At 33.3% G+C, this 288,358-nt stretch overlaps 17 protein-coding genes, 3 long non-coding RNA genes, 1 other non-coding gene and 1 pseudogene across 41 annotated transcripts in view; 15 read left to right on the top strand and 7 right to left on the bottom strand.

Annotated features, from left to right (window-relative positions):
* Window positions 1-1,943, top strand: part of LOC112754249 (protein MAIN-LIKE 2-like) — a 2,052-nt gene extending 109 nt beyond the window's left edge. Inside the window, exons 1-2 of the mRNA XM_025801817.2 lie at window positions 1-148; window positions 682-1,943. The exon at window positions 1-148 is cut by the window's left edge and continues 109 nt beyond it. Coding sequence (XP_025657602.1) covers window positions 83-148; window positions 682-1,209 — 594 coding nt within the window. The 5' untranslated portion in view covers window positions 1-82 and the 3' untranslated portion in view covers window positions 1,210-1,943. The remainder of the gene's footprint in view (window positions 149-681) is intronic.
* Window positions 1,944-73,455: 71,512 nt separating this feature from the next.
* LOC112757926 (rust resistance kinase Lr10-like) lies at window positions 73,456-74,442 on the top strand. The gene has a single exon (XM_072198380.1). It carries the CDS (start codon window positions 73,456-73,458, stop codon window positions 74,440-74,442), a length of 987 nt encoding a protein of 328 aa, XP_072054481.1.
* A 3,388-nt stretch (window positions 74,443-77,830) lies between these two features.
* Window positions 77,831-80,333, bottom strand: LOC112756224 (uncharacterized). 3 transcript variants are annotated; one of them, XM_025804701.3, is made up of 3 exons: window positions 79,372-80,333; window positions 78,189-79,246; window positions 77,831-78,113 (listed from the first exon to the last, which is right to left on the bottom strand). In XM_025804701.3, the coding sequence occupies exons 1-3, from the start codon at window positions 80,053-80,055 to the stop codon at window positions 78,068-78,070; spliced, it is 1,788 nt and encodes a 595-aa protein (XP_025660486.1). In that variant the 5' UTR covers window positions 80,056-80,333; the 3' UTR covers window positions 77,831-78,067. The 3 variants fall into 3 exon arrangements, with proteins under 3 accessions (XP_025660486.1, XP_025660487.1, XP_025660485.1); XM_025804702.3 differs by having other exon boundaries at window positions 78,189-79,207; window positions 79,372-80,327; XM_025804700.3 differs by having other exon boundaries at window positions 78,189-79,207; window positions 79,315-80,287.
* A 2,110-nt stretch (window positions 80,334-82,443) lies between these two features.
* Window positions 82,444-96,059, top strand: LOC140173793 (rust resistance kinase Lr10-like; annotated as a pseudogene).
* LOC112761654 (small nucleolar RNA R71) lies at window positions 91,048-91,155 on the top strand. Its single transcript, XR_003182040.1, has one exon. It is a non-coding gene; the product is annotated as a small nucleolar RNA R71 (small nucleolar RNA).
* Window positions 96,060-100,658: 4,599 nt separating the features above from the next.
* Window positions 100,659-104,215, bottom strand: LOC140173390 (uncharacterized). Its single transcript, XR_011862029.1, has 2 exons — window positions 103,584-104,215; window positions 100,659-102,004 (listed from the first exon to the last, which is right to left on the bottom strand). It is a non-coding gene; the product is annotated as an uncharacterized lncRNA (long non-coding RNA).
* A 14,273-nt stretch (window positions 104,216-118,488) lies between these two features.
* Window positions 118,489-120,163, top strand: LOC112757924 (uncharacterized). The gene is made up of 2 exons (XR_011862772.1): window positions 118,489-119,626; window positions 119,718-120,163. It is a non-coding gene; the product is annotated as an uncharacterized lncRNA (long non-coding RNA).
* Window positions 120,164-124,476: 4,313 nt separating this feature from the next.
* LOC140173545 (uncharacterized) lies at window positions 124,477-126,545 on the top strand. The gene is made up of 2 exons (XR_011862771.1): window positions 124,477-124,983; window positions 126,107-126,545. It is a non-coding gene; the product is annotated as an uncharacterized lncRNA (long non-coding RNA).
* A 4,987-nt stretch (window positions 126,546-131,532) lies between these two features.
* On the bottom strand, window positions 131,533-133,421 carry LOC112756223 (probable galacturonosyltransferase-like 1). The gene has a single exon (XM_025804699.3). It carries the CDS (start codon window positions 133,050-133,052, stop codon window positions 131,979-131,981), a length of 1,074 nt encoding a protein of 357 aa, XP_025660484.1. The 5' UTR covers window positions 133,053-133,421; the 3' UTR covers window positions 131,533-131,978.
* Window positions 133,422-142,905: 9,484 nt separating this feature from the next.
* Window positions 142,906-144,847, top strand: LOC112757923 (lysM domain receptor-like kinase 4). Its single transcript, XM_072198379.1, has 2 exons — window positions 142,906-143,383; window positions 143,634-144,847. The coding sequence occupies exons 1-2, from the start codon at window positions 142,906-142,908 to the stop codon at window positions 144,845-144,847; spliced, it is 1,692 nt and encodes a 563-aa protein (XP_072054480.1).
* Window positions 144,848-144,937: 90 nt separating this feature from the next.
* On the bottom strand, window positions 144,938-151,810 carry LOC112756222 (protein DA1-like). 2 transcript variants are annotated; one of them, XM_025804697.3, is made up of 12 exons: window positions 150,902-151,810; window positions 150,154-150,315; window positions 149,941-150,031; window positions 149,385-149,541; window positions 148,670-148,805; window positions 148,467-148,550; window positions 146,735-146,854; window positions 146,441-146,653; window positions 146,270-146,332; window positions 146,058-146,176; window positions 145,729-145,787; window positions 144,938-145,566 (listed from the first exon to the last, which is right to left on the bottom strand). In XM_025804697.3, the coding sequence occupies exons 2-12, from the start codon at window positions 150,271-150,273 to the stop codon at window positions 145,274-145,276; spliced, it is 1,455 nt and encodes a 484-aa protein (XP_025660482.1). In that variant the 5' UTR covers window positions 150,274-150,315; window positions 150,902-151,810; the 3' UTR covers window positions 144,938-145,273. The 2 variants fall into 2 exon arrangements, with proteins under 2 accessions (XP_025660482.1, XP_025660483.1); XM_025804698.3 differs by having other exon boundaries at window positions 148,670-148,790.
* Window positions 151,811-153,157: 1,347 nt separating this feature from the next.
* On the bottom strand, window positions 153,158-158,356 carry LOC112756221 (type IV inositol polyphosphate 5-phosphatase 11-like). 3 transcript variants are annotated; one of them, XM_025804694.3, is made up of 8 exons: window positions 158,138-158,356; window positions 157,853-158,018; window positions 157,484-157,617; window positions 155,882-155,961; window positions 155,533-155,658; window positions 154,733-154,920; window positions 154,390-154,527; window positions 153,158-153,590 (listed from the first exon to the last, which is right to left on the bottom strand). In XM_025804694.3, exons 1-8 carry the CDS (start codon window positions 158,158-158,160, stop codon window positions 153,339-153,341), a joined length of 1,107 nt encoding a protein of 368 aa, XP_025660479.1. In that variant the 5' UTR covers window positions 158,161-158,356; the 3' UTR covers window positions 153,158-153,338. The 3 variants fall into 3 exon arrangements, with proteins under 3 accessions (XP_025660479.1, XP_025660480.1, XP_025660481.1); XM_025804695.3 differs by having other exon boundaries at window positions 155,533-155,674; window positions 155,882-155,927; window positions 158,138-158,298; XM_025804696.3 differs by lacking the exon at window positions 158,138-158,356 and having other exon boundaries at window positions 157,825-158,004.
* Window positions 158,357-171,205: 12,849 nt separating this feature from the next.
* Window positions 171,206-172,389, top strand: LOC112754248 (uncharacterized). The gene is made up of 4 exons (XM_072198378.1): window positions 171,206-171,235; window positions 171,335-171,425; window positions 171,714-171,976; window positions 172,279-172,389. Exons 1-4 carry the CDS (start codon window positions 171,206-171,208, stop codon window positions 172,387-172,389), a joined length of 495 nt encoding a protein of 164 aa, XP_072054479.1.
* Window positions 172,390-178,703: 6,314 nt separating this feature from the next.
* LOC112756219 (zinc finger BED domain-containing protein RICESLEEPER 2-like) lies at window positions 178,704-181,834 on the bottom strand. 2 transcript variants are annotated; one of them, XM_025804692.3, is made up of 4 exons: window positions 181,592-181,834; window positions 179,478-181,157; window positions 179,065-179,380; window positions 178,704-178,995 (listed from the first exon to the last, which is right to left on the bottom strand). In XM_025804692.3, the coding sequence occupies exons 2-4, from the start codon at window positions 180,333-180,335 to the stop codon at window positions 178,871-178,873; spliced, it is 1,299 nt and encodes a 432-aa protein (XP_025660477.1). In that variant the 5' UTR covers window positions 180,336-181,157; window positions 181,592-181,834; the 3' UTR covers window positions 178,704-178,870. The 2 variants fall into 2 exon arrangements, with proteins under 2 accessions (XP_025660477.1, XP_025660475.1); XM_025804690.3 differs by having other exon boundaries at window positions 178,704-179,380.
* A 1,349-nt stretch (window positions 181,835-183,183) lies between these two features.
* On the top strand, window positions 183,184-186,035 carry LOC112756218 (F-box/FBD/LRR-repeat protein At1g13570-like). Of its 3 annotated transcripts, none has more exons than XM_025804688.3 (5): window positions 183,184-183,357; window positions 183,502-183,556; window positions 184,034-184,876; window positions 185,087-185,242; window positions 185,514-186,035. In XM_025804688.3, the coding sequence occupies exons 2-5, from the start codon at window positions 183,554-183,556 to the stop codon at window positions 185,790-185,792; spliced, it is 1,281 nt and encodes a 426-aa protein (XP_025660473.1). In that variant the 5' UTR covers window positions 183,184-183,357; window positions 183,502-183,553; the 3' UTR covers window positions 185,793-186,035. The 3 variants fall into 3 exon arrangements, with proteins under 3 accessions (XP_025660473.1, XP_025660472.1, XP_072054568.1); XM_025804687.3 differs by having other exon boundaries at window positions 183,194-183,396; XM_072198467.1 differs by having other exon boundaries at window positions 183,194-183,556.
* A 651-nt stretch (window positions 186,036-186,686) lies between these two features.
* On the top strand, window positions 186,687-193,375 carry LOC112756217 (protein DETOXIFICATION 33-like). Its single transcript, XM_025804686.3, has 9 exons — window positions 186,687-187,049; window positions 187,904-188,099; window positions 188,929-189,274; window positions 190,075-190,161; window positions 190,298-190,354; window positions 190,853-191,091; window positions 191,848-191,966; window positions 192,404-192,490; window positions 192,997-193,375. The coding sequence occupies exons 1-9, from the start codon at window positions 186,771-186,773 to the stop codon at window positions 193,054-193,056; spliced, it is 1,470 nt and encodes a 489-aa protein (XP_025660471.1). The 5' UTR covers window positions 186,687-186,770; the 3' UTR covers window positions 193,057-193,375.
* A 3,464-nt stretch (window positions 193,376-196,839) lies between these two features.
* LOC112756216 (large ribosomal subunit protein uL30y-like) lies at window positions 196,840-201,020 on the bottom strand. Of its 3 annotated transcripts, XM_072198466.1 has the most exons (8): window positions 200,532-200,881; window positions 199,670-199,716; window positions 198,610-198,788; window positions 198,399-198,496; window positions 198,228-198,285; window positions 197,620-197,699; window positions 197,426-197,528; window positions 196,840-197,225 (listed from the first exon to the last, which is right to left on the bottom strand). In XM_072198466.1, exons 3-8 carry the CDS (start codon window positions 198,784-198,786, stop codon window positions 197,010-197,012), a joined length of 732 nt encoding a protein of 243 aa, XP_072054567.1. In that variant the 5' UTR covers window positions 198,787-198,788; window positions 199,670-199,716; window positions 200,532-200,881; the 3' UTR covers window positions 196,840-197,009. The 3 variants fall into 3 exon arrangements, with proteins under 3 accessions (XP_072054567.1, XP_025660470.1, XP_025660469.1); XM_025804685.3 differs by lacking the exon at window positions 199,670-199,716 and having other exon boundaries at window positions 200,532-201,020; XM_025804684.3 differs by lacking the exons at window positions 199,670-199,716; window positions 200,532-200,881 and having other exon boundaries at window positions 198,610-198,795.
* Window positions 201,021-210,303: 9,283 nt separating this feature from the next.
* Window positions 210,304-212,799, top strand: LOC112756215 (small ribosomal subunit protein uS9c-like). Of its 2 annotated transcripts, XM_025804683.2 has the most exons (3): window positions 210,304-210,768; window positions 211,597-211,900; window positions 212,503-212,799. In XM_025804683.2, exons 1-2 carry the CDS (start codon window positions 210,433-210,435, stop codon window positions 211,882-211,884), a joined length of 624 nt encoding a protein of 207 aa, XP_025660468.1. In that variant the 5' UTR covers window positions 210,304-210,432; the 3' UTR covers window positions 211,885-211,900; window positions 212,503-212,799. The 2 variants fall into 2 exon arrangements, with proteins under 2 accessions (XP_025660468.1, XP_025660467.1); XM_025804682.3 differs by lacking the exon at window positions 212,503-212,799 and having other exon boundaries at window positions 210,307-210,768; window positions 211,597-212,149.
* Window positions 212,800-213,428: 629 nt separating this feature from the next.
* On the top strand, window positions 213,429-217,363 carry LOC112756214 (probable hexosyltransferase MUCI70). 2 transcript variants are annotated; one of them, XR_003179218.3, is made up of 7 exons: window positions 213,455-213,991; window positions 214,980-215,200; window positions 215,288-215,464; window positions 215,550-215,705; window positions 216,174-216,450; window positions 216,696-217,092; window positions 217,188-217,363. XR_003179218.3 is itself a non-coding variant. In XM_025804680.3 (6 exons), the coding sequence occupies exons 1-6, from the start codon at window positions 213,607-213,609 to the stop codon at window positions 216,926-216,928; spliced, it is 1,449 nt and encodes a 482-aa protein (XP_025660465.1). In that variant the 5' UTR covers window positions 213,429-213,606; the 3' UTR covers window positions 216,929-217,363. The 2 variants fall into 2 exon arrangements, 1 of the variants encoding a protein (XP_025660465.1); XM_025804680.3 differs by having other exon boundaries at window positions 213,429-213,991; window positions 216,696-217,363.
* Window positions 217,364-219,852: 2,489 nt separating this feature from the next.
* On the top strand, window positions 219,853-237,098 carry LOC112756211 (uncharacterized). Of its 9 annotated transcripts, none has more exons than XR_011862963.1 (9): window positions 219,922-223,898; window positions 224,019-226,605; window positions 226,708-228,992; window positions 229,096-232,958; window positions 233,061-233,227; window positions 233,352-233,396; window positions 233,470-234,940; window positions 235,071-235,923; window positions 236,534-237,098. XR_011862963.1 is itself a non-coding variant. In XM_072198459.1 (9 exons), exons 6-9 carry the CDS (start codon window positions 232,908-232,910, stop codon window positions 233,570-233,572), a joined length of 366 nt encoding a protein of 121 aa, XP_072054560.1. In that variant the 5' UTR covers window positions 219,922-223,898; window positions 224,019-226,605; window positions 226,708-228,997; window positions 229,096-229,516; window positions 229,679-231,742; window positions 231,847-232,907; the 3' UTR covers window positions 233,573-237,098. The 9 variants fall into 9 exon arrangements, 7 of the variants coding, with proteins under 7 accessions (XP_072054561.1, XP_072054560.1, XP_072054559.1 ...); XM_072198459.1 differs by having other exon boundaries at window positions 226,708-228,997; window positions 229,096-229,516; window positions 229,679-231,742; window positions 231,847-232,958; window positions 233,470-237,098; XM_072198464.1 differs by having other exon boundaries at window positions 221,224-222,399; window positions 222,533-223,898; window positions 224,019-228,992; ... (2 more) ...; window positions 231,847-232,958; window positions 233,470-237,098.
* Window positions 237,099-251,637: 14,539 nt separating this feature from the next.
* LOC112756210 (exocyst complex component SEC3A) lies at window positions 251,638-261,585 on the top strand. The gene is made up of 25 exons (XM_025804679.3): window positions 251,638-251,995; window positions 252,685-252,755; window positions 253,196-253,276; window positions 253,397-253,464; window positions 253,570-253,672; window positions 253,826-253,974; window positions 254,155-254,272; window positions 254,730-254,834; window positions 255,293-255,394; window positions 255,474-255,611; window positions 256,197-256,325; window positions 256,414-256,494; window positions 256,591-256,665; window positions 257,162-257,335; window positions 257,415-257,556; window positions 257,677-257,741; window positions 257,936-258,106; window positions 258,206-258,285; window positions 259,010-259,091; window positions 259,579-259,676; window positions 259,809-259,917; window positions 260,017-260,085; window positions 260,671-260,736; window positions 260,820-260,909; window positions 261,291-261,585. The coding sequence occupies exons 1-25, from the start codon at window positions 251,821-251,823 to the stop codon at window positions 261,399-261,401; spliced, it is 2,652 nt and encodes an 883-aa protein (XP_025660464.1). The 5' UTR covers window positions 251,638-251,820; the 3' UTR covers window positions 261,402-261,585.
* A 7,579-nt stretch (window positions 261,586-269,164) lies between these two features.
* LOC112756209 (allene oxide synthase 1, chloroplastic-like) lies at window positions 269,165-272,314 on the top strand. Its single transcript, XM_025804678.3, has 2 exons — window positions 269,165-270,947; window positions 271,846-272,314. The coding sequence occupies exons 1-2, from the start codon at window positions 269,640-269,642 to the stop codon at window positions 272,173-272,175; spliced, it is 1,638 nt and encodes a 545-aa protein (XP_025660463.1). The 5' UTR covers window positions 269,165-269,639; the 3' UTR covers window positions 272,176-272,314.
* Window positions 272,315-288,358: the final 16,044 nt, after the last annotated feature.

Genomic DNA, 288,358 nt, shown 5'->3' with positions numbered 1-288,358 from the left:
GAGAGAGAAAATTCTAGAGAGAGGTCAGAGCAAGTTGTGAGCGGGCCCGAGGTTTCTCAGTGGCGACTTCTGGCGAGTTATCATGGCAGACAGGACCCTGTACCGACTGAACGGTGTTGCGCATATTGCCGGTTCTATTGGTGACGAGGTTAGTTAACATTTATTTTTTTCCAGGCTTTGCATATGTTAGTCAGAAAAATGGTAGGTTAGGTAGACAAATTAGAATTTATAGATTATTTCCTCTAGTTTGAAATTAGGCTTCGCATGCTAGCATGTTAGTTCACTGATTTTGGTTTAGTATTTTGAGTTTTTCTTGGTAAGTTATAAATATGCCTAGTTACCTGAATTTCAAATCCCTTCAATGAATGTTATGCTACATGGTGTTGGTTTAGTCTAGGGAAAGGGATAGTTGACGTTAGTGAATTATTATAGTTTGTTTAGGATATTTGTATGATATGAAGTTTTAAATTTTAAAGCTTTACAATATTTTAAAATTTCTGGATGTTATTTAGTAAAGTATGTGTGTTGTTATTTTCCCTATCGTGACTAGGGAATTTTTTTTAATACTATATAGGAGAATTTGTTGATGGTTTAAGGTATTCGTATACGGTTAGATATGGGAATTTGTTCAAGGATAGGAGAATTTAATTGGACTCTGTTTTTCTTTATTGTTCTGTGCAGCACACTAGGTGTATATACAGTGTGAGACGGCAACAGAATATGCCCATGCATGAAAGGATCATCCCGTATTTAGAGAGGGCTGGATTCCATTTGGCAAGGCTAAACAGCCAATGGTTCTGGTTGGATGAGCCACTTGTTAGTGCGTTCGTTGAGAGGTGGCGTCCTGAGACGCATACATTCCACATGCCTTTCGGAGAATGCACAGTGACATTGCATGACGTGGCATTTCAGCTAGGGCTGCCTGTGGATGGGGAGGCTGTGAGTGGTTGCCTTGGTGAGTTTGCATCAGCATTCTGCTGTTGGCCGATGGCTTCCAAGTTCAAAGAAGAGAGGTGGGGAGGGTACTTCTGTGTTGCAGAACCGGAACCTCCATGGGCTGAACGTCTACCTCTTGGAATATCATCATCACTTTCCCCACCAATATCGACAGGCTCCTCATCCGAATCATCATCAAACAGTGCATTCTCAACTCGATCCGGTCCGGCATGGCATTCAAAATTAGGAACAACAGGACCAACATATGCATGAACAGCCCCAGCACGTTCGGGCTCCACATTCGGAACTGCCACTGCTAACACAGGCATCGATGTTGATGCACCACCAGCTGGGGTCGACTGAGGATTAGGTGCCGATGCCCCAGAGCTATTCACACCATCTTTCAACTTCGCAAACAGCTCAGTTACCCTCACCTCCGGAAAACTACGCCTGCAGTGAAACAAGACCTGCAAGTCTTCATCCGACCCGATCACGAAGGTCTCATATCTCACACCAGTTGAGATAACATCAATGGGAATCTTGTAAAATAATTTTTTTACCCACTTCGTCCCACACGTACCGAGCTTCCGTAATATGCTTTACTTAATCTCCGCCAACGTATTCGATAATCAGATAAAAACACTAAGTGGTTCTCTATATGTGAATTTTACACCATGTCTTTTGCTCTTTTGAATTTTTCCAGAGCAGTGAAGCAGAGCCACAAAACTATCCTCCCCCTCCATTTGTGAATAACACTCTACCTCTCCACATTTGGTCCCTCTATGGTTTATATAGGCAGACCTATTTAGCCCATCACACGTAAACTGCTACTACCAGTAGCGGTTTACACTCACACACACGCACGTATACCGCTGCTGGCAGCAGCGGTTTACACTCACACACTCCCACACATAAACCGCGGCAGGTAGTAGCGGTTTATGCACACCTATAAACCGCTACTGCCAGTAGTGGTTTACATAAAATAGTGAAACAATGCATTTGCGTATTGAATTTGGAAACAATGTATTTGCGTAATATTGGGGCTCAAACAATTTAGATGCGTAAATTGCCCTTATTATTATATTGACTGAAATTGATAGATATAATGTTAATTCCAAACGTTACTCATTATTTAGGATAAATTATTTAAATAAATTGTTTGAAAATTAAATTTATTCGATTATAACTTTTTAATACAGTAAAAAAATTACAATTTTTTTATATTTATAGAAATTGCTATCGAGTGTAATAATTTTTAATTGAACTAATCTACTATAAAATGTAACGGTCGAATTTTGTGCTGAACAAAACCACTATAGAAATAGCGGTTTTTGAAAAAAATTTATTAACCAAAAACTGCAAATGATTATAACAATTTCTGAAAGAATACTGCTTTCAAAAATTGAAGGTTTGAAAAAAAAAAAAAAAAAAAATATATATATATATATATATATATATATATATATATATATATATATATAATTTGGTATGTCCAAGCATGCAACTCTACTTTAACTCATTGAGGACTACATTAGAAGATGATATAGTATTTAATTACGTACAGAATAGTATGTAACAAAGACAAAGTATTAATGATCTTCATATTTTTGTTCTAATAATTTTCTATGTTATTTTCTTTTTGATAAAATGTATTCATATCTTGGTGTATGTTAGCTAGCAGATAGTTTTTTAGATATAACAAAATACAATTAATTTATATTTGAAATATAATTATTATATTACATCAAGGAGAGAGAACAATAAAATTATATTTTAAAATTAATTATCTTATTTAAATTATAATTAAGAATTCGTTTTATATACCCTGATAGTATATAGTGTATAATATAAAGTAAAAATATTTAACTTAATCACAATTTTTACGATAATTATATGTTTAACTTGATCTTAAATAAGTTTCAAATTAAAGAATTAAGATATTTTATTTTCTCAAGTATTACATTTTCTTACAACTTAATATAAAAAATAAAAAATAAAGGAACATTGGTTTGATTGCTATATCAAAATAAAACCATTTAAAAAATTTATACTATTTTTTATATCAAAATAAAAGTTTACATCAAAATAAAACTATTTATAAAGGAGACCATTGTGCTACTATCATAGGATTTTTTTTATATATATTTTACCACTCTATTTTTATTATTAAATTTGTATTTAACATTATGTGTGGTATGAAATATGTTTTAATTCTATTTTGATTTTATTTTTATATGATTTGTTAATTTTTTTTTTTTGGATAGTACAACAAGTTCTAGATCTCATTACAAGAAAAGAAAATTCTAGTAGGAGTAGCAAATAAAAAATAGCAATAAAACATACATGACTAATATTTTATATTTATTTTTTATTTTTACCTACCATATCATACATAATAAAATACTAAACACTAATTATACAATAATTTTTTTTGATATTGTCATCAAAATTATTGTAAATTAAAATTTTATTAAAAGGTATTTATTATTATTATTATTATTTATAGATAATTTTTCTATACATAAACCGATACTGAGTTAGTTGCCCTATTATATATAAGGATCAAAATAAATATATATATAAAAAATAAAACACTATCAGATATGCTATGATATTTGTTTTTTATATTGACTGCCTATTACAAACTGTACACAAACCTAATATTAATTATAGGAAATCTCACTCCCAAAAGCACAAAATCCAATTTTTTTTTATCAATTTTTGAAGTGAAAAAATGTGGTTTTTTTTATTTCACTATTGTTTTAGAAAAATTAAAAGTAACTCAGAAAAATTAAAATTCTAAAAGAAGATATTGACAAAGAGAGTGAGACAGAGAGCACTTGAAAAGAGAGAATTTAATAAAAAATCGAACAGATATAATAATAGAATTCTTTGTTATGGCTACGTCATTCTGTCGCTATAATGACATAACTGTTGTAAAAAATTTCATTATTGTCTACTCGATCTTTTGGTGAATTCTCTCTCTTCAAACTCTTTTTCTTATTCTCTTTATCATTATCTTCTTGGAAAATTATAGCGTACAGAGGTAATGTTATACAAATTTGAAGAGATTTTGTGTTGTTAAAAGTTGTCATGACAAGTGGTGTGTTGATAGTTGTAGAGGAGCAGCTCGACAGAGGTGTTTCAGGCGTTGTGGGCCTGGGAGTTCTTGGAGCCGTGCTAAGTGGTCATAACTCATAAGGAGGGAAGCCCGTAACGGGCCTTGGATGTGGGTTCCGTAACCGTTATTGTATAGGAAATGGACTATGGAGAAAATAAGTTGGACCAAGTATGTATACATTGTTAGTGGGTTTAAGGAATTAGAGTTTCACGTGCCCAAAATAAAAAGGGAATGAGAGTTTCAGGATTGTTAGAACAGGGAAAAAAATGTCAAGAATAGTAAGATTGGGTTTGATTTAAATGTCTTCTCCTTCTTGTGATTTTTGCAACAAAAACTTATGTAGACTTAATTAGATACAAATTAATAATGAGCATGTAAAAAAATAAAGAATAAAATAGCATAAATTAAGTATATTTAAAAATTAATACATTTTATACCTAAAAAAAATCAACACATTGTTGCTGGATGTGATAAAATGAAGATGAAATTTTACATAGTCATGGATAAATGTTATTACTTTTGTTTATTTTGTAAATCGTATTTAATTCGAAGGCAGTATGAAAAAATGATAAACCGAGAACTTGTTATGACTATGACTAATTTTGATATATGAAAAATTATCCTTTTAGATTTTATATTTACGAAATTAAGCTATATTTTTATTAATTTTGTAAATTTATTAATGTTTATTTTTGTTATATCTTATGTCAGGTAATGTTTGACTTTTTATGTTATCCTTCGTTAAAATACAAGTTTTATTATATTTAGAAATTAAGGTATTATTTATAAATTTAGATTCTCTAAATTTTGAATTTTCATTCTAGAAGGTAAAGTGTGATCTCTCACCTTTGAATAATTTCTCTCTCATATTTTCTCTTAGTCCCTACTTATGAAATAAATAATGAAAGATTACACTTTATACTTTACACTTTAAAGTAAATTTCAAAATTTAGAGGATCTAAATCCATCATTTATTATTGTATTACCACATAAGATTTTTATGTATGTTGTAATTTTTCTAAATTTGAAAAGTATTTTTAGCTGTCTCTATTCGGTGAAGACTTACTGACGTTACTCTCTAATTAATATTATGAGTTTCATTAATAATCTCTGTTATTATGGTTATAATTGGACTCCGAAATATATCTCGTTGACATCAAAAAAAGGGTTCCTACAATGACTGCTTCTTGTGTGTCGTGCTATGGGTTTCTCGTTAATTCGACCAGTGCGTAAAACCTGCGAAGAAGACAACGACGCTCAAGTCAGGGTCAAACTTCAGAATGCTTGATATCTAAAGACACGGTGTTTTTTTTTTGTCATTGTATTGAAACATGTGATGCCCCTCTATAGCTCGCAAGGGGCTGTATTTATTGTCATGTTGCGGTAATCAACTTAGAAGCGTAATCTGAGAGTGATGGTGCTTCTATAATGGTGTGAAACGGCTGTTTGTTTAAACTAATTGGAAAATAGTTGCTCAGAGATTGAGAGGCTAGTAGACAACCTTTGAATCAATATCCATATTCGTCACTCGATTGATGGATCTTCCGCTCTCTGGCCATCACGTTCTTCACCCAAGATAGCGTTTACTGTGTATGAACTGAGTAGGAACTGCTGCATTAACAATAACAGCATAATTCATGCAGTATCGCCAAAAAGGAAAAGTGTAAAGATATGTTGAATTGAATAGTGTATAATTGCAGCTTAGATGTGTTGTGTCAGTGTCATAGTTGTCAAAATCGAAAAAGTGTTTGAACCAGTCAGACCTATGGTTTATTGGTTTATTGATCCGACAGATGAGTAACTAGTTGAACCGGCAGAACCGGTCCTACGTAAATTTAGAATATAAAATAGTCTAAAGCGTAAATTTAAAAATTAAAAAATATATATGTTCACTAATATTTTAAAAATAATCAAGTGATAACAAATTATAATCAATAAGTTATAATCTAGTTATTATTAAATAAGTATATAAAATTCTAGTATTTTTTTTATAATAACGATTGCTTAATTTTATTTTTATATTAAAGTAAATATTTTTTTATTTTAATGACTTATTAATTAGTTTATATTATTTATTACATCGTATATGTTATATGTGTTTATCGAAAAATAATATTAATAAATATCGTATAATCATATAAAAATAAGTATATTGTAAATAATAAAAATATTTAATATTTTTTATTTATAAGCATGTTTAATTATATTTAGATTAATAAATATAAATAATAAAAAATATAATTAATTACGACTATACTAAGTTGTTTGTTTTTTGTAAAATATACAATGTATAATTGTTTTACCACTACGAATATTCTAAGTTTGAACTACAACCACATAAATAAATTTTTCTTTACAACATATATTAGTCCCTAATCCTTTTTTTTTGTTTTCTCTAAGTTCTTGACATTGTATAATATTATAATCATTTTAAAATAATAATTAGTTCTTGACCTTTCATCTTTCATAAAATAAAAGATAAATTAATCTTTAATCATTTTTAAACAAGTTATAAATTAATTATTTATTTTTCTAAAAAATAGCCTTATTAAAAAATTACCACCATAATTGCTTTTGTTAAACAATAATTTATTCAAAAAAATTATTCAATTCTAATTTTGTAGAGTCGGTTTGTGCGTAGGGTGTCCCCCACTCTTGTCCCGGAGCGCTAAGGGCTAGAGTTTTTGAAACTAGGGTCGTAGGAATAGCACACTAACTTCATCTTGCAATACTAATCAAATTTTGCGATTAAAAGTATAGACGCAATTAATTCGCAACACGTATCCTCCGAGAATCGGGAAGTATATCCTCTTTTCTTAGAGATCTAAAGATCGCATGTGAGGCAATGAGCTCTATCAAGATCATCAATTCAATTCGCAACAGATTGCATATAGGAAATGGAGGAGGTGGTGACGTGAATGAGGGTGTGTTGACATAAGAGCCTAGCAAAAAAAAATCTCTACGGAGTCTTCGCGTCGACCCATTTTGTTTCTTGTAGGTACATGATATTAATCTTTCTCCTTGTCATGATATCCATCACCTCCATAGATTTTCTTGTTAGAGCGCCTATATTCCATGTCCAAAATCTCAACTTTTTGTCATTTCGACCTTTACCTTTACCTGTTTCTTTGTGAAATAACTTATTTATCCTCATCCGTTCACGAAAACGCGGTTACTCATTTAACATTACACCCGAACACCGATGCAGCGGCTCTTACTCATTTGACACTGTACTTGAGCCATACAGCGCGTTGCTTCTAGACAATGACTTAGCTTTAGCACAATAACGTCTTTGATTTATGTCATGAAGATTCGACTAAGTTTTTATGTTGGTTATCGAAGGCCTAACACAACCCTCCTCCTTTATCCGGACTTAGAATCGGCTATGTACTGCAAGTATAACATAGGTAGAGTTAAATTTATAATTTTAAAAATAAAAATATTAATTTCTTTAAAATAATAAAAAGTGACCAAACAGACATGATAGGGTCAGTTGAGTTGAGCTGCTAGTTTTAACGTGAAAATAACTTGCTTAAATTTAAAATATCAATATTAAATTATTAAGTGAAGATTTATAAACAATATTTTTTTATGTTAAATAACATTTAGGAACAGCTATTTTAGCACATAACAATTATATAGTGTTGAATTAATTGTTTCTAATAAAATAGCGGTGATTGTATTTATATTTGTAATATGATGAAATTATTGATAAATGAAATATATCTATTGGATAATTTATTTATTTTTTTTCCAAAAAAATAGAAACAATATAGACAAAGGTCATACTATATAATATATTGAAATGATGTAAATAAATGCTTGCTAAATAAGTCTTTACTGTTTACCGAAAAAAATAATTAGCAACTAATAACTATAAAAACAAAATCAAATTCTCACAAAAGGTTATTTTCCAAACAAAATATTAAACATTAAATAAAAAACATAACTATGTTCCACAAAAATATTATTTTCTAATTTAATGGCCAATGTCCAATTGCTATACTCAGTGTAATGTTTTTGAGTTCGTTTTTTTACTCTTGTGTCTCGTATTCATATAAAACAATGGTCCAACAGTCCATCATTAAGAACGGAACTTGGTTAATTCTGTTCGAAATGTTGGCTCAGCTTCAAAACACCCAAACCACATTTGGAAGAAGTTTTTTTGCAAGGATTCGACTATGGTGCTGAAACAAAGTTTTTCAGCATCTGTTGAAAAGAGTTGGCATTAGAAAAAAAGAACACGTATCGTTGTTATTTTATAGGAGGAGACAAGTTCTGAGACAAAGCAGTCAGAGCAGAAATTTTTATGAATTGATTACCTTGTGAGGTCTGATAATATTATAGGATTAACGAATTATTAATTTGGATTATATTTTTTGGTTATTGTTGTTTTGGGCATGGGCTTATGTTTTATTTTTTGGCGAATATGAATTAAAAAGATGTATGCTTAGTTTTTGGTGAATAAATTATTCTTTCAAGGTCGAAAGTAAAAACCAAAATATCATAGAGAAATAACATAATAATAATAATAACAACAACAACAAATAATACATTTAAAATGATTGAATTTCATTGTCCCCAAATTTTTTCTAACCCGCGATAATCCAAATTAAAACCATGAATTTTTTATTTAAATTAATAAAATATATTATTTATTGAAATTTCTAACATAAATAAAAAATATAAAATTATCATTTTAAATTGATGGTACACATTTTGGATATACTGTTTCAAATTTTATAAATTACAGGTACTATATATTCAGTTATATTTAAAAAAAATAAAAAAATAAGTATAGAGTATTTAAGATATATTCTGCAAAAAATTAAGGTCAGTGTATCAAAAATATATACAATAATACGAGTATATTTATTTATATTAGTTTTGCACATATTTTAGATGCATTTAAAATTTTAAATTATTAATTTTTTAATTTAAAAATTTTATACCGTTATTTTTTTTAAATCAAATATATAAATATAATTAATCATATAAAAATTGATAATATTATTGTTTAATTTGATATGCATAATTTTTCTAAATAAAATATTCTACGTAAGTAAAGTTAAATTATATCTAAAAATTTAAAAAAAAAATTGCTAGTATTTAATGAGTTCTTCACTATTCTTTTAAATTTTGAATGACTCATTAATTATTTATAAATGTTCTTCAATTTTTTTTATAAAAAAAATTAAAATCATCAAATTACAAAATACTAGCAAAAATAATTTTTTTTTAAATTTCTAGATATAATTTAACTTTACTTACCTAGGATATTTTATTTAAAAACTCATGCATACCAAATTAAACAACAATATTATCAACTTTCATATGATTAATTATGTTTATATATTTGATTAAAAAAAATAGCGGTATAATATAAAATTTTTAAACTAAAAGATTAATAATTTAAAATGTTAAATGCATTTAAAATATGTGCAAAACTAATACAAATAAATATATTCATCTTATTGTATATATTTTGGGTACACTGATCTTAATTTTTTGTAGAATATATCTCAAAATTCAATACCTATTTTTTTTATATTTTTTTAAATATGACTGGGTACAGTACCCTATAATTTATAAAATTCGAGACAGTATACTTAAAATGTGTACTATCAATTTAAAATGATAATTTTATTTATATTAGGTATTTTAATAAATAGTATATTTTATTAATTTAAATAAAAATTCATGATTTTAATTCAGATTATGGCGGATTGAAAAAAATTTAGGAATAATGGACTTCAATCATTTTAAATGTATTATTGTTGTTGTTGTTTTGGTTTTTACTTTCGACTTTAAAAGAATAATTTATTCACCAAAAACTAAGCATACACCTTTTCAATTCACATCCGCCAAAAAAATAAAATACAAACCCAAGCCCAAAATAATAATAACCAAAAAAAATAATCCAAATTAACAATTTCTTAATGCTATAATATTATCAGACCTCACACGCTAATTAATCTGTAAAAATTTCTGCTCTTGCTGCTTTGTCTTAAAATTTGCCCCCTCTTATAAAAACAACAACCACACGCATTTTTCTTTTCTAATGGCCATTTCCTTTCAGCATTCAGCAATAAATCATTTAGAAAAAATTAAATTAAATTAAATTAACATCAGCAGCACTACCAGCACACCGCACGTCAGTGTTCACAATTTGATATTTTTCAACATGAAATCAAATTCTTTTTTCTACTTTCTTTTTCCTCAATTTTTCTTACCTTATTTTGCAGATGGATTTCAGACATAGTTTCAGATGAATCAGTTTTCCAACGACAGAATTTCACCAAAGACACTACCTAAGTGGAACTTTTCATTGCTCCCAAATTCCCAAAAACCAAAATCACATTCAAGCCATTAACCAAACCACCCTCGAAGTTAAAAAACACATCATATGCATACAAAAACTCAGAAAACTCACCGAAATTATCTTCAATATCTTTCAATTATGCTAAGATTAGTATTGAACTTATAGTTTACTTAAAGAATTATGCTACAACTAAGAATAAGATATAATAACGTAAATATACATTAAAAATTCTAATTTTTTTATTTTAATTTGAAAAATTTCTTTTCGTATTCGTGATTTTTATCTAATTCTTTTTATTTCTTGATATATGCAATATTATATTATATACCTGCATATATACTCGATTATTATTATTATTATCAAAGGGATTTAATTTTTTTTATACCAAAAATAAAAAAATTCGAATCTGCAACCTCTTAAGTGAGAATGAAAAGATTATACTATTTGAGTTATAACTCGTTGAATTGAAAGAATTTAATTTACAAGTTTCACATCATATCCAAATTATTCATCTATTAAAAAAAATATGGATTGAAACCTGGAATAAATATATAATAGGTGTCAAACTTTTTCCTATTTTCTGCCGTTGTTTCACATGTATTTAATATTTATTAGATGCAGAAATCTTTTATGATTACGAGTTTAATTTGTCATACTAAAATTCGTGTAAATGGAAGAACCGCACATATATGTATTATTATAAAGGGAGTGTTCAAGAGAACCAATAATTAAGTTTTTTAGTGGAGAATCTCATTCAGCAAGCACCAAACATTTGATGATGAATATAGGTAGAAAAAAACATGGCGAATCTATAATTAGGAGTTTTGAACAAAAGCATGGTTGATGGTTCAATTCATAAATATTAGTCTTTTGAAGTAATATAAAAAGAACTAAGTAAATTCTTAAAATGTTTAAATATATTTATGCTTACATGATTATATCAATATATTTTTTATTTACTTAATTTGCTTTTTAAGCATTATTATAATGTAACTAAATTTTATTTGGTATATAATTTTATTATTATGTACGCTTATATAAAAAAATATTTACTTAATTTGTCTCTTTAAGCATTATTATAACATTATTTTATATGGTATACAATTTTATTAAGTTACCTATAAAACGTGTTTTTATTTAATAAAAAATATATCTAGTGATTTCTTTTTATTTTTTATTAGAGATACATAAATAATTGTATCTAATATGTTTCTTATGTAATATTCTTTTTTATTATTACTAGATTAAGTTCTTGGAGGCATAAAGTTCATTTTTTTTATGGTCCTCGACTCGTGGCATGAAGTTCATATTTAAATATAGGCATAGTTGTAAGAACCGAACCGGTGATCGAACCGGTCAGGTTACTGGTTCACTGGTTTATTGGTTCAACCAATAAATTGCTGGTTGAACCGGTAAAATCGATTTCACGTAAATAAAAAATATAAAATACTAAAAATAGTCATAAACTTAATAAATTCAAAATATATATCTTTAGTTCTTCACCAACATTTTAAAAACAACCAAGTTTCAAAGTCTAAATATAACTAATACAAAGATAAACATAAAATTAGTTAGTACTAGTACATTAGTATCTTAATTAAACACAATAAGAAGAAACATGGAATTGGTGTCTCACTGGCAGTGAGTCTTTATCTATTATTATATAATTTATTAAAAAAAGTCACAAAAGAAATATAATTTATTAAAAAAATGATATTAATAGATATCATATAATCATGAAAAAAATAAACTGTGAATAATAAAAAATTTTTATTTATCTTTTTAATTTGTATATATTTAATAAAATTTATAGTTAAATAAAATATAATTGATTTAAAATTAAGTGATTTTATAATTAAAATAAATTGAATATAAATAAAATAAAAGATTGCTATATGTATTATAATTTGTCCATAAATTTTCAAAAGACATTGCAGCTGGGTGGTGGAATCATTCTCGTTGTATGCTAAGTTCACGGGTTCGAAACCCATGGTGGCCATTTTGGAAAATTTTTCAAAATTCATAAGGCATGACACTTGGCAAGACATGGAGCATATGGAGTACGGTCGAATGCAGGTGCGCCGATGCGTCATAAGTTTCCCTTCAACTGCCACCCACGCGGTTCGGTCCGGTCCGGTTTTTACCGGATTTGACCGGTTTTCACCGGTTCATTCCGGATTTGACCGGTTCGTACCGGTTCTTTGCCTTGAACGATCCTAAACTTGGACCGGACCGGTATGAAGTCCGACTCACCGGTTTTCCGGTCGAACCGGCCGGTCCGGTCCGGTTTTGACAACTATGAATATAGGTGTTATTTCATTGCCAAACAAAATATGCTTTCCGTTGAAAAAATGTTATATCATTTTGGGGAATAGAACATTTGATGTAGTTTCACATTTTCATTACCAAACGATAATACATTGGTTTAAAAAATATATCTAGTGCAACTTGGCCCAGCCCAAATCATATTTATTCAAGTATGTAAATGGGCTTGCTCATGGGTTCACCTTTATTTTTACAAATGTAGAATTCTATTCACTCTTGTCACCAATAAATGTATATGAGTAAATAAGATCCTAAACCACCGGACCTTAACTCAATAAACACTGATGTGATGTTAATATTACTCATGGTAGAATAATAATCCCAGAAAAAACAAAGAGGAAAAATTAAAAAATAAAAGGTAAAATTGGTGGTAATAAATCATAAAATAAAACAAAGGAATTTTTTTCAGAAGTAAAATAAAAAAGATAATTATTTTTTCATATCTGATTTTTTAACTTTAATTTTTTAAATATATATTTTTTTAATTTAGGGCGGGTTAGCTGCACTTCTATGATAAACAACAATTAAATCAATTTAAATTCAGAAAATGACTAAACAAATTGAAGTCATATATTTTAAATTTTTAATCGGGTCTCCTTATCAAACATTAATAATAACAGGTGAAAATTTTATACAATTTAGTATTATGAACAAACTAAAAAAAAAGTTCTATGCAAATAAACATTATCTTGTAACTACAGCATTTGGTGGTGGAATAACTACGTCCTATGACTTGTTGCTTGTTCTTTTGCAACGCATTAAATTCTTGAGTCATAGCTAGTTTCCACTCTATAAATTTCATTGCTTGAGTAACATTTTTAGAATTTAGATTTTCTAATTTTAAATTTGTATTTTAGAGAGTAAAATATGATCTTCTACTTTTAAATAGTTTTTTTCTCATATTTATTTTTAATCCCACTTATAAAATAAATGGTAAGAGATCACACTTTACTCTTTAAAATGAAATTCAAACTTTAAAAAATCCAAATCCACATCTTTGGATAACAAATGATCATCATCAATCTAGGTAGAAGAGGCAGTGGATAAGAATGTTTTTGGTTTTGTAATGCCAGCTTTGGCTCTTGTGGTCATAGGATGTTGATTCTGAGGTTTAGGATTTTTAGGAAATGAAAGATCAATCTGAATTCCTTTAATTGGTCAGAAATAGATTGAGATTGTGATATAGAAGTAGTATGGTAACTTAAAATGTAGGAAGCTGTTCTGGTATGGCAATGTACGTAACGGAATGTGATATTCCTCTCATTTTGACCATAGAGATATAACATAAATTAATATGAACGGTCAAAATTTTGATAAACTACTTTGAGTGTACGTGAAAATCAGGAGTTCATGGTAGATTTGCAACAGGTTTTATAGTTGACAAGTATATACCCGCACACAATGTCCCTTCTATCCATAACCCATGTGACTGATATGAGATAAAAGTGTGAATGGCTGAATGCATAATTTTTAAGCAAAGCCGTTTTGTTGGGTAAACTAAACATATCATCATCATTATTAAAAAATTATTTTCCATTTTGTAACACCCTACCACACTAAACTTTATGCTTAAGTCGTAAAACGAAGGTGGTGTGGTATTACAACCTCTAACAGAAAATGAGTACATATAATAGCAGAAAAATTATAATATGCTAGGAGCCTTGAAGAATAGGGGAAATAAAAATCGCGAGATAAAAGCGCAACGCTCAAGGAACGAGTTAACTTGCGTGCTAAGAAAACCATAACTGTCAAACATAAGATAACAGAAGTAGGAATAGAGTGTCAAAAATACAAAATAACAAGCTCCTAACTCAGCCTGCAAAGTCAAGACTGGCCGGAGAATATTTACACATATATACATACATATCCAAAACCCAAAAGTACATATACACAATCCTGCCTCTCCATAAACCTCTAAGAGGATCAAAAAGAACAAGTTATGCAGAGAGAAAGCTAAGTACATATATATACACCACTGTACAACAAAACTATACAACAACACTATCTAGTAACCCCTCCGCTTTAATAGTCCAGACGCCTAACGAGATGACTCCCGAACTGCATCTGAAAAACAACAACATAGTATGGAATGAGAATCGGAGGTTCTCAGTATGGTAAAGGTGCCACACACATAAGATATAAGGTCCTGGGAATGCCAGAGGCAATCCTAGAATGCCGACACTCAGATTATAGAGCTTAAAGTATTAAACAGAAGCCATAAAAGGTGGTTTTCTAAGAGTATCTAAAATTAACTTAACTTAACCTTAAGTCTAAACCCCATATTGCCGTTCCTCCATACCTCCACTTCCTTCAGTATTTCACAGACAGTTAAACAGATATAAGCAAGCACAAGAAAGTTACAAATACAACAAGTAACAATTACACATTTAACATGGCAAATACAGTTAGGCACACCCAACTAATGCACAAACAAGTAATTCGAGTAATATGCAGATGATGCATGCCTGTCCTACGGCTGATGAGGCTCATCTGTCGGTTATCCAGCCAACCCGACAAGTCTGAATTGTACTTAGACTGTCCCCCGACGTGCATCCCCATGAGTCTATGCATAGCTTTATCTCAAATAATTAATATTGCTCAATGGGGGTAACATTTCCGAGAATTTATATAGTGCCCGGTCACACTTACATCGTAGGGTCAACAGAGTATCGAGTTTTCAACCTGGTACACGTGGTGGCAAGTCACGACACTTAATCCAGGGAATCTCGTATCTCAGATCATTCAAATTCATAAGTCATATAAATAATTTAATTATAATTCATCAACATCCACATCATTCTCAATTGCATCTCATTCATCATCATACATTAAACATATTCAATCCTTATCCTTCATTATCACACCTCTCATTCCGTCTAGGGTTTACATGAGTAAGTAATTGATGCATAAATTCACTTCCGGGGCCCACTTGGTGTATGCTTGGGCTGAGCTTGATCTATCCACGAGCTGAGGCTTCTCTTGGAGTTGAACTCTGAGTTATGACGTGTTTTGGGCGTTCAACTCCGGATAATGACGTTTTTCTGGCGTTTAACTCCAGACAGCAGCGTGTACTTGGCGTTCAACGCCAAGTTACGTCGTCATTCTTCGAATAAAGTATGGACTATTATATATTTCTGGAAAGCCCTAGATATCTACTTTCCAACGCCGTTGAGAGCGCGCCAATTGGAGTTCTGTAGCTTCAGAAAATCCATTTCGAGTGCAGGGAGGTCAGATTCCAACAGCATCAGCAGTCCTTTTGTCAGCCTTTTTCAGAGTTTTGCTCAAGTCCCTCAATTTCAGCCAGAATTTACCTGAAATTACAGAAAAACACACAAACTCATAGTAAAGTCCAGAAATGTGAATTTAACATAAAAACTAATGAAAACATCCCTAAAAGTAGCTCAAACTTACTAAAAACTATATAAAAGCAATGCCAAAAAGCGTATAAATTATCCGCTCATCACAACACCAAACTTAAATTGTTGCTTGTCCCCAAGCAACTGAAAATCAAATAGGATAAAAGAAGAGAATATACTATAAATTCCAGAATATCAATGAATATTAATTTAATTAGATGAGCGGGACTTGTAGCTTTTTGCTTCTGAACAGTTTTGGCATCTCACTTTTTCCTTTGAAGTTTAGAGTGATTGGCTTCTCTAGGAACTAAGAATTTCGGATAGTGTTATTGACTTTCCTAGTTAAGCATGTTGATTCTTGATCACAGCTACTTATGAGTCTTGGCTGTGGCCCTAAGCACTTTGTTTTCCAGTATTACCACCGGATACATAAATGCCACAGACACATAACTGGGTGAACCTTTTTAGATTGTGACTCAGCTTTGCTAGAGTCCCCAGTTAGTGGTGTCCAGAGCTCTTAAGCACACTCTTTTGCTTTGGATCACGACTTTAACCACTCAGTCTCAAGCTTTTCACTTGGACTTTCATGACACAAGCACATGGTTAGGGACAGCTTAATTTAGCTGCTTAGGCCTGGATTTTATTTCCTTGGGCCCTCCTATCCATTGATGCTCAAAGCCTTGGATCCTTGCTTTTTCTAAAATTTTTGCCATTTTTTTTTCACTGCTTTTTCTTGCTTCAAGAATCAATTTCATGATATTTTTCAGATCATCAATAACATTTTCTTTGTTCATCATTCTTTCAAGAACCAACAATTTTAACACTCATAAACAACAAGATCAAAAATATGCACTGTTCAAGTATTCATTCAGAAAACAAAAATTATTGCCACCACATCAATATAATTAAATTAAATTCACTAATAATTTCGAAAATTATGTACTTCTTGTTCTTTTGAATTAAAACATTTTTCATTTAAGATAAGTGAAGGACTAATGGATTTTATTCATAGCTTTAAGGCATGGTTACATACTAATGATCATGAAGTAAAGACACAAAACATAGATAAACACAACATTTAAAAACCGAAAACAGAAAGAAATAAAGAACAAGGAATGAATCCACCTTTAGTGGCGTCTTCTTCTTGAAGGACCAATGGTGTTCTTCAACTCTTCTATGTCCCTTCCTTGCCTTTGTTGCTCCTCCCTCATTGCTCTTTGATCTTCTCTTATTTCTTGGAGAATGATGGAGTGCTCATGATGTTCCACCCTTAGTTGTTCCACATTATGGCTCAAATCCTCTAAAGAGGTACTGAGTTGCTCCCAATAGTTGTTGGGAGGAAAGTGCATTCCTTGAGGCATTTGTTGATGATGAACTTCCTCATGTTCTTCTTGGGGGCCGTGAGGAACTTCTCTTGTTTGCTCCATCCTTTTCTTGGTGATGGGCTTGTCTTCTTCAATGGAGACATCTCCATCTATGATAACTCCAGCTGAGTAACATAGATGACATATAAGGTGGGGGAAGGCTAGCCGTGCCATGTGTGAAGGCTTGTCGGCTATTTTGTAGAGTTCATTGGAGATGACTTCATGAACTTCCACTTCCTCTCCAATCATGATGCTATGAATCATGATGGCCCGATCCACAGTAACTTCAGATCGGTTGCTTGTAGGGATGATGGATCTTTGGATGAACTCCAACCATCCTCTAGCTACAGGCTTGAGGTCCAGTCTTCTTAGTTGGACCGGTTTGCCTTTGGAGTCTATTCTCCATTGGGCGCCTTCCACACAAATGTCCATTAGGACTTGGTCCAACCTTTGATTGAAGTTGACCCTTCTTGTGTAGGGGCGTTCATCACCTTGCATCATGGGTAAATGAAACGCCAACCTCACATTTTCCGGACTGAAATCTAAGTATTTCCCCCGAACCATTGTGATGTAGTTCTTTGGATTCGGGTTCATACTTTGATCATGGTTCCTAGTGATCCATGCATTGGCATAGAACTCTTGAACCATCAATATTCCGACTTGTTGCATGGGGTTGGCTAGAACTTCCCAACCTCTTCTTTGGATTTCATGTCGGATTTCCGGATACTCATTCTTTTTGAGCTTGAAAGGGACCTCGGGGATCACCTTCTTCCTTGCCACAACATCATAGAAGTGGTCTTGATGGCTCTTGGAGATGAATCTCTCCTTCTCCCATGACTCGGAGGTGGAGGCTTTTGCCTTCCCTTTTCCTTTTCTTGAGGATACTCCGGTCTTAGGTGCCATTGATGGTGATGAAAAACAAAAAGCTTAGGCTTTTTACCACACCAAACTTAAAATTTTTGCTCGCCCTCGAGCAAGAAAGAAAAGAAAAGTAGAAGAAGAAGAAGAGAATTTGGTAGAGGAGGAGAGAGGTGGGTTCGGCTATATGGGAGAAGAAGGGGTTCGTGTTGTGTGAAAATGAAGAAGAAAGGAAAGGTATTTATAGGGAGAGGGAGGGTGGGAGTTCGGCCATTTTGGGTGGGAAATGGTGGGAAATTGAATTTGAATTTTATGGAGGTAGGTGGGGTTTATGGGGAAGAGTGGATTGATGTGAATGGTGAATGGGGTAATTGGGAAGAGGAATTGAGGTGATTGATGAAGAATATTGGGAATTGTGACATGGGGTATTCAAATCACAAAAATAGGATTAAGAGGTAAGGTGGGAATATGGTAGGTGAGGATCCTGTGGGGTCCACAGATCCTGAGGTGGGGATCCTGTGGGGTCCACAGATCCTGAGGTGAAAAGAAATACCATTCCTTCACCCTATGGGCATGTAAATTGCCTTCATGCATCATTCTGGCGTTCAAACGCCCATTGATGCATGTTCTGGGCGTTCAACGCCCATGTGATGCATGTTTCTGGCGTTGAACGCCAGTTTCATGCTTGTTCCTGGCGTTCAGCGCCAGTTTGTCCTCTGTATGCACCATCCTGGCGTTTAACGCCAGGTTGTTGCTTGTTTTGGGCGTTCAGCGCCAGAAAGATGCTCTGTTCTGGCGTTGAACGCCAGCCAGATGCATCTTACTGGCGTTGAACGCCAGTCTGCGCTACCTCCAGGGTGAAAAATTTTTTTCTTCTGTTTTTGACTCTGTTTTTAATTTTTTTGATTTTTTCGTGACTCCTCATGATCATGTACCTACTAAAACACAAAAATAACAAAGAAACAAAATAAAATAAAATTAGATAAATAAAATTGGGTTGCCTCCCAACAAGCGCTTCTTTAATGTCAATAGCTTGACAGTGGCTCTCATGGAGCCACAAGATGATCAGGTCAATTTAGTGTGTAGTCCCAACACCAAACTTAGAGTTTGGATATGGGGTTTGAACACCAAACTTAGAGTTTGGTTGTGGCCTCACAACACCAAACTTAGAAGTTGACTGTGTGGGCTCTCCTTGACTCTGAACTGAGAGAAGCTCTTCATGCTTACTCTCTTTTGTCATAGAGGGATGGCCATGTGCCTTAAACACAAGGTAGTCCCCATTCAATTGAAGGACTAGCTCACCTCTGTTGACATCTATCACAGCTCCTGCTGTGGCTAGGAAAGGTCTTCCTAGGATGATGCATTCATCATCTTCCTTCCTAGTGTCTAGGATTATGAAATCAGTAGGGATGTAAAGGCCTTCAACCTTTACTAGCACGTCCTCTACTATTCCATAAGCTTGTCTTATTGACTTGTCTGCCAATTGTAATGAGAACAAGGCAGGTTGTACCTCAATGATCCCCAGCCTCTCCATTACAGAGAGTGGCATAAGATTTATTCCTGACCCAAGATCACATAGAGCTTTTTCAAAACTCATGGTGCCAATGGTGCAAGGTATTAAGAACTTGCCAGGATCTTGTTTCTTTTGAGGTAGAGTTCTTTGAATCCAAGTATCTAGTTCACTAATGAGCAGGGGAGGTTCACTTTCCCAAGTCTCATTACCAAACAGCTTGGCATTCAGCTTCATGATAGCTCCTAAGTATTGAGCAACTTGCTCTCCAGTCACATCTTCATCCTCTTCAGAGGATGAATAATCTTCAGAGCTCATGAATGGCAGAAAGAGATTTAATGAAATCTCTATGGTCTCTAGGTGAGCCTCAGATTCCTCAGGATCCTTAATAGGAAACTCCTTCTTGCTTGAGGAACGTCCCAGGAGGTCTTCCTCACTAAGATTTTTGTCCTCCTCCTCCTTTGTGCATTCGGCCACTTTGATTAAATCAATGGCCTTGCACTCTCCTTTTGGATTTTCTTCTGTATTGCTCGGGAGAGTACTGGGAGGAGTTTCAATAACTTTCTTACTCAGCTGGCCCACTTGTGCCTCCAAATTTCTAATGGAGGATCTGGTTTCATTCATGAAACTGAAAGTGGCCTTTGACAGATCAGAGACTATATTAGCTAAATTAGAATTATTTTGTTCAGAGTTCTCTGTCTGTTGCTGAGAAGATGATGGATATGGCTTACTATTGTTCAGCCTATTGCGTCCACCATTGTTAAAGCCTTGTTGAGGCTTCTGTTGATCCTTCCAGGAGAAATTTGGATGATTTCTCCATGATAGGTTGTAGGTGTTTCCATATGGTTCACCCATGTAATTAACCTCTGCCATGGCAGGGTTCTCAGGATCATAAGCTTCTTCAGAAGCTGCCTCTCTATTACTGTTGGATGCATGTTGCAATCCATTTAGATTTTGAGAGATTATGTTGACCTGTTGAGTCAACATTTTGTTCTGAGCCAATATGGCATTCAGAGCATCAATTTCAAGAACTCCTTTCTTCTGAGGTACCCCATTATTTACGGAATTCCTCTCAGAGGTGTACATGAACTGGTTGTTTGCAACCATGTCAATGAGTTCTTGTGCCTCTTCAGGCGTTTTCTTCAGGTGAATAGATCCACCTGCAGAGTGGTCCAGTGACATTTTCGAAAATTCAGAGAGACCATAATAGAATATATCTAATAGGGTCCATTCTGAAAACATGTCAGATGGACATCTTTTGGTCAGCTGCTTGTATCTTTCCCAAGCTTCATAGAGGGATTCACCATCTTTTTGTTTGAAGGTTTGAACATCCACTCTTAGCTTGCTCAGCTTTTGAGGAGGAAAGAATTTATCTAAGAAGGCAGTAACCAGCTTATCCCAGGAGTCCAGGCTATCCTTAGGTTGTGAATCCAACCATATTCTAGCTCTGTCTCTTACAGCAAAAGGGAAAAGCATGAGTCTGTAGACTTCAGGATCAACTCCATTCGTCTTTACAGTCTCACAGATCTGCAAGAACTCAGTTAAGAACTGATAGGGATCTTCAGATGGAAGTCCATAAAACTTGCAGTTTTGTTGCATTAAAGCAACTAGTTGAGGCTTAAGCTCAAAGTTATTGGCTCCAATGGCAGGAATGGAGATGCTTCTTCCATCAAACTTGGACGTTGGCTTTGTGAAGTCACCAAGCATTCTCCTTGCATTATTATCATTATTATTTGCAGCTGCCATGTCCTTCTCCTGTTCGAAAATTTCTGAAAGGTTGTTTCTGGATTGTTGTAATTTAACTTCTCTTAATTTTCTCTTCAGAGTCCTTTCAGGTTCTGGATCAGTTTCAACAAGAGTGCCCTTTTCCCTGTTCCTGCTCATATGAAAGAGAAGAAAACAAGAAAAGAAAGAGGAATCCTCTATGTCACAGTATAGAGATTCCTTTATATTAGTAGAAAGAGAAAGGGGAGAAGAATGAAAAAGAATGAATAGTCTGTATAAAGAGTAAGGATAGGGGGTGAAGAGAAGTGTTAGTAATTAATTAATTAAATAGAAGAAGAGAAGAGAAGAGAAATTTCGAAAATAGTTTTTGAAAAAGAGGTTAGTAATTTTCGAAAATCAAAGATAGGATGAGATTAAAATTAAAATTAAAATTTAAACAATTAGTTAATTAAAAAGAATTTTTGAAAAAGAGAGAAGTATTTTCGAAAATTAGAGAGGGAAAAGTAGTTAGGTAGTTTTGAAAAAGATAAGAAGCAAACAAAAAGTTAGTTAGTTGATTGAAAAAGTTTTGAAATCAAATTTTGAAAAAGATAAGAAGATAAGAAGTTAGATAAGATATTTTGAAATCAAATTTTGAAAAAGATAAAATTTTGAAAAAGATAAGATAAAAGATAAAAAGATTTAATTTTTGAAAATTTGAAATTATTTACTTTACTAACAAGAAACTACAAGATAAGATTCTAGAACTTAAAGATTGAACCTTTCTTAACAAGAAAGTAACAAACTTCAAATTTTTGAACCAATCACATTAATTGTTAGCTAATTTTTGAAAATATGATATAAAGATAAGAAAAAGATTTTGAAAATATTTTGAAAAAGATTTTTAAAATTTTCGAAAAATAGAAAAAAATGAAAAAGATATGATTTTTGAAAAAGATTTTGAAAAGATAAGATTTTTAAAATTGAAATTTTGACTTGACTTGTAAGAAACAACTAATTTTAAAATTTTTCGACCAAGTCAACCCAAAATTTCGAAATTTTGGAGGGAAATAAGGAAAAGATATTTTTTTTTATTTTTAAATTTGTAAAGAAAAACACAAAAATGACCCAAAACATGAAAATTTTGGATCAAGACACAAGATGCATGCAAGAATGTTATGAATGTCAAGATGAACACCAAGAACACTATGAAGATCATGATGAACATCAAGAACATAATTTTGAAAAATTTTTGATGCAAAGAAAACATGCAAGACACCAAACTTAGAAATTTTTAATGCATGGAAATTATGGATGCAAAGATGCACATGAAAAACAACAAACAACACAAAACAAGAAAATCTCAAGATCAAACAAGAAGACTTGTCAAGAACAACTTGAAGATCATGAAGAACACTATGAATGCATGGGATTTTCGAAAAAATACAAGAAAAATTTTTAAAGCATGCAATTGACACCAAACTTAAAAATTGACTCAAGACTCAAACAAGAAACACAAAATATTTTTGATTTTTATGATTTTCTAATTTTTTTTTGTATTTTTATTAATTTTTTTTTTCGAAAATAATTTTGGAAAAACGAAAAATTAAAGAAAAATTTTTGAAAAAGATTTTTGAAAAGAAAATTACCTAATCTGAGCAACAAGATGAACCGTCAGTTGTCCATACTCGAACAATCCCCGGCAATGGCGCCAAAAACTTGGTGGACGAAATTGTGATCACTATTCTTTCAAGTTGTTTGTCTTTGTATGAAATCATTATTATGGCACTGGTTGAATTCACAACTCCGTTCAACTAACCAGCAAGTGTACTGGGTCGTCCAAGTAATAAACCTTACGTGAGTAAGGGTCGATCCCACAGAGATTGTTGGTATGAAGCAAGCTATGGTCACCTTGTAAATCTCAGTCAGGCAGATTAAAATGGTTTATGGGTTTTCGAAATTTAAAGAAGAAATAATAAAAGGGATAGAATACTTATGCAGATTCATTGGTAGGAATTTCAGATAAGCGAATGGAGATGCTGTATGGCTCAAGGACGCCTGATCTCCTACTGCTTCTACTCAATCTTTCTTACTCCTTTCCATGGCAAGCTTTGTATAGGGGTTCACCATCAACTGTGGCTACTTTCAATCCTCTCGGGAAAATGATCCTATGCGGTTGTCAGTCGCACGGCTAATCGTCTGGAGGCATCACCCATGGCTGATGGCTACATCCCATCCTCGCAGTGAAAACTAATGCTCACGCACTCTGTCACAGTACGGCTAATCACCGGTTGGTTCCCGCTCCTACTGGAATAGAATCCATTGATTCTTTTGCGTCTGTCACTAACGCCCAGCACTTGCAAGTTTGAAGCACGTCACAGTCATTCATTACCGGAATCCTACTCGGAATACCACAGACAAGGTGAGACTTTCCGGACTCCCAGGATCCTACTCGGAATACCACAGACAAGGTGAGACTTTCCGGATCCTCATAAATTCCGCCATCTATCTAGCTTATACCACGAAGATTCTGTTGGGGAATCTAAGAGATACACATTCAAGCTCTGTTGCATGTAGAACGGAAGTGGTTGTCAATCACGCGCGTTCATAAGTGAGAATGATAATGAGGGTTATCTAACTCATTACATTCATCATGTTCTTGGGTACGAATGAATATCTTGGAATAAGAATAAAAGAGGATTTGAATAAAAGAAAATAGAATTTCATTAATACTTGAGGTACAGCAGAGCTCCACACCCTTAATCTATGGTGTGCAGAAACTCCACCGTTGAAAATACATAAGCAAAAGGTTCAGGCATGGCCGAATGGCCAGCCCTCTCCATGATCAAGTGACCGAATGAAAAAGACTTAAAGTGGTCAAAAGATGTCTAATACAATAGATAAATGTCCTATATATACTAGACTAGCTACTAGGGTTTACATGAGTAAGTAATTGATGCATAAATTCACTTCCGGGGCCCACTTGGTGTATGCTTGGGCTGAGCTTGATCTATCCACGAGCTGAGGCTTCTCTTGGAGTTGAACTCTGAGTTATGACGTGTTTTGGGCGTTCAACTCCGGATAATGACGTTTTTCTGGCGTTTAACTCCAGACAGCAGCGTGTACTTGGCGTTCAACGCCAAGTTACGTCGTCATTCTTCGAATAAAGTATGGACTATTATATATTGCTGGAAAGCCCTGGATGTCTACTTTCCAACGCCGTTGAGAGCGAGCCAATTGGAGTTCTGTAGCTCCAGAAAATCCATTTCGAGTGCAGGGAGGTCAGATTCCAACAGCATCAGCAGTCCTTTTGTCAGCCTTTTTCAGAGTTTTGCTCAAGTCCCTCAATTTCAGCCAGAATTTACCTGAAATTACAGAAAAACACACAAACTCATAGTAAAGTCCAGAAATTTGAATTTAACATAAAAACTAATGAAAACATCCCTAAAAGTAGCTCAAACTTACTAAAAACTATATAAAAGCAATGCCAAAAAGCGTATAAATTATCCGCTCATCACTTGCTTCATACCAACAATCTCCGTGGGATCGACCCTTACTTGCGTAAGGTTTATTACTTGGACGACCCAGTGCACTTGCTGGTTAGTTGTGCGAAGTTGTGATAAAGAGTTGAGATTACAATTGTGCGTACCATGTTGATGGCGCCATTAATGATCACAATTTCGTGCACCACTAGTCTTTCCATAGGAGTTGACTAGGACTTGAGGAATTAAGTTGATTAGTCCACTTGACTTTCCTTTATTTAGTAAGGGTTAACTAAGTGGGAGCAATAAACAATTCTCATCACACCTGATAAGGATAACTAGAATGGGATTTTCAGTTCTCATACTGGTGGACGAAATTGTGATAAAAGAGTTTCAAGCACTGTTAGAGAAGCTCACAACTCCGTTCAACTAACCAGCAAGTGTACTGGGTCGTCCAAGTAATACCTTACGTGAGTAAGGGTCGAATCCATAGAGATTATTGGTTTGAAGCAATCAATATTTATTTTATTAATCTTAGTTAGGATGTCAATAGGATTATTTGGATTAAAAGTGAAATTACTGGAATTAATAAAAGAGGGAACAATGTTACTTTGATTTGCAGTAATGGGAAACATGTTGGAGTTTTGGAGATGCTTTGTCCTCTGACTTCAACTCTTCCTTGAAATCCTCTTCTCACACGCAGGTTCCTTCCATGGCAAGCTCTATGTAGGGTGTCACCGTTGTCAGTGGCTACTTCTCATCCTCACAGTGAAAACTATGCTCACGCACTCTGTCACAGTACGGCTAATCACCGGTTGGTTCCCGCTCCTACTGGAATAGAATCACTCTTTTGCGTCTGTCACTAACGCCCAGCAGGTTAAAGTTTGAAGCATGTCATAGTCATTCAATCCCGGAATCCTACTCGGAATACCACAGACAAGGTTTAGACTTTCCGGATTCTCATGAATGCTGCCATCAATCCGGCTTATACCACGAAGATTCTGTTGGGGAATCTAAGAGATATTCATTCAATCTGATGTAGAACGGAGGTGGTTGTCAGGCACACGTTCATGGGTTGAGGAAGGTGATGAATGTCACGGATCATCACCTTCTCCACAGTTAAGCGCGAATAAACATCTTAGATAAGAACAAGCGTGTTTGAATGGAAAACAAAGAAATTGTATTAAATCATCGAGACGCTGCAGAGCTCCTCACCCCCAACAATGGAGTTTAGAGACTGATGCCGTCACAAAGTATGTAATTCAGATCTGAAAAATGTCATGAGGTACAAGAAATGTCTGTAAAAGTTGTTTAAATAGTAAACTAATAACCTAGGGTTACAGAAAATGAATAAACTAAGATAATTGGTGCAGAAATCCACTTCTGGGGCCCACTTGGTGTGTGCTGGGGCTGAGACTAAAGCTTTCCACGTGTGGAGGCCCTTCTTGGCGTCAAACTTCAGGTTATGACGTGTTTTGGGCGTTCAACTCCGGATAATGACGTTTTTCTGGCGTTTAACTCCAGACAGCAGCATGAACTTGGCGTTTAACGCCAAGTTACGTCGTCTATCCTCGCTCAAAGTATGGACTATTATATATTGCTGGAAAGCCCTGGATGTCTACTTTCCAACGCCGTTGAGAGCGCGTCAATTGGACTCCTGTAGCTCCAGAAAATCCATTTCGAGTGCAGGGAGGTCAGGATCCAACAGCATCAGCAGTCCTTTTTCAGCCTAAGTCAGATTTTTGCTCAGCTCCCTCAATTTCAGTCAGAAAATACCTGAAATCACAGAAAAACACACAAACTCATAGTAAAGTCCAGAAATATGATTTTTGCCTAAAAACTAATAATATTCTACTAAAAATTAACTAAAACATGCTAAAATCTACATGAAATTACCCCCAAAAAGCGTATAAAATATCCGCTCATCACAACACCAAACTTAAACTGTTGCTTGTCCTCAAGCAACTAGATGAATAAAATAGGTTCTAACAGAAATAAAGAAATAATAATATTCTCGAGTTTTAAATGAGGTTCAGATTCTTATTAGATGAGCGGGGCTTGTAGCTTTTTGTCTCTGAATAGTTTTGGCATCTCCCTGTATCTTTAAATTTTCAGAATGATTGGCATCCTTAGGAACTCAGAATTCAGATAGTATTGTTGATTCTCCTAGTGTAGTATGTTGATTCTTGAACACAGTCATTTTATGAGTCTTGGCTGTGGCCCTAAGCACTTTGTCTTCCAGTATTACCACCGGATACACAAATGCCACAGACACATAACTGGGTGAACCTTTTCAGATTGTGACTCAGCTTTGCTAAAGTCCCCAGTTTGTGGTGTCCAGAGCTCTTAAGCACACTCTTTAGCTTTGGATCACGACTTTAACCATTCAGTCTCAAGCTTTTCACTTGGACCTTCATGACACAAGCATATGGTTAGGGACAGCTTGATTTAGCCGCTTAGGCCTGGATTTTATTTCCTTGGGCCCTCCTATCCATTAATGCTCAAAGCCTTGGATCCTTGCTAAAATTTTCGCCACTCTTTTTTTTTTTTTGAACTGCTTTTTCTTGCTTCAAGAATCAATTTCATGATTTTTCAGATCCTCAACAATATTTTTCGTGTTCCTCATCCTTTCAGGAGCCAATATTCATCAAATTCAAAGTACATATTATGCACTGTTCAAGCATTCATTCAGAGAACAAAAAATATTGCCACCACATATAATTAATTATAATTTTATTTATTAAGAACTCGAAAAACATAAATTACTTCTTTATTCTAAAAGAAAATCTACTACTTTATCATGCCTAATGATGATGAGAAAAATAAATTATAACTTAATTGGAAATAAAATCAAAATAGACATCCTAATTACTACTAAATATCTTCTAAGGTCAATTTCTAAAGGGAATAATCTCTACTAAGTTAAAACAGAGAAATTGGAACTCAGCAACCTGTTGTTTTGAGGAGTGGATGCTCCTCTAATTCTTTGGGGTGTGGTTCAAGGATTAATTTTTGGCGCTTCAGCTCCCTTAGATCACGCCCTTGCTCCTCCTGTTCCTTGAGCAGTTTGCAAATCATGCTACCTTGATTATTCTGTTCTTCCTTTATTTGATCCATAGCTTCTTGCAATCTGGAAACAGAAGCCTCAAGCTGTTCCCAATATTCGAATTGGGGCAGTTCTGGGAGGGCTTCTTGTGCTCTCCTTCTGACAGGATCCTCTTGTTGCTGTTGCCTGATCATTGATGTTCCAGTAATGAACTTTTCAATTGGGATATATTCAGTTATTCCCATCTTTACTCCAGCCTCTTTGCAAAGCATAGAAACTAGGCTTGGATAAGCCAATTTGGCGTCCTTAGAATTCCTGTTTGCTATTTTATATAGCTCACAGGAGATCAGCTGATGGACTTCCACTTCTTTTCCCAACATGATGCAGTGAATCATGACAGCTCTTTTGATGGTAACTTCAGAATGGTTGCTGGTGGGCAATATGGAGCGACAAATAAAATCCAGCCAGCCTCTGGCTACTGGCTTTAGATCCTCTCTTTTGAGTTGAACTGGGATGCCAGTTGTACTGGTAGTCCACTTGGCTCCAGGGATGCATATGTCCTCCAGAACCTTGTCCAACCCTTTATTGACCCTCATCATTCTCCTATTAAAGGAGTCTGGGTCATCTTTCAGTTGAGGGATCTTGAATATCTCCCTGATCCTGTCAGCATTGGTATGAATGATTTTTCCTCTGACCACTGTCTTATGGTCAAAGATAGCAGCTCCAATGATTCTTTGCCTTTCTGTCTGCCATAGATTAGCATAAAATTCCTGAACCATGTTCTTCCCCACTTTCGTTTCAGGATTGGCCAGAATTTCCCAATTCCTGTTTCGAATTTGCTCTTGGATTTCCGGATATTCATCTTCTTTAAGATCAAATCTGACTTCCGGGATCACTGATCTGTGACTCATTATCTTGTAGTAATGGTCTGAATGTTCTTTAGTTAAGAACTTCCCTTGGTTCCAAAGTGGCTTTGGAACGCTTTCTTTCTTTCCTCTTGGGGCGGTTTGTTTCCCTTTAGGGGCCATGATCAAGAGACACAATAGTTTTTGTGATCACGGGAAAACACACCAAACTTAGAGCTTTGCTTGTCCTCAAGCAAAAGAGAGGAAAGAAGAGGGATAGGAGGAGAGCAATGTGGAATGGTGAGGATGAGGAGGGCGCCGAACACAAGATATAGGGAGGGGGGTGGGTGATTTTCGAAAAAATAAGAAAGAGATAAGATAAAAGATATAATTTTAAAAGATATGATCAGAAAAAGATATAATTTTAAAAAGGAGAAGATATGAATCAGAATTTAAAAGATAATTTTGAAATTTAATTTTTGAAGAAGAAATTTTTTTTTTTAAAAAGGAATTATTGATGTGTTGAAAACAAATTTGAAAAGCTGATGGCTTGAATTGGAAAGCCATTTGGCTTTTGGGTTAAGATAAATCTAAAAAATTTGCAATCATTGGATTTTAGAAATTAGGATAAAAACTTTTTGGAATTGAAAGTGATAATTTAAAATATGTTTATGCAAGAAATCATGAATTGAAACATAAAAATTTTGAAAAATTGCAAGGAAAAACGAACTTGTACCTCCTCCCACCATCCTAGCGTTAAACGCCCACATGGTGCATGGTTTGGGCGTTTAACGCCCAAATGTTGCTTCTCCTGGGCGTTCAACGCCCATGTGATGCTTCTTCCTGGCGTTGAACGCCAGGAGGTCCTTCTTTACTGGGCGTTTTTCTAAACGCCCAGAAAGCTAGCAGATTGGCGTTAAACGCCCAGAAGGTGCATCTTTCTGGCGTTTAACGCCCAGAAGATGCTTCTTCTTGGCGTTTAACGCCCAGAAGGCTACCCTTACTGGCGTTGAACGCCCAGTGGGTGCTTCTTTTGGGCGTTTAACGCCCAAAGTATTTCTTACTGGCTTTTTCATGCCAGTGAGCTTCCAAATCTCTCTGTAACTCTTGGGACTTCAATCAATTACGAATTCACCTTTGAAGATACTTGGACTTAAACCTGTAAAGAAAAGAAAATTTATTAATCAGTAAATAAACTTTGTAAATGGCTGGGTTGCCTCCCAGCAAGCGCTTCTTTAATGTCATTAGCTGGACTGACACTGATATTCAATGTAATCTCAGTCTTGAGCATTCTTGCTCGAAATTATCTTCAAGATAGTGTTTAATTCTTTGTCCATTGACAATGAACTTTTTGTTAGAGTCACTATCCTGAAGTTCTATGTATCCATATGGTGATACACTTGTGATCACATATGGACCTCTCCACCGGGATTTTAACTTCCCAGGGAATAATCTGAGCCTAGAGTTGAATAGCAGAACTTTTTGTCCTGGTTTAAAGACTCTGGATGACAATTTCTTATCATGCCATCTTTTTGCTTTTTCCTTGTAGATTTTCGCATTTTCAAAAGCATTGAGTCTAAACTCCTCTAGCTCATTTAGCTGAAGCAATCGTTTTTCTCCAGCTAATTTGGCATCAAGATTCAGGAATCTGGTTGCCCAGTAGGCTTTGTGTTCCAGTTCCACTGGCAAGTGACATGCCTTTCCATACACAAGCTGGTATGGAGAGGTCCCTATAGGGGGTCTTAAATGCTGTTCTGTATGCCCACAGAGCATCATCCAAGCTTCTTGCCCAATCCTTTCTACGGTTAATTACAGTCCGTTCCAGGATTCTTTTAAGTTCTCTATTTGAGACTTCAGCCTGCCCATTAGTTTGTGGGTGATATGGAGTAGCCACCCTGTGGTTGACTCCATAACGTACTAGAGCAGAGTAGAGCTGTTTATTACAGAAATGAGTACCCCCATCACTGATTAACACTCTAGGGATACCAAATCTGCTGAAGATATGTTTCTGGAGGAATTTTAACACTGTTTTAGTGTCATTAGTGGGTGTTGCAATAGCCTCCACCCATTTGGATACATAATCCACTGCCACCAGAATATAGGTGTTTGAGTATGATGGTGGGAAAGGTCCCATGAAGTCAATGCCCCATACATCAAACAACTCAACTTCCAAGATTCCTTGTTGAGGCATAGCATAACTGTGAGGCAGGTTGCCTGATCTCTGGCAACTATCACAGTTAAGCACAAATGCTCGGGAATCTTTATAGAGAGTAGGCCAGTAGAAGCCACTCTGGAGGACTCTTGTGGCTGTTCGTTCACTTCCAAAATGTCCTCCATACTGTGATCCATGGCAATGCCAAAGGATCTTCTGTGCTTCTTCTTTAGGCACACATCTACGGATCACTCCGTCTGCACATCTCTTAAAGAGATATGGTTCATCCCAAAGATAGTATTTTGCATCTGTGATTAATTTCTTTGTTTGCACCTTACTGTACTCCTTGGGTATGAATCTCACTGCCTTGTAGTTTGCAATGTCTGCAAACCATGGCACTTCCTGGACGGCTAGTAATTGCTCATCCGGAAAGGTTTCAGAAATTTCAGTGAGAGGGAGGGACGCCCCTTCCACTGGTTCTATTCGGGACAGGTGATCTGCTACTTGATTTTCTGTCCCTTTTCTGTCTCTTATTTCTATATCAAACTCTTGCAGAAGCAGCACCCATCTGATGAGTCTGGGTTTTGAATCCTGCTTTGTGAGTAGATATTTAAGAGCAGCATGATCAGTGTACACAATCACTTTTGATCCTACTAAGTAGGATCTAAATTTGTCAATGGCGTAAACCACTGCAAGTAGCTCTTTTTCTGTCGTTGTGTAATTCTTCTGTGCATCATTTAGCACACGGCTGGCATAGTAAATGACATGCAGAAGCTTGTCATGCCTTTGTCCCAACACTGCACCAATGGCATGGTCACTGGCATCACACATTAGTTCAAATGGTAATGTCCAGTCTGGTGCAGAGATGATTGGTGCTGTAACCAATTTAGCTTTCAGAGTTTCAAATGCCTGCAGACACTCTTCATTAAAGATGAATGGCGTGTCTGCAGCTAGCAGGTTGCTCAGAGGTTTAGCGATTTTTGAAAAATCCTTTATAAACCTCCTATAGAACCCTGCATGCCCCAGAAAGCTTCTGATTGCCTTAACATTAGCAGGTGGTGGTAATTTTTCAATTACTTCTACCTTAGCTTGGTCCACCTCTATGCCCTTGTTTGAAATTTTGTGCCCAAGGACAATTCCTTCAGTCACCATAAAGTGACATTTTTCCCAGTTTAAAACCAGGTTAGTCTCTTGGCATCTTTTCAGAACAAGTGCTAAATGGTTAAGGCAGGAGCTGAATGAGTCTCCAAATACTGAAAAGTCATCCATGAAGACTTCCAGAAATTTTTCCACCATATCAGAGAAAATAGAGAGCATGCACCTTTGAAAAGTTGCAGGTGCATTGCACAGGCCAAATGGCATCCTTCTGTATGCAAATACTCCAGATGGGCATGTGAATGCCGTTTTCTCCTGATCCTGGGGATCTACTGCAATTTGATTATAACCTGAATATCCATCCAGGAAGCAGTAGTATTCATGACCTGCTAGTCTTTCTAGCATCTGGTCTATGAATGGTAAAGGAAAATGATCCTTTCTGGTGGCTGTATTGAGTCTTCTGTAATCAATGCACATACGCCACCCTGTAACTGTCCTTGTAGGAACTAGTTCATTTTTTTCGTTATGAACCACTGTCATGCCACCCTTCTTAGGGACAACTTGAACAGGGCTCACCCAGGGGCTGTCAGAAATAGGATAAATAATCCCAGCCTCTAGTAACTTAGTGACCTCTTTTTGCACCACTTCTTTCATAGCTGGGTTCAGCCGCCTTTGTGGTTGAACCACTGGCTTGGCGTCATCCTCCAACAAGATTTTGTGCATGCATCTGGCTGGGCTAATGCCCTTAAGATCACTAATGGACCACCCAAGAGCTGTCTTGTGCGTCCTTAGCACTTGAATTAGTGCTTCCTCTTCCTGTGGCTCTAAGGTAGAGCTTATAATTACAGGAAAGGTTTCACCTTCTCCCAGAAATGCATATTTCAGGGATGGTGGTAATGGTTTGAGCTCGGGTTTTGGAGGTTTCTCCTCTTCTTGAGGGATTTTCAGAGGTTCTATTATCTTCTCTGATTCCTCCAAATCAGGCTGAACATCTTTAAAGATGTCCTCCAGCTCTGATTCGAGACTCTCAGCCATATTGACCTCTCTTACCAGAGAATCAATAAGATCAACACTCATGCAGTCATTTGGGTTATCTGGATGTTGCATGGCTTTAACAACATTCAACTTGAACTCCTCCTCATTGACTCTCAAGGTCACTTCCCCTTTTTGGACATCAATGAGGGTTCGGCCAGTTGCTAGGAAAGGTCTTCCTAGAATGAGAGTTGCACTCTTGTGCTCCTCCATTTCCAGCACCACAAAGTCAGTAGGAAAGGCAAATGGCCCAACCTTGACAATCATGTCTTCAATCACGCCTGATGGGTATTTAATGGAGCCATCAGCAAGTTGAAGACATATCCTGGTTGGTTTGATTTCTTCAGTCAAACCAAGCTTTCTGATAGTAGATGCAGGTATTAGGTTGATACTTGCCCCAAGATCGCATAAAGCTTGCTTGGTACAAACACCTTCTAATGTGCATGGTATCATAAAGCTCCCAGGATCTTTAAGCTTCTCAGGTAAGCTTTTCAGAATGACTGCACTGCATTCTTCAGTGAGGTAAAATTTTTCAGTTTCCCTTCAATCCTTCTTATGACTTAAGATCTCTTTCATGAACTTAGCATAAGAAGGTATTTGCTCAAGTGCTTCTGCAAACGGAATCTTTATTTCAAGAGTCCTGAGATAGTCTGCAAAGCGGGCAAATTGCTTATCCTGTTCCGCTTGGCGGAGTTTTTGAGGATAAGGCATTTTGGCTTTGTATTCCTCAACCTTAGTTGCTGCAGGTTTATTACTTACAGAAGTGGGTTGGGAAGCCTTTTTAGAAGGGTTGTTATCAGCACTTGTATGTGACTGATCACCCACTGGCATTTGAATGCCAGGTGTGGAAGCTGGAGTGGCGTTAAACGCCACCTCCTTGCTTGTTACTGGCGTTTGAACGCCAGAACCATGTTCTTTTTGGGCGTTCAACGCCAGATCCATGCTTGTTTCTGGCGTTGAACGCCAGGAATGAGCATGGTCTGGGCGTTCAGCGCCAGCCTTATCCCTTTCTGGGCTCTGCTTGTCCTCAGAGGGATTTTTAGTAGCCATTTGTTCATTTCCTGTCTTCTTGCTGCTTTGAAGTGAGGTATTTAATGTTTTCCCACTTCTTAATTGAACTGCTTGGCATTCTTCTGTTATTTGTTTTGACAGTTGCTTTTCTGTCTGCTTTAATTGTACTTCCATGTTCCTGTTAGCCATTCTCGTTTCCTGTAATATTTCCTTGAATTCGGCTAGCTGCTGAGTTAGAAAATCTAATTGCTGATTGAATTCATTAGCCTGATCCACCGGACTGAGTTCTGCAGTTACTGTTTTAGCTTCTTCTTTCATGGAAGATTCACTGTTCAGATACAGATGCTGATTTCTGGCAACTGTATCAATGAGCTCTTGAGCTTCTTCAATTGTTTTTCTCATATGTATAGATCCACCAGCTGAGTGGTCTAAAGAAATCTGAGCTTTTTCTGTAAGCCCATAGTAAAAGATGTCTAATTGCACCCATTCTGAAAACATTTCAGAGGGGCATTTTCTTAGCATCTCTCTGTATCTCTCCCATGCATCATAAAGGGATTCATTATCTCCTTGTTTGAAGCCTTGGATGCTTAGCCTTAGCTGTGTCATCCGTTTGGGAGGGAAATAGTGATTCAGGAATTTTTCTGACAGCTGTTTCCATGTTTTTATGCTGTTCTTAGGCTGGTTATTTAACCACCTCTTAGCTTGATCTTTTACAGCAAATGGAAACAGTAGTAATCTGTAGACATCCTGATCCACTTCCTTATCATGTACTGTATCAGCAATTTGCAGAAATTGTGCCAAAAATTCTGTAGGTTCTTCATGTGGGAGACCAGAGTACTGGCAGTTTTGCTGCACCATGATAATGAGCTGAGGATTCAGCTCAAAGCTACTAACTCCAATGGAGGGTATACAAATACTACTCCTATATGAAGCAGTAGTGGGGTCAGCATATGACCCCAGAGTCCTCTTGGACTGATCATTCCCTCTTAATTCCATAATGGAATAAAGGAGATGGTATGTATGTTGCTATTGTCTAAAAAAAAATTAATTTTTATAAAATAAAAATAAAATTAAAAACGAAACAAAAGCAATTAAAAAAAAAATTAATTTGAAATTGAAATCTGAATTTTTTTTAAAAAAAATTTCGAAAAAAAAGTAGTTGGAAAATATAAAATTTTTGAATTTTGAATTTTATGATGAAAGAGAAAAAACATGCAAAAGACACAAGACTTAAAATTTTTAGATCTAATGCTCCTTAATTTTCGAAAATTTTTGGAGGGAAAACACCAAGGAACACCAAACTTAAAAATTTTAAGATCAAGACACAAGAAAACTCAAGAACACTCTGAAGATTCACAAGAACACCAAGAACAAAAGGAAGAACACCAAACTTAAAATTTTTAGAAAACTTTGATAAAATTTTCGAAAATTATAAAAAGATTAATAAGAAAACACCAAACTTAAAGTTTGGCACAAGATTCAATCCAAGAAAAATTATTTTTGAAAAAGGTTCCAAAGGGTATAACCAATTATCAAGAACAACTTAAAGATCAAGGAAGAACACAGAACACTCACACGAAAATTTCCAAGAAAAATATAAAAGATGCAATTGACACCAAACTTAGAACAAGACACTAAACTCACGAAAATTAACAATAAATTAAGAAAAATAATTTTTGAAAAGAAATTTTTTTGAAAAGAAACTATCCTATCAAAATTTAATGACTCTATAAAAACAAATTATTCCTAATCTAAGAAATAAAATAAACCTTCAATTGTCCAAACTCAATAATCCCCGGCAACGGCGCCAAAAACTTGGTGGACGAAATTGTGATAAAAGAGTTTCAAGCACTGTTAGAGAAGCTCACAACTCCGTTCAACTAACCAGCAAGTGTACTGGGTCGTCCAAGTAATACCTTACGTGAGTAAGGGTCGAATCCACAGAGATTATTGGTTTGAAGCAATCAATATTTATTTTATTAATCTTAGTTAGGATGTCAATAGGATTATTTGGAATAAAAGTGAAATTACTGGAATTAATAAAAGAGGGAACAATGTTACTTTGATTTGCAGTAATGGGAAACATGTTGGAGTTTTGGAGATGCTTTGTCCTCTGACTTCAACTCTTCCTTGAAATCCTCTTCTCACACGCAGGTTCCTTCCATGGCAAGCTCTATGTAGGGTGTCACCGTTGTCAGTGGCTACTTCCCATCCTCGCAGTGAAAACTATGCTCACGCACTCTGTCACAGTACGGCTAATCACCGGTTGGTTCCCGCTCCTACTGGAATAGAATCACTCTTTTGCGTCTGTCACTAACGCCCAGCAGGTTAAAGTTTGTAGCATGTCACAGTCATTCAATCCCGGAATCCTACTCGGAATACCACAGACAAGGTTTAGACTTTCCGGATTCTCATGAATGCTGCCATCAATCCGGCTTATACCACGAAGATTCTGTTGGGGAATCTAAGAGATATTCATTCAATCTGATGTAGAACGGAGGTGGTTGTCAGGCACACGTTCATGGGTTGAGGAAGGTGATGAGTGTCACGGATCATCACCTTCTCCACAGTTAAGCGCGAATAAACATCTTAGATAAGAACAAGCGTGTTTGAATGGAAAACAAAGAAATTGTATTAAATCATCGAGACGCTGCAGAGCTCCTCACCCCCAACAATGGAGTTTAGAGACTGATGCCGTCACAAAGTATGTAATTCAGATCTGAAAAATGTCATGAGGTACAAGAAATGTCTGTAAAAGTTGTTTAAATAGTAAACTAATAACCTAGGGTTACAGAAAATGAATAAACTAAGATAATTGGTGCAGAAATCCACTTCTGGGGCCCACTTGGTGTGTGCTGGGGCTGAGACTAAAGCTTTCCACGTGTGGAGGCCCTTCTTGGCGTCAAACTTCAGGTTATGACGTGTTTTGGGCGTTCAACTCCGGATAATGACGTTTTTCTGGCGTTTAACTCCAGACAGCAGCATGAACTTGGCGTTTAACGCCAAGTTACATCGTCTATCCTCGCTCAAAGTATGGACTATTATATATTGCTGGAAAGCCCTGGATGTCTACTTTCCAACGCCGTTGAGAGCGCGTCAATTGGACTCCTGTAGCTCCAGAAAATCCATTTCGAGTGCAGGGAGGTCAGGATCCAACAGCATCAGCAGTCCTTTTTCAGCCTAAGTCAGATTTTTGCTCAGCTCCCTCAATTTCAGTCAGAAAATACCTGAAATCACAGAAAAACACACAAACTCATAGTAAAGTCCAGAAATATGATTTTTGCCTAAAAACTAATAATATTCTACTAAAAATTAACTAAAACATGCTAAAATCTACATGAAATTACCCCCAAAAAGCGTATAAAATATCCGCTCATCACATACCTTGCCAAGAGTTTTTCTAATTATTAATTTATTTTTCTTGCCATTTAAATTACTTATTCCTTATTTCAGAAACCCAACGATACTTTTCCATAACCAATAATAAATCATACTTCCCTGCAATTCCTTGAGAGATGACCGAGGTTTAAATACTTCGGTTTATTGGGTTTTATTACTTGTGACAACTAAACTGTTGTACGAAAGGATTCTCTGTTGGTTTAGAAGCTATACTTGCAACGAGAATTTATTTGTGAAATTATTTACCGACAGTAAATCCGATCATCAAAGCTCCCATCCACTTGCTTTCCAAATAATAGAAATAGCCTCACTCGGTACATGTAAGCTCGGTTACTAATTCCTAACATATTAGTACCGTAAAGATCTTAATATACATAACAAGACAATAACACAGAGGTTTTCAAAACGTAAAATACTCACTATAATACGAAAATAAAACAGCAACGGCCTCTGAACCGGGTTGGCAGTAGCCCCGACAGCCACCTCTAGCGGCTGCGGCGACCCGACTCCGGCGACAGTGACTGAAACCAACATGTCACGACAAGAAAACTCCCATAATTTTACAAGAAACAAGAACCAAGTTCGAAACCCTTACCTGCATAATTTTTCAGCAACGGCAGCAGGGTCTTAAGTGGCAGAAGCTCAGCTCGGAGCTCCGGCGGTGCTTCCGAAGGTCACAGAACCTCTCCCGGTGGCCGGAATCACAGAGATGCAGCTCCCTTCTCCGGCAGCGACACCTGTGGCGACCTGGACCCCTTTGCCAGCGGCGGTTACTCGCGAAAGAATCAAAATGACACAGGCTTCGGTAGCGGTTCCGGGCGACAGCAGCGGCTGATCAGCGGCGGTCCTTGGGCAGTGACGCGTGCGACGGAATGCACGACCTCCCTCTCCCCGCAGCTCTCTCTCTCTTCACGTGAACTTTTCCTCTCTCGGGAACCAGCTGCTACAACGCTTCCTCTCTCCCAACTCGGCGATGACAGTGACGCGGTGATGGGCTCTGTAAAACCCGGTTAATTAATGGCTAATTAAACCATAAATGAGAATTTATTCTAGAAAGCCCAAAATGTGATTCTTATGGCTAATTGTGATAGAGGAGATTGAGACGAGAATTTTGGTACCAATTTTATAGAATTCGGACCAAGATTGGACCGAACGGGCCAAACCGGGCCAACCGGACCCAAAGTGGGCCCTTGGCCCAACATAACTAAACCAAAACCCTAGTTTTCAGCACTCTCTCTCTCCTCACAACACACTAAACACGCTGAAATGGAGGCCATGGAGGGAAGAATACTCTCTCAAGTTCTTTTTCTCACTTGATCTTCAAACCACCATAACTTTTGATCTAGAGCTCCGATTGTCACTCCGTTTGTGGCCACGCGTTCACCGCGGAGAGCTCTACAAAACCCATACAATTAATCTTGAGGTAAGCCACGTTTTGCTCTTCGAAATTCCAGCCTTGTTTTCGAGTTTTATGAGCAAAAATGTTGAGATTTTGGGCTCTTTGATGTTATAGGACCCAACTCTCTTGAAGGAGAAGGTTAATATTGTCTCCTTGGACCTTGGGTGTGGTAAGATTCTCAACCCTAGTGTAATTTTGTTGTTTTATGATGTTTGGGTTTTGAGATGTTGTGTATGGGTATGATGGTTGTGGCTTAGGTTGTGTATGTGTGGATATTGAAGCTTGATTGGTGATTTTGAAAAGCTTGGAGAGGGTTTGGTGGTGAAAAATCTGTTCTTGGAGGTTTTGAGGCCTTGAGAGCTTGTGGATAAGTGGTTTGGAAGTGCTCCAGTTGAGCTTGGGAAATCGGCTAAGGTATGGTTTCGGTTTCCCTTATCTAATATGTAATGTGGTAGGAAATACTTAGGCTAGAGGCCCTAAGATAGGCATTGAATGGTTGATATTATTAAATGATTGAAATATATGATGTGGTCATATATGTGATGATGATTATTGATGGCTTGGTAGTATGATGTATGAGAAATATACATGTTGTGATATATGCTTGATGATTGGTTATGGTTGAATTGTGGGTTAAACCATGTTGATGGTGAGTATGATATTGATTGTGTTCAATGATGATTTATTGGGATTGGTGTTGTTAAAAATTGGCATGAGGAAGAATATATGATATGTCAATATGTTTGAGTTTGAGCCACTTGGGTGAAGTGGGGTAAATGATGAGGTAGTGATTTTGGTAAATTGTGATAATGTGTCAATGTGTGAGTTGAGGAGGCTTGATGTTGAATTTGATATATTTTGATTGATTTCAAAGAAAGGGATGAAATTGGCATGTTTTGATTGATTTTTAAAAGAGTTGAAAATGGCTTGTTTCGAAAATGGCACTTGGTGGTTTTGTATGAAAATATGGTTTTTGGGCATACTTTGACGGGACATAACTTGGACTACGGATCTCTATTTTGTACCAAATCTGTTTAGAAATGAAATTGGATCCGGGATGTCCATGCCGTTCGAAGAACGGGTGAAAAACGATTTAAAATGAGGAAGTTATGTCTGTTGGAAGATTGGAGTTTAAATCTGTGAATTCTGCAGCTTTTAACTTAGAAAATTTTTAGCAGAATGACCCCTTACGCGTGGGCGCACTTGGCGTGTACGCGCCGTTCTTCCGAAAAGTGCCATCCACGCGTGCGCGTGATGTGCGCGGGCGCGCCGATTGTGCTGCACCCAATGCCCAGCCATTTTCCAGAGAGTTATGCCAGAACTGTGCCAGTGTTGTGCCTGGGGCACGAGAACACCCACGCATACGTGTGGTTGACGCGTGCGCGTCGATTGGCAAATTTTGAATCCACGCGTTAGCGTGCATGACACTTGTGCGTCGATGAGTTTTGAGGCCATCCACGCGTGCGCGTGGAGTGCGCGTACGCGTGGCCCTGTTTTCATCCCAAAGTTGATTTTTGAGTTTTAAAAGCCAAATCTCATACTTCTAAGCCTCCGATCTCACCATTTATGTCTTAAATCATTATGATATGCCTAGCTATTAGAAAAGGAGCTAGTGAATGAAGTAACTTGCGAGTGAAGCAAGGGAAAAATGAATGATCAATGAGGATCAAAGATGATTATGTGAGATGCGGAGGATGGTGGTGGAAGTGCTTGTTATGCCATGGGCCGAAAGGCTGTAATTGTTAATGAAACGGCTGGTTATGGATTTAACCGTGAGCCGGGTGGCTGGTTATGGATTTAACCGTGAGCCAGGTGGCTGGTTATGGATTTAACTGTGAGCCGGAATGGCTGTGTATGATATGAATATTGGCTAGTTCTGGATTGAACCATGAGCCGGATGGCTGATATGGATGATGATCCATGGATGAGAATTCATGCATGTTTATGCTGAATTATTGATAATTGTGATTTGCACTTCCACTATCTGAGATACGAGTTTCCCTGGGTAGTAGCAGTGGCTAGCCACCACGTGCTCCAGGTGGAGACTTGATACTCTGTTGACCCTATGTCGTAAGTGTGGCCGGGCACTGTGAAAGACCCGGATGAGCTCACCCCCGTAAATATTCACCAGTGAGGGTGATGGATATGGATCATGTTTATGATCAAGTTTATAACGAGTATAACTCGAGTTGGGGATGCGTGACAGAGGGACAGTCCAATGGTTAGCGATCAGGACTTGTCGGGTTGGCTCTATAACCGACAAGATGATATCATCAGCCACTGGGGACAGGCATTCATCATATGCATAATATGTGAATTGTTTGAGATTGCCTATTTGACTGCATATTACTTGCTAATTGTCTAAATGCCTTAACTGCTCCTATTTGTATATTCCTTGTTTGATATAACTGTGTTTGCTACATTATACTCCTGCTGGTGGTTGGGAGGTTTGAAGGAATTGGAAAGGGAAGTATTAGTTAGACTGAAGAATCTTTAGTCAGATGCCCTTATATGGTTTAGCTTGTTTATAAGCTTTGATATTATTTGGAGGAAGTTCTAGGATTGCCTTCGGCTTTCCTCTATTATTATGTATTATATATGTGGAAGCTGTTACCATGCTGGGGACCTCTGGTTCTCACTCATGCGGATTTTGTGGTTTTCAAATGCAGGACGTGTGGTTTCCCGCTGAGGCATGCTGGAGACTTCTAGAGTTGCGAAGATCCTTTGTTCTCGGGGCTATGTTTTGGTTTATATGTTTTGCTTAGATACTTTTATCTCCATTAAATAATACAAACTATGATGACTCCTCTTATGGGAGATTTTGGAGAATAGGTTTTATGTATTTGTGTCCCTTGGGGTTTCTTTTGGGGTTTTCCTTATTTTATCATATGTATATATTGCTATGCTCGGACCGGTTATCTTCGCAGCCGGATTTTGAGTCTTGATATTCCTGTTTTTGACACTCCTTTGTATATATAATCACGCGTTGGTTATCCTTGTTCGTTACGTTATCGATCGGAGTGTTGCGCTTTTGAGTTGCGATTTTTGTTTACCCATTTTTCTATAAAGGCTCCTAGTTATAATCAATCATTCATACTACTATATGTACTAAATTTTTATTTTAGAGGTCGTAATACCTTGCCATATCTGAATTATGACTTAAGCATAAGACTCTGTATGGTAGGGTGTTACAGGCTCTACGGCGACTCCCTCTCTCCCAGCGCCACTCACTCACGGCGGATCAGAGAAGCAAAAATGGAGCTCCATCGTGCTTCTCGTTCGGGGCTGACAAGGACGACGACGCGGTGACCCCGTCGGTGACTGGGCGCAGCTCGCGGCTCCATGGTTGACAGCAACGCGGTGAGTTCCCCTTCTTCTCTCCTCTGCCGCGTGGCTTCTTCCCCCTTGCTCGGTTCTGGTCCTCCCCGTGATGGCGGCGAGCAGCTCGGAGGTGATGGCGAGGCCCACCGGCGCTAGCCCGTGCTTCTCTTCCTCCCCTACTTCCCTCTGCGTTCCCCGTTTCCTCTCAGCCCTTTTTCTCTCTTTTGTTTCCTCTCGTAGCAGCTGTTGCTGTTGTAGTGTTAGGCGCGTGTGTGTGTTGGTTCAGGGGAACCGAGTCGGGTAACGGGTTATTGGGTAAGGTTTCATTATTTTGAAAATTAGGATTAGGGATAATTTAGTCATTTCAAATAAAAATTGGGAATAATATAATAATTGAAACCCAAATTAAATCCAACAGTAATTGTATATAGAAAAATACTATTTGCTCATCAATTTTACAAATTATTTTCAATAAAAAGTCCAAATCATAAAAATTAGAAATAATATAATTAATTTTCCTATTTTCCAAAATAGCAATATCAATATATTAAAATATTGATTATTTAGTCCATATCATATAAAAATCTTTATTATTTCACAACTACCAACTTTATAATTTGAATATAGAAAATAATTCAATAATTACAAAATTGGATAATAATCATAACTTATTTCAAATTCAATTAAATCAAAACTTGCTTTAATAATCTTTAATAAAATAATTTTTGAAATTAAGACTATAAATAACCATATGATTTGAAATTTGATCATAATAAGACCTTTTCAAAAGTTCTGGGTCTTACATTTTCACCAAGCAACCAATCATATTCCAACCCTTGTTTTGTAGCATAGAAAAATATCAAGTATCAATTGGCATGCTTAAGATAACAGAAATTGCAATTCAAAAGTAAAGTTACTAAGATTCAGTGAGCTTATGGAAGTTCTTTACACTTAAGTTGAGGAGTGTTAGGAGCCAGCAAGTTTTGTGAATTGTAGCCATCAATTAGTCATCATTGGTATTTTTAATAGTATGAGATTTCATCTAGTGGTGTGGGATTACTCACTTTTTTTTTGCTGGTTAAGTGCTAGTCAAATTTTAATAAAAGTGCTGGTCCCTAGACTTTTTTTTCTATTTATTGCTACTTTTTAAAACTCCTAGACTCTTATTTGTGGAGAATTGATTATAAACTTGAGAGTCAAAATCTTATCCTAAATCAACAATAAGCCACTCATAAGCTCTCTTACATAGAATTTCATTCTTGGTATTCGTCACAGATTCAATAAGTGATAACTAATAAAACTTTTTTAAACCGGTAAAAATGACTATCAACTAATCAAAATCATAATTTTAAATTTATTAGATTAGACTATATTATCACTCTAAAATTGACAGATTAATCAATCACAAGAATAATCCAAACCAAATATATTACCATGGCTCCGCAAAATAAGAATGCAACATAAATTATTTGATAAAAAGACACAAAAATTAACTGTAGAGAAATTTATTTCATCTATCAAATTGTTGAATTACAGTTGTCAACTTACCATTATGATCATGCATGCCAAAGACAAAAAATAAGCAAGTATTGAGACACATGGTTGATTTTTTTTGTTTTAAAATGATATATTTAATTCTAAGACATCTAGTTGAACTATAAAACAATTTAAAAAGAATTAAATAAAAAATCAAGAGATACATGAGAGATGCTTTTAACCAAACAGCTCAAAATATAATATATTATTTCACAAAGTATATTACTTATTTTTACAAACAAAAAATTTAATTAATGCAGAATCTTATATAATAATACAGAGATAATAAACCTGCTCTTTATCACTTGTCAAAATTTTTTAAAATTTTTCAAAATTTTTCAAAAACTTTTTTTAAAATAATATTCTAATTATTTTTTTTATAAATTTATGAACTTTCACATATCATAAAAACATAAATATTATAAAATCACATAAAATAGAATAAAAACATAATTTATATAAAAATAAGCAAATAGTCGTAGTATTACTTAACTTTTTTAAAAAAATTGCTTTTCCTAAGACAACAGGAGTGGCTCTACAATTGAAGAAGAAGTGAGTAAAAAAAAAAAAAAACTAAATAGCATTTTGGTAAAACTCAAGTAGTGTACAATTATATATATAAGACTATGTTGATTACCACATTCACAACAGTAATGCTTATTATATAAATGAAATTTAGTTACTAACTTACAACACATAATTTTAATTAGAAGAAAAAAAATAAAGGCACAAAACATATAAAGCAAGAATAGAATTTAAGGTTCATCACCATCTAGATAAATGAATTCTTATTCCAGATTCAATTAAGGTTCTATAGTTTATTGAAAAAGATAAAATCCATCATCAAATAAAGTTATCTTTGGTTTCTAATATAGAACTGCAAAGTTGAATAGTCACGAAACTTTAAAAACTTTAACACAGTTGATTTCTCCAAATTAAGATAAAATTATACATCCAAATAAAAGGATTATCTGATTTTTTAATGAAGTTAGAAATTCATATACATAATAGAAATATTTAAAAAATTACAACGGTAATTAGAGTAATAATTAATATTACAAACACAAAAAAAATAACAGATTAAAAATAATTTACATTGACATAAATAAAGAGCAAAATTATTCACCTTAAATCTCCAGTTGAGGTTCTTCTCCCAAGTCAGCCAATTCCACTAATTCTGTCAACTCCGTCAAGAGCGACATTTTGGGATTAGTATAGTTGGACCTGCATATAAAAAAAAGGAACAGTTAGTTCGTATATATTTACTCCAAAACATCAAATAAAATCCTAAAACAGCACGATTGATTAATAAACATAACCATATACTAACATATTGCAACTAAAATAACAGCAAATTCATATAGATTTGGAAGAAAATCAAAAGACGATTCTTGGTACTCAGTGGCCATCTCTCCAGAAGTCAACAACCAGCTCAGAATCAAATACACCAGCTTCCAGACAAGCACAATGATGTCTTTGAAGCTCCCAGTTCGAGATCTAACATAAGCTTGATCACTTCATAGAGCAAACGCTCAAGCCACTTGGTGCACGAATTCCCACACTTTCATACAGCTATACCAGCAAGTGCACTGGGTCGTCCAAGTAATACCTGAGCGAGTCAGGGTCAATCCCATGAAGATTGTAGTTTAAAGCAAGCTATGGTTATATTGCAGGTCTTAGTTACACAAATCAGAAGGTTGTTGGATTGATAGAGTGAAAAAGGTCTAATATATAAACAGAGATAGGAATATGGTTAAGGATTGGAGTTGCTTGCCTTTTTGAATTAAATCTGGTATTACTGTCTTCTTTGCTTGTGAATGATCTCTTCAATGGCAGGCTGTATGTGATCAACGCCTTTATTGAGAGGTAGTCAATACTCCTCCAAATCTAAACCCCAAGGTTAGTGAAGATGGGTATTTATAGAGTGGGGGTAGGTGAAGGTTTGGTCATGGGGGTGTTTTGGGTGGCAAATTTGATTTTGAATTGGGTTAGGGTTGGTGGGAGTTATGATGGATTTGGAAAAGTGAAATGGATATGATTGGGCTAGGGTTTATAGAAAAGTGTGTATGGGAAAGTGTGAAAGTATGTTGGAATAAGTGGTGTAGGTAAAAGATGCTGTGGGACCCACTGATCCTGAAAGGATAGGGAATCCAGATTCTCTGCTTCTCTGCATTGGCGTTTGAACGCCCAGGGGCTGCTCCCTGGCTGGCATTCAACACCAGCAATGCTGCCCATTTGGGGCGTTGGACGCCCAGCAGGGATACCCTGCCTAGCATTCAACTTTAACACTCCATCCAAAGTGTTCTGTTTTCACTGCTGTGAATTCTGTCTCTGTTCTGACTACTGCATATGATCATGACTCTAAAAATAACTGAAGGAAAAACAAAATGAAAGAAAATAAAAGTAATTAATTAAGGTTGGGTTGCCTCCCAACAAGCGCTTCTTTAACGTCATTAGCTTGACGGTTAGCTCCTTACGGAGGTGAGTATGGGCTCAGATTTTTGCCCCTTATAGTGAACTTTCTTCCTGTATTCTCATGAATGAGCTCCACATGCTCTAGAGACAGGATACGAATCACTGTATGTGGTAAGATTGGCTTCTGAGTAAAGACCACTCTCATGCCAGGTGAGAGGTGTAACACCCTACCACACAGAGTCTTATGCTTAAGTCATAAAACAGAGGTGGCGAGGCATTACAACCTCTAAAAATAAAATTCAGTACGTATAGTATTGCAAAAATGTTCATAACTAGGAGCCTTTGAAGAAAAATGAGTAAGTTAAAAGCGTTAAATAAAAAAGCGCAACACTCCAACATAAATGGACATATAAGGAGTAAGCTAATGCGAAGAGATATACAAAAGAGTGCCAAAAATACATATATCAAGGCTCCAGACTCGGTTTGTGAAGTCAACCGGTCAGAGCATACATACATACATACATACATACATACATACATACATACATACATACATACATACATATGTATGTATGTATGTATATTGTTATGCTCTGGCCGGTTGACTTCGCAAACCGAGTCCGGAGCCTTGATATATGTATTTTTGGCACTCTTTTGTATATCTCTTCACGTTAGCTTACTCCTTATATGTCCATTTACGTTATTGATCGGTGTGTTGCACTTTTTGATTTAACGCTTTTAACTTACCCATTTTTCTTCAAAGGCTCCTAGTTATGAACATTTTTGCAATACTATATGTACTAACTTTTATTTTTAGAGGTCGTAATGCCTCGCCACCTCTGTTTTATGACTTAAGCATAAGACTCTCTATGGTAGGGTGTTACATTATGGTATCAGAGCAGTTCATTCCTGTAGAGCTTGAGGGATGTACTGGCTATGCTTTTGTGCATTTTCTGTGTTTGTGTTTATGTGCTATTAGGATATCTGACTGATATAACTGGCATAAATATTCGTGAGCATGCATTTGGGACTTTGAGCACTAGACTTCCGATATTGAGACTAATTAACTTGATATCGATTGTTTGGTGTGTATAGGAATCAGATGGCGCCTCGTGGATGCGGTCGAGGCCATAGGAGAGGACGTGCCAGTACTCATGGGCCGGAAACTAACCTGAATGACCCCGTGAACTTCATGGCCGCATTGCAGAATACAGCTGCTACTATGCAGGCCACTGCTAAGGCACTCGGACAGCAGATGAACAACCATAATAATGGGAAAAATGGCAGAAACAAGACCCAAGGTCCAATGACATTGGCGACCTTTTTAAAGGTCAATCTGCTAAAGTTTAAGGGAACCACTAATCCGACGGAAGCCGACACTTGGTTTCAAGCTTTGGAGCGCGCACTGCAAGCGCAGTTGGTACCTGAGGAACAATGCATCGAGTTTGCTACTTATTTGCTCACCGAGAAGCGTCGCATTGGTGGCAGGGAACCCGACGTTTCCTACAGCAGGGTAATGATCCTATCACCTAAGATGCCTTCCAGGAGGAATTCTACAAGAAGTACTTCCTGAATTTTGCCCAGACGGCAAAGGAACTTGAGCTACTGCAACTGAAGCAGGAAACTATGTCTGTATCTGAGTACACGGATAAGTTTAAGGAGTTGTTTAGATTCTCTCGTATGTGTCAAGGAGCTCCGGGAGACTTTGAGGAGTGGAAGTGTATCAAGTATGAAGGAGGGCTCCAAAGCGACATCTACAGCTCTGTAGGGCCTATGGAGATCAGAACTTTGTTCGAGTTGGTAAACAAGAGCAGAGTTGTCGAAGAGTGTGTGAAGAAGGCAGCTGCAGAAAGAAGAAGCCAGAGGGGGTCCTTCCTATTGAACCGAGGGAAGGGTTTTGCTCCTAGAGGTCCGCCCTTCAAGTGGGGAGGTTTTGCACCAAAGAGGACTCAGGGTCAGAACAACTTCAAGAGGCCCAATAACAACAATGTTCCGAGGAAAAGATTTGGGAAGCATCCTCAGAATGAACAGGCGTGTGCTAGATGTGGGAGTTACCATCCTGGTGTTCCATGCAAGGCTGGATGGGGGTTGTGTTACTCATGTGGGAAGCCAGGGCATCAAGCCTCAAACTGTCCAGAGAAGCAGAGACAGGATACTGGGAGAGCACAGTAGCCTGGACGGGTGTTTACTACTTCAGCTGTGGGTGCCGAGGGGTCCGAGGCACTTATCTGAGGTAAATGTGAAATGGCTAGTCAAATTTTAAATGCCTTGTTTGATTCTGGAGCATCACATTCATTCGTTGCATTTGAGAAGGCTAGTGAGTTAGGATTAAAGATTGTGGTTTTGGGTTATGACCTAAAGGTGTATAATGCCACCCATGAAGCCATGTTAACTAGGCTAGGATGTCCGCAAGTTTCGTTTAGGGTCCAGCAGTGTAACTTTGTACTTGATTTAATTTGTTTGCGATGATCGGTCTTGATCTTATCTTGGGATTGGACTGGTTATCTAAGAACTATGTTCTACTCGACTGTTCTGCGAAATCAGTGTTCTTTATGCCGGAAGATACAGAAGGGCCGGTGGTGGTAAATAGCTATTACTTGAATTCTGTGGTAGTGAATTGTTCTGGGGCTGAATGTCAGGGTATTTTGTTGTTGACCGCGGTTGTCTCAGGCGATGATCAAACCTTGGAGCAAATTCTGGTTGTGTGTGAGTTTCCAGAGATCTTTCCCGATGACATCGATGAATTTCCACCTAACCGAGAGGTTGAGTTTGCTATTGAGTTGGTGCCTGGGACCGGACCAATTTCGAGTGCTCCTTATAGAATGTCACCGCTAGAAATGGCCGAGCTAAAATCTCAAGTGGAGGATTTGTTGGGTAAGAACTTTATCCGACCATGTATTTCTCCGTGGGAAGCGCCGATGTTATTGGTGAAGAAGAAAGACGGGAATATGCGATTTTGTGTGGACTACAGGCAACTGAACAAGGTTACAATAAAGAATAAGTACCCACTGCCAAGGATTGACGATCTCATGGATCAGTTACAAGGAGATGGAGTTTTCTCCAAAATTCATTTGCGATCCAATTATCACCAGATAAGAGTGAGAGAAGAGGACATCCCTAAGACCACTTTCCGAACTCGGTACGGTCATTATGAGTACACTGTAATGTCTTTTGGATTGACAAACGCTCCTGCAGTGTTTATGGATTATATGAACAGGATTTTCCATCCGTTTCTGGATAAATTCGTAGTTGTCTTCATTGATGACATACTGATCTATTTCAAGACTGAAGAAGAGCATGCAGAACACTTGAGGACCATGTTGCAGATACTAAAGGAAAAGAAACTCTATGCGAAACTATCTAAATGCGAGTTCTGGAAACATAAGGTGAAGTTTTTAGGTCACATAGTGAATAAACAGGGGATAGCAGTAGACCCTGCCAAGGTAGAAGTAGTGATGGAGTGGAAGTGACCGACCTCAGTTACTGAGATAAGAAGTTTTCTGGGATTAGCTGGCTACTATCAGAGATTCATCAAAGGTTTTTCGCAATTGGCTCTGCCATTGACAAAGTTAACCTGCAAGGACGCACCATTTGTTTGGACTTCTGAGTGTGAAGAGAGCTTTCAAGTGTTGAAGCAAAAGTTGACTACCGCGCCCGTGCTGGTGTTACCCGAGCCGAATGAACCGTTTGAGGTGTATTGTGATGCCTCGCTAAAGGGTCTGGGGTGCGTGCTGATGCAGCACCGGAATGTAGTGGGATATGCCTCACGGCAGTTGAGACTTCACGAAGTTAACTACCCAATGCACGACTTGGAACTTGCTGCGGTTGTGTTTGCGATGAAGGTGTGGAGACATTACCTCTATGGAGTTAAGTTCCAAGTCTTCTCTGATCACAAGAGCTTGAAATATCTATTTGATCAGAAAGAGCTTAATATGCGGCAGAGGAGGTGGATGGAGTTACTGAAGGACTATGACTTTGAGTTGAACTACCATCCGGGAAAAGCAAACGTTGTGGCAGATGCGCTAAGTGGGAAATCACTGTATGCTTCTTGGATGATGCTTCGAGAAGAAGAGTTATTTAAGGCATTCGGGAGTTTGAGGATCAGTGATTAGGAAGTGTTTGGAACTCTGTGTTTGAGCCAATTACAGATCTCAAGTGATTTTAAATCCGAACTCCTGAAGGCTCATCAGAACGATGATGTGTTAGCGAAGGTGTTGCCAGCTATTGAACAAGGGAAGCAATGGAGAATGTCAGAGGATCAAGATGGGCTATGAAGGTTCAAGGGTAGGATCATTGTACCTGATGTTGGAACTCTACGGCAAGATATATTAAAGGAAGCACACAAAAGCGGATTTTCTATCCACTCTGGGAGTACCAAGATGTATAATGATCTAAAGGCTATGTTCTGGTGGCCTGGTATGAAGAATGATGTGGCAGAATATGTCTCAAAGTGCTTAACTTGTCAAAATGTGAAGATTGAACATCAGAGACCTTCCGGGACATTGCAGCCCTTGGAGATTCTGCAATGGAAGTGGGAGAGCATTGCGATGGATTTTGTATCGGGATTACCGAGGACTAGAGCTGGTTTTGACGCTATCTGGGTGATTCTGGACCGACTGACGAAGTCGGCCCACTTCCTACCCATTCAGATGAACTATACACTTGAGGAGTTAGCGCTCTTGTATATCAAGGAGATTGTGAGACTTCATGGTGTGCCTACGACTATAATTTCTGACAGAGATCCCCGTTTCACTTCAAGGTTCTGGGGTGCATTTTAGAAAGCTTTTGGAACCCGTTTGAGCTTAAGTACAGCTTACCATCCTCAAATAGATGATCAATCTGAGAGGACGATCCAAACTCTAGAAGATATGTTGAGGGCTTGTGTTTTGGACCAGCCGGCGAGCTGGGATCGGTATATGCCGCTAGTGGAGTTTGCGTACAATAATAGCTACCATGCGAGCATCGGAATGGCTCCGTATGAGGCTCTGTATGGGAGAAAATGCCAATCTCTGCTATGTTGGTATGAGGCCGGGGAGAAAAGTCTATTAGGGCCAGAATTGATAGCCGAGACTACTAAGCAAGTTAAGAAAATCAGAGATAGGATGCTCAGTGCTCAGAGCCGTTAGAAGAGTTACGCCGATCAGAGGCGGAAGCCCTTAGAGTTTGAGGAAGGAGACCATGCTTTCCTTAAAGTTATTCCAACAATAGGAGTAGGTAGAGCGATTAAGACTAAGAAGCTGAATCCTCGATACATCGATCCATTTCGGATTCTTGAGAGAGTTGGACTAGTGGCATATCGGATAGCTCTACCACCTCACCTTTCGAACTTGCACGACGTATTTCACGTGTCGCAGCTTCGGAAGTATACTCCTGATACTAGTCATGTGTTAGAACCTGAATCGGTTCAGTAAAAAGAAGATTTGACTTTGCTGGTGACTCTAGTCAGGATTGATGACACGAGTATTAAGAAGTTATGCAGAAAAGAGGTTTCATTAGTGAAAGTGGCATGGAGTCGGGCCAGTGTTGAGGAACACAATTGGGAACTCGAGTCGGATATGCGAGCAAACTACCCTCACCTATTTGCAGGTAACTGAAATCGAATTTTGTGGGCAAAATTTCCAATTAGGTGGGTAGAATGTAAAACCCGGTTAATTAATGGCTAATTAACCCATAAATTAAAATATATTCTAGAAAATGAGAAATGAGGTTTTTATGGTTTAATATGATAGAGAAATTTAAAATGAGAATATCAACACTAATTTTAAAGAAATCGGCTCAAGATTGGGCCGAACGGGCTAAACCGGACCCAAGTTGGGGCCAACGGCCCAGCCAAGCCCCATTAATTAAAGAGATCTCAGCTTTCTTTCTCTTCAAAACACACATACACGCTGGTTAGGGAGAGGGAAACAAGAAAACCCTTGCTCCTATTCACATTAATCTTCCATTGATCATATCTTTTGATCCGGAGCTTCGATTGACGCATCGTTTAAAGCCACGTGACCGCAGTGTTGAGCTCTACAAAACCCACACAAGTAATTTTGAGGTAAGTCACAGTTTTCTCTTCGAATTCTTAGCCCTCATTTTCAAAAATTTGTGGCTAAAGTGTTGAGATTTTTTAGTTTAGATGTTGTTGGCTCAAATTAAATTGAAGGGAAGGCTTGGTCTAGCTCCCTTGGTCATTGAGTAAGGTGAGATTCTCAACCCTAAACTAAAGATTTGGAATTTTGTGATTTAGTGATTGAGTCATTGTGTTGGGTTTGATATTGTGGCTTAGGCATTATATATGTGTGTTTTGGAGCTTGATTGGTGATTTTGGAAAGCTTGGAAAGGAGTCTTGTGTTGGAAAGTCTGTTGGTGGAGTTTGGAAACCTTGGAAGTTGAATTTGAGAGTGTTCCGGGTTAAGCGGGAATCGGCCAAGGTATGGTTTCGATTTCCTGTATCTAAAATGTAATGTGGTTGTGAAAACGTAGGCTAGTGGCCCTAGGATAAGATTTTTTTTGGAGCTATTGATGTAGTTGATGAATGATATAAGTCGTGTGGGTATGTATGTATTTGGTGGATTATGAAACGTTGATGTAATTGTGGGGAGATTGGGATTTGGATTGGATATATGAATTATGATGATAATGCTTGCTAAAGCTTTTGTTTTCAAGCCCTTCACATTCCCAACAAGCTTGTAACCTTCCGAGATGTTATTTCACGCTTATAAACCCCCAAATTCATCCCCTTAAATCTTAAATGATATAAATGCCTAGCAAATGAGAGTAAGCTAGGGGAGAGGGTAACTTGTGGGTGAAGAAAGAGGACGTTATGATGGGTTGTGATGAAGGATGATGATATGAGTTGTTGAGGAGGATGGTGGAGTGTTGTATGATAAGAGTCGAATGGCCGAGTGTGATATGAGCCGAATGGCTGTATGTGCTAATGATTATGGCTGAGTATGAATTATGACTTGTAAGCCGGATGGCTGAGATGAATATTAATGTATGGCTGTGGTTAAATGCATATATGCTGAATTGTTCAACTATTATGATTGTTGCACTCCACCTATCTGAGATACAAGTTTCCCTGGGTGAAAGCAGTGGCTAGCCACCACGTGCTCCAGGTGGAGACTCGATACTCTACTGACCCTATGTCGTAAATGTGGTCGGACACTATGAAAGTTCCGGATGAGCTCGCCCCTGTAAATATACACCAGTGAGGGTGTTGGATATATATGTATATATATGATGTTATGTTGTGGATAGCTCGAGTTGGGGATGCACGACAGAGGGACAGTCCAATGGTTAGCTACCAGAACTTTTCGGGCTGGCTTTATAACCGACAGATGAGACTCATCAGCCACTAGGACAGGCATGCATCATATGCATTATATGTGATTGGTCTGGATTGCCTAATTGATTGCATTGTGACTTGCTAATTGCCTACTTGTCTTATCTGCTTCCTACTTGTGCATTTCTTTGTTTGATATACTTGTGTTTGCATATGTTACTATTAGCGGTTGAGAGGCTTGCAGGATTTGGAAAGGGAATGTTTAGTTAGTCTGAAGATCCTTAAGTTAGTCGCCTATTTACATTTCTTATGGTTTAGCATGTTTATGTGCTTTGATTATAATCTGGAAGTTCTAAGATTGCCTTCGACTTTCCCAGGACATTACATCTTAGATATTTGGGCACTGTTACCATGCTGAGAACCTCCAGTTCTCACCCATGCGGATTTTGTGGTTTTCAGATGCAGGGTGCGAGGCTCCTCGCTGAGGCATGCTGGAGACTTCCTTTTGGCAGAGATCCTTAGTATCTTTGGATTTTATTTTGATCATGTATATTGTTTAGATACTTATATTCTCCACTGTTCATATGTATTTTGCATTATCTCCTCTTAGAGGTTATTTTGGAGAAACAGGATTTGTATATTATCTCCTCTTTAGTCCAGGCTTCCATGTAGTCCCAATAATTAAAACCTATTGGGTCATAGTTTTGAGAAAATTTTTGAATTTTGTTTAGATTGTTCCTAAATTGCTTTGGGGTCAAAACTCTGAGGATTTGGATTGTTGAGTCGGTTATGAAATCGGGATTGCTTTTGTCCTTGTAGTGTTTAATAGATACCGAGTCAGTATCTATCAAAATAAATTTGTAAAATTGGTGAGTTTTATTGGGTGCAAATGGCTTGAATATATATATATATATATATATATATATATATATATATATATATATATATATATATATATATATATACTGTTATGCTCTGACCGGTTAACTTCGCAAACCGAGTTCAGAGCCTTGATATATGTATTTTTGGCACTCTTTTGTATATCTCTTCGCGTTAGCTTACTCCTTATATATCTGTTTACGTTGGAGTGTTGCGCTTTTTTATTTAACGCTTTTAACTTACCCATTTTTCTTCAAAGGCTCCTAGTTATGAACATTTTTGCAATACTATACGTACTAAATTTTATTTTCAGAGGTCGTAATGCCTCACTACCTCTGTTTTATGACTTATGCATAAGACTCTGTGTAGTAGGGTGTTACACCTCTCACCTGGCATGAGAGTGGTCTTTACTAAGTAGCCAGTCTTACTACATACAGGGAGTCGTATCCTGTCTCTAGAGCATGTGGAGCTCATTCATGAGAATACAGGAAGAAAGTTCACTATAAGTGGCGAAAATCTGAGCCCATACTCACCTCCGTAAGGAGCTAACCGTCAAACTAACCAAACCTTCACCTACCCCCACTCTATAAATACCCTTCTTCACTAAACCTGGGGTTTAGATTTGGAGGAATATTGACTACCTCTCAATAAAGGCGTTGATCACATACAGCCTGTCATTGAAGAGATCATTCACAAGTAAAGAAGGCAGTATTACCAGATTTAATTCAGAAAGGTAAAGAAACTCCAATCCTTAACCATATTCCTATCTCTATTTATATATTAGACCTTTTTCACTCTATCAATCCAACAACCTTCTGATTTGTGTAACTAAAATCTACAAAATAACCATAGCTTGCTTCAAACTACAATCCTCGTGGGATTGACCCTGACTCACTCAGGTATTACTTGGACGACCCAGTGCACTTGCTGGTACAACTGTATGAAAGTGTGGGAATTCGTGCACCAAGTGGCTTGAGCATTTGCTCTATGAAGTGATCAAGCTTATGTTGCATCTCGAACTGGGAGACTTCAAATACATCATTGTGCTTGTCTGGGAAGCTGGTGTATTTGATTCTGAGCTGGTTGTTGACTTCTGGAGAGATGGCCACTGAGTACCAAGAATCGTCTTTTGATTTTCTTCCAAATCTATATGAATTTGTTGTTATTTTAGTTGCAATATGTTAGTATATGGTTATGTTTATTAATCAATCGTGTTGTTTTAGGATTTTATTTGATGTTTTGGAGTAAATATATACGAACTAACTGTTCTTTGTTTTTTTTTTATATGCAGGTCCAACTATACTAATCCCAAAATGTCGCTCTTGATGGAGTTGACGGAATTAGTGGAATTGGCTGACTTGGGAGAAGAACCTCAACTGGAGATTTAAGGTGAATAATTTTGCTCTTTATTTGTGTCTATGTAAATTATTTTTAATTTGTTATTTTTTTTGTGTTTGTAATATTAATTATTACTCTAATTACCGTTGTAATTTTTTAAATATTTCTATTATGTATATGAATTTCTAACTTCATTAAAAAATCAGATAATCCTTTTATTTGGATGTATAATTTTATCTTAATTTGGAGAAATCAACTGTGTTAAAGTTTTTAAAGTTTCGTGACTATTCAACTTTGCAGTTCTATATTAGAAACCAAAGATAACTTTATTTGATGATGGATTTTATCTTTTTCAATAAACTATAGAACCTTAATTGAATCTGGAATAAGAATTCATTTATCTAGATGGTGATGAACCTTAAATTCTATTCTTGCTTTATATGTTTTGTGCCTTTATTTTTTTTCTTCTAATTAAAATTATGTGTTGTAAGTTAGTAACTAAATTTCATTTATATAATAAGCATTACTGTTGTGAATGTGGTAATCAACATAGTCTTATATATATATAGTTGTACACCACTTGATAGATGAAATAAATTTCTCTACAGTTAATTTTTGTGTCTTTTTATCAAATAATTTGTGTTGCGTTCTTATTTTGCGGAGCCATGGTAATATATTTGGTTTGGATTATTCTTGTGATTGATTAGTTTGTCAATTTTAGAGTGATAATATAGTCTAATCTAATAAATTTAAAATTATGATTTTGATTAGTTGATAGTCATTTTTACCGTTTTAAAAAAATTTTATTAGTTATCACTCATTGAATATGTGACGAATACCAAGAATGAAACTCCACGTAAGAGAGCTTATAAGTGGTTTATTGTTGATTTAGTATAAGATTTTGACTCTCAAATTTATAATCAATTCTCCATAAATAGGAGTCTAGGAGTATTAAAAGGTAGCAATAAATAGAAGAAAAAGTCTAGGGGTCAACACTTTTATTAAAATCTGACCAATACTTAACCAGCAAAAGAAAAGTGAGTAATCCCACACCACTAGATGAAATCTCACACCATTAAAAATACCAATGATGACTAATTGATTGCACAAATCACAAAAGTTGCTGACTCCTAACACTCCTCAACTTGATATTTTTCTATGCTACAAAACAAGGGTTGGAATATGATTGCTTATTTGGTGAAAATGTAAGACCCAAAACTTTTGAAAAGTCTTATTATGATCAAGTCTCAAATCATATGGTTATTTATAGTCTTAATTTCAGAAATTATTTTATTAAAGATAATTAAAGTAAGTTTTGATTTAATTGAATTTGAAATAAGTTTGATTATTATCCAATTTTGTAATTATTGAATTATTTTCAATATTCAAATTATAAAGTTGGTAGTTGTGAAATAATAAAGATTTTTATATGATATGGACTAAATAATTAATATTTTAATATATTGATATTGTTATTTTGAAAAATAGAAAAATTAATTATATTATTTCTAATTTTTATGATTTGGACTTTTTATTGAAAATAATTTGTAAAATTGATGAGCAAATAGTATTTTTCTATATATAATTAGTGTTGGATTTAATTTGAGGGAAAAACTACCAAAAGTACCCATAAAGTTTACGAACGCTGACAAAAGTACCCATAAACTAAGGAAATTAACGATGTACCCATGGAAGATGGATTTCGTATGACAAAAGTATCCAAACCCTAATTTTTTTGTTGATTTTTTAATAAAATTTCCAAACTACCCCGACTCTCAACCTCAACTCACTTTTTCAACTTTTCGTAACCCAACCAGTACCTTTAAAACCTTTGTCATGGTTTTATGGAGTCTAAAACTACTCCTATAATAAACCAGGCTAAAATCAATGATAGTGGTTGTGGTAGAGGACTTCGACCAATTCCTGGCAAATAAATTTAGTATGATGAGCTCTTTCCCATTTTTTTTTGCCAATCCTTTCACACAAAGAAAACCCTCAAATTAAGAAAAAAAAGGAGAAAACAATTGAAACGATTAAAAACTGTTCCTTTATGATTCTTTCTTTGATTCTTCATCGGTATTGATTGATTTTTTTATTAATCTCGGCGCTACAATCCTCTGTTATGTTACTATCCAAAATTTCCACCATAAAAGGTTCATTTCGTCTTTTGTAGGAGTAGTTTTGGACTCCATGGCAAGGGTTTTAAAGGTGCATGTCGAGTTATGGAAAGTTGAAAAAGTGAATTGAGGTTGAGGGTGGGGATAGTTTGGTAATTTTATTAAAAAATCAACAAAAAATTAGGGTTTGGATACTTTTGTCATACGGAACTCATCTTCCATGGGTACATCGTTAATTTCCTTAGTTTATGGGTACTTTTGTCGGCGTTCGTAAACTTCATGGGTACTTTTGGTAGTTTTTCCTAATTTGAGTTTCAATTATTATATTATTCCTAATTTTTATTTGAAATGACCAAATTACCCCTAATCCTAATTTTCAAAATAATGAAACCCTACCCAAAAACCCGTTACCCGACTCGGTTCCCCTAAACCCAACACACACACGCGCCTAACACTACAGCAGCAACAGCTGCTACCAGAGGAAACAAAAGAGAGAAAAGGGCTGGGAGGAAACGGGGAACGCAGAGGGAAGTAGGGGAGGAAGAGAAGCGCGGGCTAGCGCCGGCGGGCCTCGTCGTCACCGCCGAGCTGCTCGCCGCCATCACGAGGAGGACCAAAATCGAGCAAGGGGGAAGAAGCCACACAACAGAGGAGAGAAGAAGGAAAACTCACCGCGTTGTCGTCAACCATGGAGCTGTGAGCTACGCCCAGTCACTGATAGGGTCACCGCGTCGTCGTCCTTGTCAGCCCCGAACGAGAAGCACAATGGAGCTCCATTTTCGCTTCTTTGATCCGCCGTGAGTGAGAGGCGCTGGGGGAGAGGGAGTCACCGTGGAGCCCATCACCGCGTCACTGTCATCACCGAGTTGGGAGAGAGGAAGCATTGCAGCTACTGGTTCCCGAGAGGGGAAAAGTTCACGTGAAGAGAGAGAGAGCTGCGAGGAGAGGGAGGTCGTGCGTTCCGTCGCACGCGTCACCGCCCAAGGACCGTTGCTGACCCGCCGCTGCTATCACCGAGAATCGCTATTGAAGCCTATGTCATTTGGATTATTTCGCGAGTAACCGCCACCGGTAAAGGGGTTCAGGCCGCCGTAGGTGTCGCTGCTGGAGAAGGGAGCTGCATCTCTGTGATTTCGGCCGCCAGGAGAGGTTTTGTTACCTCCGGGAGCACCGTCGAAGCTCCGGGCTGAGCTTCTGCCACTTAAGACCCTGCTACCGTTGCCAGAAAAGTATGCGGGTAAGGATTTTGAAACTATGGGAGTTTTCTTGTCGCGGCATGTTGGTTTTAGTCACCGTCGCCGGAGTCAGGTCGCTGCAGCCGCTGGAGGTGGCTGCCGGGGCTACTGCCAACCCAGTTCAGAGGCCGTTGCTGTTTCATTTTCGTATTACAGTGAGTATTTTATGTTTCGAAAACCTCCCGTTAATGTCTTGTTATGTATATTAAGATCTTTGCGGTACTAATGTGTTAGGAATTAGTAACCGAGCTTACATGTACCGAGTGAGGCTGTTTCTATTATTTGGAAAGCAAGCGGAGGGGAGCTTTGACGATCGAATTTACTGTCGGTAAAGAATTTCACAAATAAATTCTCGTTGCAAGTATAGCTTCTAAACCAACAGAGAATCCTTTCGTACAAAAGTTTGGTTGTCACAAGTAACAAAACCCAATAAAATTTATAATCGAAGTATTTAAACCTCGGGTCGTCTCTCAAGGAATTGCAGGGAAGTATGATTTATTATTGGTTATGGAAAAATATCGTTGGGTTTCTGAAATAAGGAACAAGTAATTTAAATGGCAAGAAAAATAAATTAATAATTAGAAAAACTCTTGGCAAGGTATGAGAACTAGAAATCCCATCCTATTTATCCTTATCAGGTGTGATGAGAATTGTTTATTGCTCCCACTTAGTTAACTGATAAACCACTATTTTATGATTCATATTGTGTTTAATTGTGTGGTTTTATCAAGTCTTCATCCGCTTATTCATATGATTTACATGTATTTATAATTCCTTCCTAAAAATATTCTATGATTGAAAACTTGCTTCCTAAAGACCTTTTAGTTGTACATTTTTATTTTCCTTCATACCATTCGATGCTGTGATCTGTGTGTTAAGTGTTTCAGGCTTCATAGGGCAAGGATGGCGTAAGGAATGAAGAGGAAGCATGCAAAAGTGGAAGGAACACAAGGAATTGAGGAGATGACCAGCGAGAAGTCACGCGATCGCATGGCCCACGCGACCGCGCGGATTGGAAGCTGCACGAACGATGCGAATGCGTGGATGACGCGCACACATGGTACGAGAAATGCTGAGTGACGCAAACGCGTGGACGACACAGTCGCGTGACGTGCGCGATCTGCAGAATTACAGAAGTCGCTGGCACAGATTCTGGGCCTCATTTCAACCCAGTTTTCGGCCGAGAAACACAGATTAGAGCCAGGAAACATACAGAGACAAAGGCAACAATTCATTCTGCACAATTTCAAGTTTTTAGATCTGAATTTACTCTTCCCCTAGGTTTCTCTCTTTGACATTCATAAATTAGGATTTGAAGATTTTTGGCTTTACCTTTTGAGAAGAGTCTACCTCCGGTATTGGTCATTATAGTTTGTTATTTACTTTTCATTCACTCTTCCATATTCTTAATCCTTCCAGAGTTGACATTGGATTATTTTCATGGTTTACTAATACAAAACTATTTTCGCTTTTAATTAATCTCTTTCATTATTATTTATTATGTCTCTTTTTATTTCCCTTATTAAAGTTGTGAAGTCTATATTTATGATGATGGAGTAGTTCCCCAACTTGATTGGGAGTTGATTAAAAGGAGAACCTTGAGTTGGAATACTCAAGAGCCCAATTATAATTGGTTCATTGTTGGTTGGCTTGTTAGTCACTAACTCTAATCCTTCCCAAGGGAGAGGATTAGGACTTGTGAATAGGAGTTGACTTTTAATTTGACTTTCCTTCATTCGTTGAGGGTTAACTAAATGAAAGCAATGATTAATTATTAATTGATCTTGACAAAATTCTGACAAGGATAGAACTTCCAATTAATCTTCTCTCGGTCAAGATTTTATTTAATTCATATAAATTCTCTAATTTAATTTTCTGTTCATCAAACTCAAAACTCCTTTTGAAAACCTCTGATTGATAAAATAGCACATCTTCCTGCAACTCGTTGGGAGACGACCTAGGACTCATACTCCCAGTATTTTATTTCTAAAATTTGTGACAACTCTTTTCTAAATTGATAAGTGGATTTTCGTCGGTTAAGAACTGTACTCGCAGTGCCATTTTTCTAATTAATTCTTAATCTGCCAATTTTCGCTCACATCATTAACCCTTACTAAATAAAGGAAAGTCAAGTGGACTAATCAACTTGATTCCTCAAGTCCTAGTCAACTCCTATGGAAAGACTAGCTTTAGAGGGATCCAAGTCAATCAGCAAATTTCAATTTTCAATCAACAGCTGAGTTTGACAACTCAAGTGTCACAAATTACTCAATCAAATCCAAAAGGGAAAAATCCAAATTATTTATATCATAAAGGGAAGAAAGCAATCATAATTCTAAAATACCTCAATTTATATTAAATAGAAAATCAAATTAAACATAGGAATCCATAAACCAAATTGGTAACATCAAGTAATCAACTAAAGTAATAGAATAATGAAAAGTAGAAGAGAAACTAAAGTAAAGGAACATTGAACTTGGAATGAAGAAATAACCATAAACTAAGAGAAATCCTAATCCTAAAACCTAAGAGAGAGGAGAGAGCCTCCCTCTCTAGAAAACTACATCTAAAACCTAAAATTGTGAATTATGAGTGTTGTCTAATGAATGAATGGATTCTCCCACTTTATAGCATCTAATCTGTGTTTTCTGGGCCGAAAACTGGGTCAAAAACAGTCCAAAAATTGCCCCCAGTGTATTCTGTTAATTCTGCAGATCGCGCATGTCACGCGTACGCGTCGCTGGTCGTTTTGGCGTGTCACGCGTTCGCGTCAAGCACGCGCACGCGTCATCTTGCAGGACTCCAATCCACGCGTACGCGTCAGGCGCGCGCATGCGTTGCTGCAAATTTCTTCATATCCCGCGCACGCGTGGGCCATGCGTGTGCGTCGATGCTCGCTGGTCATCTCCTTAGTTTCTTGTGTTCCTTCTATTTTTGCAAGCTTCCTTTTCATTCTCTAAGACATTCCTGCTCTATGAAGCCTGAAACACTTAACACACGGATCACAGCATCAAATGGTATAAAAGAGAATTAAAATACACAAATTAATGATCTCTAGGAAGCAAGTTTTCAACCATAGAACAAACTTAGGAAGGAATCGCAAAAATCATGCAATTCATATAAATAAGTGGGTAAAAACTTGATGAAACCACTCAATTAAACACAAGATAAACCATAAAATAGTGGTTTATCAAGCTTTCCGAAAACTATATTTTATATATTGGAATTATTACATATGGATACTGATGTGAGACAATGTGTATTAGGTGATTGTATCAGCCTTATGTGTTGTTTGATTGTCTCGAATGATTATGAATGTTTGTTTGGCTGGATTGTTGTGTGGTTTTGTGAAACGGAATGTCTTTGAAGTTGATTCTTTAAAGATTTGAGATTGAGTTTAATTTGTTGAGGATTGATTCGAGTTGAGTTAATTTTCTTGATAATGTGAAAAATAGAATACTCTTTGAAATTCAGCCTAGTTTGCTTTAATTGATTTGGTTTTGATGAATGAATTGTTGCTGAACCATTTCTTTAAAGCTTTGGAAATGAGATTAATCGTCTGATAATAATTTGATTTTAAAATGATTCCCTTGAGATATGAAATGAGGTGAATGTTGGATTCAGTTGCTTTTGAACTGATTTTTTTTGGGTTTTGAACCGTTGAAAGGAAGTGTGGAAACGGTTTAGTTGGGACCCGAACCGGGTGGTAAAGTCCAAGTTTTAGGGGAGGTGCTGCCGAAATTTCTATAAAATCTGAGTCTTTATTGAAATGTTATCTGGAAAAATGATGAGTCAAAGACTTCTACTATTCTATTTGATTTATCAAGAAAAGGATGATTCATGCTTTTGAAATGAATTATTAAAGAGGAAATTGTGATTTAGTCTTGTCTCTTAAGAAGAGCATTGTATCTCTTTTGGGAGAAAGTTATTTAGATGAAACTTATGTTTTAAGGCTGTTTTAAATGAGACAAGGGCTATGCCTTTGAATTTGACTTGAGGGTTTCAACTAGAGGAGTTTCAGTGACTTTGAAAGAACCTGAACTTCTATTGACAAGTTTCATTTTAAAATGTTTTGGGAAAGGTTTTAAGTACTCTTTGAATTCTAAATTTTGGCAAGACTAAAACAATTTAAACAGTTGAAACGCTTTAGAATTTATCATGGGATTGAAGCTGGTTTTGCCTAAGTAAAGGAAACGGCTTTGAAAGAAGTAAATGATTATGTGACTCGGTTTGGCTTAGATCCTTTTTTATTACTAAAATCAGGAAGCCAATGTTTTAATGATTTTAAGTGAATTTGGTGAAATGAGTTATGTTATTCTCTCCTAAAGACTTGAGACTCTGCCGAGAAACTTTTGTAATATTGTTGGATGGATGATTTTGAATATTTCAAAATAAACCTTTAATTTCCATGGTTTTGGAAGTTTTGGAAAGGGGATGCCGAGAGTGGCTTTGTTTTAAAAAGAACTTTACCTTAAGTAAAAGTGGCTTATGAGTCTGGGATAATTTGAGAAATGAGAATTTTAAAGTCAAGGCTATAAAGGATTAATTTTTGAATCCTTTTGATTTCAAAGTAAAGTGGATTGAGAAAAGTTATTTATGGCTTAAATGCCGATTTTATGAATTTGATGATGTCGGATGGTGGAAGTGCTATTTTGTTATGAGCTGGAACAGCTATGTATGATATTGAATTATGGCTGATTGCCGTATGAGTTATGAGTCGTATGGCCGATTATGAATTATGAATTTAAGCCGAAGGGCTGTATTTATTGATAAATTGATTGGTTCTGGATTGAACCGTGAGCCGGATGGTTGAGATGGATGTTGATCCATGGCTGAGAATGAATGCATATATGCTGAGTTATTGATATTGTGATTTTGCACTTCCACTATCGGAGACTCGAGTTTTCCTGGGCGGAAGCAGTGACTAGCCACCACGTGCTCCAGGTGGAGACTCGAGACTCTGTTGACCTTAATTATGTCGTAAGGGTGGCCGGGCACAGTGAAAGTCCCGGATGAGCTCGCCCCCGTGAATATACACCAGTGAGGGTGTTGGATATGGATCATAATTATAATCAAGATTATGTTGAGTATAACTCGAGTTGGGGATGCACGACAGAGGGACAGTCCAATGGTTAGCTACCAGGACTTATCGGGTTGGCTCTATAACCGACAGATGATATCATCAGCCACTAGGACAGGCATGCATCATATGCATCTATGTGACATTGTTTGGGTGTGCATATTGTACTTGGTTTACCTTGTGATTACTTGTGATTAACTGCTAATTGTCTACTTGTTGTAACTGTTTGTTTGTGATTGAGCCTTCCTACTTGTGTTTGCGACTGAAACTCTGTTGGATTGTGGTGGATTTGTTGCTGTTGGATTGTTTGGGCCTAGGGCCGTGGTTGAAATGAGATGGATTGATGGTTGGTTTCGGTTTTGTGTTTCTGGTTTGGAAAAGTATGAAAGGCTAATTTGGTTCAGTATAGATAAACCTTTTGAAAGACTTTTGAATCTTGTTTTAAATGAACAGTTTCCTCTTTCAGAAAAGATTTCAGATTTCTCTTTTATTGTAAACCGTTGTTTTTGAAAAGAGGCATAAGACGGTTATTAATCACTGGTACGGTTTATCTTCACGTATCCTATTATAGTAATTCCCAAAAACCCTCTACTGAGAACCCTTTCGAAGATGATGTTCTCACCCCCTACAATTTTCTCCTTTCAGGATATGGATGCAGAAGTCATGAAGAGTTTATTTAGTTAATGTTGAGATGCTCTGTATTGCTTTAGATTATTATTTATTGTACCCTCGCCTTTATCTTGATATATTCTGTAAGAGGGATAGGAATTGTATTGGTTAATGCTTGTAATATTATATGTGTGTGTGTGTGTGTGTGTGTGTGTGTGTGTGTGGGGTATCTATGGATGTACGTTATCGAATGAAAGTATTTTGAGAGCGGTATTGTGGTTTAAAGTTTTAAATAGGCTCATATTTTAGTATTAAATAGTATAAGTATCGTCGTAATGTCCGAACTATCAGAGTTACGCAGTCGGAAGCGTGAGTTTTGGTAGTTAGGGTGTTACAGAAAATGTTTGCAAGATGATGGTTCAATGAAAAATATGATGGTGTTGAAAGTTCTATATTATTTAAGGGTGAATTGAAATTTGATTGTATCAAGTTCTCGACGCTTTTAAGACATCTTAAATGCCATATTTTTTTTAACACATGTCATAATTGATCTCACAATTTACTGCATTAAGTGACAATAAGATTGTCATATACAAGGCTTAAGATAATAGACGAATATATAAATTGGTGTTGTGGGCAAAAATTTTTGTGTTTAGTAAGTTTGTTGTTGCTGAGATTTCTATTTATTCTATTAAATCTTAGTCAACAGTAATTTTATGATTCTCACACTTCAAATGTTGTGCTAGTGTTGGTTTTAACTTTGATTCTTTTATGCATACCATGGCTCTTCACAAGGGAACCAGAGAAAGTTATTGTAGAACCAATAAATTGGTCATCGATGGTCACGACAATACTTGCAGTACGAATCCTGATTTTGGTGCCACTGATGGGAACTTCTAAGAGGAAGATTTATGTCAAAGATTTTAATTATTTATTATCTGTTAATTATTATATTTAACATATGGGTTGGATTTATTGTGTTTTAGGATTTTGAAAGTATTCTTTGATTACATTCTTATACTTGCCTTTGAAATATTAAATGATTTAAAACATCAGTTGATTTATTTAAAAAAAATTGTAGAGAACAGATTTGTTCTTCATGTATTTTATCTCAGAAGATTAAATTTCTAATCTAAATATATAAAGCATCATATCTTTTTTTTTTTTTGATAGTGTGATATTATTTGTATTTTAATTTTCTTTATCTTATATTAGCAAAACTAAAATTTATCTTCTAAGATATCCTTATGGAATTAATACGTTTACACTTTATGTTTATTTTATGTTTACTTGATTATTCTATTTTAATTTATGCCAAATTAATAATCATAAACCTGTAAAATTAGTTGTTAATCACAACTACTATATTTTTCACTTTTGACATTTGTTTAAGATTTTGCGATTTTTTAAATTGAAGTAATTAGTTTTTGAAATACATTATTAGGTATATATTAAATATTAGGTTGGTATAATTATACAAATAGAAAAAGATAATTCAAATTTTGAATTAGAATGACTATAAAAAGAAATAATCTAAATAATTAATTAGTAAAAAAAATTTAATAGTTAATTTTATTTTTATATTACAATAAATTTATCTATTTTTTAAATTTAGTTAAAATTTGTTCTAAAAGTTGTCAATTAAAAAAGATAGTAAACAAATACAAATCAATGTTAATTAAAATATTATAATTTTATTACTTGAAGACATAGATATTTGTGTCTTTTTTTTAGTCATTCCACTTTTATGTTGAGCTTTTTTTCTTTCAAAAAAAAACATGACATATAAAAACAAACTAAATGTGTGACTAATATTTTAGTTTCTTTTTACAACAAAAGTCTCCTTCAAGCCAACTGTACCGTTGGCTTCAAGCCATGTATTTTTTAGAAAAATTATTCAAATCATGATATTTTGATAAGTGTGTTTTTTGTTAAAAATTATATAATTGAGGTATTGTTTTTTTCTTTTGAGTCAATACGTATTATACGTATTTTTTAATAAAATAACAATTAAATATTTTTTAGGAATAGAATCGAATAGCAGAATTTAGCAAATAGAAATCTTTTACCCGTACATGGTACGGGTGTTTTGCTAGTTTTATAAGTGAATACTTCTTTTTTAACTTACATTTCGCTTAAAATTTTTACTTTAAAAAAATTGGGTGAATATCTATCCTAACTCTTGATAATTTTTTTGAAAGACTATGAAACTCCAAAAAAAAAAGTATTCTTTTTTATCCTTGATATTTAATTTTTTGAAACTGATTAGCCTTCTAAATGATCTCTTTTCAAAATATGCTCATGTGACATGTTAATCACTAATATATCTTCTATTTAATTTTTATAAGTAAAAATAATTTAAAAATCACTAACATTTTTTAGTTTTACACAATAAATTTAACCAATGTATTTGAAAAAAGGTGAATTCTATCATGTCCTCTCTAAAATAAAGGATAAATTACCCCTTGTGACATATACAGTGATTATTGATAAATTATCTTTCAACCAGAGTTCCAAGGCTCGAAAAAGATCGTCAAATCTGATCGCTATCTCTAATATGATTGGAAGAAAATTCTAAGAAGGAGAGAGCTAAAAAATTGATAGAAATTTGTGATATATTAGTTAAAAATGATGGTAATTGGTGCGTGAAAGAGAGGACCAAGGTATTTTTTCATCTTTAATTTTTCTTAAATTATCTTTCAATTATTATTCATATAATAAAAATTTTAAGATGGTAATTATTGAATTATTGTTTTTATGACTAACTAATATTTTGGTTTGTTTTTGTTATATAATTATACAAGGCTATGGGGGGTTGGTTACCTGAAGAGGAGTACCATTGTCAATCCAGCTGAATTTTAAGAAAAATACTAGAAAAAAAATCTTAGGAATGAGAGAGTTGAAAAATTGATAGATGTGCTCATTGAAATTGAAGATTAAAAGTGTAAGAACAAGTTCAAAATCCTAACCTAATTGATTGAGAATGGTGATTGGATTTGAGAGGTGTATTTGGTGGGGATGATGAAAATGACAATGTTATCAAGTTTTAAGAGAAAGATAGCGTCAATTGAAAAGAAAAGAGAAGATAACGTGAATTTTAGAGCTCGGATAAAAGAATAATTTATCAATAATCACTCTATATGTCATAAGGAGTAACTTATCCTTTATTTTAGAAAGGGTAGAGTAGAATTCACCTTAAAAAAATAAAAAAAAAAAACAAACAACCTTGACAATTATCTCCAAAAAACGAGATTTTCAACAAAAAAGAATATGTCAATCCTAATTGGCTCTTAACGGATAAATCAACAGTTTAACATGTCATATAAGTTTATTCTGTTAATACAGAAAAAGATATTGACAGAGAGGTTAATCAATCTCACAAAAATAAAGATGAAGGGCCAGAAAGAATTTTTTTTTCTTGAAGATCTCATTATCTTTCGAGATAATTGTCAGGACGTTTAAAATTTTTTTTCTAACAAAATTGAAAAAACAAATTGAGATTGAGTATTTTAATGTATGGTTGAGTAAGTAATTTATCCAAGAAAACTTGTAATATCTTTTTTTCTGGTTTTGGTCCAAAAATTCAGATGTGGAATTAGTTCTTGTAGCTTTTTGTTTTTAGATGCTAGCTTTTTGTTTTTATATATATATATATATATATATATATATATATATATATATATATATAATTAAAATTTTGTTTCTGTTTTAGTTTTTCATATGTAATCAATTCATAAAGACAGCAAAAATATAAGAAAGTAAGAGAAAAAATTCTACTTAGTCTTATTATAAATGTACCTTCTTTATCTTTGGTAGTATATTATTTGAGAAAATTATTAAAGAAATTAAATACTAATAATGGAATCTATCATAGATTGAAAATAGTTACATTTTAAAAAGAACTTTCTAATATTTTGATGTGTACTTTTTCTTCTCTAAACCTTTTTAGCAGGATATAGATTACAAACATGGAATCGATGCTTCAAAGAAAATTGGTCCTCTTAACACATTTTCTAAATATATAAGATTTTTAAGATTTTTATATTTTTGAAAAGTTATTTATTATAAAGATATGTAGTTTTGTGGCAAAACTTGAATGAAACTTTTGGAGGGTCAACTTTTAGCAAAAAAAAAAATTATACAATAATATTTATATTAAAATAAAATTTATAAATATAATTATTTGTTAAATTTGTTATTAATACATAAGACTACATATATAGTTAAAGTTAACTAACAAACTAAATTTGATTTTGATTAACAAAAAATTTAGTTTAGGTTAATAAATTAAACTAATTTTAAATAATAAAATCAACTATTAACCGATTATAAAATTAATAAATTGATTTTAAAAAATAACTATTTTTATATGAAAAAATCGGTTTTTCACATAAAAATCATTTTTTAATCTAAAAACTATTTTTTTTCTTTTTAAAAAGCAGTTTTTTTTAATTATACAAAATTAATTATAATTTATAAGTTAATTTTTGACATTTTGAACAATTAATTTTATTTTTGAGCATATCTATCTCTCAAAAATCTCTAAACGATTTATCTTTATTGTTATTTTCATTACAATTAAATAATATATTGCAATAAAATAAAATCTTAACTTCCTAGCAAAATAAAATATCCAAATTCATTAATGTAAACAATGGTAATACTTCAATGATATTTAACTAGCAATGTTGATTTAAAAAATTAAACACAGATACACAAGATGGAAAAATATCAAATTAACCAAATGAGTTAACTTTATTTTATTTAGACAAGAACTAGTAATTTTTTTACAAAATATTTGAGGGGCCATGGCTCCCATCGTCTACACAAAATTCCGCCTCTGTTTAGTCTTTTAACATTTTTTTTATCCTTTGGTTGGTATTGTTGTTCTGTCAAGTGTAGAAATAACAATGATGCAAGAATCATGGTCAATTATATGATTATGGATATAATATTAACAAATATTTTGTTTGGGCAAAATATAAATTTATTGTTATTGTTATATTTTACTATTTTAATTTAAAATGCAGTTATATAGATAATTATAATATAAAGAATATATTTAAGTGTTAATAAATGTTAATTTAGTAAAAGAAAATTAAAATATATATTATTAATATACATAGAAGGGATTCAGACAAAAATGTAAAACATAAAGATACGCTTATATAAAATAGTTATCGGTATATAATATTACTATGCTTATAAAGTAACGCATTGAATAAAAATAATATTGTCTATTTATTTGAATTATGTAACTTTGACAAGGAAAAAAACCGTAACGGGTAGCCCATTTCAATCTGAAAAAACATAACTTCAGATGCAGAAAAACGATGCCTTTAAAAATACACAGTTTAGCTTAATAAACAGTCCCTAATAAAACGTCTCTAGTCAAATAGGCATAGCCTTTGGTAAAGGCATCATTCTATTCCGTGTAATAGAATCAATAGGTATATAAATATAGAATAATAGTTAATTGAACTTGGTTCAATTACAAAGAGAAGCAATAGATAATATAATTAGATATTAGTGTGCGAAACAAAAAATTTTCGTGGGGGATCAAATTTGTGTGGAACTATGTATAAATATAATTAAGTTCAAAGAATATTGTCCATCGCATTGTTTTTAATCGAATTTTCTTTTCTATTTGTTATCTTATACCATTGCACTTATTTTATTTTTCCCTAGCTATCACCTATATTATTATTATTATTATTATTATTATTATTATTATTATTATTATTATTATTATTATTATTATTATTATATTTCGATTAATTATATTCCACTAATACAAAAAACCAGTCACCATCCATTTATCAATTATCTTATAGAAATGAATATTTAATATTCATGTAAACTTTGATTTTATTTTTCAAAAGTATTTAATTATTCTAACATAAAAATTTGATTATTCTACTATAAAAAAATTTATTATTATTAGTAGTCGATTAAGAATATATAAAATAACATATATAAATACACAATAATATAACTAACTAGTATTTTTACACGTAATAATATTACGGGAATATAAATTTTTTAAAATTATAGTCTACTTTGTTCTGACAGTATAAATTATGCATAGTACAAAAGATTTATAAAATTAAAGTACATTTACAAAAAAAATCATAGGTTAACAAAAGTTTCTGATTAAGAAGATCAAGGTATCTGTAGATAAAAAATTAAATAATAAAATTTTTAGTTATTATTTTATATAAAAAATTTAATTTTTTTATTAATAATTAATTTTAACATTCGTTATCTAAAATTTAAAATAATTTAACATATATATTTTTATATTTAATTAGGTGTATGTTAACTGTTAAATTTATTGCATAAATAAAAATAATTAATTTTTATACTTATTATTTAAAAATAATATTTTTTTCTCTATGTATATAAAAATATAATTAGATATTAGCATAAAAAAATTATACAGATAATTATAAAATTAACTCAAAATTATTTTTTTTGAAAATAATTGAATCTTGATTCTAACTTTTAATTATAACATTAATATTCTCTCAAACTTATATAACTTATATGTAATAAATATTTGAAAGGAGAAAAATAAAAATATAAATTAGAAAGATAAGTGGTACAAATTTAAAATTAAATAAAAACTAAAAAACTATGTATATAATAATAATAATATTTTTTATTTAAATTATATTATTTTGTTAATTTTGTTTTCTGTAGAAGAGAAAGATAGAAAAATAGAGAATGAAAAAAAAGAGAGAGAAAGATAAAGATGAAGAATGAGAGTGAGAGTGAGAGCTTGTTAATTTTAGAAAAAAAATTATTTTAATTGTAAAAAAATATTGGATGATGTATTTTGATTTGGCAAATTACTAATATAAAATGTAAATTATATATAGAATAAAAATAGTAGAGAGAAATAGAAAAATAGAGAGAGGTAGATGAAAAAATTTAGGAAGAGAGTTTATTAATTTTAAAAAAAAAATATTTTCTCTCAATTTTAATAAGAGATTAAGAGAGTGTCATGTGACACATTTGCTTATTAAATTAGATAGTAATATATGATACATAATATAGGTATATTTTAATTTCAATTTTAATATTTTAATTTTAATTTTAATGTAATTAAAGAATATTATGTTGCACATTTTGATTGTCAAATTAGTAATTAATTATTGATATTGATAATAATATATAAAATAGATAAAGTGGTTGAAGGAAGGAGAGAAATGGAGAAAGGAAGAGGGAGAAGAGGAGAATTTTTAATTTTGGAGGAAAAGATATTATTTCAATTGCAATGAGAGAGTGACATGTGGCACATTTTTGTTGTAAAATTAGTAAGGAGGAGAAAATAATTCTTTAATTTTAGAGGAAAAGTCATTTCGATTACAACGAAAGAGTAACTGTGACATATTTTAGTTGTAAAATTAATAAAAAAGAGTAGAAAATTCCTTAATTTTAGAAAAAAAAATTTAATTTTAATTACAATAAAAAAAATGACATGTGCATTTTAACTCTAAAATTAGAGATATATAATAGATTTAACCGTTAATTTTTTATATACAGCATTATTATTGTTGTATTACGATATTACCCAGACAATAGGTTATAGGTTAGGTACATATTAACAATTAAGCAGTAAGCAATACCTTAAACATATATAAAAGAATATATAATACCATAAATTAATCCTTAAAATTTTTTTACTCAAACACTTTTATCCTCAAAATAAAAGATTAAAAATCGATTTGGTGATTAAATTTTATTGAGAATTAAATTCTCCAACGAAAAAATTTTTTGAGAACTGATTTAGAATATTACTCAATATAAAACAATACAAAACAATAAAATACTGATTTTAATTATTATTTTATTTATTTTAAAATAAGTGTTTTTGTTTTACTTTTTAAATTTATTAAAAATTTAATGTAGTTAAACAGAAGAATTATCTAAATACATTAATTTTTAAATAAATCTAAAATTAAATAATCCAATTATTTTGAAAAAAGAGAGAGCATTACTATTGTCAATTGTGCATCGACTAATACAGTAATACTAATTTATTGTCATTGCTATGTATCTAATTTTTCACAAATTCTTCTCTACAGATTACGTGTACGGAATTTTGAAAGGTAGATTCTCATTCCTCAGAAAATATTTTATGTTGCATGGTGTGATTTCCATATTGAGTCCTAATGTGACTAAGAAAGATATTATTATTAGGGTACCACAAAATATAAAATATCTTTCAAAGACTAATTAATTTGCCATTCTCCTAATTTTTAAGAGTTTGATGGTTGTTCTTATGTCAATTAATTAATTAATTATGTAAAAATTATTTACAGCTATATATCGAAAATCAAATTACATTCTTTGTACACTATGTTCAACTTTATGTTCTCGTTAGCAACAAATATATTTAAATTGATTGATACTTGATATTTTCGCAGGACTTCGAAAAATAGTAGGACAAGATCGTGGCGAAACCTTCTATAAAACGGATGTATTAGCTCTTATTAAGCTAGGAGTATTCACGGGACGGGTTATGGTGCCATACATGGTCGTCAAATTCATACTGAGTCTCGTATTTTTCTTGGTAATGTTGATCTACACATGCCAAAAAAAACATGCATCAATTTATGAAAATATTGAGGAATTTTTGCAAGGTAATAATCTCATTCCAATAAGGTATTCATATAAAGAGATAAAGAAAATGACACGAGATTTTAAGGAAAAATTGGGAGAAGGAGGATTCGGTTCTGTGTACAAGGGAAAGTTACGAAGTGGACCTTTTGTAGCCATAAAAATGTTGGGTAAAGCTAAGACTAATGGTCAAGAATTTATCAGCGAAGTTGCTACAATTGGTAGAATACATCATGCCAATGTAGTAAGGTTGATTGGATTTTGTGTTGAGGGTTCAAAACGTGCTCTTGTATACGAATTTATGCCGAATGGTTCTCTAGATAAGTTTATCTTCTCCAAAGTGGATAGTGTATCATTGACTTACCAGGAAATTTTTGAAATATCTCTTGGAGTGGCTCGTGGTATAGCTTATCTGCATGAAGGCTGTGACATGCAAATTTTGCATTTTGATATCAAGCCTCACAACATTCTTCTTGACGAGAACTTCATTCCTAAGGTCTCAGACTTTGGTCTTGCAAAGCTTAATCCTCTTGATAATAGTATTGTAACTTTGACAGCAGCACGAGGAACAATTGGTTACATGGCTCCAGAATTGTTCTACCAAAATATTGGAGCAGTATCTTATAAGGCCGATGTCTATAGTTTTGGAATGCTTTTGATGGAGATTGCAAGTCAAAGAAGAAACTCCAACCCAAATGCAGAGCATTCGAGTCAATTTTACTTTCCATTTTGGATATACGATCAATTGGCTCAGAAAAATGATGAGATAGAGATGAAAATTTTAATGCATGAAGAAACGAGTGAAGTAGCAAAAAAGATGTTCATAACTGCACTATGGTGTATACAATTAAAGCCAAGTGATCGTCCTTCAATGAATAAAGTGGTGAAAATGTTAGAAGAGAATGCTGCAAGCATTGAAATGCCTCCAAGACCTTCATATTATCCAAATGATATGATTCACAAAGATTCTGAGGAGATTAATTCAGGAGTAACTACTTCAAATGATTCTTCTAGTTGTTCAGGTTTTGAGGAGGAAATTACAACCAATCCTATGTGAAAGTGCTTTGGTTGATGACTAGTGCAATTTGCTTTCTATGATCTTGTTTCTTATTATGTTAAGTAAAAGGACAAGTATAGCAAGTGTGATATTTTTCTATACTGTATTTTAATTTATATGTATGTGTTATACGCTTTTGTTTATTAAAATCAGTTGAATGACAATTTGATCATTTCTTTGTGGGCACGGGTGTATTAATATTATTATTTTGATTATTATTAGAAAATATTTTAATTATTATTAAAGAATAGCATGTGAAATATTTTAATTGTCAAATTAGTAATATAATATAGACATATAATGAATTCGATGTACACTTTTAATACCAGAAGTCTCTTTCTCTTGGTTGATTATGTAAGTTTATTTGTTTACCTACAAAAAATTGTGTAGAATTTTGTTATTAGCAATATTTTGTAATATTATTTTGACAATATGAAGTGTTAAAACTTACTCAACATTCTACTACATGTATGCTATCCCTCCAAATTTGTATGAGTAACTACTTCAAATGATTTTTCTGGCTCTTCAGAATTTGGGGAGGAAATTACAACCAATTCTATGTGAGTTTTCTGGTTGATGACCAAAGCAGCTTGCTTTTTTACGATCTAGTTTCTTAGTATGTTAAGTAAAAGTACAAGTATAATAAACAGGTGTGGTATTTTTCTAGGAGGAGTGTTAGGGGATAAGTAGATTTTGTGAGTTGTAGTTATTAATTAGCTATTATTAATATTTTTAATAGTGTGAGATTATATCTAATGGTATAGGATTATTCAATATTAACAAATTCCTTCATTTTAATATTGGATAATCAAATTTCAACCTATACTTTGCTAAGAATACATGTATTTAACAACATCTCAGCGTTTAATTAAAGTAACATTTTCAGAATGTTAACAATGTCATAATACAATAATAATGATAAGTTGCTGTTGCATATTATATTTCATCATAACCAAATGTATATATAGAGTAGACATTTCCAAAATAATACACCATCTTTAGCACAAGATTTGTTCATCATAAGTGCCAGTCAATGAATTGTTTTTGAAATCCAAGATATCCCTACAAAAAGCATGTAAAAATAAATTCTTAGGAAGAAAATCTTAGGAAGAAGAGAGTTGAAAAATTAATAGATGTGCTTGTTGAAATTGAAGATTAAAAGCGTAAGAACAAGTTTAAAATTTTAATCTAATTGATTGAAAACGGTGATTGAATTTGAGAGGAATTAGGATTTTAAAATTGGAGAAGAAGAGGTGTATTTGGTGGGGATGATGAAAATGACAATGTTATCAAGTTTTAAGAGAAACATAGCGTCAATTGAAAAGAAAAAAGAAAATAACGTGAATTTTAGAGCTCTGATAAAGGATAATTTATCAATAATCACTCTATATGTCACAAAGGATAACTTATCCTTTATTTTAGAAAGGGTAAAGTAGAATTCACCTTAAAAAAAATAATAAAAAAAAAACAAACAACTTTGACAATTATTTCCAAAAAACAATGAGATTTTTAACAAAAAAGAATATGTCAATCCTAATTGGCTCTTAACGGATATATCAACAGTTTAACATGTCATGTAAGTTTATTCTGTTAATATAGAAAAAGATATTGACAGAAAGGTTAATCAGTCTTAAAAAATAAAAATGAAGGGCCAAAAAAAAATTTTTTTTAAAGACCTCATTATCTTTCGAGATAATTGTGAGGGTGTTTAAAGTTTTTTCTCTAAAAAAAATTGAAAAAACAAATTGAGTTTGAGTATTTTAATGTATGATTGGGTAAGTAATTTATCCAAGAAAATTTGTAATATCTTTTTTTCTGGTTTTGGTCCAAAAATTCAGATGTGGAATTAATTCTTGTAGCTTTTTGTTTTTAGATGCATTTATATATATATTATTAAAGTTTTGTTTCTATTTTAATTTTCCATTTATGTAGTCAATTCATGAAGACAGCAAAAAAACTGACTAGTTTAATCAATTCAGATAGCAAAAATATCAGAAAGTAAGAGAGAAAATTCTGCTTAATCTTATTACAGATGTACCTTCTTTATCTTTGGTAGTATATTATTTGAGAAAATTATTAAAAAAATAAATACTAATAATGAAATCTATCATGGATTGAAAATAGTTACATTTTAAAAAGAATTCTCTAATATTTTGATGTGTACTTTTTCTTCTCTAAACCTTTTTCGCAGGGCATAGATTACAAACATGGAATCGATGCGTCAAAGAAAATTGGTCCTCTTAACACATTTGCTAAATATATAAGATTTTTAAGATTTTTATATTTTTGAAAAGTTAATTATTATAAAGATGGGAGTCACTTACATAAAGACGTTTAAAACATCTTTTTTTAAAGACGCTTTTTAATAATTAAAATTTAACCTATATAATCGATCAAACTGTATTATTTTTGTCAAAATTAGATCAAACAAACCAATTTGACCGAAAAATCGATAAATCAAATCTTAGACTAATCTAAATTAATATTCTTTTTTATAAAAAATGACTACAATATTCTTATTATAAAAAATGACTAAAATATTTTTATTATATATATTAATTTTGAAAATCTTAAATTCTAATTCTACGATGGTATCAAGAGAAGAGAAAGGTTAGAATTTAGAGTTTTAAAATATATAGTAAAAATATTTTAAATCATTTTCTATAATAGGGGTATTATAGTCATTTTATAAAAAATATTAATTTAAATCGGTTTAAGATTTGGTTTATCAATTTTTTGGTCAAATTGATTTATTTCATCTAATTTTGACAAAAATAACACAATTTAATCGATTATATAGATTATATATTAATTATTAAAAAACATCTTTAAAAAAAGATGTTTTAAACATCTTTAAAAAAAGATGTTTTAAACATCTTTATGTGAATGGCTTCCTATAAAAATATGTAGTTTTGGTGGCAGAACTTGAATGAAACTTTTGGAAGGGTCAAAACTTTTGGCAAAAGAAAAGAATTATGCAATAATATTTATATTAAAATAAAATTCATAAATATAATTATTTGTTAAATTTGTTATTAATATGTAAGGCTAAATATATAGTTAAAGTTAACCAACAAACTAAATTTGATTTTGATTAACAAAAAATTTAGTTTAGGTTAATAAATTAAACTAATTTTAAATAATAAAACCAACTATTTTGTTTGTGCATGATATAAATTTATTGTTATTTTGTTATATTTTACTATTTTAATTTAAAATACAGTTATATAGATAATTATAATATAAAGAATATATTTAAGTGTTAATAAATGTTAATTTAGTAAAAGAAAATTAAAATATATATTATTAATATACATAGAAGGGATTCAGACAAAAATGTAAAACATAAAGGTATATAATAATATTACTATGCTTATAAAGTAACGCATTGAATAAAAATAATATTGTCTATTTATTTGAATTATGTATGTAACTTGGACAAGGAAAAAAACCGTAAAGCGTAGCCCATTTCAATCTGGAAAAACATAACTTTAGATGCAGAAAAATGATGCCTTTAAAAATAAAGAGTTAGCTTAATAAACAGTCCCTAATAAGTAATAACACGTCTCTATAGGTTAAAAAAGAAGTTTACGAACATGGGGTTAATAGAGGACAACAACAACAACTAAGCTGCATTCTTCCCTTCAATGTCTTCGCCTCCAACAGCAAACCTGTCGAGAGTTCAATGGATAGATTCAGAAAGTATGAGACAGCATAATATAAGCAAAGAGGATAGAGATGCTCACATATAGAGTTTGGTATAGGGACCAACTTTAAAATAACCCTTGGATTCAACCTTGACAGAAAAAAGAGCATCCGTTTTGAGCTTGACTCTGGCATAATGAACAAGGTCATGAAGCCCAGATTCATTCTGTTGCATGAACATATAAATCAGACTTTCTTTTTCTTTCTGGTTGTGATGACAACAGAAAACATGCAACACCCGCCAAGTATCGTCCAGACCATCTATATGCAGATCTGCCATAACCATCCTCCTAGACAAGTCGTACACATACCAATTAGAGGCTAGCTCCTCAACAACTAGGAGATAATCACTAGATCCCAAAAGAACAAGTTTTGTAGGACAGAACACATTAAGAGGAATTTTTGGAAATTGGCACTCAATGGGTTTCCATCTGTTTGCTTCAACATCATATGACACAATCGATCGTCCTCCCAACTTACTAAAACGATACAAGAAAATGAGGGTCTTATGATGCTTGGTGCTCTTGTCCTCCCACAAAAAGTAAGATTCAGGATCCATAGAACCTTGAATCAAGGCGTTATAAGGTACTTCCCTTCTATCCCAGTAATCTGATTTTGGGTCATAGATCTCAATCCAACCACCCCCAAAGATTAACAACTTGCCATCATATGGGACTACTAAAGCTCTATTACGACTGATGAACGTGTTACCCAATAATTTCCAAATCCAAGTAGAACCATCGTATTTGAGGCACCAGAATTTTTTGGGGTAATGTAGGTCCATGATCACCCCATATTCTTTTGGAATACCACCCATCAACCTACCAGGGACGAAGTACAAGACACCACCAACGGAACAGAATTCTAGGGACTGTGATAGCGAGGAATCAATTTTTATACCTTTGGCAAGAGGAGTAACAGGACCTGCTTCTTCAAGATCAACACAGCCATTCTTCATCAAGTCCGCCTCAGTGACAGTTAACATCTTGCGGGTGAAGGTAGTAGAAGAACCCATCTCAGTTACCACATCGTCAACATTTTCCACAAAAACATAAAAGCGCTGCGTCATGAGTAGCTTTGGATCAGAACAAGAAACAACCTGGAATTTGGGAAACAACTATATTATCCAAGATAAAATTAAATCACAAATAGTTTAGAACAACTAACTATTAAAGAGAAAGTTTCAATTCGCAGGTGTGTTGATGAGAGGATGCAGAAACCAACCTCAGGTTCAGATTGCTGGCACTTGCCAACAGCAACTGTATCTTCCAAAACCGCACCTTTCAAAACCCCAACAGCCCTTTGCCACCAGTTGTCAAAATCAAAATCAGGGTTGAATTGAGTAGCGTGACCCAAATCCCTAATGTGATTGGCGGCCTTAGCCATCAAATTCTTGCCATCTTCGGAAACCCTACCGACCACACCAAACGCACTGAAAGTGCAAGCCTTCACAACAAACACTTCACCCTCAAAGTTACTCACTTTCTCCTTGAGCCACCTGGCGAAGTCCTCTGCTGCAAGACGTAGGGAGGTATCTTTCGCGCTGATAGGCGGTTGTGGCGGAGATCGGTTCCAATGTTCCGCAGTTGAAGCAATGATGAGGACGAGGTTCTCCTTAGGTAGGTCTTCGGGCTCGTAATCAACTGTATCTACGAGCTCTAAAGTAACGCCGTTTGAGGCTAACATATAGCGGAGGTGCTGCGCCAGAGCTTTTGACGTTCCGATTCGGGAAAAGAATAGGATCTTGCCACATGGATTGCATTCGGGTTCGGATTGTGGACCGAGCATTGAAAGGTCCTCTTTGTGGGGGCCTTGAAGGAGGGTCTTGCGGCGACCCTTGCATATTAACATGGTTAGGGCAGCGGCTGAGGCGGTGGCCGCGATGGATAAGAGAGAGGATACCGTCATATCCACCTGTAACGAAGATAACTTAGCTTTTATTATTGGCTTTTCTATTTCGTTTTAGGGTTTTCTTTTTTTTTTTCGTTGTTGAAGAGACTCAGAAAGTGTTCATCGATGGCAAAACTGGGAATGAGGAAAACAGAATAAGGAGATGAGCTATATTTTAAAGGTGATGCGGCTTGTGGTCATTTTGGTTCCTCTTGTTATTATGGAGCTCGCACCCTAACACTATAGCACTAATCCACAGTTAATATATAGAATTACTTACATCTAACTTTAGCTATACATTACAGACAATAGCTTAGGTATAAACAACTAAGCAATACAAGTTAGTGAAGTTACACCTTAAACATAAAATAATACAAAGCAATGAAATACTGCTTAGTTATTAGTCTTTCCTTTTTAAAATAAGTGTTTTATTTTTTAGATTCATTGAAAATTTAATATATTAATGGTGCAATGGTGCGTAATTTATAACCCACAAACTATCCGGTAAGTGCACCGGGCCGTACCAACTAATACCTTACGTGAGTAAGGGTCGATCCCACAAGGATTGATGGATTAAGCAACAATAGTATTTGATAGGCTTAGTTAGACAAACAAAAAATAGTGTTTAGATGTTCAAAAGCATTAAACAATAGAAGAAGAGTTTGAAGACAGACAGGTAAATAAGTGAGAATAAAATATGGAGAAATAGTTAAGGTTTTAGAGTTATCTATTTTTTTGGATTAACTTTTCTTATTCACTATTGTAATCATGTAAGATTTAATTCATTGCAAACTATTTGTGACTAGACCCTAATTCCTTAGACCTTTCTAGTCTCCTCTAAAATTCATTAACTGCCAATTCCTTGGTCAATTAATTCCAATTAGAGGGTGATGATCAAATTCTAGTTTATATGCCACAAGAATCCTAATTATCCAAAAATAAGGGGATTATATGTCACGTATCCCGTTAAGTACAAACAATTAGAAATTCAAGATAATATGTTTTCAAGTTGTTGTTCAAGTAAAGAGCTTTTCCAAGTTATACAAGAACTCAATTAGAACATAGGTCATACTTCCGTTTCACCCAAATTCATAAAATAAAAAACGAAAACAATTATTGAAATATAAATAAAAACATGAATTAAAATAGAAAAATAATAGTATCACTCTATACAATAGACAGTGTTCCTAACCTTAACAATGGAGGTTTAGTTGCTCATGGTTCAGAGTCCAAAAGCTGTGGAATATGGAATGTAAATTTGTATGGAATAATGTTGTGGAATGTTGTGTTGGAACCACCCTGTTGAGATCCCTTTTATAACTAATCCTAATAAATTTAAAATCTAATTTCTAAATTTAAAATTAAAATAATATCTTTTTCTAGAATTAAAATTTGAATTTAAATTTGAATTAATTAACAAGTCTTCAGCTGATGGGTGGGGACTACTTAATTTGTCCATTCTGCAGTTTCTAATCTGTGTTTTCTAGGCTAGAAACTGGGTCAAAACAGCCCAGAAATCGCCTCTAGTGTTTTTCTGCGTTTTCTGCACGTGGCGCATGTTATGCGTATGCGTCGCTGAGCAAATCTTCAACTCACGCGTACGCGTCGCCATGGATACCTTCAGATCACGCGCACGCATCAGGCACGCGTGCGCGTCGCTCCTCGCTGCCATCTCCTTTGCTTCTTGTGCTGCAGAAATTCCATCAAATTCCGCCGAATGCTATCTAAAATAAACAGTATTGCACAAAACTCAAAATAGCATCTATAGTGGCTAAAATATAATTAATTCTTAATTAAACTCAACAAATTACATGCAAATTTACTAGAAAAAGATAAGAAAGATGCTTACGCATCAACTAACAAGTAAAAAAGATAGTTATTTTAAAAAGGAAAGAGTATTACTATTGTGCATCCACTAATAATGCTAGTTTATTGTCTTTGCCATGTTGCTAATTTTTCACTAATTCTTCTCTACAGATTACGCGTATGGAATTTTGAAAGGTAGATTCTCATTTCTTGGCAAATATTTTCAGTTGCATGGTGTGATTTCCGTATCTATTGAGTCCTAATCTGTCACAAAGAAGACATTATTAGGGTGCCATAAAACATATAAAATATCTTTTAGAGACTAATTAATTTGCCATTCTTCGAAAAGTAGTGAGAAAAGATGGAGGAGATACCTTCTATACAGCAGATGTATTAGCTATTATTAAGCTAGGAGTATTCACGGGACGGGTTATGGTGCCACATATGGTCATCAAATTCATATTGAGTCTCGTATTTTTCTTAGTAATGTTGATCTACATATGCCAAAGAAGACATGCATCAATTTATAAAAACATTGAGGAATTTTTGCAAGGGAACAAACTCATTCCAATAAGGTATTCATATAAAGAGATAAAGAAGATGACAAGAGATTTTAAGGAAAAGCTAGGAGAAGGAGGATTCGGCTCTGTGTATAAGGGAAAGCTACGAAGTGGACCTTTTGTAGTCATAAAAATGTTGGGTAAAGCCAAAGGTAATGGTCAAGATTTCATCAGTGAAGTTGCTACAATTGGTAGAATACATCATGCCAATATAGTAAGATTGATTGGATTTTGTGTTGAGGGTTCAAAACGCGCTCTTGTATACGAATTTATGCTGAATGGTTCTCTAGATAAATTTATCTTTTCCAAAGTAGATAGTGCATCATTGACATACCAAAAACTCTTTGAAATATCTCTTGGAGTGGCTCATGGTATAGCTTATTTGCATGAAGGTTGTGACATGTAAATTTTGCATTTTGATATCAAGCCTCGTAACATTCTTCTTGACGAGAACTTCATTCCTAAGGTCTCAGACTTTGGTCTTGCAAAGCTTAATCCTCTTGATAACAGTAGTAAGAGAAACAATTGGTTACATGGCTCCAGAATTGTTCTACCAAAATATTGGAGCACTATCTTATAAAGCGGATGTCTATAGTTTTGGAATGCTTTTGATGGAAATTGTAACAACCACCCCTTCTAGAAACAAAATTAAACTTCGAAGTTTGAAAATCGGTTAGGAGATAAGATTAGAATTTTTGAAATTTTGGATAGAAACTTAGTAACCACCCTCAGTTTGAAATTTAAAATATCCCAACCACCCCATCCCCAAACGTATATAAATAGGGGAGCACCCATAGGTAGAAAGTCACTCCTCTCAGACACTAATCCTCTCCCTTCTCTCTCTGCAAAGAAATAATATTCTGTGGGCAAACACAAGAGGCAAGCTCGAAGAAGTGTTAGGAAAAAGAGTAGGGAATTATGCCTTTCTTACTTATGTTGGCATGTAGTATCTTTCATGTATTTTATGACATGAATTATTCTTTGCTTATCTCTCATCTACATTGAGCATGATTATCTATTATGTCAATTATTCCCTCTTGAATCCATTAATATGTATCCCATATCTTTTCTATGTGCATTTACATGACCTTTTAATTACTATTCCTTTCATGTTGAAAATACATGTCCCTTTAAAATGTTTTATTAAATTATTTAACAATCCCTAATTTTACTACATGACCTTTGATACCGTTACATTATTATTATTCCTTTAATGTTGAGAGTACATGCTCCTTTTTGTGTCTTGTTCAAGGAACCCTATTTTGTTATATGCAACTAAATGACCCCTTATATCATTATGTTATTATTGCTCCTTTATTTTAAAGATCAAAGGTACATGCTTCTTATAATATCTAATCCAAGTATTTCAAATACCCACTTTCTTACAATATGCACTTAGATTATATTTTATACATTATATCATTAATATCTTCTTAGGGTCAAGAGTACATGTTTCCTTATAATTATTTTATTCAGCTAATTAATATATCTCATTTTATTACATGAAATTATATTGACTTTTATAACATTAGATTAATATTAATATTTCCATGAGTTAAAAAGAGTACATGCTCTCTTATAACTATTTTATTCAACTATTTAAATTATTCTATCTTTTATAATGTATATTTATTTTATATTATTAATACCCCTCTAGGGACGAGAGTACCTACTTTCTTATAAAGTCTTATTCAACATGCTTATTTTATCATGGTATATGTCTCTCCTCTTGCATGATCTATTCTTGTATATGCCTAAATAATCCTACTTGTTAATTAAACTGAGGGAATGATACTTCGGTAAGGGAAGGTGACCCCAAAGACAAGATAATCGAGATGATCCTTCGGTAAGGGAAGGTGATCGAATCGAGATGATCCTTCGGTAAGGAAAGGTGATCGGCAAACCTTTGGGAACCTTCGGTAAGGGAAGGAAACTCCCATCAATTTTATATAATAAGATATATTTGTTGATATAACTCTTTTCTTGTGTATGTCTAAATAACCTTGATTGTAAATTGAACTGAGGGAATGATCCTTCGGTAAGGGAAGGTGACCCCCAAAGACAAGATATCGAGATGATCCCTCGGTAAGGGAGGGTGATCGATCGAGATGATCCTTCGGTAAGGGAAGGTGATCACCAAGACACTCGAGATAAGAACCTTCGGTAAGGGAAGGGGACTCTCATTTATACCGTTTTGAGCTCAATACCTTCCATAAAAGTTAAAAGTTAAGAAAGAAGAAAGCATGAATGAAAGTTTGATTCTTAGTTTTTCTCAGATTTATGTATGATTATGTTGATGTTACTTAGGATGTTATCCTTCTGTTTTCCTATATGCTTTCTCTTTTTGCACACATGTTCTACAAGAAAGATGCATATTACATGTCATATCGTACGCCCCTAGTGCGCGAAATTGTGATCAATACTTTTCACAACTCAAATAATCCCCGGTAATGAATCCAAAAACATGGTGTTCAATACCATGGCATAAACACAACTTCGCACAACTAACCAGCAAGTGTACTGGGTCGTCCAAGTAATAAACCTTACGCGAGTAAGGGTCGATCCCACAGAGATTGTTGGTATGAAGCAAGCTATGGTCACCTTGTAAATCTTAGTCAGGCAAACTCAAATGGATATGGGTGATATACGAATAAAACATAAAGATAAAGATAGAGATACTTATGTAATTCATTGGTGGGAATTTCAGATAAGCGCATGAAGATGATGTGTCCCTTCCGTCTCTCTGCTTTCCTACTATCTTCATCCAATCCTTCTTACTCCTTTCCATGGCAAGCTTATGCAAGGGTTTCACCGTTGTCAGTGGCTACCTCCCATCCTCTCAGTGGAAATGTTCAACGCACCCTGTCACGGCACGGCTATCCATCTGTCGATTCTCAATCAGGCCGGAATAGAATCCAATGATTCTTTTGCGTCTGTCACTAACGCCCCGCCTTCAGGAGTTTGAAGCACGTCACAGTCATTCAATCATTGAATCCTACTCAGAATACCACAGACAAGGTTAGACCTTCCGGATTCTCTTGAACGCCGCCATCAGTTCTAGCCTATACCATGAAGACTCTGATCTCACGGAATGGCTGGCTCGGTTGTCAGGCGAGCGCTCGGTTGTCAGGCGATCAACCATGCATCGTGTATCAGGAATCCAAGAGATATTCACCCAATCTAAGGTAGAACGGAGGTGGTTGTCAGTCACACGCTCATAGGTGAGAATGATGATGAGTGTCACGGATCATCACATTCATCAGGTTGAAGAACAAGTGATATCTTAGAACAAGAACAAGCGGAATTGAATAGAAGAACACTAGTAATTGCATTAATACTTAAGGTACAGCAGAGCTCCACACCTTAATCTATGGTGTGTAGAAACTCCACCGTTGAAAATACATAAGAACAAGGTCTAGGCATGGCCGAATGGGCAGCCTCCCAAAGAGGGTTCAATCATAAAAACATGATCAAAAGCTCTCTAATACAATAGTAAAAGGTCCTACTTATAGAAAACTAGTAGCCTAAGGTTTACAGAGATAAGTAAATGTCATAAAAATCCACTTTCGGGCCCACTTGGTGTGTGCTTGGGCTGAGCATTGAAGCATTTTCGTGTAGAGACTCTTCTTGGAGTTAAATGCCAGCTTTGGTGCCAGTTTGGGCGTTTAACTCCCATCCTTGTGCCAGTTCCGGCGTTTAACGCTGGAAATTCTGAGGGTGACTTTGAACGCCGGTTTGGGCCATCAAATCTTGGGCAAAGTATGGACTATCATATATTGCTGGAAAGCCCAGGATGTCTACTTTCCAACGCCGTTGAGAGCGCGCCAATTGGGCTTCTGTAGCTCCAGAAAATCCACTTCGAGTGAAGGGAGGTCAGAATCCAACAGCATCTGCAGTCCTTTTTAGTCTCCGAATCAGATTTTTGCTCAGGTCCCTCAATTTCAGCCAGAAAATACCTGAAATCATAGAAAAACACACAAACTCATAGTAAAGTCCAGAAAAGTGAATTTTAACTAAAAACTAATAAAAATATACTAAAAACTAACTAGATCATACTAAAAACATACTAAAAACAATGCCAAAAAGCGTACAAATTATCCGCTCATCACAACACCAAACTTAAATTGTTGCTTGTCCTCAAGCAACTGAAAATCAAATAAGATAAAAAGAAGAGAATATGCAATGAATTCCAAAAACATCTATGAAGATCAGTATTAATTAGATGAGCGGGGCTTTTAGCTTTTTGCCTCCGAACAGTTTTGGCATCTCACTTTATCCTTTGAAATTCAGAATGATTGGCTTCTTTAGGAACTCAGAGTCCAGATAGTGTTATTGATTCTCCTAGTTAAGTATGATGATTCTTGAACACAGCTACTTATTGAGTCTTGGCTGTGGCCCAAAGCACTCTGTCTTCTAGTATTACCACCGGATACATACATGCCACAGACACATAATCGGGTGAACCTTTTCAGATTGTGACTCAGCTTTGCTAGAGTCCCCAATTAGAGGTGTCCAGGGTTCTTAAGCACACTCTTTTTGCCTTGGATCACAACTTTATTTCTCTTTTTCTCTTTTCTTCTCTCTTTTTTTTTTCGTTTTCTTTTCCTCTTCTCTTTTTTTTTTCGTTTTTCCTCTTCTTCTTTTTTTCACTGCTTTTTCTTGCTTCAAGAATCATTTTAATGATTTTTCAGATCCTCAGTAACATGTCTCCTTTTTCATCATTCTTTCAAGAGCCAACATTCATGAACCACAAATTCAAAAGACATATGCACTGTTTAAGCATACATTCAGAAAACAAAAGTATTGCCACCACATCAAAATAATTAAACTGTTATAAAATTCAAAATTCATGCAATTCTTCTCTTTTTCAATTTAAGAACATTTTTCATTTAAGAAAGGTGATGGATTCATAGGACATTCATAACTTTAAGGCATAGACACTAAGACACTAATGATCACAAGACACAAACATAGATAAACATAAGCACTAAAATTCGAAAAACATAAAAATAAAGAACAAGGAAATTAAAGAACGGGTCCACCTTAGTGATGGCGGCTTGTTCTTCCTCTTGAAGATCCTATGGAGTGCTTGAGCTCCTCAATGTTTCTTCCTTGTCTTTGTTGCTCCTCTCTCATGATTCTTTGATCTTCTCTAATTTCATGGAGGAGAATGGAATGTTCTTGGTGTTCCACCCTTAGTTGTCCCATGTTGAAACTCAATTCTCCTAGGGAGGTGTTTAGTTGCTCCCAATAGCTTTGTGGAGGAAAGTGCATCCCTTGAGGAATCTCAGGGATTTCATAATGAGTGGGATCTCTTGTGTGCTCCATCCTTTTCTTAGTGATGGGCTTGTCCTCATCAATGGGGATGTCTCCCTCTATGTCAACTCCAACTGAATAACAAGGCTAACCTTGCCAAGGTAGAGGACTTGTCCGCCACTTTATAAAGTTCTTGGGCTATAACCTCATGAACTTCTATTTCTTCTCCAATCATGATGCTATGAATTATGATAGCCCGGTCTATAGTAACTTCGGACCGGTTGCTAGTGGGAATGATTGAGCGTTGGATGAACTCCAACCATCCTCTAGCCACGGACTTGAGGTCATGCCTTCTCAATTGAACCGGCCTTCCTCTTGAATCTCTCTTCCATTGGGCGCCCTCTTCACATATGACTGTGAGGACTTGGTCCAACCTTTGATCAAAGTTGACCCTTCTAGTGTAAGGATGTTCATCTCCTTGCATCATGGGCAAGTTGAATGCCAACCTTACATTTTTCGGACTAAAATCCAAGTATTTCCCCCGAACCATAGTAAGCCAATTCTTTGGGTCCAGTTTCATACTTTGATCATGGTTCTTAGTGATCCATGCATTGGCATAGAACTCTTGAACCATTAAGATTCCGACTTGTTGAATGGGTTTGGTAAGAACTTCCCAACCTCTCCTTCGGATCTCATGTCGGATCTCCGGATATTCACTCTTTTTGAGTGAAAAAGGGACCTCGGGGATCACCTTCTTCAAGGCCACAACTTCATAGAAGTGGTCTTGATGCACCCTTGAGATGAATCTCTCCATCTCCCATGACTCGGAGGTGGAAGCTTTTGCCTTCCCTTTCCTCTTTCTAGAGGTTTCTCCGGCCTTGGATGCCATAAATGGTTATGAAAAAACAAAAAGCAATGCTTTTACCACACCAAACTTAAAAGATTTGCTCGTCCTCGAGTAAAAGAAGAAAGAAGAGAGTAGAAGAAGAAGAAATGAGAAAGAAGGGAATGGGTTTGTATAGGGGTGGGGGAGGGTTATGGTTCGGCTATGGGAGGGTGAGTTTGGGAGGGAAAGTATTTTGAATTTGAAGGGTGAGGTAGGTGGGGTTTTATGAAGGATGGATGTGAGTGGTGAAGAGAAAGATGGGATTTGATGGGTGAAGGGTGTTTGGGGAAGAGGTGTTGAGGTGATTGGTGAATGGGTGAAGAAGAGAGAGAGTGGTGGGGTAGGTGGGGATCCTGTGGGGTCCACAGATCCTGAGGTGTCAAGGAAAAGTCATCCCTGCACCAAATGGCATGCAAAAATGCGTTTTGAGCCAATTCTGGCGTTAAACGCCGGGCTGGTGCCCATTTCTGGCGTTTAACGCCAAGTGCTTGCCCTTTTCTGGCGTTTAACGCCAGTCTGGTGCCCCTTTCTGGCGTTAAACGCCCAGAATGGTGCCAGAATGGGCGTTAAACGCCCATCTGCTAGCCTTACTGGCGTTTAAACGCCAGCAGGTTCTTCCTCCAGGGTGTGCTATTTTTCTTTCTGTTTTTCATTCTGTTTTTGCTTTGTCAATTATTTTTGTGACTTCTCATGATCATCAACCTACAAAAAAACATAAAATAACAAAGGAAAATATATAAAATATAACATTGGGTTGCCTCCCAACAAGCGCTTCTTTAATGTCAGTAGCTTGACAGAGGGCTCTCATGGAGCCTCAGAGATGCTCAGAGCAATGTTGGAACCTCCCAACACCAAACTTAGAGTTTGAATGTGGGGGTTCAACACCAAACTTAGAAGTTGGTTGTGGCCTCCCAACACCAAACTTAGAGTTTGGCTGTGGGGGCTCTGTTTGGCTCTGTTTTGAGAGAAGCTCTTCATGCTTCCTCTCCATGATGACAGAGGGGTATCCTTGAGCCTTAAACACAAAGGATTCTTCATTCACTTGAATGATCAATTCTCCTCTATCAACATCAATCACAGCCTTTGCTGTGGCTAGGAAGGGTCTGCCAAGGATGATAGATTCATCCATGCACTTCCCAGTCTTTAGGACTATGAAATCAGCAGGGATGTAATGGCCTTCAACTTTTACCAGTACATCCTCTACAAGTCCATAAGCTTGTTTTCTTGAGTTGTCTGCCATCTCTAGTGAGATTTTTGTAGCTTGCACCTCAAAGATCCCTAGCTTCTCCATTACTGAGAGAGGCATGAGGTTTACACTTGACCCTAGGTCACACAAGGCCTTCTTGAAGGTAATGGTGCCTATGGTACAAGGTATTGAAAATTTCCCAGGATCTTGTCTCTTTTGAGGTAAGTTCTGCCTAGACAAGTCATCCAGTTCTTTGATGAGCAAAGGGGGTTCATCCTCCCAAGTCTCATTTCTAAATAACTTGTCATTTAACTTCATGATTGCTCCAAGGTATTTAGCAACTTGCTCTTCAGTGACATACTCATCCTCTTCAGAGGAAGAATACTCATCAGAGCTCATGAATGGCAGAAGTAAGTCCAATGGAATCTCTATGGTCTCATTTTGAGCCTCAGATTCCCATGGTTCCTCATTGGGGAACTCATTGGAGGTCAGTGGACGTCCATTGAGGTCTTCCTCAGTGGCGTTCACTGCCTCTTCCTCCTCTCCAAGTTCGGCCATGTTGATGGCTTTGCACTCTCCCTTTGGATTTTCTTCTGTATTGCTTTGAAGAGTACTAGGAGGGAGTTCAGTAATTTTCTTGCTCAGCTGACCCACTTGTGCCTCCAAGTTTCTAATGGAGGACCTTGTTTCAGTCATGAAACTTTGAGTGGTTTTGATTAGATCAGAGACCATGGTTGCTAAGTCAGAGGTATTCTGCTTAGAATTCTCTGTCTGTTGCTGAGAAGATGATGGAAAAGGCTTGCTATTGCTAAACCTGTTTCTTCCACCATTATTATTGTTGAAACCTTGTTGAGGTCTCTGTGGATCCTTCCATGAGAGATTTGGATGATTTCTCCATGAAGGATTATAGGTGTTTCCATAGGGTTCTCCCATGTAATTCACCTCTTCCATTGAAGGGTTCTTAGGATCATAAGCTTCTTCTTCAGATGAAGCTTCCTTAGTACTACCTGGTGCATTTTGCATTCCAGACAGATTTGAGAAATCAAATTGACTTGTTGAGTCAATATTTTGTTCTGAGCCAATATGGCATTCAGAGTGTCAATCTCAAGAACTCCTTTCTTCTGATTAGTCCCATTGTTCACAGGATTCCTTTCAGAAGTGTACATGAATTGGTTATTTGCAACCATTTCAATCAGCTCTTGAGCTTCTGTAGGCGTCTTCTTCAGATGAAGAGATCCTCCAGCAGAGCTATCCAAAGACATCTTGGATAGTTCAGAGAGACCATCATAGAAAATACCTATGATGCTCCATTCAGAAAGCATATCAGAGGGACACTTTCTGATTAATTGTTTGTATCTTTCCCAAGCTTCATAGAGGGATTCTCCTTCCTTCTGTCTGAAGGTTTGGACTTCCACTCTAAGCTTACTCAATTTTTGAGGTGGAAAGAACTTTGCCAAGAAGGCATTGACTAGCTTTTCCCAAGAGTTCAGGCTTTCTTTAGGTTGTGAGTCCAACCATGTCCTAACTCTGTCTCTCACAGCAAAAGGGAATAGCATAAGTCTGTAGACCTCAGGGTTAACCCCATTAGTCTTGACAGTGTCACAGATTTGCAAGAACTCAGCTAAGAACTGATGAGGATCTTCCAATGGAAGTCCATGAAACTTGCAATTCTGTTGCATTAGAGAAACTAATTGAGGCTTAAGCTCAAAGTTGTTTGCTCCAATGGCAGGGATAGAGATGCTTCTCCCATAGAAGTCGGGAGTAGGTGCAGTAAAGTCACCCAGCACCTTCCTTGCATTGTTGGCATTGTTGTTGTTTTCGGCTGCCATGTGTTCTTCTTCTTTGAAGATTTCTGTTAAGTCTTCTACAAACAGTTGTGCCTTAGCTTCTCTTAGCTTTCGCTTCAAGGTCCTTTCAGGTTCAGGATCAGCCTCACAATAATGCTTTTGTCTTTGCTCCTGCTCATATGAAGGAGAAGAAAACAAGGAAATATGGAATCGTCTATGTCACAGTATAGAGATTCCTTGAGGCGTCAGAGGAAAAGAAAAATGGAAGACAGAGGTAGAAAAAAAATTCGAACTTATCAAGAAAGATGGAGTTCGAATTGTGTATTAGAGAATAGTGTTAGTCCATAAATAGAAGGATGTGAGAAGAAGGGAAGTGATTTTCGAAAATTAAGTAAAAGATTTTAAAACATTTTGAAAAACACTTATTGATTTTCGAAAACCAAGAGTGGAAAAGAAATTAAGTGATTTTTGAAAAAGATTTTGAAATTAGAAATTAAAAAGATTTGATTGAAAACTATTTTGAAAAAGATGTGGTTAAGAAGATATGATTGATTTTAAGAAAATGTGATTGAGAAGATATGATTTGAAAAGCATTTTAAAAAGATTTGATTTTGAAATTAATAACTTGGCTAACAAGAAAAGATATGATTCAAACATTAAACCTTTCTCAACAGAAAAGGCAACATACTTGAAATGTTGAATCAAATCATTAATTGATAGCAAGTATCTTTGAAAATGGAAAGAAATTGGTTTTGAAAAAGATTTGATTTTGAAAAACTTTGAAAACTTGAAAAAAAAATATGATTTGAAAACAGAATCTTCCCTCTTGTGCCATCCTGGCGTTAAACGCCCAGAATGGTGCACATTCTGGCGTTTAACGCCCAAACTACTACCCTTTTGGGCGTTAAACACCCAGCCAGGCACCCTGGCTGGCGTTTAAACGCCAGTTTGCCTTCCTCACTGGGCGTTTTGAACGCCCAGCTTTTTCTGTGTAATTCCTCTGTTGTATGTTCTGAATCTTCAATTCTCTGTATTATTGACTTGAAAAGACACAAATTAAAAATATTTTTGGATTTTTAATAATAAGGAATAATCAAAATGCAACTAAAATCAAATAACAATGCATGCAAGACACCAAACTTAGCAGTTTGTATACTACTGACACTAACAAAATGAGAATGCATATGAGACACATAAACACTCAAATCAATAGAATTCAAAGATCAGAGCAATGAAATTATCAAGAACAACTTGAAGATCAACGAAGACACATGCATGACTGCAATAAGAACAGAAACATGCAATTGACACCAAACTTAAAATGAGACTCTAAACTCAAACAAGAAATTTTTGGATTTTATGATTTTGTAAATTTTTTTTTGTGTTTTTTTTTTCGAAAATTAAGAAAATAAAGATATCAAAATTCTTAGTGAGAATTCCAGGAATCATGCAATGTTTAGTCTAAGACTCCGGTCTAGGAATTAGACATGGCTTCACAGCCAGCCAAGCTTTCAAAGAAAGCTTCGGTCCAAAACACTAGACATGGCCAATGGCCAGCCAAGCCTTAGCAGATCACTGCTCCAACAGCAAGATTGATAGAAATCAACAAGCTCTTGTGATGATAAGTTGAAACCTCGGTCCAATAAAATTAGACATGGCTTCACAGCCAGCCAGACTTCAACAGATCATCATGAAACACTAGAATTCATTCTTAAGAACTCTGAAAAAAAAATACCTAATCTAAGCAACAAGATGAACCGTCAGTTGTCCATACTCGAACAATCCCCGGCAACGGCGCCAAAAACTTGGTGCACGAAATTGCAATCACACTTTTGCAACCTCGCACAACTAACCAGCAAGTGCACTGGGTCATCCAAGTAATACCTTACGTGAGTAAGGGTCGATCCCACGGAGATTGTCGGCTTGAAGCAAGCTATGGTTATCTTGTAAATCTTAGTCAGGATATCAATAATTATCAAGGTTTGATTGTGAAAAGCAAAAGAACATGAAATAAGTACTTGTTTTGCAGTAATGGAGAATATGTTGAGGTTTTGGAGATGCTCCATCTTCTGAATCTCTGCTTTCCTACTGTCTTCTTCTTCAAGCACGCAAGGCTCCTTCCATGGCAAGCTGTATGCAAGGGTTTCACCGTTGTCAGTGGCTACCTCCCATCCTCTCAGTGGAAATGTTCAATGCACCCTGTCACGGCACGGCTATCCATCTGTCGGTTCTCAATCAGGCCGGAATAGAATCCAGTGATTCTTTTGTGTCTGTCACTAACGCCCCTCCTTCAGGAGTTTGAAGCTCGTCACAGTCATTCAATCCTTGAATCCTACTCAGAATACCACAGACAAGGTTTAGACCTTCCGGATTCTCTTGAATGCCGCCATCAGTTCTAGCTTATACCACGAAGATTCCGGTTAAAGAATCCAAGAGATATCTACTCAATCTAAGGTAGAACGGAGGTGGTTGTCAGGCACGCGTTCATAATTGAGAATATGATGAGTGTCATGGATCATCACATTCATCCGGTTTAAGAACAAGTAATATCTTAGAACAGAAGCAAGCATGATTGAATGAAAAACAGTAGTAATTGCATTAATCCATCAAGACACAGCAGAGCTCCTCACCCCCAACCATGGGGTTTAGAGACTCATGCCGTGGAAGGTACACAAAGAAACGTGTAAAGTGTCATGAGGTACAGATACAATGTCAAAAGATCCTATTAATAGTAGTCTAGTAACTTAGGGTATACAGAAATGAGTAAATGACGTAAAAATCCACTTCTGGGTCCACTTAGTGTGTGCTTGGGCTGAGCATTGAAGCTTTCATGTGTAGAGACTTTTTCTGGAGTTAAACGCCAGCTTTCATGCCAGTTTGGGCGTTTAACTCCAATTTTTATGCCAGTTCCAGCGTTAAACGCTGGGAATTCTGAAGCTGATTTGCAACGCCGATTTGGGCCATCAAATCTCGGACAAAGTATGGACTATTATACATTGCTGGAAAGCCCAGGATGTCTACTTTCCAACGCCGTTGAGAGCGTGCCAATTGGGCTTCTGTAGCTCCAGAAAATATACTTCGAGTGCAGGGAGGTCAGAATCCAACAGCATCTGCAGTCCTTTTCAGTCTCTGAATCAGATTTTTGCTCAGGTCCCTCAATTTCAGCCAGAAAATACCTGAAATCACAGAAAAACACACAAAATCATAGTAAAGTCCAGAAAAGTGAATTTTAACTAAAAACTAATAAAAATATACTAAAAACTAACTAGATCATACTAAAAACATACTAAAAACAATGCCAAAAAGCGTACAAATTATCCACTCATCAGCCCCCTTTTTAAAAAATCCCGCACGAGGGCTGGAGATGGATATGGAGGTGTTGCATAGCACTCCTACTGAGACGTTAGGTTCTCACTCCCTTTCTTTTCCCATACTGTCTCCAGAAGAACATGGCACAGTGGATAGAGACGACGCAGTGCCCCCGAAGGTAACTTCTAAGTATGACCCCTCGAAGCACGCGTGGGTAGTTGCGACCACTACTACCGTGCTCCAAACTATCTACTTAGGTCGAGAGTTCGTGGAAGAAGAACCCCAGCTGCCCATCGTAACCTTCCTAGATAGGAACGCTTCAGCATCTAAGAAGCGGTCATTTAAGGTGGTACACCTCGAGTCCGACTCCGAAACCGAGGAAGAGGAAATTCGACAATCCTAGCCAGAAGGAAGACACCATGGAGGAGGATCCAGAGGAGGAGTTGGACCCTTGCGGAAGTCCAAAGATGGAATACGTGCCCTCTTCCCCACTTCGGCACCCCGTCGAGTTTTGGTTCACCCCACCCAACGGAACCGGATCTTCACTGCGCGAAAAGGTGTTGGAGGGAGGCCCCTGGTACCTCGATTCGTGAATAACTGAAGGGTCCTAATCAAGGATAGGATAGGATACAAGTATGAGAGCTTCTTCGACGAGATTAGTTTAGGACGTAATTAGTTTCTTTTCTGGTTATAATTTTCTCTAAGTGTTTCATTTTGAACCGTACTCATGGTTAAGATATTATTTCATATTCAAACATTTTAGTGCTACTCATTTTCCCCTTCACGCATACCTCCTCCTCCCTTGCATAACTTAGAGTGTTACAGAAATGACAAGCCAAAGAAAAAACTCAAACCCAAATGCAGATCATTCAAACCAGTTTTACTTTCCATTTTGGGTATATGATCAATTGGCTCAAAATAGTGATGAGATAGAGATGGAAATTTTGATGCATGAAGAAACGAGTGAACTAGCAAAAAAGATGTTCATAACCGCACTATGGTGTTTACAATTGAAGTCAAGGGATCGTCCTTCAATGAATAAAGTAGTGGAAATGTTAGAAGGGGATGCTGCAAGTATTGAAATGCCTCCAAAGCCTTTATATTATCCAAATGATATTATTAAGAGAGATTTTGAGATTAACTCAGGAGAAACTACTTCAAATAATTCTTCTGGCTCTTCGGGTTTTGAGGAAGAAATTGCAACTAACCCTCTGTTGAAGTTTTCTGGATGATGACTAGTCCAGTTTGCTTTTTATGATCTTGTTTCTTATTAAGTAAAGGTTCAAGTATAGCAAGTGTGATATTTCTCCATATTTCTTATTTATGTATTGTACACTTTTGTTTACTAAAACCAGTTGAGTAACAAATTGATCATTTCTTTGTGAGCACGCGTATATTAATATTGTTTTTGATAAAATAAGTTAAATATAATCTTTGTTTAGTTTTATCTCAATAATCTATACAATGGTTAGAGAATGCAAAATAGTTAATATGACCAATACCAGAAGGAGCCTTATTTTGTGAGACTGATTATTCTGGCATGGTTACTTATGTTCCCCCTAATTTAAGGGTATGCAAATTATTATGTTATGGCAATATTAGTATCATGTGAATCTCAATACCAGAAGTTGAAACACAAATAATAAAAAGCAAACTAATAATTCAAAATACACAACAAATATTAGAACTTACAAAATCAAAATTGCCAAAAATGAACTCACGTCAAAACTGCTAGTATAGTAGACTGAATGATTATGCTTAGAACCATTACAGATTTATCCTCCTCCTTCTAGTTTATTGGAAATGCTAATTGTTACTTCTTGGATTTTTTTTATGCTCTGTACAAAAGATATACATTTTACTGTCTAATAAAAAAATATCATACACAAACTGTAACTATGGCATAAATATATATAATCTGTAATACTCACTGGACAGACTAGAGTATTATAATAGGTGAAGCACTTGTTGGTGCTGTCACCTTCTTTCTAGGACTCTAAACATTTCAAACACATAACACATAAGTTCAAAAATTTTAGTTATAAAAAACGAATTTCTTGTTCTTTATTATTATAAATAAATCTAAAATATTAAAACAAGTGAGTAGGGATAAGTGACAGACTAGATGTACAAGTAAACTTGGAATAATACTTTATTGGTATATACTATATATGGTACAGATATATAATCAATAATAACTAAGTTTTCTGGTTGATGACCAAAGCAATTTGCTTTTTTACAATTTAGTTTCTTATTATGTTAAGTAAAAGGAAAAGTATAGCAAGCAGATGTGATATTTAATATTTTTCTATATTGTGTTTTTATGTATATTTATGTGCCGCACGCTTTTGTTTATTAAAATTTTAAAACCCGTTGAATGGCAATTCGATGCTCATTTTTTTAGTTATGCTCCCGAAAAATGTGTCATGCATAGATATGGATAATGGGTGTGTTTTTAAATAATATAAAAATATTTTTTTTTAATTTAAAATACAAATCAGAGATAGGATTTTGAGAGGTATGAAAGACCGAAACTCCAATTTGTAGAGTGACAAATTTAAATTTGGAGGGTTGCAAATCGGAAGCAATTGGAACCTCCCATTTGAAGATTTTCTTTTTTACTTTTAAGGTTGAAAAATCGGGGTCAGTTTTGAGGTTTTAAAATATAAAAAAATTAAAGTCACAAAAAAAAAATATAAAAAAATTAAGAAACTCAATATTAACCCTCCGATTTGTGGCCTTGCTAAATTGAATGGTCCAATTTATTTCTAACCATTTTTTCAAATTTCACACCTTAGGATAACACACAATAAGCCAATAACAACGTATAACACCAACGTTTTTTCAATTTGTAAATTAAAAAGTGCATTCCGTTGGAACATGTGTGTATTAATATTATGAGAAAGTATGAGGAGCTAATGAAATATTTGTACAATGTGTATAATAGAGGTTTATAGAATATTAGAGATATAACTATTAGTGTTATCTTTTTTCATCAGCTGCATCTTTTAGGATGAGTGGTATCATAATGACATGGTATTAGAGCATTAGATTCGAAAGGTCAAAAGTTCGATTCTTGGACAAATAGTCCATTATCTTTAGGATCCTAATATTATTAGTCTTCCTATACATATAAGTTTTTTTTAGCAAACAAGTCTAAACGAGTTAACTATAACCCAACAAAATTCATTTACGTAATGCGCACGTGAAATCACACCATTCCTCTCCAACATTTATATCCCACATTCCTCCTTCTCATCCTCCTTCTTCTCCTTCTTCTTTGGATTCCTCTTCCTTTTTTTTTCGTATTCTTTCTTTTTTGCGTGTTTCATCCCTATTGTCGTTCTTTTTATTGCTGTATTTTTTTTCTCCTTCTTTTTCTATTGATTTTACAAAATTATGTATTTTTTTAATTTGATTTTTTCTCCCAAAAAAATTATGAGAAAATGAAATAAGAAGATAAAAAAGAAGCAGCAGAAAATGGGAGGAAAAAGAGAAAGAGTTTTGAATTATGCAAAATTTATCAAAATAAAAATATAACGAAAAATTTCCAAAATACACCGAAAAATTGCTAAAATATCCCAAAAGTTTTCTAAAATACACCGAAAAGAGAATGGAACAGATTTACCACAATAATAATTCAGATTCAGAACTTCTACACCAAAATTTTGCTATAAATGCACAAAAATATTTTCTTTAATGTATTTTCTTCTTTTTTTTTTGTTATTTCTTTCTTTTTTTTTAGTTAAATGAATGTAGACTCATCATCTTTCAAGCAATTTTGCAACATTATGTATTTCTTCTTCTTTTGTTTGATTTTTTGTTTTTATTCTTGTTAAGAGAATAAACTAAGAAGGAAAAGATAAAGAAGAAGAAGAAGAATGATGATGAAGATGATGAAAAAGAAGAAGAAGAAGCAATGACAGAAGATGAGGAGGAGGAACGAGGAAGAGAAAGAGGAAGAGTTTTGAATTATGCAAAATTTATTAGAATAAATATACACCGAAAATTTTTCAAAATACACCGAAAGATTTTCAAAATACACTGAAAGTTTTTCAAAATACACCGAAACGATAATGGAACATATTCATCACAATAATAATTCAGATTTAGAACTCCTACACCAAAATTTTGTTACAAATGCACAAAAATATTTTCTTTAATACATTTTTTCTTCTTTTTCCTATTTCTTTCTTTCTTTTAGTTGAATGAATATAGTTTCATCCTCTTTCATGTAATTTTGCAATATTATATATTTTTTTATTTGATTTTTTTGTTTTTATTCTTGTTAAGAGCGCAAAATAAAAAAAAATTGAGTAGGTAAAACAAGAAGGAAAAGATGAAAAAAAAAGATGATGATGATGATGAAAAAGAAGATGAGCAGCAGAAGGAGGAGGAAGAAGAATTTTGAATTATACAGAATTTATCAAAATAAAAATACACCGAAAATTTTCTAAAATACACCGAAAGATTTTCAAAACACACCGAAAGTTTTCCAAAATACACCAAAACGAGAATGAAACAGATTTATCACAATAATAATTCAGATTGAGAATTCCTACACCAAAATTTTGCTACAAATGCACAAAAATATTTTTTAATATATTTTTTTCTTATTTTTTCTTTCTTTTAGTTGAATGAATGTAGATCCATCATCTTCCAAGTAATTTTGCAGAATTATATTTTTTTTTGTTCTTTGTTTTTTTTTATTCTTATTAAAAGAGTAAAACAAGAAAAAAATTGAGAAGGTAAAATAAGAAAAAAAGATGAATAAAAAAAGATGATGAAAAAGAAAAAGAAGAAGCAGCAGCAGAATATGAGGAGGAGAAAGAGAAAGAGTTTTGAATTATGTAGAATTTATCAGAATAAAAATACACCGAAAGTTTTCAAAATACACTGAAAGATTTTCAAAATACACCGAAACGAGAATGGAACCACACCTCAACCAGTTGATTCGATTCAAAATAATAATCCACTTCGCTTTGGTTCAATTAACAGTCTGAACTTGAATCATTTATTATCTTCAACAACGAAATAACTATTTAAACCTGATTTCGCAGTTTGATTTCAAAAACTTGAACTTGAACTTAGACGAAGAGAACGTAGAGAACATAGAGAATAAAGAGAAACACAGAGAACGCAGAGATGAAACAGAACGTAGAAACGCAAAAATGCTAAGAAAAATTGAGATGAGCTATATTGAGTCATATTTTAAAGGCGATGTGGGTTTGTGGTCATTTTGGTGATAGGCTTGTTTTTATTTGTCTCGGCTTTATTTTTAAGAAATTTTGGTGATAGGCTTTTTCTCCTTTTGGTCTTGGTGATAGGCTTAGGTTACCGTAAGGCAATGGGCTTCTCAGTTACTGTAACTCTTTTGCTTCCCCGTCATTGAGTCATTGCACAATTTGTCCTTTTTTTTTTTCATTCAACTATTATTACCCAAATGTTCAAAAAAAAATATTATTATCCAAATTTTGATCTAAATATTCTATTATAATTCTTTATACCCTCAATGTCATGGATTTTTTTTATATAAATTAAATAAATATATTATTTATGGATATAAACAATTTGCAGTGTTTTTACAAAATTGCATCATATTATTTATTTCGTTTACAGTGTAAATGAAATAATTTTGCACGTATTTCGTTTACACTGTCAACGAAATAAGACTGACATTGTAACACCCTCGCTATCAGAATGTCACGCTTCCGGCTGCGCCACTCTGATAGTAAGTATTACGACTACTTTATATACTTAATAATAAAATAGGAGTCTTTGACTCGAAACCGTATCGCTGATTTCTTTGAAAACCAGAAAACTACTTTATCTTGAAAACAAACAAACATATATTTATATACAAGATTTTTTACATAAGTAGCTAATAAATATAATGTATTTATAAAACATACAACTCATATCCCTCTTACAACATTTTAATAATAAGGGTGAGGAATAAACCTATAACATGTGTAAACAAACAGAAACGACATATCTAAGTACTTAACTAAAACTCCGCAAGCTTCTTCGTCCGTCCTAAAAAGATAAAGTTGTAGGGGGTAAGAACATCGTCTTTGCTGGTTCTCAGTAGAGAATTTTGAAGAATTGTTATAAGAAGATATTTCAATAAGAAAACTGTTTTCAAACTCACACTACAACAAATAAGAGTTTTCGCAACGGTCAAAAACTGTTGCCGTAGATCAAAAAACCGTTCTTAAAACTTTAGGCAACACTTTGGCAACGATTTTTAACCTGTGGTATATGCGGCCGTTACCAACACTCATAGGCAACGGTTTTTTACCTAAGGCAACGGTAACAAAAAAAACCGTTGCCACAATTACTGGCATAGACAACAGTTTTGAAGGGAAATTTTAAACAACGGTTTCGAACCGTTCCTCGATAAGCAACGGTTCAGAACCATTCTTATTAATGATCTAACGATTTAAAACCGTAACTGGATAGACAACGGTTTTAAACTGTTGTAGTTTTATTATTCACATAGCCAATGGTTTTAAAGCGTTACGATTGGTGTCATTTTTTGGCAACGGTTTTAATACCATTGCCATTTTATAGTCATCTAAGACAACGGTTTTAAAGCGTTACCATTGGAGTCGTGTTTTGGCAACGGTTTTAATACCATTGCCATTATGTAATCATCTTTGACAACGGTTTTAACACCATTGTCTTTTGTAACTTTTAACAACAGTTTTTTTTTGTAATATATAAGTTTTTATTTACAATAGTTTTCTCGTGAATGAAATTAATTTCAGTTTTTCTTTTAATTATTTAGTGTCAATAAATAATCTAAACTATTTGAATCAAGTCACTAAAGAAAAATAATTGAACATTTCCCATCAAATTTAACATATAAAAATTGTTGTAAGATCCACAATCACATTATATTATCATTGCAAGATAACATAATACTAGTCTAGGTCATAACTACTTGTACTTATATCATTATCATTTTTCCAAATACCATAATACTATAGCCTAAGTCATGACAACTTCAAACTATATCATCTAATTTTGAAAAAAATATAATAACAAAAAAGAGTTGAAATAGCTAAGTAGCAAATAGTCATCATATCCACAAGTTCATGACTTTTACTCTGTAATATTTACTTTTAAAAATGTGACCTTAATCAAGTTCGATTTCTCCTTCAACATAGTTTTTCTGTAAACAAAAAAAAATAAATCAAATATAAAACTACACATCTTTAATACTAATAATGTGTAAATAAAAATGTTTGAGAGAGAGAGATGACAAACATATATATCATAACATTCTTCTATTTGGATACACAAAACAATTGAATCAACATCATCATAATCAACCATTATTTAAGATATGATAACATATAGAAACTTTAACAACAAATAATACCTCTTCATGCGCATCATTGTTTGATATTTCATACTTTACTAAATCTTAAATCATGAACCAATCACGGCCTCCAGCCCAAGCAATTCAATCAACACTATCATCAATTCAGCATAAAAAATGCAATCTCAAAAGTACAACACTAGAACAAACACAGGCAAAATAGACAAGAAAAACACAGGTATAGATAGCAATTACAGCAAGTAGCTCAGATAGCAGTTAATAATAGTTAAGCAATTCGGCAAACCAAAACAAATTCAAACCCAAACAAAGCATGCAAATGCATATGATGCAGGTCTGCCCTATGGCTAATGAGCTCATTTGTCAGTTATATAGTCAAACTTGACATATCTGGTAGCTAATCCGGACACTGTCTCTTTGTTGCACATTAATATCATTATAGGAAATACGTGTCCTATCACCATTAGAGGGAATAGGTGCCCTGTCACCCTTACAACCAGAGAAAAAATACAAACATACTCATTATCAATCAACCACAATCATGCCTCGTTTATTATATTCAATTTCATAATCAAACTCAGTTTTCTTCATTCTTCTTCTTCATCCCTTTCCCGGAGTAAGTGGACAATGCCAATGCTTCTTACCCGGAGTCTCAACTCTTAATCAAATTCAATTTCATTTTCAAATCCATTTCACAATATCATTCAATTCATTCAAAAATCATACTTTTAAAATCAAGTCTCATCATTCTTCATTCAATTTGAATCCTCATCATTCCTCCCATTCCTTTCATTAATAATTCAAACTCAAACATAACCTTTTTCTTAATAACTTAGAAACAAGTCATATAATCCTTAAATCTAAATCTTTCTAAATAATCAATTTAAACGAAAAATCCAATTTTCATAAAAATTTCGACAACATTTTCTCTAAAACTCGGGATTTTGCCATCCTTCCTGTGACCCAACCAAACCATTTCCAAATGTCAATCATTTTCCGAAATCCAACGAATTCTAATACCAAATCATTTTCAAAATCAAACCAATTACAATAATAAATCTTTTTCAAAATCAAACCAGCTCCAATATTAAATTATTTATAAAATCAAACCAATTTAAAATTAAGCCGCTTCCAAAATCAAATCATTTTCATATCTCAAATCATTTCCAATGTTAATCCATTTTCATTATAATTCCAAAACCCAGAAAAAACCACTTCTCACAATATTCAACCAAATAACTTTACAAATTAATTTCTTATTACAACCGCACACCACTCATGCAATCAGTAATTTAATTCAATAAATAACCACATCCATAAGACAAACATAATCACAGAAATATATTTTTCACATCAATATCTATTTATAACAATTCTATAATATAAAATAAATTTTAAGAAAAACTCCTACCTTAACTCGCCAAAACTTGAAAGCTATACAGCGCGTCGAAACCCCTTCTTATCGGCTTGTAACCTCGGCAGTCACAACCACAGCCCATTCCACTCTCACAACTACGGTGGCAACCCCAAACATGACATGCAAAAACCAGGAATCGATCCAAGACAGGGCCCCTAGCAACGATTTCTGACGACTAGAACAGCAGCGTGAAAATTCTGGAGAAGCTTTTTGATCGAGCTGCTGAAGAAGAAAATGTCAGAAATCGTTTGTGCCTCCAAGAACTCCAATTGGGTAGCTACGTCAAATTCTACCAAACAAAAGTGACGCCAACGTGTAGAAGAAGAGGATACGAACACTTTTATCGGATTAGACTTTTGATTGAAATTACAGATCTCAAGAAATCGAACATTGAAGGTTATGACTTCTTATGGCTTTTTGTTCTCTCTCACTCATGGCTCCCTCCCTTTTGCTTTGCCTTGGTTCCGCTCAAACTCCACTTCCCCAAGTTGAAACAAGGTTTAACAGGTTTGCATAATAGAACGGTGCCACAAGAATAAAAACATTGTAACATCTCATGCAATGGAGAACTAAAGCATGCTGATGCAGTTGATCTTGTAAATAAACTAAAATCTACAAACCAAAGCAACCGAAAGAGCTCTAGCGTGAAACATTTAATAAAGAATGAGTATTCTTCCAAGCAAAAGCAAACACCAAACCATATCATGTCGGAAATGATACGCAAATGTGAAAAAACTAAAAGTAAAGAAAGGATGAAGAGGATTATATGATGGAGTTAATAAAAGGGCAAGTGTCATTAAGGCCACTTGTCATTCGTTTGAATTCTTGAGTCAGCAGTTCAAGTTTTAAATATCTTAAACGAATAATTATGAAAATTAGATTAAAACACAAGTAATAATATATATGAGTTACTAATATAAATGACATCAGTAACATAATGATATAAGATATACGATGAAACATTAGCAAAACTAAGTTCACCAAAAAGTATCGATATTTACTCATATCGACGGATATCAAACTCGATAATAATATTATTAACTAAACTCTATTTTTAAATTAAAAATATTAATTACTCAAGTTAAAATATACATATAATTTTCATTACTTATAAATTACTAGAATTATAATTTTAATTATGTAAAATATTTCATATAACAAAAATATATATAAGAATATGAATTTAATTGAATTAAATAGTTATAAAAATTGATTTAATTACTTATAATAAAATAATTCTTAAAAATAAGGAACTCCAATTTATTAAAAAAATAAATTATAACTTATTTATATTTAAATTTTTAAAAATGTGGGTCGTTATATTCTACCCACCTTAAAAAAAGTTTTCGTTCTCGAAAATTGTTATAATAAAATAAGTTCAAACTTAAATCAAAGAAAACAGAATCTATAAAGAGAAGTATAATATCGTTAAGGATGAATATTCAAAAAGACTCAAGTAAACAATTAGATTCACAAGCAAGCAAAGGGACACAAGAACGATAAGGTATGGTCGGAAAACATTCGAAACAAAGAATTCTGTTGAGGATTGGCACGAATAAGATTATACATCGAAACAAAGCTAACTTCATACCCTCTAACGCTCCCAAACCCCAAGAGTTGTATCACCTATTACTTCTATTTCATCTATGATAACCCATTAGTGTTTCCATGTACATAAATCATTAATATTAAGTTGGCCAGACCTAATACCATGAGAGATGCAACGGTCAACTAACAGCATTAATCAATAGACATTCATGCATGTGAAACTCACACTCTTGTGTCCTAATGCATGACAGACACTTAGAGTATGCAGTGAAGCATAGTCAGTCTATTCCCAAGGCTCTAATAGGAACGAACTGCTTTGATACCACAATGTAACACTCTCACTATCAGAATGTCATGCTTCCGGCTGCGCCACTCTGATAGTAAAAAGTATTACAACTACTTTATATAATTAATAATAAAATAGGAGCCTTTGACTCGAAATCGTATCGATGATTTCTTTGAAAACCAGAAAACTATTTTATCTTGAAATCAAACAAATATATATTTATATACAAGATTTCTTACATAAGTATCTTATAAATATAATATACGTATAAAATATTTAACTCATATCCCTCTTATAACATTTTAATAATAAGGGCAAGGGATAAACCTATAACATTTGTAAACAAACATAAATGGGATATCTAAGTACTTAACTAAAACTCTGCAAGCTTCTTCGTCCGTCCTGAAAAGATAAAGCTGTAGGGGAGAACATCGTCTTCACTGGTTCTGAGTAGAGGATTTTGAAGAATTTTTATAAGAAGATATTTTAATAAGAAAACTGTTTTCAAACTCCATGATTATCGTTGCCTTGTGAATCTTTTGAAAACCGATGGTTTAACCACTTAAAAATTTAAAACCCTTTTTAAAAGAAATCAGTTAATTATCCGGGAATCCAAAACTCACTTTTCTTATAAAAGAATCTTAACACTTTCATAACAGTATGAATGACCGATCTGTTCCAAACATATGTTCATCGACCTGTTCCAAACATAGGTTCATTAAGTCTATGCTGAACCAGCTTGATATTTTATACTTTACAAAATCTTAAATTAGGAACCAATCACGGCCTCCGGCTCAAACAATTCAATTAACACTATCATTAATTCAGCATCAAAACACAATCTCAAAAGTACCACACCAGAATTAACACAGGCAAAACAAACAAGTAAAACACATGTATAGATAGCAATTATAGCAAGTAGCTCAGATATCAGTTAGTTATAGTTAAGCAATTAGGCAAACCAAAACAAATTCAAACCCAAACAAAGCTGGAAAATGCATATGATGCATGTCTGCCCATGGCTAATGAACTCATTTGTCGGTTATATAGTCAAACCCGACATGTCTGGTAGTTAATCTGGATACTATCTCTCTGTTGCGCATTAATATCATTAGAAGGAATACGTGTCCTGTCACCATTAGAGGGATTATATGCCCTGTCACCATTAGAGGAAATATGTATAGTAAGAACCCGCATTTTTACGTAAAACCGTTTTAATAAAATAATTTTAGTGCCCGAAATAGATTCAAAATTTAGAAATTTTAATTTGGAAATATAAAGGTGAAATTTGGTTTCAGTGAATTTTTCTGAGTTGGAAAATGTATTTCTTTCGAAGAGTTTTCGTAAAAATGCATACTGGCGCTTAAGCTGGCAGTGCCGGCTCTAGTCTATCCAGTACCTGATGAACGTGATTTTTGACGGTTTAGAATTTCACAAATGAGATCTTGTTGAAGTATAGTCTCTAAACCAACAATAATCCTTTCATGCAAAAATTTGTTTGTCACAAGTACAAACCCCTAAAATCTATAAACCGAAGTATTTAAACCTCGGGTCGTTCTCCCTAGGATTTACAATAAAGTGTCTTGTTATTGGTTATGAGTTATTTTGGGGTTTTGGATAAGAAGCATGAAAAGTAAATGGCAATGAAAATAAACTAACAACTATAAAAGGCTCTTGGCAAGGTATGAAAATTAGAAGTCCTATCCTAGTTATCCTTCTCAATTGTGATGAGAATTGTTCATTGCTACCACTTAGTTAACCCTTACTAAATAAAGGAAAGTCAAGTGGATGAATTGACTTGAGCCACAAGTCCTAGCCAACTCCCAAGGAAAGACTAGCTTTAGTGCACTCCAAACCAATTAGCAATCTCTCCAATTACCAATCAACAAAGGAATTAGATAACTCAAGTGTCACTAATTAATCTACCTAGGCCAAGAGGAACAAAATCTATACTATATCTAGAAGAGGCATTTCAACAAACACATAAAGGGCAATAAAAGTAAACAACATAAATTACAAGAATTAAAGAGAGATCTAACTACAAAGGCAAGAGATCAACAATAGAAAAGCAAAGAAGAACAATTATTATGAATTACCTCTTATTGAATTGAAAGAAAATGTAGAAGGAACAATACTAGATCTACAACAAAATATAAGAACAACATAAAGAAAATTACAACAAAAGAATAGAAGAAGATGAATGTAGCAACAAAGAATTGAAAGGTAGAAGTAGAAGAAAGCAAAGATTAAAACCTAGATCTAAGAACTAATCCTAATCCTAATCCTAGAGAGAAGTGAGAGCTTCTCTCTCTAGAAACTAACTCTAACTACTAAACTATGACTAATGATTAAAAGTATGTAAAGTATGTTGATTCCCCCTTCAATCCTTGGCTTAAATAGCATAAAAAATGAGTTGGATTGGGCCCACAAGGCTTCTAAAATCGCTGGCCACGTTTTGCTTTAAGTGAACCAGGTGGCAACAACGGCGCGTGCGTGTACTATGCGCGTACGCGTCACCATACGTGTAGTAACTATGGCAAATCTTATATCGTTTCGAAGCCCCGGATGTTAGCTTTCTAACCCAACTAGAACCGCATCATTTGGACCTCTGTAGCTCAAGTTATGGTCGTTTAAATGCGAAGAGGTCGGCTTGACAGCTTTCCGGTTCTTTCATTTCTTCATGAGTTCTCCAACTTTTCATGCTTCTTTCTTCATTCCCTTGATCCAATCTTTGCCTCCTAAACCTTAAATCACTTAACAAAGATATGAAGGCATCTAATGGAATCAAGGAGAATTAGATTTAGCTATTTTAAGACCTAAAAAGCATGTTTTCACTCTTAAGCACAATTAAAGGAGAAGTTATAAAACCATGCTATTTTATTGAATAAATGTGGGTAAAAGGTTATAAAATCCCCTAAATCAAGCATAAGATAAGCCCTACAAATGGGGATTATCAACCTCCCCACACTTAAACCAAGCATGTCCTCATGCTTAAGCCAAGAGAGAAACAAAGGGTATCAACATTTATTCAATGTAAATAAACTATATGCAACCTAAACTATATGCAACTAAATGCAAAATGGTTTTACCTACTTGGTTAAAAATAAATCAATCCTCCAAGTCATACATGCACAAGTAGGGCCAAGATTATATAACGATTCATGAATCCTACCAATTCGAATATCAAAATGAAGTTCAAGTAGACTTGCGAGAAGAAAGCTTATGAAAGCCGGGAATCATGGAATTGAGCATCGAACCCTCACCGGAAGTGTTTGCACTCTAGTCGCTCAAGTGTGTCGGGTCGATTCTCTCAATTCTCCCCTAATCATGCTTTCCAAAATTTGTTTTTCATCTAACAATCAACAATTATTTCATGCATGCATACAATTATCATGAGGTCTTTTCTTTAGGTTGTAATGGGGCTAGGGTTAAGGTGGGATACATATTTGGTCAAGTGAGCTTGAAGTTTGAATCTTTGATAGGCTTAGACTTCCCACCTAACCTATGACATCCTATACAATTAAGTTCTAACCTAACTACCCATTCTTCACTTTTCCATATACTCATGCATTCTCTTTTCATTTCACAACACATATGCATTGACTTTTATTTGAGCTTTACTTTGGGGCATTTTGTCCCCTTTATTGCTTTTCTTTTTCTTTCTTTTTTCTACATACATTTTTTCTTTTCTTTTATTTTTTTCTTTTTCACTTTTATTTCTTTTTCTTTTCATTTTTCTTTTTCTTTCAAACTATATACAAGAATATCAATGCATAAGATCTATACATTTAATCAATACATGAGTATGTACCCAATTCCCCAATATAAAAATACAAAACACAAACACCCTTTTATCCCAACCAATGTCCCAAAGTTTTCCCACTCTTGAATGACACTCACACTCACTAGCCTAAGCCAATCAAAGATCCAAATAAAAGACATTCATTGTTTTCCCCTTTAAGGCTTGTAATGTGCTAAATTAAAGAACAAGTGGGTTAAGCGTAGGCTCAAAATTTGGCTAACAAGGGAAGATATAAGGTAAGGCCATTTGGGTAAGTGAGCTAATGAAATGATGGCCTCAATCATATAAATGCATGAATACAAATAATAATGGACATATAGACTCAAACAAAGCAAAGATTACAATCATAGGAAGAGAGTAATGCACACAAGAAGGAAAAATAAGTGGTTATAAGATGTAACCACACCATTAGGCTCAAATCTCACTTGCTTGTATTCTTAGCTCAAAAACCATGTTCCAAAATACATTCTTTCAAGCAAGTTCAACAAAAATTTTTCAAATTGGTAGGGTGCCCTAAAACGGTTTCTTGGGAAAGAAATCATCACCCTAACCAATTAGTCCTAATAGGAGAGAAGTGGTAAAAATATGTACAAATTCTAACTAACATGCAACTTATCATGCAATGCAATAACTAATCTAACAAAGAGACTAAGAACTGGTGTTGGACAAGGAAATTGTTACCCACGGAGATCGGTCAAACGACCTCCCCACACTTGAAGATTGCACCGTCCTCGGTGCATGCAAAGAAGAGCAAGGTGGATGGGTTGCTATAATTGATGAGCTCCTTCAAAAGGTTGTGCGGATAACTTGTTTGTTGCCCCATTTAGAAACTTTTCCTTTTTCCCTTTCTGGTGGCCAACCTAAAAGGAAAGAGAAGGAAAGGAATATTAGGCCTATAACAAAGATATCAAAGCAAATAGAACATAGGCGGGGGTTAATGCCAAGTAGGAGTTTGGTTCTCTACTACATGGTAGCTACAACATGTAGAGGAGGAAACAATAAGAGAAAATGGCATATCAATGATACTTGATGCAAGAGTACGGTCAAAGCATGAAGAGCATCAAGTTCGAACAAGAGAGAGTGGGCCATGAAAGACAATATATGGTCATATCAATGCACAAAGAACATAAGTGCCTAAAAGATTGAGCATTGATTTGAAGAGAAACATCACCCAACAATATGAAACAAGTCAAGAGGCACCAAAATAATACAAGGAATCCTCAACAATTGAGTAGGAAGATGTAACACCATTATTAAAATGACTTAAAAAAAAACGAAAACATGCTACAAAAACTAAATGAAAATGGGAAGAGTAGAAGTATGCGAATGTGATAAGCAAAAGAAAATGGAATGGGAGAAAAAAAACTCTTTTTTTACCGACGCGTACGCGTCATGCATGTTTACGCGTCGATGGGTATATTGGTCGAAGGACGCGTACGCGCCAAGTGTGCGCACGCGTGCGTCGAGTTAGGCGAGAGTTATAATGTTGGCCCAAAAGTGGCACAACTCTCGGGTAAAAGTACCGGGGGTGCAGATTGTGCAATCGACGCGCACGCGCACAGCGTGCGTGCGCGTGCATTGCGAACTTAAGATCGTGTGCGCGTACGCGCCAGGTGCGGGCACGCGTGCATAGACTTGTGCCTTTGGCCCAGTGTTCGCACAGCGCAGGCCTAACTCTCGGGTTTTTGGCTGGGGTAGAATTTTTGCATCCACGCGTACGCGTACAGTGCGCGTCCGCGTGGGCGGTCGAAAAATGCTCAGGGGCGCGTACGCGTCATGTGCGCGCACGCGTGGATGGTGTTCTGTTTCTCAAAGAAAATTTTTGCTATGTTTTTGCACCAATCTAAGCATTCCAAACCTCCAATCTGCTACCAAATACGACAGGTACGCGACTAATGGCCCTTTCCACCACAACGGAAACACTTATCCTTTGTTAATTTATTTTGCCCAATATTTCTTTCTTTATCCCACTTCTGGTGAGATCCTCTCTTTTGAACATAATTCCTTTTCCTTCCATAATTTTTGTTGTTGCCAAAACCTTGCCATTTACCTCTTTTGGGGTAATGATTTATCGCATTTACTTCGGAAAATGGGACGGCGCCAGCTGGGCGCACTTCGTGATTCTTTAAGAGCAACTCATTGTTGCGTTCAGCAACAAGAATGCAAGAAATTAACTCAGAATATTTTTTAAATCCTTTTTCTTGATACTACTATTGCAGGAGCACATTCGAGGTATGGAAGGTCGAAAAAGTTTTCTCTAACATATCATTATCAGATATTTTTTTCCACATAATTTCATTCGTGAGGTGATTCGAAACATTGCCGAATTATATTCATTTATGGATTTAAAATCATGTAGACACAACTGCGTCCATTCATATCGGGCTTGAGGAAGTATTACCGTCTTTTGATGATTATACCTTTCTTCAAGGTCTTTCCAAAGATCTACAGGATCTTTTAATGTGAGATATTCATTTTTCAATCATTCGTCAAGATGACGACGAAGAAAAATCATGACTTTGGCTTTATCCTTTTGGGATGCATTATTTTCAGCCTTAATGGTATCTCCAAGATCCATTGAATCAAGATGGATTTTAGCATCTAATATCCATGATAAATAATTATTTTCAGATGTATCAAGAGCATTAAATTCAAGATGAGAGAGCTTCGACATAATGAAAATTTGTTACCTGAGTCTTCCTGAAATTTGATCAGAGTCTCGTGCTAATAACGTGTTGTGAAATAAATAAAAGATATACTAAATATAAAATAAAGATGTATAAATAGAAGACTCTAGTATTAATATTTACCACAATTATTATTTCAATATAATAAAGATGACTAATATATTTACTAATGTTATATGTTAAAGTATGTATAGATAGAGAGAGAAAAGAGAAGTGTTCGTAAAAAAAGAGAAATAATTATTTTTATTGTGTCATACATCTCAGACTTCTATTCATACTTGTACAAAATATTTCTTTTTAATCTTCATAAAATTTAGTCTTTTTTAAAGAACTAAACTTTTTTTATTAAAAACGTTGACTGCCCAATATTGTAAAAAAAGTCACAGTATATTAAATGGACATCCATCCATTCATACTTATCACAATAAAAATAATTAATATTTTTATTCATTATTTGTCGTCTCAACTATTTTGATTCAAATATATATATATATATTAAATTTTTTCTTCTTTTTATTTCAAATCTTTAACAGTTAGATTTGTAAAAAAGAAAGTTTAGAACAACACTTTTATTGAGTCGAAATATAAGAGATTCCAATTTTGAAGTTAGAAAAATCTGTTAATTTGAATGTGTGTAATATTATAAGTGTAAAAATTATACCTGAAAAATTAGCATATTTTATTTTATCTTATTTAATTTTTTTAAAATATAAAAAATAATTAATTAAATCCATCACATTTTTTGCGAGGCAAATAATATAAATAGAGAAACTATTATTGTTAGTTTTTTAAGTACAGTTATCGCATTCACATACATTTATATATATTACTATTATTTCACTTGAAAGACTCTTTTAATTTGAATATTAAAGTCTCTTTTCAAATACTTTAAATCCTGTAGATACCAAGCAAAACAAATAAATTTATCATAATATCGTGTTTGTATTCTATTATTAGGAGAGGTAATCCTAATCACCTTAAGAACACATAAAATTTTTTTGTCTCTTACATTACAAAAATTAAAATTATATTAAAACGGCCCTAATAATATAGTAATATTATTGTCGCTAAAATAGAAAAATAGAAAAGCGGTTAGATAAACACAACAGTTAGGGGTGTTCAAAATCAATTCGGACCGAACTAAACCGACGAACCGAATCGAAAAAACTAAAAATTGAAAATGAAAAAAATCTTATTTTGCTGTTTTTGTACGGTTCGATTCAGTTTTTGGTTTTGAATTTGAAAACTCTAACCAAATCGAACCGAACTAGTTAGCAAAAAAACCCTAAACATTACTAACCCCACCCCCCACCCCAAACGAAACTGTGCGCGAGTGTGAGGTTGTGAGCGTCTAACCTTAACCCCCAAATCTCCAATCCCTAACCTAGCTCAGTACTCATCGCTCTCTCTTCTCCAAATCTTCACACCTGCGCACCCCAGCCACACCTGCCTGCGGCACCCACCACCGCGAAGCCTTCGGCCCGTCGCACATCAGGCCAACACGAAGCCTTCCTCTTCGCGGAGACGCGGACAGAGCAGAGATCCCAACAGTCCAACACGAAGCCGTCGGCCCGTCGCACATCAGGCCAGCACGCCACCCACTGACTCGACACGGCAGCACAGCACCACACCGTCGCCGTTGAGACTCCACCACCCAGCAGCGTTTCTGGGTTCTGGCCACGATCATCAGTTCAACCCAGCACCTCCTAGTCTCCCACTCAGCCTTCCTCCCAAGTCAATATGGAGCCCGAGCCACCGATTCAGGTAATGTACCATTTGTTGTTTACTGGTAATTCTGTTCATATAAGTTTTATTTAAACATATAAGGGGTGGTTGTGCAAAGTTGAAATTTTTTAAATTTTATATTGGAAATGTCTTGCTTTTATAGCCTTTTATCATTTATACCTGCTATTTGGATTTTCTTATTAGTGTTGATTTGTCGTTACTTGCTGTTGATTTGTTGATTTGTTGTTAAGTTTTGTTGATTTATAGCCTTTTTTTCCACGTTAATACTTACAGACAAATGCATTGTTGATTTGTTGCTACTTGCTGTTGCTGGTTTGCTGTTTAATGGTTCATTTTATTGTTGTTTAATGGTTCATTATATTGGAAATGTCCTGCTTGCTGCCTTGCTGGTTGCTATTTAGTGGTTCATTTTATTATTGTTTAATGGTTCATTATATTGAAAATGTCCTGCTTGCTGCCTTGCTGGTTGCTATTTAGTGGTTCATTTTATTGTTGTTTAATGGTTCATTATATTGAAAATCTCGTGCTTGCTGTCTTGCTGGTTTCTATTTTAATGGTTCATTTTATTGTTGGTAATTTGGTATTACTGGTTATTAAATTATTGCTGGATGCTAGTTATTGATTTATTGTTCAGTTTATTGATGGATGCTGGTTATTGATTTATTGTTTTTTTTTTTATTTCAGGTTGGTTTGCATTAAGAAGTTTAGCTATTTTGTTGGAGAAGACACCATAACTTTGCTATCAGTTTAATGACAATTTATTTTTATTTTCAATTGTGTTGACTGTTGAACTATTCAACTTCTTTAATTGTTGTATTTGAATTCTGTTGTCGTTAAATTTCATTAGATCAAGACTTTGTTAGCTATTGTATATTTTTGTTTGTCGATTTCAATGTTATGACTTTGCATAATAGTATATTAGTAATTTTTTTGAATTGATAGAAAAACCGAACAAGCCGAACCAAACCAAACCGATTTTAATTAGTTTGATTTAGTTCAGATGGCCTTGATAAAAAGCCGAACCAAACCGAACCGCAGCTTAATTAGATGATCAAATCGAATAATTTTTTCCTTAAAAACCGAACCAAACCGCACTACAAACATCTCTAACAACAGTATACCCGTTAGAGTCGCAAGGCCAGTTTAAGAAATAGTATATACTATACAGCAAAAAAAGATTTGGAAATTTCGGGGAGAAAAAATGAAAATTTGTCTTTTCTTGTTACTGCTAGTCATTAACAAAACTGTAAATAAAATTAGAACAAGATTAAGTATGATTTTGGTCCCCAACGTAGGGGCTGAAAATTTATTTCGTCCCTCGCCTTTTTTTCGCTCCAAAATGGTCCCCAAAGTTTCAGTTTATTTTAAAATCGTCCTTTTTACCAATTATATTTTTTTATTACCAAATTACCCTTTATTAAAAAATTATAAAATAAAATAAATATAAAATAAATAAATAAATAAAGAAAAAAAAGAAAGAAAGGGGGGATACAGAAGCGGGGTGGGTGGGGAGAAAAGGGAGGGGAGGGGGAGGGTGGAGGGGGGAGAGAAAGGGGATCCATGCCGCCGCATCGCCGCCGCACCGCCGCCCCCGCCCGCCACTTCTTCTTCTTCTTCTTCTTCTTCTTCTTCTTCTTCCCGCCGCCGCACCCACCGCCGCACCGCACCGCGCCGCCACCACCTTCTTCTTCTTCTTCTTCTTCTTCTTCTTCTTCTTCTTCTTCTTCTTCTTCTTCTTCCACCGCACCATCGCCCCTGCCGCACCTCCACCATCTGCCTCACCACCGCACCACCAATTCTTCTTCTTCTTCTTTCTTCTTCTTCTGTGAACTTGATTTGTTTGTGAAATTTTTGGATTTTTTTTAAAATTTGTTGTGGATTATTGTTGTTGTTGAAATTTGTTGTGGAATATTGTTGTAGATTTCTGATGATGATGATGATGATGATAATGTGGTGGTGGTAGGTTCTGGTGTTAGTGGTGGTTTTGTTCTGGTGGTTTAGCTGCTGTTCTTCTGATGATGATGATGATGATGATGATGACCATGATGATAATGTGGTGGAGGTGGTGGGTTCTGATGGTGGTGGTGGGAGAAAACACAGCGCTGCCGAGACTGGGGGAGGGGGGAGAAAGAGAAGCGGGAGGGGGGTGTTGTTTCGGGAAGAGAGGAAAGGGGGAAGAGGGAAGGTCGCCGTCGCAACAGCTCCACGCCGCCGCCGCTCAACGCCGCCGCCGCTCCACGCCGCTGCTCCTCCTCTGCCTGCATTTGCGATTCTGCTTCTGTTTCTGGTTGAGGAAGAAGAGGGGAGGGGAGGGGAGGAGGGGTATTTTTGTCCGAAGGACCATTTTACAATAAACTGAAACTTTGGGGACCATTTTGGAGCGAAAAAAAGACGAGGAACGAAATAAATTTTCAGCCCCTACGTTAGGGACCAAAATCATACTTAACCCTCCATATTACTATTTCTAGAAGAATGGTACTATATCTCTTAATTGTGATGACGTTGGAAAATACTACATTCCTTCGTGAGGTTACTGCAAAATTTTTTCTTTTACCAAAAAATTCTAGTACTTAAAACAAAATTATCATCAATTTTTTTTAAAATATTATCATAAAATCGCTTATTCAAAAAATTTAAATTAATTGAAAGAGATATATAAATAATTATATTTTTAATATATTCTCTCACAAAATCTATTTATAAATTTACATAAACTTTACATGTATAACTATTTTTTATTTTTATTTATCTTATATATTAAAATTTATTTGTTAGAATACTATATTATTTGGTCATAAAAATTCTGACCTCTTATTATGTAATTACTATTCAAAAATTTATGTCTATAACAAAAATACATAAATAATTATTTAAAACAAAAACTATATTTGATGGCTATATATATAGGCACAGTCCTTGCTGGTTATGTACTAAAATGGACATTGGTCAAGGTATTCCAGAGCTATATGTTTAAGAGAAGCTTGATGAAGTGTGATCAATGGAGAGGGTGAGGGTCATGATCAGGGTTTAGAACAGGGATATTTTGGCCCTGCCACTCAATCCTCCTTCATAAATACAAATGGAGAGAATATTCCAATATAAGAAAAATATATTTAATTAATTAAATTTTTTTAAAAAGGAGAAGAATAGGAACAAAAAGAGGGCAGGGAATTTTAATGAATCACAATCTATCAACATTAAACCATAGAAACTCAATTCTCATCCCAATATTCCATTGAATAGTACCCTTTTTGGCTTTATTCTCCAATTCCAACCATAATTCTTGCAGCAACCATTTATATCTTTCTGTTAGCTAGCTGCACTCTCATTTTTCAGTTTAATGCACTCAAAATTATAATATTAAATTTTCTTGTACTTTCAATAAAATTAGTAAAATAAAAATAAATTAAATTAATCGCTCGTCTTAAATAATTAAAATTAATAAGGTCAACTTTTTTTTCTATCCTAATCACTTGGTAACTATTTTATATACTAGATCTCAATTAGTATGAGTCAAATTAAATTAAATAAGATGTGTGAAATGTTATATATAAGATAATACAAAATTTTAGATCTCAAATTTTCTTTTTTCATCATCTATATGCACTCCTTGATATAAATGTTAAATTTGGAATAAATTCCCAATTTTATTCCTTAAGAAAAACATGAGGATAAAATTGTTTATTAAGATTTTAAAATAATAATTTTATAAACAATAATAATAATGAGTCAGTTCGAACTTGACTAGTTAATAGTTCAATAAGTTGAGCTCGTGAGCCAAATTTAAACTTAAAATTGAGCTCATAAATTAAATAAGTCAAACTTAAGATTAAATAAATTCAATTCATTAGTTCATAAACTGGCTCGATTATATATATATATATTCTAAAAACCGTTTCACCGGTAGTGGAGTTTCAAAATTCCATGTACCATCAAATTGCTTGTAAATATACGTTTAGTTTATACTTTTAATATTATATATATATATATATATATATATATATATATATATATATAAAGTAGTAATATATAATTTTGTATATATTAATATTTTTATTTAAAATTTTATAATTATTTTTTATATGATTTTAATGTAGGACATAAATAAAAAATTCATAATTAATAGATACGCAATATATAAAATTAATATTTTTTAATATATATAAGTTATAATTTATTGAAATAGATTATAGGTTATGTTCTTATTATTTAAACCAACTCGTGAGTTTGAGTCGGCTCATAAACTTTTTTGGTGAGCTAAACTTGAACTTAAGAAATAGACTCGATTATTAATGAATTGAGTTGTGAGTCAAACTCAATTTTCATAAGTCGAACTTAAACTTGATCTAACTCAACTCAAATCAGCTCATTTTTAGCCTTACACCGAAAAAATTGATATATTTTTATGTTATAAAAAAAGAAAGAAACAGTAATAAAGGACAAATTACTTTCAATAAGAGATTAATTTATTGTGATTTTGAGAAATTATTTTCTTATATATTACACAATATATAATAATTTGTTTTTTTCTGAGAAGGGGTACTCTAGTTTACTACTACTACTAAATCTAGAAGTATGAAACAAAAAATCTCGGAATTAAATTACACCTGCAGTGTACTATAGGAAAAGTTTATGGATCAGCAATTTTATTAAATTCTAACTAATATGTAACCAGCAAAAAAAATATGAGTTATTAGATGAAATCTCACATCATTAAAATCATCTTAATAATTATTTAATAATTACAAATCACAAAAATTGTTGTCCCTAACATTACTGCCCCTAACATTGTACTATATTACAGATAAGGGAAAATGGACCTTAAGGCAAGAGCCTCTCCTTTTCTCTCACTCCATGATCTTTCTCTTTCTCTTTCTCTTTCTCTTTCTTCTTTCTCTATCTCTGCATTCATACATGCTACTTTCAACACTAATCCCTCACTTTCCACAAAAAAACTCACTACCCTTTTTCACTACTACTTCTCTTCCTCTTTATTAACATGCTTTCCTTAATTCATTTATGCACTTCTTTCTTTCTTTTAAGTTTCAACCCTATATATGTAGACTCACTTGAATCCTTAAAAAGCCTATCTTTTTCTCTCCAAAACCAATGCAAATCATCATTCACTCATCATCATATAATCAATTCAACTTTCAACCATTCTTACTATATTTACTTCACCATCATTTTTACTTTTTTTTATTCCTATTAATTAATTAATTAACTACTCTCTCTCTCTCTCTCACTCATCCCCTTTTTTTCCCTCTTTTAATTTCTGTTGTTTAATTTATATCTATGTATATAATTACCACTTCATATATACACTTATTAGTTCTCTAACAAACCTAGCAAGTAGATCTTTCTCTCTATTATTCTCTCTTTTTTTCTATCTATAAATCTATTAGCATCTTGAATTATTCTTCATGTTGACAAATTCTCTTCCATCAATAATGCAAACCTTACTAGCATCATCAACCCCTAAATTTCAAGGACCAGATTTGTCCTTAAACATAAGCCCTCCATGTGTTGGTGTTTCAGATTCCGAAAACAACAACCTCAACAACAACAACATGAACATGAACATGAACATGTTCCTAATTAAGTAGTAGGAAGAAAATTCTTTACAATGATATAAGTACTAGTTCAACTACTTCAGATTCAGGTGGTAGTAGTTGTGGAAGTGCAAGTGACTTAAGCCATGAAAACAACAACAACAACCTCAACCTTCTTCATCATGAACCTACATTGACCTTAGATTTGAATAACTACCATTATCATCATCAAGGACTTTCTAGAAGCTTCAATAATCACCACCATTTCCAACCTGAAATCTATGGTCGCAAGTTCAAGAGAAGCTCCAGGGTCATTAATGGAGTCAAGAGGAGCGTGAGAGCACCTAGGATGAGATGGACAACAACCCTCCATGCCCATTTTGCTCATGCTGTTCAACTCCTTGGTGGCCATGAAAGTAAGTAATAATTTCATTTTTTGAGGTTACGTCTAATTCTAATTGATATATATTTTTTGGGGTTTGTGATGTCAACATTATATTATTGCAGGGGCAACACCAAAGTCAGTTTTAGAGTTAATGAATGTTAAGGATCTAACTCTAGCACACGTCAAAAGTCAGTTACAGGTATATATGTGTGTTTGGCCTTCACTATTCCCATATCTCCATTGCCTATCTCCATTGTTTTTCTTTCTTTCTTTCTTATTATATGTATCCTTATTTTTCCTCTTTTTGATTTTCAAATTTAGACACAAATGAAAATTGAAAAGAAAAAGGGACTATATTGTTTGTTGTTTTGGTTAATTGCCTCCATTAGTGGGCAATGTATAGAAACAAGGACTAAGGACAAAAGGGTATCTAGATGGGAAATCTAATAATATTAGCCCTCTGGAAACTTTTTATTTCTTGTCATATATTACTTTTTTTTTTAATTTAACTTGATAAAATACTTACTTGAATAATTATATCTCTGGTATATATTTTTGTACTTGAACATTTTTAGTTTGTGTAAATTTTATATAGATTTCTTTTCTGGATTAACAAAGATTAAACTGAGAGCTTTTCGATTATAGAAATTTTCTACGAGAAATAGTGTAATTATCGATGCCAAAAATTGACGGTCAAATTTTTTGTCAATATTTTTCGATAGCTTTTCATTGATAAAATGAAAAATAGACAATTAGAAATAAAATATTAAAATCGACGACGATGTCGTCTATCATTTTGGTAACTTTCTAGCTAACATTTCAATACTATCGTCACATTACTGACAAAAGGGTGGCTGAAATTTTTTTTTAAATCGATGGACTAGTTGTTTATTTTAATAATTAAAATATTGATAACTTTTGTCGTCGATAAATTTAAACGATAGAGATCTCTTTTTTAAGTTGGATAAGCAGTATAGATTTATTATATAAAATAGATGACTGCAGTGTTGATTTTTATTTTAACTAAAATCGACGAAAGACCCGTCGATTTTTTATCTACAAAAAACACTCCCGCGTTTGGCCTCCTGCGTCCCATGCAATACAAGAATTTGACAAATTAGTGACGATTTTTTGCGAGAAATATTTTTTGTCACTAATCCGTCACTAACTTGCGAGGAATTAGTGACGCATTACCGACAAAAACAATAAGCGGTCACAAAATATCCGAACTTGAGAAAAAGCCACTGATTAGCCAGAGATTTACGAGTAAGTCTGTTACTCGCAAATTGACTTTTATAGCTACAAAATGAGCGAGGAAAATTTTCTCGCTAAGTTGTCACAAATTAATTAGCGAGTGACAATGTTCTAGCAAATCAGTCACTTAGGGATTCAATCAAATAAAAGTAAAGTAGTGAGGGATATTATTATCACTATTCCGTTGCAAGTGTTTGATATATAATTAGTGAGAATCAACTCACACACTAGTTCGTCGCTAAATAAACTTTGTGTGAAAAGGGTAATTAGTGAGAAAAAATATTCCTAGCTAATCCGTCACAAAGACTTGAAATGCATTTTGCGATGGACAATTTTGTAGCTAATTTGTCACCAAATTTTTATTTTTAGCGAGCAACTAGTTTTTCGTTAATTTGTCGCATAATATTGTAAAATTCAAAATTAGGGTAGCGACAGAAAATAGCCGTCGCAACAGATAAATCATTTAGCTAGGAAAGTGATCCTTGCTAATTAGTCGCTAAAGTAGAAATACGGATATTGAGCGCCTAGGACCTAAGTAGTGAAAAATTTGTGACCGTTTAACAATTGACATACTTCGTTCGCTGATTTCAAGTCGCTGATTAGCAGGCGAAATACATTTGTCTAAGTTGTCGCAAGTTTAATTTAGCGAGCGACTTGACAACTGCAATCTTGTCGCAAAGCAGAAGCTATATCCTACCTATTTTGTAGCAAATTACTTGCTAATCTCGTTGAAAATCCGTCGAAGAGTTATAACAACTCCAAAGCCAATCGCGAAAAGTTTTAGAAGTAACTTGTCGCAATTGAGTCACTAATCCAAAGCTTATTTAGTGAGAAAATAGTGACCACTTAATAACTGATAGACTTTACTTGTTTATTTTATGTTGTTATTAATTTGTGAGGAAAAACGTTAGTCTTCATTCCGTCATTACTTTAATTAGCGGCTCATCCAGCACTATCGTGCCTATTCAGCCACTTTTTCTATTGAGTTTAAGAAATTAATTTTATATTTTTATTTTTAAATTTATAAATTTAATATTAATAATTATAAATAAATTATGAAAAAGATAAAATATATTAAATTATTTAACATGTAAAATCTTTAAAATAAATAAATTTAAATTAAAAAATAAGATTAAAAAAATAAGATTGTTATTATGTGTAACTAAATCAATATAAACACTTACTAATATTATTTTAAGATTAGTTACTTATAAACGTTATTAAATTTATTTATTTTCTCAATCCTATTTAATTAGAAGCAAATTTAAAAATTTATATACAAAGTATTTTTTATTTTCATCCATAATTCTAATAGATAAAAAATGTATTACTTCAATTTTATCTTAAATATCTTTAATTATCTTTAATTTTATTATTTTTAAAAATTATTCATTTATATTTTGATTATATCATCCCATCATATTATACACTATCCTTTTCTCTTTTTATTCTTTATACATGTATAATTATTATTATCTCTTAATAATATAACTGTCATTTTAAAAATTGGTCAAAAATATAATTATCAGTTAATTTTTTTTCTTCTTTTTACCATTACCTTTTTATTTGGGCAAATGACCTTAATAAACCTGTTCCAAGGGTTACCTGAAACTGGAGGTCGATCTCGGTTGAGATTCTCTGTACGGATCGGTACCGACATGTCTGGCTGGTGGGAGACGGTCGGAGCTGTCGTGTCCGACTTGTTGGACTGGTTGCACTGTTGATCCTTCGTCACCGGAGGGTGGGGAGTACCTGCAAGAGACTCCGATGCTTAAGTTAGCACGGGTATTAACAGGTTTTTTATGTAGAATCAGAGTAAGAGTTATACCTGGGTGCTCCAGTGTATTTATAATGGTGAGATGTGACCTTTTGGATAAGATAAGTTAGTTATCTTATCTTATCTTTATCTTTGAGTTGAGGTCAGCGTATCTTCAATGAAACCGCCTTTGTCTCTATAGGTTTGGGCTGCCTTAGGATTTGAGTCGTGTTCCTCTACCCGGGCTCTTTATTGGGCTCTCTTGTTGACTCGGCCGAGTTCTTTAAGAAGAAGTCAGTCCGCTTGACCTAAAGAGGTCGGTCGCTTTGTCGTCAATCATCCCAGGTCGGATAGCTCGACCCAGGGTATGAACAAAACCTAATGCATTTCAATATGTCCTGATTGTCCCAAATAAAAAAATACAACGTCAAAGTCTCAAACCACGTTTTTATATAAATTGAATTGAATGAATTCAATTTAGCGAAACACGTAGTAAATCGAATCAATTTGATTCTATTTCCAGAATAAAAGTCGAAACGAGTTAATTCGAATTATGTGATTGAAAAGTGAATAAATCGAATTTAGTAAATTCGATTTAGGTAACAGATTTCCCAACCTAAATCGAAATCATTTGATTCGATTTGATGGTTTTGTAAATCGAATTTACTTGTTTCGATTTACATGCATTTCTCTCGTGCATAATTCGAATAAATTTGATGGTTTTATTAAAATACTTTGTATAATTAATAATAATTTAAAAATTAAAAACTTATTTTATTCCATGCATTAAAAAAAAATTAACAAAATATTTAATTATGAGATTTTTTAAAATTAATTTTTATTTATTAAATTAAAAATAACATATAAAACAACATATTTTAGTACTCTTTTTAAGTACTCTCAATAATAAGATTATTATGTATAAATAGTTGATTTTTTTTGACAAAATAAATAATAATAATAACAATAATAATAATAATATTGAAAATACTTAATAAAAATAATAATAATACTTAATAAAAATATGAGCTCAACGTAAATTTTTCATCAAAGTGAGATTCAAATATAATACTCTTTTATATAATTAATAATTTTAAAATTATTTTATTCTATGCATTAAAAAAAATAAACTAATAAAATATTTATTATTATTGTGTATTGTATAATTATCGTCTAGCTAATTACTTAATTGGCATGTTCTTAACTTAGCTTCTTATTACTCTTTCAGTCTGAAAGATAATGTCAATAAAATCTTATACCCCTAACTTATATAGTTAAATCCAACTTCATCATGCTGCTGGTTGCACCATTATTAAATTTTAAAAATATTATAATAAATATAAATAGATAAAAATTAAATAAATTTATATATCTATTAATATATAAAATTATAGTTTAATTTTTAATAAGAACAAATTAAGGTCATTTGCTCTTTTTACTTTACACATAACTCATATTCTTATTGTCTTATTCATTATTCTACTGAGTATATATAATATTCTTTTTTTATTTTTTCACTTAATAAAAAAAATAATAATAGATATGTGTATGGAGAATAAAAATAATAAAAATAGAAATTAAGAATTTCGAAAGAATAATGACTAATGATGATTTAAGATATTAAATATAAAATAAAAAAATATAGCAATTAAAATTATGCGAAAAAATATTTTTTTAAATTTAAATTTTTACATTTACTCCAAATTAAATAAAATTAAAAAAATAAATAAATTTACAAATATTTATAAAAATTTTATCTTAATTGTTACATATAATAACAACGTAATAATTTTAATATTATACTTAAATTTATTCAAATTTTATTATTCTATATATTAAAAAAATTAAATAACTTATAAAATTGTTATTTTTATTTTTATTTTTTATTTATTAATAATTTATTATTTACAAAATTTTTATTTTTTATCTTAAATTTATTATTCAAAAAACATAAAAATTAATTTTCTAAAAATATTAGAAAACAAAAGGGCAGAAACGGTGTCGTTTTAATTAATTTAAATTATATTTTTATACATCTTAAAAAAAGAAAAAAGAAAGAAAAAAACCATACAAGTATATGGTGCCGTTTTAGTTAGCAATTAGAAGAATGAAAAATAGCAAAACCAAAACACCCTAACTTCTCTTGCCCTCAGCTATTTCACCTCACTCCCAAAACTCCTGAGAGCACAACGGTGCTTGACTTCCTTCGATCGCAGCAGAGAAGAATATGCAATTTTTATCTGCAGTCCCACTATTTCCACTATCTCTCCTTCTATCATTAGTTCACCGTAGAAAAAGAAATAAAAATAAAGATTGCTGGTGTCATTTGTTTAAAGTAGATTCGCTAAAGGAGGTCTGATCAACGACACCACTGAAAGGTCCGTTGCTCTTTTTCACAAATCGCAAGTTATGTTCTTATCGATAATTTAATATGATTGTGATGGTACTTGCATTCAAAATTTTCTTAGATTATCTCATCTTTATTGGATTAGATTTTGCTGCAGCAGTGAATTTTATTGTTCATTTTTTATTTTTTTAAAAATAATCTATATCCGAATTTGTTGCCTTTATATTTGAGTTGTTGAAAATATTGGTTCATTTGTTAGGTTGGTAAGAGAGTTGCATTGGAATCTTTCTTGCTATATATTCCTTAACTCTTTTAGGATGATCAAGGTTCAACGGGATAGTGGAATTAGTTTAGTCCGGTTAAAAAAAATCTATATGAATATAAAAATTGGCAATTAATCATAAGTAAAATAATCAAAGGTTTCAAATAATATAATTCAATATTTTTAGTACAACATAAGCAAATGTTCTTATATTGATTGGTGGCTGATTTTAGAATTAGCATGATTAGTCCAAACTGACTTACCTACTATTGGTTAAAAGTATACATTCTTTTCTTCAATAAATGTTGTAGTTTATTATCACTAGACATTTTGTCAGAGAAAAAAATAAAAATCCTGAGAAAGCAAGCAATTGAGCAGAAAGGCCCAAAAAAAAAGTATAAGAACAAGACCACTACTAAAGTCAAATATTATACTGACAGACATGTTGAAGACATGAATAGTTCTAAATATATGAAAAGTAAGAAAATAAAAAAAAATGGCATGATGCATTGTTTCAGATAATACATTCTATTCGTTTCTTGTTACATGGTGACAGATTCCTGTTTCCTGAAATTTAAAACATGTATGGATTTAGCTGCCTTTTGGTCAAAGTAAGCAAAGCATATTCCTAAAGAAAAATGGTACATGAACCAGTCATTTGTTAACTAAATTTTAACTCGAACTAGTTATTTGTTTTGGTGCTATAATGTGCTTTTTTGTTTTCATCTTCGAATTAATCTCTTTCTACACACTAATTTAGCTCCTCTTTGCTGTTCTTCTAATACCTCTTTTGTTCCTTGTTTCCTCTTTTGTTTTTATGTATGAACTCAATCAAATGGGATTTCAACTTCTCCAAATTGTGATCCTAGAATTTGTGGAACTTTTATTTCAGCTATGAATCGTATAAAATTTAATCTTGATTTTGGAAAAATCAAGAGGGCATTTTCGTTATTTGGAGTTAAGGGGTAGAATGGTAATTTTGTCATGTTCAATGATCTGAATACTAGAAGAATTATACCATGTCAGTCTTGGACATCAAGAAGACCAAGAGTTCGTTTCAAAAACAGTAGTGGTGAAAGGACGACAATTCATAAGACCCATTGGACTAAGTCAGGACAACAAGAAGTTCAATAATGCTTTTCAAATTCAATGGGAGGCATAATTTATTATTAATTTTCGAATTTTTAGGCATTTATTTTGGTTTGTTTTGTTGTTAGAGTTTGTTGAAAGATTTGATCTACTTTTGATTTGCTTAGTAGTATTTTTAGAGATTTTAAATTTAAATCAAATCTGATCTAATCTAATAAGATTAAATCTGATTTAAATTAGTTATCATATTTTTAGGATTTTAAAATTTAAATCAAATATGATCTAATCCAATAAGATCAAATCTGATTTAAATTAGTTATCTTATCTTATCTTTTAACTAGTTTGTTTGGAGTCTATTTAAACATATTTACACGAATAAAAATTTCCTTAGTGCTTTATGCACGTTTTTTTATGTGATTAAGTAAGGTGAGTGATTTGTATCGCTTGTTGCATGGAGAAGATTGAATGATTCAATTTTCATCCCTCTGATCTAGGTTGTCAAGGACAAGTTCTTTGAAGGTCTAACAGGGAATCCCTTCCAGTGACCTAGATTGCTAAGAACAGGTATTTTAGAGGTCTAGTCGAAAAAATCTTTATCTATCTTTTATGTTTCCGCGGTGTCTCTTGATGCCAATAAATTCCTCTTCTTAATGTCATTCTTTTCTTGTCCCCCTTCCATTAGGATTTTATTACTTTGAATGTATTAAACCCTAACATAATTTTCTTATCAACAGCTCCCTCACTTTTATTATTCTTTAACTTATCTCGTTCTATACATTATTCTCAATTTTTATATTATTTTACCAAAACATACACATGATTTATTCACAGTCAACACAACTAGCTATAAATCAGAATCTTTAGCATTTTCAAACATTTAGAAAATTAAACACATATTTATAAAAATTAATTATTCTCACAGTCACAAATTCAACACAAATTCATCATCCAACCAATCTAGACAGTCATAAATTATTTGCAATTACTCATTAAACTTTTGAGCATTCATGAATTGAAAACTTATATTTTAAAGACAAATCCTTTATCTTTGTACGAAATTCAGGTAAACAAAAATTTTAGAGAAATTTTCTAACTGACCTGCTAAAGAAAAAAAAATCAAAAATCATTTATGATTCTAAGAACTCCAATTGGTAGAACTAAAAAAAAAAAAACTACGTCACTATTAACTTTTATCAAACAAAAATAATACCAACACTTAAAATACATAAAATCAGGGTCGAAAACTTGGAAGTTTTCACGTTTTCTCTCTTCCTCGCCCACGGGCTTTTTCTTTCTTTTTCTTTTCGGTCACTTCCTTCCCTTAGTTTCTTCCCTTTTGGTTCGGTGAAGAGAAGGAATAAAATGCAGCCGAAGCTTCGGTTAGATGGCTACTTTGTGTGCCTCCCATAGAGCTGCACTGGATTCAAGTCCTCATGGAGGAATATAGAACCATTTATGTGTACTCCCATATAGTGTGTGTGAGTGAGTTGTGTGGGTATGTAATACATAGGTGTATGGATGTAATGCCTAAGATTGGGGGTTGTCCAATCCACTTGACCAAAAAAAAAAAAAGAGAAGGAATAAAATAACATAAGGCCATATGGGTGATGTAATTAATGACGTACGTGTCACATTATATATATCTATATGTATACATTAGCCACCTTAGCCTTTTTTCCTTTTATTTCTTTAGCTTTGTTTCTTCCTTTCCCTGATGGCATTCGACCAAGGAAAATAATAATATTTATAAAAATTAATTTAAATTTTGTCTATTAAAATAATTTTTAATAAATAATTTAAATTAATAAAATAAGTTATAATTAAATTATATTTTAAAATTTTATTTAATTATTTTTATTAAAAATAATTTGTTTAAAAATAAAATCTTACTATAATATAATAACACATAAATAACTAATTATTTAATTTTTAAAAAAAGTAAGATGTTATATCCTCTCATTTATAAAAATTTTCGTTCTCAAAAATTGATACAATAAAATAAATTTAAAATCTAAAAAAAACTAGATTCACGAAAAAAATACAAGCAACATCAAAAATAAATACTCGAAAAAATTCGAGTGAACAGATAAGATTGGATAGAAAAAGAATCAAAACAGAACTCTCTTCAAAAAATATTCTAAAATAAGAACTTCTGAAAAAAATACTAGAAATAATTTATCGTATCAAAACAAGTTCGAAATTCTTATCAAGGGATTATCATTCATGTAGAAGAACACAAAGTCATAGATTATAATCTCAGTAGGAAGTGCATAAGTTGTAGAATGCGAAGCAAAAGGATCAATCACATAATTAGCTTGCTACGAATTGTAACTCTCAAGGTTTCAAATCGCTTAAAAATTAAGGATTATGCATTGTATCAAAACAAATTATAGGTCAAATCGAAAGGTACAGAATTTATGAAGATGTGTACAAATAATAATAAAGAAGGATAATCAAATCTGGTTTCGAAAAGAATTGAAACAAGGGACGGAAGAAATGAAAAATAAATGAATAAACAGTGAAAGAAAAGATGACACCAAGTCACATAGTACGAATAAAAAGTATACGTCGAAACGAATCCAACTCTTAGAACGTAACTTCTAACATTTCCAAACCTCGTGATTCGCATAACCTATTACTTCTAGTTCATTTATGATAATCCGTTAGTGTTTCCATATATATGAATCATTAGTATTAAGTTTGCCAGACCTAATACCATGAGAGATACAACGGTCGACTAATAGCATTAATCAATAGACAATTATATATCTAAAACTCAAATTCTTGTCATTATGACAAGTCCTATTGCATGATAGACACTCAGAGTATGCAGTAAAGCATAGTCAATCCATTTTTCAAAGCTCTACAGGAAGGACTGCTCTGATACCATAAAGTAACACCCTAACTTTTAGCACCTCATAATCGTACTAAAAGTTCGAGTGCTACTTACCTCTAACCCTTTTTATTTTATACTATCTTTATTTAATAACGAACCTTTACGAATACGAACCGGAATCTTAATCAGGAAAACAAAAAGTCTTCACTTTAAATCTCTTAATAAAATATAACATAACAATATATACATAGACTTATTCCAAGATCCTCAAATACAAGTCCTATTCCTCTGAAATTTTTCAGAATAATGAATGACGAGAAAAAAATAAAATCTAAGATTAAACCAAAATCCATAAAATACGAATACATGTATATAAAATTCTGTGGATTAGTCACGGCTCCTTGCCAAGGGCTTCCTGAACCTGTCACTAAAAAAGAAGATCTGTAGGGGATGAGAACGTCGTCCTCGCATGTTTTCAATAGGGAAGGTGAATGCCGTAAAAGTAATGAACGAAATGCGAATAATTGACTTTACTCAGTAAAACTATTCTTTTATCAAGCCTTTGAAAATACTTTTTAATTTTACTTTAGACAATTATTTGCTTTCTTTAAAATTTCTGAATTTAAAACAAAACTCGCTTACAACATTAATTCTTAATTAGTTTAATACATAATACTAATAGTACTAGAGACTCAATTGAACACACAAACAAGGCAGAATAAGACAACTAGCACAATCACAGAGAAAATACAACAAACAAGACACAACTAAATGTAAATATGCAAACAATATGATGCATGTCTGTCCTAAGCAGGTCATGAGCTCACGCGTCGGTTGTCTACCCGCAACCCGACGTTACTCGGGACAAACCCCGAATATGGTTTCTTTACCGTATCAGTTAGGCACAATTATCATCATGGGTATGTCAGTTAATTAAGATATCTGAGCATCACGGTAGAAACAGGCTAATAGTCTATGAAAGATTATTCATTTTTTATATTGGTCTCTCAGAAATTTTTTTAATTAAACTCATCCTCTAAAAATTTTAAACTAGTCACATTAGTTCTTCCGTCACTTTTATTGCTAGTGGCATCATAATTTATTAACATAATTATAAATTTATGAAATTAGATTAAATCAATTTTAAATTAAGGGATTTCAAAGTCTCAAGATCCCCTTCAATTTAGAATTTACTTTATCTAATTACATAAACTTATCATTTTAGAAGTCAATTAAGACTATTAGGTGTATGTCGTGATCAGTGTGATGTTATTTAATGTGTCGCATTAGTAAATTTCGATGTCGTCGGTAATTTAGAAGTGACAAAAAGACTGGTGTAAATAATTTAAAATCTTTAAAAGATGAATTTGATTAAAAAATCTTTTAAAGACAATTTTAAAAACAGATAATCTTTTAAAAATGAATTTCACAATTTACCCTTATACTTATACTATAATCAACTAATATAATTCATATAATAATGTTTGGTGAGAGTAACATTTCATGTGTACTAGTTTTATCAATTTTATTCATCACTATATTATATGAGCAAAGTTTGAAGATTACTCATTTTAATTTATATTAGTCAATAATACTCAATAGCTCACACATTTAGCTCAATAGCTTAGAACCATACCTTAAATTAATATTTTTAAATATTATTGATTAATATTGAATAAAAACAATAAATTGTGTTAGTTCTCTAATATTATTTATATTATATTTCATACTGAATTTTTAAGATTGGGCTATCAAAAGTTGCCTCCAAATTTCACACACACATGGTAGAGTAACAAAATTGGAACTTCATATCACTAAATAATAATAATAAAAATAGAGTGCAGAGAACAAATGAATGATAAAGATGTAAAGTGAAAATTATCTATGCCAAAAAAACTTTTCATTTTGTTCTCTTCATTAGAAACAAAAATTGATTCCTGGATCCAATAAAAGATATGTATTTCTCTATATACTCACTAATAACTTGTTTACAAATTTTTCTAATAATACAATTATCCTAAATGAAAAACTCACAAACCAAACTAATCATCTTTGTTCCTTCATTCACGAATCACAAATATAATCCTTCCCTTCTTTCTCTTGTGAAAATGAGTTTTTCAAATTTTTGTGAATGAATCAACAAAAAGGATCATCAACCTTAGAAATTTTCTGGACCCAGATTATGTACATAGCTAATTTTCACATTGAAGAAAATTCATATATGATCTTAAAAAGCAAGAAATTTCAATTTACTCTTGTTTATTCCTTGCTTCACCAACCAGCAGCAACTCATCTTTGTTTTCTTATTTTATTGAAAAAATATCAACTGTTTTAACCTTACCTAATATGGAATTCAACATTTAAAAACAATTAAATACTATCTAAAAAAATGATTACTCACGTGAAATTATATTTATGTAAAGATCATAAGTAAAGACTATTAGATGATATAAAATAGAGAAAAATCTAAAACAGCCTCTTACAATTATCTCGAAAGACAACGAGGTTTTGACAAAAAAAATCCAATTCGGTCCTGACAATTATCTCGAAAGGACAACGAGGTTCTTGTATCAAAAAATAGTCAATGTTTTTTTTATAGGGACTAATCAGTCCCAAAAAAAAGACCAAAGGTCGGATTGGGTGTTTTTTTTTAAGAATTTCGTTGTCCTTTCGAAATAATTGTCAGGATCGAATAGGATATTCACTCTATAAAAGATTTGACTAAATTATCGTCTAACAGTTCTCCTATCATCTTGATCTTGATCGACCTGTTGCAATGCTGATTTGTTATGAAACAACTCATGGATCCAATAAAAAGAAACAATTTCGTTGATGATGATCAAGAATCCAAAGAAAAAGGAGTGATCAAAAGATCATAAGGTGCCCAAAGAGTATCCAAAGGACAAGGTCTATTAGCATCAAGTCTCACCCATGGCTTCCCTTTCCCACTCCAATGCAACAAACTCACAGGCCCAGGATGAAGATCTCTACACAAACCTCTAAAGTTATCTCCACCAAGCCCATGCTGGTTCCACCGATGATCCACACTTCCGATCTTCCCCGCGAAAACCAGCAAAAATGGCGGCAACGATCCAAGCTCGTAGATTCTCATCCTCTTCTGAAGCTCCATCCATTCCTCTATCTTCCGTGTGTAATCTCCTTCCCGCCATTTCTCAAGATCAATCACCATCACCCCAGTGTTGAAGTAACAAGCTTTTCGATTCGCAAACGTTAGCGAAAGCGAAGGGTTGGACCAAAACGTGGGAGTGAAGTAAGCTGTGAAGTTTGCATTGCAGTATTCCGGTGCTGCAAGAACTTGATCCTTGTTTAATGGGGTGGAGGCTAGTTTCGTAATTTCATCGACTAGTACGAGGTCGGAGTCGAGGTAGACTATCTTTTTCACGCATGTTGGGAGAATGGTTGGGAGGTAGGATCTTGCGTAGTTTAGAGGGCAATCGAGGGCGGAGCGAATTGACGTTGAAATCAGGCCAGAGACTAATTCGTCGCTGAAATCATAGAGTTTGAATTTGAGGTATGGGAATGATTTTGAGAGTGTGGTGTGTAAGAGTGAGGATGAGTTGGATTTTGTTGAAGAAACAAAATGGAAGAAGATGTTTTGTGGACATGAAGAGTGTTGAAGGACACTTAGGATTGCTGCCATGGAACCTCGTATGTATGTCTTGTCTAGTGTCATTGCAACATGAACTAGTTCATCAGAGCATATGTAGTTATTGTCTTCAATGGAGGGGCAATTTGGGGAATTGTAGAATTGAGGTGCTTCTTTGAATTGGTGTTGGAAATTGGCGTTTGTTGAGGATGTACATGGTAGCAATAATAAGAACAAGGAGAGGGTGAGAATTAGTAATGAGAGTGGTGATAATGGTGGTTGTGATTTTTTGGGATTAGAGTTCATAGTATATATGGTGTTTTTGTGTGTGTGATTGAAATGGAAGGTTGAGAAGGGTGTGTTTTGATTTGAATATATTGATATGGGTTATGATGATGATAATTGGAATTTCATGATTATTCAAACATGCTCATTAATCCCTTTGGTTTAGAAAAAAACATAACTAAAAAGAAAAGAAAAGAAGAAGAGAGATAGAGAGATCTTTATGGGTTGGCTTATAATTGGAATTATTTCATTATTCCAAAGATGCTTAAATGTCTTTGATTTATTAGTAAAAAATATTTTTTTATATTAAAAAAAAAGGAAAAAGATTTTTAGAGAGAAAAGAGAGTAATGAGCTAGGCTAGGCTGGCTTGGAGGATGAGAGTGAGAGAGAGAGAGAGGGGGGAAAGTCAAGAATATATATGGAATTGAAGAGTAGGTGGAGTTCACATATATAATATATAATAATAATATATAATTATTTGGTCATAGAAATGTATCATTTGATGGCATTGTTTTTGTGACATTTTCTTTTCAGGTATGGGATGGGGACCCTTACCTTCTTTCTAAGGTTCTGAACTATTTAATTATCCTTCATGTGTATGTCATTTAAATATATCTATCTATGTATTGTATGGAATATGAATGGGCTATATATAATTATATATGAACTCTTAAATTAAATATATTACATTGGATTAAAATTATGGATGGGGAGAGAGTAAATACTAAATACTTAAATAGGGTCATCTCATCCACTTTATAAAATACAGGGTATGTAGTATGTACCTTTGTAATATAATGTACCATGAAATAGGGAATGTATCTGAATTTATATTTATGACACAAAGATCCCACCCTTGGTTGTATCTTCATTTTGATTTCATTCCTATTTCTTTGAGTCTTTCTTATAATGGAAATAATATCAAAAAAAATTTTGAGCTTATCTAATTTTGAACTAGGTTTAGAACACAAAAAGATATAGTTATATTTTAAAATAATAAAATATATTTTTACCATCTAAAAAGTAATAACTTAAATTAAAGTAGTTTTTCTATAATAAATTGTTTAATTATGTTAAGTGTCCACAAAAAATCAGTTACCAATTAACTGTTATATATAAAAAATATATATTTAGTATTTTATAATAAAATTTTATTATACTATATATTGTAAAAATATTTTAATTATTTATTTATTATAAATTTAATTATATTATGATAAATTTAATTATAGTTATAGTTAATTATTTAATTTAAAAATATATAAATAGATAATGACTGGTTAAGTGATTCAATTTTAGTGTATATGGAGAATCTTTAATAATTTATTCATGTGTATAATATTATCATACAAAAGAAGACTAATAATAAATTTAATGTTTTTTTATTGGATAGGAACAAATTTGTTTATAAGAAGTTGACAAATGATAAATATATCCAATAAAAGATGAGTTATTATATATCATCTTTAAATTTCGGAGGAGTAAAATCAAATGTGAAATTTTAATTATGCTCTTAGGTAAGTTTGTTTTGAGGTAAGAGATTGAGAGATTGAAGTTTCAGTATTATATATGTTGATTTAGATATTGATACTAAAATTTCTGTCTCTTTCCTCAAAATTTCAGTATTTCAGTACTTCCAAAAAATGAGGACACAAGATACTAAAATTTTTAGAGATGGGACTGAAACTTTAATAACATTTTATATCTAAAATACTTTTATTTCAATTAATTAATTCCAATTTTATCTTTTGTACAAATTAAATTAAAATTTTATTCTTGTTTTAATTTCTGTCTCTCACTTTACACCAAATAGAATACTGATAAAATTTATTTCAATCTTTATCTCTTAATTTTTGTCTCTCAATTTTCGTCTTTCTATTTCTATCTCTCCACCAAACACTACATTAATTATCACATGTTCAATATGAAGTTAGACATAAAATAATTCTCTTCTTTCTTATAATGATTTTATTCATATTAATTAAGAAAGAGCACTTTCAATTCCCTTCATCTTGGATTAGAAATTTAGAATGGTAGAAACTACTACTTTATGCACAAGTAACAGTGACACAAGACTAGTAAAAAAATATTAAAAGAAAAAAAACCCTAAATTTTAAGCAAGCATGTTCAATTAAAGCGTTGTTGTTAAGGCTATATTCACATTCGTCTAAGGCACATTATTGAATGTTTTTCATGCTTCATGACTTATTCTATTTTATTTAATAATTTTAAACTATCATGCTCTAATCCGAAAACTATGTCCCAGCAACCGAATCTTCCATAAGGGAGCATTTCCAAGGAAGAAAATTATTTCCATTAAAATAAATCCACCAAAGTATAATTATATTTAGATTTTGATTAGCTGATTATACCAACTTAATTAAATTATTAAAATATTACTAATATGTAAAAGATATAGAAGACATTTGGAAATTTATTACAATATCAAAGTCAACATATATGTGTGCCGATGTGAAATATACATCATCACATGTAAGAAATTTATATTATTTAGTCAATATTAAATTTTAATTATTACTTCTTCACTAATTATATATAAGTGAAATAATGAAAAAGAAAACCTAATGGTAAGAATAGTATTTTTAAAAAAAAAAAAAAAACTAAAGTTAATCAACCTAAACTAGTATTATATATATATAATATGCTTACTAACTCTGCGGCCAATGTCAACAGTGATACTAACTATAATAATATCTCTCCTTTCAAAAATTTAAATTAATAAAAAAAACACATAAATAAATAATTATATCTCTACCAATAACTTAAACTATGTATAAAAAGATGTTTTGAGTAATCTAGTTTAGTTACATGAGAGACCAATACAATGGTCTATTAATATTATTTATTTATTTATTTATTTATTTATTATTATTGGAATGAGAATCAATATGACCAATTAAAACCTTGTAACACTAAACTCATCACCCACTAAACCATCACAAGACATAAGATCCATATAATATTGCTCTAATAATGGATCGTAATCTTTCTTAGGGACACCATAAAAATTATATATATATATATATATATATATATATATATATATATATATATATATATATATATATATATATAAGCAAAAAGTGAAGCCAAACACGTTGTTTGCAAGCAATTATATTTGATATTTTGAACTTTGGGTAAAAGAAAGGCATCTCACCTTTCTTGATCACATTTGACATGTTGCAACTTATTTGTTATTTACACGTACATAATTTTATAAAATTATTGTGGATCTTATTAATCATTAGTGTTCACAATTTCATTGATTAGATATGAAATCAAATTAAGTTATTTCGATGTTGATTCTGTTCTTCCATTCCTATGTCAATGCAAAATAATATATGAAGTTTTTTTTTATATATAAAAAGTTACTCCGCAAATTTAAAAATAATGTAAAAATATTTAATCTTCATAATGTTAATTAACTAACAGAAAATTAGACATTATTTAACAAGCCACAAGCCATAATATGCAGTTATGAACGATAATACTTTAATTACCTAAATTCCTATTAATCGATAATTTAAGCAAACTTTTCCCTTATTATGAAAGCATAAAAATAAAAATTTATATCTAAATTAAATGATATACATGAATTTGACTATTTTAAGATGACAATATATATTTATAAAATAAAATTATTTGATAAGATCTACACATAATAAAAAAATATATATTTATAGTGATGATTAGTAGTTCATTTTTTTTATTCTATAAATCACCTAATTTTAGAGAAGTCAAATCTATATACGGATAGATATATTCCTTTCCTTTATTCATGCAAAAACTAAACAATATAAATGAAAACCGAGCGAAGAAAAAGAGAAAAAAAAAAAAAAGAGGGGACAAAATTTCAAATTTTGGGGTCCCCTCACCACTCCTCTGCTCTCGAAAAATATGATTACTTTTGGCATTATATATTTGTTTGTTCTCAAAAGATATATTAAAAATAATTCAAATTATAATAACTTAAAGGGTTTAGTTTAGTTTTTCTTTCTTTCTTTTTTTTTTTGGAAAAAACGCGCTTAGCTAGATTCATAGCTTGACCTCACAAACACCTCAAAAGTCATATAATTGTTTTAAGAGAATTTTGTTTATTATAGCAGTTTACAGTTGGCAACACCTTTAATATATACTCTCTCTAATCTAATTTTAATTTGGAGTGTCCACTCTATTATTGATGATTAATCTATTTGAGTTCCAATTAATAGTATTAACATAAGTTCCAAACTTAATTACCAATAAGTATATACACACTTATATAGTTGTCGGTGATATATGATCAGTCAATTTTATCAACATTATCCACACACACATATATATAATTGAACAAATAAGATATTATTTTATATATAAGATTAGTGTAATATACTAATATATATATATAGATGGATTATTCCATGTGGACAATGTTGAAGAAAGCCACCATTCCTAGTAGTACGGTCACACACGTTTTACATAGTGGATTTTATGGGCAAACAGATCTGATTTTGGACAAGTTTTTGCAGGTAATACTTTCATGAAAATAATTAATAATAAGGATTCTAAAAAATATTTATAATAGTTAAAATTGTAAAATTTTAGATAAAAAAAAGAAAAAATAGTAATTTTATATATATAGTTAGAGAATAAAAATTATTAGATAAAAACATAAAATTATAATATATAATATTTTTGTCTTAAAATTATTCATTTCAAAAATTTAAATTAATTAAAAAAAACATAAATAATTATTTCTTTAACATTTTCTCTCAAGTAAAAATCTGTTTTAGTTTGCTTGATTTACAGATAAATGTTTTTTGTCCGTTTAAAGATTATTAATTAATATATATTTTAATAATTTTCATCTAAACCACTCATATATAATTATACTACTTAATAAACTTACATATTTCATTCTCATATAAAGCAATTTATCTCTTTAAATAAATCACAAATAAATAACAATTATATTATATGTATATTAAAAATCAACTATCAATAAATTATTGTATAAAAATATATATTTAATGTTCATAAAAAAATAAATTTTTATTATAAAAAGGTTTCATTATTTTACTATGATATTATTTTATTATTCTAATAGTTGATTATTTAGTTAAAAACATGAATTAAAATATATATTTAATCACAAATATATAATAGCTGATATATATATATATATATATATATATATATATATATATATTATCAAATAAATAGTATTATCTTGATATTAAGATAAACAATTATTTTAAAATGTTATAAATATTATGTTTTTTTTCGGTTAAGGCGAATATTTTAAAACAGAGCACTAATGCGGCTCATTTTTTTTGTTATAGAAGTAGAAGTGGTGATATACTTTAATATTGTAATTTTTGGTGTTTTTTAAATATGTGGAAGTACACAAATTGGAGGGTCTGATTTCTGTGCCTCAAATTTTTTAATTTTTTTAAACACAAATCGGACGGTCCGATTTATGTACTTCTACAAATCGGATGGTCCGATTTGTGTACTCCAAATTTTTTAATTTTTTCAACGTAAATTAGACGGTCCAATTTGTGTACCTAAAAATCGGACGATTCGATTTTTGTACCTTTTAAAAATCGGACGTTCCAATTTGTATTCCGTATATTAAATCATCCCACATTTTAGAAAAATACCACGGTTGATCACCATTTAAAAAAATACCATTGTTAATTCAATATTAAAAATAAAAAGTGCAATAATGCATTAAAAAAAAAGAAAAAGAGAGGCGCGTTAAAAGGTAAAGTACTGAATGGGGTAACATGATTTGTACGACATTTTGATTCACACACAACCGTACATTTGGGTTTTAGTTTCTTTGTTTTGTTTCAAAGTCCCATTTCTTCGGTGCTTCCTCACTTTCACAACAAATCTTAATCTCACCAACTTCTTTGTACATCAATGACATGGGATGGAAAGAAAATTTGAAATCCAACACAATTAAAAAAAATTATACAGATTTTGGCAATTATCAAAGGGTGTTAAAAACTGTTTAACAACATTTTTTAATTTGAGAATTTATATATATGATGTTGACAATAATAACAAATTAAGTTAATTATTTTCATTGGCAGCTCTTTCACGTGCTATATGGCCTAATAATCCTATATATGCGTAGCTAATATCTTCTTAATTATCACAATCACTCAAATCTTTGTCTTCTCATTAAAAATGACATACTTTAATTTATTGCATTCATTCCCTGCCGAATCTTTGAAATATTGAAATTTCTATGTCATTTTGTTGTGTGGTCTATTTAATTTGATATATATTCCATAAAAAAAGAGGGAAATTAAAGGAAAAAAAATGTATATATATATATATATATATATATATAATATATATATATATATATATATATATATATATATATAAAAGACTTTTCCATAATGGATCGGATAGTTTATATGCAATGATATAGAATATGATCATATATATCACTAAAGTTTAATTAAATAAAACGATGTTAATGAGACACAATGATGGTTTGATAATCAAACTAAACTGACTTGTTGGATCAAATTAACTGAAAATTGATTATTAAATTGGTTCAAACATTAATTATAAATAAATCTGTTAAAAATTGAAAAAAATCAATAAATTAATCGAATCACATATGTTTTTTTTTATTTGCAATTAATTTGTTTAAAATAATAAAAAAATATATCATAAGTTAATATATTATTTTATTATGTTCAGTTATTTCAGTTGAATTTTTGATTAAACTTTTAAATATTTAATTTTATTAATTTAATAATGAGCGATTCAATTTTTAAATATTGAATATAATCTCATTGGTTAATTGTTTACCTACATATTCTATTTTGTGATTGCTCTCGTACATATTTCATATGTGCAATTGTGCAGAGAAATTAATATGGGTTCTTTTATTTTTCTTATATATATGTATATTTTCATGGGAAATATTTTTTTTTTACAATAAGTACATTCTATATTCTAAAATTATATATATATATATATATATATATATATATATATATATATATATATATATATATATATATAGCATTTGTTTTGAAATATTGGGACAGAGTCGGAAAGACTGAGATTTAATATCATGTTTATTAGTTTAGAGTCATCAAAATATCAGTATTTCAATACTTACAAAAAGTAGAGACACAGAGACTGAAATTTTAATAATATTTTATACCTAAAATACTATCATTTCAATTAATTAATTCTAATTTTATTTTTTATGCAAATTAAATTAGAGTTTCATTATTGTTTAATTTTCTGTCTCTCACTTTACACCAAACAAAATAATATCAAAATTTATTTCAATCTCAATTTCTTAATCTCAATTTTTTAATATCAGTCTTTCAATCTCTGTCTCTACATCAAACACTACCTAAATTACTATTACATAATCAAACTGTTTTACCGGTGCTAGCATGCATGTGTATGTATCCCATCTCTAATAACAAGAGCCTTGATCAACTCGTTTTGAATTAATAAAGATAATTAATGATGTCCTTTTTAATTCCAAACTTCCATGAGCTTTCCTCAAACACTATAAACACATTCGATTTGAATATTCTATACGCAACATCGTTTCATGATAATTACAAAATTTAATTACTGTATTCCACCAAAGAACAACTAATTTTGGTTTAAAGTGACACTCACAGAGTATTTTTTATAAGAAAAAATAAAAACAAAAAAAATGTTGCTATCATAGTTAATTATCATATTTTAATTTAAGCCGCGTTTGTTTATAAAGACAGGATATTGAGTTAGGAATATAAAGAATTAGAGATATAAAATTGTGTTTAACAAATGAGATATGAATAGAGATATTGTATCTAGAGACACTGATTTAGTATATTTTATGTCCATTCTAATAATAAAGATACAAAGATATTAACAAGGGACACGACTTATATAAACTTGTAAACAACAGGTAGAAGTTTTTTAAATTAAATTAAACTAGCTTAGATACTTTCTATTAAAAAAAAATGAAAAAGTTACATATTATTATTTATACCCAATCTAAATTTTGGGACATATATAAATTATTTCTAAATGATGGAAGCTACATATTTATTTATTTATTTATTTCTTGGATCTATTTGCTAAATATTCAGCCATTTTTTTTACCAAAAATCTTAGACTGGACTTTTTCAAAAGTCTTTCATCACATCAAGGGAAAAAATTATTTTATCATTGTTGTTGTTTTTTTTTTTTTTGTCTAATTTAGCAGTTAGAAAGACCACCCTCTTCTGTCCAAAAAAAAAACTTCTAACGAAAAAATTATAAAATAAAAAAAAGAAGAAAAAACAATCGATTGTAAATAATCCAAAATATACTTTAGATATTAGATATCTTCCAATATATATACTTGAAGGTGAGATTTTTTTTCCCCCTCCAAGTGTCTTGGAGATATTTTAGCTGAATTTTTTTGTACTTTGCAGTAGGTTCCTTGATTTTCATGAATTAAAAAAAATTATTAAGAACTTCTTAGGGTTTATCTCCTTTTACTCTCTTAAATTATTTGCATTGGACTTTGATATATATTCTATGGGCTCTTCCCATTGTAATTTGTCTAATTTTAATGTGCACTTAGATTTAAAGAATAATAATATATATTTCAAAACCAACCTTTAGTATATGTAACTAAGAAATTCTCCCTCCACTACAATTTCTTTTTAATAAAAACATAAATAGAAATGAAAACAAATAAATCATAATAAGTGCATATGCTTTAACCAAAGTTCTAAACTGTGTAATAAACTAATAATACATCTTCAAAATCAGCTAAAAGGCCAGAATTTAATTGCCAATTGTTTCCTCAATAAAAGTGGGATTATATTACGTGTATGGTGTATATTAAAATCAGCTATTAAAAAAGTTATTAGTATAAAATATATATTAGAATATAAATATATATTAAAAAATAAATTAAATTTCACATATATTTATACATAAATATATTAGTGAATAATTTTAGTGTATAAAAAATATTTTTGATAAAAGTTTATAGTACCCTGAAGCCTGAGCTATGAAATAGTCGACAAATTACAACATTGTAAACTTCGTCTTTGTCTCTTTGATATTTTTGTTTAAAATAAATTAAATTCCCTCACATTGTATCACTTATTATTCATTAAATTATTCTACTATAAAAGTGCAAGTGAGGCATCAAATATCTTCAATTTTCATACACTTAAATGTTCTCATTTTTCATCAATGAAATATCTTGTGTATCTAATCATTTTCTTCTCACTCAGACTATGCTCGGTAAGTGATTCTTTTTAAGGCAATTACCTCTTTTTTTTTTTTCTTTTAGGGGGTAATTAACTAATTACTATATTTATTTTATTTATATGTTGATATTTAATTATGTGTTACAATGTGAACAAATATATTTTTTATATCGTTTTTTTTAAGAAAAATAATTTATAAATATATAACTCTTATTACATCAATAATATAAGAAACTTTTCTTTTTTTGAAATTCACTTATTGTCCCCCTTTGTCCTATTTTAGCTATCACTAACTAATTACAATTACTTCTTGATATAATTATATGAATATAATGAATATAACAATAATAATAACAAAGTCTTATCCCAGTGGGTAAGATCGGCTGATTACAACCAGCATTGAACTTTTTAAATTCTTTCTTTCTTTCTCAACAAGTTTTGAACTACTAATCTTAATTAACAAACTAATTAAGCTTTCTTTGTTTCTTGAAATGGCAATTAGGCACAACAAAACTACTCAGGAAACTCAATACTAAGATGCAACAATGATGACAAAAAGGGACCTTCACCATCATTCCTCTACACATGCAATAACAATGGCATCAAGGAATCATCAACATGCATGGCATTCTTAATCTTCAAATCTCAACCTCCTTACAACACCATCACCACAATCTCCAACCTCATTTCTTCAAACCCAATAGACCTTGCAAGAATCAATGATGTCACTACTTCACACACAATGTTCCAAATTGGTAAAGAGGTTATTGTCCCTTTGAAATGCTCTTGTTCTTCAATGAAGGACACCAAGTATTACTATTACCAATCCAAAACCAAACATGTCTTGGGTGCAATCTTGCCAGAAACTTTCCAAGGCTTAACCACTTGTGATTCCCTAAAGAGGTTCAATCCTTATCCGGAGCGCGATTTGCGCCCCGGCATGGAGTTGAATGTTCCATTAAGGTGTGCTTGTCCAACATGGAATCAAGAAAGAAATGGCACCAAGTATTTGATGACTTATTCTGTGAATTGGGGTGACACCATTTCTAGCATTGCATCAAGATTCAATGCAACAATACAGAATCTTCTTGAAGCCAATGGTAATTCTAAACACTTTTTAATAGATTCTAATCATAATAATTGATTTATAAATCTATCAATCTATTCTTAATTTTATAATCTCCAAATACTACATCAAAGATATTGGTTCATTTCATTCACTACTGTCTTTTAGCTTACTTGTGATGATAGTTTCTTTTAAATATTTTATATTTCAATGGAATTGTCATATTCACATATCATATCTTAGGATATTTAATATTTGTGTTCATATTGTTGCAACATATATAGGTATTTCCATGGAAACTACAATTTTTCCATTCACAACTCTTCTGATTCCTTTGCCAAGTGAACCACTGAGTTCATCAACAATCACAGTTGCCAATGATCCACCATATGATTCTACTTCACTGCATGCCAAAACCGGTTCCAAAGGGATCGAGTTAAAGAAACTAGTAATATTCAATATAATTCTTGCTGCTATATTGATTCTGAGCATCATGTCATCTCTAGTGTTTTTTATAGGAAATATATCAGAAAGATTCATCAAGGCAGGCGAAATCCGTAACAAAAATCATGCGATTTCAGAAGATATCCCCGTCGAAATAGCGAGCATTGATGTGAACTATTCTAAATTGTATAAATTCGAGGAAATCAAGGATGCCACCGAAAATTTCAGTTCAAGGAACAGAATCAAAGGTTCTGTATTTCACGGCGAATTCGGTAACAAAAGGGAAAGTTTTGCTGTCAAAAGAAGAATAAGTAAAGGGTATGCTTCAAAAGAAATAAATTTACTTAGAAGAATCAACCATTTCAACTTGATCAAGCTTCAAGGATATTGTGAAAATGAAGATTTGTTCTATCTTGTGTTTAAATTCATGGAAAATGGTTCCTTAAGAGAATGGCTTAGTAGTGAAGAAAACTCTTTTTTGCATAAAAGTTGGTCAAAGAGGATTCAAATTGCTTTGGATATTGCAAATGGACTTCAATATCTTCACAACTTCACATATCCTTGTTATGTTCACAATGATATTAACAGTGGAAACATTCTTCTAAACAAAGATCTAAGGGCAAAGATAGCAAATTTTTCTCTAGCAGAAGAATTATTAGAAAGGAGAATGATAACAAGTTCAAGTTCTTGTCACACTTCAGATGATGTTTATGCCTTTGGAGTGGTACTTTTGGAATTGATCACTAGCAAAGAATGTGTTACACTGCATGGTTTATCAAGAGAAGGAATAACAATGGTTTCTAGGATCATGATGAATAATCTCATTAGTAAGGAGCATGAAGAAGAGAAGTTGAGTTTGTTCTTTGATCCAAGGCTCATTGGAAACATTGAGAGAAAAAGTGCTTTGATGCTAGTTAAGCCAAGTTTAGCTTGCTTGAATCAAGAATCAGAAAGTAGACCAAACATGTCAGAGGTGGTCTCTACCTTGTGGAAAACACTTTCTGAGTCCCATAATAATTGTTGGAGTGAGAAAATTGTCATGTTGAAATGTTAATAAATGTGTGCAGAATTTATGTCTACATATAATAAGGTTGAATGTACAATTTGTTTTTTTCTCTTTGTAGTTATTATAGGATATTTCAAATTTCACAATCATTGTATCAAATTTTATATATTATCACAGAATTAATTAATAAAAATGGACCTCTCTAGTACCCTAAGACTACACCTTTGCTATGAAAGTGTTCTCCCCATTGTTTTTCACTTTTTCTTCTTTTGCTACAAAAGTACTATTATGTTGCAAAAAATCATATGAATGTAATCAATGCATCCAAAATGGTATCCATTTTAATTACAAGTACAAAAAAATCATGAGTTTGCCAAATCTAATGCCCTAAGGAACCTTTTTATCTCCAGAAAAGAATGAGGGAAAAAACAATGTGTAAAAACAAAAAGTGGGAGGGTTTTTTCTCAATGCTTTTCAAAATGGAAAAGTACCAGTCATCCATATATGGTTTAGGGTCTTCTGAAGACCATACTTCTGCACTGCTTGGTGACCTGCCCTAAACCCGTCTCCGTAAACTGGCGAGATGTCGGATTCAATCTGGTGCTTGAAGAACTCGCCGAGCTTCATCTCAAAAGGGGGTCTTTTCCCTTTTCTAGATGTTGAAGATGAGGATGAGGCTGACGCCGAAGTGAGTTCAGAATGCAACCACATGTATGCCATAACCTGACATATACCTTCTTCGACGTTTTGACTTAGGGTTCGGTAGCCTTCACAAATAGAGCAGATAGCTTAGAACGAAGTACATCGATTTGATGACAGATATTGAAATGTATGATTAAATTCCTTAAATCTTAAAGCCTAAACTCCAAAATGGATAACAAAGTTCACATGATACTCCACATTCAAAGAATTTCTAGGTGAAATAGTACCTTTAAGCCGCAGCCATGCATGCATCATCTCGTGAGCTAGGATCGATCCAGTAAGCAATCTGAAAAGATAAAAACGAATTGTATTCATAAATAGAATCATGATTCATCCAACCACAAGATGAGGAAACAGGAATATGCAAACATATAAATCCAATAACAAGAATATGAAGAAAAATACCATGAGCAAACTAGCAGACACAAAGGCAGAAGAAAAAAACACTGAAGAATTTTTCCCTTGCAGAGCTAGATTTGTTAACTTTGAAAGATTTATGTACTCATAAGCATTGAGCTTTGTGACTCTGGAATTTGTAAAAGCATTGAATTATTACCTTGGAAGTCCGAATAAAATGAGAATTGCCGTCACATCGCAACGTCTGGTCAATTTGTATGATTGTGTTCTCATGTCGACCGCTCTATTTCCTGCCCCAAGTCTCGGTCGTCTCGAGATCTGATTAAAGTTCAAACGCAATGTATCATTTAATAGCACGGACAAGAGAGAAGGAAACGTCACTAAAGCCGAAAACATAAAAAGAAATCTTACGCTGCTGATCGTCTGCTCTTCCGAAAGGCAGAGTCCTCGAGTTTCTGGCATGTGATAGTGACCCTGGCCAAGATAACGAATAAGCAGGATGAAAACTAAAACATTAAGATCAAATTTATCAGATATTATAATATAATTACTATGAATAGGTGAAAATGCATTTTTACTTACATGCTTCTCCCCCTCTCTTGCTTCATTCAGGGCTTGTCTTTCAACCAAGAGAAGTGGAATTTGCTGCTCCAATTTCATGTCTAAGCTTTCATAAAATCTTTGTATATCAACATAAAGCGGTTGGCATTCGCTTGTATCCATGATTGCAGAGTCAAGGCACTCTAAGCAAAGCTTCCGGCCATCATTAAGACCGATATATCCAGTCTCTCGTGGCTGTGTATGAAGATAGAAAATTTTAATTACACTGTTCACAATAAAAGTTCATTCGTGATAAAATTTTTCATTCATACTAACCTCCATTCGCTCACAGCTGCAACATCTTGGAGTGTTATCGTGTTCATGAGAAGGGCAATATTTTTGGACCCAGAATGGATGTGCCCTATATTCAATAAGACCAGCAGGGTTTGTTGGAATCTGTCAAAAGATATATATTACCGAAATTAACAGCTACCGCAATGAGGTATAAGGTGTAAATTACTAAATTCGGGTGAAAATTGAGTAACATATACTTAATTAATGCCAACACTTGAGAAGCTATAAAAACATCATGATCTCACAAACGACATCGGCTTTAGTCCTATACCATCAAGAACACGATGCACAAACTTTGATAACAAAACATCTTTCCACTCTTCTCATCCATTTTTTACATATTACATGGTAAATGGAAAAGAAACTTTATACTTTTTGGCCTTTTGGGTGTCAATTACAATGAAGGGGAGCTTTGGAGCAACGGTCAAGCTGTCTCCGTGTGACCTCAAGGTCATGGGTTCAAGCCGTGGGGTGAAGACAGAATCTTGTGGAAACATTTGAAGGAGGGAAATCTTGACATAGTGAGTACCTACAAGCTCTTATCTAATGAAAATTTAAATGAAGACCAAACTTTGAACATCATTTGGAAATGGAAGGGTCCTCAAGGAATCAAAGTGCTTCATGTGGATTATGGTGCATAAAAGGCTTATGACTGCGTGTAGAAGAGCTAGATTTTTTGGAGCTAGCTCGGACTGCCACCGCTGTCTTGGACAGCAGGAAACGCTGCTACATGTGATGAGAGACTGCCAGGTAGCAGCCAGGATTTGGTCAAGCCTTATCCTCCCTCAACATCTAAACAATTTCTTTAGAGCTCCCTTTGATCTTTGGGTAAGATTGAACCTCATATCACACATTGGTAGAAACAAAGAGGATTGAATTTCTTGTTCTCCCCACCTTATAAAAGAGCTGTGGATACAAAGGATTTCATAATCCCCTACGTTCAAAATATCAAAGAGGCCTTCAAGAAGGAATCTCTCATTAGACACCCCCCAGATAGAATTGAGGCTCACATAAAATGGAAGCCTCCTTCCCTGGGGTGGGTTAAAGACGACTCGGATGGAGCTTCGGCGGGCAATCTTGGGTGCGGCGGGTTGCAGAGGGATGCTTAGAGATGAGCATGGAAGATGGATTGCTGGGTATGCGATGAATGTAGGAGTCACAACCGCTTATCAAGCGGAATTATGGGGCATTTTGAAAGGTCTTGAGGTGACTTGGGACTTGGGCTTTAGAAAGGCAATTATAGAAACAGATTTTAGAGCAGCCCTAGCGATGTTACAGAAGCCAGAGAAATCCTCACAACACCCTGATCCTATTATTAGATTACACCGGATGAGGAGTAGGGATTGGAGAATGAAATTTACTCTCCTTCAGGGAAGGAAACAGAGGAGCAGACCTCCTAGCAAGAAAGAGCTTAAGCTTGAGGTTTGGATTCAGTTTTTTGGATCAACCATGTGTTGAATTGAGGAATGTTCTGTCTGATGATGTTAGAAGGGTTCAGTTACCCGCTTTATCTCTGTAGTGTAGTCTTTGGGCAAAAGCCCCGTTCATTCACCAAAAAAAATATATATATCAGATTAAGCTGAGTGCATTACATCCTTTGGATGCAGCCCTTTCCCGGACCCTGCATTAATGTGGATGCTTGTACACCGGGCTGTCCTTTTTTGGGTATCAATTACAAATTTACAATAAACAAGAACATAAAATTTGTACTCACGAAATGCTTGCAGACGTCACATTTTGGATGGTAGCTTTCCTTATAGCATGATTTATGGTAAGGGTAATTTCCCGACGTGGAGAACTACAAAAGCAAGAATGCATGTGTAAAAACAACAAATCCGTAGCCATGCAAGAAAAACCCATTAATGGAAAAATGAAATAAAGAACAGCATTTTGGCAGGTAAATGGAAATTCGGGCACCTCATAATCAGAGATCGGTAGGTTGCAAGCATGACAGCGGAAGCATTCAGGATGCCAGAAAGCATTCAAACAATTTAGATATCGTCCATAACCAATCTCAGTATGGCAGCCAGCACAAATCCTATTATGCAAAAAACTAAAAAACATTCAAATATTTCTGCATGATGCGAAGTTTTCAAACCAACAAATTATGATATATTTTGCAGGCGAAAAATTAAAGTTATTGGGATCTGTGTTATTTGTTTGCTAATTGAACTAGACGTGCAGTTATCAATCAATTACGGTAACTTTATGGTATATATGGTACAATATATTTGAAGAGGATACTAAAGATGAAGATCACTATGCATATGTATATAGATTATTTGATAAATGAGAATACCAATGTATTATGCTACATACTAGTTCAGTTACATCCTCCTGTTCCTCCCAAAAATATCCATAATGAGGCATATGAGTGCAAGTCAATAAGTAGTCTAATAAGGACCAGCAAGAATAGACGGGGAAAAATATGTTAATGAATACAAAGGAGTAAAACAAACATCAAAATAGAGAATTCGAAATCATCAAGCATGACAGAATGGTAAATGGTGAACAGATAAATTTAGATGATAAATTGATAATCTTAGCATGCTCATTTAAGTAGTCAAACAAAAAGTGTTGAAATGGTGATACCAAATTCGTACAATATGGTGACCTGTCCTCTAACTCGTACCTTGATCCCATTGGGAAATACACTGGTACTGGAATTGGAACCGCCGGATGGGGTTGATACATGTTCTCGTTTCCATATTTCGGAGGAGACTCTAGATTTAGGCTTTCTTCTATAGCTCTGGCAAGTTGTTCATCTTCTTCTAATTGAGATCTGTAGTCTACATAATAGACAGAAAAACTCATTGACGTATATTCCATTGTAGTTGGTTTTTCAAAACACAATTTACAAGGTTAAGGTAACATATATCATCTATAAAGGACAGAGCGCCGGATCCAAAAATATGTAGAAGTAACAGTTAATGTTCAACACAAGCAGAAATTTTCCAATGTAAACAAACTGCAAAAGCAAAACAATAGTAAATAGCTACGACTAAATAAGTTCTATTCAATTCTATAGCAACTGAATTTACCATTGTAATTGACAAAGACTGCATTCAATAGACTATCACAGACTTGATATCAAATTTTTCCTAATTAAAACTAAAAGAACGCAATGGTGTAAATGCCTTATTTTTCTTTTAAAATATACAACAACAGTTTGGAGTTATATCACTCACCATTTACATGGTTTCCTCTATGATTTTGCTCTGCCAGAGATAATGCAATGGCACGATCTATATCTTCGTTCTCATTCTCAGGCCAAACATCCTGCATCCAAATTCCCATCAACATATGTTTGAAAAGTTGGACAAACAGGAAATAGAAACAATGGCATATTTCAACACTTTGCAAAATAATGCATTCAAAAGCAATTGTTAAGGAGTTCTCACGTTTGTTACACCAGACGTCGATGGCAAGTAAGAATCCGCATCCCCGTTATAATACGAATGGTAATGCCCTTCCGAAATCTTTTGGTCGGAGCCTTTGAAAAATTTGCTAAGCCAACCCATAATTCAAGTTGCTATATGTTCATAATAGGTACAAATTCCTTCCTGAAAATCAAACAGCCAACAATAGTTCAATTAACTCGAAAACTCCAATACTATTGGAATTTGGGAACACCACTACTATTGGAGACATGGGTTAAGTGAAATTCAAAGAAACTATTTCCATCTTCATAATATGTATGCATTTCAATTTGCATACTCCAAACAATAGTTTAAAGGGCACAAACTGACAAACTCGATTTCGATTCATTTCGACATCTTCAGCAAAAACAAATTGACTTTTTAGCCTCAAACAATGACTTGGGCAGAAATTGCAATGGATCAAAATCATAGTTTGCAAAACTATAAACAAACCAAACACACCTTTAACAACTGAAGCTGCAGCTAAAGAGAAAAAAGGTACATCTAGAAAAAAACAGTTCAAAAGGAATCACTACCAAATATATATGAGAACTGAGACTCAAATTGCCACTCTAAGTAAATAACTCCAAAATTAAAGAACCCAGAAGAACAAAAAGTTTTTTTTTCCCCAAGCTCCATAGGTCAATTAAATTGATTACATAAAAATAAAAATCCAAATCCTGGGGCAATAATTCAATAATAAAAAGAAAAAAACAATAAATAAACTCACCTCTTTCTTCAGAAAAAGCAGAGAGAACAAGATCAAAGTAAGATTCTAGAGCATGTAAATTTGCTTCTCCTTTTCTCTCTCCAGCAACTGCAAACTTGATGATGATGATCTAAGAAACTTCAACTCAAGTTTTTGTATGTGTCAAGGGAAAGCAAATAGAAGGAACAAGGAAGGAGAAGAAACAAAGCAAAAAATGTTTTATTTTTTTTTCCTTTAATTTCAGAAACGAGAAACACGAACACGTATACTCCACAATATCATTGACAAAGAGGAAAAAAAAATCAAAATTTTAAATTAAAAAAAATAATCTTTTTACAATTGGAAACAGGGGAAAGTATAATAAATGCACGGGATTTTTCAGAAAGGTCAAAAATTGATGAGATTGATGATAACACCAAAGGGGGGAAGGAAGAAGGTTTGACAAAAAAAGGGTTTTGGAAATTGATTAATTAATTTATTTATTAATAATAATAATAATTTATGGTGTTGTGTTGTATGGGAAACAGTGGTTGTGACAAATTCAACTATTTGGGACAAAAGACTGTGAAGAAATTCAACAAGAAACAAGGTTTGTGTTGTTTAAGTGTGTTGTGTTGTGTGGGGTCCTCTTGGTTCTTTGTTCTTTCTCTTTCTTCAAAGGAATGAGATTGAAGAGAAAGAGAAGAATGAGAAGAGAAGACCCAAAAAACACAAAAGCAGAAAGAGAAAATAAATCCCAAACCCAAACGCGGTAATCCCAGAAAGTTTCTTTTATGAAAACATTAGTTTAGACTAGATTAGAGTTAAAGTATTATTGTACGATATATTGATATAATATAATTGTTAAAATGCTTTTCAAATTTTATTATATTTATTATTATTTTGCATAGAATGTGTCATTAAAACAATGTGAAAAAAATGCATCTCATCAATTAAAATAATGGTATTGGGCTCTCTTAATTAATACTGCTGGCCAGGAATTTCTAACTTTTTGTTTAAAAAATTGAAACGCGTAAAAAAAAATCAAAATTTTGCTAATGAATATTGTAAAATATCTGCTATAGTTTTTTTTTTATCATGAAATATATTATAATTTTTTTGAAAAAAAATAATGTTAAACCTTTAGTCCTTTAGTATACTTGTCAATCATCGTACCAAAAGAATTGTTAACTTGATTAAGCATTTAGCTAGATATTTGAAAAATACAGTAATAATGGCAATATTCTAATCTTTTTATATATATATACTCATTGCATTAAAAATTATTAAAAACTCAACTTTCCAATAATTTTAATAAAATATTTTATTTCATTAATACTCTTAAAATATATTTTCAAAAATAATATCATCGTTACTTTTTTAAATTAATGTCTTAATAAGATATATATACGAGAAAGAGTGAATTAATGAATCATCAATTGGTATTTGAAAAATCCAAAAGAAATGACAAAAACAAATAAATTCAAATAGTCGGCAAATAATTAAGTCAACTTCAACAATGGTGGCTTAAGTTGGAACAAATCCAAAGGGAAATAACCAACCAATCATAAAATCCCCAAAGACAAAAAACAAAGTCAATAGTTAATAAACCGACCAAATTAAATGACTTTATTAGCTTCCATCGTACTTGCCTAGGAATCTACTATACTACCAATAATAACTAACAAAAATTCACGTTTCACATTTTTTGTCTTTTAATTTTAAAAAAATTAGGTGACTATCTAATATATTTTTTATTCATTTTACATTTGAGTAAATAATAATTAACTCTTGATTTGGACTAAAAAATTTAGATATAAAAATAAAATATGTAATATATTTTAACATTGTAATTTTGGATAATTTTTAAAATTGTGGGATGTACGTTTAAAAATTTTTAAAAATTTGGAGTTTGATTTGTATACCAAAAAATCGAACGGTCTAATTTCTATACTTCTCACAGATCAAACGGTCTAATTTTAGCTTCTAACATCACAACTGCGTAAAACACTCATACACTTCATAACTGCGTCCTACACCATTCTCCCTTCCATATCTAAATTAAAAAAAATGCTTGATTTGTTCATTAACTGGTTTTCTATTATTTTTCTTTGTTAATTGCTCTCTTCTCTTCCCGGTGTATATTCATAAAATTTTAATCCCTTAATTTTACCAATTACTACTTTATTTGTTAGTTAATTTTTACTCTTAACATTTAAGGGATTAAATTATTATTATTATTATTATTATTGTTGTTGTTGTTGTTGTTGTAATAAAATAAATATTGATGAACAAAAATATCAACTGATTACTGATGAAAAATTTAATTTTCAAATGTTTCTATCTCTAGTACATTAATTAATTAATACAAAATTATTGACAAATGAGAGATTATATAAAAGAATCTGAAATAGTAATGAAGAAAGGAAAAATTACGACATTACATTATTAGAATACGACGTTTCAAGCGAAGCACTTGCTAACTAGAAAGTTGATTAATATTATTATTATTATTATTATTATTATTACTATTGATAATAGAATTAGAGTTTTCAATTATTGGTGGAAGACGACGTTGACGAATTAATCTTAAGCAGAGATGTGCCTTTACAGGTTTATGATCAGAACCATTAATTTCATCCATGGATTCATAAGAATGTAAAGTTGCTTCAATGTCACTTTCATCTTCTATTTTGAATAATATGCGATCGGTCCATGCTGGCACTCGAACCTGCTTTAATCACATTAATTATCTCATAAATTAATTACGATGAATGTCAATAATAATAAGCTAAAACCACACACTAACACAAAGCTTTAATTAAGTAATTAAATACACACGTTGTTTGACTATAATGTAATAAATAAACCGGTTGTTCGTTCTTAATAACCAATAATAAGAATAAATGATAAATAAGTTCTTAACTTATTTATCTTAAAAAAATTTTTTTTGATTAATTAATATAAAAATATTCATTATTTTTTAAAATGTGAAATTAACATTTAAATTTTTTAGAGAGATCTTATTTTTATATATTTTAGACGAAAGAATTTAAATATCTTTTATTTTAAAATAACATAACGCTTTTATATTTTTAATAAAGAATAAATTATTATTTGTACCCATAAAAGATACAGAAGCTGACAAATGTACCCATATAAGAATAAAACGATAATTGTAACTATAGAAAATGGCTTATATGTGTCAAAAGTACCTAACAGACTAATTGTGTAACCAATGTCCGGTACTTTTGGCACACGAAAGTCATCTTCCGTGGTTACAATTGTCGTTTTATTTGTCGGCGTCTATATCTTTTATAAATACAAATGGTAATTTATTCTTTCAATAAATTAAAAATTTATATATTTTTAAATTAAAAAATTAAAGGTTTATTTATATTGTTTTAATAAGAATAATAAACATATGATCATAAAAAAATCTAGCTAGCTAATTAACTCTATTAGTAGATGTCATAATAATGTTGTGATGGAATTTAATTATACTAGAATAAGATTAATAATGAGATGACCTTGTAACTTGTATCATAGTTGCTACTTCCTTTGTTGTATTTATAAGTAGGCTTAAATGTCAATGTTCCCTCACAGAAGCCATTGAATATTTGTCCACGCCCAGCTTCTTGTAAAAGCTGATCTTTTCCATGCAGCCTCTGAAATGAAAAATAATTAAAAGGGACTAATTATTTTATTTTATTTTAATTCATGGTAGCAATTTTGTTGTGTACTATATGGTGCATATCTATGTATGCATTATTTAGTTATGCAAAAAAATGTATTAATTACAAGTTCTATATTTTTAAGGATATAGTTTATATTTAAAAAAAAATTAAATGAGGATTATATATAATTCAATACCTGATGAAGGTCATTGTTGATAAGATTTCTGGCTGGATAAGTATCAATGCCTTGAAGCCTGTAGTTTAAATCTCCCAACCAAATAGTAATATGTGATGGTCTTGAATATGGATTCCAATTCTTAGAGAATAGAGAGTGTGATATGTGCCTACATTCACAATTTCTTTCCTCTACCTTGCTTGCATGAGCTTATGCAAATTTTAAATAATTAACACATTAGTATGTAATAATCCAATATATCTTTGAAGATATTTTTAAGAAAAGTTTATAATTAGAAATTAATATATGATGTTGTCTAAAATCACAACTTGAAAGCTTAATTATATCATTATTTAAGTTTTGTATACTCATTCTTTTTATATTATAGTACCAAATTCATACATTATCTTTTTTATAGTATTTTTTTTTGGTAATTATCTTTTTTATAGTATAAATTTTATTTTCTAATATTTTTGTCATGATATTATTTCTTCTAAAAATTTAAGTTGATAAAAAAAAACACACGAATAAATAATATTTTTAACATATTTTTTTGAATAAAAGTTTCTTTTGAGTTTGTTTGTATTTTTTTATAAATTTTTTTCTCTTTTAATAATTTGTCTTATGCTAAATTTTCTTTTTTTAGAGATCAATAAAGATTGCACTCTAGACTTTCGGATCATAAAAATTCTAATATCATATAGTAAAATTACTTTTTCAAAAAACTTAAATTGAAGAAAAAAGATATATAAATAATTATATCTCTAACAATTTAAAATAATTTTAATTATGAATTATATATCCCTTAAATATATATTTACCAGAGAGATGGCAAGAGATGAAAACAATTCTAATGCCTTTGTAGTTAATTCGGATTGCAACAGCTCCTTTCTTTCTTCCAATTATTCCTCCAAATCCCCCAATTGACTGTTTGTCCATCTTCAATTCTGCATATAGTAAAAACTATTACATTTATTAGTAGTATGATTTTGAAAAAAAATAACACTAATAAAAAATGCTAAAAAAATAAATTTTTATCATTCTAGTAATTAATTTCTTAAAAAAAAGTTACCCTTTAGTATATTTATTTTCTTTCCATTGATCAATATATATATCATCATTCTCTTTCAAACATATAATCATTATTGCATAAGGGTCAGAATATTGTACCTGTAATGGAAGATCTTTTTGCATTTGATGGCCCAAATAGGTAGAGCTGCAAAGATCCCATTATTACTTTGCCTATCATGCTTCATTTAATTTAAGGAAAAAAATTATGGAAAAGAGAAGAACATTAATTATTAGTTAGTATACAAACAAAAGAAAATCAAAGATGGTCCTAATTTTGATGATGACAGAATAATACTGTAAATAACAATTGTTGTGCTTGTAAATTCATGTAACGAGGTGCAAGATATTATTAATAATACAAGATTTTATATACTTTTCTTTTTAAGTGAAGTTCCAGCAGTTGCATTTTGTGACATGACACTTATTAAGAGATAGATATAGAGAGTTAATCTTCATTTTGGTTTTTGAAATTGATAAGTTGCACTAATTTAGTTTTTGACTTCTCAATTATTATAATTTGATTTTTCGAATTTAAAAAAGTACATCAATATAGTTCCTCATATATCTTTCGTTGCCAGAATTTAACACCGTTAATAGTATAGTTTAAGCCTTGTCACACTAGACATATATTAAAACGACGTGGTATGCATTTTAGGGTTAAAGAAGGCAGTAAATGATATTATTTAAGGGTTTAAACAATACTAAAACATTATACCCTTTCCTTTTAATATTGTTCAAATCCTTTTATTATTGAGCTCTTTTAGCATTAAAACGTGTAAAATATCGTTTTAATATGTTCAACATGATAAGACTTGAGTTATCTCACTAACAATATTTTTAGTAATTATATTAGTGCATTTTTTTAATCTAAAGAACCAAATTATAATAATTAAAAAGTCAAGAACTAAATCAGTATAATTCGTAAATCTCAAAACTCAAAGTGCACTTAACTCTAGATATAGATATAGATATAAATTCTTCTATACTATATATAAAACATGGTGCATGGCATAAGGTATGAACATAGGTAAGGTGCATCATCACTCATCAGAAGTTGACAACACATTACAATTGGATAAACTTTCACAACTTATTGCGCCACACTTCTAAGTTCTATCTCCCTCAATCTTAAAGCCGAACCAAAAGTTAAGGCTTTTGTACTTTAAACAAAAAAATCTACCAAATAATAATAATAGGTGGTCAATAATTTTTAGTTAAACACAATTTTCTTAACTAGGCCTACATAATTTTTTTTGGGGGGGGGGTCATTTACTACCTTAGCTTCTTGACTTCTTGTTTTCAGTTGGTGAAACTTAATATCATAATTTCTTTGACTTTGTCATTAGGATAATTAATTGGTTTCATTGTTATATTAATAACTCAATCTTGGCTAAGAAAATGTTGATGATGTAACATAATAAGTCTAAAAATAATAAGATAACTATTGACATTAAGATGTCTTATATAAAAAATTATATATAATTGACAACTATTAAATCATTTAATTTATTTTGACTAAGTTGTTATATATAGTATGTGCCAATATTTTAATTATCATTTTAGGTATCTTGAGTTATCATCTCACAATAATGATTTACGTGTCCAATCAGTTATAACTCAAATAATATAGTCTCTCATTTTTTTATTTAGAGGTCTCGAATTCAAATCTCACTTATAACTTAAAAAAAAAAAAAAACTTACGTGTGAGTTTCATGTAGAGCTTCTTTGAGGAGTGTTGCAACTTTTCTTTCTTTTGGAGCTTCTTGCAATCCAACTGCTAAAAGTTCAAATTCCCGGTTGCTACCAACCATATCTGCCAGCTCTTCAAACGAAACCTAATAATATTCACAATTTAATTAAATTAAAACATACATGAAAAATCAACAAACGAAGTTCATAACATATATATTTGGTTTCTCGTTTGAAAATTTTCTAAAACCGATCATATAGTAATATATGACCCTTATTATATTCAATTCAAATTAAACTACTAGCAATCAACAATATAATTAAAGTTTTTTTTTTCAAACGAAAAACCTTACTTGTTTAAATTAGAATTGTTATCTGCACCTGGCCATTCATATTCCAAGTTGCTATGGAGATACATAGATCCGAATGAGTTGAAAAGTTGCAAACATTTTCAGCTTCCACCGTTCTTATTCCTATGTGAGTTGGAGAAGCTTGGTTATGAATGAAACTCATTATTGGCCTCCTCTTCCACCTTGAATAATTCTTCCTGAAAAATATTCAATAATAATTCAATGTCACAAAATATTAAGAAAATATATGTATGTGTGGTAATAATAATAATAAAAAAAATGTTGATCATCATAATTATTCCATAATTTCACTTACCCTTTGCAAAAGAGGTTCCCCATTGTGGTGTTAATTTCCCAAAAAGAAGAAGATTATTTTGAGTGAAAAGTCACTATTTTTATGAAGGATAATATAATAAAAAGAGAGATGAAATGAAGGGTTTTTAAATTCATTGACTTGGACCATACTTATATAGAGATCATGCACATGACAATTATTTATGTGATGCTTCTCTACCATTCTAGAGATCTTGAATATAATTGAATCAATTTAAAATTGAAACATTTGAATATGATATATTGTTTGTTTTTTTCTAACGAGTTAGGTTGAGTCTAGTTGACAATGAAGAGAAGTTAAAAACAAAGTTGAAAAGGACCATTGAGTTAAGATTATACCACACACCATGCAATTTACGTCAAGCAAACATACACTATCTTAAATCTAAATTATAAAAGTCTAATAAATGATACGTCTAAGATTATTGTCAATGGAAGGAGTAATTAGAGGCTGCTACAGCTATATATTTGGATCTATATAGCTCCAAATCTTTACTTTTTTCAGAGTCTATCTGAAAAGTTTCATTAATAATAATAACGAGTAATAAAAGAACTAAATTATTATAATAGCTTGTTTAATGCCAACATGAGTTTTTTTTTTCCTTTAAAATTATTATTAGGTATATAAAATCCATTTGCAATTTGAGATTTATCTTTTTTTTTTGTAGATTTAATTGATATTATGGTGTATATATTATGTATAAAATTTACATATGTGCACGTATTATTTGGTACAAAATTTACTTAAAAATCGTTTATAACTCATCATTCATGTGTTCTATATTAAAAATATAGAAATGATCGTAAGAACGATAGTTTTAGGGTCTTTATGTTTATCCTGCATAGCATAGTAGTATTTGAACTCTATTTTTACCTATTAATTCTTTTTAACTAACAATTCTTTCATGAAAGTTTGAATAAGAAAAATATGACTACCAAACGATTTAAATTATTTTCCCCATGTAATTAAGAGTCTTGTGAAATTTGTAAATATGTTATTACTAACTATATTTAAGGGTTAGTACATTTATAAAATGAAATACTACTACAAATGTATCGAAGAAAGATGACAAATCCCACTATAGAGTGAGTAATAAAGCATTGATTCATGACCATCTAGCATGCATAAATATTTAAACAAAAACTTAGTATTTTTTCCTTACATTAAAACAAATATTAATTAACTTTATTCTTTTTCACTAAAAATATTATCTCTTAAAATTTTCCTAATTATATAATACATACTGAGATTTATTAATTGGCGGCTACATTAATCCGAATTGGGAAAGGATAATTCAACCCAACACGTGGATATTAGTGTGCTATTGCTGAAGTAGTTTGGCTACCTATAAAACATTTCCACATGTTCATACGAATAGACTCAATAGAAAAATGCTAAAAGTATACGAAATCCTTTTGGCGCTGACCATATTAAAAACCGCTATTATTATCTCTATTATGCAAGCTATTGAGTTGAAAAGCTAATATTCTAAAAAAGTGTAAACTAAGAATAAAAAATACAAATTAAGATACTAAAAAAAAAATTTACTCGCTAAACCTACTTCAAATAGATAGTTTGTTGGTAATTTTGCTAAATATTTTGAATAATTTTATTAGACTAATTCAATATTTAATAGATATTGAACTATTTTACATCTTTCATAATTAAAATAAACAAAATATTGTTAGAAAATAAAAATGATAATTTAATCTTCAGATATAACTATAATTGATTGTTACTAGGAAAAAAAAAAAGAAAAATACTAATATTTCTTCTCAAAAATACCCTTGCTAAAACAAAAAAGTATCTTCATAAACAAAATTAAATTTGACTACCTGAAATTAAGTAGAAAGCATGACTCTAATAAATTGCAAGGGTAAATGGATGATCCAACTCTTCAACCATTAAGACCATCATCATCATCCCCATCTTCATTTTCATCTTCACCGCAATTACAGTGATCTTCATCTTCATCTATTACCAAAATAGAAAATAAATAAAAACAAATTGATATATGATAACAGAATATCAGAAGGAAATTACCTTTACAGTAAAAACCACGCAACCAAGTTCGACCACACATGAAAGCTTCATCATCCTCTGAGTACCTTCTAAGAACTCGACCACCAATACTAAATTCAGACTTAGACGCCACATTCGTAATGGGAATACTCAGCAAGTCACAAGCCATCTTTGATAATTCTGGAAAGCGTTTCTGAGTATACTTCCACCATTCCAATACATCCAAATCCTCATAATAATCAAAGTTCAAATTTGGTTCATCCAGATAGACATCAAGTTGATTCTTTCCAACTCTTAGTGCAAGTTCATGATGTTTCAACGCCTTCAATACATAACAGTCACCAAGTAAACATGAGTCAATTTATAAGAGAAAAAAGAAGGTTAAATCATATATAAAATTGAATAAATTTACTTACACCAAACATTCTCTGCTTCATTTCATTTAATCCAGCTGAACTTGATGGTGCAGTACGGGAGCGAGTTGGAGTAGCACTCTGCACATTGGAAGTAATAGAAGGAATGTTGTAGTTGCTTGTATATCCATCAAAAAGCTTATACAACTTTCTTTTCACATGCTCTGTCTTCTCATGACTTGTAGAAGGATCAATTTTTGAAAAGAGAAACTCCAAAGAAGAAAGCTTAATCCGGGGATCAAGAACTGCTGCAAGTCCAAGCACAACACTATACTCCTCCCAATATGTCTTAAATTCTATTAGCATTTTTTCTCCCACACTCCTTATCACCTCATCTTCACTATTTAAACTTTCTTGCAGGGTCAGTTGAATTTGGTGAATTTGTAAAAAGTATAAGTTGGAAGTGGGATACGATGTGTCGGAAAACAATTTGGTAATGTCAAAGACGGGAAGTAAGAATTTATACATCCTTTCGGCTCTTTTCCATTCTTCAACAGAAGGACAGCACTTAAAATCATGATCTTTCGCTTGAAAGTTAACAAATGCACTGTGTTTTTTGAGAGCACATTCAAGCATCAAATAAGTTAAACTCGATCTAGCAGGATTATCTAGACGTAATTCAAGCTTGGTGCCTTTACCACCAAGCGTTGCAATGCAATTTTTAAACTCTGTCCTCCTACTATCTGATTCCGTCACATATGCAACACTTTTCCTAATCTTGTCCAATATATCATGACATGCTTCCAATCCTTCTTGCACGATAAGATCCAAAATATGGGCACAACATCTCACATTAAAAAACTCTCCATCACATAACAACCAATTCTCCATACACAAATCAGTTTTCAGATATTCTTGCATGCCATCATTGTATGGATTATTGTCATAAGTGAGAGAAAAAATCCTTTTCTCTATTCCCCACTCCCTCAAACATTCTTGAATTTCTGAAGATATTTGAAATCTACTACTGTAAGGAAAAGGTATGTAGCGAAGACCAAGAATTTTACTATTCAACTTCCAGTTTGAATCAACAAAATGTGCACTCACAAATATATAATCCTCAAAAGTAACTGTTGACCATAAATAGGAAGTTAGACAAATCCTACTAGGAATACTTGCTAGTGTTTGTTTGAGCTTCTCCTTCTCTTTCGTATGAATCTTCGACACAGCGTCTCTAATAGCGTCACTAGAGATGGGTACTATCGTATGAATCTTCACAGCATCTCTAATAGTGTCACTAGAGATGGGCACTGTAATTGGATTCATAGTATCCAACAAATCTACAAAGTCCTCTTCATCGAACACATTTATTGGCATATCATGCAGAAGTACAGCGGCAACAGCCTTCTTAAGTAACACCAATAGGTATATCGCAGGATACTTTGATTGCCCTTGCATATCCTTAACCAGTTGACGAGCATCTTCAATCTCAATTTCATCACATTGTTCAATATGGTGGATTAATAATGATGTCCCATCTAAACAATCCTCAACTTTTAATTCCTTTCCACAAGCATTACACCTAGCCCTTTCTTTTCCATCCTCTCCATCAATTTTGGTAAAAAAATTCCAACAATCAGAGATTGTTGACTTACACTTTTTACAGGTAGGTTCTTCAAATTCAGGTTCATGTGTGAAATCTTCCAAGTCTGTGAAATCTTCCATTTCCAGACTTGGCTGACTCACAGATTGGTCAGGTTGTTCCATTTTAATTGTCAAACAACAAAAATGGACTATTCAAGTTACTGCAGAAAACAACATAGCACAACATAACAATTATTTGAGTTCTGGCTTCTAAAGTTAATTAACTCACACTAACATAAAACGAAAAACATGTATCAGTATTTTTTTTTTCATGAATGAGTTTAATCAAATTGAATTTTAAAAAAGAAATACTGATCAAGTAAGTAAGTCGCAACTTAAAATAAGCACAACTGAATCTTACACAGTTAAAAGACAAAGGAGAGAAAAAAGAAAGGTGATATTGCATAACACAGGAAGCAGAGGACAAGGGTTCTTCCTGAATATTACTACACTACGAAAATCCGAAAATAATAAATATCCTAAACAATGTATAAAAGTTAACCATGATTAGAAAAAAAAAGCATATGAGTGACACGTATTTCTTTCATCTATACGTACCACAAGAAGGCAAGATGCGATCGCCGGAGACGAAGAGCGGAAGAAGAAGCAGCTCGCCGCCGGGAGAGAGAGTAACCTTCGCCGGTGATGGAAGAGAAGAAACGGAGAAAACAAGCAGAAGAGTGATCGAGTGAGAAATGGAAAGTTTCAGAAACCTAAAGTCATGATTGAGTGAGTAGTAACTGAGTGAGACTGAGAGTGGAATGTGGATAGTTTCTGATTTTCTGTGTATTCGCGCGCCAAATGTGTGTGTGTGTGTGTGTGTGAGAGAGAGAGAGAGAGAGAGAGAGAGAGAGAGAGAGAGAGAGAGAGAGCTCTACGTGTATTGGGCTAAATGGGCCTACATTATTTTGTCCATGGCCCAATTCTTTAGATGTTAGAGTCACGGTACATTAACATATTCACAGGCTTATACCCAAAAAAAAAAAATACACAGACCTTATACTAGCCCGACCCATAGTTTGTGCTTTCTATTCATATCTTCTTTTTTTCTATTTATGATATTTCTAAAACTATTTTTAAGATATTTATTAACAAGACTTTAAAAGTTAATAAATTATATATATTATAAAATCGACATCCATTGATAACAAAAAAATGATAAGATATAATTAAAAAAAAAGTTACTATAATGAATATAAAGTATGAATTTTATACTTGATAGATAATGTTAAAATTAGTAAAAATGTTCGCAAATTATTAGATTTTATTAATTATTAATTTTTTATTATTAAATTTATTTTTATTTTAATAGTACTTTCTTATTTTATCAAACTAAAAATTGTGAATCTGAATTTTATTTAAAATTTGTTAATTAATAAATTATTATATATATAAAATAAAATTTAATACTTCCGATATTAATTAAAATATAGGTGAGTTGACTATTAAAGTAAGTGTTTGATTAGATTAATTTTTTTGATGAAAAAAATATTATTTTAAAAAAATATTTTTATTAAATTTTAATTATATTTAAATATATCTTTTAAAAAAATTTATTAAAAAATAAATTATTTATTTTTTGTAAAATCTAATAATACCTTACTTTTAAAAAGAAAAAACAAAAGTTTTTAATTATTTTTTGTTTACCAAAAACATCATTTACCACATACCTATAAAACCTTTCCACTTGTTCACACATAGTGACAACTAAAAGTATACGAAATCCTTTTGGTGCTGACCACGTTAAAGACTGCTATTATGCAAACTATAAAGTTAAAAAATAATATTCTAAAATAGTGATTTAAACATGAATAATTAACATATAAATTAATTTGATATTCTTCAAAACATTGAAAAATAGATAAGTCGTCAACTAGTTTTACTTTTACCAAATGTTTTGAGTAATTTTGTCGAATAAACCCAATCTTTAATGAAGATCAAGTTATTTTACATCTTGTAAGAAATTAAGAATTATCAAAGCTCAATTAAAAATGATAATTTAATATCCAAGATATATAACTGATAACTGTTTGTCAACTAAAAAAGAAAAAAAAACTAATAGCTCTTCTGAAAGATACTTCTGCTAAAATGAAAAGTAACTTCATAATCAAAATTAAAATAGACTACCTGAACCTAAAACCAAACAACCTCTTCACTTGTTCATACGGTACTCCTGAACAAAATTAGTTGAGTTTCTGAGAAATCATAACCAAAAACCAAAAACCAAAAATTAGGGACAAAATAACTAACTAGAAAGCATGATTGTAATAAATTGCAAGTGTAAACGGATGATCCAATTCTTCAACCATTTAGAGCACCATCATCATCATCATCATCTTCATCTTCATCATCATCTTCATCTTCATCACAACCCCATTCACATTGATCTTCATCACAATCACATAAATCTTCATCTGGGTAGTAGTAGAGGGAATGTTGTTGTTGCTTGTATATCCCTCAAAAAGCTTATACAACTTTCTTTTCACGTGCTCTGTCTTCTCATGACTTGTAGAAGGATCAATTTTTGAAAAGAGAAACTCCAAAGAAGAAAGCTTAATCCGGGGATCAAGAACTGCTGAAAGTCCAAGCACAACACTATACTCCTCCCAACACTATACAACTTTCTTTTCCCCCTACTGCTTACGAAATTGTCAATAGGGGGACAATAATTCTCATGGATACTCCAAAAGAGATCGACACCAAAAAACTGATTTCACTATCATTTCCTTTCCATTTTCGTATGGCATTTGGGGCATATGTATCTGCTAGAGGTTTGTTTTGTCCACCTTGAATTATATAAATCAAATCTTTATGAAAGAATACTTTAACGTACCTAACGCCCACTCTACTAATCTTGATATGTGCCATCAGATCAAACTTAATGAAACCAAAACAATTGGAGCTGAGAAAGCTGAATGCTATGTAGTTCAGACGTTAGCTACTTCAGTACTTTCCAATAAAACAACTCTTTCAGCAATTCAGCTCCTCATGCAACTAATCAACAATTTTAGGGACATATCCTTCCCTTTTGAGCTCCTCATATTATGCCATATATATCCGTAGCACGTACGTGCAGACCATCACCAGCATGAAACTCGTGCAATTGATTCTCAATTTCAATCCAGCTACAACCAGGATTTTTACTGACACCCTTTTGTCTCATCAACAATCTCATCCTTGCTGAATCTTCCAACATTTTCGAATTTGCATATATTTTTGATGAGATGATATAGTTCCCAGAATTTGAAGGATCCAACCCGTTCACCTATATCTACATTTTTCAGCCTTTGACACGCACCATGTAAAGCTCCTAATGTGACCTTATCTGGCTTTTCAGGCATTTTCTCAATGAGATCCCAAGCTTCATACAGATGACCAGCGCGCGCCAAAAGATCAACCATGCAAGAGTAGTGCTCAATTTTCGGCACTAATCCGAACAATGTGCTCATCATATCAAACAATCTATAGCCTTCATCAACCAGGCCTGCATGCACACAAGCAGAGAGCAATGCTACAAATGTTATATCATTGGGACAAGCACCACAACCCTCATCCAACATGCACTGAAATAGTGACAGTGCTTCCTTTGCTTTGCCATGAGAAGCAAGCCCAACGATCATTGCATTCCAAGAAACTTCATTTTTCCCGTGGCATGTCATTGAAAACTCTCTGTGCACCGTCTAAACTCCCACTTTTAGCATACATGTCAACCAATGCAGTAGCCACAAAGATATCATGTTGAAATCCTCTTTGTGATACATACTCTTCGTACTCTTTGTGATGCATACCTATCTTCCCAAACTATCTCTCTCTTCTCTCTCTCTATATATATACATACACAACACAAATTTAGTGTGAATGAATTTATTAGCATGTTAATTGTGATTTATACATAAAGTGGGGTTGGGACCCTTATAGAAGTTCTTGGCGGGCTAAAAAATTTTGATATGGTAGTAGAATGAGTGTTATACTTTAACGTGGTGATTTTTGGTATTTTTCAAAATTACGGGGTACACAAAATTTTAAAAATTTGGAGTACACAATCGGACCTACCGTTTTGTGTTGAAAAAATTAAAAAAATTTGGAGTACACAAATCGGATGTACTCCAAAATTTTTTTATTTTTTCAACACAAATCGGACGATCTAGTACAGAAATCAGATGGTCCGATTTGTGTACCTAAAAATTGGACGGTCCGATTTCTGTACTTCTTAAAAATCGGACGGTCCGATTTGTACTCCGTACATTAAATCATCTCACATTTTAAAAAAATACCACAGTAGATCACAATTTAAAAAAATACCATTATTAATCCAATATTAAAAATAAAAAAATAGTTCTTGGCGAAACCACATCCTCATCAATATGATTCATGGTGGTGAGGGCAAGTTGAGGACCCGCATCTTCTTGTATATCTTGGTCAGCAGCGGTCTGATTCCCATTTTCTCTGATATTCAGGAGCTCTTGTTTCAATTCTTGGATTTCTCATTGGAGATCTCGCAGTTTGTTTTGCATGTTGTATGAATGAAGAGCACCTGTCACTGTATGTTTATTCCATTGTAAGGCATTCCATTTGAGAGCGTTAACTGTATTTAAGTAATCTTCATGATCTAAGTCCCTTTCCAGAAAATTTAGTGTGAATGAATTTATTAGCATGTTAATTGTGATTTATACATAAACTCAAACTTGACTCACAAAAAGGTAAACCATAAATCCAAAGCATACTCTTTGTGATGCATACTCAAAAAGAATCCTACAAGATCAATAAGGGAAAGCTAGAATCTTCCCAAACTATATCTCTCTCTCTCACTCTCTATATATATGTATACACAGTTTCAAGAAATAACAATCAAAGATTAATGTATTGAAGTTTTTAGTTTGTAATATGATCGATCACCTTGCTCCTCCTTCCCCTTCGTTCTCTTGGAAGAGGCGGCGGCGGCGGCGGCAGGATTGGGGCCCTTGTAGAAGTTTCTGGCGGGCTAAAAAATTTTGATATGGTAGTAAAATGAATGTTATACTTTAACGTGGTGATTTTTGGTATTTTTCAAAATTACGGGAGTACACAAATCGGATCCACTTTAAAAAATTTTAAAAATTTGGAGTACACAAATTGGACCTACCGATTTGTGTTAAAAAAATTAAAAAAATTTAGAGTACACAAATCGGATGTACTCCAAAAATTTTTTATTTTTTCAACACAAATCGGACGGTTCGAGTACAGAAATCGAACGATCTGATTTGTGTACCTAAAAATCGGAGGGTCCGATTTCTGTACCACTTAAAAATCGGACGTACTCCAAAAATTTTCTATTTTTTCTACGATGTGCGCACTTGGCATTCTGAGAAAGAATCGAAACCGGTCAGAGAAACAAGAAAAATGGGAGAAAACAATGGACGGTGGCTCTAAGTCTAAGAGTAAAACAAGAAAGAAGCAAGCTCACAAAACCGGCTTGACTAAGAAGTTAGTTATTTATACTCGAAGAGTTAGTTGGCATTTTGCATTTTTGTTACTTTGCTCCTATAGAACCAAAAAAATAATAATTAATTTAAATTTTTGTTGATAAAATCTTAAATGCCGATAATATCATATTTTCATTTACTTAAAAAATATTTAATTCGGATATAGTTATAACTTAAATTAATTTGTAGATAGTTGGTATATACTAATCAAGTAATTATGCATTACCCAAATAATAAACAAATTAAAAGTGTATAATTCAAAATAATTCTAATATTTCATTCTTATTATCTAAGTTCTATATATATTATTTATCATTGAATTACCAATTATACTGTTAATCAATAAATTCATATCAACAAACAATATTTAATAAAATTTTCCGTTTAAATTTTATAAAATGTTTACTTAACAAATAAGATAAAAATAAAAATAAAAAAATCTAATAAAGTTTTTAACATAAAAATAAATATAATTTAGTTGAAAAGTACATTTACTTAAATAAAATACACTAATAAATTAGTTCAACCTCAAAATTATGTCAATATCTTATTTTGATTTTCGTTACAAGTATATTCTAAATGATTCTATGCAAATTGAATTAATTGGATCCGATTTAGCATGTATATGTTGTAACAGTAATAAATCTAATTGATTCGATTTATATATTAAAATAGGATATTGACGTAATTGAGACTAAAATGATTTATTAGTGTATTTTACTCTTAAATATACTCTTAAACACAGGTAAATATTAATTTTGTTATTTATTTACAAGATACTTCATTCGTACATAGTTGTAACTTAAATAAATTAGAAGATAAATAGTACTTATAATGTATTACACAAATAATAAAAATATTAAAATAGTTTATAATTCAAAATAATTCTAAAATAAATATCATTGTAAAATAAATGAAACTATTTTTTATTTTATAATATGTAAAATTTATAATTATATAACATATAATATTAATAATATAAATATTTTGTTTTATAATAATAATATTTGAGTAAAATACTCTACATAGATTAAGACACTAATTTGTAGTCAGTGACATAAAATTAACATAAAATAATGTCTATTTTGTTGTAATATAAATAATTAAGGAAGATATAATAAATATAAAATAAGAATATGTAAATAAGAAATTATAGTATTACTATTTACTACAATTACTATCACAATATATTAATATTATAGTATAAGAGAGAGAAGAGATTGTTGTTATTGATTTTGTGTGTAGTGTATAATCAACGGAGGCTTAACCTCCTATTTATACATGAATAGGGTCCACATTTTTAACCTTCATTAAATGGAAGTTCTCTTAGTAATATGAGTATTCTACTATGGAAATATTGAGCCATCCATGTTATTAATGGTCATCCACATCATTCATACTTATCACAACACTTCCCTTTGGATAACCATTTAGGATTATTGACTCATTAAAACCTTACTAAAGAAAACCCAATGAAAAAAACTTTAGTGAAGGAAAAAGAGTACAATATCCTTTGTGATGGGGACAGCCTCATTAAAAACTTTGTCAAGAAAAACTCAATGGAAAAAAACTTGACCAAGGAAAAAAGAGTACAGTCTCCCCCTCTTGTCGACATCATTTAATGTTTCGAAATCGGTGCATCCCAATCTGATGTACCAATCTTTCAAAAGAAAGTTTTGGGAGTGACTTTGTAAATAAATCTGTCAGATTGTCACTTGAGCGGATTTGTTGGACATCAATTGTCCATTGATTTTGAAGATCATGAGTGAAGAAGAATTTGGGAGAAATATGCTTTGTTCTATCACCTTTGATGTATCCACCCTTAAGTTGAACAATGCATGCTGTATTATCTTCAAACAAGACAGTTGGAGCTATCTTATGATCAATCAGTTCACATGTCAGGACAGTTGGAGCTATCTTATGATCAATCAGTTCACATGATGACAGAATATATTGGATCAAACTCCTCATCCAAAAACACTTGCGACTAGCTTCATGTATCACTAGTATTTCGGTATGATTAAAGGATGTTGCAGCAATCGTCTGTTTCGTGGACCTCCATGATATAGTTGTACCACCATATGTGAACAAGTATCCTGTTTGAGATCTCCCTTTGTGTGGATCAAACAAGTATCCAGCATCTGCATAGCCAACTAGTTGTGACTTGGATCCATAGGGATAAAACAATCCCATATCAACCGTTTCATGAAGATATCAAAAAGATTTGCGTGATTCCACTCCAATGTCTTCTGGTTGGAGAGGAACTATACCTTACTAGTAAATTCAATGCTAATGATATGTCAGGTCGCGTATTATTAGCAAGATACATTAGCGCTCCAATGACACTAAGATATGGTACTTCAGGACCAAGGATATCTTCATTCTCTTCTTTAGGACAGAATTGATCATTCTCCACATCCAAAGATCTTACGATCATTGGGGTACTCAAGGGATGTGACTTATCCATATAAAATCTTTTCAAGATATTTTCTGTGTATGTCGCTTGATGAATAAAAATCCTATTTTTTGTATGCTCTATCTGCAGGCCGAGACAAAATTTAGTCTTTTCAAGATCTTTCATCTCAAACTCTTCTTTTAGAGTTTTTATAATTGTTCGAATCTCTTCAGGAGTTCCAATGATATTTAAATCATCAACGTACACAGCAACTATAATGAATCCAGATGCAGTTTTCTTTATGAAAACACATGGACAGATATCATCATTCTTGAATCCATTTTTGGCCAAATACTCAGTAAGACGATTATACCACATTCGTCCAGATTGCTTTAGACCGTATAAAGATATTTGCAATTTGATTGAGTATAACCCTTGCGAATATTCATTGGATGGTTTAGATATCTTTAGTCCTTCAGGGACTTTCATATAGATATTCCGGTCTAATGAGCCATATAAATACGCTGTTACCACATCCATTAAATACATATGCAATTTATGATATGCAGATAAACTGACCAAATAACGCAATGTTATTGCACACTGATTGATTTATTAGAGGAAAATTATTCAATAGTTTCATGTTTTAGTTGATACCGGAGTTTTAGATGGGTGATGAATTAATAAATGTTGAGAGGGTTTATGATAGGACACAACTTCATCTGAAAGATATATTCAGCTCTACATCTCAAGAAATGGCTTCATTTATTTGTATGTGAATCTTTTTATCCAACTACTGTGTATAAAATATCAGTCACACTTTTTTGTTAGAAAGTTTCCTCCTTTGTTGCTTCTAAAAGTGTTGGGGATATTTATCTTGAGAATGGAAAATTAAGCTCCCTTCTTATATGAGTAATAAGTCATTCTTTTTTCTGACACAAATTTTTATTTGGTTATGTAAATGCTAAATTGGTAGTATTTGGATGATATTTTATTGCAAAATTATCTTTAACATAAACTCATCCAATACAGAAGCAATAGAAAACTGGCGCAAGGAAAGGTTGAATGAGATTAAGTTGGCCCTTGTTAGAGGGACTTCAAGCTCAAACATCAATTTTAAAGAGGTAGGTATGGCCGTATGGGCAATTGATTTTCTGTGACATTTCCTACATTTATGAGACACGTTCTTGTCTTCTGCACATTGGTAATGAATGCTCACACAAATCTTTGACACTTTAGTACTTTACAAAATATCTATTTGAACTTCGTGGGCATACTAGCAAGAGCTTTGGATTCTGGTTAGGATACGTTTTCTGAAGAAATTGGCCTTTGGATACCTGTTCAAGTCGCAAATGAGGAACATGATGACAAACCAAATGGTGCTGAGGAGTTTGGTAATATCATGTTCTTTAGACTATTTTTCTGAGTCAACCTCCAATATATTCTCTAACAAAACAATGAATAAAGTTGTTCCTTTGTTTTCTTAATAATGAACCTGTTTGGTAATGGAATGATGAGGGACAAATTTGCCATTTGTGGTTTACTCGATGTCATTTAAGTTGTCATTTGATTTCTCTGGGATCAATTAACAAATTAACATGCAAGGCGTCACAGAATCTTGAAATATGCATGTATCTTTTCTTTCTGTGCTAAAACAAATTTTTGCATGTGACAATCCACAGATGAGGAAGTTCTTCCAGGTAGGCCCCTTCCACCTGTGTGCAATGCGGAACTTCACACAGATTATGGTGGCGATGCAGTTCGATGGGGTCTTACTCACCCCCAAGATAGTGTAGCCAATTGCTGTCAAGCTTGCTTGGATCAGGCTAAAAACGCCAAAGAAGGCGAAAAGAAATGCAACATTTGGGATTATTGTCCATCAGAGTTTGGGTGTCATTCTCCGGATATTTATCAGCACAAACATCAGGAGTGCTGGCTAAAATTTGTAAGTTAGCCTTTGATACTTACTTTTTCTGGATTTGACAAATTGCTCTTGAACATGGTAATCAAACTCAGAGTTTGCCTAAATTTGTGGAGCTTAAAGGAAACTAAAACTTGTAAACTTGTTAACTTTATCTAAGGACCTAAACTTGTACCCAGAAAAGTTTGCTAGTTAACTTGAGAATTTGATAACTGTGCTGTTGAACTTTGAACCAATGTCTGTTCTGGTCTTAGAAGTTCCCATCTATTGTTGTAGTTTTTCTTCTCTGCTGACTAATTTATACCTTCATGGTATTCTGAATCCAGGTTGAGAAACCGAAGCTGAACTTTAAAGATAGGTATCCGAAATGGTATCGAAATTTGCATCCGTCTGCACCTGTGATTGTTCCGTGGGCCTCTGGAGTTGTTAGCGCATGAGCCAAATAGCTGACGCCAAATGTGACAAAATCAACTGGGTCCGGCACTACGTTCTAGACTTACAGGCACATAAAATCTAGCTTAGGAAAGCCTTTGCCATGCTTTGAAGATCATAGTATGGTGTTGGTCAACATATTTTTGCCCCCTATTTTTACAGTTAGAAAGAAAATGAGAAGGGGAAGAGAGGGTTTTCCCCTAATGGTGATTTAGGACTAAGGTTTTGGTTAAAGTGAGTTCTAATCACCGAGACAATGTGAGTTAAATAGATGAGAAAGAAGTTGTTTTTGTTGTGATCAATGTATCTGGTATTATCATTCATTTATCTGTGGGATTTATATTCATCCCACTCAAATATAATTCCTGCATTGGTAATATTGATGGTCTAATTCATTTATCTGTGTCTTTGAGTTTTGATTTGAAAGGGCCAAGAAATGCCTGAAGTGTAAACTGTAAAGTGAAAGCTTTTTAATTCCTCACTCTTTTCCATTCATTTCATCTATTCCCCTACCAAACTCCAATTCATAAATGCACTTTGAAGTATTTTTTTTTAAAATTGATAATATTAATAAGGAATGAGTAACTAATTGTGGTGCTGCTTGTATTTTTCTAGTTAACATTGTCTGAAGAATGCAAAATAGACTATTGTGTCTAACAAAGTTAAAGTATCTCCTTGTGCCCCTCTCTTTCTCTCTCTCTTAATAATTGGTTTAGAGTGCAAAATAAATTGATAGTAAAAGACCGTTAGATTATTTAATGAATTTGAGTAAATTATCTAAGGATTATCAATGGTCAACTTTATATTAAGATAATTTCATCCAAGTTTTTACCAAAATTCTTTCTTTTTTTTTTTAAAGAAAGAGCTCAACACACAAAGTAGAGCAAGAGCGAAACAAGTAAGAAAACAAGAAAAATAAAAGCGTAAACATCCTTCTGTCATCTCTGGCATTACCATCAACAACAAAAGGGATAAGCACCTAACCACTCAGTGAAGCTTTGGAAGGATAAAGTTATAATCTCCTGAGCTCCTTTTTCTTTTTTCTGAAAAATCCTTCGGTTTCGTTCCAACCAAATGTTCCACATGATCGCCCAAAAGCACACCATCCATCTCTTGCGCTCCTCCTTTCTATTTGATATCTCATTCCAACTCTGAAAGTGCTCCTTCATGGTACCCGGACAAGTCCATTGCAATCCAACATAAGATAACCAAGCACACCACACCTGCCATGTAAAACTACAACCAAGAAACAAGTGGTAATCATTTTCATCACCTCTGTTACATAATACACAAAGAGTATCTTGTTGGCTAATAACCCCTAGTCGACACAGTCTCGCCTTTGTATTGACCCTGCCAATCAATCCAAACCAAACAAATAACTCCACTCTAGGAGGTACAAGCCCTTTCCAAATCGACTTAGTAAAGCTGTAACTTGATATATCTTCTGGAGCCATTTCCACATGCAACATCTACACAAATGAGTTAGTAGAAAAAATGCCTTGGTTATCATATTTCTACACCACTCTATCCTCTCTCCCATATGCAAGTTTGATCAATCTCAAAGTATTATGAAGTTGGTTCACTAGCTCCAACTCCCATTGGAAAAGTTCTCTCCTCCATTGAAAGTTTCACACCCAAACTAACCCATCCCAAAACCCACAATCCCCTATCATTGATACTCTTTGGTTTGAAACAGAGAAGAGTCTCGGAAAGCGATCTTTCAAAGAACCTCCACTAATCCAGACATCCTCTCAAAATCGAGTACGTCTCCTATCTCCCAGCTCCATAGCCAAACCAGTAATCATCCTCTGCCTAACTTCTTGATCCTTGAACTGAAGTTGACATATATCCTTCCACGGGCCTCCCTGAACAGGTAATTTCTGAGAGGATAGGAGCTCATTTGGATTCAAGTTGTTACAGGAGCATACCACCTTCTTCCACAACGGGCACTCTTCCTTAGAGAATCGCCACCACCACTTAAACAGAAGGGTTGTATTGCGTATCACAGCATCTCCCACTCCCAACCCGCCTAACCTTTTAGGAGTCTGCACCACTTCTCACTTCACCAAGGTCATACTAGGCCTTCCATCCTCCTTACTCCATAGAAAACTCCTTTGCAAAGAAATCAACTTTTATGCAACAGCCTTTGGCATCTTATAGAGGCTCAAATAATAAACCGGAAGGCTATTTAACACAGATTTGATAAGTACCAGCTTATCGGCTTTATTGAGCACCTTGGCTTTTCACAGACTGAGCTTCTCCTCAACTTTGTCTATTATCGGCTTCCACATCTTAACCAACCTTGGGTTCGCTCCTAAAGATATGCCCAGATATTTAACTGGAAGAGAGTCTTGTTTGCAACCTAACACACTGCACATACATTGTACCCACTGCTCATCACAGTTAATAGGAATTAAACTTGACTTCTCAAAATTAATATTTAAACCTGACATCAACTCAAAACACCGAAGTAACCTCTGGTGATTCTTGATGGTCTCATCATTAGGAGGACAGAACAAAATAGTATCGTCAGCAAACTAGAGATGCGACAACTGAATCTGATCTCTTCCAACCAACAATGGTGCTAAGCGCCCATTTCTAACTACTTCTTCAAGCATTCTATGTAAGACCTCAACAACGAGTACGAATAAGAATGGAGATAAAGGATCACCTTGTCTCAGACCCCTTTCCATCTTGAACGGCTTAGAATGCGAGCCATTTATCAATACTGACATAGAGCACGAACGTAGACACTCCATAACCCAAGCCTTCCATCTCTGTCTAAATCCCATCTTCTGCAGCACAAGGTCTACGAACTTCCACTTTACTCTATCATATGCTTTCTGGAAGTCTAACTTTATTATCGCAGCTTCCATCTTCCTCATTTTGATCCACTGAACTGTTTCGCATACGATAAGCGCCCCATCATGAATCTTCCGGCCGTTGACAAATGCACTCTGTGTCTCACCTACTAATCCTGGCATAACTGCTCTCATCCTCCTAAATAGCATCTTCGAGATAACCTTATACACACATCCCACTATGCTAATCGGCCGCAAATCTTTGATCTCCTTAGCACTAGTAAACTTAGGGGCCAGCGCCACCCAGGTTACATTAGCGTCTGTCGGCAATCTAGAGGTTTGGAAGAAATTCAGCACCGCTGTCGTGAATTCAGAGCCAATGTCGTTCCAACACTTCTTTATGAAATTCAAGTTGTAACCATCACTCCCTGGAGCCTTTGACGATTCACAATCCCACACTGCGTCTCTAACCTCCTCCGGTGTTGGTAACCTCTCTAGAGTCATAGCATCCTCCTCGTTGATCTTTTCCACCAGGCCATCCCTGAAACCCACCATCGGAGACTTCTCTTGACGATATAACTCCTTGTAGAACTCCCTTATGGCAATCTTAATCCTCGCTTGATTCCTTATCATTCTTCCATTAATGACCAGAGCATCAATTCTATTATTCCTCCTTCTCGCAGAAGTTAGATTATGGAAATACCTCGTGTTTTTATCCATGTGCCTCACATGCCTAGACCTCGACATCTACTTTCAATGTATTCCTTTCCTCACATACCACTTCTCACAGCAAGTAACTAAGGCCTTCCTCCTTGCTTCCACTGTTTCATCATACATCCCATTACCAACCATGTCATCAATTTTCTTAATCTCTTCTTCAAACTTCCTGATTTTCTTATCCATGTCACCAAAATTGTCTTTGTGCCATCTTTCCAAAGGACCCGTCAACGTCTTCAATTTATTGGTGAATTATAGCTCTCCCAATCCTCTCCATTCCTCCTTAACCACCCTTAGGAACCCTTCATGTGAAAACCACGTATCAAGGTTACGGAACGGTCTTGGTCCATCCCTTATCCTCTTGTCTTCTATTATAATAGGGCAATGGTCTGACAATCCCCGTGGACCACCCCTTAAACGAGTTTCTGGAAACACCTCAAGCCATTCCAGGCTAACCAGGACTCTATCAATACGGTGATGAGCGGATAATTTATACGCTTTTTGGCATTGTTTTTATATAGTTTTTAGTATAATTTAGTTAGTTTTTAGTATATTTTTATTAGTTTCTAAGCAAAATTCACATTTCTGGACTTTACTATGAGTTTGTGTTTTTCTGTGATTTCAGGTATTTTCTGGCTAAAATTGAGGGACTTGAGAAAAAATCTGATTCAGAGGCTGACAAAGGACTGTAGATGCTGTTGGATTCTGACCTCCCTGTACTCGAAGTGGATTTTTTGGACCTACAAGACTCCAAATGGCGCGCTCTCAATTGCGTTGGAAAAGTAGACATCCAGGGCTTTCCAGCAATATATAATAGTCTATACTTTGCGCGAGTTTTGAGGACGTAAAATGGCGTCAAAACGCCATCTCCTTGCCCTTTTCTGGCGTCAAAACGCCAGAACTGGCATAAAAGTTGGAGTTAAACGCCCAAACTGGCACCAAAACTGGTGTTTAACTCCAAGAGAAGCCTCTACACGTGTGAAGCTCAATGCTCAACCCAAGCACACACCAAGTGGGCCCGGAAGTGGATTTTCGCATCATTTACCTATTTTTGTAAACCCTAGTAGCTAGTTTCATTATAAATAGGATCTTTTACTATTGTATTTTCATCTTCGGATCATAGAGAATTCTGGATGATATATTTTAATATTTGGGGAGGCGGGCCATTCGGCCATGCCTAGACCTTATTCTTATGTATTTTCAACGGTGGAGTTTCTACACACCATAGATTAAGGTGTGGAGCTCTGCTGTTCTTCGAGTATTAATGCAATTACTACTGTTTTCTATTCAATTCATGCTTATTCTTATTCTAAGATATCCTCTTGCACTTCAACATGATGAATGTGATGATCCGTGACACTCATCACTATTCTCAACCTATGAACGCGTGCCTAACAACCACTTCCGTTCTACCTTAGATCGAGCGTATATCTCTTAGCCTCCATTCCGAAAGATCGGAGTCTTCGTGGTATAAGTTAGAATTATTGGCGGCTATTCCTGAGATCCGGAAAGTCTAAACCTTGATTGTGGTATTTCGAGTAGGATCTGGGAAGGGATAACTGTGACGAGCTTCAAACTCGCGAGTGTTGGGCGTAGCGACAGACGCAAAAGGATCTCTGGATTCTATGCCAACGTGATCGAGAACCGATAGATAATTAGCCGTACAGTGACAGCACACCATAGTTTCTGTTTTCTATTCATATCTTTTTTTTTTCTATTTATGATATCTCTAAAACTATTTTTAAGATATTTATTAACAAGACTTTAACAATTAGTAAATTATATATATTATAAAATTCACATCCATTGATAACAAACAAATGAGAAAATATAATTAAAAAATATAAGTTACTATAATGAATATAAAGTATGATAACAAACAAATGAGAAAATATAATTAAAAAATATAAGTTACTATAATGAATATAAAGTATGAATTTTATACTTGATAGATAATGTTAAAATATAGTAAAAATGTTCGCAAATTATTGGATTTTATTAATTATTAACTTTTTATTATTAAATTTATTTTTATTTAAATAGTATTTTTTAGTTTATCAAACTAAAAATTGTGGATATAAATTTCATTTAAAATTTATTAATCAATAAATTATTACATATACAAAATATAATTTAATACTCCCGACATTAGTTAAAATATAGGTGAGCTGACTACTAAAGTAAGTGTTTGATTAGATTAATTTTTTTGTTGAAAAAAATATTATTTTAAAAAAATAAAATATTTTTATTAAATTTTAAATATATTTAGATATATCTTTTAAAAATATTTTTATTAAAAAATAAATTATTTTTTTGTAAAATCTAATAATACCTTATTCTTAAAAAAAATAAAAGTTTTTAATAAAAGTATACGAAATCCTTTTGGTGCTGACCACGTTAAAGACTGCTATTATGCAAACTACAAAGTTAAAAAATCAATATTCAAAAATAGTGTAACTTACTATTTTTTATAGTGATTTAAACATTAATAATTAACATATAAATTAATTTGATATTCTTTAAAACATTGAAAAATAGATAAGTCGTCAACTAGTTTTACTTTTACCAAATGTTGAGTAATCTTGTCGAATAAACCCAATCTTTAATGAAGATCAAGTTATTTTACATCTTGTAAGAATTATCAAAGCTCAATTAAAAATGTTAATTTAATATCCAAGATATATAACTGATAACTGTTTGTCAACTAAAAAAGAAAAAACAACTAATATTTCTTCTGAAAGATACTTCTGCTAAAATGAAAAGTAACTCCATAATCAAAATTAAAATAGACTAGCTGAAACTAAAACCAAACAACCTCTTCACTTGTTCATACGGTACTCCTGAACAAAATTAGTTGAGTTTCTGAGAAATCATAACCAAAAACCAAAAACCAAAAGTTAGGGACAAAATAATTAACTAGAAAGCATGATTGTAATAAATTGCAAGTGTAAACGGATGATCCAACTCTTCAACCATTTAGAGCACCATCATCATCATCATCATCTTCATCTTCATCTTCCTCTTCATCTTCATCTTCATCACAATCCCATTCACATTGATCTTCATCACAATCACATAAATCTTCATCTTCATCTATTACAAAAATAGAAAATAAATAAAAACAAATTGATATATGATAACAGAATATCAGAAGGAAATTACCTTTACAGTAAAAACCACACAACCAAGTTCGACTACAAATGAAAGCTTGATGATTCTTTGACAGTGTTGAGCTTCTGTACTTTCTAAGAACTCGAGCACCAATACTAAAATCAAACTTAGACGCCACACTGGTAATGGGAATACTCAACAAGTCACAAGCCATCTTTGATAATTCTGGAAAGCGTTTCTGAGTATACTTCCACCATTCCAGTACATCCAAATCCTCATAATAATCAAAGTTTAAATTTGGTTCATCCAGATAGACATCAAGTTGACTCTTTCCAACTCTGAGTGTAAGTTCATGATGTTTCAATGCCTTCCATAGATGACAGTTAGCAAGTAAACAACATGAGTCAATTTATAAGAGAAAAAAGAAGGTTAAATCATATATAAAATTGAATAAATATACTTACACCAAACATTCTCTGCTTCATTTCATTTAATCCAGCTGAACTTGATGGTGCAGGATGGGAACGAGTTGGAGTAGCACTCTGCACATTGGAAGTAGTAGAGGGAATGTTGTTGTTGCTTGTATATCCCTCAAAAAGCTTATACAACTTTCTTTTCACATGCTCTGTCTTCTCATGACTTGTAGAAGGATCAATTTTTGAAAAGAGAAACTCCAAAGAAGAAAGCTTAATCCGGGGATCAAGAACTGCTGAAAGTCCAAGCACAACACTATACTCCTCCCAATATGTCTTAAATTCTATCAGCATTTTTTCTCCCACACTCCTTATCGCCTCGTCTTCACTATTTAAACTTTCTTGCAGGGTCAGTTGAATTTGGTGAATTTGTAAAAAGTATAAGTTGGAAGTGGGATATGATGTGTCGGAAAACAATTTGGTAATGTCATAGACGGGAAGTAAGAATTTATACATCTTTTCGGCTCTTTTCCACTCTTCCACAGAAGGACAGCACTTAAAATCATGATCGTTCACTTGAAAGTTGACAAATGCACTCTGTTTTTTGACAGCACATTCAAGCATCAAATAGGTTGAATTCAATCTAGTAGGATTATCTCGACGTAATTCAAGCCTGGTGGCTTTACCACCGAGCGTTCCAGCACATTTTTTAAACTCTATCCTCCTACTCTTTGATGCCGTCACATATGCAACACTTTCCCTAATCTTGTCCAATACATCATTGCATGCTTCCAATCCTTCTTGCACAATAAGATTAAAAATATGGGCACAACATCTCACATTAAAAAACTCTCCATCACATAACAACCAGTTTTCCACAGACAAATTAGTTTTCAGATTTTCTTGCATGCCATCATTGTCTGGATCATTGTCATAAGTGAGAGAAAAAAATCCTTTTCTCTATTCCCCACTCCCTCAAACATTCTTGAATTTCTGAAGATATTTCAAATCCACTGTAAGGACAAGATATGTAGCAAAAATCAAGAATTTTGCTATTCAACTTCCAGTTTGAATCAACAAAATGTGCACTCAAACATATATAAAGCTCAGTAGTACAAGTTGTCCATAGATAGGAAGTTAGACAAATCCTATTAGGAATACTTGCTAGTGTTTGTTTAAGCTTCTCCTTCTCTCTCATATGAATCTTCAACACATCAGCTCTAATAGTATCACTAGAGATGGGCATTACATTTGGATTCAAATATTGCACCCACCTTAGAAAGGGCCCTCGATAAAATGCCCCTATTGGAAAATCACTCTCAAGTACCATGCCAACAGCCATCTTACGTAATACCAATTGGAATATCTCAGGATACTTTGATTGCCCTTCTGTATCATTAACTAGTTGACGAGCATCTTCAACTTCAATTTCATCACATTGTTCGATATGGTGGATTAATAACGCGGTCCCATCTAAACGATCCTCAACTTTAAATTCCTTTCGACAAGCATTACACCTAGCCCTTTCACTTCCATCCTTTCCAACACCAATTTTGGTGAAAAAATTCCAACAATCAGAGATTGTTAGTTTACACCTTTTACAGGTAGGTTCTTCGGATTCAGCTACATGTGTGAAATCTTCAGATTCCCTTTTTGCACTTGGCTGACTAACAGATTGGTCACACAATTCCATTTTAATTGTCAAACAACAAAAATGGACTATTCTAGTTACTGCAGAAAACAACATAGCACAACATAACACAATTATTTGAGTTCTGGCTTCTAAACTTAATTAACACTCACAAACAGAAAATGAAAAATAATAGGCAACTCAACCAATACAGAACACAGCCACAGTATCAATATCTAGCAGTATGTTCTTTTCATGAATGAGTTTGATCAATAATAATAATAATAATAAAAAGCACTGATCAAATAAGTAGCCCGCAACTTAAAAATGAGCTTATAAAGTAAAAAAAAAATGAAACAAGGATAGGAAAAAGAAAAGTGACATTGCAGAACACAAGAAGCGGAGGACAAGGGTTCGTAAACAATGTTACTACACTCTAAAAATTCTGAAAATAAATATCGTGAAGACGTGAACAATGTTTAAAAATTAATGATGATTAGAAAAAACAAAACAAAAGCACATCCGTGACACGTACCGCAAAGAAGACGAGATGCGATCACCGGAGACGAAGAGCAGAAGAAGAAGCAGGTCGCCGCCGGGAGAAAGAGTAACCTCCGCCAGAGATTGGAAGAGAAGAAACGAAGAAAAAGAAGCAGAAGAATGATCCAGTAAGAAATCGGAAGTTTCGAGAAACTACGTCATGATTCAGTGACTGACTGAGTGAGAGTGTATAGTCAGCTTAACTTCTGTATTCGCGCGCCAAATGAGAGAGAGGGAGAGAGAGCGCCCGCGCGCAGCGCTGTGCGTATTGGGCTAACTTAGCTAACAAAAAAATATATACAGACCTATCTAATTTAGCCCGATAAAAAAACATATACTCTAAATATAAAAGAGTTTAATTACTTTTTTCTTTGTTTTTCTTTCCTAAAAATTAAATACAATATATAAAAAATAACATAACATATTAAATACATAAAATTCGATGATATAAAATAAAAGTATGAAACATGTATTATTTGAATTTAAGGCACAAATTATATGTAAAATACACAATATTATTTAGTCTATTATACTTCAATTTATTTTTTTCTTTGTATGAATCTAATAAAAAAGATGAGGACTGGAGAGCGAAAGAAAACAAGTTGAACAATGGTAGAAGCATGACAAAACAAAAACAGCGATAAAATTAGGGCAAAACAAAGGTGAAATAACATAACCAACAAATAACCAAGACCAAAGAAAAAAAAAGTTAAATATAATCAATTTGTGATTTAGTAGACAATCATTAATCCACTTAAATAAGTATGGAAGTTTCACATTTCACTTTGTGCTTAGTCATTGGATTGCCAAGTAATCAGCTTAGGTTGATTTAGTAGTTAGTTCACTAGTCTATTTAAGTAAGTATTAAAATTTGAATTCCGACTTATATATGCAACAATTTTTTAACTAATGACAAATTTTTAAATAAACAACTGATCTACCGATGAATTAGTCCTTTAAAAAATATTGTAAACAAAAACAAATTAAAGAGTTTGATATATACATCAAATTAATTAATTTTTAAATATATCACTTAAAATTAATCTAAATATATGAATTTAATTAGATATTATATAAAAAATTATTGTGAGTATATTAAAATTAAATTTTTTATTTATAATATTCTTAAAAAAATTTATTAAACTACTTATTTGTGAAAATTTTTAAAATTATTTTTGATAAATTATTATATACGCAAAATAATATTAAATTCTAATATTTATTTAAACAAATTAATGCATTAATTACTAAATTATTTAAAAAAATTATATACATTATACAATCCGCGTCAATTGATAACCACAACAAATTAAATAAGAGTGAGAAAATATAATAAAAAATACGAATATATTACATGTATACTAAAATTAATCATTAATATAAAATATATATTGAAATATAAATATATATTAGTGGCTGATTTTAGTATACGAATAATATTTTTGTAAAAAATAACTATAATAAAATGTGAATACAAAAAATAACTATAATAAAATGTGAAGTAAAAATTTTTATTCAGGAAAAATATCCACATGTAAGCAACTATTGTATTTTCTTAATTAGTAATTATTAATAAGCAAATTCATTAGGGGTTCTTAGTTTCGAAACTCCACTTATTTTGTCATTTATACCCTTGTTCTCCAGCATATACAACACGAAACAAGCTCTATGCTCTTCCACATATCAGTTTATAACCACTACACTGCCACTACTCTCTGCTGTGTTTCTGATCTAAAACCCCTCTTTGATCCGATTCCTCTGGTATTCAGACAAGCTTGCTTCTTGGATTCTTCAATTTCGGTCCTTTCTCCATTACTCTCGTCATTCTCTTCATAATTGTTATATATTTTGTTAGTCTGATTGTTCAATACGTGTTTTCATTTTGGGGCTTTTTCTCTGTTGTAGGTACCTTTGAAGATTACGTGCGGTGCCTGGAAAATTTACTTGCTAGCTTAACATGGTAATTTCCCACGATTCTTCTGCATAATTAAATAATTAATAGTTATAATATGAAATTTGATGGATTTATTCATTAATTTTATTTATATATTTTGTTTGGGGAAGTTTAGGGTTAAAAAATGATGAATTTAATCTTTCTATGGCACGTTGGTAAACCTCCTAACATGTATTTTGAGTTTATGATTGAAGAAAGTTTGGTTCTAGCTTTTGTTCTTGTGGATAAGCCAAATTGCTACAAGCAACAGCTTTGATGTGTTACTTTGTGGTTTTTGGTAAGGAAAAAAAAAAAACAAAATTTGCTAGCTGGAAATTTAGACACCACTAAAATAATTTTTTAATTATGCCAAATTGTCAAACTATTTTGCTGTCCGAATTTCGGCATATATTTTTCGATTTTCTAAAGACCAAAGGCCACCATGTATCTAGTAACATAGTGTTTTTTTAACTGATTCTTTCATCCTTTGTTTGATATGTGAAGCGACGAGAACAAGTCCAGCCCGCTTGCCATTCAGATTTTGAGCCAGATAGATTGAGTTGCTTACCTGGTCATGTTATAGACCAAATTCTTTCGCATTTGCCCCTTCGGGAAGCAGTGAGAACAAGTGTGTTATCAAGCAAATGGAGGTACAAATGGGCAACGCTACCAAATCTTGTGTTTGATAACCAATGTCACTCGGTAGCTTCCCAAGATCATTCAGATATCAAGAACAAGCTTTTGAGAATCATCGATCACGTACTTTTACTTCATGCTGGGGCAATCAACAAGTTCAAGCTCTCCCATCGCGATCTCATTGGTGTGACTGATATTGATCGTTGGTCACTTCATCTAACCAGAAGGTCTGTCAAGGAGTTTGTGCTGGAAATCTGGAAAGGGCAGCGCTATAAGATACCATCGTGCTTATTTACTTGTCAAAGTTTAGTTCATTTAGAATTGTTTAATTGTTGGCTTAAGCCTCCATCGACATTTCAAGGCTTTAAGAACTTGAAGAGTCTTGATCTGCAGCATGTTACCTTGGCTCAAGATGTGTTTGAAAACTTAATATCTAGCTGCCCCATGCTGGAACGATTAACGTTGATGAACTTTGATGGTTTCGCTAATCTCAACATTGATGCACCTAATCTTCAATTTTTCGACATTGGAGGCAAATTTGAAGATATCAGCTTCGAGAACACTTTCCAGTTATCTGTAGTATCCATTGGTTTGTATTTAAACTTTGAAACCAATCAAAATAGATTGCGTGGCAGTTCAAGCAATTTGCTCAAGTTTTTTGTTCATCTCCCTCATGTTCGAAGGCTAGAGGTTCAAAGCTATTTCTTAAAGGTATTTTTTCATATCATAATTTAATTTCTTGATCATTTGAATATTGAATTAAGGTATTACCCTATTAGAACATTTGAATGGTGCAATGCTAGTTTTTGCTGACAAAATATAGTGTATTGATGCCTTGGTAACTTGGTTTTGGACCTTAAGATCAACCTTGAGCTGTAATATTCTGATTTAGAGCTAATATGTTTCTTCTTTCTGCCCCAGTATTTGGCAATAGGGGCTGTGCCGCTAAAGCTTCCAAGACCATGCATTGATCTTAGTTACCTCTCCATTCGTATGAACTTCGATGATTCAAAGGAAATTTCAACTGCTTTATGCCTGCTAAGAAGCTCTCCTAATCTGCAAGAACTAGAAGTATTGGTGAGTACTCACTTTAACTCGAGTGTTACTTGATTTTGGATAATAATTTTCGGTTGCACATTCATATTTAGTCATTTATTTTAAGTTATTATTCTCTAATTTAGGAACTTTGGCATTATTTGATCCATGTTATTGACTCCATCTAGTGGGACAAGGCTTAGTAGTAGTTGTTGAATGCTCTCCAATTTTAAGATTAGTTTAGCTTTGCGCATTTGTCCTGTCCCTGGAAATTCCCTATATTTTAACACGTGCAAGTGATGATTGCGTGTAGGCTCGCCCTGACGAGCAGAATGTCCTGATACACCCTTATTGCGGGGAAGATGAATATTGTAGTTGTCCTATCATGCAATTGCGACATGTGAGGATAGATGGTGTCTCTGGTACCAAACCCGAATTAGATTTTATCAGTTTTCTGCTTCTGTATTCGCCGGTGCTAGAAAGGATGACTGTGAAGCCGGTTTCAAGTGGAGTGACTGAGTTGATGAAAGAGTTATTAAGGTTCAGGAGAGCTTCAGGGCGAGCTGAAATCATTTACCAAGAATCTCCTTGATGCTATCATTATATTCTTAAATGTAATTATCAATTTTTTATTTTACTTTGTGTTTCTTTTTGGTGTTGAATGTATGGCTTTTCATGTTTCTACACTTAGCAACTTGTAACTAAGAAGCCATGGTGTGAACCTACCTATGCTTAAAATCCAAGACATCTATGCATTCTATGACTGGAAGAAGTTGCAATCATTACAATTGAAAATTTAAGTCATTTTATTATTTAAGAATTAAGATCTTAGTAACGAGTGTCTCAGTGATAATAATCTATATATTAGATTTATATACTTCAAACTTTAAATCAAATTTTGGGTTGGTTTATCTAGTCAGCTTTTTGACTCATGATTTCAGTTTAATTTTTGGATTTTTCTTATTAGTGGATTATTGATAAATACTTCAGTTTTTAGTAAGTTTTTGTTATGCTTGAAAGAATCAAAGATAAATTGAGCAAGTCCTCATCTTTTTTGTTTTATAATGTGAATTGTTGTTTGACAGAAGTTTAATGCAGAAATTATGGATCATACTATATGTTTATGTGGTGACAATAACATAGAGAAATATGCAGGGGGAAATGAGCACGTGCTTTAATGCTTAGAAGCATTTGGGGCAATCAATTTTGGCCAATATTTTTTGGTGGGGCTAATTAACTTCAAACTTTATAGCTATCCTTCAAGTCAAAATATTCAGGTTGAAAGTTTGGGTAGCTGAAACACCCACTTGTATATAATTATTTTCTTATTTTCTTTTTTTCCTTTTGAAATGTGGAAATGAATTGAAAACTTTAGAGGGAAGCATCAATTTGACATAAGAAAAAATAAAAATACCAATAAATTATTCCGTAAAACCAATAGCAAGTAGCTACCATTCAAATACATAGCTACCTAAGATTTTCTCATCTCCAATATAAGTTATTGCAGTTACTCTCCAATATTCAATGACCCTTTGCAATAAATTTTTTGAAATTACCTAACTTAGTAACCATGCCTATGAACACCACCCCATTACTTGATAACAATAATGGAAACCATGGTATCATTAATGCTGAGAATGATGATGAAAGGCCATTTAATTTGGTTAAGAAATTTGGTTTTGAATCAAAGAAGTTATGGAAGTTAGCGGGGCCAGCAATAATCACAGCCTTGGCTCAGTTTTCACTTGGTGCACTCACTCAAACATTTGCTGGTTTGACCAGTGAGCTTGATCTTGCTGCTGTTTCTGTTGAAAACTCTGTTATTGCTGGCTTGGCTTTTGGAGTCATGGTAATGAGTAATAACTTTACTTTTTTAATTTAATTTCTTTTCTTGCTACTTGACTTCTTTTACATAATTTGATTCTCTGCACATTTATTTATGAGTTAGGAGACATAGACACATCAATAAGTATAATTAATTTTTCATTCAATCTTAGGCCTTTTCATTCAATGAAGTCAATATAGTATAAAAACTCAGGTGCAGTCGACTTCACATGAAGTGAATAACTGAGAGCCGTTAGATGGTTTGACTGATTTGACTAAATTTTCATCCAACAACTCTTAATTATCAACTTCACATAAAGTCGACTGCACCTGAGTTTTCACATATTTTATATAGATTCCGCTTTGCTGCTATTCACAAGTAGTACAAAATTTGCACCCTAATCCTATCTTGCGAATACTTGTTCTGCCCCTATTTGCTTTTATAACTTTTTAAATTAAATTTCTATTGTAACTTATATGTATAAATATACACATTAGATTGAAAGTTTGGGTAGCTGAAACACCCACTTATATGTATATATTGCCATCCCTACTTAATTACATAGAGGTATATACTATTTAGTCTTTTGTTAACAAGTTCCTTACGTTTGCAGTTTTGGTGTTGCCATTTTCTATTTTTGTGAGCATTAAGGATTTGTATTTATTTTATCATTAACCAAAGTATGAAGTTTAATTTGCATGTGCTAGATTTACACCCAATTTGGCAATGTTAGTGATGAATGGGCAAATCTAAAAATAGTTTTTTTTTTGTGTGTCAATGTCATATTGCATTTTTGTTTTTGTATATTTGTGTCTTTGTACATGTCTCCAAATACAATAATGTTATTTCACAAAAAAAAAATGAATACAAATTAACAGTTGGGAATGGGGAGTGCATTGGAGACACTATGTGGGCAAGCATATGGTGCTGGTCAGATTAGAATGTTAGGAGTTTACATGCAAAGATCATGGATCATCTTGTTGACCACTGCCCTTATTTTGGTACCTATTTATGTTTGGTCTTCTCCCATCTTAAAGCTCATTGGAGAGACTGATGAAATCTCAGATGCTGCTGGTTAGTTCTCATTCAACTCTTCCAGCTTCATTGTAAAAATTATGTTATTGCATAATAATAATAATGCCTTACATCATTAAAAATAAAAAAAAATTAATTATAACGACAGCTATTTGCAATTTAAGTGTCCTTAAATAATAATGTAATTCAATAGTAGTATAAAAATATTCTAGTTGATTATTAGGAAAAAATTGGCTTATATTATATATACACACTTTCTCAATATTTTATATAATTAAAAATAATTATGCTAAGAACTAACTAGGAGTAAAGTCAACTCTAGCCAATTAGTTGAAAAACAGGTTCGTTACAAAAAAATCATTACCATAATTTTTCAAATTTCAAAATAAAAAATAAAAAAAGGCGGACTTAGTTGGTTTATATTATAGTTGATCTCCTAAACTTTTTCAATTAAAAAATACTAAAAACACTTAAAAATATTAGTTTGTATTTTAATATTAATAAAATATTAAGATATTATTACAATTTATCTAAAAAATACTATATATATATATATATATATATATATATATATATATATCGTTTTCGTGTCTTACAAAAAATTAAAACTAAATGTTCGTATATTTGGTGTCATATCATGTCTAGTATTAGTACATGCTTCCTAGATTATTAGAAAGATATATATATACACACTAATTTTTTTTTCTTTAAATTTCTCACTTTTTTTTTAGTTACAAACTGTTTTAAATCAACTAAAATTATAATTTTGTTTTATAAATTACTAATTAAAATTGTCTATTATAGATAACTTTTAATTCCAATATATCATTTTCTGATGTTATATTACTTTTATTTTCTAATTGGGTAGGAAATTTTGCTTTGTGGATGTTACCTCAATTGTTTGCTTATGCATTGAACTTCCCAATCCAAAAGTTCTTACAATCACAGAGGAAAGTTGCAGTGATGTTATGGATATCAATAATAGTGTTGGTGCTACACATATTTTTCAGTTGGCTCCTAATGTTTAAGTTGGATTGGGGCTTAACTGGAGCAGCTATTACCCTTAATTCATCATGGTGGCTAATTGTCATTTTGGAATTAATATACATTTTCGTCACAAAATCTGATGGTGCTTGGAGTGGATTCACATGGCTAGCATTTGAGGATTTGTATGGTTTTGTCAAACTTTCTTTGGCTTCTGCTGTCATGTTATGGTATTTTTCTCCACTATTTTCTCTAAGAACGTTTTCATTTTTTATTTTTATTTTTACAACTATGTTACATGTACACTAAAATTAAGGTTAAATTACACGGTTAGTCCTTACACTTTAAAAGTTTGTAATTGGGTTCCTAAAGAAAATTAAAATTTGTAATTTAGTATCTGCCATTCAAAAAGTGTTTGATTTAACAGAATATTTTCAGCATATTCTCTATTTTAACAGAATATTCTCAACATATGTTATGCTGAGAATATTCTATTAAATCAACACTTTTTGAACGGTAATGACTAAATTATAAATTTTAATTCTCTTTAGGACCCAATTACAAATTTTTAAAGTGTAGAGACCAATTTGCAATTTCACAAGTGTAGGACCAACTATGTAATTTAACTTAAAATTATCGACAAAAATCAGCTACTAGTATAATACATGTTAAAAATGAGTTAAACAATATATATATTTATATACAAATACACAATAACTAATTTTGATAGTTGATTTTAGTGTATAAATAATATTTTTATTATTTTTGATATTGATATGTTTAAAATTTTATAAAAAAATAACTAAAATAATAAAATTCTATTTTTTATTTTCACCTCACGTTTTTTTATTATAAAATTTCTAAAATAAAAACTAAAACTACAAACTAAACTCACCCACACTTTGAGAATATAGGGGAAATTAGGATGACAACATTTTTTTTATTAATTATTATTTTGTGATTTTGCTCTATTAAGAGCTTTTACAAATAAATCACACAAACTTAAGAAAATTTACTTTTCTAATGGCAGCTTGGAGCTTTGGTACTTGATGATATTGATGGTGATAACAGGGCGTTTGAAAAATCCTCTAATACCTGTTGATGCCATATCTATCTGGTAAAATTTTCTTTACTCTCTCTATCCAACGTCTCATTATTTCCTTATAGAAAAAGTTAACAAAAGTTTCAATTTAATCACCATTATTGTGTTTATGTTCCTTGTAATCTCACTTATTATTATTCACATGTTTCAGTATGAACATAAATGGTTGGGATGCCATGATTGCAATTGGGTTCAATGCTGCAATAAGGTGACTTGGCTACATCATATAACAACATTTTAAGTTCTATATAATATAGGAAGAGTTTTAAGTGTACTAGAAACACTGGTGTTTTAGTTGTTTTAACTGTGGATTTGAATTATAAAAAATATATATAATATATATTAATTAAAATCAACGGTTAAAATAACTGGAACATTAGTGTTTTCAATACACTTAAATTTTTTTTTTATAATATAATATATATACATTTTGGCTTACTTAAAGAAAAAGGGTTTGTAGACATATTGAATGTAATTTAGAGAAATATTAGGGCTAGTAAATTTTATTAATATAACTTTAATTTAGATAACAATATATTTTTTGAATATTACGTATAAAAATGATTTATTAGTCAAATATTTGTCTAGAATAATAAATTTTATTAATTATATAGTATTATTATTTAATTAATTTTAATTTTCTATTTCATTATTAGATACAATAATTTTAAAGAACTTAAAAGTTTGAGTTTATTTTTCTGAACAGTGTGAGGGTATCAAATGAACTTGGAGGTGGTGATTTCAATGCAGCAAGATTTGCAGTGTGGGTGGTTTCCATAACATCAGTTTCCATAGGAGTTATAATTATGATTATAGTACTCACAACAAGGGACTATTTTCCATACTTGTTCACAACAAGTGTTGCTGTTGCAAAAGAAACAACTAAGCTTGCTTCCTTATTAGGTGTCACAGTGCTTCTAAACAGCCTTCAACCTGTCCTATCCGGTTAGTTATTTCCAACATATTATATTTATAAAAAAAATAATAATAAAAACTCGAGTATAATCTTTATATAAAGTTAATATTAGATCATAATTTAATTAAATATATTAAATCATCTAACGACTTTTAACTATCAACTTCATATGAAAATAGCTGCGTGAGTCTCCACCTATAAAATATTTGATTTGAACAAAATAGTTTTGTTTTGTACATGTGTCCTTGATTTTTTTTGTTATTTAACTAGCTCTATAGTTAATTTTTTTTTTTTTTTTGCGGTTAAGGCTTAAATAGTTAAATAATTTTTGAGTCCTTGTAAAATATGTGAATTTTGACTTGGATCTCTATTCCTAATTTATTCTTTATTAAATATCATTATCATCAATCATAAATACTTGTGCATATATAAATCAGTTCTTATATCAGTTTTTATATATTTGTACATAATTTTTTGTATTATTTTACACATTTTAATGTATATGTATTTTATTTTTGTATTTTAATATATATTTTATATAAATAGATAATTTAGTGACCGATTTCTATATATATATATAACATGATTGATTAAATATTGACGTAATAAGTTAAATAATGATGTATCTTATGTTATATCATTGTTTATTTAACTGAATAAGCTAATATTAGAGATTAAAACAGAAAGTTTTAAATTTTATAAAAACAAAATTATATGGAAAAAAGTGTGTATTTTATTGACACAACTTATTCAAAATTAAATGTCAAATACCTATTATGTATTAGGTGTTGCTGTTGGAGCTGGGTGGCAAGCTCTTGTAGCATACATCAACATTGGTTGTTACTATATTGTTGGTTTACCAGCTGGGATACTTTTGGGATTCACATTTGGTTTTGGAGCAGAGGTAATAATTAATTAGGATTTATATTATTTCTATTTACTATTCTATTTTATTTACCAATGTGATGCCATATAATTTTTTTTTAACTTCCATTCAGTAAAGACTTAATATAAGAATATGTAAAAATTCAAGTGCATTCAATAACTGAGAACCGTTAAATAAAAATTTAGTTAAATTTTTTAAATTATTTAACGAATCTCAATTATCAACTTCATGTGAAATTGACTGCACCTAAGTTTTCAACCATAAAAAAAATACGGTAGCAATGACTTAATATTATAACATGTGACATATATCATACTCCAGTTTATTCTCATTCTTTTCAAATACAGAGTTTAGAAAGGAAAATATAATAATTAAAAAAAGTTGATTGTGGACCCTTTATTAAACATTGTTTATAATATTATGAAAAGCATATAATTAGATTTTACTATTTTCAGGGTATTTGGTCAGGGATGATTGGAGGCATAGCTTTGCAAACCATAATCCTTATCATCGTCACATCAGTAACCAACTGGAGAAAAGAGGTTTTTTTTTTCTTTTTTTTCTCTTATTATCATAATACAGGTGTAGATTAAGATTTAAGCAAGACATTGAATCAGTTAATAATTTTTTTTTCCTAAAGAAAAAAAATTACTAAATAAGTTCTTCAAGAATTGCAATGTAGCACTTATAATGTCTGAACGATGACATGACACACTAAAAAAAAAAAGGATGAAAGAGTTTTCCAAGAACTTGTAAATTTAATATTGTAATTTTTTCAGGATATACTTAATTTTTTTTCTAAGAATTTATATGTTGATCACAAAAATTCCTTAAAATTTAAGTTGATACATATCTTATAAATTCATCACAAAATTCTTCAAGAAGACCCCTTTTTGTTCTTTTGTTAGTCAAGTAGTAATTTACTAAATTAATGTCTAAAAACATTTGGATTTTTGAACACTAAATGTCAATATTTACTCTTTAAGAATTAAGTAATAATATGCTATTTAATATGTTTCATATTTTGGCAATGGAAACTTGTTCACAGGCTGATGTAGCTGAAAGTCGCGTGAAGAAGTGGGGAGGATCAACTGCTTATGAACAATGATTTTTGTTTTGATTTTTACCTTTCATGATTATTTGATTAAATTAAAAGCATGATGAATTGTAAAACTATTAGTTCGCTCAATAATAAGTTAAGGTGGAAACTCAGGTGCAGTCGATTTCAGGTGAAGTTGATAGTTGAGAGCCGTTAAATGAAAATTTAGTCAAATCAGTCAAATCATCTAACAGCTTTCAGTTATCAACTTTACGTGAAGTCGACTGTACCTGAGTTTTTACCATAAGTTATAGTAGAGTTGGAAATTCAAAATCTAAGAAGTTTTTTTAGACAAAAATTGTATCATTATTTGCTATTTTATATTTGAGAGGATTAACACTTTTTTTTGTTCCACTTCAGTTCTATTATTATCTTTTGCTATTTTATAATAATAATAATAATAATAATAATAACAATAATAATTAGAAAGGCTCGAGATATTTTGAAAATCTATAAGTAAATTTTTAGAAATATGTATATATTTTGAATCAAATTATTCTCAAATATCATACACAGAATATATTTAAAGTTTAAACACTTAGTTAATCATATTTAAGACTTTAAATGACATCTTAATGAATAAGAAAAAAAAGTTTAACAGAATAATGGACAAAAAAATTAGTTTGACTCGTACAAAAATGTTCATGATTAAAAAAGAGTAATTTATTGTTTTTTATTTAGAAAAAATCTCTCGTAAATTACTCTGAGAAAAAAATACATTAATTCCTTAAAGATTATACTAAACAAAAACTTTGTACAAATGAAAATGATTCATAAATTTAATTTACTATCTTGTGAGAATATTTAAATATTATTCAAAAAGTGTATATAATAGAACTGTTACTTTTAAATTCTATTTTGTAAAAACTAAAAAGTAAATATCTTATTGGTAGATAATTTACTCAAAAAATAAATGTTTAATTATTCTCTTGATCCTTATAATTTTACCAAACTTTTTATTTATTGCTTGTATTTCCTTGAGTTATTGAATTCATTTTTAGCATTTGTCGTGATGATGATGATGATGATGTTGATGATGATGATGATGATGATGATGATGATGATGATGATGGATGATGATGATGATGGGATGAGGTTGAAAAGGGGCACACTGGCAGCTGAATAACCTTCCAAGTATAGGAAACAAGCCCATTTGCATTAATGAGGAATCCACACTGAAAGGAAAAGAAGAAAACTGATGATTCCATTGGAGCCGAAGAAATTAAATAAAAAAAATAAAAAATAAAAAATATAAATGTGTTTTCTGTAACAGTCCAAACCGCCTAAGAGTTTTGTCTTTGACGATAGGGATGATGGCCAAACCCCCCACACTCACTCGTCAAAACGCGTTATGTTAGGGATAGGTATCCACACCCTTATAAGGCATGCTTCGTTTCTCTCCCCAACCGATGTGGGACCTTACATTTTCATCGAATAAGACATAAAAAAAATTATTTTTATTTTTAACGTTTAAATTTAAATTTTAGATTTATAATTTTAGATGTGTTTCAAACATATTTTGTATATAAATCAATAATTTTAGATGTGTAATGATAAAAAAATAACCAATTTTTACAAGCATACATTTTAATAATTTTAAAAACGTTAATGTTCAAATAAGTAACGATAAAATCCAACAAACAATAAAAAAATAAAAAATATTAGATGAGTTTTTATCGAATAAGATATAAAAAAATTAATTTTATATTTAGCGTTTAAATTTAAATTTCTGATTTATGATTTTGAATGTGTTACAATTAAAAATAAAAACGAATTTTTACAAACATACATTTTAATAATTTTATAAGCATTAATATTCAAATAAGTAACGAAAACTCTAACTATTAAAAAAAATATTAGATGAATTTTTATCGAATAAGATATAAAAAATTAATTTTATTTTTAATGTTTAAATTTAAATTTTAGATTTTTTATTTTGGATGTGTTTTAAAAATATTTTCGGTATAACTTAATAATTTTAGATGTGTTACAATTAAAAAAATTAATTTTTACGAACATACATTTTAATAATTTTAAAAGTGTTAGTATCCAAATAAGTAATGAAAAATTCAACTAATAAAAAATTTTATTGAAAACTATAAACTTTTATTAAATTTTTATTTGTTATCTTTTTTTTTTTCCGAATATCTACAATTGCTCCTTTATTTATCTTTAATTTGGTCTAATTATTTTATGTTGGTGGTCTTCTCTAATCATTATGGAGACAAAGATTAAATAAATAAATAAAAAAGAAAGTAAAAAAAAAGAAAAGAATATTGATGCATAAACTCATAATTTATTTATTGTTTAATTCAAATGTTGATATAATCTTATTAAAATTTCATTCGACAGTGATGATAAATGAATTTTAAGTTAGCATGTAAGTTACTCGAAATAGAAATAAAATAGCACGACTTATTTAATAATGATAGTAAAAAAAATAAATATAAAATAGTAAATTTATTTGTAAAAAAGTAATAAAAATTTTAGTATTTGAAATTTTAATTAATTTTAATTACTAACATATTTAACTATAAATTAAAAATATATTTTAATTAAAATTTAATTAAATAATATTATTTGAATTAAAATATTGATTGAAAACTGAATTTCAAAAGACACAACATTTTTTCATTGTGGCATAACATTACAATGACTTATTGTAATTGTTGCCTCTGATTCACATTTTCAAGATATTACATTTTCCAATTTCATCCTCGTCGTTTCTATTTCATGGCTCGAAAACGTAATTCAAATAAAATAAAACAAGAAAAATTATTATTACTCTTAACATTTTCTCATCCATGTTCAAGATAAAAAAAGGTTTTTTTATATATAAGACCTTTTGCACACCTTTTTTTATCGTTATCGTTATCACCTCATGTTCAAAATTATTAATACCCCTTGCACACTTATGTAACACCGTTTCTTCTCATTTATTGTTTCTTTCTTGTAATCGGTCGTTTTCCATGTCTGCAGTTTTGAATCTTGTCTTGTGGTGGCCTCAACTTTCTCTCTTGGGAGGATTGTGATTTGTAATTCGAAACAAATGAATTCAAATTGTATAAATATATATACTAATAGTAAATCGAATCTACCTAATTCAATTTATCTTAGCCTCCTTTTTTTATAAATCGAATTAACCAATTTAATTGTCTCGATTTACTATGGACAGGTCAAAATCGAATTAACCAATTTAATTGTCTCGATTTACTATGGGCAGGTCAAAATCAAAGCATTTTCCTACTAAATCGAAGCTAGCTAGTTTGATTTACCACTATCCATGCTAATTCAAATCCATTTGATTATAGATATAAAAACAAGACAACCATGTAACCTATTTAGATTTAGGACATTGGTGTAATATTGGAATCCATAACATTTGTTTATGTGAATTACTCTAAAAAATACACATTTTTTGTAATTCAAAATATATTTTCTATCAGTAAATTTCTATAATACATCTTATATAATTTATTTGCATAAATCTTATTTTAAAATTATATTATTAGCCCCATAATAATATTCTGAATCCGTACATGTGTTTTTTTCATTCTACAGGGTAGAATTGGCCAAATGTTAATATAGCTCAATTCTTAAATAAGGGCATCAAAACTTATTAGTATTTTCCTTTGCTTCCTCATGATCCCAAACAAGGTGCATGAACAGAATAATATAGTTTACTTCTTTCTTGTCAAAATGGTGAAATGCAATTGAGATATAGTTTAGAGGGAGTAAATTGTACTTAACCACAACAAAATTCAGAAAAGGAATCAAAAGAGAAAGCAAGAATGATCAGAAATCAGAATTGAACAATAAAGTCAAAATCATAACATCCTCATCGGTTCAAGCATTAGTCAAAATAACAAAGATTCTTTCCAAACCAAAACTAGAAGAACGAAAAAAAACATCTTATCCTTAATGATTTTATAATACTAATGACCATATAACAAAAAAGTAAATTAATTCATCCTTCTAATAAGCTCATTTATGTAAGCTTCCCTGTTACCTGCGTCACCTCCTTCAACATAGTGATTTCTTTTCTTCTTCAAACCACCCAATGGAGCCTTCAATTTGAAGGGCCATAGATAGTTGTTTGCTTCTCTGAAGTGAGGACCAACTGTCATTATCTCGTGGATCAGATCTTCAACGCATATAATTCCGTGCTTCCCCAATGTCTAACATTGAATATTTTAATCATGTAAGGGCAATTGAACATATCATTACAACAACAATCACTTAATTTGTTTCCTTTTTCAGTCACCATCATGGTTTAACACCATTGGATCAATGTACGAGTATATGAAGAGATTGAAAGAAAAGTGACAATTACATATAAAAGAGATTGAAGGGAACATAAATCATACACCAAACTCACCTGTTCAATGATGGCGTTGTCTGTCAAAGCAATTCTCTGCTTATCAACTTTTCCATAGCCTCTCTTGTAAATTAATTCTCTAACACTCTTCAGATTGGGATACCTGAAATATCAATTTTGAATGCTTTAAGAAGGCATTATGCAGGTAAGCGACTCAAGATGATGTGGTCTCTGAATATGTGAAATTCGCATACCCGTATGTAACATACGGCTCTACCCTGTGCAGCATATTCATGGTTGCTTTGTTAACCTTGAGGAATACACCATTAAAGATCTGAAGCCAAAAGAACTTGAAATAAGGCTATACCCTAATACCACAAGGACATAGTGTATAAATATAAGATACACCACAATTAAGAGCATAATTTGGGGGAGAATAAGTTGTGAAAGAAAATTAACATAACTTTGAATTTTATGTTGTGACTAATATTGGTGGCCTTGAGACATTGCGCATATTACTGAATACACAAGACAAACAATTTGTGCACAATCAAAAGAATAATGTTTTCTAATCATTAAAGTGAGGTTTTTCTACCAAGTAGATCAGAATACATGAAATTTGCCAAAAACAAATGCTTCTCGAGAATGACAAAAAATGACCAGACAAATATAACCTATTCCAATTTAAATACACATTAAACAGGGACTTGAATTCAAATTGAAGCACATCAATGATCATCACATTAAACATGGTTATAAAACAACAGTCATGAACTGTACCACTAGCACCAAGTAAACCATAATAACGCCCACATAAGAAATAACACAATAAAGCTCAACATTCAATGATTATAAGCAGTACCTGTCTCAACCTCAACAACTGCAAGATCTTTCTTGACTTGGGGTCCATGGCATTGATACTGAAAAAACACAGCTCAAACAAGTAAGAATACCCAGATTACAGAATTGGTTAAAACTTGGGAAACAGTATAAATAGCATAAATATGGAGTAACAAAGGAAACAAACACATACCCACGGATGCGGATGATAAACAGGAGTTTAGCCTCTGGATCAACATAGAATCCACCTTTCAGCTTTGCTTCCCGCTTCAATTGGATCAGCTCCTTTTCCTGTAATATAAAAGCGGGTCAATGTGGCGGAGAAAAATGCAAAGCGCAATAAAGGAAACAGAAACAAACGTTAAAACAGAGAAAAACGGAAATAGATTAAGGTGAAATGCAACCTGCTCCTGGTATTCCTTTGCATATTGCTTTGCCCTGCTGTAAATGAGCTTGCGGCTCTCAGCTCTCTTCTTCTTTCCAGCATTCAGCTCCTCCTTTTTCTTCAAGGCCCATTCCTCCTCCCTTTTCTGCTTCTTAAGCACAGACTCGGGAACAATTGCTTTCACCTCCTCACCCATCTCTGCCATTCATTCAAAATAAAAATCTCAGTTATGATTAACATCCAACAAAGAATTCATTAGTTTCAATTATTATACCGACACATTTCAGCTCCAACTCAAGCTAAATGTTCAGTGTTTCAAATAAAAAACCTACATGCTCTCTTAAACAATAAAAAATAGGACCTTCCAATGTTTTTTAACAATGAAAATCCATTTACATCAAATTCATACTAAGAACAGAGAACTTCCAATGTTTTTTTAACAATGATAATCCAATTTTCCACACAACATGCTGAATACAAGCTAATCAGATCACGAGATATAATAGGAATAATACGGACAAATCAAACGAGCGACAGAAAATAAATGAAGCCGAAGCAAGGAATGAAATCAACACAATTGAATGAGACAAATAATGAACAAGACATAATCATAAAAATAATACACAGAATTAAATTAAAAAAAATGGGAGTTTGATCAGGAAAGCATTGAAGGAATCTTATCAAACACTTGGTATGCACTTCATTCGCTAATACAAGAAATACCTAATACAACTTAATCAATCACTCCGTCCCCACCCCGACCTCTAAAAGGAGATTGTGCAATACCCGAGAAGGAGACGACCAATGAGGGGAGCAACGACAAGCCGACGCACGGACTAATAAAATTATTAAAATTTATTATACATGTAGATATTATAAAAACTAAAGCAGTAACTAGGTAAAAATATTTGTACATTTCAGCGTAAAAGAGTCATGCATATCATAATAAAATCAATTTTCTTTTTTATTCTCAAATTCTCTTTCACTCTATGACTTATTGGCTCTTGCACAACAATAAACTGGTGCTGGTGCTGCATAATTCTTCTATCCAATTTATCATCTCTGAGCAATTCCTTTACCTCTAATGACATTCTTGGCAACAATATACAGTTCTTGCTTTTGGAGGCTAGAACCAAGAAGATCAAATTCAGTACTCACAAAAAAATCCAAAATAACAAACTTACATAAAAATTCAAATCACTAACAACAAAGAATTCAGAATCAAAAAATTATAACAAAGACTTATAATCAAGTATTCAACAATAAAAACTCAGCATTCAAAAACAGAAAACTCGGCATCCAAAGTCAGAAAATCCAAAAACAGAAAAACTAAAAGAATCCATACTCAAAACAAAGAATTCATACTCAGCATCCAAAGTAAATTCAGAATCACATCACCAACAACCCCCAACTCAGAACACACAATTAACAAAATTAACAACCACAGTTAAAATCAATCATCAACTCCAACTCAGAATCTCATCCACAAAATTAACTCAGCAAGAAAAATTCAACAAAATCATTGAAATTAACCATCAACCATTATTTCAAAAAATTAGCAACATCATAAATTGAAGCAACAGCGCTTAACGACAACAAGGGATAAGTGTCGGTGAGAGAGGAAGGAAACTCAGATCGGACAGAGGGAGGAAACAGAGAGGGCTCGAAGGAGACTAGCTTGACGACATCACAAAAATAACATAAATCACAGAACAATTCGTAAAATACAAAAATTAACTCACAGACGTCTCAAAATCATATAAATTACATAAATCACAGATTCCACAAAGAATCACATAAATAATAGAAATCAGAATTAGAAACAGAAATATAAATTATAATTAACATGTCTCACAGAAATCATAACACTGCTACTGTAATTAACAAATGCTTCAAAATCAAAGTAAATGAAAATTTCAGAGTTCACAGAAGGTGACTTACCGGAGAGCAGAGCAGCTGTTGGCGAAAACGAAGAAGAGGCGCAGACGCGAAGACCGGCGAAGATGGCGAACACTGGAAGACGGCGACGACTCACTGCTGTAGTGAGCGGTGACGTCGAGAGTGAGAGGGGAGGATCTTAGCGTTGGCGGTGAGGGGCTGAGGGGGTAGGATGTGGCGGTCGGCGGTGGTGAATGATGAGACCGTGAGAGGAGAGGGTTTGAGAGTGACGGCTAGGGTTAGGAGGTTCTTACATGACATATATATAATAAGAAAAAGTGTGGAAACCAACTAAAGTATAGGACAAGCCATTGCTTTATTTTTAGGGTTGGATCCATTTCTAGTTGGTTTTCTAGCAAAACGATATAATAATTAATAAAAGGCATTTTATTTTAGTATCTTCACATCCTGCGAGTAAAAACAGTTTCTATATTTATTCTCCGACAGTAAATTCCTGCAGATACTCGTTCGACCGGGGGTTTTGTCATTCCTAAATGAATTTAGGATTAGAGCCTTAAAGGAAGAAGAGCAAGACTATTATTTTTTTTTTAATCTAAAGCTGCGTCGTTTCGATGGTTATCACTAAATCAAAAATTTAAAGAAACTTGTTCGATTTTATCGGTTCATCAATTAATAGTTGATTCAACCAATTTTTTACTGGACGTTTTAAACATTATCCAAAGTCCAAACCAACCACAAAAAAAATTGATGATTTTATTGGAGCATAATAAATTAAACAAAAAAAGCTACTCTATATGATTGAGTTTTGGAATATTTAATAAATTTGTGAAATTCTCACAGTGGTCTAAAAATATAATGTAACATCCCCATTATAAAAGGTTTTACCCTAAACAAACCTAAAAGAAGATGAACTATTAAATTTTATATTTCATATTTTTAAATTTATAGTGAATAAATAAACTTACAATTTTATTTCGTTTGCATTACAATTTTAGTTAGATAGAATAAAAATTATTTCATCTGCAGACGAAGATTAGGGATTGACACCAAACTCGAGGAAGGAGGTGCGATTGCTTAATGAAAAAGAAGGGCGGACGATTAGACGACGAAGGTGGTGCTTGAGCTTGATGGACGATGGCAGTCCTTTCGGCAGTGATAGAAAAGTTAGGGTTTCAGGTGGCAGCTCTCCGAAGAAGAAAAAAGGATAGCTGGGAGGGTTTTAAGGATTTTTTTTTTTCTCTATTAAACTTCAAATAGTGTTGTTTATGTAAAATCGGCTGGGTCTCGGTTCAATCCGACTAGCCGGTCCAACAGTTCACGAATGATTTTTAATTTGTGATTTTTTCTTCTAATCAAACCACAAAAAATGTCCAGTTCGTGGTTAGACCAATCTGACCAACCGGTCCGATCCAATTTTTTAGAACCATATTTTTGGGTTCTAGCAATAAGGATAGAGTTGTTGTCATCCTACAATTTGCTAGAGCGGAATTATTTAATGGTAATATTCATTCACAATTTTCTCAAAATATATTTTTTTATGAATTTTTACCCTTTGTGTAATAAATTAAAATGTTTAGAAAATAGTTTTACAAAATTCCATGTATGGCACAAAGATATTCAATTTAAAAAATGAAAATGTCATTCAATATAAAAATAGGTGTGTATGTTTCTTTTTTTTATTCTTTAGCTTTAAACTATTTGTGTGTCATCTAATGTAATTTTTTTCTTTATTTATTTAGTTTTGCAAGATTTAAATGACCTAGCCTAGAGACAATATCAGCAGAATTTCAAATGAGGCTATATTCATAAAGTTTATTAAGGCAAAAACTATTGAGTAGTTAAAGAATTAGATATATAATTTTTTTAACTGGAAAAAAAATTAATTCATTGCCATAGATTATTTTTATTTATTCATCTTAATTATTTAAGTTTAATTTTAAGATTTAAAAACTCACCGAATTAGGAGATTTGTTCAGTTTTTATATTCAAATCAAACTTAAATTTGTTTTTAAGTTCAAATTATATTTAAATTTTATTTTTACTGTCATATTATGTTTTTTCCTCTCACGTTAAACCAAAATTTTTTTTTTTAGAATGTTGTTTGTGTTGTCTTGGCTACCTACCATAAATTATATTATGGATACTCCAAAGTAATGGTGCGACCAATATAAATATAAAAAGTCTATTTATATTCTTACAAAAACTTTCAAGTGTTCAAATTATGACGAAACTAAAAAGATTATTCTTAATTTCTATTTTCTGATTAAATTAAAGACAAGCATTAGAAATTAAAAGGTGATAGAAAAAATTAATATTAATATACAGTTGATACAATTAAATAGGATATGTTAAAAAAGAATTTTTAATTCAAATTTCTATATTCCTAAGTGAACAACAAACATTTAATATTAATATTCTCATTCTAATTTTTATTTGCTAATTAAAAAATTCTATTTAAAATTTTAAAATTTTAATACTAATTTCTAATTAATTAACTTTTTAACCGTTTGATTTTTAAATTTAATTTTTTATATGTTATATCTATAAATTCTTTCTTTACTTAATTCACATTGTTATTTTTTAGGTTGTGTTTGTTTCCGAAAATAAGATAAGACAATATACTGAGAAAAAAATATAAATAATAGAGTCATAAAATTTTGTGGTATTGTATTCTGTTGAGTGATAAACTAGAACAATGTATGAAAATTCAATTTATTCTCATTTTTTAATTCAAAAAATTTAAGACAAGAAATATAATAATAAAAAATATAATTATGAAAAGTTAATAAGAATAATAAAAAAATAAAAAATAAGTTGTATCTCTTGTTAGTATAGATGGACACAAAATATTAATTTAGTATCTTTTGACACATTGTCTCGCTTTATATCTCCTCTACTAAATACGATTTAATGTCTATATGTTATTATCTCAGTGTCTTTGTAAATAAATACAGTCTTAAATTGTATATGCACAATAGAAATATTCTTTTTTTCTTTTTAAATTACAAACTATTCATTTTCAATCTCCTTGTTTAAATATATATGAATTTTATATTATTTCATTATTATGCATTTCTCTATGCTTAATTATAGTGAGACTATCTATGTTAACTTGTATATTAACCTATTTAAAAACTACACATATGCACCTTTACATAAGTTATTTATAGGGCAATTCACGAAAATAAAATATTTAGCTTTTAAAATTATGGAAATACAACTTTTGCAATTTAAATACAAAAATACAATTTTTTATAGACTTATGTAAATCATGAGAGGGGTCCAACGGTTTATACACGAGTTTCACTATATAAACTAACCTAGAGTGAGTGGGATATATTTACATCTATAATTTGTATTGTCAACGAAATAAGACTATATTTTAGAGTATATTTTGAATTTATTCAAATTGTAAAAATGATATAATTTTAAATTAATTTAATTTATAATTTTTAATCTAATTTAATTTTATGCAAATGATTGATTTATACAGTATTAATTTAAATTTATTTTTCAAATTATTTTAATTTAATCTAATATAATTTGAATTAAATAGAATTATATTCTATTTAAATTTTAATTTTTTAATTTAAGTAACTCATTCAAATTTTTTATACATATATTCAAATAATATTTTAAAATTTTAATACGTATATTTATATATATTTATTTAAATAATATTCTCAAATTTTTATTAATAATAATATATTTTACTCCAAAATATTTAAAATTTAAATAAATATAACTTAAATTTTTAAAATTTTAAACCTTATTATTTAGATGATATATAATTTCATATATTTTTTAATAATTTTTTTGGTGACTTAAGAAGGATAAATTCAACAAAAAGAAAAAAAAAGTTTCAATAGAAGTTGCAAGTCTACAATATCACTGGGGATAAGCATTCGAAAGTCTGACCATGTCAACAATCATTTAGTGTATTTAACTTTTTTCTTTTAACTAAGTTCAAATGTACTTTCTATTTTGGACTATTATTTTAGAATGTTTTCAATTTTTTAAGTGTAAAACAAATAAAAGGACAAATTACTGAAATAAAAATGACACTCTACTATCCATAGTTATTAAAACCGAATCGGTAATCGACTCCGTCATACGACTAGATCACTGGTTCAACCGATGAGTTATAGATTTATCCGGTTGATCCGGTCATAATAAAAAAATATAAAATTAAAAAAAATAAAATTAAAATTAAAAGTTAAATACATATTTTTGAAATATATTAATAATAATTAAATATCAATTCTTAGATATAATGTATAGTGCAAAGAAAGATAATAAATTAGTCACTAATACAAAATATTTTTTCAATTTAAATGAACAAGAAAAAAATAAGAATAAAGTATTGTTTTTGTCCCCAATATTTAGAGTAAATCCTATTTGCGTCCCTAACGTTTAAATCATCCTATTTGTATCCCTAACGTTTGTAAAAGTGATTCAATGTTATTCTGCAGTCAATTACACATCATGAGCGCTTTAGTTTGAGTTTTGAAAATCTCTTCTTGGAGTTAGAATACAAATGTCTGTGATAGAATCGATGATTTACTCCGAAAAATAGCTCATCAAAAGTTGAAACTAATTCCTACAACATTTACATAATTCACTTTTCTAGGAATATAATTGAATCTAAACACAAATAGTGAGTATAATATTAAAATCAAACACATCCAAGTGAGACCTAATTGAGAATGAATACATCCAAGTAAGAATAATTGAAAAATATAATCTGATTTGTTAGTATAATTGATAGTAGGATAACATTGAATAATTTTTATAAATGTTAGGGATACAAATAGGACGATTTAAACGTTAGGGACACAAATAGAACTTACCCCAAACGTTGAGGACAAAAATAACACAATTATTCTTACTTGGCTCCTCACCACAACAACGACAAAAATGACACTTTACTCAGATATTGTCTGCAATTGGCCAAGACGCAAACAATCATATATATGTTATTGCCTATGCAATTGTCCCTGTTGAGAACACTGAAAACTGGAGATGGTTCTTGGAATTACTCCATCAAGACATGAGGGATTATAAGAAGAACAAGCTCTGTTTTATCTCAGATATGCAAAAGATATGCAATATTTATAGGTTGTCACTTAAAATGATGTTTACACACTGGGCTGCTGATTATATATGCTGAATTAATCTATTGTGACTTAAATTGATGTTTATACACTGGTTGTGACTTAATACTTCTTAGTCATAACAAGTCACTTGTTGTTACTTATTATTTACCTATTGGGTGTGTTTCAACATGATGATAATAACACATGGCTGCTGTCTATAGTTGCTGAATTAATCTATTGTGACTTATTTATACAGTGGTTGTGACTTAAGAATTCTAAGTTATTTAGTGTCAACCTATCTATTGTAGTTATCTATCTGATATTAATACACTGGGCTGCTGTCTATATATGCAGAATTAATCCTGGACTGATTATATGCTGTATAATGTTCTGTCAATCTGTTGTTACTCATTTATCCTGTTCTACATAATGTTCTGTAATAGTGCTGTGTAGGGACTAGTTTGATGTCACTTACATAAGTGTAGGGACTAGTTTGATGTCACTTGAACAAGTCTAGGGACTATTTTGATGTCACTTATATAACTGTAGGGACATATTTGCTGCCCGATAACAACTATCTGACCCCTTCTTTGGTATCTGAAATAGGGCCTTATAAATGCAGTTAAGGAGGTTTTTCCAGATGTGCATCACAGATTCTGTGTTTGGCATCTGTGGAAGAACTTCAACAAGCAATGGAAGGATCTCCAGCTTAGAGGGCTACTTTGGGATTGTGCAAGGTGTACTAGCCAAGATGGCTTCCTTGATATCATCAAAAAGATTGAAAGGGTAAATAAGGAAGCCTGGGAGTATTTGAACAAGTGGCCTAGAGACTCTTGGAGCCGGGCATTCTTCAGTAATGCACCTAAAATAGATAACATCTGCAACAATGCCTGTGAAGTCTTCAACTCCAGGATCAAAGATGCTAGAGCTAAGCCTATTATCACACTCTTGGAAGAAGTCAGAATGTATGCAATGAGATCGATAGCTAGGAACAAGGTGAAGCTGAATTCGAACACTGGAGTTCTACCTCCTATACAACGTAGCAGGTTAGAAAAGATACGGAAGGAATCAAAAAATTGGGTCCCGATGTGGTCTGGTGACGCAGATTATGAGAAGTTCGAAGTACATGGCTGGCCGACCAACATGGTTGTGGACTTGGGAAAGAGGCTCTGCACATGTGGTTTCTGGCAATTGAGTGGTACTGTTTTTTAAATTCATTGTCTTAGTCTTATTATCATTATCAACCTTTGTTGTAGGCTTACTGTTGTTGTCTTCGTTGTTGTGTGAATGTTGTTTAGGGATGCCATGTGTGCATGCGTGTGCTGCACTGGCAAGGGCTGGTAAGAGACCGGAGGACTACTGTCACCAGTGGTTGACCATGGAAGCATATAACAACACATATGCCTTTCATATCAATCCAATTCCAGGTCAAGCACTATGGGAAAAGTCACCATATAACAGACCACAAGCACCAAAATTTAGAAACAAGCCCGGACCACTCAAGAAAAAAAGAAGAAAAGATGCTGATGAGGAGCCAAGTGGGAGTAAGAAGTTAAAGACAAAGATGAAAAGAATATATAAAAAAGGTCGATGTCGTTGTTGTGGTGAAGCAGAACACACGAGAAGGAACTGTCCAAAGAGGGCTGCTGCCGAAGAGGCTGTTGCAGCTGCAGAGGCTGCCGCTGCACAACCCACTGCTGCTAATGGTGGTGAAGGTCAGGCCAACTCTGCTGCCCCTGTCCCAGAAGCCCCAACCGAAATCAATCTTGACCAAAGTCAACCACCCTCGGAAGCAACTGATGACTCTCAACAGGTTCATGAGCTTATATGATTTTAAATTTATCATACTCACATTCTTACCTAGTTTACTAACTATGTTACATTTCTTGGCTGATAGGTTCTACCCTCACCTGTTAGGCCGCCAAAGCTCCCTTTAAAAAGAAAGTTAGCCAAGGGTTGTGAAAAACCAGCTTCAGAAAGTAGCAATCCACCAGTAACCACCCCACCTGCTGCTACCCCACCAGGAAGTAGTCATACATCAAGGAATCCCCCACCTAACCCTATGCAAGGTGCAACACAGGGAACTGCTACAAGGCTTGCAAATTTCATGAAATTTGTGCCCAATCCTGGATTCAAGGCACCCAGACACAAAAAATGAAGATTAGAATGATTATATTTACGGAAAGCAGGCTGTTTTTTTGTATCTATTTTGCTGATGTTGTTTACAATGCCTAAAAACATTGTCCCAGTGTTGGGGATTTTAGGGAAAGCAGGCTATTTTTTTGTATCTATTTTGCTGATGTTGTTTACAATGCCTAAAACATTGTCCCAGTGTTGGGGATTTTAGGGAAAGCAGGCTATTTTTTATATCTATTTTGCTGGTGTTTTGGCTTTATAATGCCTTTTTTGAATCAAACATTACCAATATGAATATGAATTATTAATTATGATTTTATTCAATTGAGTTTCTCAGCCTTTTCTTTATATATTATCATCTGTTACAAATCTAAGACTAGTTCAAGTGTTGTCCATTTCTATTTCATTGAAAAGAAGTCCAGGAACAGAAGTATGCATATAATCAAACACCTTAATTTTCATTTCTTTCAAACAAAAGGATAGGAACAACTACATGAACAAGGAATGCATATAACATGCATGTCATTTGTTTTTTGCTAGACACAGTTGACCCTGCTCTCTATCCAGCTTTAATACAAGAACACCAATTACAATCAACAGCATGAACACAAACATCAAAATTCCCCCCATTTTTAGAACCCTAAATTCAGCTTCTAATTTACCAAATTTCCAAGCCATCTTCATCTTCCATTCTTCATCATCAACTGAATGTCTTGTTCTATCATCACATGGCATGGCATCTTCCAAAACTTTATCAACCCACAAAAACAATCCACACCATTTCTTCCCAACGGTCTGCACATCAAAGAAAATTCAATAAGCAAAATTTATATCCTCCAATACAGCATCAACAACAACAACACTTACATTGTAGTTTGGGCAACCCAGGAACGGTCTCCCTGGATTAGAATCCGTCCCTGACCACCGGAGCACCGGTCTCGACCCGCAGGCACACCATTCTGGCAAACGAGCTTCTCTGTTTCTGTTCATTCTCCTCATGATGCTTCCAAATGATCGTGGGTTGTTCGAACTCCCAGCTGCATTGCTCGTGGTAGCCATAATCGGCGGGTTTCAGAGAGGGAGAAGAGAAGAACACAGCACCAACGAGAAGAGAGCAGAGTGAACAATGTGGCCTTCAAATTTGGGGATTAGGGTTTTAACTAACCCTGAGGGACCAAATTGAGTCGGAAGAGTTTACTCTGCCACATCAGCTAGCCGTTGTGAGTCCCACGTGTCACCAACGCTGCCAGCTAAGCTTTCCGGTTGCGCCACGTGTATTGAAATTGCCGGAAGGACAACTTTGAGTCCCGGAGTGTAAGTTCGGGGATGACTCTGAGGAACTTTTAAGTTCAAGGACTACTTTGAGGCTCGAGTGCAACTTCAGGGACTACATTGAGGCTTATCTCATATATTTACATCATATGTGTTGTTACTTGTTTGGTATTCGTGTGAGTCTATGCTTAAAAGGAATAAAAAAATAAAAATCATTCTCGTTTGGTCATAGATATGAGTAAGAAGCAAGTTGAGGAAGCTCCTACAATGGTTCGGCAGCCCACGGGTACACTGTAGACCCGCGGCGGGTCTAGTGATACCTGAGGTGCGAACTGGCCGGTTTTAAACGGATTTGACCACCGTTGACCGGTTCAAATGCATGTCCGATCCAATTAACCAACCTAATCAGTCAGACAATCGATTTACCAGTTTTTCAGTCGAACCAACCAATTCGGTCCGATTATGATAACTTTGCTACTATCAACCCCACATTTAACATTTTTGGGGGAATAGTTGAGAAAGCTCCTACAATGGTTCGGCGGCCCACGGGGACACCATAGACCCGCGGCAGGTCTAGTGCTACCTAGGGTGCGAACCGGCCGATTTTAAACGGGTTTGACCATCGATAACCGGTTCGAATGCATGTCCGGTCCAAGTAACCAACCGAACTGGTCAGACCATTGATTCACCAATTTTTTGGTTGAACGGTCCGGTTCGGTTATGATAACTATGCTGCTATCACACCATTCATTCTAAGTTGGTATATATAGTAGAACTCGGTACGTGTAAATCGTGAAACCCCTCCAGTGGTTTATGTCTATTTCAAATCCGTGGGACCTCTTCCAATGATTTACATAAATTTGTAGAAAATTGCATTTTCGTATCAAACTACAAAAGTTGTATTTTCGTAATTTTAAAAGCCAAATATTTTATTTTCTTAAATTGTCCTTATTTATATATCTATTCAAATTTTAAAGCGTTATTATGTAAATGACCATGACAATATTATACTAAATTCAAAAAATTTATTATATAAAGCCGAAGAAAGTGTTATATTAAACTAAAAAATTTAGAATGATAAAATATTATTTTTGATTAATGTCAAATTAAAAGATAAATCCGTTAACACTAGTATATATAGAAATTTAGTTAAAAATTAGATGAAATTATAAGGACATAATCAAACAAAATAAAAATACTAACGAATTATAACGAATTATAGTTCAAATGACATAGTCTTAGCCTCTTAGGTCTCAAATTCGAGTCACTTCTAACTTTAAAAAATAAAGAAATAATAATTCATTGTTACCGAAAAGGAAAAAAAAAAAGAAAAAAAAGGCAACTTCGTTATCCTGCTCTATAACTCTATCTTCAACATACAAATCCCTTCATATCCAACCAAAGCTTCCATTTTGGCGAAGGTAGTTACAGTTGCAGACATGGCAGCTTCACTATCATCCCTCACTTCCTCCTTCTCTTCACTCTCCTTCTCTTCTCACGTTTCCCAAAGATCCCACGCGCTCACGCTCCCTCCCTCGCGCGTCTCTAAATCAACTACATTCCCCTCCCTCGCTGTCTCTGCCTCTTCCGCCGCCGCTGCCGTTTCTCCGGCGGAGCCAGAAACTGTTGACCTCAGGCGCCTCGTCAAGTCCAGGCTTCCCGGTGGATTCGCCGCTCAAACCATCATTGGTACCGGTCGCCGGAAGTCTGCCATAGCTCGTGTTGTTCTTCAAGAAGGAACCGGGAAATTCATCATCAATTACCGTGATGCTAAGGTTAATTTCGCATTCCAAGTTCAATTTCACTTTGTTATTAAGTAAAAAATTTGATCTTGTGTGTGCTTGTTCATAAAGCTAAGGTTAATTTAGTTTTTAATTCTAAGTTTAATTGATTTTGTCATTAAGCAAAAATTTGAGCTTTGGTTTTAATTTTAGTAGTAGCATTCTTGTCTTAGGTATATGTGTGTTTTTCATCAATGTGTGTAAGGATAATTTCATTGTAAGTTCAATTGATTTTGTTATTAACTGAGATCTGCAGATGCTTATATGGCTGAAATATTCAAATACCTTAGCAGTGGTTCTTTGTCTATTGATACTTGAGAATGTAATTAAGTCATATGAGATGTGTTTTTTCATTCTAAGTTCAATTAGTTTCTCTATTAAGTAAAGATTTTAGCTGAAGTATGCAATTGGGTCTGTATATATGGATGAAATAGGAATGGTATGTATGTGTATTCTTGTTTTTAATATTGGTGGTAGTAGTTGTAGTTGTATTGTACTTGTAGTTAAAGATGAAGAATAGCTGCTAATGTTGTTCATTAAATAAAATATGTTGTTATAGTATGCATTCACTTTCGAGTGTGATTGGTTTAGGTGGAAATAGGAGTATAGGACAGTAGTAGTTCATGGTTGATTACGAATGAAAATTACTTGATGCTTGCTTGATAGTTGATACAGCTAAAATTGATTCTGATTTTCACTTCGCATAGCATTTTTTGATCTCTTGCCATCTTCTAATATCTATTCATTTTGTTATTAAGCATAATTTAGCCAAGGTTTGATGTTGGATCTATGTATATGTAATATGTCATATATGTTGCACAGGAATATCTTCAGGGAAACCCATTGTGGCTTCAATACATTAGGGTCCCCTTAATAACTCTTGGATATGAAAATAGTTACGATGTTTTCGTCAAAGCCGAGGGTGGTGGCCTCTCTGGTCAAGCGCAAGCAATTTCCCTCGGTATTGCCCGCGCCCTGCTGAAGGTGAGTGAAGATCACAGACAACCTTTGAGACAAGAAGGGCTTCTGACTAGAGATTCTAGAGTGGTTGAAAGGAAGAAACCTGGTCTGAAGAAAGCTCGTAAAGCACCTCAGTATTCCAAACGTTGAGGTCGAAATCATACATGTATGGTTTTTGTCTCTTTCTTTCCTTTGTGTCTCTGTAATTGATTACATCTGAAACAATATCAATTGTTTTCATTTTAGTTGTAGATTTCCTTTTAGAAATGTTAAGGAGAAATTAAATAGTTCCCATGGCTTCTGTATACATAATGTCCTTTGTTTCTACTTATTTTTCCTTTTTCTGTATCAACCTACATTGAATTCGGAATTGTAGGCATGCTATGAGTATGATTTTACTGTGTTGTATCCTTTATCCCCTCTAGTCTCAACAAAAATCATTATGGTAAATTATACTAACCTTTCTTGAGGTAAGTGATGTTACACATGTTCATATAAAATGTTGTATGTCATATAACTTAAATCTCATGAGAACCTGAGAGGTTAATGTATACTTTTATAAATACAAGAGTGTGCTTAACCTCAGAAAAGATTAGTGTAATTTATCCAAATAATATGGCAGTTTTAATTTGCAAGACCTTATCTTTGTGGTCTTTACCCGTCATTTCTTATTTGTATAGTAATTACCCCTGTTTTTCAGTGAACTGAGATGGTTTAAACATAGGCATGTAAATGATCTGAATTTCTTAAATTTTTGCGTTTATGTAGGCCAAGCTTATGCCTGTTATAAAGGAAGGGTATTAATGACCTTGACTCTCATTTATATGAACCACCATGGGACTTTTGTCAAATATTTGCAATTTTGCAGAAGTTTGTTATTATATATATAAAGGTAGTAAAGTACCCTGCTTGTGGTGAGAATATGAAATGCATTCACTCACATGAACATTCTTTACTTTCCAGCTTTATAAGGCATATAGCCATATACTACACGGTCCTCGATTAAAGGATTTGATTTGATAAATGGCAGGGATCCTCAATCTCAATCCAAAGGTCTTTAGTAAATCTTTTTGTTTTTTGGTCATACTTAATACTTTTATTATTTAATATTTTGAAGTTGACATGAGTTTAGTTTATGACTATCGCTTTGAATTTTGACATGGATTAGTGTTAAATTCGCAGATTTATATTTAAATTTGACATATTAAATTAAAAATAATATTTTATAATTATAATTTTTTTGAGTTTAGTATAACACGATCATTATCATTATATAATAAATATACTGAATATGTTATTTTATCATTATTCATCATCAGTAACTTCTTGTTCTTCGAAAATTTAAGACGACAAAATTTATTTCAACAATAATTGAACGAATATCTATATATAAGTTTAGAGAGAGATTTTCATTGTATTTAAAGACATTGTTCAATAAAAAGAGAAAATTTATATCATCTAATAATTTTTAAAAATATTTTTATGTGAATAATCACTCTTAAACATAAAAAATGAATTATAATGTTTAAATTTCTCAAAAATTTTCTATTAATTAAAAAATAATTATATACTAAAATTAATTATTAATATAAAATATATATTAAAATATAAAATATATATATATATATATATAATAACTGATTTTGACAGTTAATTTTGATATATAAATAATATTTTTGTAAAAAAATATATATATATTCCAATTTCCAAGTTCCCAAATCTCGTAATTACTATTTAGTGCTCTTCTATTGTTGCATTTTATATACAAACTTCGATAAATCTCGTTCCCATTTGGTCATTTCCCCCTCTTTCTTCAATTAATCCACCCTTCACACCAAAAATCACCATCTCCTTCTTTTTCTTCTATCTACGATGTTTGCCAACAACCACACCAACGTATCGATCACCGTTTCCGACGAAGAACCCGATGAACTCGGTCGTATGCGCGTCCGTGCTCGCCGGAAACGGAAGAAACTCAGCAACAGAAGGCTACTCCGGCGGCTCTTTGTGAGGTACTGGACACTTCTCGTCATTATCCCCGCCGCGTGCTTGCTCTTCTTCGAAGCTTCTAGAATCGCCCGCTACAATTCTTCCAGCTCCAATAACGTGGATTCGGAAACAGTTACAGAAACTACGCGTGATAATCGCGTTGTCAATGAATCGAAACCCGCGGTGGAAAAGGGAATGGGAGTGGAGCAACATAAGAACTTGAATCGCCTTGATCCAACTACTCATGTTGTTGGTGGTGTTAGAGAACGTAAGGTTTTTTTTACTTGCTCCTGGATCAGCTTATTTTTCTCACTAAATTAAGTCTTTATATTATATTTGGTATGTTTGGTGTATATACAAGACTGAGTTGTCTTAGTATCTTATTTGATTCAAGATAAATATGGATATGAAATAAGAATGTTATTAAAGAAAATGTTGTTAGTGTAATTATGTGTATAGTTTATTAGCTTTTCAATTTTGTGTTTTTACAATGTGATGTGGAATTTCTTTGTTCAATGAATTATGAGTTTAATTTATTTTCGTGTATGTCCCTTCTAAACAGCTGCAATGTAGAAAAATAAATGGTTTCTGGTTAAGACAGTGACTGTGGAAGTAAGCCGTTAGTTATATTGTTGGATTTCTTAATTTTGGTGAATGTAGCTCAATCGACAAGTAAAAGTAACAGTGTGAGTGTTTATATTAATGTGATTAACCTATTGTTGTTGTTGTTTTTGTTGTTGCTACTTATCGTTTAATTATGTGGCATTAGCATTCATTTGCTGCTGAAGCAAGGTTTCTAGATATATTTTTGGGGTTCTTGAAGGAGGCCTCTTTGAGAGTTAATAATTATGATGATGTGTGGAGTAATATGGATTGTTCACTGAGCGAATGAGTTAGATAGTGTATGCATCACGTCCGACAAGAGTTGTCTGGTAGAATAATATGGTTAGTAACTGAAAGTAATAACCCCTAGCTAAACCAATTGGGAACTATTTATAGTTAATGCTTAATAACTCTGTCTAAGTTGCATTTCGTAGCAAAGTTTTACATAATACACAAAAGAAGATTGTGTTAGTAAGTAGTCAACAGATAACACAAAACTTTGTCTATCCTTTGTAGGCAGTTGTGTTGTAATCACTCATAAATTACGCTATATATAGCTGGCATCAACTGATCTATGCAGTCAACTCTATTTGTGGGACTGAGCTTGACTGTTGCTGATGTTGAATGACATGTGACTTTTCTAATGGTATCAGGTTGCTTGAAGATCCTACCACCTGAAAAGCTTGAGACCATGGATTTTCCTGAGGAGAAAGAATCAGGTGGCCCTATCGATGAAGTTTTATATATGTTGTCAGAGAGTGATGCATCTTTTGTAGGAGGAAATACTACACTGTCTCAGTTACGTACAGAAGACATAAGATTTAATTACTTTACTGGGAATCAAACTTTTGAGGAGAGAGATAGAAGTTTTGAGGTTATAAGCTGATTGGTAGTTTTTATTTTATTTGATACTTGGGTTTCTATTTGGCATGCTTGCCTTATACCCTGTTTCTTTATATAGATGAAGAAAACTGTGAAAGTACATTGTGGGTTCTACAGTGTTAATGGAGGATTTAAAATATCTGATGAAGATAAGAGTTACATGCAAGCTTGCAAAGCTGTGGTATCAACTTGTGCATTTGGTGGTGGTGATGATCTATATCAACCGATTGGAATGGCTAAGGCTTCGATTCAGAAGGTTATTTAAGTAGTATAAGAATTCATTATTAATGTAGCTTGGAAGCCACCAATCTTATTTGCCAAACCAATTTAGTGATGTGCAGGTTTGCTATGTAGCATTCTGGGATGAAATTACTGTAAAAGCACAGGAATTAGTAGGACGTAGAATTGGACAAAATGGATTTATTGGGAAATGGCGTGTTGTTGTCGTTCAGGATCTTCCTTTTTCTGATCAAAGGTTGAATGGTAAAATTCCCAAGGTATTAAACCTTAGAGCTCTTTTCTGCATATGGTAAATGATGTAGCTAAACTTGATTCCTTGTTGCACATAGTTGTTCTGGTATGATTCTTTTTCTGTTTCGCCCATTGTTATGTAAACACGCATACAGATGGGTTGTTTTCTTCACCAACTCCCTTTTAATATTTCAGTAACTCCATCAATTGTCCATATTGAGATATGCTAGCTTATCAAACTCTAGATTTTGCCTAAACTCGCGAAGCTTAGTTAAACGTGAATTCGAAAATTCAACTTGCAAACTTGATTTGCAGATCTTAATTAGTAAACTTGAACAAGTTTATGTGTTAACTCAAGATTTCGATAACCTTAGACATATCTTTCATTTGTGAAGGATAATATATGTCCATCGTTCTCTACTATTTTCCGCTCCCCTTTTTTATTTGTTATTTTTCCTGATTCTCTCCAATCTTCTTCAATTGGACATTTTCAGATGTTAAGCCATCGCCTTTTTCCTCAAGCTAAGTATTCTATTTGGGTAGACGCCAAGTCCCAATTTAGGAGGGATCCACTAGGTGTTTTGGAAGCCCTACTTTGGCGCTCGAATTCGATACTTGCCATATCTGAACATGGAGCTCGAAGTAGTGTCTATGATGAGGCTAAGGCTGTTGTCAAGAAGAACAAAGCCAAGCCAGAGGAAGTTGAAGTGCAATTGAATCAATACAAAAAAGATGGCTTGCCTGAAGACAAGAGATTTAATGGAAAGAAAGGTTTCCTTAAATTATATTATAATTACTAACAATATTCTTAAAATTGTTCTAATTTTAGTGACAACGAAAGATTGCTGTTGTAATTCATCCAAGGTTTTCCTGTCATTTTTTTACCACTACTAACGTCTATAGCTGCATGTATGTGAATAATGAATTGTATGCTAATGCTTTCATGATTATATTATCAAACCTGGACTTCCATTGGATTGTTTTTTCAACCTTTGCACCATTCTTGTGCTTTGCAGCTCTTTGTGAAGCCTCTGTTATCGTGAAGAAGCACACACCGCTAACTAATCTGTTGATGTGTGTCTGGTTTAATGAGGTTGTGCGCTTCACTTCTCGGGATCAGCTCAGCTTCCCATATGTTCTGTGGCGGCTGAAAGCATTCAAAAACATCCATATGTTCCCTGTCTGTACCCGGAAGGATCTTGTCAATAGCATGGGACACATCCGCAAGGCAAAACCATTGCAAGGCTGACCTGATTTAGTTAAATGGTTAGAACCAATGGCTATATTTGCAATTGTCTAACACATTCCTTTTTTGATAGATTCATTGGTCCCTGTAAGTATGATCGTTACTTGTACCACAGTGTGAGCTCTCTGATTAGATTATCTCAGAAAAGATATAGCTTCTATGAAAAGGTAATTCAAACAAACAAAAAAGATTTTTGCTGTGTAGCTGGTTCCTAACACACATGAACTTGTATGGTAACGTCAATCTTTTCATAATTTTTCAGATTGATGTTCCAATAAATCATGTGAGTTGGAAGTTGGAACAATGTTAGACATACCAATGAACCAGTTGGGCATAGCATAATATTATCCGTGCGGGTAGTACGTGCATTGTCAGCTTGGGGATTCGTATTTGTTACTTTCTTTGTTCTCTTTCATCTATTATTGTTACTTTTTGATACATCTTTAGATCAATTTATAGTTTTATACACAATTAGTTGTTGAAGGATGATGGGTTGTTGTCAAAAAGCTTAGCTTAGGATATAGTTGTGCCTAGATGTGTTGCTTTTATGGATATTTGGTTTTAGTGTAAGTTTAGCAATTAGTTATATGTTTGTGGTCTGTCCCTTTCTATTACCAAAATGTGGAGTTTTAACACCTGATAAAAAGATACCTTTCGTGTTTTAAGTTTCTAAAACGGGTAAATTGGTTTAAAAGTTAGAACTCATGATCCAAATGATGCATCAATAGCTTTTAGGGGGGAACTTCTGTGGCTTTAACATCAAGATACATTTGACTAATTCGTCACAATCACAAATTCTATATGTAAGTTTTTTATTTTATTTGTTGGACAGGTATAGCTGATTGATTTATAGGCTTATATGTCCATAAACAATAACTAACGGGCTTGGTCTTATTGTGGTCTTCGAGTATGTTTGGAAATCGTTGGATAAAGAATTTTTTTTAAAAAGGCCATCAAAAAATAATTATGTTTGGATAGGAAGTTTAAAATGGGATATAATCCAAGGGGATCATTTTAGGCTAAAAAATAGCTTATAAGTAAAATAATACTTCGAATTTTATGATTACAGACAAAAGATTTTTTATCCCCTTATTTTGAATTGTAAAGATTTTATTAATTTAAACTCAACTATCAAATAATACATAACAATATTTACATAACAGTATAAAGAATTATCTTGTACTATTTTACAATTATACTACTTAAATTTTTGTTTCCTCACATATTCCAAAGATAATAAATTATTTTACAATTACTTTTTAACTAAAGGAACCAAATATAAGTTGATTGTCACATAATTAATTATTTTAAAATGTCATTATAAAAATACAAGTTATTAAAATAAATTTAATTTTTAGGTATTTTCAACTGAGATTTGTCTACGTGATTTTGTCTTGCCTAAAAATCATAGCCTGCTGGTAACAAAGGTGTCTTTAATCGCTCAAAAAGTTAAAAAAAAAAATCTCACGATAATTTATATTATAAAAATAATTTAATTTCTTTATCTCATACTATCATCTCATGTATCATCATCACATTAAGTTAAAAGCAGTGGCGGAGTTTAAAATAAAATTAAAATTTTGGTCCACTAAAATTAAAATTTTGGGATCACATAGAAGATAATTATTAAGATATTTTTGATATGGATCCCATTTAAGATAAGTTTGTCTAACTTCATCTCTCTGATTTGGGTGATATTGTCAAACTTAATGCCATTTTTCAGGGCCTCGTTCCAAAGAATTAAGGTTAAACTCATCAGATGCGACTCTTTGAATTTTTGAAGATTGTATCTCACTTTTTTCGTGATTCATTAAAATAGAAAAACTATCTATAGGTGTTGATATTGTAAAAGTTATATGTTCTCATTCTTAAATATCAGCCTTCTTCTTAAAAAATGCATCAATTCTTTGATTTTTCATGATTATTTTATATAAAAATTAAAATATATATCCTGTAAAATATGTAAAAAAGAAGTTAGAAAGACAAATATTAAAATTTATAATATTTATTGATTTTTTTTATCAATTTATACAAATACAATAATATAAATACTTATTAAATATTCTAATATCTTTTATCATATAAAAAATTAAATAAAATAAATAATAAAATACAAAATAATATTAAATTACATAAATAAAAAATAATTAATTTTTTATATTTGAATTTAAAGGTAGATGGAGTGTTGCTTATTGAATAGAGAGCTGTGAAATGCGAATACACTCAGTTCAGTCTAAATTCAACATGTTTTGAATATTTAAAACTAAAAACTATTGTGTAATTAAAGTAAGAGATGAAGATTAAACGTTGGTATTTTAAGTCATAGTAAAGTATTTGAGTTAAATAAACTATTTTTTATTTTTAAAAAGTATAACTAATTCTTTTAACTAAGCTCCGGTTAAAAGATAATTAACTCTTATACTAATGATCTGAAAAAATAAAAAATAAAAATAAAAATAAAAATCACGAATTTATCTATTATTTCTTTGATGACTTTTTTTGGTGACTCTCTATTATTAGTGTATAGAAAAAAAAATTGTATAATTAAATATTAAACTTTTAAAAAGTTGATATGATATAATTCATATGGCATCTCGGTTAATCTCCGGTATCTCAGCCAGTAGAAATCCAATATACCATGGGACACGCGCTTGAGTCGCCGCCCCATGATTTGTAATTTTTTTATTGTATTTGCCACCGGGTATCACAGCTGGAACTTTATAGAAAGCGCTAGATAATAATTATATTTTCTTTTAATTTAAAATTTATTTAAATTATATTTAAATCAACATTCTTTTCAGGTGATGCTTATCTAGAAAGCAACAAACTCTTCAACAGCTTCCCACCGCCTTAATAGGATAACCGCGTCAAATCAACGCCACTATTTTATTAAACGCATCATAATCGTCCATTCTCTCACCCACCGACTTAATCATAGCCGTCCATCCTGACCCATCCCTTCGTATATAAACACCTGCGTTCTCTTGATTCTCTTCATACTGCCTTGTTTGTAGGTTATTTTGGACGCGTTGTTGCAATGGTTTCGGTTTGAGACTCCTTATCTTTTAGCTAATTCTACTCTTCTTCGCTTCTGTGAATATTTGCTTTAATCTTCTTCCCTTCGTGTGGTTCTCTATGGTTTCTGATTTCAAGATATCATTCTCCATGGTTTCTGATTTCAAGATATCATTCATGATCTAGAAGATTCGATATCTTTTTGCTGTGAATTACTATCTGATTCTTTTTATAGAACTGTATTCGGATATGTGGATTGTGGATTTGCTTAGCTGCTGATTGAGATGCTTTCTTCTGGATTTCAAGAAAACGCGGAGTTTGTTCTTCTTATGACGATGATCTTTGAAGCTAATATAATTTTGAACCGCTTGTGATCTTTTCTTTCAAATCAATAACTTTGAAAATTGTTATTAGGTTGCTCAGGGAAAAGAACGAACATATGAACGGAGTGTTATTCATTGTTTGCTGGATTGGAATTATGATTTTCTCTGCTTAAGTATGGCGAGTTTTCTTGGATGGTCTGTTAGCTGGATTGAAGATCCTTTTTGTTCTGGAAGTTTGGTTGAGCTTTTCTAATTTGATGATCTGTTCTGTTACGGTTCTGTGTTTCTGTTACGGTTGTGTGTTGTTGAACATGGCCTTTTTTTTCACGGAACTGTTTTATTGATTGTTCAGGCGAGATCTTGATTGTGAACGCTAGCTTTTTGTCGGTGATTGGAGGATGAATTCTGCTTCTTCCTAAATCCGAAAAAACTGAGAACTCTCTTTACACCCTGCTTTTTCTGAAACTACTATTCTTGAACTATTGTTCTTATGTATAGAGATTTAGCTACGGTTTTGCTTGTTGAATTTGGCTTTTCTTTCACGGGACTGTTTTCCTGATTATTCAGGCGAGATGTAGAGAACGCATGCTTTCTGTTGGTGATTGGAGAATGAATTCTGCTTTTGCCTGGATCAGAAGAAACCGAGAACCCTATTACCCTTGCTTTTTTATTCCCTGAACCTTCTTTTCTTCGACTGTTCTTATCATCATTATGTAGAGGGATTCAGCTTCGGTTTTGCTTGCTTTGCAGTGCATTTGGGAGGTTGGAGAGTTGTAGATAGGAGATATTGGAAGAATTTACTGCTATAATCGACACGGACGACAAGATATCTAATTCCTTAAAACAGAACAGATTCTTTACTTTTATCCGTTTTTTAAGATTCAATTATAAATTATAAATCATGCATGTGAAGTAAAATGTGAATTATATTCTATGCAGCGTTTGTCCACCTTGAAGCGTGGTTGAGTGCGACACATGCGGAGGATAGAGAACACGAACAGTTTTTCTAAATTTTCTTTCCCTGCATTTTCTTTCCCAACCTACTGTGTTAGCATTGTGAATTAAATGTGGATGTGTTTCCTATGCAGTGTTATCTGATATTGTTACCCGCTGGTGTTGAGTGCATCCTGGTCGATATGTTTCTTGCACTTGCCTGGTTCATTTGTTTAAGTTTTGCTGCTTTTTTTTTAATATTATTTAAATAATTGGCTGCTTTGGTTCTTTGTTGTTTTCTTCATAATTCTGTCTTTCTTGGAAATCGGTTTATGTTTCTCTTTTTCTCTTAGGAGCCAATTGAAGGATACGGGATTGCACTTAGGCGGTGTGTCCAAGATTCCGAAATTGATAATTCCCTCCTAACATATGCATCATTCTTTTTAGTAATAAATAATAGTTTGATTACGGAGTTATCTTGTTTGTGTCCTGTAATGCTTTAAATTGGTTGCAGAAGTCTGGAATAATGGATAGAAGATATATGGCGGGAAGGCTCAAAATAATACAAGCATCATAATCTGATCAACTTCTTTTTTAACCATCTTGCGTTAATGGTCGTGCAAAATTCAATTTGAACTTGGTTCTCTTGCAGTGTTTTCGTTTTGGTCGAGTAACATTGTGTAGCTGGTGACTTCTGTACCTGGAGTTTTGGACGCACTGGATCTCTCGTCTCTTGTCTCTTGTTTTTTTTTTTTTTTTTTTTTTTTTTTTTTTGCTAGTTCATATGCGTAAGTATGCAGATATCAATTGAATTTCATCTGTTCATTTGCAGTGTTGTCTTCCAATCAATACTTTTGGCAACGGCATTCATGTATAATGGTGACTTCTAACTGGCTTTAGTGTTCTCTGTGTCTAACTGGCTTTAGTGTTCCTGTGCATTACATTTCTTCGATGTTCTTCCATATTGCTTGGGCAGGAGTGTTTTTTGATCTGTTTTTCCTGTGAATTTATATCTAGTCGTTTATAGAACTGTTCTTGGATTTGTGGATTTTGGATTGCTTAGCTGCTGATCAAAATGCTTCTTTCTGGATTCGATAATTTTAGGAATAGTTACAGTTTCACAGGGAAAAGAACTGGCTATGAACATATGGACAGGGTGCCATTCTTGTTTGTCGGATTGGAACTATGATTTTCTCTCGTCAGGTGTAGCGAATTATGTGGATGATGTGTTAGCTTCATTTAAGATCTTTCCTGGAATTTTGGTTGAGCTTTTCTAATTTGATGATCGGGTTCAGTGATAGTTGTGTTGTTTGAACATGGCTTTTCTTTCACGCAGCTGTTCTGTTGATTGTTAATTCGACATTATCTGGATTATGAATGCTCGCTTTTTTGTTGGTCTTTGGAGGATGAATTCTACTTTTGCCCAGATCTGAAGAGACTAAGAACTCCCTGAATCCTTGCTTTTCCTGAAAATTTTCCTATTCTGTACTATTTATTCCTGGAGATTTAGGTTTGCTTGTTTTTGCTTGGTTTGCAGTGTATTTGGGAGATTGGGGATTGTAAATCAGAAGAATATTATGCAAGACAGGAGGACCATATATCTAATTCCATAAAAGCAATCTGATTCTCTATACATTTTATTTCCTTGATCATTTAACTACGTATTTAAGAAGCATGCATTGTGAATTAAAATGTAGTTTATATTCTTTGCAGCATTGTAGCCGGGTTGTTGAGCACAATGAATACATTGGATGGAATCTAGTTTCCTAAAACAGTTTCTCCAAACTCTTCTTTCCTTTTTGTTCATTCCCACCTACTGTGCTAGCAGCATTTGAAATAAATGTCTTTATGGTTTCCCGTGCAGTTCTTTGTCCGATCATGGGTGTTGAGTGCATCCTGGTGATAAGCTTTTGCACTTGCCTGGTTCATTTGTTTAATTTTTGTGTTTTTGTTTTTAATTTAAAATTTGCTACTTTGTGTTGTTTCCTTCGTTATTCTCTCTTGCTTTGAAATCGGTTTTTGTTTCTCTATTCATTAGGAACCAATTGAAGGGTATGGGATTGCACCGAGACTGTATTCAAGATTCCGAGATTGATATGTCCTTGTTCTATTGTTCTTTTTTCTTTCTGCCCCCTAAATATTATAAAAATAACTTTATATAGTCATTTCACGTTGTTTATGACCTCCAATGCTTTTCATTGGTTGCAGCGATTTAAAATTTTGGATTAGAAGATATAATTTGGAAAAGAAGCTCTGCAACAATAATACAGGCTCAGGATCTTGGATTAAACTTGTCTTGTCTATTGAATTTTTCTGCCATATTTATTTTCTAGCATTAATGGTTCATTCCAAGTTCAATTTGAACCTGTTTTCTTGCAGTGTTATGTTCGTTGAGTTGGTCGAGTAACATTGTCCGTGTAATCGTTAGTTGTGGAGTTGGTGACTTCTACCTGGAGTTTGAATGCCCTAGATCTTTTCTTTTCTCTCTCCTATTTTCTTTTCATGTATTTAGTATGAACATGACAATTCCTGTTCCTTTGCAGTGTTGTCTTCCGGCTGATACTTTTGTCTACGATATTCATATGGTGACTTCTAACTCGGTATAGCAGTTTGTGTTTTGTTCTTCATGATTTTGACTGTTAGCTTTGAGAACGATGATAGGCCATTCCCTCATCCTAGTTGTGGACACTCAAGATAGGAGAGTAAGCGTTTAATGAGCTGTTTAATGAGCTCTTATTGGTCGTCATATACCATATATTGACTGTATCATATATAGTCAATTTATTCAATCACACGAATCGTATGGTTGTTTATGCTTCCAGTTATCTCCGAGCAGGATCACATGGTGCATCAGTTGTGGGGGGTTATTAGTTCTCAGTCTCACTAATAAGGATAAGAGGATTTGATTTTAGTTCAAACATTTTTGGTTGGTGTTTTCTCTCTAGATGAGGTATTGGAATTGAATCGTGAACATGCTTTTTGTGCAGTTAAACCACGGAGTGTATTGGAGATTAACTTCGGGGATTCAGGAGCAAGATATTTTCTGCACAATTTTCCCAACTTAACTTTGCCATTTGTTCTCACCTTATGTTTTGGTTTGATCTGGTCTTATCAGTTTGGCAAGTTGTTTCTTTTGTTTATTTTCAGCTTTCTGCATACGTGTTTGCCATAATTTGGCACATTACCCTAATTGGAGAATTTTGCTTCAACGCTGTGAGGGGTCTGAATTATGTTAGAACTTTTGGATTGTTGTGCTGGCCTTAAAACTGTTCTTGCATGTCAAGTATTGAAGGATTTTGTTATTAGGTTTTAACTTGATTTTACTTTACTTCTAAGGGAAAACTGTAACCATGATGGCTTGATTTCACTTTCTGTTGGGGAAAACTATGATTTTGTTTTGTGCGCACATAACTAGAAACTTCTTTTCGGCTCATTTCTGTCACTCTTCATGTTGAGTAGTATTTGGCAGCATCTGGAATTTGCAAGTCGACTTTTAAATATTGAAGGACTTCTTCTTGGATGGTTTAACTAGGATTTTGTACTTAAATGAGCGACTTCTGAATGGTTTTCAAATTTTCTTCGAATATTTTTTAAAGCTTCATATTTGGGTTTTCAACTTAAAATTGTCTTTTGTTCTATGTTTGGCTCTTCTATATTCCACAGGATCAGTGATTTGTATTTGGACTTGGGTATTGAAGGACCTAAGCATAACTGGTGGCTGGTTTTTCCTGGATCTTCACCTTAATCTCTTCCCTTTTTCCTACCGTTCAGTGTCGTATGTTTGTGAGGAGCTGGGATTGCAATTGGACTTTCCACGGGTTTTTTAAACCTTCAACCTAAACATCACTTTTGAGTACTGAAAGATTTAAGTATATTTGGGACAGGTTTTTAACATCTGCTGCTGGTTTGTTTGGATTTTCAAAATTTTTCTCTTTCGTCTGGCAGGATAAGGGATTTGTAATTCGACTTTTGGGTGTTAAGGACGCAAGTATAATGTTGACTTTTAACTGGTTATTAAATTTTTTTGTTTGTGGATTTTCACCATGATCTCTTCCATTCTTCTACGGTTCAGTGTCTTATGTTTGGCAGGATCTGGGGTTCAATCTTGAGTATCGTTGGATTTAAAGTATAACTGGGACTGGTTTTTAAAGCTTCATTGTTTGCGTCTTCAACTTAATTTTTCTCTTGCATTTTTCTCTGTTTGACTTTCACATTCAGCAGGTTTAGGGATTCATAATTGAATTGGAATTTTCCTCTTCCGTTCTTATACGTTTGGCCAATATATTCAGCAGGTTTAGGTGTTGAAGGATCCAAGTGTAACTGGTTACTTCTAATTGGTTATTAAAAACATTTTTGAGTTTTCACCTCTCTCTTCCGTTCTTCTATGGGTTCAGTATGTCTTATGTTTGGCAGGGATTTGCAATTGCAATTTAAATGGTTCAACTTGACGTCACTTTCGAGTATTGAAGGAGTTGAATATAACTGTGCCGGGTTTTTAAAGCTTCTGTTTGGATCTTTTTTTAAGGCTTTTTCTTTCTTTGGATTTTCAACTTGACTTTTCTCTTTTGCTCTTCTACATTTGGCTCATATATTAAGCAGGATCTGGGTTCGGTAATTGGACTTTGTTCTTGAAGGACCCAAGTATAACTGGTGACTTCTAACTGGTTATTACATTTTCTCTGTATTTTCACCCTAATCTTGTCCCTTCTTCTAGTTATATTTGGCAGGAGCTGGGATTTGCTTTTTGGATTTTAAAGTTCAACTTAACATCTCTTTCTACTTTTTATGGGTTTTAATTATCAGCTTACCATTTCACTTTAACTTGGCATCTCTCTCACTTTCTATGGGTTTTAGATATTCCGTTTACCATCACTTCGGAGTAGTGAAAGATTTACAGTACAACTGGTGACTTTTATCCAACAAACACCACACACAACAAACAAAAGAACACACTAGAACCACTCACGTCTATTCTACTCTTCTACATCTGTGAAGCGCCCCTTTTCTGCTTATTGATTGCATGTCGGTTTTGTCTGGGTTACTTTTGCATTTATTTTGAATGCAGGATCTTAAGGTGGTCAGATACACCCGGTTAGACATGGTTATTTGTTAGGTGTTAAGATTATATGCTTCTTTGTTTGAAGATCTCTACTATTCAATTCTTTATGTGATTTGTCAAGTTAGTAGAATTCTTTGTGAAAATACCTCTCAAATTTCATAATGTAGGTTAGCACAGTAAGTATGAAGTTTGAAATGGAAATGATGCTCTTATTCATCTATATTACTTTTCCTCCGCGGGGGAGTTGGTTGCCTCTTAACTTTGCATGGAATTTTGTTGTAGCCTCAGGTGAATCTCGGTGAGGGAATGTTCTTGTTGCTAGGGATTTGGATATTACTGTGGTAGCAAAGGTTTCAGGAATTTTATTTATTTAATTCATGGTGAATTACGAAGTTTGTTTTTTTTTTTTTTATTGAGGTTTACCATCATTTTGCGAACTTGCTTTTCCGCAGTTCGCGAACCCCATTTTTTGGCTGATTTCAATCTTGGGGGAGCGGAAGATCACTGGCGTTCAGGAGTTGGTAGCCGTTTCTGAAATCTGAACTCTTCTAATGCATTCTGTAATTTTTCTCGTTTGGGAGAACTGTGGTCTAACTTCTGTGCAGTTCGAGTGAGTACTCTGGCATGCGGAGAAAAGGGGTGTTCAGGGAATGGCTGGGGTGATTGGTGGTTCTACAGCAGTTATGGTGTTTTTTTTTTTTGTTCTGGAAGCAGGATAATTGGTTATAATTCTTGTCTGTTGTCGCGCATCTATATTATTTGATATCTGCAGTCTGGTGAAGATATTTTCCATGTGCAAATGTAGTGGTTTCTGTAGTATGCCATGGTTCAAGAGCATCCCTCATCTTCTCTAGCAAAAGAAGTAAAAGCAGAACGATGTTTTTTGAGGTCTGCATTTTCTGCTCACCTGTGTCTTTCACTTTCGTCTTTGAAAGCTGTTTCATTTTCGTGGGTTTGTTTATAAAATTTGTTTCTGTGGCCGTTGTAAGTAGCTCTTCTGTTTGTTTATTCTCAACTTCTGACACACTACAGAATGGTTGGTGCTATTGGGTGGTTGTGACAACTTACAAGTTAAGTTCTATGTCTTTGAAGCAGCATTCTTGTGCAGTTTTCTCTCGCAGCTTTGCAGTAAACTTTATGTGCATCTAGCCATCTACTATTCCAGTGTTTTTTTGTGATTTGGATTTTTATTTGGATCTTGATGGGTGGTAGTGTCGCCATGCAGTTTGTTATGTGATCTTTAGGCCAATTTTATATGTTCCTGATGGTTTCTTTTGTGGGGTATGCGCTGGTTGATGTGCATTGGTTAATTTTGAATGGGTATTAGGAAGGTATTTCGGAGGCTATGATCAGTGCATTGGTTCCAACAGTATATGACTGGTAGAATGGTGGTGTTGATGTTTATGCATTGTTCAACTATTGTTCAGTAACTTTGGTTTTAGTTCGTTGCTTTTTGGGATGCTTGGTGAGCTTTTGATTTTTGAAGGTGGGTTTTTCGTAACCAACATTATCGAAGACTATTGATGGTTCAGTTCTGTTGCTTAGCTGCTTTGGTGTATTAACATAACTCCGTTATTTTGTCGTCCTTGTGTATATGCATGCTGATCTATTCAAATGGTATATATTCTTGCACGCCGAACTTGAAAGAGTTGCTATTTCGATTATGTTCTTACCTAATAAAATGCGTCCGGGTTATTGCTTTACATTGCTTCTTATTCCAATGTTTTTAAGTAGAGTGGGATATATGTTGTGTTCGTGTGTATAGGATATGTTTCAGGTATTTAATCGGAGCGGGTCGTGGGTATAGGATATGTTTCAGGTATTTAATCGGAGCGGCATCATGGAGAGGAAGATTTGCCTAATAGCCAAGAAAAATGGTTTAGCCTTTATGATTGTATTCTCTCTACTGTTTTCTCTTTTCTGATTTCACTCTGTATTGCAAAGATTGTACTGTGGATTCTTATAGTGGAATGCCTTTATTATTGTTCCCGTGGATGTAGGTCATTTGGCCGAACCACGTAAATACCCTGGTCTCCTTTTCCTACTATTTCCCTACTACTGGACTAATTATTTTATGCGTTTCGGTGGCCGAGAGCTTTAAGTCAAATAGGAATCAAAATTGAACAGGCGATGATCGTAAATTCGTAATTGATTCCAGAAATGCACAATGCATTACCGAATTAATACTGGTCCAAAGTAAGAGAGAATCTTTATGGCATTAAAAGTGTGGCTAAAATACCGCATAAGGAGTAAGCCAGTCAAACTAATTAATTTCTACGAGTTGCATCATGTTCTTCGCTTCTATGAATATTTGCTTTAATCTTTTTCCCTTCGTGTGGTTCTCTATGGTTTCTGATTTCAAGATATCATTCAGGATGGAGAAGATTCGATATCTTTTTGCTGTGAATTACTATCTGATTCCTTTTATAGAACTGTATTCGGATATGTGGATTGTGGATTTACTTAGCTGCTGATTGAGATGCTTTCTTCTGGATTTCAATAAAACGAGGAGTTTGTTCTTCATGATGATCTTTGAACCTAATATAATTTTGAACCACTTGTGATCCTTTCTTTCAAATCAATAACTTTGAAAATTGTTATTAGGTTGCTCAGGGAAAAGAACGAACATATGAATGGGGTGTTATTCATTATTTGCTGGATTGGAATTATGATTTTCTCTGCTCAAGTATGGCGAGTTTTCTTGGATGGTCTGTTAGCTGGATTGAAGATCCTGGAAGTTTGGTTGAGCTTTTCTAATTTGATGATCTGTTCTGTTACAGTTCTGTGTTGGTTGAGCTTTTCTAATTTGATGATCTGGAACTGCTTTCTTGATTGTTCAGGCGAGATCTTGATTGGGAACGCTAGCTTTTTGTGGATTATTGGAGGATGAATTCTACTTCTTCCTAAATCCGAGAAAACTGAGAACTCTCTTTACACCCTGCTTTTTCTGAAACTTCTATTCTTGAACTATTGTTCTTATACATGGAGATTTAGCTACGCTTTTGGTTGTTGAACATGGCTTTTCTTTCACCGAACTGTTTTCCTGATTATTCAGGCGAGATGTAGAATGTGAACGTTTGGAGGATGGATTCTGCTTTTGCCCGGATCAGAAGAAACCGAGAACTTTTACCCTTGCTTTTTTTTTTTTCCCCCTGGAACTTCTTTTCTTCGACTGTTCTTATCATCATTATGTAGAGGGATTCAGCTTTGGTTTTGCTTGCTTTGCAGTGCATTTGGGAGGTTGAGATTTGTAGACCGGAGGTATTGGAAGAATTTACTGCTATAATCGACAGGGACGACTAGATATCTAATTCCTTAAAACAGAACAGATTCTTTACTTTTATCCGTTTCTTAAGATTCAATTATAAATTATAAATTATAAATCATGCATGTGAATTAAAATGTGTATTATATTCTATGCAGCATTGTCCACCTTGAAGCGTGGTTTTGAGTGCGACACATACGGAGGATAGAGAACAAGAACAGTTTTTTTTGACTTTCTTTTCCCTGCATTTTCTTTCCCAACCTACTGTGCTAGCATTGTGAATTAATTGTGGATGTGTTCCTATGCAGTGTTGTCTGATATTGTTACCCGCGGGTGTTGAGTGCATCCTGGTCGATATGTTTCTTGCACTTGCCTGGTTCATTTGTTTAAGTTTTGTTTTTTTTTTTTGTTTTTTTTAATTTAAATAATTGACTGTTTTGGTTCCTTGTTCTTTTCATAATTCTGTCTTTCCTGGAAATCGGTTTATGTTTCTCTTTTTTGCCTTAGGAGCCAATTGAAGGACATGGGATTGCACTTTGGCGATGTGTCCAAGATTCCGAAATTGATAATTCCCTCATAACATATGCATGAACTTTTTTAGTATTAAATAATAGTTTGATTACGTTGTTCTCTTGTTTATGTCATGCAATGCTTTAAATTGGTTGCAGAAATCTGGAATAATGGATAGAAGATATATGGCAGGAGGGCTCAAAATAATACAAGCATCATAATCTGATTAACTTCTCTTTTTCAACTATGTTGTGTTAATGGTCGTGCAAAATAAAATTAATTTGGTTCTCTTGCAGTGTTATCGTTTTGGTCGGGTAACATTGTGTAGCTGGTGACTTCTGTACCTGGAGTTTGGACGCACTGGATTTCTTGTCTCTCGTCTCTTGTTTTTTTTTAATTTTTTTTCGCTAGTTCATATGCATAAGTATGCAGATATCAATTGAATTTCATCTGTTCATTTGCAGTGTTGTCTTCCAGTCATACTTTTGGCAACGGCATTCATGTATAATGGTGACTTCTAACTGGCTTTAGTGTTCTCTGTGTCCAACGTCTTGCTCCTGTGCATTTCATTTCTTCGATGTTCTTCCATATTGCTTGGGCAGGAGTGTTCTTTGATCTGTTTTTCCTGTGAATTTCTATCTAGTTGTTTATAGAATTGTTCTCGGATTTGTGGATTTCGGATTTGGTTAGCTGCTGATCAAGATCTTTCTGAATTTGATAATTGTGGGAATATTTACAGTTTCACAGGGAAAAGAACTAGGCTATGAACATATGGACAGGGTGCTATTCTTGTTTGTTGGCTTGGAACTATGATTTTTCTCTCTTCAGGTGTAGCGAATTATGTGGATGGTGTTAGCTTCATTTAAGATCTTTTCTGGAAGTTTGGTTGAGCTTTTCTAATTTGATGATCTGGTTCAGTGATGGTTGTGTTGTTTGAACATGGCTTTTCTTTCATGCAGCTGTTCTGTTGATTGTTAATGCGACATTATCTGGATTATGAATGCCCGCTTTTTTGTTGGTGTTTGGAGGATGAATTCTACTTTTGCCCAGATCTGAAGAAACTGAGAACTCTCTGAATCCTTGCTTTTCCTGAAAATTCTCCTATTCTGTACTATTGTTATTCCTGGAGAGATTTAGGTTTGCTTGTTTTTGCTTGGCTTGCAGTGTATTTGGGAGATTGGGGAATTATAGATCAGAAGAATATTATGCAAGACAGGAGGATCATATATCTAATTCCATAAAAGCAATCTGATTCTCTTTACATTTTATTTCCTTGATCATTTAACTAAATATTATAAAGCATGCATTATGAATTAAAACGTAGTTTATATTCTATGCAGCATTGTAGCCGGGTTGTTGAGCACGATGCATACAGTGGATGGAATCTAGTTTCCTAAAACAGTTTTTCCAAACTCCTTTCCTTTTTGTTCATTCCAACCTACTGTGCTAGCAGCATTTGAAAGTCTTTGGTTTCCTGTGCAGTATTGTCCGATCATGGGTGTTGAGTGCATCCTGGTGATATGCTTTTGCATTTGTCTGGTTCATTTGTTTAATTTTTTTTTCTAATTTCAAATTTGCTACTTTGTGTTGTTTTCTTCGTTATTCTCTCCTGCTTGGAAATCGGTTTTTGTTTCTCTTTTCCTTAGGAACCAATTGAAGGGTATGGGATTGCACCAAGACTGTGTTCAATATTCTGAGATTGATATGTCCTTGTATTATTCTTTTTTCTTTCTGCCCCCTAAATATTATATAAATAACTTGATTATATAGTCATTTCACGTTGTTTATGACCTCCAATGCTTTTCATTGGTTGCAGAAATTTAAAGTTTTGGATTAGAAGATATGATTTGGAAAAGAAGCTTTGCAACAATAATAGAGGCTCATAATCTTGGATTAAACCCGTCTTCTCTATTGAATTTTTCTGCCATATTTATTTTCTAGTATTAATGGTTCATTCCAAGTTCAATTTGAACCTGTTTTCTTGCAGTGTTATGTTCGTTGAGTTGGTTGAGTAACATTGTCCGTCTAATCCGAGTTAGATGTGGAGTTGGTGACTTCTACTTGGAGTTTGAATGCCCTAGATCTTTTCTCTTGTCTCTTCTAATTTCTTCCCATGTATTTAGTATGAACATGACAATTCCTATTCCTTTGCAGTGTTTGTCTTCCAGTCAATACTTTTGACTACCATATTCTTATGGTGACTTCTAGCTCCGTATAGTAGTTTGTGTTTTGTTTTTCATGATTTTGACCGTTTGCTTTGAGAAACCTGTTGTTTCCTCATCCTACTTGTGGACAAACTTTCAAGATTGGAGAGTAAGCGTTTAATGAGCTCTTATTGGTCATCGTTTATCATATATGCCCACTTTATATTATATATACTCAATTTTGCTTTTTATCTCAGCAATATATTTGGCCGAGCACATAAAAGATTGGATTCAATAACGTGAATAGTATAGTTGTTTGAGCTTCCAGCAATCTCTGAGCTGAATCACACTGTGCATTGGGTTTGGGCGTTATTAGTTCTCAGTCTCACTAATAAGGATAAGAGGATTTGATTTTAGTTCAACATTTTTGGTGGTGTTTTCTCTTTGGATGAGGTATTGGAATTGAATCGTGAACATGCTTTCTGCAGTTAAATGAGAGTGTATTGGAGATTAATTTGGGGGGTTCAGGAGCAAGATCTTGTCTACTATAGTTTTCCCACCTCAACTTTGCCATTTGTTCTCACGACGTGTTTTGGTTTGGGGTTTGATCTGGTCTTCCATCAGTTTGACAAGCTATTTCTTTTGTTTATCTTCAGCTTTACGTGTTTACCATAATTTGGCACACTACCCATGATTGGAGAATTTTGCTTGAACGCTGCGAGGGGTCTGAATTATGTTGAAACTCTGTTGGATTGTTGTGCTGGCCTTAAAACTCTTCTTCCAGGTGAAGTATTGAAGGATTTTCTGTTATTAGCATTAGGTTTTAACTTGTCTTGATTTTACCTTACTACTAAGGAAAACTTATCTTGATTTCACTTTCTATTAGGGAAATTGCAACTATGATTTTGCTTTGTGTGTGCAAAACTGGAAACTTCTTTTCGGTTCATCTTTGTCACTCCATGTTGAGTACCATGTGTTTGGCAGCATCTGGAATTTGCAAGTCGACTTTGAAATATTGAAGGACCTCTTCTTGGATGGTTTAACTAGGATTTTGTACTTAAATGAGTGACTTCTGAATGGTTTTCAAATTTTTGTTGCATAGTTTTTTAAAGCTTTGTTTGGATTTTCAACTTATTATTGTCTTTTGTTCTATGTTTGGCTCTTCTATATTCCACAGGGATTTGTGTTTGAACTCGAGTATTGAAGGACCCAAGCATAACTGGTGACTGGTTTTTTCTGGATCTTCACCTTAATCTCTTCCCATTTTATATGATTCAGTGTCTTATGTTTGGCAGGAGCTGTGATTTGCAATTGGACTTTCTATGGGTTTTAAACCTTCAACCTAAACATCACTTTGGAGTACTGAAAGATTTAAGTATAATTGGGACTGGTTTTTAAAGCTGCTGCTGCTGCTTTGTTTGGATTCAAGTATAATTGGGACTGGTTTTTAAAAGCTGCTGCTGCTTTGTTTGGATTTTCAAAATTTTTCTCTTTCGTCTGGCAAGATAAGGAATTTGTAATTGGACTTTGGGTGTTAAGGACGCAAGTATAACTGATGAGTTAGAGCTGGTTATTAAATTTTTTTTGTTTGTGGATTTTCACCATGATGATCTCTTCCATTCTTCTACGATTCAGTGTCTTATGTTTGGCAGGATCTGGGGTTCAATCTGGAGTATTTCTTCTACGGTTCAGTGTCTTATGTTTGTGGATTTTCACCATGATGATCTCTTCCATTCTTTTACGGTCCAGTGTCTTATGTTTGGCAGGATCTGGGGTTCAATCTGGAGTATTTCTTCTACGGTTCAGTGTCTTATGTTTGGCAGGATCTGGGGTTCAATCTGGAGTATCGTAGGATTTAAAGTATAACCGGGACTGGTTTTTAAAGCTTCTACTTAATTTTTCTCTTCCGTATTTCTACGTTTGGCTTTCACATTCAGCAGGTTTAGGGATTCATAATTCAATTGGAATTTTCCTCTTCCGTTCTTATGCGTTTGGCTAATAGATTCAGCAGGTTTAGGTATTCAGCAGGTTTAGGTGTTGAAGGATCTAAGTGTAACTGGTTACTTCTAATTGGTTAAAATTCAGCAGGTTTAGGTATTCAGCAGGTTTAGGTGTTGAAGGATCTAAGTGTAACTGGTTACTTCTAATTGGTTAAAAACATTTAAAAGTTTTCACCTCTCTCTTTCGTTCTTCTATGGGTTCAGTGTGTCTTGTGATTATCTGGGATTTGCAGGAGTTGAATATAACTGGGCCGGGTTTTTAAAGCTTCTGTTTGGATCTATTTTAAAAGCTTTTTCTTTCTTTGGATTTTGAATGACTTTTCTCTTTTGCTCTTCTACATTTGGCTCTCATATATTCAGCAGGGTTCGGTAATTGGACTTTGGTCTTGAAGGACCTAAGTATAACTGGTGACTTCTAACTGGTCATTATATTTTTTCTGGTCATTATATTTTTTCTGTATTTTCACCCTAATCTAGTAATCTTCTCCATTCTTCTAGTTATATCTGGCAGGAGCCGGGATTTGCATTTGGATTTTAAATGTTGAACTCGACATCTCTTTCGACTTTCTATGGATAAATAATCAACTTACCATCTCACTTCAATACCACACACAACAAACAAAAGAACACACTACAACCACTCACGTCTATTCTACTGTTCTACATCTGTGGTTCCCTTTTCTGCTTGTTGTGGAGCGCCCCTCTTCGTCTGGATTACTGTTGCGTTTATTTTGAATGCAGGATCTTAAGGTGGTCGGAGTATCTGGTTAGACATGGTTATGTATTATGTGCTAATTATATGCTTGGTTATTTTGAATGCACTATTCAATTCTTTATGTGATTTGTCAAGTTAATTGAATTCTTTGTGAAAACACCTCTCAAATTTCGTAATGTAGGTTAGCACAGTAAGTAACTGAAGCTTGAGATGGAAATGATGCTTTTATCTATATTGATTTTCTTCCTTGGGGGGGCTCTATTGCCTCTTAACTTTGCATGGAATTTTGTTGTAGCCTCCTCTGGTGAATTGTGGTGAGGGAATGTTCTTGTTGCTAAGGATATGTTCTTGTTGCTAAGGATTTGGATATTACCGTGGTAGCAAAGGGTTCAGGAATTTTGTTATTACCGTGGTAGCAAAGGGTTCAGGAATTTTGTTATTTGTTTACTTCATGATGAATTATGAAGTTTTCTTTATCGAGGTTTACTATCATTTTGCGTGCAGTTTGCGAACCCGATTTTTGGCTGATCTCTATCTTGGGGCAGCAGAAGATCAGGCTGGCATTTCAGGAGTTGGTAGCTGTTTCTGAAATCTGAACTTATCTGATGCCTTCTGTATTTTTCTCTTGCTTGGGAGCATTGTGGACTAATTTCTATGCAGTTTGAGTTAGTACTCTGGCATGCGGAGAAAAGAGATGTTGAGGGAATGGTTGGGTTGATTGGTGATTCTACGACAGTTATGGTGGTTTTTTTTTCTCTGGAAGCAGGATAATCGGTTTTAATTCTTTGATTCTAGTCTCTTGTCTCGCATCTATATTATTTGATATCTGTGGTCTGGTGAAGATACTTTCCATGTGCAAATGTAGTGGTTGCTGTAGTAAGCTATGATTCAAGTGCATCCCTCATCTTCTCTAGCAGAAGTAAAAGCCTCGATGTTTTTTATGGTCTGCATTTTCTGTCGCCCGTGCTTTCACTTTTGACTTGGAAAGCCGTTTCATTTTGGATTTGTTTATAAAATGTGTTTTAGTGTCCCTTGTAAGTAGCTTTCCTTTTGGATTTGTTTATAAAATGTGTTTTAGTGTCCCTTGTAAGTAGCCCTTCTCTTTGTTTATTCTTAACTTCTGACACACTACAGAATGGTTGGTGCTATTGGTGGTTGTTACAAGTCAACTTGTATGTCTTTGAAGTAGTATGCTTGTGCAGTTATCTCTCGCAGCTTTGCAGTAAATTTTGTGTGTATCTACTTTTCCAGTGATTTTTTGGGATTTGAAATTTTATTTGGATTCTGGATGGCTGGTAGAGTCGAGATGCAGTTTGTTATGTGATCTTTAGGCCATTTTTATATGTTCTGGATGGTTTCTTTTGCGGGGTGTGTGCTGGTCGATGTGCATTGTTTGGTTTTGAATGGGGGTACTAGGAAGGTATTTCGGAGGCTCTGATCATGTGCTTAAAATAAAAGGCCGCAATGTACGTGTTGTGTTGGTTCCAACAGTATACGAGTGGTAGAATGGTTGTGTTGATGTTTATGCATTGTTGTTCAACTATTGTTTATAGAAGATTATTGATGGTTCAGTTCTGTTGCTTAGCTGCTTTGGTGTGTGTATTAACATAACTCCATTATTTTGTCGTCCTTGTGTATATGCAGGCTGATCTATTCAAATGGTACATATCCTTGCACGCGGAACTTGAAATCTGCTGTTTTGACCCAAGTTGCTATTTGGATTATGTTCTTACCTAATAAAATGCGCCCGGGGGGTTAGCTTTTACATTGCTTCTGATTCCAATGTTTTCGGGTCGGATATATGCCGTGTTCGTGTGTGTGTAGGATATGTTTCAGGTATTTAATTGGAGCGGCATCATGGACGGATATATGCCGTGTTCGTGTGTGTGTAGGATATGTTTCAGGTATTTAATTGGAGCGGCATCATGGAGGAACATTTGCCTATAGCCAAGAAAAATGGTTTAGCCGTTTTTTTCTTTACTGTTTCTTCTTTCCTGATTTCACTGTGTAAAATGGTTTAGCCGTTTTTTTCTTTACTGTTTCTTCTTTCCTGATTTCACTGTGTAAAATGGTTTAGCCGTTTTTTTCTTTACTGTTTCTTCTTTCCTGATTTCACCGTGTATTTCAAGATTGTACTGTGGATTCTTATAGTGGAATGCCTTTTATTATTGTTCCCGTGGATGTAGGTCATTTGACCGAACCACGTAAATGCCTTGGTCTCCTTGACTGGATTAACTATTTTATGAGTTTCGGTGTCTGAGAGCATCAAGTCAAATAGAAATAAAATTAAACAGGCGATGATCGTAAATTCGCACGGAGCACTACCAAAATAAGAATAATAATCCACTCGATTGCGTTCGCCAAATTCTGAAGAACTGGTAACTCAATTTGGCATTGTCATCCTACATAATCACTCCAAAAGCTCTGAACAAAAAAAAAAACGGTGGAAACACAAACGAATGAAGCATCCTACCAATACGTGCCCGTCATCCTACATAATCACTCCAAAAGCTCTGAACAAAAAAGAAGTGTACCAATACGTGCCCCTCTTTGGAGAAAAAAGGGCCAACAAAAGGCCTTCCCTCAACAACACATCGAGTGTCACCAATAAGCGAGAAACGAAGCATCCTAGCAATACTTACCCCTCTTTGGGGAGAAAACAGCCAACATACGGCCTTCCCTCAACGACACGAGTACCATCAATCCAACCAAGTATTATCAAATCAAAACAAATATAAATTTTTTTAAGTTTCCACTTTAAATGATCCACTAATTTATTGCAAATTTTCTGTGTTATATGTTCAACCACTAATTTATTGCAAATTTTCTGTGTTATATGTTCAACACAAAAAGAAAGAAGTTCCACATTTTGGGTTAATTTAGGTACCATCAAAATTTAAAATAAAGCATCAACATAACACTAATTTTTTTTAATTTAGTACATCAAATTTAAAATAAAGCATCAACATAACCACTAATTTGCAATAAATTAGTGGTTATGTTCAACACAAAAAGAAAGAAGTTCCACATTTTGGGTTAATTTAGGTACCATCAAAATTTAAAATAAAGCATCAACATAAAAACTTTAAGTTGCATCATGTTATTTTTATTGGATTTTGTTGTTATTTCTGAAATTTAACTCAAACAATTTAACTCCTAACTCCTTTTCAAAAATAAATTCTCACTGATTCCATGTCAAGAACAGTTGCATCCGCATTACATCTTACACCTATAAATTCACTTAATTACATCTTACACCTATAAAATTCAAAAAAAAAAAAGTGAAAATTAATGTGCAGTTGTTTTCGAAGTTAATTTAATAAATTAACATCTAACAATATTCAACCAAAAAAAAAGGCACATCATTAATATTATTTTCAAAAGATAACCAACCATTGTAGTCACATGTTTATGAATATACTTGTTCATATCCTGGCTCAATAATAAAGGCCCAGGTCCAAATAAAAGGCCTAATCCGAAGGATTAAGCCTAACTAAGCACCGACCTTCATATAAGAAGTCGGTGTCGACTACGACTTACTCTAAAGAAGTCGGACATGAGATTAGCTGGCAGATAAACACTCATTCAAATAAGTAACCGCCCCTAAAATCTCTCTAACCGCTTCATAAAGCCATATCTTAACCACCCTAAGATAATGGGACGGTTAACATCCTAAAGATATGGCACTACTCCAACGGTGGTTATTGGCTCACCATTATAAATACATTGACATCTCTTAGGTATCTCTAAGCCCAATACTCTCTAGACCTGCTCACACTCTTGCTAACTTAGGCATCGGAGTGTCTTTGCAGGTACCACCCCCTCTCCTCATATAAACAAGTCGGACGGAGTCCCTCGAGCTGCATGCTCATTCGGAAACCTCCTCCTTCACACGTTTGGGCCAGCCAACGCCATCTATTCTATTAATCTCCGGTTACCTACCGTAACATTGGCGCGTTGCCGGGGACCCGAGAGATCATCCATCGGTGGCGGACAGATCCCACGAAGAAGGTCATGTGGAAACTGATTCTGAGCAAGAGAATCTGGACACAGGCAATAACGATGTGGACCTCGCCCTCCACCAGGAAGTTGATAATCAGCATAGAGAAGGCACCTCCGGGGTAAAAAAATTCGAAGGTAAACTCCTCAGAAGGGCGCGAGTCAGAAAAAGGAGGATCATCCCACGTAACTGAACTCATGGGATTAGTCCACAGCCGCCTGGAACAGTTAGAACAAGAGCGGGAGCGCCAAAAGGAAACTGAAAAGAGCTTAAAAGAGGAGATGGAATGACGAAAAGAGTTAGAAAGAAAACTCTTAAAGTTGGAATCCTCCCTCAAAAATCGTAACTCCCGTGACGAACAAGAAGAGCCACCCTTAGGGGGGGAGGATCCCTTTAGCGAGGACATAATGAGGGCTAACGTTCCGAGGAACTTCAAAAGCCCTGATATGGACCTCTACGATGGAACTACGGATCCAAAGCATCATCTGAGCAACTTCAAAAGTCGGATGTACCTAGCTGATGCTTCCGACGCTACGCGATGCAAGGCCTTTCCGACCACTTTATCGAAAGCAGCGATGAAGTGGTTCGATAGCCTCCCCCCGAGGTCGGTTACTAGCTTTGAAGACCTCTCAAGAAAGTTTTTGATGAGGTTCTCAATCCAGAAAGACAAGGTGAAACATGCACCGAGCCTCCTGGGAATAAAACAGGAAGTCAGAGAATCTTTACGAGCCTATATGGAAAGGTTCAACAAAGCTTGTTTGGAGATCCAAGGCCTGCCCACAGAGGCAGTCATAATGGGGTTAGTCAATGGACTCAAAGAAGGTCCCTTCTCACAGTCCATATCTAAAAGACACCCCGTTTCTCTAAGTGATGTACAAGAAAGAGCTGAAAAGTACATCAATATGGAGGAAAATGCCAAATTGAGAGACCTGAGTTGGCGACCTGGACCCCCTCCCTCAACTAAAGAGAGGGAAAGGGAAGCCAAGAAAAAGGAAGAACTCGGTCTCGAGAGGCCAAGGAAATATCACTCTTATACTCCCCTGAAAGTTTCTATAGTGGATGTATACAGAGAGATTTGCAACACTGAAAGACTGCCACCCCCTAGACCCATTAAAAATAAAAAAGGGGGGAGCCGCAGCGATTACTGCGAGTACCACAAAATATATGGTCACTCTACAAACGACTGCTACGACCTCAAGAATGTGATAGAAAAGCTGGCTAGAGAAGGTCGGCTTGATAGATATCTCATAGAGAGGACGGACAGTCATGGAAAGAGAAAGCGAGATGATATGGATAGAAGAAACCCACCACCGCAAACTCCAGAGAGACATATCCATATGATCTCAGGAGGATTTGCGGGAGGGGGACTCACCAAATCCTCTCGCAAAAGACATCTCAAAAGAGTCTATCAGGTCGGGGAAGAGTCACCCGACCTTCCTACCATTTCATTCACAAAAGAAGATAGGCAAGGAATAATCCCTGGACACGATGATCCAGTGGTAATAACTATGATCCTAGCAAACGCCCATTTCCACAAAACCCTAGTAGACCAAGGAAGCTCGACGGACATTCTTTTCAAGCCGGCTTTCGACAAGCTAGGGTTAGATGAGAAAGAATTAAGAGCTTACCCCGACACCCTATATGGATTAGGGGACACGCCAATAAAACCACTAGGATTTTTACCCCTTCACACCACTTTTGGAAAAGGGGAAAAATCAAAGACTCTGAGTATAGACTTCATAGTCATTGATGTGGGGTCAGCTTATAATGCCTTAATCGGCAGAACTACCCTTAATCGGCTCGGAGCAGTGGTATCTACTCCCCACCTCTGCATGAAATTCCCGACCTCCGCGGGAATAGCAACGGTAAGGGGAGATCAAAAATTGGCGAGGAAATGCTACAATGAAAGCCTAAATCTGAGAGGAAAGAACAGAGAAGTTCACACAATAGAGCTCGGCGGCGCAAGGGCCAGAGAAGAGTTGCGACCACAACCGGGAGGAAAAACTGAGGAGATACAGGTCGGTAAAGAGGAAGGGAAAAAACACTCATATAGGAGCCGACCTAGAGGAAACTCTAAAACAAGGGTTGGCTAAACTCCTAAGAGACAATTCCGACCTCTTTGCCTGGAAGGCCTCTGACATGCCTGGGATTGACCCCGAGCTCATGTCCCACAAACTCTCGGTTTATCCAGGGTCCCGACCTGTACAACAAAGAAGACGCAAGCTCGGCTCAGAACGAGCCTTAGTAGTAGAAGTGCAAGTACAGGCGCTCCTGGAAGCCGGCTTTATCAGAGAAGTCAAGTACCCAACATGGCTAGCCAATGTAGTGCTAGTCAAAAAACAGAATGGCAAATGGAGAATGTGTGTCGACTATACCGACTTAAATAAGGCCTGTCCCAAGGACCCTTATCCCCTGCCAAGTATTGATACCCTAGTGGATTCTAGCTCGGGGTACCAATACTTATCGTTCATGGACGCCTACTCGGGATATAATCAAATCCCGATGTATGAACCATACCAGGAGAAAACATCATTCATCACACCCAGAGCTAATTTCTGCTATGTGGTCATGCCATTCGGATTGAAGAATGCAGGAGCCACATATCAAAGGTTGATGAATAAAGTGTTTTTCCCTCACCTGGGGAGCCTAATGGAAGTATACGTCGACGACATGCTAGTAAAAACCAAGAAGGAAGTCGACCTCGTGTCCGACCTCTCACAAGTCTTTGACACCATAAGGCTGCATGGGATGAGACTAAATCCCGCAAAGTGCGCCTTCGCGGTGGAGGCAGGGAAGTTTCTAGGATTTATGCTAACACAAAGAGGGATTGAAGCCAATCCCGATAAGTGTAGAGCCATCCTAGAAATGAAAAGTCTGACTTGTTTGAGAGAAGTCCAGCAGCTCAATGGCCGACTCGCAGCCCTCTCCAGATTTTTGGCAGGATCGGCGCTAAAATCCCTTCCACTATTCTCCTTATTAAGAAAGGGATGCCAATTCGAATGGACTCCGGAATGCGAGGAGGCGTTCCAAGAGTTCAAAAAGTTTTTAAGCCAACCTCCTATCCTAATCCGACCAGTACCAGGAAAAGACTTCGTTCTGTACTTATCCGTAGCAAACAGGGCTGTCTCGTCAGCCCTGATAAAAGAAGACGAGGTCGGACAACACCCAGTCTACTTCATCAGTAAGGTCCTACAAGGCCCTGAACTAAGGTACCACAAACTTGAAAAGTTTGCCTACTCCTTAGTAATAGCCTCACGAAGGCTACGACCTTACTTTCAAGCCCACACAATAAGAGTCCGTACGAACCAACCCATGAAGCAAATCCTCCAAAAGACGGATGTTGCAGGGAGAATGGTTCAATGGGCAATAGAGCTCTCCGAGTTCGATCTGAGATATGAAACTCGGACAGAAATTAAAGCCCAATGCCTCGCCGACTTCGTGGTAGAATACGCAGGGGATCAAGAGGAAAAGCCGACTATATGGGAACTCTATGTAGACGGATCCTCCAACAAAACGGGAAGCGGCGCAGGCATAATATTGGTAGATGAAAGAGGAACCCAGATAGAGGTTTTCTTAAAATTTGAATTTCCGGCTTCAAATAATCAGGCAGAATATGAAGCCTTGATCGCCGGACTAAAGTTGGCAGAAGAAGTCGGTGCTACAAAGGTGATGATGTACAGCGACTCACAGGTGGTGACCTCCCAAATAAGCGGAGAATATCAAGCAAAGGACCCTAATATGAAGAGGTACTTGGAAAAAACTTTGGAACACCTTGGGCGTTTTGTAGAAACCGAGGTCAAACACATAACTCGGGATCTAAATAGCAGAGCGGATGCCCTATCCAAGTTAGCAAGTACCAAACCAGGAGGGAACAACAGAAGCCTGATTCAAGAAACCCTCCAAGAGCCCTCGGTAGCAAAAATAGAAGATAAGCAAGAGGTACTTGAGGTAATCGGTCTAGACCTCGGATGGATGAACCCCCTAGTCGAATACATGAAATTCGACATCCTCCCTAAAGAGGAAAAAGAAGCTAAAAAGATCCGAAGGGAAGCACAACACTACACCTTGGTGAGAAATATCCTCTACAGAAGGGGGATATCGACACTATTATTAAAATGCGTACCGACCTCAAGAACCGCCGAGGTATTGGAGGAAGTACATAGTGGGATCTGCGGAAACCATCTCGGAGCAAGGTCACTCGCCAGGAAAGTAATCCGAGCAGGATTCTATTGGCCGACCTTGCAGAGAGATGCCACAGAATTTGTGAAAAAATGTCAACCATGTCAGATGCATGCAAATTTCCACGTAGCTCCACCAGAAGAGCTCATCAGTATCACTTCTCCATGGCCTTTTGCAAAATGGGGAATGGATTTGTTAGGTCCTTTTCCCCAAGCGCCAGGACAAGTCAAATACCTGATCGTGGGGATAGATTACTTCACAAAGTGAATAGAAGCAGAACCATTGGCCACCATCACCGCTCAAAGAAGTCACAGGTTCCTCTACAAAAATATCATCACAAGATATGGGATACCTTATTCCATTACTACAGACAATGGAACCCAATTCACCGACGCCACCTTCAGAAGCTTAGTAGCCAGTATGAAAATCAAACATCAGTTCACCTCGGTGGCACACCCACAAGCCAATGGGCAAGCCGAGGCAGCCAACAAAGTCATACTGGCAGGGCTAAAGAGGAGATTGCAAGAAGCCAAAGGAGCTTGGGCTGAAGAGCTTCCTCAAGTGCTATGGGCCTACAGGACAACCCCCCAATCTGCCACGGGAGAAACACATTTCCGACTAGTTTATGGCGTAGAAGCCATGATACCAATAGAAATCAATGAGCAAAGCCCAAGGGTAACTCTCCATGACGAGGTCGGAAACATACGGGGGCACAAATAGGAGCTCGACTTGCTCCCCGAAGTCCGAGAGGATACCCAGATAAGAGAAGCAGCATTGAAACAAAGGATGACTACAAGGTACAACAAAAAAGTCATCCGAAGAACATTTGCACCGGATGACTTGGTCTTAATCAGAAACGACATCGGAGTCAACAAATCAGGAGAAGGAAAGCCCGCCGCAAATTGGAAGGGACCATACAAAGTCAATGAAGTTTTAGGAAAAGGTTATTACAAAGTAACCGACCTGAACGGCACCGAGTTACCAAGGTCGTGGCATGCTTGTAATATGAAAAGGTACTACAGTTAAAAGCGAACTCTACTCCCTGATGTACTCTTTTCCCAACTTCATGATTTTTTTCCCAAAATTAAAGGGTTTTTTCTGGAGAAGGGTTTTTAACGAGGCATCATAGTAGAGGCTAAGGGAAAATAGGCTATTAAAACCCTTAGTAGCAAGAAGGTACCTACCCAATAAATAAAGATCTTTTTCATCTATAATATCTCTTATAAAATCCTTTTTATTTTTCCTAAGTCTTTCTACGAAACGCGCCGACTTAAGCTCGACAAAACGTAAAAATCCCATGAACCGACCTAGATGGTCGTCAGGATAAAATGACGAGGTACAAGTCGGTGTAAAGAGGTTATGTAAGTTGGTCGTAAAAACTCGGGAACAATCCGACTCATAAGTCGAAATGAGAACCCGAGTAGAAAAGCTCGGAAATACTCCGAGTAGAAGAAAAACGCATCGCAAAAATAACCTAAGTCATAAGAACTCGCTAAAACAAAGTCGAGTATAAGGGATAACAAAAAGAGATTGGAAAACCTAGAAAAAAGTTTAAAGGCTGCCTAAAAGTCCTTAAGCAAAAAGGCTCGGAAAAACAGACGAGCCAATGGAAAAGGTTTTCAGAAAAAGATCAAGGGGATTTTGGAAAAGTCAAAATTAGGAAAGCATACACACATAAGGTAACTTAAACCCTTATCCAAAAAAGGGTATTTATTGTGTTAAATTTAAAAAACCCTTATTTAAAAAGGGCATTTGCGAAAATATTTTGTTTACGGCCTTAAAAGGCCGAAAGAAATTGTTCAAGCATCACCAAACAACATATAAAGAGTTTAAAAAAAAGGGGGGACTCACAGGCCGAGCCCCCATATAGCCATAAAAAATCATTTCTGCAGAGGAGTAGACGGATCACCACTACCAGAATCAGGAGGAGCGCCACCAGGACAGGGAAGAGAAGCACTCACAGGAGATGAAGAGGAAGTCGGAGGAATAACTGAAGAACTCGGAATGTCCTTAGAACGAGGAGGAGACTCAATGATCCTCTGCCCCCGAGTCTTCAATTCGGACTCGGAAACAATCACGGGGACAGGAGGATCCACGATAGCACTATCAATGACAACTTTATCAGGATGTAAAGGAGAAAGATCCAAGTCGGGAGCGATAACTCTGACTTGCTCCAGGAAAATCCTCCAAGACTCCTCGGCACCATCAGCGATAGAGTCCTCCAACTCGGCGTACGCATTCTGAGAATTCAGTAAATCCTTCTTCACAGACACAAGATCTTGAAATAAACTCTGATAACTCTCATGTGCTGTCTTCCTCAAACTCGCCTCCATATTGCATTGGGCCCGCAGCTTGCTCTCCTTCTCCCGAAGGCTATCTCTCTCCGCCCTCAGTTTAGCCACCTCCTCCTTCAACTCCCTCTCATGGTCCTGGTAAGAAAGAAGCCTCCCCTCCAACTCCTCAACTTTCGAGGTTACCCCCAAAGAGCTGAGAGGAGTCTTCTCAAAGATATCCAAAAGCTTGTCACAAACACCCGCCGCCCTAAAACTCTCCTCAGCCAGAATGGTGAGGTGGTTTCGAACAGAAACATCATCCATACTTATATGAGGATAGATGTTCTTTCGGACGAATGCAAGAGCATCCGCCTTAACCCCACCATCAAAAGAAGAGCCAGACTCTGAAGTCTTGCGCTTCTTCTTCTCTGGCTCAGGAAGAAGTCGGGCGGAAGGGAGTGGCCGAGACAAGGTTGAAGAAGAAATCACAATGGGCTGAGAGGGAGTCCCCACGTTCTGAGGAGGAGGAGGAGGAGGAGGAGGAGGAGAGATGATTGCCCTGGCACCACCGGACCTGGCCCGGGACTTTGCCTTAGCCTCCTGAACTCTCTGGTAAGATTCCTGAGCATTCTTCCTTGCCATGTCTGCAAAAGAAACAATTAGCAAAAATTACAAGTCGGTAAACCTCGAGTCGGCAGAAACAAGTCGGAAATAGGAAATGTATTTACTACCTAGTTGCGACCGAACAAAGGTCGGCGTCCCCTGGAGGAATTTCCTAGTGTCCAGGTATGGGGCCCTCCCCCACGCCTCTCGGAAAAACCCCACAATGGCCGCCTCCACCTCATCCAGGTCATCTAGACCATACTTCTCACAAGGGGAGGCCTCCAACCAATAGAGGGGAAAGCGAGGGGAAGAATGCTCATCCAGGAAAAAAGGGTGGTGACCCTCTACGGCTTGCACTTTGAAAAAATAATTTTTGAAGTCATGAAAAGATTCGTCAAAAAGGGTGAAAATTCTCCGACCTTGTATGGCTCGGAAAGACACCCATTGTTGCTTGTTATTCAGCCCACTAAAGGGCTTAGTCATGTGAAAAAGAAAGAAGAAAATCCTCAAAGAGGTCGGAAAGTCCAAAGCGTGGCTAACAAACTGATAAATTTTCAGAAAACCCCAAGAATTGGGGTGAAGTTGGGTAGGGGCAACTCGACAGTGGTGCAAAACAGATATTTCAAAATCCGAAAAAGGAAGAAAAACACCCAAGCGGGTGATCATACATTCATACATAAAGAAAAAATGAGGGGCCGCCTCATTGGCCCTTCCAAAACAAATCCGGTCTTCCGGACCCGGGATTACCAACTCATATTTTGGCTCGTCCTCCTCCGAAGTACAAAGCCTGTGGTGAGTACGAAGATGAGTAATAAACTAAGCGTCGACGAAGGGTTCCTCCCCTAGGACCGTGACATCAACCCACTGAGAAAGAACATCTATGGAAGCCATTTTCTTTTTTCTTATGAAAGGTGACAGAAACCTACAAAAAGAAAAAAGAAATAAAAAAACACGGTCCCTAAAGGGAGGAGATACGAAACCAAAATCTACAGACCAACCTATCTACCCACAAAACAAAAGCATGCAAATACAAGGCATGTCATGAAAGAAGCAAAGCTAACCTTTATCCGAAAGTGAAGGTTGGAAGAAGCAGAAGTCTCCAAGCGCAAGAATGCAGCACGAACAAAGAAAGAAGAAGTTTGAAAGATTGCAGAAACGGAAAAATGAAAGAGAGGGAAAGTATTTATAAACATGCTAAGGGGCATAATGGTAAAAGCGGAGCAGTCATTAATAAGAGTGCACCGTTACCAAAGCCATCAATCCCTAAGTGCATCCCTAACGGACATGACGCTTGAATAGACGTAACTGTCAGAAACAAAAGGTCGCGAAAATCACGTCGGTTTAAAAACCCGTGTTTCCTCCAAGAAAGTCGGCTACGAACCCGAGTTAAATACTTGAACCCAAACCCTGAAGAGATCTTGGGCTCAAATAGAGGCACTGTTCATACCCTGGCCCAATAATAAAGGCCCAAGTCCAAATAAAAGGCCTAATCCAAAGGATTAAGCCTAGCTAAGCACCGACCTTCATATAAGAAGTCGGTGTCGACTACGACTTACTCTAAAGAAGTCGGACATGAGATTAGCTGGCAGATAAACACTCATTCAAATGAGTAACCGCCCCTAAAATCTCTCTAACCGCTTCATAAAGCCATATCTTAACCACCCTAAGATAATGGGACGGTTAACACCCTAAAGATATGGCACTACTCCAACGGTGGTTATTGACTCACCACTATAAATACACTGACATCCCTCAGGTATCTCTAAGGCCAATACTCTCTAGACCTGCTCACACTCTTGCTAACTTAGGCATCGGAGTGTCTTTGCAGGTACCACCCCCTCTCCTCGTACAAACAAGTCGGACGGAGTCCCCCGAGCTGCATGCTCATTCGGAAACCTCCTCCTTCACACGTTTGGGCCAGCCAACGCCATCTATTCTATTAATCTCCGATTACCTACCGTAACAATACTCTAGATAAGTTTGACTAAATTAACATCTAACAATATTCAATAACAATATTCAACCAAAAAAAAGCACATCATTAATATTATGTTCAAAAGATAACCAACCATTGCAGTCACATGTTTATGAATATACTCTACATAACCATCAACTCTTTTTTTCCTATCAACTCTTTTTTTCCTTTATGGTGGTGCTTCTTATAGTCTATTTCTTCACTCTTTTTATTGATTGGTCTCAACTTCTCATAAGAGGTCCAAGCATAAACATAAAACTCAAATTTTATGTTGTTGAAATTCTTTATTTTCAGAAAGTTTGAAGATTTTTAATTCTTCATAGAGAAAAAGTATGAGAACTAATAAATTTAGTGTACAATGTATACGATAGAAATAAAATTAAAATTAACATCAAATAATAAATAATTATTTTCAAAGAGCTTAAGATTTTTAATTCTTCATAGAAAATTAAAATTAACATCAAATAATAAATAAATAATTAATTTTTAATAATTATTAATTTAAAATTCAAAATAAATAAAAATTACTAATTTAAAATTCAAAATAAATAAGAATTTAAAAGAGATATGGAAACTAGCCTATATTTTCCTCTCTTGCCGGTGCTGCGCCACGAACATCAGCCGCCGACGTGTGCACCACGAACGCCCAACAGCATCGTTGCGCAGCTAGTCCCGCATCACACCAGTCGTGCAGCCCTTCCTCCGTGACGGCGGTTTCTCCCTCCCGACGTCTTTCTCACACTTCTTCTCGCCTTGCAAAGCGTGTCGTCGCAGTCTCCATCTCCTAGGACGAGATGAGCTGCCTTTGCACCGATCCGGCTCCCACATGCGCCGCACTCTCCGCTGGTACGACCTCGTCGCCCTCGTGTTGGCGGCATGGTTGGCGTCGCGTCTTTGTCACCACCGGTCGCGCCGCTCACCTCTCAAGTACAAAAGTGAAAGCCTTTTTTATGCAGATATTCATTATACTAGGTCGGGGATGGTTATTTTTATGCCGAATGCGGATTGTTATTTACGATCTGAATGTTTAATGTAGTAGATATGCAGATGGTTATTTTAATGAGTATTAAGATGATAAGTTTATTAGACTTGTTTGAAGTATACAGATTTAACATTTTTAGGGGTTATTTTAATGAGTATTAGGATGATTAGTTTATTAGACTTGTTTGAAGTATACAATTTAACATTTTGTTTGAAGTATACAGATTTAACATTTTTAGGGGTAATCAAATTTATTTATAACTGGATGGTTGTTTTAATTGGATGAGTCATGGCGATGTTGGAGCTAGAGGGGTGGTTACAGTGCTGTTGGGGTTGCTGAGGGGTCAGGCGCTACTAGAAATTGGTAACGGGTAGGAAATGATTTGAATTTGAAATTGGAGGTTAAAGTCTTTTGTTATTAGTGTTTTTTTGTTGCTATTCATGTATGCTTTCTTTAACTCGCAGCAATCATGATTGCTAAGGGAAAATAATTATCTTACTTGTCTATGAAATTTTGAAAATAGGAGTTCATGTCCGAAATCGAGTTCAAAATTTAGGAGTAAACTCCTGCGAGTTTGTGAGTTGTGCCTTAAAAATACTCGAATTCTCGAATTCTGACATGTTAATTGAGTGAACTAAGCGTTAAACTAGTTGAATAAATCTTAGACTTGATTGAACATTGACTATTTATGATCACATTTCGTGGCTTGAGTTTAGTGTTTGTTTGGATTCCATTATCTTGATAAAAAAGTAAAAATATTAAAAAATAAAAAACATCTTTTTTTAAGAAGCTGCCATTTATATTTTTTTAAAAGATCTTTTTTTTTAAAAAAGATATTTTCATGTAATAAATAAAGTTATATCCAAATATAATTGATAAATAAAAAGATCTTTTTACATGAGATATTCAAACATAAAATTACTTTTATTTTTCAATAAAATCTTAAAAAAAATAACTCGAAAAACAAACTCTTTATTATGTAAAGAATGAAGAGAATTAAGGATTTTATTGGAGAAAAATGTCAAGAGATAAATATATCAAATAGGTAGATACAAATATTAAGTACTTTCATACAATGGTGATAATTAAAAGTAGAAGAAAATAGATAGTGAAACTCAGAGTGGGAAAAAATAAAATAAAATAGATAGTGAAACTCAGAGTGGGAAAAAATAAAATAAAAAAGATTTTTCTAGAATTTATATAAGATACTATGTCAAATATTAAAATACAAGAAGGAAAAAATAAAATAAAAAAGATTTTTCAAGAATTTAGACAAGATACTATGTCAAATATTAAAATACAAGAAGGTATTTTTAACAAAATCACTACAGAACAAGCTGTTGATTTAAAGAGATCTCACTACTAGAAGAGATCAAAGAGATAGCGCGGGTTGTGGTTCTTGCATATTGAGGTTTTTTTGTAATTTTTTTTGCCAAAACCTAACTTCCTCCAACCTAATTTACATGAGTATGAAGATAAAAATTGAATATTTTGAATTATATTTATGTTATTTTGGAGACAATATTTATAATTATGTTTTAGATTATGCTTATTTTGCTTTTAAGAGAATATTTATATTTATATTTTGAATGAAAATTTGGTTTATAATTATATTTAATAGATATTTATAATTACAAAGACTTTAATGTTTGTGAATATAAAAAATATAATTTTTTATGCCATTAGAAATTATAAATTTATTAATATGGTTGTGAAATTATATATATTACGTAGTAGTTAATAGTAAAAAGAAAAAAGAGAAGCTTTGGCGGGTTTAGCCCGCCAGTCCACAATTAGATGGGGCGGACTAGGATTCTAGGACTGCTTTATTAGGCGGGGCGGACTTCCCCGCTTGTCACTCCTATCCTTGTCTCAAAACCATCTAGTATGGTTGGTTGGTAGCATTTACAAAATTATCTTAAGGATTCTTGTGAACAGGATGAGAAAGTGATGAGTGGATTGATCCGAGAGGTGCAATCGGCGTTTATTCCAGGATAGGCAAATTTTAGATGGGGGCGTTAATAAGTTGCGGAACTGTAGCATGGTTGAGGAAAGCTAAAAAGGAAGGTATAATTGTGAAGTTTGATTTCATTCACCGTTTTCTTTTCATTTTTGTGGCAGAGGTGTTAAATAAAATGTTGAAATAAGGCTAGAGATTTAAATTTGATCATAGGTCTGAAAGTGGAAAAAGATAGTATTAGGCTGATTCGTTTACAATTCACAGATGATGGTATCCTGTTCTGTCCTCTTAATTGAGAAATTTATCGAAAAATCCTGACGTGCTTTGGTAGAATGCATGGGCTTGTTCGTTTACAATATTATATAAACAACTATCAGATATTCAAATGAGCAATATTATTACACTAGCGGCTTATGGAAAGTAATATGAATTTAAGTTCAAACATATAATAATTCAAATTTTTTAACAATACAAACTCTAATAATATTGATACGGTTCAAAATTGGTTAGCATGTCGGTATTAGAGTAGTGATTTATTTTTGGAACGTAACCGTGGTAAGGAATAACCGAATAAGAATTCAACAAGTTTAAACCAGTAAATAGCAGTTAAAAATATTAGGTGATCACCGTTCAAGACATCATGCGTAAAAATGGTTAGATTATTTAACATTTTTAACTTATTTTTATCTATAATTTCATTAATTTGTGTCAATTTAATTATATGTAAATATAGCTATTTTTTTTCTTTTAATAAGAAGAGAAGAAGTCTTCCAAACATTAAAAAGATCCAAAACGACCAACCGTTTTTACTTTTCTAAAATTTTCTTTTTTTTTCTTTCTCTTTTTTTTCTTTCTCTTTTCACTGTGTCTGAACATTGAACGAAACAACACGCGCTTAGTTCTCTTTCTTTCTCTAGCACTTTACTATCTCCTCGTCGTAGTAGCTTCGAGATCGGAAAATGGCCAAACCGAGTGCCGACGATGGCGAGCTCCGGCGGGCATGCACGGCGGCGATTGAGGATCCCCACCAGAAGATCGTGATGGCGATCAGAGTAGCGAAATCCCACGGGATCTTGGGAAAATCTTCCAAGCTTGGCCGCCAGATGGCGAAGCCAAGGGTTCTTGCTCTCTCCAGTAATTAATTCTTCACTTCACTGTTAGATTTAACTATACAAACCTTGATTCAAAACACTTTGCCCTTTTTTTTCTCCCTTCAAAATTATTCATGTATGCTTTCTTCAACTTGCAGCAATCATGCTTGCTGCTCTGACTTTGGGGGGAAAATAATTATCTTACTTGTCTAAGATTTCGCTGTTCTTTTAAGCTTTCCAAATAGGAGTTCAGGTCCGAAATCGAGTTCAAAATTTAGGAGTAAACTCCTGCGAGTTTGCGAGTTGTGCCTTACTATTCATGTGTCGTTAGGCTCCACGAGCTTAGGTGAAATCTCGAATTTGATTACATTCAGAATATGTTGGAGTTTGGCTATTCTGGCTTGAGCTTCTTTGACCGTTAAAAAGATTCGAATTCTCAAATTCTGACATGTTACTTGAGTGGACTAAGCGGTGAACTAGTTGAATAAAACTTAGAGTTGATTGAACATTGACTATTTATGACCACATTTTGTGGCTTGGATTTAGTTCTGTAAGAATTAAGAGGATTGAGGATTTTATGTTGCGTTAGCTTAGTTTGTAAGTTTGCATAATGGTTTTGATGAAATGATATGATAGAACAAGTGATTGTGTATGTACATTTAGTTGTGTTGCTCCCGTTAGGGTTTGTTAGATTTCTATGTGTTGTTTGTGACAGCATGCTATTTCCTGCAGTGCAATCAAAAGGTCAGAGGACAACAGCATTTCTTCATGTTTTGAAGTATTCTACGGGAGGAGTTCTTGAGGTATTTGTTCTTCTGAAGCTGTTACAAATACATATATTCTCATGTTTCACTACCTATATTCCCGTATTAGGTTAGGTGTAGCCGTGTAGGTTATTTATTGTAGGTTATGAGATCATGATCACTACTTCAAGATGAAACATTAGGGAACAAAAATGTTGTAATTTTATCACTTTGGTGAAACTTGAAATCATTTCCAACACTATGGAGGAGTGATTATTCAACAATGTAAACAAGTGTAAAAACCATTGAACCTAAAAGTAAGTTGTTGGGGCACAAGGCACAATTATCTTATCCGTAAGAGTAAGAACTGCAAAGTTCAGTTTCGCAAAACTTATGTCTGACTCATTTTTGTGAAGAATATGTTCCCCGTAATGCTACAAGCCTGTTATGGAGGTTTTATTATATTTTACTACTGTCAATAAAAGTTTATGTACTTGCAGCCTGCTAAACTATACAAGCTGAAGTACCTCTCAAAAGTGGAAGTTTTGACAAATGACCCCAGTGGATGTACATTTACGCTGGTAAAATTTAAAATTTCCAAAATGGACCAGATCTTTATGTTCTAATTAGAAACATATTGTTCTTAGTTATGAGCATAAAAGCAACATCAGAGCAACCGTAATGAATGTATGTTTTTGTAGGGATTTGATAACCTCAGAAGCCAGAGCGTGGCTCCTCCTCAGTGGACAATGCGCAATATTGATGACAGGTACTACCTTTGAGGGAAATGAGGACTTAAACATGGATTATTTAGTGCTTGGGATCTGTTTTAGGAAATGGAAGTTTTCTCATTGGTTCTCTACTTTTCTTGTAGGAATCGCCTCCTTCTTCGCATCCTGAACACATGCAAAGATGTTTTGGGTCGCCTCCCTAAGGTTGTTGGTATAGATGTTGTTGAGATGGCTCTTTGGGCTAAGGTACATCTGATGATGATCTACTATCTAAATCAAAGTGCTTTCTTCACTCTATTCCATGAGTACTTTTTTGCTTCATTGGCTTGGTTACTGTATATTCTGTTTTACAATTCGTGTAGTGATTAATTGCAGTTAATTTTGCAAAATGTGAAATAGGAAAATACACCCACGGCTCCTGCTCAGAGTAAAGTTCGAGATGGTGTTCCTGTTGCTTCTGCTGTTTCTGAGACGGAATTGAAAGTCAATGTCGAAAAGGAACTTGTCTCCCAGGCAGAGGAAGAGGACATGGAGGCTCTTTTGGGAACGTAGGTGCTATTCTTCTTTGTCTTAAATGTTCAATTGAAGTTAAATATGATGTGTAAGATTATCGAAAAAGTGTTGGCCTCTGTTTTCGTGTCTTCTGACAAAAAATGTATGTTGTTGGACTTGGATCCATGTAATTCAATTTTATTAATTAAATTACATCTTTCACAATGGCAATGCAGTTATGTCATAGGTGTTGGTGAAGCTGAGGCATTTTCTGAAAGGTTGAAGAGAGAGCTTCAAGCTCTAGAAGCAGCAAACGTGCATGCCATTTTAGAAAGTGAACCTTTGATGGATGGGGTAATAATGTCATTTCAATATTTTATAGTAGCTTACTTCTCTGATCTACGAGTTCAAATGGCCAAACCTAGGTTGTCTAAACTATCACTTCAACTAGCAGTCTAGCAGTTTGACAGGCATCAAAGTGTACTTTATTATTAATAACAATTTGGATTCTTGACTTCTGTACAAAGTTTAGCCAGCTTCTCTGATTCCATGCCTGATTAAAAGATTCAAATTGTGCTGACATTCTAAGTTGGAACAAGATCTAATTATTGTCGCTTAATCTGTTAGAGCTGCTGTGATATGATAATTGATAAGTGATAACACTGATCAGAAAATGCAATTGATTGTCACAAATCCCCATGTTTCTGATTCATCATTTCCTCAATAATTATATTATGTTATATGAAGGGGCTCAATAATTATATTATGTTATATGAAGGGGTTCTACTTCATACTAATTTTTGCCTTGCAGGTGATGCAAGGACTTGAGTCAGCAACAAATTGTGTGGATGACATGGATGAATGGTTAAACATATTTAACGTGAAACTCCGGCACATGAGAGAGGACATTGAATCAGTAAGGGCTTGTACCCTGCAAGTTTCAAATAGTTTTCCTAACCTCAAGTTATTTTGTGATTGTAAAGTAGTGCTTGCTGAAGTCATGGTTCATTTGTTTAGTTTTCTTTGCCCCTTTGTTAATGCAAGGCGGCTTATGGTAAAAGTGATTCTACAACAAAAATCTTCTGTATAATTGGAAAAGCTGAAATTTAACCCTTCTGGAAGGTTACTCTCTTCAGCTTCTACAAAATTAAAAAATATAAATAATTTTTTTCCCTGCTTACAATAAAGTAAACATGCTAATGATTTTAGTTATTTTACCTTTAGTGTTGTATGAGTAGCTCATATTTATTTCTATCTTAAAAATCAGTTCCAAGGGTATTTACTAGATTATGTAGTGGCAATAAATTCCATTTCAGAAGTTCTTAAAAAGTACTGATATCTTTATTTTCTCTTAATAACTTATCTGATGTCCAGATAGAATCCCGCAATAACAAATTGGTAATGCAATCGGTGAACAACAAATCTCTTATTGAGGAGCTCGATAAGCTTCTTGAAGGATTGAATGTCCCTCCAGAGGTATGTCTTAAATAGGTGAACTATATTATACGTTAAGTCTGATGAACTTCGTTATCATGTGTTTATTTGTTGGATGCAGTATGCATCAAGTTTGACAGGAGGTTCATTTGATGAAGCTAGAATGCTTCAGAATGTAGAAGCATGTGAATGGTTGACTGGTGCCTTACGTGGTCTTGAAGCGCCTAATCTAGACCCTGCATATGCAAATATGAGAGCTGTAAGTCCTCTCTCTTACTTTTCTTTTGTTAAAATAAGTCTGTCATTGTTTAACCTTTTGGGAAACAGAATTATTGTGGAATATGAATGCTTGTTTGTTATTTTTCAGCAAGGTATTATGTGCAAACTTAGGCTTAGGTATACTTTTAGTACCTGTAAAATATAGGTCATTTTGATTTTTGTTTTTTAAACCCCGGTCCATCTAGATTTTGGTTCTTATAAATATTTTAAGAGTATGTTAAACCTTAAAAATATGAAACTTTGTTTTGTTTTTATTATAAATATTTTCTAAATCTTCTTTGACTTAACATTATCATTCAACACAAAATCCAAGTGATAAGGGCCGAAAATCTAATATTGAAAAAAGAGACCAAAACCAAAGTAACTCATATTTATAGGGATCAAAAACATATTTAAGGCGACAAACTTATGAAGGTAACAAATGTGTGATTTTTGTTCATTGCTGACTACCATTTTGATTGGAGAGAATTTCTATGAGAGCACTATGAATTTGGTATCCCAAAGCTTGTTTTGTAACAGACCTAAAAATCATCTACTTTGTGGTGGTTCATGCTACCTAACACAGGTTAAAGAGAAGCGTGCAGAACTTGAAAAATTAAAAACTACTTTTGTTAGGAGAGCATCAGAATTCTTGAGGAATTACTTTGCTAGTTTGGTGGATTTCATGATAAGTGATAAAAGCTACTTCTCTCAGGTATTTTTGTAAATTCCTTATAGAACCAAACTTTCGGCTTCTTCGGCAACTTTTGTTTTTAAAATCTCTGTCTGCTTTCTCAAAACAGCGAGGACAGTTGAAGAGGCCTGATCATGCGGATTTGCGGTACAAATGCAGGACATATGCACGTCTCTTGCAACACTTGAAGGTTAAATTGTGGACGACTTGTGATATTTTGTCAAATCGTATTTGCTGAGTCTTTTTTAATGCTTTCTCCCTGAAATATCTTTTTATGAACTTGCAGAGTCTTGACAAGAATTGCTTGGGTCCATTGAGAAAAGCTTATTGCAGTTCTCTAAATTTGCTTCTTCGCCGAGAGGTCTGTTATAAACCACATTGCTTTATGTTTCTTAATCCTGGCATTAACATTCTTGATATGGCTTGCTCTTTTATCGTTGTTTAACAAGTTAGCACTATGTATTATAGAAGGTACTACATTCCGTAAAAAGTAATTGTCCTGTTCTTAATATGCACATGGGTTAAGTAAAACATCAATACTAGAGTATGTTGAAAAAAAAAAATTAGTCATTGTTGTTTAGAGTTTATCAATAGATGGTTATTTGTGGAAAAAATAAAATCTGTTTAACGTGAGCACTTAGATTTAATATAATAATAAAGATGGAAAGGGAAACAAAAAGAAAAAAAAGAAAGGAAGGAAAAGAAAAAGAAAAGAAAAGGAAATGCCAAAGTCGGACCATTTTATGAGATCCCCTTAAGAGATTAAGTTTATCCATTTAAATATGAATTTATATTTAAACTGTTTTTTTATGCTTTGATATGCATATAGAGTCTGAAGTTCATGCATTCTTTTGCAGGCTCGTGAATTTGCAAATGAACTTCGTGCTAGTACTAAAGCATCTAGGAACCCCACGGTTTGGCTTGAAGGTTCTACAGGTTCTGGTCAGAATGTCAATGCCACTGACACTTCAACAGTCTCTGATGCTTACGCAAAGATGCTAACAATTTTTATCCCACTTCTGGTGGATGAGGTAATTGATATTCTTTCATTTTCAAAAAATAGTTTATAATCTTTCGACTCTATAGTTCTTCATTGTTCTTAAACTGCAGAGTTCATTTTTTGCACACTTCATGTGCTTTGAAGTTCCTACGCTTGTTCCTCCAGGAGGTGTTGTTAATGGTAATAAACCTGAATATGATGACGATGATGATTTAGGAATTATGGACATTGATGACAATGACAGTAAATCTGGTATGCGTTCTGGACTTTCTTAGCATAGCCTTCCTGTACTTTGTAGTTATATTTCATAAATTTTAGTTTGATTGTCCTCTTTCATTTTTCCCCAAAATTTGACATTTCTCTATTTTGTAGGTAAAAATTCTGCCGAGCTTGCAGCTTTAAACGAATCACTTCAGGATTTGCTTGATGGAATTCAAGTATGTGTCAAACATATTCTATATCACTTAGCATGTTTACTGTGCTTCTGATATTTGTGAGGCTTAAGGGATCTAGAATCACTCAATATTACATTATAATCATGTCGAAAGAAACACAAATAGTATTTTTCCCTTGTGATAATCATGATATATATTGATCTCTCAGTCTCTTAACAGTATTTTTATGATTTCAGGAAGACTTCTACGCGGTTGTAGATTGGGCATACAAGATTGATCCCTTGCGCTGCATATCAATGCATGGAATAACGGAACGATATCTTTCTGGTCAGAAAGCTGATGCAGCAGGATTTGTACGCCTTTTGCTTGGTGACCTAGAGGCTCGTATATCTATGCAGTTTGGCCGTGTATGTGACAAAATTCATGAAGACCAATTTTACCACATACATTTAGAATATTGATGTTCTGAAAAATAAAATCATTTTTTTGGAAATGTATTTTTGCAGTTTGTTGATGAAGCTTGCCATCAAATTGAAAGGAATGAACGCAATGTTCGCCAAGTTGGTGTCCTATCCTACATTCCCAGGTAAAATGGATTCTTGTATTTATCTTTATATGTATACGGATTAGGATTTTGTTGACTTTGGTGTGAGGATTTAGATTGTAAATATTTTTGGTGATCCTAAATTCTAGTTAGCATCTTTAATATTTTTTAAATATTGCATCTTATAATATTTAAACAAGTGTGAGCCAGGGGTGCATGTTTCCACTTGCATGAAAATCACGCATTAATATCAATATTAGTTGGTGACTAGTAAAACATACTTACCATAGTGTTGTACTCCATCAACCTAAGTTAAAACTAGTAGATTGACATGCACGAAATGGAAGTGTTGATCAATCCACATTTTTTACTTTTAGGTATAATCTAAAATTATTACTTATCTTCATTAAAAGAGTTGGAATTTAATTGAGTAAGCTTATTTCTCTTTTCGTCCACTTAATATCTCCCTTCATATTTTTTTTTTCTTTCTATTTTATCTCTTGACTTTCTCTAACTTGTGGATTAAAAGAAAAGGAAGAGAGAGAATTCGGACATCAAAAGGTTGGTATAATTCGATTGTGAGATTGGTTGAGATGTTTCTACTTTATCCTCACTACATGATATAATAGTTTTTGTCTAGGCAGCAGTCAGAAGTTTTAGCTGTCATTCTTAAGCTATTTACTGTAGTAGTGCATTTTCTATATATCTTAACTCCAAAATCTTTAATTATGATTGATATTAAGTGGTTTTTCATTGTGTTGTATAGATTTGCAACCCTGGCAACTCGGATGGAGCAGTATATTCAGGGACAGTCTAGGGATTTGGTAGACCAGGCATACACAAAATTTGTAAGTGATTTGCTAAAAACTTTGTATAGTTTTATGATGTCCGATTCAATTTTCTGCGAAAGTTCTAGTTAAGGATTACTTTCAAGCACCTGCTCTTCAAAGATGATTAGGTTAATTGCCCAGTTTTAAATGTTCACTTGGATTAAGAAAATAATTAAAAGTGTATTGAAGTTACAAGAAGTTAAAATTATCTGACTAAATTACCCATAATTATTTTTTCTACTTATTATCTCCCTTGCATTATATCCTTGTTTCACTTGATTGATTAGTGGTATACTTAGAGGAAAAAATATTTAGTTATCTAAATTTTCTAATTTCAGTTTTTGTCGGAACAATATTTCAAAAGTGGTTAATTATTTCCAATTGGAGGGAGTACCCCAAATAAAATTTATGGAAACCATACAATGAGTAACCTGTCTTGAAAATCCAGTGTAGCACATGTCCTAACCTTTGTTTGCATACAATGGTGGAAATGTTACTTTGACAGGTTAGCATAATGTTTGCGACTTTGGAAAAAATAGCACAAACAGATCCAAAGTATGCTGATATTTTTCTCTTAGAGAACTATGCCGCCTTTCAAAATAGGCAAGTTTTTCATTTCCCTGTGCCAAGAAGCAGCTTTGATACTTTGTTTTATTTTCAACTTGTTGATGATGTTGATTTTATTAAAGAAATCCAAATGCCACATTTCAAACATTGTTTGTTCATTTTATACAGTTTGTATGACCTTGCCAACATTGTGCCTACTTTGGCTAAGTTTTATCACCAGGCTAGTGAAGCCTATGAGCAAGCTTGTACGCGCCATATTAGCATGATAATCTATTATGTGAGTAACTTGTTATCTATTTTCTATCATTTTCTATACCATTGCTTGAGTTGATGATCCAACTCATTATTTCTCCTTTCTTCTTTTCCTTTGAATTAGCAATTCGAGCGCCTTTTTCAATTTCATCGGAGGATTGAGGACTTGATGTTCACAGTTGCACCTGAGGAGGTTAGTGTTTATAGTTCTTTTTTGTTAATCTTTCATAAACTACTGTAGTAAAGCAACTTCATCTGTCTTGAATTCTTGCATGTATTTTGCTCATCATGGAGTTTGCTCATATAACTGTAGAGTCACTAATCACTTTTTAAGTTTTCATTGAGCTTGCCCAAGTACATCTTGGTTACACACTCCATCCATGAATGTGCCCTTTAAGGTTGTAACTCGAGTTGATAAATTATTAAATTGGTTCAAATGCTGAAAAATTTTAGTTTATGTTGACTATATTTTTCCTTGCCTCTTTCCGTTATATTAGTTTTACTACAGTATACTTAACTGGGGTTATAGCTATAAGGATAAAACTGGAAAAAAATGTACTCTTCATAGATATTCACAACTGACAAATGATCTTAAGAGAAATTATTTTTTGCTGAAAAAACACTTATTCAAAGCACTATATTTGTGTATATTTGTCCGTACATCTTGGTTATATGGATTTAATAGTTAGCAGACTTTACACCGAAATCATGAACATTTGCCTTTTAAAATTCATAAAAATCTTATGTTCTTCTGTTAAAAAAATGGCAACAATTTCAGATTCCTTTCCAACTCGGGCTATCAAAGATGGATCTTCGAAAGATGCTAAAATCCAGTTTATCGGGGGTAAGGTGATTCTTATCTTCCATTTAAGCACCTCTCGGCTCGCATATACTTAACCTGTGAATCGTCTTTCCTGTTCTATTCAGGTTGACAAGTCCATTGCTGCAATGTACAAGAAATTGCAGAAGAACTTGACTTCAGAAGAACTATTACCCTCCTTATGGGATAAATGCAAGGTAATGGAGCAAATACTTATAGTAAGAAAAGACCTATTATATGTAGGAAACAGCCCAAATTATAATTGGCCAACAATGCCCAAATTAATGGAGTAAATATTTCAATACCAAATTTGAAACTGCTTTAGTTTGGATGGCACAATGTATAGCAAATTAGCAAGATCAGATAGAGTTAACTTTTTATGTTGTGTGTGTTTTTTTTACAATAACTTGTAATCAAATTCTCTCACAGAAACAAAATTAGTTAACTTTCACAACAGAAAAAGGAAATACCTTTATATACATGATAGTTCATAGAAAGCCTCAGGAAAGATTTTAGTACTAAGAACATCATGTATGCAAGTGAACAATTTTCTTACTACTTCCTCAAAATTATTGCAGAAGGAATTTGTTGACAAGTACGAAAGTTTTGCACAACTTGTGGCTAAGATTTACCCTAATGAGAATATCCCTTCGGTAACAGAGATGAGAGAACTTTTAGCCTCCATGTAAAGGTGTGTGTATGTATATATAACGCTATGTTGCCATCTTATGTTGAGTTGCAATGTGTCAGTTCAACTATTTTATTTAATTTTATTTATTCAATAAGTCATTATTTTTTGTAGTTCTAATTTATATTGAAGCAAGCATTTTAATGCATCATCAAGGGAATGGTATGAATGAATATCTTTGCTAAGTGGCCAACGTAATTACCATTCCTTAGCATCTAATGCTTCTTTAAACTAGCTTATTTTATGATATATGTTATTATGCTAAGAAAAATTTATTTCGTGCAATGCATCAGTTCAAGAAGCTAGTTAGAATTACTTATCATCTCTTAATATAATAAGTTTTTTCATATATGGTGAGCAAGCTATATCTTAATCCGAACATGGTAGATATCAGTTGTTGAGTTCTAGACATAATATGGCTTAATGCAACTTATTAAGTGAGAGTATGGATGAATATGAAATTATCCTAGTTTGTGTAATTCAACTCCTGCCAAATATCGAATCTTTATGTTTCTCCAAGATATGATGGATTAAATTCCTTGTCTATCTGTTTATAATTTTATATATATAACAACATTACCAATAATAATTCTAGTTTGACTTTTTCCTAGTTGCCCCGTTCCCACGTGAAGTCGCCACCGTTGTTAGATAATTTATTTTTATCAATATAATTCAAACATATATAGCGACGACTATAATAAATTTAATGTTGTTAACTAACTAAAAATATGCAAGCAAAAGTTGTTTTAGCAGACTCCAATACTCCTATAAGCTAAACTCGTTTTATTATTGTTATTTTCGTATAAATTAAATTATGTAGTTGATTACGTTGTTAGTACATGATTAATCATGTGATTATGTGACAAGTGGTGATTGACAGCACACATTTGCGTACATGATTAGATTTATGCTGCTCAAAGATTATATTCTTCCAAAGATTTGGTAGGTAAAAGCAATCCATTAGACTATGCACCCCCAAGAGAACTTTATTAAAAAAGTGTTAATTTTAAATATTTAAGTACTACGATCACTGTTAAACACCTTTATATTAGACTTCAATCATATTAGATCTATATTAAAATCAATACTACTATAAAATATATATTAAAAATAAATTAAATTATATATTTATTTATACATGAATACATTATAATTGATTTTAGTATGTCAATAATTTTAATTTGACAAAAGATTAAAAATAAAATAACTAGGCAACAGGTACTTTTAATTTTTTTTTTTTGGTGATCTTGTTTCTTTTATTAATAGACTTTTTAATCCTAAAAATTTTGATATTATACCATAAAATTACTTCTCTTAAGTTTAAACTTATAACAGAAGGAATATATTAATGTATACAAGAGTGGATTGGGAAAAAATATGGAAAATATTATGCCAATTTATGTTCCAAAAATTAACATTAATTTTTATATCTTGCTATAATCCATAATATATCTGATACAGATACGAGGTTGTTGGTCTTAAAAATCAATCAGATTACTAGCTCCGTTGGCTTACATTATTAAAATTTTTAGTATTATTTCGTTTGTTATGTAATTTATGTTATTACATGTTGATAGATAATATATATGTTCAAAAATTAATAATTAGGATATGAAAATTGAAACTGTCTGCGTCTCGATAGAGGAAATGGTATTGGAAACATAAAACTGTTGATGGAAGACATAATTTATTAGTGGGAGGCAATAATTGAAGGATAATTTGGGCACATTTGTTTCATGCCAAATAGGAATAGTATCAAATTAGCAATAACGAACGAAATATATTCATTTCCATACTTCGAAACTTTTTTAAATAAACTTCAGCATCATTATTTTATACATTTTGAGTGGTGGGAGTAAAATAGCACTGTTGTTAGTGGATGAATTTCTTCGGAGAAATCATTCATGCAACTTTCTCTCTCAAGGTACACTTGATTCTAATGCAACATCAAATTTAAAGATATAAACTGTAGGTAATTGAGGTGCCTTTTATACCATTTTTATTAATCCATTGTATCAAAATATATAATGCATGATTCACCTTGATTCCAAATTATTATATTATAGCACTTGCCACATATATAATTCAAACAAACTGATGACCGATATTATTTTTATTTTCTCTATTCCTCTCTTTTTTGTTTTGTTTTCCCCATATCACATCCATCGTTCTCAACAATTTGTTTCTGTATAAAAAAATGTATGAGATAGATAGTGGCGGGTATTTTTGGCCGGCAGTGAGAACTGAGTTTTATATTAGACCTTTTAAAGTTGAATGAAACTTGGAACGTAGCGAGAAAGTATGAGAACTAATTAAGAATGAGAATGTGTTGTTGTGTGTGCCTCATTTTGACTTTGACCTCTGAAAAAGCATCTGAGAATGGACGGAAAAGCAATCTTGGAGGCTAATTTTTTTTGGATATTACAGTAGGAAGAGTGTAATACATTAATTTGATGTAATGCATTGATACGAAAGTTTTCAATATCATAAAAAATCGTGACTTACGATTTTAGAAAGAGACAAAAATTGTGAAAATGAGATTAACGATTTTAAGTAAGACAATTTTTTTTTTTAGAATTTCTACAACCATGAAATCATTGATTGTTAATCTAAAGCTTTTTATATTGTTCCTCTTCACTCAAATCGTTGGTAACGACTTTAAACAACACTAACGATTTTTTTTAAACCGATTATGAGTCTCATAGTTAGGCATTACACACCCAAAATTTTATTAATACGTATTACACAACTGTAATGAGCATATAAAAAATAATTAGCATGAATTTATATATATTTATAAAGCTAGGAGTGAAATTTAAATCCAAAATCTTTAAATAAAGATAAAAAAAAATTATGTCATTTAAGTGATAGTTTGTTGGTATCTCAATCGTATTCTTTTAATTTAATTTGTAATTTCATTAGGTATGCCTAATAAGGGTCTAATAACTCATTCACTATTTATAATTTCTACAAAATTAATTTAAACATAAACTTTGTAGTTATCATTTCGTGTACCCTTTTGCAATTGAAGTTTGATAATAAGTTAAGAATTAATCCAAATTGGAGAGTGGAATTAATTCAACTATACCCACGAAGAGCATGAGGTTCAAAGTTCAAACCTAATTGGAGAGCTTCCACCTTCTTTCCTGTAGAGTCAACATGAGAGAATCTTTAGTTAAGGCTTTTACGTATTCTACATACTAGTACTATATTTTCAATAATTGTAGTGTTGTAATGTAATTACTAATTACTAACTAGAAATTAAACTAGACAAAAATACATAATGTGGATGATTATAATTAAAAAAAATAACGATTATACTATGTGTATATTAAAATTAGTTATTAAAATTAACTACCAGTATAAAATATATTATAAATACATATTGAAAATAAATTAAATTGCACGTATATTTATACATAAATATATTAATGACTGATTTAAATAGTTGATTTTAGTATATAAATAACATTTTAAAAAAAATAATAATAAGACTATTAGCCAATATGGTGGACCCAGCAAACCCGGTTGATGTCAAGGAAGTGATAGTTCTTTTAATTCTTCGATCTTTTGGTTCTTCTCCAAAGAAACTTGACAAAAATGTAGGCACATTCAAAGATTCAGAATCAGGTTGTGGCTTGAGATTTTCGACTTGATTAGTCCATTATCCATATATATATATATATATATATATATATATATATATATATATATATATATATATATATATATAGTATTCTCTAATCTCTGGTCTAACCACCGTGCATGCATGAAGAATAATTAATGGAGATAAAGATGAGATAATTGATCCCCTGTACTACTTGTAATTAATAAGGCTATTAATTAGTTTGTCTTAATAAACACATATTTTCCATTAATACATATACTAATTATTAGGTTACTAGCACACGCTTAACACTCGTGTTATGGATATTTGCTAAAACGAGTTTAATTTACTTATAAAGCATTCAAATGTGAACATGAGATTAGGATGGTTTTGGTCTCTATTCATATTTATTACAAGAAAAGAGAACTATTTTGACATGATTTTTCTTAACGGCCATAATTAAAGATAAAAATTAATATATATTTTTGATAAATATTATAAATGTCAAATTTTTTATGTTTTTTTATGAATAATTTAATTGTAAAAAATTACTCCTCAATTTTGATACTTATTTATTTTCAACTTATTCTATTATTCTTTTTTTTCGTTGAGCTCCGTTAATTTTAGCATCACACTACTCTCAATTTAGTATCATATTACTCATTCTTCATCTTTAATCTCAGTTTATTCTTCAGTTTCAAGATTTCATATCATTCTTTGTTAAAAATTTTTGTTGAGAATTTTTTATGGTCAATAACTGTCAAAATAAATAGTATTTTTTACGATTAATAAGTATCACAAAAAACATATTCTCAAATTTTTCTAATAAATTATTTTTGACGGCCAATATTTATCAAAATAAGATTTAAACTTTTTTTATAATTACTTATATGTTAAAAATATTATTTTTGACAAAACTTTTATTAACATATTTTCAAAGTTAAAATAGTATCAAAATTTATTTTTTTGATGAATTTTAATTTTTTTTGACACATAATAATCCTAAAAAATAGTCTATATTGTTGTAGTGATTATGGGAAAAAAATGAAAAAAATAATTAATTACTTTATTCGGAATTTGGATTAAATGTGGAATGCCTTAATAATAGAGGCTTAGATTTAATTATTTAACAATCATATGATATAGATTTCTATTTGATAAACATATATAATGTGAATATGTAACATTGATCTTTATTAGAGATAATGTATTGATGTTTTTTTTTTTTTAATACTCTCGATACATGATAGTACTAGATTTATAGGTTCTTAAGAGTGATTCGGATATATATTTTTTAGTCAATTTTATAGACTAATCTGAATATATTTATGATATTATGTAATTATTAATTATATATACGTATAATTATATGCTACATATACACAAAAAATTAATTATTAAATAGTTATTGATATAAATTATATTGTAAAGACGAAATATATATTAAAAATAAGTTAAACAATATATATTTAATTATTTATACATAAATATATAATTATTAATTTAATAATTAATTTTTTGTGTATAAATAATATTTTTTATATACATATGCCGGTATAAAAAATAGTATGCAACAAGATTACGATGTGAACATGTAAAAAAAATAATTTGTTTTGGCTTAATTAAGCTTTAAATATTATGTTAAGGCTCAACTATGGAAACAAAAAAAAAGGTATAGAAAGGGAGAAAAGAATTAATAATATACTGAGCTGATGATATCATGTTCATATATGATAACAAAATAAAAGATTCAATCACTCAGAGCTGGCTTCTAAGTCAGTTTAAAATTATTTTATTTTATATTAATTTTTTATTTTATGTTTTTTAATTATTACTTTAAAAATTAAGTAATTTTAGATATAATAAATATATATTTATAAATATTATATACATAAAATTATAAATATTAAGTTAAATAAAATAATTTTAAATTCTTATATCTTTAATATTACTAATATATAATATACTTCTAAATTATTTATAATACGGGAGTAAAAAAAAGCCTATTGGCTGCTTTTCATAGAGAATATTCTAATTTCTAACTAACTACACATTATATATTATCATCATTCTACTAAAAAATTAATTAAGAATAAAATCAACTCCAGCTAATTACTTAAAAAATAAGTTCGCTACAAAAAAAAAACTTTCATTTTTTTTTTGAATTTTAAAATTAAAAATTAAAAAAATTAACTTAATTCACTTATATTGTAGTTAGTGCCTAAACTTTTTCTTATTATAATAGCATTAGCAAAATAATCTATTATATTCCATCGGTTTTCAAGGCACTATAATTTATTTTTGTTGAGTGCATTATTATCTTATTTATCTATATGCTATGTGACCAAACTAGATTTATAACAAGTGGCACTACTAGTATAACCCTTTTCCAATATTTTGAACATAAAAATGCAAGTGACTCAAATGTGAAATAGTTTGAAGAGATGGAACCATTCTTATTTATCCTGTAACTACTAAATAGAGTAAAATCCAAATTAAACCAAACATGGGATAAATAGATACATATATATATATATATATATATATATATATATATATATATATATATATATATATATCTTCCATATTTTCAGACACATATGTAACACGGCATTGCCTATCTTGAAAGAATGAATGCCACATTCCAAAGATACAAAGGTTCTATCCCAATATGATAGAGACAATAGGCAACATCACCAAAAGTTTTTAGAGCACTACTTTCATTCCAAAAATAACCTTTCATAATGCGACTTGCACTAATACCATTATATTTTTATGACACGTTTCTTTTTTTATAAAAAGATGTTTTATAAACACAAAAATTAATTACTAAACTAGTCATTATATATTTTTAATAGAATAATTAATTATCAAAATAAATAAACTTTTTTATAATAGAATAATCAAATATATTCCTATCAAAATATTCAATATATATTTTTAATAGAATAATTAATTATCAAAATAAATAAACTTTTTTATAATAGAATAATCAAATATATTCCCATCAAAATAATCAAACTTTTTATGAATATCAAATGTTGTCCACTTATAAATCACTACTTTATCTTTGTTTTTTATTTGTATTTTTATTATAAATGTGAATTGAATTTGACTATATTATTTATAAATTTAATTAAATTATAAATGTGAATACAAAATTATTGTAAATTTTTATACAGATGACTAGTTTTTAGTATTTATGTAAATTGCAACATGATTTGAGTTACACCGATTTCATCAATCCAATAATGATTAGCATTAGAGGATAAAATCGACCTAGGAAATAATCTAATTATAATATGTCAAAATAACCTAATATCTAAATAAATAAAATAAAATAAATCCTGACATCATTAATCCAATATGATTATTAGAGGATAAGATCGAGTTTCATAATAAATGTAGGACAATAATTTCTTATCCATAAACAGTACAGTTTTATATTGAAATTTCATTGGATACTTTATCATCAGAAACAAATTTACTTAAAATAAATAAAATTATTTAAACAGTAAAACTCTCTCTTTTTAGTTTTAACATATTTGTATACCTAAATATTATAGTATACCCTAAACCAACTAAACTACTAGTTTGTTAGTGCAAAAAAATTATCATAACTCCTAGTGCTACATAATGTTCAATAGTCTCCCACTGCATATTAAAAATCTACCACTAAAGCTTATTTTTAAAATTTTTACTCTCAATTGTGGGAAAAAAATATGTATCCATTTAGAATTTTTCTAATAAAAATAAGAATATACATCCAACCAAATAAGAGCACTTTTTAATTTAGATGTGGGAGGAAAAATGATGTAAAATACAGATATCGAATTTATAGATATTTTATACAATTATGGTATCAGGAGTAAAAATCAGATCATTTAATTTGTGTTTAAAAAATTAAAAATTGATTTGTGTACTCTAAATTTTTTAATTTTTTAAATATAAATCGGAGGGTTCGATTATCTTCATCAAAATTTAAATTTTCTCTTCCACACTAATCGGACTGTCCGATTAGTAACCTTAATTTCTTTTTAAAAAAAATGCGGATGATCCAATTTTTTTATTCTTGTTTCAGAAAAAATTATTCCCACATCTATGTACACCTATATTTTTCACAATAAAACACAATATACACATGCTTCTCATATCTAAAAAATGAGCTAGTATTGATCACAAAATATAAAAGTTACTGATGCCTAAATTTTCTCAATATAAAAAGCCTTCTTATTATAATAAAACCTACATTTATAATCCATAAGGCAAACAAAATATTAGATGCTTTTTTGGGAGGCACAGTCCACGCACAACCAAATGAAATGATAGCAAAAGCTCAATTAATTAAAGCACAAGTTACACGATTCCTAAAGTCCAGCACTATTATATTTTGGGCAAAATGGAAGAGGCTATGCATTTTTTCTTCAAATGGTTATCCAAACAGCTCCCTCCCCTAAATTTCAATCATATAAAATCCCCACATAGCCATCTTCTTTTCTCAAGCGGTACCGGTTAGACCATTCCATCACCCACCTACCCTCCCATCTCTTATTTTGATTACTCTCCCAAATCCCAAACCTTCTTCCTGAACCTTGAATACAGTCCTAAGCTCCATAGTTCTAAGAAAAAAACATGACATCATCAACATTGCCATCTTCTCTATTCCTCCAACTAGATTTCCCATCAATAAGGGCGACAACTTCCAACAAGCTCTCACTTCCATCAACAAACTCAAACCGCTCTTCTTTCCATGTATTTCCAATCCGGGCTTCCGTGTCGGAGAGACCGACACCGTCAGTATCGGTTCCTCCAACACGCAAGCCCGGACAAACAAATTCTTTACCAAGTGAGCCAACCATCAACAACCTACCGATGAGGAAGATCCCGGGGGACCTTGGGATCCCAATAATCGGTCCTTTAAAAGACCGTCAGGATTACTTCTACAACCAAGGGCGTGACGAGTTTTTCAAATCAAGAATCCAAAAATATCAGTCAACCGTTTTCCGCGCCAACATGCCACCTGGACCGTTCATCTCAAACTCACCAAACGTCGTCGTTTTGCTCGACGCCAAGTCTTTTCCCACGCTTTTTGACGTCTCGAAAGTCGAAAAGCGTGACGTGTTCACGGGAACCTACATGCCGTCGACTGAACTCACCGGCGGTTACAGAGTCCTCGCTTACCTGGATCCTTCAGAAGCAAAACACGGCCTTCTGAAAAGGTTAATGTTTTTTCTCTTGAAATCGCGTCGTGAAAACGTGATTCCTGAGTTCCGTTCAAGCTACACGGAGTTCTTCGAGTCCTTGGAATCAGAGCTTTCTGAGAAAGGAAAAGCCGATTTTGCCCTCGCGAACGATCAAGCAGCTTTTAACTTCTTAGCGCGATCGCTCTTCGGTTCAAACCCCGGCGACACCGAACTCGGTACGGACGGGCCAGGAATCGTTCAGAAGTGGGTTCTGTTTCAACTCAGTCCGATTCTGCGACTCGGTTTGCCTCAGTTCATCGAAGATTCTGTTTTCCACAACTTCCGTCTTCCGCCGAAGTTAATCAAGAAGCAGTACCAGAGGCTCTACGATTTCTTCTACGAATCTTCGGGATTCATGCTGGATGAAGGTGAGAGATTGGGAATCTCGAGAGAGGAAGCGTGCCATAACCTAGTTTTTGCGACGTGCTTCAATTCGTTCGGAGGCATGAAGCTGTTCTTCCCAAACGTGATGAAGTGGATCGGGAGGGCGGGGGTGAAGTTGCACGCGCGGCTTGCAGCGGAGATTAGGGCGGCGGTGAAGGAGGCCGGTGGAGAGGTTACGATGGCGACTATGGAGAAGATGGAGCTAATGAAGTCGGTGGTGTACGAGGCGCTTAGGATTGATCCGCCTGTGCCGTTGCAGTATGGCAAAGCCAAACGGGACTTGGTCATTGAAAGCCATGAACATGCTTTTCAGGTAATTAATTCATTAATTAACTAGTAATTATTATCGCTAATTACTATCAAATTTAACAATCTATTCCTTTGATAGTAATAGTTTGTTTTGTAATAATAAAAAATGAGCAATGCTAGGAGGCCCGCAGTTTTTGTGATTGTTAGCCATCAACTAGCCATCAATGATGATTTGATGGTATGAGATTGGTGTGAGATTTCATCCAATGATTCACCTTTTTCTGCTGGTTACATGCTGGCCAAAATTCAACAAAACTGCTGGTCCCTAAACTTTTCCATAAAAAATTATATGAATAGATAAATATCTAATCATTAAAAAAAATAAATTTTATTTGATGCAGAGTACACTAGCTTTTTTTATTAGAATATTATAATTGTTTATTTGATTAATCTAATCATTAAAAAAAATTATTTGATGCAGAGTAGACTAGCTTTTTTTATTAGAATATTATAATTGTTTTTGTATAAAAAATTTGTTTAGTTAAAATTTTAATAAATTTTAATATGAATTGTTTTATTAAACTTTTTTCGTCAGTTAATTAAGGTTAGCAAAACTGCCATGAGCTGGTAAAAGATTCCATTACCTGTTAACAACTCAAAATAAATGTCTAGAATTAAAATGTTATTATGTATATATATATATATATTTGTATATAAATATATTTGTAGTTTAATTTATTTTAAATATGTATTTTATATTTTAATATAAAATTTATTTTATGTTAAAAAATTAAAATAAAAAATAATACGTAATATTTAATGAATGAGAGTACAAAAACACTTAAGAATTTGTCTTTTTTTTTTAATATAAAGTGGATACTTCTACAGCTAAAGTGGTGAGTTGTGTTTGTGTTTTTATCATTTAACTAATAAACTAACGGTTTATTGTTGACATGGGTTAGGTGAAAGCAGGGGAAATGCTATTTGGGTACCAACCATTTGCAACCAAAGATCCAAAGATTTTCGACAGAGCCGAGGAATTTGTTGGGGACAGGTTCATGGGAGAGGAAGGGGAGAAGTTGTTGAAGTATGTCATTTGGTCCAATGGTCCTGAAACCGAAAATCCCAGTGTTTCCAACAAGCAATGTGCTGGGAAGGATTTTGTTGTGCTTGTTTCAAGGCTTCTTGTTGTTGAACTCTTTCTTCGTTATGATTCCTTTGAGATTCAAGTTGGAACTTCACCTTTGGGCTCTAAGATTACCCTCACTTCTCTCAAGAGAGCTAGCTTCTAAATCTTCTAATAATTCAATTTTAATTCTTGTATTTATTAGAATTTTTATTTTTATTTTCATTTTGGTGTTAATCCTATATATATTCTTATGGTATATCAATGGCTAATTAAAGAGATGAAGATCTAAGCTATTTCTTGTATTGATTTTGTATAGTATTTTGATTTTATGTTATTGAATTTAGGGTCAATAAATCTAAAAGGTATGGTCCCCATGTTGGACTTTTAATATAGATATAGGGAATTAGATTAGTGTCATATTGGAACATAAAGTGGTGTAATAATAGAACCTTTGTGGGTCATCATGTAACCCACTCAAGTAGTGGGTATTACATGCTGCTGCAGTCATTGACAATGTGCTCTCTAATATTTATTGAGGCAATGCTTTTTTTATTATTAAACTCCTCACAAAAATATTTAATTTAATTATGTACGAATTATTTTAAAATTTTATAAATATTTGGGTGTCACTTCAATGATTTACTTAACAGGACAATAAGCAGTGAGAAAAGTAAGCAAACGTCACAAATATATGGAGGATATAGTGCCTTATTATGTAGTGCATTAGATGGATAGGGAAAGTTTGTTTGGATAAATTTAGGGAAGTGCTGGTGCTATTGTTTCTCCAAAGAGAAATATTTGATAACAAAAAATAGTTAAAAATAGTCAAAAATAGTCTAATAAATTTAAGGTTTTTATTTTTTTAATATTTTTTTTTTTTTTTTGTAAATATTATTTTTTAAAAGTCATATTAGTTATATTTGATAAAAATAATTAAAAATTACTTTTATAATTTAAAATATTATATTAAATATAAATATAAAAAATAAAATATTAATTAAGATACAAAGTTATATAAGAACTTTTAATTTAAAAAATATAAATAAATTGTAAATAATATCTCTATAAATGTTCTTAAAAGTACAAGCATTTACACTTTTGAATTTATCAAATACAAAATAGAGTATTTTTGTAATGTCTACAATTTTTTATTTTGTTTAAATTATCTAAACAATCCCATGAGTATTAAAACAGCTGATTCAATTTAGTAAGTTGTTAAAATTTCTTGACTTAATATTTTGAAAAGTGATCTTCCACAAAATAAACCGAATATACCCTTAATTATTTTCAATTTTGCATATGTTGTGAGACTATAGCACATGTGATATTCAATAACTTTCCCTTGTTAAAGCACCATGATGGAAAAAAAAAATTTAAAACCCGTTTTTCATTTCTTAAGTTGGTGACTTCTGTGGTGGCCATGTTTTGTGGTGGCTAAGTATGACTATAGTTGACTGACTAATAAAATTAGAATACATATATAAAAAACAATAACTAATGTATCCCTCCAAAGTAAACAGGTAGTCCAAGAAACATCACTGCAATGGTAGAATAGTAATTACAAATTACAGGTCTTAGAACGATTTTTTTTAATGAATTGAGCTTTGAGTGAAATGAACAATAAAAAAAATGGAACTAGAGTGAAATATTCTAAAAATGTAGTCAAAATAAAAGAAAATAGTAATTGGACATTCAGTAAATTAAATGGTTAGAATGTGGTTTAAAAAAAAAGAGTTGATACAAAATAAAGTAATAAGCATTGTATCATATTATACAGTCCAAAAATAACAGTAAACATTGTAATACCTAATGCTCAAAGGTTCCATGATAAACAACAATAAAATAGTAAAAATTATTAATTAAAATTAAAAAACTGCTACTAGTAATATTATACTTATACAATTGCAAATCTTTAACATTTTTTTAATAAAGTAAAATGCATAAATAACATTAGCATGTTAAATTTGGGATTATTTAAGTTAAGAAGCTATGTATTTGTGATTAATGGTATCAGAAGTAATAATATTCATGGTGTAGTCAAAATAATTTAGATCAAAAGGTTTGAGTATTTAGAGATTAGGGATTATAATAAATTAAATTTAAAAGTTGTTAAGTTAAGAATTTAAGATTTAAGATTTAAAAGGTATATATATGATTCACGTTTTCATATCTAAATTATTTAATTTTATTAGTAATAAAATTAATGTACATTTTTTTATTGTTCTCATAAATAACAATCTTTTTCTTTTATTTTAATTGTTCTCATAGCATATTTAAAATATAAGTAATATATTGTAGATAAAAAAAATGAATCATCTGTGTGGTTAGCGTTTACGATAATTAGCATAATTATACAAATTTTAGGGTTTATATTTAATTATAAAGATTAAAATTTATTTTGGGCAAACAAAAAAAATAGTTGCAAATATAGAGGATATGTAGTTCTTCTATTTATTAATTAAGTAATTTATAATTAATTAAATATCATTTGTAATAATATTAGTTTATGGTTTTCAATTTCTCACATAAAATTTAATTTCGTTACTTTTTTTAGTGTTTAGTATAAAATTCTTTGCTTACAAGTTACAATAATAATTTTTTAACGATTTTCATGGTTCTTAAAATATCTATGAAATATAAATAATGTATCGTAGATTAAAAAATAACGGGATCATTTTATAGTTAGCGATTATGATAATTAACTTAATCATTAGATTTTAAAATTTACCAACTAAGAGAGAATTTACTCTTTTTTTGTAAATGTTAAAGACTTATAATTATATAAACATAGTATAGATTTTCACACTTCACTATTTAAGATTTTGTTTTACAAATGTTATCAATGGTAACGACTTTCTTCATTTTAATTAATATTTTTATTTTAATATTATTACAAATGATAACAATTGTTTATAATAGATTCTTGAGCATTAGACATTACAATGTTTATTATTTTTATTTTCGTACTGCATACAATATTTACTACTTTATTTTGCATCATCTCTTTTTTTTTTTAACCAGTTCTAGGTATTTAATTTACTGAGTATTCAATTACTATATATTTCGTCTTACTTTGACACACATTTTTTGAAATATACTATTATAATTTTATTTTTTTGTTTGTTGTCCATTTCACTCAAAGCCCAATCCATAAAAAAAAATAGTTTTAGGACATGTGATTACTACTCTGCCATTGTGGTCATATTTCGATTCTTGAAATTAGTTATATCCTAGCCAACTTTTTCATACATGTATCTTAATCTTATTGGCCAATCAACTATAGATAACCTTAGCCACCACAAAACATAGTCACCAGAGAACTCACCTCTTAAGTTACACATTGGTCCCGGTTGATTGCAACTTGCGCCATTTTTTTTTTTTTTTGGTGCTTTTTCGATCGTTTATAATGTTGCAACTTGCAACATTGTTAAATGTTAATCATGAAAGTCTTGCCCCAAAAATTTAAAAGTCATGAAAGTACAATTACATAGAGAAGCTGACGATGATTACGATTAATTTCAATAATCGCTTTATTAGGTAGAAAATCTATTGGCGAAGATAAAGAATATTCGGTTAAAAATTATTATGTTTAGGATCTGATGAAGTTAGACTTTCAATTAAAGAGCTGACTTTCAACACGGCTATATATTTCAGAAGTTTGACTTTGAATTTTCAATAGGACCAATAAACTTTCTTCATTTTGTTTGACCAATTTTTGTTTCTCCGGAATTGAATGTTCAAGCGTACGGAAAGCTGTTCCATTAGAGGACAATGATATGTCACAAAAATTTATGGATGTCTTGCTGAGTAATAAATGTTGACTTTTAGAAATTGAATCAAATACGACCTTTTCTTATCTTGGTGGGTGGTACCAACCGAGAAGCTTATGTTCGTTGAAGCTGTTTAATTATTCATTTTTCATATTAGTTTTGTTAAGATGTTTCTATACAATAACAAGTTGAACCATACCATGTTTGAATGACGTATATTATGTTAGCATTTCATTCTTATGTAAAATGGCAAAATGTACCAAATAACAAGTTAAGATCAAGCTTTATCTATTAGCCATAGGTATCACGAATTCACGATCATGTTTGGTGTCTAGGTTCTATCTTTTTTTTTTTGGCCATGGATCTAGGGTCTGTCTAGGTTACATACAATCATATAAAAATTTTTGGTCTGGTCCTTGGGTTGATGTTTTTTTTACAGCCGTATGTTGAAACTTGGAAATCTTGATGTTCATTATTAAACCCAAATTTGTTGACCCAAAACAAATAAACTTAAATGTGAGTTCACCTAAAATAATGATAGTAAGCTTGGGAAACTAGTCTTACATAAACGTATCAAATCTGTGGGCCCATTATCTTGGAGAATCCAAATTGACCAAAAAACCCATCTCTGTCAGCTTCAGCCCTATTCTTAATGAGAACAGTACCCGGCCCAGAAAAACAGTGGAGAAAAATATACTTTATATACCCCCACTTAAAACTGAATTGATTTCTCCAAGAGTGGAGCCTCACGCTCTCCAGAAGTGGAGTTACACTGCTTCGATAAGCGAAACTCTTAGATCAAATTATAACTCAAGTACAGTTCAAATATAAGTCTGAAGACAATCACGAACAGCTAATAGAAACAGGGAAAGGAAAACAACCCAACAAGGCTACTCATGGAAGGGATAGAGAATGCAACCATGGAAGGGGATGTCCTAGACCTGGAAAAATCTCCAGTTCAACATGAAGACAACACAGGTCAAAAGCTAGTAGGCCGGGTGCTGACGGAGAAGGTGCTAAACACGGTCACAGTGCGCAAAACGATCCTCAATATGTGGGGAGATCCACAGGGGCTGGTGATCACCAATGCAGGATCAAACTCCTTCATCTTGAACTTCAAAAGTCAGGAGGAGGCCAGAAGAGTATATGAAGGTGGACCATGGAGAATAGAAGGGCATATGCTAAGTCTGCAATGGTGGAGTTCAAACCTGTCCATAGAAGAGGTAAACTACAATCAACTTCCTATTTGGGTCCAAATACATGGTTTACCTTATGATAAAATTAACATTAAAAATGCTGAGAAAATAGGAGCCATAGTAGGTAGAGTGATAAGTGCAGAAGATCCATTTGTTGAGGGAAACATGCTTAGAGCTTTTCTGAGGGTCAGAGTGGAGATAAATATTCAAGCACCATTGAAAACTGGATTTTGGTTTAAAAGGAATGATGGAAGCCATTCATGGGCTGAATTCAAATACGAAAAACTGTGTGATTATTGTTACAAGTGTGGGAGGATTGGACATGATAAAAGAGCATGTGAAGAGGAGCTATTGAGATCATTAGTAAATCCAGAAATACCTAGATATGGGCCTGAACTCACAACTCCAGGGCTGAGATCAATAGAGAATGAGGCTAGAAGAGCAGGGATAAGGAGGAGGAAGGAGGAACAGAACAACTGGGTGGAGGAGCTATGGGAGGCGCGTGAAAGAAGCTGGCAAGGTAGGGAATGGCTGAAAAGACAAGCACAGAAAGGCAGAGGGGAGTCAGACCTAAGAAGTGTGAGAAGCTCTCAAGCAAGTGCCTCTGCCAAATCTTGGGACAGATTAGCAAATCCACAAGAACAAATGGGGGAGAGACAAGTGGCAAGACAAGAAGGGCAAGATCAAGATAAAGGGGCTGATGTTTATGGAGTGAATGGTGAGAAGCACAGTAACATCTTTGGTTCAAAAGATGATGGGACAGCAAATCACAAAAAAGAAAAGAAGGAAGAGGCTACCCCACAAAACCAGCAGGCCAGTGAGTCAGTATCAATGGGAAACGTGAAGGAGGCCAAAGGAAAAGACAAGGCAGAATACAATGTGGAGGAGAGCAACAGGATTCCTAGGAAGCATAAAGAAAGAAGTGGGCCAAGCATAAGAAGAACATTCATTACAGAAAGAGGGGCATGGGCTTTCACTAACCAGGGGCCCAATAGAAATAGACAACAGGCTAGAAGTGGGTCAATTGAAGAAGAAAGGAACCTTACCATTAGAGAATTATTGAAGGAGTTCAACAAAAACATGGTGGAAGAAAAAAGGAAGAAAATCATAGAAGAAAGAGAAGAGGAGGCCCACCAGAGAAACAAGATGGACATAGATGGATTAATGAAACAATATAAAATAAATGAAAGAGAGTCAGAACAGAAAGGCAAGCAGATAGTCACTGAGAGCGAAGGAGGTTTCTATTACGTAGAACTAGCAGAAGAAGAAGAGGAAATAGAGCAGAAGAACAGCAAAGCAATTGTAGTAGCCAGGGAATACGAAACAGAACATGTTCAAAGAATGGAGAGAAAATTACAGCTTAAAAGAGGAAGAGAAGAGAACCCACTGGAGCAGACTGCAGGAGTTGGGATGGAAGAAGAGGAAACCACGCAGATGTTGAGGGCCAACAAGAAGAACAAATAGAGCAGAAAAGAAACAGAAGAAGGAGTTCATGAGGAAGGACCACAAATCAGACTTGACTTGGAAGACTCAATGGCTGAGGAGGCGGGCCTACACATGCCCCCAACTCAACCATGAGCATAATAAGCTGGAACTGCCGCGGGGTAGCGGCTCCCGCGACAGTTTCTGAACTGCACAGCATGTGCAAGCAACTGAAGCCCGCAATAGTGTTTCTAATGGAGACTAGAGCTAGAGAAAGTACTATTAAGAAGTTAAAAAGAAGATTACATTTTGAGCATGTATTTCACATAGAACCCCGGGGGCTGTCCGGAGGGCTATGCCTTTTGTGGAATGAAATATATAATATTAATATTTACTTCTGGAGTGATAACCATATAAAAACTCATATTGATGATAGAAAAGGAAGAATATGGGAGTGCAATTTTATATACGGAAACCCATGTTTTGAAAGGAGAAAAGAGCAATGGAGAGCTATCACAGAGAACAACATCAACAAAGGGGAACCACAATTATTCATTGGGGATTTCAATGACATTTTAAGCCAAGAAGAGAAAATAGGCCTACATCCAAAGCCACAAAGTCAGGTAAGAGAATTCAGGAAGTTTGTAGATATGAACTATCTTATGGACTTAGATATCAAAGGAGGAAGATTCACATGGTTCGGAAATCCGAGGAATGGATTTATCACAAGGGAGAGGATAGATAGGGCACTAGTTAATTGGGAATGGAGAGTCTTATATCAGCAGGCATCACTCAAAGCTTTGCCAGCTATTAGTTCAGATCATTGCCCATTAGTGCTGGTCATAAATCAGGTTCAAAAGGTAGAGAAGAGCTTCAAATTTGAGGCTTTTTGGACTGATCATGAGGAGTGCGAGAATATAGTGAGAAAGGGATGGGAAAAGGAAAACGTCCAAGGATGCGCCTGGAAAGGAATTACAACAAGAATGGAAAATTGCAAAGAGGAGCTTTTGAAGTGGAGCAGGAGGACAATAAAACGAGCAGACAAAGAAATTCAAAAGCTAAAGGAGGAGCTAAAGAAGCTACAGGATTCAGATTTAACACCAGATAAACAGGAGAAAACACAGCGGATAAAGGAGAATATAGCTACATTATGGAAACAGGAGGAAAAATATTGGGGGCAAAGAGCCAGGTTGAAGTGGCTAAAATGGGGAGACAAGAACACATCTTTTTTCCATGCCACAACCATTCAAAGAAGAGGAAGAAACCGAATCGAAAAGCTTAGAAATGAGGCGGGCTCATGGATAGAAGATAGGAAAGAAATTATGAAGCACATCGAGGAAAGATTTGACGCGCTGTTTACATCAAGCAAAAACAGGAATTGTAACCCGGTCATAAGAAATATTCCAGTAAGAGTCACAGAAAGCATGAATAAGGAGCTGATCTCAGAAGTCACAGAAGAGGAAATCCGGAAAGCAGTTTTTAGCATGGGCAGCCTCAAGGCTCCTGGACCAGATGGCCTGAATGGACTATTTTATCAAAAACATTGGGAGATAATCAAGAAGGAAGTATGTGCAGTAGTCAAGGAATTTTTTCGGAATGGGTTCTTGCCGGAAGAGATTAGCGAAACCATAGTAGTTTTAATTCCAAAGGTCAAGGATCCGGAAGATCTCAATCAATTAAGACCAATAAGTTGCTGCAACTTTATTTACAAAATCATAACTAGGATCATTGTGTTGAGGCTGAAAGGGCTCCTCCAGGAGATAGTGTCCCCAACCCAGAGTGCTTTTGTGGGAGGAAGACTTATACAGGATAATGTAGTTATTGTTCAAGAAGTTTATCATAGCCTGAACAAAAGAGGAAGAGAGGGATCACAAAATATGGCAATTAAGTTGGACATGAACAAGGCATATGACAGGCTTGAATGGGATTTCCTTGAAAAGGTGCTCATAAAACTCGGGTTCACTGAAAAATGGGTTGAGTTGGTAATGAAATGTGTAAGAAGTGCAAGCTATAGGGTAAAGGTTAATGGAGAGCTATCGAAGAGGATCAAGCCTCAGAGGGGCCTTAGACAAGGGGATCCATTATCCCCATACCTTTTCATTTTAGCAGCTGAGGTATTCACGATCCTAATGCAGGACGCAAAGGTGAAAGGCAATATAACAGGTCTTAAAATAGCCCCAACAGCTCCGGAAATTACTCACTTGTTGTTCGCAGACGATTGTATCATATTTGCGAAAGCGGATGAGGAGGAGATATATCAGATTATAACCGTGCTAAATGAATACACAGAAGCATCCGGACAAAGGATCAATATGAACAAGTCAGGCATTTCCTTTGGAAGCCAAGTATCGATACAAACGAGGGTAAATATAGAGGATATTTTAGGAATGAAAACATGGGACACGCCAGGAAAATACTTGGGGTTACCATCTATGTGGGGAAGATCTCAAAACAAGGCTCTAGCATGGATTGAAGAGAAGATCATGAATAAACTAGAAGGATGGAAGGAAAAGTTGCTGAATCAAGCAGGCAAAGAAACACTAATAAAGGCAGTAATTCAGGCAATGCCATCATATATCATGAATGTCATAAAGTTCCCTAAGAGTTTTTGCAGGAGGATTTGTGCTAAGGTAGCAAGATTCTGGTGGGCAGCATCGGGGAAGGAACGGGGCATCCATTGGAAGAAATGGGACAGCATTACTGAGAGTAAGAGAGATGGGGGGCTGGGGTTCAAGGACCTGGAAAAGCAAAATACTGCCTACCTTGCAAAACAAGCATGGAGAGCATTGAAGAACCCGAATGCAATCTGGGTACAAATACTGAAATCGATTTACTTTCCGGGCGGCAACTTTTGGACAGCGAAGGGTAAAAAGGGCGCCTCATGGGTCTGGAAAAGCATACTACATGGAAGAGAGCTACTAAGAGAAAACGCAAAATGGAGCATAGGAGACGGTTCCAAAGTCAGCATTTGGAAAGATAATTGGATTGCTGGAAGGAGCGGGCCTCTGAATATAAACAGCACAGATGATGCGAGGGTAAAGGATCTTATTGTAAGTGGGGAAGGGTGGAACAAAAGGAAGATTGAAAGCAAATTCTCCCAAGAAATCTGCAATGAGATCCTTAGCACCCCAGTTAGCGCAATAAACAGAGAGGATAACTTGTATTGGCCATGGAGGGAAGATGGAAACTACTCAATAAGAACTGGATATTATGCTGCAAGGAGAGTTGGGCAGGGAATAAAATTTGGAAATCCATCAACGAGTGAAGATAAAAGAGAGATATGGAAGGAGGTGTGGAGAATGGAAGTCCCGCAGAAGATTAGAATGTTTATATGGAAAGCATGTCATGATATATTACCAGTAGGCTCTAACTTATACAAAAGAAAAATGGCATCAGATCCAATCTGTCAAATATGTTTAAAAAGCTCAGAGATAGTAGAACATGCACTACTACTATGCGATTGGCCCAGGGCAACATGGTTCGGAGCGGAATGCCAATGGATCCCAACAAAAGAGACAGTTACCTCAATCGGTAATTGGATGGTCGAATGCATCAAGAAATTGAGAGCAGGTGGTGGAGGGGACCAGGAGAGGAGAATAAGCAAACTAGGATTTCTCATGTGGGAAATATGGAAAACGAGGAACAACAAGATATTTCAACAACAGCAGGTAAATCCTAGATGGACAATTTGCAGGGCAATAGCACTAGAGGCAACATACTGGAAACTAGCAGAGAAACAGCAGACACAGAAAATAGAAGTAAATAGGAGCAAAACTAACCTGCTGAATTGGAAACCTCCCCCTGAGAACTGGTTGAAAGCAAATGTTGACGCAGCCTTCAAGAAGGATACTTGAAGAGGTGCAATATCTGTGGTAATCAGAGATCATAAGGGGAGGATCATATTAGGCTTCTCAGGTAAAATTCAGGCCAAATCAAGTATTATTGCAGAAGCTCAGGCTATAAGACAAGCACTGATCATAGTAAACAATCTACAAATAGGCAGAACTCTAATAGAATCTGACAACTTAAAGCTAGTTCAAGCAATTAAATCTAACACAGCTTTAGGTGAGGCGTTGGCCATAATCCAAGACATTCATATTTTAATGGAAAGTCTACCTGAGAAGGGAATAACTTGGACCCCCAGGAACGGGAATAGGCTAGCGCATGCAGTGGCCAAAGCAGCAGAATCAGACACATTACAAGCAAATTGGAGCATCAAACCACCTGTAGACATACAAAGCATCATTACAAGAGAGGCTCAGATGTGAAACAGTAATTACAAAAGAACAAAAAGAAGATTGTGAGCAGGGAGATTGGAAGTGTTCGAACCAGGTAATGAGAGAGGAAGGTTAGGGGCTTATCCAGATCATCAAGGATCTGAGACAGAAGATCAGCTGCAATCCAAGACGATTCTAGTGGTGCTGCGGGATTCCGAATTCTGGGCAAGGGAGAAAGTGGGTCGGAAAGGGCTTTTCTTGCTCCAAACTCCTGTCGGGAAGAAGCTGGGACGGACCAATGCAAGACGGCGAGGGAAGGCAATGGTGGGAAGGCACGGGAACTGCTGAGGGTCAAGGTGGTGGGGGAACCCGTCGTCATCCTTAATGCGGTGGCGCCAGCATCATGCATAGATCGCCAGCTAGGAGCAGAAAAGATCCTCCATAAATTCATCTTGCGGCAGACAAAACAGGAAAGGCTCGAACCAAAATTCAAGGCAGGAAAGGCAGGTTTTATCCAGATCCTAAAGGATCTGAGACAGAAGATTGCATGCAACCCGAGGCGAGGCTGTTACAGAGTGGGAGCTGCAGGATCGAGAGGTAGAGGAGGACCAGGGCGGACTCAGCGGCGGCGACTTAGGAGGGCCACGGATGCCATGTCCAGGCGGAGGCTTCGAAGGGAATTTGGCGAGGGGTCCTCTCACTGCTCTGAATCTTAGGGGGTTGAATAGGTTCTATATAAATGCACAGCTTCAACTGGTACGAGAGCGCTGTCGAGAGATCAGGTTGCGACCACGGAGTCAAGACAGATTAACGGCGGCCAAGCTTTTGAAAGTCTTCAGCATACTCCTCCGGCGGCGATAGCAACCAGACAGGGGTCAGATGAGTTGCCGGCTAGCTGAAGAAGAAGAATCAGGGCGCAGCACAGGCTGATTCAAATCTCTCACTCTCGCGGCAGGGGTGACATACACCCTTGGATAACGGGTCGGTTCGGTGGCATGGATCTCTGTTCTGGATCCGGGCTTTTTGTTGGCCCGGGTCCCCGTCCAAAAAAAAAAAAATATATACCCCCACTTCATATCCGCTTTTTATTTTTAATATTAGAGAGTAGTGTATGTTAATCAATTTGAGTTGATGGTCAACTTATTTATTCGAGTGTCAAAGTTTGAATCTCATTTTGTATATGCAGCAATTCATTAATCAGCGACAATTCTTAAATAGAATTCAGATTTGTGGTATAGTTCTAGATTTAAAAGATACTATAAACAACTAAAAAAAAAGAAAAAAGTGTGTGTTTTGTTATGTTATGAAAGTAAAGAGTGTATCACAAAATTGTAAAGATTAATTAGAAAAAATTTAAGGTGAGATTTGGATACCAAAATCTAAGAATCAAGTTTATGTTTATGATATTTTTTTATTCAAAATAAAAAATTTTACTCTCCAATTTATGTACTTAAATTTTTTAACATTTTATATTGTACAAGTCTGATCTACCAATTTCATTCTCCTCCTCTCTTCTTAACAAATTTAACAGTTGAATTTACTTAATAACTTTTTTTTAAATAATTTCATATTAAAAAAAACACGAACCCTTCCTATAACAATGTAATACACACTAATTTAATAATTTCTTCCGTATCAAAGAAAATATATATATATATATATATATATATATATATATATATATATATATATATATATATATATATATATATATATATCAAGTCCAAATTAAAACAAAAAAAAACACTCCCCTTTATATTGGATGTTTAAGTTAGTTTGTTCTTAAGATTTATTTCATCTTAATTTTATCCTTACCAATAAAATTATGTTGAAGAAAAATAGTAATAATAACTAAAGAACTTAGACAACTATGGTTTGATTTAGGTTTTAACGTGCAATCTATATTAGAAGATGCCACAGTGATATAATAAGAAGCACTATTAAAATTAATTTTGTCACAAATTATTTATATTATTGGCTAATTTCTCTGATTAAGATATATATATCTATGTGTGCAAATTTTTACTTTTATCTTTTTTTTTGTGAAAAAAACTCAACTCGTCTTTCTTTTGTATATTACATTAGCTTAATTAACAGAAACTTTTTTTGTCAATAAATATAATAGAACGTTAAACTATAAAATATAATCTAATTAAAATAATATAAAATGATTAAAATCCCAACCACTATATTATTTTCAATTTTCGTTTTTTTATCTTTTCAAAGTAGTGAAAATCAGAAAAAAAAAAAACAAAAACAAAAACAAAAACAAAAAACGAAACCTTCCAACCAAGAAAATGCAATGTATGAGGAAAAAAAGACAAATCAAAGCTTCCATTTCAGTCACCATGCAGAGAGGCAGCTAGCGATGATAACTTGATAAGAATTCTTATTCAGACGTTTGATTAATTGCCGGTGGACACATAAATCAATATTTTACAATTTTGATGTGAGATATTTCAATAAAAAATTAGGAAGAAATTTATAAGTATTTTTTATTCATTATCCGGATCAGAAAATTATCGTTTCTCGGGTCATTATATATATGTATACGAACTACTACATACCATGCATGATTTCATCGATTATCCGGTATCAACATTATTTTTACTATAGTTTTGCACTGAAAGCTTATTTTCTAATATCTCCATAATTTTTTTTAAATGAATTTTTATTAAATTAGAAGTTGTTTATTTAAAATGTTTAAGATATATATGTTTCTATTATTTTTTTTCTAATGATATATATATTATAAAATTTAATTTTATCATGTAAAAATACTTTATCTAATATATATTGCCACACTCACTCATATCTTATTTTTATCTTTTTTTTTTATAATGTTATCGTAATTGCACACATACATATGATATGATATTCAATACTTTGGTGTGAGATCAATACAATATAATATAAATAATAGAAATATATGACACATAACCGAGATATACATAATAAATCTCTACATATGAAAGTATGCTTTCTCCACCGAAATGTTCTATTACTCAATATTCAATATAATTTTAGTATTCATGATGAGCAATGAGATAGAGATATATTGTAGCAACCGAAATATATAAAGCTTCTTTTTCTTTCTTTATTTTTTTTTTAACTGTTTTGAGGCAACCATAATGGAGTGAAAAGAAAGTTTTGATTTTTTTCCAAATGAGAAAAGAAATTAAACCCAAGTTTGATTATTGCGTGCTTGCTATGCCATTCTCCTTCTCCATTTAACATAGCTACGTACTTGAATAGGGATTCTTGTTACTCTTACCATTTTTAAATAGAGTAATATATTATACATTTAAATTTTTTCATGAATTTAGTCTAATTAAATTAAAATATTAAATAATATTAATTATATCTAATTTTTATTATATTAAATTAATTTAATTAATAAAAAATTTTAGATGTATAATATTATTCTTTTCGATAATGCTAACAATTTTCTTAATAAGTCAAGCATATCTATATCTTTTTACTAATTTAAGTTAGATATGGTCAAACATTAACATTCAAATTGTTACTCGTATACAGATATAGATAATTGTGATAAGCTACATTTCTAAAAATATCCTTATTCTAAATGATTAAGAATATTTGATAATTCAAAAATATTAGTTAAAAATTACTAAAATTTATTATTTTTTATTTTATTTAATATATTTTATATTATATAAGACAAGTTTTGATTGATTTTTTTTTATCTTCTTAGTATTACCGTCAAATGATAATATGATATAATTTATGTTTGGTTTGGTAAAATTTTTTGAAAAAGTATTTATATTTGTGTTTGATAAATTAAAAATTCATGTGTTTATATTTACATCTTTTAAGAGTTAGAAATGCTTTTAAACGTACCTAAAAAAATTTAAAATTAATTTGTGCTTATCAAAATTAAAAAAAAAAAACATATAATCTCATACATTAATTAACATTTAAATTTAACTATTACATTAATTTTTATTATAATATTTTTAATTTTTTGAAATTATTTTATTAAACACATTTATTATTACTTGTACTTATTAAAATTATTTTTAATTTAATTTATTAAATAGAGCTACTATAACTTTAAAAAATTATCTATTAAAAATTAACTTTTATAAAATACTTTAAAAAAATAAAAATTTTACCAAACTAATCATATTATTGTCTATTTTTCTTTTTTCCATCTTTGAATTTTTAATAGCTTGTATTTGAAGCAAAACTATAGGAGTAATATAATAGAAAGAAAGAACCACAAGAGTGCTCCATGTGAAGTTCTCATCATTAACGGAATGAAGTTATGTTGGAAATGGAAATGGATACAAGAACTAGAAACTCCAATATTTTTTAATGGCATATCTTGTTCATCTACAAAGAGAAAATGTAACTACTACAAGCTAGTGAAGTAACATTTGAGGAATGTATAATTCTCACCGCCCCTACCTTATATAGACCCAAACTCCATAATTCATTAACTTTCAATGAATAAAACCATGTTAGTACTTTCAAGAAGCTTCCTCTCGCCGAAAGGACACTCTTCTAGTCCTATATAGTGTTAGGTACCAGACAAATGACACAGCAAAATATAGAGATGAAAAATTAGAAATTTGTATAAAATATGGAAACAATTGAATAACTTTCTTTGAGAATTACTACTTCTCTCTCTCACAAGGAGACTACAATAACACTCTCTCTTGACAAAAGGAGAACACACTTCTCTCTATATATATAGAAGAAAACTACTCAAAGAAATATTATGTTATTCTCTTTGGATGACTTGATTGAAATGAATTAAAGAAAAACTCAATTTATAGGTGAGTCTCTTCAATATGAACCATCCGTCAATTAGAGGTATATAATTCTTCTCTTTTTCAACCACTAAAATTCTAAGGTTATAAATTAAGATTGTTTATTACCTCTCATTTTATTTAGTTATTATTTATTTATATATTTTCTAAAATTAGCTTTACTAATTTTCACAATCTCCCACTTAAAGCTAATTTTGATAAATTTTTAAAATTCATGTTGCTCATGTATTCCATAGGCCGTATGAGGATCTACACCATTCAAACTTTTCTGTGTTGATTGGTTTTGTCATGGCATCTGCTAGGTTATCTTTAGTGTGAATCTTCTGCATATCAACACTTCCTTCTTCTACTACTTTCCGAACAAAGTGATATTGTACTCCAATGTGTTTTGTTCTTGAATGAAAGGCAGGATTCCTTGCAATGTGCAAGGCACTCTGACTATCACAATACACAGAAATCTTCTGTTGTTTGTGCCCGAGTTCTTCTATCAACCTTTGGATCCAAATAGCTTCCTTGCATGCTTGTGTAGCTGCCATATATTTAGCTTCTGTAGTAGATAAAGCTACAACAGTCTGTAATTTAGATAGCCAGCTCACAGCTCCTCCTGCAAGTGTAAACACATAGCCTGTAGTAGATTTTCGTTTATCAAGATCACCTGCAAAGTCTGAGTCGACATATCCATTGACAATGAATTCTGATCCTCCAAACATAATGCAACATTTGAGGTTCCTTTGATGTATCTCAAGATCCTCTTAACAACATTCCAATGCTCTTTACCCGGATCTGCCATAAATCGACTTACCACCGCAACTGCTTGAGCAATATCTGGCCTTGTACAGATCATGGCATACATAAGGCTTCCCACCGCTGATGCATACGGTACTCGAGACATTTCCATCCTCTCTGCTTCACTACTAGGGCACATACTTGAGGATAATTTGAAAT

Source organism: Arachis hypogaea, chromosome 6 (genome assembly GCF_003086295.3).
Source record: "Arachis hypogaea cultivar Tifrunner chromosome 6, arahy.Tifrunner.gnm2.J5K5, whole genome shotgun sequence".
Classification (NCBI taxonomy): Eukaryota; Viridiplantae; Streptophyta; class Magnoliopsida; order Fabales; family Fabaceae; genus Arachis; species Arachis hypogaea.
The sequence above is the reverse complement of the archived record's forward strand: the minus strand, read 5'-3'. Positions and strand labels throughout refer to the sequence as shown.

Bases quoted from the DNA above. Each gene is read 5' to 3' on its own strand.
- LOC112757926 (XM_072198380.1), top strand. From the start codon at position 73,456: ATGACACGAGATTTTAAGGAAAAATTGGGAGAAGGAGGATTCGGTTCT.
- LOC112756224 (XM_025804700.3), bottom strand. From the start codon at position 80,055: ATGACGGTATCCTCTCTCTTATCCATCGCGGCCACCGCCTCAGCCGCT. The intron at 79,208-79,314 runs GTTAGTTGTTCT...CTCATGACGCAG, and splicing joins TTGAAACTTTCTCTTTAATA to CGCTTTTATGTTTTTGTGGA. The intron at 78,114-78,188 runs GTGAGCATCTCT...AACTCTCGACAG, and splicing joins CCCTATACCAAACTCTATAT to GTTTGCTGTTGGAGGCGAAG.
- LOC112756223 (XM_025804699.3), bottom strand. From the start codon at position 133,052: ATGAACTCTAATCCCAAAAAATCACAACCACCATTATCACCACTCTCA.
- LOC112757923 (XM_072198379.1), top strand. From the start codon at position 142,906: ATGGCATTCTTAATCTTCAAATCTCAACCTCCTTACAACACCATCACC. The intron at 143,384-143,633 runs GTAATTCTAAAC...CAACATATATAG, and splicing joins GAATCTTCTTGAAGCCAATG to GTATTTCCATGGAAACTACA.
- LOC112756222 (XM_025804697.3), bottom strand. From the start codon at position 150,273: ATGGGTTGGCTTAGCAAATTTTTCAAAGGCTCCGACCAAAAGATTTCG. The intron at 150,032-150,153 runs GTGAGAACTCCT...ATTTGGATGCAG, and splicing joins CGACGTCTGGTGTAACAAAC to GATGTTTGGCCTGAGAATGA. The intron at 145,567-145,728 runs GTACTATTTCAC...CTATTTGTGAAG, and splicing joins TGCATGGCTGCGGCTTAAAG to GCTACCGAACCCTAAGTCAA.
- LOC112756221 (XM_025804694.3), bottom strand. From the start codon at position 158,160: ATGGGGAACCTCTTTTGCAAAGG. The intron at 154,921-155,532 runs GTAAATATATAT...AATTTGCATAAG, and splicing joins CATCTCTTGCCATCTCTCTG to CTCATGCAAGCAAGGTAGAG. The intron at 153,591-154,389 runs GTCATCTCATTA...TGATTAAAGCAG, and splicing joins ACTATGATACAAGTTACAAG to GTTCGAGTGCCAGCATGGAC.
- LOC112754248 (XM_072198378.1), top strand. From the start codon at position 171,206: ATGAGACACGTTCTTGTCTTCTGCACATTG. The intron at 171,236-171,334 runs GTAATGAATGCT...GATTCTGGTTAG, and splicing joins TTCTTGTCTTCTGCACATTG to GATACGTTTTCTGAAGAAAT. The intron at 171,977-172,278 runs GTAAGTTAGCCT...TTCTGAATCCAG, and splicing joins AGGAGTGCTGGCTAAAATTT to GTTGAGAAACCGAAGCTGAA.
- LOC112756219 (XM_025804690.3), bottom strand. From the start codon at position 180,335: ATGCAAGAAAATCTGAAAACTAATTTGTCTGTGGAAAACTGGTTGTTA. The intron at 179,381-179,477 runs GTAAGTATATTT...CATCTATGGAAG, and splicing joins TGAAGCAGAGAATGTTTGGT to GCATTGAAACATCATGAACT.
- LOC112756218 (XM_025804688.3), top strand. The intron at 184,877-185,086 runs GTATTTTTTCAT...TTTCTGCCCCAG, and splicing joins TTCAAAGCTATTTCTTAAAG to TATTTGGCAATAGGGGCTGT. The intron at 185,243-185,513 runs GTGAGTACTCAC...GATTGCGTGTAG, and splicing joins TGCAAGAACTAGAAGTATTG to GCTCGCCCTGACGAGCAGAA.
- LOC112756217 (XM_025804686.3), top strand. From the start codon at position 186,771: ATGCCTATGAACACCACCCCATTACTTGATAACAATAATGGAAACCAT. The intron at 190,355-190,852 runs GTGACTTGGCTA...TTTTCTGAACAG, and splicing joins GGGTTCAATGCTGCAATAAG to TGTGAGGGTATCAAATGAAC. The intron at 191,967-192,403 runs GTAATAATTAAT...TACTATTTTCAG, and splicing joins CATTTGGTTTTGGAGCAGAG to GGTATTTGGTCAGGGATGAT.
- LOC112756216 (XM_025804684.3), bottom strand. From the start codon at position 198,795: ATGGCAGAGATGGGTGAGGAGGTGAAAGCAATTGTTCCCGAGTCTGTG. The intron at 198,286-198,398 runs GTATGTGTTTGT...GTGTTTTTTCAG, and splicing joins TTTATCATCCGCATCCGTGG to TATCAATGCCATGGACCCCA. The intron at 197,226-197,425 runs GTGAGTTTGGTG...ATTCAATGTTAG, and splicing joins ACAACGCCATCATTGAACAG to ACATTGGGGAAGCACGGAAT.
- LOC112756215 (XM_025804683.2), top strand. From the start codon at position 210,433: ATGGCAGCTTCACTATCATCCCTCACTTCCTCCTTCTCTTCACTCTCC. The intron at 210,769-211,596 runs GTTAATTTCGCA...TATGTTGCACAG, and splicing joins TCAATTACCGTGATGCTAAG to GAATATCTTCAGGGAAACCC.
- LOC112756214 (XM_025804680.3), top strand. From the start codon at position 213,607: ATGTTTGCCAACAACCACACCAACGTATCGATCACCGTTTCCGACGAA. The intron at 215,201-215,287 runs GTTATAAGCTGA...TTCTTTATATAG, and splicing joins AGAGAGATAGAAGTTTTGAG to ATGAAGAAAACTGTGAAAGT. The intron at 215,706-216,173 runs GTATTAAACCTT...GGACATTTTCAG, and splicing joins TGAATGGTAAAATTCCCAAG to ATGTTAAGCCATCGCCTTTT.
- LOC112756211 (XM_072198460.1), top strand. From the start codon at position 232,908: ATGTTGAAACTCTGTTGGATTGTTGTGCTGGCCTTAAAACTCTTCTTC. The intron at 232,959-233,060 runs GTGAAGTATTGA...ACTTTCTATTAG, and splicing joins CCTTAAAACTCTTCTTCCAG to GGAAATTGCAACTATGATTT. The intron at 233,397-233,469 runs GTGACTGGTTTT...TATGTTTGGCAG, and splicing joins GAAGGACCCAAGCATAACTG to GAGCTGTGATTTGCAATTGG.
- LOC112756210 (XM_025804679.3), top strand. From the start codon at position 251,821: ATGGCCAAACCGAGTGCCGACGATGGCGAGCTCCGGCGGGCATGCACG. The intron at 255,395-255,473 runs GTATGTCTTAAA...TGTTGGATGCAG, and splicing joins GATTGAATGTCCCTCCAGAG to TATGCATCAAGTTTGACAGG. The intron at 259,918-260,016 runs GTGAGTAACTTG...CCTTTGAATTAG, and splicing joins TTAGCATGATAATCTATTAT to CAATTCGAGCGCCTTTTTCA.
- LOC112756209 (XM_025804678.3), top strand. From the start codon at position 269,640: ATGACATCATCAACATTGCCATCTTCTCTATTCCTCCAACTAGATTTC. The intron at 270,948-271,845 runs GTAATTAATTCA...GACATGGGTTAG, and splicing joins GCCATGAACATGCTTTTCAG to GTGAAAGCAGGGGAAATGCT.